The sequence below is a fragment of the Setaria viridis genome, chromosome 9 (assembly GCF_005286985.2).
Source record: "Setaria viridis chromosome 9, Setaria_viridis_v4.0, whole genome shotgun sequence".
NCBI lineage: Eukaryota > Viridiplantae > Streptophyta > Magnoliopsida > Poales > Poaceae > Setaria > Setaria viridis.
Genome location: NC_048271.2, coordinates 11,984,278 through 12,266,004, shown reverse-complemented (window position 1 = coordinate 12,266,004; position 281,727 = coordinate 11,984,278). Strand labels below are relative to the sequence as shown.

Below are 281,727 nucleotides of genomic sequence, written 5' to 3'. Positions count from 1 at the left end.
CTATCAGTGACCTTGCTCTTGTCGCCATCGTCCTGGAATCCAAAGAGAGTGCAGGGCGGTCATGGACGTACACACCAACACCACACACACAGATCCAACTGCTTTCCGTTGCAAAGCCTTTACGGGACGGATCAACAGTTGATGCACACGAGGCGGCAATAACTACTACATTTAATGTTGAAAAAAAAAACTTACTACTACATTGCATGCGTGGCAAATCGAATCAATACAGCTTATTGTTTGTTATTTCGGGATGCACACAATGACACACCACACAGAGCTATCAGCCTGTCGTCTCTTCTGGAAAATGGTTTTCTGCGAAACCGTGTGCTCAAGGTGGACAATGACATTGTACTGGCGGGCACTGGAAGGTAACGGACAAGATCCATGACTCATGATTCACGAACACAAGCAAGCTGCCAAGGGCTACACCACCAGCTAAGGCCATGTTTAGTTACCTCCCAACTCCTAACTTTGACACTATGCAAAAAGAAGATTCCCCATCACATCAAACTTGCGGTACATGTATGGAGTACTAAATGTAGACGAAATTAAAAACTAATTGCACAGTTTTGTTGTACTTTGCGAGACGAATCTTTTGAGCCTAATTAGTCAATATTTGGACAATAATTCACAAATACAAACGAAACGCTACAGTATGCTACAGTGCTGGAACAGGAATTTTGCATCTCCCAAATTGGCCAACTAAACAAGGCCTAAAGATAATCATGAGCTTATAGCATACATATTCGAGTGATGGCATGCTTCTGTGGGTCTCAAGATAATCAGCCTTGTTAAGTCGCCGCATGCGGTTTGTGAATCGTGATGCAGGGGCCGGGCCGGGGTGGCGCTGGCTGATGATGATGAGTCAGAAAGCTGATAGGCACATGCTGCGTCCTTACAAATTACATGGCGTTGGGATGCGACCTTGGTAAACTGACTTTGCAAGAAACAAGTAAACAGAGCGCAAAAGGGTTTCCTAGCAAGTACCCCTCATGAGTCATGATGCATATCCCGCTATAAAAGGGCCCCTGTTCAGTCACCGAGCAGGAACAAGCACTCATTGAAGAGCCACACAGAGAGAGAAAGGGGGAGATCAAGAGGAGCAAGGCATGGAGCCCGATCACGCAGACAAGGTGCTTTTTCTCTCTCTCTCTAGCATCTAATCTCCCACAGTTCAAAGATGATTCGGATCTCTCGGCATCAAACAAGAAACATCATATCCTAAACCTGACTCAAGAAATTATGCTAAAAGAGAGGCATGCTCCTCGAGAAAATTACCTGTTGATGTGCTGCTACTTGCATTGCTGTCTTTAAACTTGGTCCCAAGAATTCAGCTCGGTGGAACATTTTTCCTGCAAAAATATTTTGATTTGTCAGCAGAAAACTGGAGTAATTTAGCTTTTGCAGAAGAAAACTTAACTTACCTGATTCTTATCTGGGAAAGTAATCTAACATCGATATGACATAAAGGCTCAACTCCCAAGTAGCAGCCTGTTGTTAGGAATCACAAAGGACCTGTTCAACGAAATAATTCCTGTCAAGAAGTTCTTCTTTTTCTTTTTCTTTATAGAAACTATTACAGGTAATTTGGAAACAAGGTATTTGTCTCCGAGAAAATCCAAATATGCAAAGTTCGTCAATGTACTCATTCTGCTACAAACTGGCTAAAAACATCTTGTTACTGTCCGAACTGATGCCAGTAGACATAGGAACACTATGCTGGTCACTTCAATGTTTTTCCAGTCCCTACTTACAAAACCTCACGCACAACTTGCTATCCAGGTTTCATCTTCTCTGCCTGCTCCAAATGCAAAGGACAATCTCAGCATGATGTACTCAAAGTTTATCTGCTGCAAGCTCTACATTTCTGAAAGCCGCAACCCCACGGCTATTGATGCAATTGATCTTGCAGCAAAGACTGATCCTCAGGTTGCAGTGCTTAGCAAGTTCGAAGATTGTCTCTACAACCGCGTACGCTACACACTTGTCTCCTATATCATCGATGACAGCTCAGCTGAAGTGATATATAGCCCAATCAGGAAGGTATTGTTGGCAATGACGGAGGCTGCATTTTCAGCCATAAACCTCGAATTGCACTCAGGAGCGCATCCTAGGATGGGTGTCAATGATGATCTGTCCTTCCACCCCTTGGGTCAAGCCACAATGGAGGATGCAGCTTCCTTGGCTAAGCAGGTGGCTTCTGACATAGGCAATGGTTTTCAAGGTATGTTAAATGTGATAGGCAACAATAAAAATCAGCCACACAAATATCTTGACCCTTCTTGCCCAATTTTGTATGCAGTCCCAGTGTTCCTCTATGCAGCAGCCCACCCCACAGGCAAATCTGTAGGTGCAATACGGCGTGAGCTCGGCTACTACCGGCCAAATCACATGGGCAACCAATGGTCAGGTACCATGCTCCCTGATGTTCTGCCAATTAGCCCTGATGAGGGTCCAACCAATGTTTCTTCTGAAAGAGGGGCCACAACAGTTGGAGCAACACCTTTTCTTGAGGGCTACAATGTGCCAGTGCTCTCCAAGGATGTTGCGACTGTGAGGCGGATTACTCGAAGATTAACTGGACGCGGTGGAGGGCTTCCGACGGTGCAAGCCCTTGCACTTCTCCATGGCGATGATTGCACAGAGATCGCATGCTTGTTGGATCCAGATCATGTCAGTGCCTATCAAGTTCAGACCGTGGTGGAGCAGATTGCAGCAGAGCAAGGGCTCGAAGTTGAGAAGGGGTACTTCACTGACTTGACTAAGGACAGAATGCTTGACAAGTATTTGAAGATAACTTGTGCTGCTGATTGATATGAATGTAATAGAATCATGCTGATTTGTGAGACTGACTGACCCAGACGAATCATGCCTGTTTGTAATTGCAAGCATGCTGCTCTTTAGTTGTGGCTCCAGACTGCATCAGGAACCAATCATGCCTGATTCTGCATATGTAAATTCTGGAAAACTTTAGCAATAATAGCACATCAGAAATGGGGAGCTCTGGTGCGAAGCAACGGGAGGGGCGTCAGGCAGGCAGAGGCAAAACATTTTCTCTGATGATTTACCAATCATGTTTTCAACCATCAAGAGCAACATAACATCAATAAGTTGAGTAGAAGCATCATTGAAGCAATATAGATTAGCAACACTGGCAGCAAGCTGGTTAATTAGCTGGTCCAACTTGCACAAGTATTACTCATCATAGTGTAAACAGCAGAGGATTTTGCAACCACCTAAAAACTCGCTGTATACTCTGAATTTAAAATACTTTAATTTTATCATGAATTATGTAGACTGACAACAGATATTGATGCTACTCATTCATCATGAAATAAGAACACTTTAAGTAAATAGAAAGGTTCCCTAGGATTCTTTGCTGGAATGTATCGATTCAGTCTACTACACTACATTATATCCCAATTCCATGGCCGGAGGCTGTAGTTCACACTTGAGCACCCAAATAGGCTGTTATTTTCATATATTATAGAAGAAAAACAATCAAGTCAAGATAATTCAATTTATTAATGGTGCCCTACTAACCAAGGTGAGGAAACAAACTATTTTTTTACTATAGTAGTTCCTGTTGCATGATAAAGATAAAATGGATATAGATTATTGGAATTGATGAGGCTTCACACCAACAGTACTGAGAACTTTGTAAAATGCAAACCCTGTTGTAGTTTTGGCATGTAGATGCGGATCTCAAGATGCAACTTGAAAAGTTGCTGTCTCGTTCATGATGCAGAGGGACCCAGCAAGTCATGACTGATAAGCACATGCTACATCCTTGCATGGCTGGCACCATGCAAATTTGATTCACGAAAGAACAAGTGACTAGACAACAAAAGGGTTTGTTGCAAGGACCTTATCATAATATGTAGCTCACTTAAAAGGCCCTTATCACAATCCGTAGTATCTCATTATTGCACTGAGCAGGCACGGACTCATAGAACCACACACAGAGACCAAGAAGAACAAGGCATGGAGCCTCACTCAAACAAGGTATGCTTTCTCTAGTACCTAGTCTCCCAAGGTCAAGATGATTTGAATCTATGTATTTTGCTCCAAAGTCTGCACCAAACATCCTATTGTACCTACCTCAATAAATTCTGCCAAGAGATGCTCCTTGAGAAAATGTTCTGTTCATGTGCTGCCTGGATTGCTGTCTAGTCAATTATTCAGCTCAGCACCACATTTCTCCTGCAAAAATATTCCGATTTCAGTTCGTCATCAGAAAACAGAGTAATTTGTCTTTTGCCCATCAAGTTCAGAACAATCGAAAAGTCAAACTGGAAGTCTGGAACTAAATTCTTATCTGGTGAATTAATCTAACACTCATATGAAGATCCAATTCTTATCTGGTGAATTAATCTAACACTCATATCACAACCAAACCCACTTCTCAAAAAAGTCTGTTGTTAGGAACCACATTAGGTCATTAGGACCTGCTCGTTGAATCCACTTCTGTGAAGTGTGAACAAGTTCTATCTTACTGGACTGTGTTTGAGTTTCCTTTTTTCCCCTTACCTGTAAATTGAAAACAATTGAAAAGACTCAAATATGCATAGTTCGCCAATGTAACCATCTTCCTACAGCCTAGATTGATTTGAAAAGACTCAAATATGCATAGTTCGTGAGAGTAGACATAGGAAGGCTATACTGGCCACTTCACTGTTGACTTGTCCAGCACCTACTTAGAACACCTCACAAAGCTAATGCGATTCAGGTTCCATCTTCTCCACCTGCTCTAAGGGCAAACGACAATCTCAGCATGATGCACTCAAAGTTTATCTGCTGCAAGCTCTACATTTCTGAAAGCCTCAACGCTATGGCTATTGATGCAATTGACTGCGCTGCAAGAAGTGACCTGCAAGTTGCGGTGTTGAGCAAGTTTGAAGATTGTCTCTACAACCGTGTACGCTACACACTTGTCTCCTATATCGTCAATGACAGCTCAACTGGTGAAGTGATATATAGCCCAATCAGGAAGGTATTATTTGCGATGATGGAGGCTGCATTTTCAGCCATAAACCTCAATTTGCATTCAGGAGCACATCCTAGGATGGGTGTCAATGATGACCTGTCCTTCCACCCCTTGGGTCAATCCGCAATGGAGGATGCAGTTTCCTTGGCTAAGCAGGTGGCTTCAGACACTGGCAATGATTTTAGAGGTATGTCAAATGTGTTAAAGCTTCTATAAACATCAGCCATATAGATGTTTTCATCCTTCTCCCCCAACTTCGTGTGCAGTCCCAGTGCTCCTCTATGCAGCAGCCCACCCCGCAAGCAAGTCTGTAGGTGCAATAAGGCGTGAGCTTGGTTACTACCGTCCAAATTATATGGGCAGCCAGTGGTCAGGTAGCATGCTCCCTGATGTCCTGCCAATTAGCCCTGATGAGGGCCCAAACAATGTTTCTTCTGAAAGAGGAGCCACAACAGTAGGTGCTACACCTTTTCTTGAGAACTATAATGTGCCGATACTGTCTAAGGATGTTGCAGTTGTAAGGAGGATTACCCGTAGTGTGAGCGGAAGGGGTGGGGGGCTTCCATCGGTGCAAGCTCTTGCACTCTCCATGGTGATTGCACAGAGATTGCATGCTTGCTGGATCCGGATCATGTCAGTGCCTATCAAGTTCAGACAGTGGTGGAGCAGATTGCAGCAGACCAAGGACTTGATGTTGAGAAGGGGTACTTCACGATAGGATGCTTGACAAGTAGTCGAATATTGATAGCGCTGCCGATTGATATGCATGTGACAGAACTTTTTATGATGCTGGCATGCTTGTAATTAAGAATAACTATAATAAACTCATTGCTGTTTAGTTGTAGCCTCAACCTGAATGAAGAATCAATTCTATCTGATTGTGTACACGAAATTTCAGGGAAAAAAGTTTGCAATTGTAGTAATGAGGGAGAAGAAAAGCAGAAGAAAATTTGTTTGTAGGACATACAGTGCATGAAACCATACAAAAATCAGCCATATATAGGCAAATCTTGCGCCTGATAAAAGACGTCTAAGCATATTGTTAGCTATTTCAGTGACTAGGACAAGATAATACCTTCTTGTGACATTGAAAGGTTTCTCAAATACATATACTATATTGGTGCTTGGAAACTGGAACAAAAAAGGATAGTAATGCAACTGGAAAAAAAAAGTTGGAATTGTTATTATGAAGAAAATGAAAAGATGGAGGGCAGATGGGGGAAAATGCATAGAAAGTAATAGAGATGCTACCCAATCCTCCATAGGTGCATGGATATATCGAGCACAAGAAACATGACTCTGTATATCAAATCAGCTTCCACATTTAGATCACAGGAATTTGTTATTAAGCTCGACAAAAATAGTTATTTAGAATATATAATATCACAATAAATATGCAATTGCTTAGCTTGAAAAGGATGATGTTGACTAAGGAAGCATGCAAGCTGGATAAATTTTGCACAAGTGCAAAAAATGATGATGTGAACAACACAGTAACCTGTCTTGTCTGAATTTTGGGAAGCACAAGTATAGTTGGCAGATGGTAGCCGAATCCCTGACTCCATTCCACCCTCCTGTAAGCAGCATGGTAATCGTACAATGAATAGAGACCAACAAGTACATGCAATGTTTTGATATCTCCGATCAAGTTTTAGCACATATTTGGCTTTCTAGTTTAGGATAATGTATTTTCTGGAAATTCTTCTATAAAAGGTAGAAATTTAATATAACTAAGTTTTACATAAATTGCTAGCTGCTATTCCATGAAACATAAGCCATGCAAATATCATTGTTGCTGGTCAATGAGCATCAACTACTTAGGCACCATTTGGCATCCCCACGGCTTTCGAAAAGAACACCTTTTTCCTAGATTTTGATAATCAGGTGCATCACTGAGCCATAACACAAAAAGGCTTGCATGTTTTTGTAAAAATTCATGAAACTAACTGGACTCATAGGAACTGCAAACCAGCCCTTAAGCTTCGACTGCTTAACGAATGTGGCATCAATTAAATTCTGAGGAATCTATTCTTATTCCTTGACAATGATGAAGATACCCATCCCGCTACGTTTTTGCCTTCTCCGAAATGTGGAACGACTCAGCATAAGAAAACAAAGAATTCAATTCAAAGAGGGTAGTTACCTATCGTCAGGAACTCAGGATACATGATTATTCACCTATCACCAATAATCAATCACCACAAAGCAAGACGCATTGTTGAAATGGTGAAACTGGTTGTTTGTCGCCCAACAATATTGTCACACAAATAACAAGCCCAAACATTGTCCTTCTGCCTCCTCGTGTCTCTGAACATCTCAAATGCCTTGCCCCGCCTGATAAGAGCGTCGCCGGTGACGACGTTCCTCCGCGGCATTCCGTCGAACACCCGCAGCGCGAGGTCTGTGGCTCCCGCCACGACGCGTAGGCGTAGCGAGATGGTGCAGGCGTGCCGCCCTCGCCGCCCAGCCCAGAAACCCGCCGCACGAGTTGAAAAGAAGCAAACTCGAGGTTAGGCGGCGGCCGTGAACGTGGCCGAAGATGGCCGGGACGGCCCTTGGGGGGGAAATTTCTTCTCTTTTCTCCCCCTCTCCTCCGGCCCATCAGTTTCATTCTACAACGGGCCACAGTAGGCCCAGCATTCCATGCGAGGTTAGGGCTTAAAATTCAAAGTAAACTGGATACACCCGCTAAAGTTTAACACCTATCACATCGGATGTTTGATACTAATTAGAAGTATTAAACATAGGCTAATTACAAACTAATTGACAGATGGAGTCGAATTCGCGAGACGAATCTATTAAGCCTAATTAGTCCATGATTTGATAATGTGGTGCTACAGTAACCATCTACTAATGATGGATTAATTAGGCTTAATAGATTCATCTCGCGAATTAGCCTAGTGGTTCTGCAATTAGTTTTATAATTAGCTTATCCTTCTAATTAGCATCCGAACATCCGATGTGACACTGCTAAAGTTTAGCACATAGTATCCAAACACCCCTGGGTTCCAGAATTTTTGTTGGACGCATAAGCTAAGGGCTAGTCTCAAATTCTTCACCAGAACGCAACTTCCAACATCACATAATAATATGATAATAGGAAAAAGAATTTCAAATGCAACAAATAGCTAAATGATGTCACCTCATCAATAGAAGTGGAGTATTTTGTGAAGGAATTTCATGACACGAGGCGGCGAGGCCGAACAATTTTACACAAATGGGATTCTCAGAATCCTTTAGGTAACATTTTTACAACTTTATTTTTGCTGAAATCCGAGGAAATAATTGATAAAAGGTGAGAACAAAATCGCACATATGCAACAAACCATCTAGGTTCGTGTGTTTTTACTCCATTCTAATACTGTCATACTGACAGGACTGATCAATCTGAACTTAAAGGATCCAAACTCAGTGGAAAAGTAAGGAAATTCTGAAGATTTACAGTACACCGACCCTACTCTACACGCCTGTTGATCTAAAAACACTTCACACTATGAACAGTATACATGCTGTACTTATATGTACGGCTCATCAAAATGCTGCCCTCGCCGCGCTGCGTGCTGCTTCCCGCTTCATCTGTGCTTCTTTCCCACTGCCTCGGAAGTACCGGTAAACACGCTGCAGGCAGCAACAAAGTTTACAGTTCAGAAACCAAGTGAAAGGATCAAGAGATGAATGCAGAGCATGAGTTAGCAGTTACTTCACCTGAATGACCCACATGCTTAGCAGAGACTCGAGGCAGAACAATCCAAAGCCAACAAAGTAGAGGATCTGTAGTCAAAACAGTACACCGTACCGTGCAGTGGAAATTATTTGTTATGCGTCATGAAAAAACAGTATACATGTTGTGAGATATGAATTTGTTTTGATGCATGTATCACTTGTCTTTGTAGGAAATACAGATGCTCTCCTATGGATTTCTAATTTACTGAATTCAAATAGAACAATACAGGTAAATTCACTCACCCCAACAATGACGCTACTGCCTATCAAGCTGATTGCTGGAAAAATCCCGCTGCACGACGAGTAGTAGACAGGTGAAAGGAAATTACATTATAATTCTGATGCAGAACCTCAAGAAATAAAGATGTCGCAACGATAGTGGAAATAAAGCGGAGACAAAGTATGAGAACTAAATGCAGAAAACTTACGTCAACGACTTTCCCACAAAGAGAATTGAAGGAGAAACAGCTGCATACACGCAGAAGGCGATATGAACCTGTTGGGATCAGCATGCATGAACATGTGAGATACATATACCTAATTGCGGGCAACACATTCTAATATACCGAAATGTTACTGGAAGCTCACCAAGTAGAAGAGGAAAAACCATCCAAATTTCAGAGCACTCTCATTCCTGGAAACATGTGTTGTAGACAGAAACTATGTGAGGCTATCTGGTTACGCGATGCTTAATAGATTTCAAACCCACAAAAATGAGTAATTTTTCATAACTATGAGTACATTGCATTTACCTCATGGCACGGTAAAGTGGCCGGTACCAAAGGTAATAGGCACCGGGGCATCCAAGAATGAAGTATATGATTGCAAGAAACCATATCTTAGGACCTGCATTAGTCAAGTAACGAAATAGCACAGAATCTTTTCAGATATAAGAGAATAAAATTACCATAGCCTCTGCATCATCAGGTGTACCGTGTACATGGCCATGAACCATACAGATCAGTTATCAGTGCACGAGTAGAAAAAAAACAAATTCTTGTTAACATACCTGACCCTTTTGCCCAGGCTGCACTAACACAGATGATGTTCCAAAACAGGCACAAGACCAATCCTACCAGATAGGATATATACACCAAATTAGTTACTTTTTGTATTGTATTGTATGTATCATAATGACGGTTCCAATAGGCATTTCATGGACAACATAAAGCACAGGTAAATACTAAGAATGGCGTTTTCAGGTAAAAAGTCAAAGAAAGCGTACCTAATAGTGAAGCAAATGCGACGTACTGTGTTCTTTGCAAATGAACAGGTATCTCGTTCCCAATATCATGATGAATGATGGGGAAAAACGGGGGCCAATTTTTCTCTTCCAATACAATTCCAGCTGCAAGAGAAAGTGAGTGAAACTGCTTTATTAATCAAAGTATTGGTGAATGACATTAGAAAAATATCAAAATAACATCCGAGGGATGAACACTGAAACACAACCTCGTGCTGCAGCCTCTTCCCTCCTTTTGATTTCCTACATGGAGCAGAACAAGGGTTAACACCAAAATCAACAGAAACTAGTGGAAACAAGGCAATTGTTTACATCTCGAGAAAACTTTCAAACACCGCTTAGGAAAAAAAGAAGGCTCCTCAAAACTAAGAAATGCATGCAAAGGTGAATTCCAGTCTCAGTTATGGATCCTGTTACCTTCTCACGCCTGTTTAACTCAGCCTCCTTGGCCAAAAGGTCCCTCTCCCTTGTCTTCATGTCCTGTGTGTATTTAGCAACCAGTAAGGGTTTAAGTTACTAGATTCACATCAGTAACACCCATCTAGTTGCATGAACCAAAGTACTGATCTCAAGAAGGTTGTGTAACTACCTACCTTGTTTGTATCCATGGGGATATCCACCGGGGTCGAAAAGTCATTGTAGAAGTCAGCAGGTTCAGGAGGAAGAGGCGAAAGGCGTGTGCTCGGAGGAGCAGGGCGTGATTGCTGCATCGACATAATAAGCGCATTCGCATGATCATCCAGGTAGGAAAGCATTAAAAAAAATTATTGCTGAAATCAACAGTGCACTGTCCTAGTGCAGACTCACCGTAGTGTAGAAGGCGCCACCGGAATAGCTGGACTGAGTGGTTGATGCACCTCTTTTGCCTTGGTCCTGGGGAAAAAAAAAGAAGTATGAGTGCAGGGTTGCAGTTGCAGTTAACCTAATTCATGTTGTCCGATCGGACCACTCTATTCAAAAGAAGATAAGATTGGCTTATTGCTGGTATGGGTTCTTTATCCCCAAAATCAGGCAGATTTTGAACAAAAAAAAATGAGTTTCGAAAAGGTAAGCGATCGTAATCCACTTGTTTCTGACAGAAGTAAAAGAAAGCAGTAACACGGTGAAATTTCTGCCAAAGTTTTTAGACCATGTCCCCTGCTTGGTAGAGAGGACAACAAATCAATTGCACAAATACAAGAGCCTGTGATCATCGTCTATGTCTCTCGCAACCACCTCATCAATTTTATTTCTTTCGCTTTCTTTTTCTTTTTTTTTTTGGAGAAAAGGAACATCTTCCTCTTTTCATCGCCGCTAAACTTGGAATGAAGTATGATCGCAGAAGCCGGGATTCTAGTTGGCTTAACTCAGCAGCAGAGGAAGCAGAGTATCGAAGCCCAAACGAACCGGCAGACGACAAAAGCCATCAAACGAATCAGGGGAGTGGGGAAAAACAGGGGAGGAAGAGGTGCTGGAGCCCATGGCCGGCCGGCCGGCCGGCGAGAGCCGCGGGCTTACCGCGAAAGGGTTGACCTCGTCGGCGCCGCCCTCCTCGAAGGGGTTGTCGTACCGCGACCGCCCCGCCATTCTTCTGTCCCTCCTCACCGATCGATGCTCCTGTCCCTCTGCTCCTCGCTTCCTTCCTCTGCTCCGAGGTCAGCAAAAAAGAGGAGGACCAGAACGGGGTGCAGCACAAGAAGCAGCCCAGATAGACCTCAACGCGTAGAAAAACAAAACGGCCTGGAAGCAAAGCAGTTGGTACGGGAGCGGCATCGTCATCCATCGCGTCTAGAACGGGCAGCGGCGACGGAAAAAATTTAGCGGACTCCGCGTGGATTTGTCACCCGTCCGGCCGTCAGCTTTTACCTTTCTTTTTTTCTCTCTTTGCCGTCAAACGCATCATCAGCCGCTGCAACGAATGGAAGCACCGGTGGAGGATGGACCTTTGGTTTTGCCGCCCCAGCCACGCCATCTCGACAGCGACGGCCGACGGCGTTAGCGATATCAGAATCGCTGCCTGCTTTCGGCTTTCGCGGCTTACCTGTACACTGCCGCCAAACCTTTCATAAACTACAAAACTTTCGGATCACACATTTTTACAACTTTTAAATTTCATAAATTACAGCATTCGTCACGAAGAAGGTATGTGTGTTTATAATCACAAAAAAAAATAATAAAAAGCGGGGCACAACTAGTACTGGATCATGCTTTGACGAAAGGGCTAATGGCAAGCACCTGGTCCCGGCCAGACGCTGGGCCGTCTTTTCTTTTTCTGTTTCGCCTTTCGGGGATTTCAGCTCCAGGGAAGAAAGGAACCTCACACAAAGGCAAAATGTCACTAAGGCTATGCACCTGGTGCCATTAATAATCGACAAGTCACCCTTCAACTGCTGCCATCACCAACTGTAAATCGGTGTCCACTCGACCACACCAACGCAAACTGAATTCACACATGCTTCTTATCTCCCCTCCGGATTTTGCTGCTAGGAGAGAGGGCGTCAGAACGGCGGAGCACGAGACGCGGCGTCAGGCCTCATCTGCGCCTCCGTGCCTTTTCCGCGGAAGAACCAGTAGACTCTCTGCAACCACAAAAACAAGCATTTGCAAGAAACCATTCAGTTTTGCCTCAAAACAATGTGACCACCGGTTAGGGGCATGGTGGAAGAAAGTTTTCAACTGCATCTATGCTGTATTCCTACCTGGAAAACCCATATGCTCAGCAGCACCTCCAGAACAAATATCGCGAAGCCCATAAAGTACATTATCTGAAATAAAGAAAAAAAAACTTCCTGTAAGCATTGAAATGTATCAGAGTATAAGACTCATGGAACTAGTGCTACCACAAAAATTATACCCGAAGACTATGCCGCTACATGCAAAACATCCACAAACTCATGCCAGGGTTCAGGTCCCAATGGTAACTTGAAATTGACTAGTTCCACTGATGCCTTTTTATGGGACGGATCACTGTTAAAAAAAAGACGAGGCGAGCCTGATACTTTGTTTTGTTAATTTACTATTCAGATATGGACAAACGAAACTGGAGTTTTAACCATTTGGTTCTGACTTCTGCCTAGATTTGATGTTATGTAAACATACTGTTCATTTCGAGTTACTTGTGTTTACATGGTACAGATATTGACAGAATTAACTCACCCCAACAGCAGCGTTCTCGCCAATCTCGCTGATCGCTTGCAAAATTCCGCTGCAATGATAAGATAAGACAAATGAAGCAAATTATAATCCCAATACCAATATAATGCACAACAGGGAAATCCAAAACAAATAGCAAGTTTATCACACTGAATTTTAAAAATTGGAAAAAGAAAACAGTTTTTACTTATAGTCGACATGTTCTGTGGAAAGTCTCCAGTAGTCCAGTTTGATAATAATTACTTCATAAAAACTTTAATTCATCTATTTGTAAAATAAGAAACATGTAAAAGTTGAGTATCCATGTGAAAAGAACTTAAGCTGCTAAAAGACTTACGCTAATGCTCTTCCCATATAGAAAGGTGGAGAAACAGCAGCGTATATGCAGAAGGCAATGTGAAACTGCAGAGACAATATATACAAAGTTATTAGCACATTTGCTTCTCCATGGAACAAGTAGACCATACAAAGATCTATATGAGTCCTTTTACAGAAAACTTACAAAGTAGAATAGGAAGAACCATCCATAGCTGAATGCACTATCCTTCCTAGTGAAAGTGTTACAATATCAGGTGAATCTAAGGTTTTAATCATGTACTCCCTCTGTCCCAAATTACTATTCGTTTTGGCTTTTCTAGGTACATAGCTTTTGCTACGTATCTAGACATAATATATATCTAGGTGCATAGCAAAAGCTATGTATCTAGAAAAGCCAAAACAAATAGTAATTTGGGATGGAGGGAGTACTCATAAAATACTTAAACTTTGTAAAATAATTTGGACGATCATTTAGAACATAGTACCTCATGGCACGATAAAGAGGTCGGTACCATAAAAAGTAGGCACCAGGGCATCCAGTAATGAAGTATATAACTGCAAGAAACCAGATCCTAGGATCTGCATGGAAGATCATATATAATAACTAAACAAAAGAAATAACAAATTTAAATTGTAGAGTATTAGCAGCCCAGAATTTTTTTCTCTGAACATACCATGCCCTGTAATCCAAGCACCAGTAACACATAAAATATTCCAGAAGAGGCATATGACCAACCCTGCAAGATAAATGTGCAAAAGTATTAACCACCAGTTCCTTTTGAAAGCCAATAACCCTTAAAGAGGGAATTCTCAAGTAATTGGTGCCCTAGCTTATTACCTAGGAGTGATGCGAAAGAAACATACTGTACTCGCTGCAAGTGCACAGGTATATCATTTGAAATGTCAACATGAATGATGGGTAAGAACGGTGGCCAGTTTCTTGGCTCTATTAAGACTCCAGCTGCATGTAAGAGAAAGATGACAATATAAATTCATGGGACATTTTAGAGAAAAAATGGCACATGCATGAAATGAAATAAAGGTTACCTCTTGCAAGAGCTTCTTCCCTTCTTTTTATTTCCTAGAGAAAGGAACATAAGTTATACAGTACATATAATCAAGAGAATAAATCGTAAAGTTCACAACTGTGTAAAATTAGCTGCATACTTGATAAAAAAAAAGTAATGTGCAACTGGCAGGACATAAAAATTATTTAACTAGTATATACCTGTTCCCTCCTGTTTAGCTCGGCTTCTTTAGCCATAAATTCTCTCTCCTTTTTCTTTAGGTCCTGGATTATGTAGATGAACTCATAAAAAGGATCTGATAATGATATCAAAATAAAGAAACATATAGGAAAACTGCTGGGGAAAATGGAAAATTCCAATACTAACCCCTCCTCAATGGCATGAGACTAACTTCTAGCCTTTTTATCATCCTTAAAAAATCTTTGTCCATTGTATGACTTGTTGCCAGACAGAGTTATTGAGAATATTATAGATTTTAATCACATTTTGATTTCACATTCGTACAAACACTTGCAAGATAGACTTTTGTAATTTTTTTAGTTATTTTCTGCGGAACTGTGACATACTGCACTTATATACACTCTGTACTGGTGACTTTGTAGGTCAAATAGTAAGATTCAACAAGCTCGACCAATTGAAAGATACCAAACTTATTTGTGGAAGTATGGAACGAACGTCAGGTGGACATATATCAGTTTGAAATTTCGCTGAATGATTGAAAAATAGTACAAAACCAATGCATACAGATAAAATAGTAAATGATAGTTAACTCAAACAATTCAAGCAGTCAAACTACCTTTTTGTTATCAAGTGGGATATCTACAGATGCACCAATGTCATTGTAGAAACCAGCTGGTTCATGAGGGAGGGGAGATGGGCGTGAATGCTACACGAATAAAAGGATATGAGTATATGATCAGATTCTTGAACAGTAATGAAGGGCTAAAGCAAAGATAATGAAACACATATAAATAAGTTTGGCTCCATAACTCCATAATAAATTGTAACTTTGGATTCAGAACTTGGCAAGCATGCGCGCACGTGCGCTTGCTAATTTGCTATGCACAACAGATTTTCACCTTCTCTTTTGTTACATGATTCTGCACAAGCATTTGATTGGTTTCTATGGAATGGTACACTGCAAGAGTCTGAAATAAGTTGATACATCAACGATATAAATGGGCTAAAGAATAGAGCGATAGAACAAACGACATCGTGAAAAATATATAGGTACGATATATATAATTCACTGGTACTCACTAGCAATAACGGAACGAGTTTCAGAAATTTATTCCATATACCATATTAAAGAAGTGAGTTACTAATCTTTTTGCCAGCAACAAGTCGGTGGCAGCCAAAAGCACCTGAAAAGCCTAACTTGGGTTTAAATGGACGGGTAGGTTGGTCGGGACTCAGGACAGTCGTCGGACACGCTCCGGAGGTAACAGTACAGGGGGAATGCTGGCTGAATTTCACCCCACTGATAGAAGTGGCACTGGAGCTGTTCCGTATCACGAGCAAGGAAGAACATGACGGTTAAGTAGAACTAGTTGTTAAGAGGAACAAATGGCTAACCGATTTAAGGAGCAATGTGTTAGGTGTTTTGACACTGAAATGGCTGTTCAGGTAACACGGCCAAAAACAACACCCAATCATATCATCTGGAAATGGACATAGCATATATGGTGGATACATGACGAGGTTCTTCTCTCCTATACCGAATCCCGCAAACGACGTACCTCCGGCGTGGCGAGAGGTGACGACTGTTGCGGCGGCGCGCGCCGTAGTGCTCGACCATTCTCCAGAACGCGCGCCGCCAATCCGCCGCCGGCGCCAACGTGCGGAGGGAAGCCAGCGTCTGAGATGGGCGGGCAAATAACTGGCCAGTGCTATGCACGGGCACCGCGGTCTGCGGATCGCCGCCGTGCGCCGGAGCCCGGAGCCCGGAGCAGCCGCCGCCCGCCGGGCTGGGATGCGAGCAGGCAGCTGGGCCGGCGGTCTGCTTGACCCCGCATTTGTGTGGGCTTGCGCCTGAAAGGTAATGAGTCCGTGCTGCTGTCGTCTTAAAGAAATGACTTTTAAAAATGGTTTTTTTGTCTAGAAAGAAATGTCGTCTTAAAGAAATGATTCAGAGGAACCCTATGCATCCTTCTATGAGGTAAACTTATAACCATATCATTCTTTTTTTCTCAAAATATAGATAGTTATATTAGAGTTAAATGTGTCGTTAGTATATAAACTGGCGAGTAGGCGCGCTTAGATACATCATCTTTCAAATTATTCATTTGGAAACAACGACTTGGCAGGTGGGTACGAATGGATCATCGGGATGACATGTAAGAAAAAATAAGCTACCTATGTGGTATTTTTTTTTACCTACGTGTCATCCCGGTGACCCATCCGCACCCACTTGCCAAGTCGTTATTTTCAAATGAACAATCACTTGCCAAGTTTATGTACTAATCATGCATTTAGCTTTTATATTAAACAACATAAGTAATAAAACATAGGAGAATGAATACAAAGGGCAACATGAGTAAATGACATGGAAAAAATAATAACAAAAGATAATCTCCACGGGTGAGCTGAAACAAAATAATGATGCCTGTGTTTAGTTTATAGTGACAAAGTTTTGAAATATGAGTCCTTTGAATATAAGGTTTACCAGATTCGAACCTATTTGGATGGAGGAAAAATTCCTAGGTGCTTGTGATCTTTCGTTAAACACTTCAATATTAGATGACAAATACACACATTTGCTATAAACAACACACGCCACGGGGCAAGTGTATCTCCTTGTATTGCCCGTAACTAGATTTGAGCAAAACAAGCCCGGGCCGGCCCGACCATAGTTTATAGCCGGGCATCGTGATGAATTTTATGGCTAAAAAATCACACCATAGTCTATTGAAAAATAATGGCCAGTCTAGCTCGAGCCTGGCCCGACTTAAGCCTGAATTTGCGGACCAATAGAGTTGATATGGACGAGCTTGGTTGGTGTTTTTAGACCCGAAATAAACCTGGTCCTCAAAGTGCTTAGGTTTCCAACAAGATGTACTAAGTAAATTTTCCTTAAAAAAAGATGCACTAAGTAAAATTTCCACGAGTGACAAAAAAAAAAGTCTTGCAACCAAAACATGATTTCAAGTTTTAGGAAACAACCCGAACATAGAAATTTGAAAGTACATAACTTTATTTGAACTAGGAAATAAAAACGCTACTTTCAACTTTCTTGTTCAATGTCTTTCAAACAAGCGAAAAGTGTTGAACCGTTCAAAACCAAATATTGCAACCATCAAAGCTCGATTGTCAAATTCTAGGCTTCTAGCTAAGGTTTAGAGGGGGATATAATTTCAAACTAGAGATCGTCGGAGGAAAGGTGGAAAATAGAGAGAAACCAGTGGACACTCGATGATAATGGAATCATGGAGAGACACGCTGCGAGAAGGTTACCGAGAAGGGGTTGACGTCTCCGTCGCCCTCCTCGAACGGGTTGTCGTGCCTCCACCTCCCCGCCATGACTCCGCTGCTCTCCTCTCTCTCTCCCTCCTCGCTTCTCCTCCTTCCACCTCCCGCGTCGTCTGCTCTCTGGCCGGGGACTACCTCATTCACAAGGATATAGAGTACCCGCATTTACGGTCGCCTCCGACAAGGTGCCGTCCGGTATGGCGCCCCGGCGACAAGCCACAACCTAACAAATAATGCCAACGATTTGATTACTGTAATACGCTAACAATGAAGCGGATGTGGGCACTCCGCCTTACACGGTAAACCAAGACGGATATTTGATTTTAAAGTGTTGGTGATGGTAACAATCTCCCCAATCACATCGTCCTTGCTCATTCCTTCTGGATCTTGTCTCGACATCGATACGTTCCCGCGCCCGTAGCTGCCGATCATCGTCTACTGTATATATATGATATGTCTAGCTTGCCGTTTGCACAATGGCATTTGGTTATTGGTGGGAATGTAATGCACTGCCCTTGCGCTGCGCCTGCAGGCATTGGCCATTGTCTCCCAAATGGCAGCATATCTTTGATCCTGGCATAGAGCACTGGCCGATGCTAATCTTTTTTGGCGCTTCCTTCTCGATTATCTCGTGGGGATGCGGGGATCAACAACAGATGGCTGGCGATGGTAAACTTAAATCGCTGAGCGTGCTAATAAGTGCGGTGAGCTCGATCAACATTAGTGCAGGACGTACTCAAACAAGACGCTGCCAGATTGTCTTCAGAAAGCAAATGCTTAAGGCATCTTCAAGGCCCCTGTTAGGACCAGGAGATCGATGCCACGCTGGCGATGGTAAACTTCGCAGAATGTAACAATCCAAAATAGTTAATCATGTCATGGAGCATGCATGTGCATCATCTCTAGCATCATTGCATCTTTTGAGCCCAATTGATTTACCATTGGACTTAAAATTTATTTAAAAACTTGCGTTTTGGCATGTACCTTGTGAATGAACTTAGATTTCTACCATTGAACCTATGTTGGGAGATGACTTGATAAATTAGTACTTCTCCAAACATGAATTTAGGTTACTTCTCCTGGATTTGTAGGGACCATCTTGAGGCCAAATAGCTTACCTGAAAACTCCAAAATAGCCTTCCGGGAAGAATTTTCATTTCAAACCTACAATAGCTATGATGCCAGTTATGAGCAAAATGGTTTGCCCTTGTTTTGTACTACCTCTTTGATTTATTTCATGATTTTTTGGGAGATCTCCAGGTGGTCCAATTTGAATCGCCATGTTTAATGAGTTTAGTCTGTTTCGTTTCGATCCCGACAACTTGTTCTTCCTTTGAATCATAAGAAATCCATCCAAAACTCTCATATTAGTTGTTGTTGATGTTTTGTGCGGAGTTTCCACAAAATTTTGCAGAATTTCCGCAAGTTTTTACGGATTATCTGGAGGTTTTTGCGGATTCTCCGTAGTTTTCTCTTTTGTGGGAGAGTTATCCGTAACTTATTTTTTCCATTCATTACCTTTGAGGATGGAAAACTCCGCAGTTTTCGGAATCTGCGCAAAATTGTTCGTAATCTCCGTAGCCGCCATTTTTCCTCGTCAAATTGCCTAACGCTGTAATGTGCTATCCGTTTTCCGGGCCACGTGCCCGTTTTCCATCGCCTACATGCCGTGACAGCGTCCATGCCTTCCGCCCCCTCCCCACAGAACTTCTGAGCTTCCCCCTTCCATTCTCTCTCCCTCACTTTTGTTCTTTTCCCGTGCCGTGGCTTCTCCTCCAGCTCACCTGCGCCATCGCCCTAGGCAGGAGCTGGCTGACCAAGCCTTGGCTAGGCTAGGGATGAGCTCCCCCTCCTCCACGTCGACCTCCCCCACGCAGGAATCAGCCTGCAGCGAGCTGTTCGTCGGGTTCTTCCACATGGATCGTCAGAAGGAATATGAGGAATATGCTAAACAAGACACGTAAGTTCGAAAAGATAATATTAAAATGTGGTTGTTCATCATTTCTGAAACCAAGAGCAATAGAAGTTATTATACTCTGGAACCATATAACATCTAGGGTCATCCTGGCCCACGTTCCCTTCCAAGCGTGAATAGCTAAGATGTATCTAAACAAATAAAAACTGATATTATACTTACTCCATTCATGTTTATAAAACGCGATATGACATGAAGGGTCTCCCAGGTTAGACTTTAACCGTTTATTTATCTTATATTATATTGTTTATGGTTATAAATTTATAATCATTTGATTACGGCTGTAGTATATATGTAGTATGGGACCATCACATTAGCTAGCCGGCTGCTGCATAGCTAGCTACTACGTGGGTTCCATATAGTGTATGCATTTCGGTAAGAATTAGGCAGCAAGCACTTATTTAAGCCGCTAAGCAACACACATGCTGGGTATGTTGCGAGTGTGCATGCATGCTTAATGCGACAATTATGTATTAGGCCTAGACTGTGCTGCACGTCAGGCCGACGTTGAGCAGACCTCCCAGCCCGAGGGGCCCGAGGATACCAAGGGCAGAAGAAGTGGACCCTCCGGCAATAGAGCAGACGCACCGGACAGCACCACTCACGCTCAGGCTCAAGAGTTGACGAGCGATCTCAATGCGCTGAAGACGCGACAGTGAACCTATTGCCCTGAGCGGTTTTTCAAGGCCGAGGGGGCATTGGCTGCTGGATGGTCCCGGTGCCGGCGCTTGGGCCAAGGCAGAAGCCACCGCGAGCAGGAGAACCGTGGCGAGGAACAGGGCAGCAGCGGACGATCTGGTGGTGGCCATTGCTAGTTTTAGGTGTATGCTCTAATATAATCACTCTCGATGGCCCGTGTATGCTGGGTATTTATAGGCACTAACCCTCATGATCGATGCTTGTCAACGTTTGTTTTAGTGCTGGATCGACGGGTCACCAGCACCATGTAACTCCAAGAGTCCTTGCTCGCCAGGCCGTACCGGACCAGTCTAAATTCAAGAGCAGAACGTGGGCTCGTTGACATCAGGAGGCTTTCCGAGAAAATGCACAAATAATTAGCTTCTTTGGTGCTCGATTGTCCATTTGGGTGCGCAAGTAAATCAAACCGTACTTGCTCATCAGGCTGTACGGAGCAAGCGCTAATTCAGCCGGCGAAGCAACGCACACTCACTCGTGGACATCTGGAACAATGGTTTTCATAACAGACACGCCACTCAAAAAGATTAGCGTATTACTAGATGGAATATAATAAAAGATCAAAAGTGCTTTACCCCGCGCTCGTGGTCTTCTAGCCAGATCTTCGTGGCCGTATTGGTTTTCATACACTACTACAGAACTCGGTATTAGTACCGGTTCGTAGACTGCATATCTCCCGAAAATGCAACCGGGATTAATCCGTCGAGATAAAAGGGGAGGTCTTTTATCACGGGTCCCTCAACCGGGATATAAAACCCTCATTTAGTCCCGGTTTGTAAAACCAACCGGGACTATCACGGTTTGTTTTACAAACCGGGACTAAAGTGCGTGCGTACAGCACCATGCAGGCGCCTGCATGGCGCCTATAATTTCGTGCATATCTCACGTACCCCTTTAGTTAACCTTTAGTAGTTGAGAACTTTTTTTTATAATGAAATCAATCAAACTAGTATTTAAACGAATCAAACAAGTATTTACAAATACTATACAATTCTTAGCGTACTACATATATATATATATATATACAAATCTAATTAGCGTACGTATTACATATATATATATACAAACTAAATCAAACTATATATATATATACGAGGATCTTCCCGTCGAGGTGCTGGGAGCGTCTAATTTTTGTCCATCGTAATGAAAGTCTCCTTTTGGATTTACCACCTCGTCCACCAGGAATCCAATGAGACCTTCACATATTGCCGCTACTCTTTCCTTCTTCAAGAGTCCCAATTGAATATTCCACATCTGTAATTGGATACATATATGTGAATTTTACACGAACAATTGTAGAAAATAAATAATTATTAATAGTTTTATTTTACATACTTTAAATTCGTGCTCCATGGCCTTGCTGGTCTTGGGTCCCAATAAATTGTGCATGTGCTCACAGACATAGTAGCCACATAGATTATCATTTCCAGGTTCCTGTCTTAAGCACTGTTGTGGGAAAAAAAAATTAGGCCTCGTTTGGATGTTGGTATTCGACCTCGGAATTGAGAATTGGAATTGGATCTCACGAATACCATTGTTTGGATGTCCCTGGAATTGAGAATTGGTATTGGGAGCCAATACCGTGGAATTCAACGGGAGCTAAAACAACGCTCCCTCAAAACCGAGTCTTCCCCCTCGGTATTGAGATGAATCAGCCTTCATCAAAACAGCCCGTCACTCGAGCCCCCCTCCGCCTCCTCGTCTTCCTCGCGGCCGGCACCCCTCCTCATCTTCCTCGCGACTGGGCGCCCCTCCTCGTCTTCCTCGCGGCCGCCGCCCCTCTCCTCGTCTTCCTCGCAGCCGCCGCCCCTCCTCGTCATCCTCGCGGCCGGCCGCTCGCCTCCTCTCTGGCCTCCGCTCCCTTTTTCCCGTCCTCTACCGCTCCCTTCTCCCCCTCCGCCACCGCGCCGCTCTCCTTCCCTCCCTCGCGGAGCTGCGCCCCGCTTCCTTCTTCCCCTCCGCCGTCGCTCCGCTCTCCTCCCGTCCCTCGCCGAGTTGCGCGCCGCTCTCCTCCTCCCCTCCTCCCCTCCTCCGCCGCGCCATCTGCTCCACCGTGGCCTCCCTCCAGTCCAACCCCAAGCTCCACCTCTCGACCTCTGTGCGGGCGGAAGAAGATGAGATGAGAAGTGCATGAGGATGAGGAGTGAATTTCTAATTTGATGTTAAGGATATCCAAACACGAATTGGTATTCGTTTTTGGTTGAATTCCATCTGCCAATTTCATTTACATCCAAACAGTTGCTTTGGTATTGGATCCATTTCAATGCCTAGGCTAATTTGGTATTGTTCCCAATTCAATACCAAGCCCTCCAATATCTACATCCAAACGAAGCCTTAAGTTATTAAATATTCATGCTATAGAATGTACAAAATGTGCAGACTTCATACGTACCGGGAAGTCTGTTCTCCATGTAAGTTTTTCTTTGAATTGACCTGATCTGTCTGCCCTGATGAATTCTCTCCATGCTCTGCGGATTAAAATAATGAATGATTAGTATTAGGTGAAAATTTAGGAAACAAAATTTTGTATAGAGATAGAGGTCCAGAATTATAACATGTCTAGCGTGTGTTGAACGTCTTGGTACTCCTTCGGATCTCTCCTCAACGAATCGAAGACAGTGACGTGACTTCGATCAATGTTAATAATAATGTGGATCCAGTGGGAGCTGCGTACGTAAATGTTCATATATATTAGAGGTAACTAACATTAATCAGGTAAGGAAAAAGAAAACGAATATAGACGGTATACACACACTTACTTGAAGTTGTATGGAAGTAGTATGTGATCCTTTAATTTTTGTCTGTCTAAAGAATTGTATACTGCCAGCAACGTTTTGTCTGGAAAATCTCGTATCTGGGCTTGGTTCACTATGGATGGATCCATGAAGCCAATATGGAGGTACGCTTCATGTCAGCACGTCCGAATTAGCATCCTACATAAAATGGAAGACGAAGTTAATTAGTACGGCGACACATGCACACAAAAAATGATTTGAGCCAATATTTACATGTACATGTAAACGGACACTTACAGAGTCCAGGCGCTCATCAGAGAGACGTCTAGGGCACCATGATGGTACACTTCGTATATATCCTTGAATCGTAGCCACAGGACTGCCTCGCCTTCGCTGTGAAAATCTATCGATTTTATCTTAAGGCCCAACATCTCCCTCTCATCGGCAGACAACTTCATGTACCATTGATGGAATTCGTACATCTTCGTTGATAGCTTCTTTAGCGAATCAGGGCCAACCATAGGCTTGCCTAGCTCAAAGGTCCATTTCAGTTCACTTGGCGGTGCAGCTGGCAGCTCGACTTTTTTCCTTTTTTTTTTCTTCTCATCAACCTTTACTAATGCTCGTTCATAGTTCGGTAGTAGTGGTTGACTCTTCTTGGCTTGTTCTTGCGTCTTGGTGAATTTGTATAATTCTCTTCGATCTACTGGCGGTGGCTCCATCTCCCTTGCTTTTCTTAATTCCCTTTGTTCCCTCAACCACTCACTAGCTTGCACTTGGATTTCGGTCCAGCGTTCCTCATGAGTCATTGCCTCCCAGCGTTCCTCAGGAGTCACCTCAGGCTCCTTTGTTTTCTTCTTACGTTATCTTAGCTTGGGAGGCAGTAGTCGCAACTTCTTAAATGGTGCTCTTAGTCCCGACGAAGGTGATTGTGGAAGGGTGTTGTTGTCGTCGTCGTCGCTACAACCACCAGGATGTGGTGGAGATGGAGACCTTGATCGTGGAGCAGGTTGTGGTGGAGATGATGGTCTGGATGTTTCAGGAGATGGTCGCTGCTGTGGATTTGCGGAGAGTGGTCTTGAGCTCTGAGGAGGTGCCTCCACACCGGGGATGATGATGTAGCATTTGCGCCATAGAATGATCCCGTGAACCACTTCTCCTAGTGTTGTTGACCCGTCGCCTGCTAGGAAGTCGAGCTCTAGGCCTTCAAATTGGCTATTAAGGATTCTCTCTACGCCAACACTGGCATAGCCAGGTGGAAGCTCCATGCCATGGCATGTATGATTTGGCAGGATTGGCAATGCACTCCCGTACGCCACCTGGATATATAAAAGAAATGAAGTTCTTAAACTTCAAATTGCCAAAGCACTCCCAAAGCTCCGGTGCATAAATATTATGTATATATACGTACCTTAATGCTGAGGTTGCCGATCGGTATATGCAGCTCACATGTGGTGCGTTGCGTGATGGCATCCACAGGGAATAGTTGCTCTTCCACAGGTAATCCTAGCGTATGTGGCTCAGGGAGCCCTGTGGACGCACAGCTGCTCCCGAGGTGTTGAGAAGGGCTGCCAACTGCGTCGGCCATTCGTCTACTGCCTCCCTCCTGCATTCTTACTTCTACAGATTGCAATTTGGATTCTATCGTGCGCCGCCACCTCTCATCCTCTTGCTCCTTTCTTCGGTTCTGGCTTGTGTACTTGTCCAAGTCGCCTCGGAATGCGAACTTCCATGGAACAAGCCTGAACCCTCGGGTACGTCCTGGGTGTTCGGGATTTCCGAGGGCCATTGTTAGCTCATCATTCTCTCGGCACACCATCAACGTCCCATCCTTAACATCTTTAATAATCTTGTCAAGCTTTGTGGCCGCTTCACGTAACAGGTCATCGAAGACCATCGTCCCATCATCTGGGTTTATCTCACCTCCATGAGCGTAATACCAATTTTTCGACGGTTCGGGCCAATCAATTGTTCCTGGTACGATACCCCGCTCAATCAAGTCTTTTTCCATCTGATTCCATTTGGGAATTGCTTTGGCGTAACCACCTCACCCTAGCTTATGATGGTACTCCTTCCCCCAGCATTGCCTGTGTTCTGGGCGACCTTATTCTTATTGTCTTCGGTGCTCTTGTATTGTACAAATGCCTCCCAGTGGTCCTTACACTGTGGATACACAGTAAAATCTGGAGTTCGGCCCTTCTTAATGTAGGTGGTATCCAACATCTTCTTGAACGTCTGGAATTGTGTGGCCATCTTTTTTAGTGTCCACGCTTTCACATCATTTTGAATATATCCGTTGGGAAATGTGAAATGTTTCTTAACTTCTTCCCACAGTATATTCTTTTCTGGTTCCTAGAGCACGTGAAATGTTTCTTAACTTCTTCCCACAGTATATTCTTTTCTGGTTCCTAGAGCGCGTATGGATTAGTCGTTTTGCCCTTCCATTCCCTTATGCTGATGGGCACGTTGTCCCTTACGATTGCCCCGATCTGACTCACGTACTGTGTTGCCACTTTTTGGGGAGCAACCGGCCCGCCCTCTTTTGTGACTTCCGTGATGATAGCCTTTTTTGTTCCTGTCTTCACCTTGGAAGGACCTCGGGGCTTCGAACAATGGTTCGTCGATCTAGAGGGATAACAGTTCAAGATTCATTAATTAATTAGTACATAGTAATAATGAATAACATCGTATATTATATATACAGAAGGTTAAAATATGATCTATACCTCGTCGGAACCTTCTGCCACGGTAACCTTTTTCTGGGGCTCAGGCTCTTCATTGCCTTCGGCAGACAGGTTGAGAAACATGTCTGCCTGGCTACCCTCTTCATCGGTGTACGCTATGGGAAGGTTGGAACTACTAGCACCAGTAATAATCTGCTCCATTAGATACCTTCTGGCCTCGTCATCTGCCATCTATCTCAACTACTTTGTACATGAAATCATATATAGAACAACCATGAAAAAAAATTCATTTCAACAATTTTTTTTGATATATACAAAATGTACTACATTTTTAAAATATAAAAAATGTAATATAAAAAATGTAATATAAAAAATGTAGTATACAAAATGTAATATACAAAATGTACTATGCAAAATGTAATATAAAAAATGTAACATACAAAATGTAATATACAAAATGTACTATGCAAAATGTAATATAAAAAATGTAACATACAAAATGTAATATACAAATGTACTAAATTTCAACTAATTTCTAAGCATTTCAACAAAAATTTGTAAACATGTGTACCAAAGTTCAATTAATTTCTAAGCATTAATTAGCAGTATACAACTATATTCCACAAACAATTAGAAGTAATCTACCAAATTTCTCAAATTAATTCACGCTAGGGGGACAACCGGAGTTGGAGGTGGGCGTGTCGGCGATGAGGACGCGTGGCGATGACGGGGGAGGCGGCCGGCCGGCTGGCAACGGGGACGGCGGTCGCGGCGACGGGGACGGCTACGACGACGGGGAGGAGGTGGCGCCGGTGCGTGATGAGGGGCACACGCGGAGGTCGTGGCGACAGGGATGGACGCGCCGGCGGCGGCGACGGGGACGGAGGAGGAGGCCGGCGATGATTGCGGGCGAAGATGATGGAGGTGGTGATGGACACGGAGGAGGCCGGCGAATAGGATGGGTCGCCGGCGGCGACGGGGAGTGGCGACGGCGGAGGCAGGCGACGGGCAGGACGAGGACGACGAGTGAAACTTTCGCTAAGTGTTGGGTAGGGGAAGTGTAGAAGACGCTATAACTTTTATACAGGCCCCTCTTTTTATCCCAGTTTGTAACTAAAACAAGAATTAAAAGACATTTAACCCCGGTTTTTAATACAAACCGAGATAAAAGGGGGGGCTTTTATCTCAGTTTATGATCACCCGCGATAAAAGGCACCCCTCTTTTATCTCGGTTTATGATCAACCGGGATAAATGGGTACTTCCAGGTGGGAATCGAAAAGTCCCTTTTATCCTGGTTCTACTTTATAACCGGGATAAATGGGGGCCTTCTCCTGTTTTTCATCTCCAGACTGGTTTTTGAAATTTATTCGATTTGTGTTTTCACTAGATTTCAGGAAGCAAAAAATAATATATTTACATATTTCAAACATGCAAAAATATATTAAATTAGCATGTTTGTTTACAATAAGTTTTAACTAGACATAAATTCTATACTACTTCTTTTTACTTCTATTTGGAAATTTATTCTCGCCGGTTGGAACTTCTAGGCATCGGATCTCGCCGGGTTTCCCAACTTTACAGATTTCAAACATGCAAAAATATATTTAATTAGAAATTATATTTACAATAAGTTTGAATGACTCATTAATTCTACACTAGTTATATTACCTTCTTAAATAATTATTTTACTGCATCACTATCATCTATCATTAATCCCAGAGGGCAAACAATCATTAATGCCTTATCGGACACACCATTTTTGGCTTTCCATTGCATAAATTCTAGTGTGGTACCCAGCTTTTTATGGCCTCCTTAGCAATCTGGGTATAGCAATTTCCTATCATCCTCCTCCTCCTCTTCACCGTCTTCCATTACAACCCCTCTTTCACCGTGACGGGTCCAAACCAAATAGTTAGGCGTGAAACCGTATCTAAACAAGTGACTGTGAATGGTCTCCCAGGAAGCCTTCGAATACCACTTCTGGTTACTGCATTGGGCGCATGGATTACAATAAAACTATCCATCACATTGCTAAAATTTTAGATAGAAATACACAAATTAAAATTTCAGAAGCAAACAACATGATACATTACGACAAACTTAAATATTGTTGAAAGATTACATAGAAATACACAAATTTAAACTTGAGAGCAACAACAACATGATACACTAGGACAAACCATCCACTAAGTACTATCTAGAAGGACTTCAAGCATCCTTGGGAAGCGAAGATGAAGGTTTCGCTGACGCAGCCTCATCATGTGGTTTATTTGTACCTCCTGCAATGGTAGTACTTATAAGTGGACCTAAAACACCTGGGATTGGCGGTGGAGCATAACGACCACCAAAAGGAGGTTCCTGACCCACCGCAACAGCATCTTCATGACATCTTTGCAAATAACGAAGCATTGCTTTCTCCCACGCACTCATTTTCTTCGGCTTATCGTGAGGGCTAACTATGGTTTTCCCCTTGCCACGAGAGGAACGACGATCTCCCCCACCATCGCCACTACATCCAGCATAGAAAGCCATCTCTATGTACTACAAATTATTTAGCTCATATTTAATTTACAAATAACTAAACTATTAAAAAATTCAATATTTCCCACATAATTTACTTATTCTAAAAATGGCTAATTCCATACCTCTATCTGAAAAGTATTAAAGTATGAAATTACACCTGGCTAATTTATAAATATTAAAAACACATTTACTCTAATTTTTCCCTAATACATAAAATTGAAATAATCTCAATTCTACCTCACATTTACTGTCCATTCTCCCTCACATTCAAACTATCCATCACATTGTAGCTCAAGAACATGTATAAATACAAATCCTGTACATGCTTAACAACAAACAAACTCATTTTTCTCCCTCTCTAAAGTATAAAACAAAGCTTAACAACAATAAATGAACAGAGCATGAAGTAGCTAACGTTCACAACACTTTGGATGGGTGAAATCCCCAAGAAAATGAGGAAAAAAATTTCAGCAGCACCTCCCCTAGGCTTGCTTCGGCGCCATGGAGAGGATGAGCTTCTCTGTCTTTGTGGAGTGGAGTGGCTCGGAGTTGAGGAGTGGAGGAGGAACAAAGGCCTCTTGTAGATAAGATTTTATCTCGGTTGGTAAATCCAACCGGGACAAAAGATTAGAGCTTTTGTCCCGGTTGGTGTTTACTCCCGGTTGGTAAAGCCAACCGGGATAAAAGCTCCAACCTTTTGTCCTGGTTGGAATTACCAACCAGGGGTAAAACATTTATCCCGGTTGGTAATTCCATCCGGGACAAAAGGTTCGGTTGGTGGCTCCTACCGGGGGTAAAGGGTGGCACCGTCGGTGCACGGAAGCTAGCCGTTTTAACCGAGACTAAAGGGTGGCCTGTAATACCGGTTGCAAAAAAAAAGAATCGAGAGTAAAGGTGCGCCCCATTCCAGCCTACCGTGACGCACCCCTTTTTCTCCCGAGCCAAAATTAAACCAAGACTAAAGGGGGTGGTATCTAAAGTCAGTTCTCTAGTAGTGATAACAGACACGCCAGTCAAAAAGATTAGTGTATTACTAGATGGAATATGATAAAAGATCGAAAGGGCTTTACCGCGCTCACGGTCTTCTAGCCAGGTCTTCGTGGCCGTATTGGCCTCTACACGCTAGTGGGATCTAACACGACGTGGGTGGAAATACTTCACCCAACATGCCTGTCATGATGTCGCATCATCATTGGATGCGTTGTCGACAACCATGTTGAGATAAGTGGTCGCGTGGTGCCTGACAATTAAACAGTTGTGTGATTGTTGTGCAGATCTATGCAAAATATTAGATTACAGCTGGAAAGCCACCGGCCGGCCCCATGTTCTCATATGTTCAAAGAAAAATATGATGATTCAGCCAAAACCATCCGTCCATCATTATTAGCAAAAGTAAATATTATTTTTCTGTATATTCACCAGTAGTTCTATCAACACATGAGGCTCACGGTGAAAGGTCGTGGGGGTTCGCCTTTAATCGGTGATGGACAAGGGAACGAGGTAAGAATTCATGAAGAAAGAAAGGACCGGCAGGCCTGGGCCACGCCATGACCTTGTTGGCAAGGAAAATGCCAACTTGGAGGGAAAAACACCCGTAAATAGCATGTACTAAAACCACTAAAATGAGCTAATGGTGAAAAGGTGAATGATGATGCAGGTAGTTGTGGTGTTAGGTTTAAAAGGTGTTGGAATGGATAGAACCCAAAGAAATGGAAGAGTTGTGCGGCCACATACAAAGGGACTTATTCCTTCCATACCAGCATCGAAGCATAATTTATCAGCCACGGAATTTCAGAGCCTGAACTAGGGTTATTAATTTATTCAAATGTGCATTGTTATATATATAATCAGATTATCATACAGGGCTTATTTGTTTTAGCTTATAGATCACTGTAGGCTAGATTATGTAATCTAAGGTGGAAAACAAACCGGGCCTTAAGCTAAAGAAACACACACAGGCTATGTAGCCTGTGCGTGCACGCCTGTGATATTTCTGAGCTGCGGTTGTCTATGCTCAAGCTTAATTATCACTCTCTCGATGGACAGTACCTTCAAGCTATCGACCGTGCAAGGTATTTACACGTGTTCCGCCGCATGATGATACTAGTCAATGCTTTTTCGGTGGTCCTCTTGTGTGCGCAACTAGATCATAGAGTACTTGCTGCTAGGTGGTACGAGCTACCAGAAATTCAACGGCAGGAACAAGAAGTGTGCACATCTTGTGGCTAGCTTCCTCATCCTCAATTGATTTTTCCTTTGGAGAAACATATACACCACTTGACTTTTAATTTGGAAGACAGTTTACACTCCAGATAGAGAGTTTACTTTCTTTTTTTTTAAGGAGCTTCACCCTTTATTAAACTGAATAAGAGTTACAAACCCAATCGGGTGGGGATAAAAACCACACATGTCTTACTAAGGAACATAAAACTGCACTTCTAGCTATTCTGTGTGCATTAACGTTGGACTGCCTACCTTCGTGGATGAACTCAACCCTTCCGACAACCATGTTGTGATAAGTGGTCGCGCGGTGCCTGACAATTAAACAGTTGTGTGATTGTTGCGCAAATCTATGCAAAATATTAGATTACAGCTGGAAAGTTACCGGCTGGCCCCATGTTCTCGTATGTTCAAAGAAAAATTTGATGATTCAGCGAAAACCATCCATCCATCATTATTACCAAAAGTAAACATTCTTTTTCTGTATATTCACCACTAGTTCCATTAACACATGAGGCTCACGGTGAAAGGTCGTGGGGGTTCGCCTTTAATCGGTGATGGACAAGGGAACGAGGTAAGAATTCATGAAGAAAGAAAGGACGGCAGGCCTGGGCCAGGCCATGGCCTTGTTGGCAAGGAAAATGCCAACTTGGAGGGAAAAACACCCGTAAATAGCATGTACTAAAACCACTAAAATGAGCTAATGGTGAAAAGGTGAATGATGTTGCAGGTAGTTGTGGTGTTAGGTTTAAAAGGTGTTGGAGTGGATAGAACTCAAGGAAATGGAAGAGTTGTGCGGCCACATACTGTGGCGGAACCGCCCAAATTGACTTGCCTTAGCACACTTAAGCCACTTAACACGCAATCATGTACTTTAAACAAATCAACTTGGTCGTCCGTCGGATTTCATCCGATAAACCACTTCACTCAGGATCGGGAAAGCAAGACTCGCACAAAGGCGAGTGGTTATAGAGATTACAACAGTCCATCTCAATTAAACAAGTGCATCAAATTATTACAACCTCAAGTTCGAAATTCCATCAAAGTTTGTAGAGTTCTCAAATAACAGAAATAACTGAGCGGAAGCTAAACGTCGTTGCAGAATATCATGACGAAGCCGATCATGACATCAATGATCCCGGTCCTCGCCGTCCAAGGAGGGATCCTACTCAACCGTCCAACCAGGAGGATGTTGGGGTGGCCAAGTGCCACTTGCTGCGAGCTCAGGGTATCAACATCACCTAAAAAGATGTGCCACAAGCAAGGCTGAGCAACTATGCTCAACAAGACTTAACCGACAGGTGGTGACTACTCCACCAACACCTAGACATGCAAGGCTTTTTGGCTGAGGGGTTTGTTTTTGCCAAAAGCAACTAGTGTAGCTCCTTACTTTCAATATTTTAGCCACCAGTTCTAAATTCATTTACCCGTCTAAGTTAGCAGCTATACTAAACAAACATAGTTTCCAAGCAATTTATGACAAGCATCAACATTAAGATCATCATCAAGTTCGATTCTTACTCAGTGTAGCATAGCAATCAAGTAGTCCCAAACTGTGAGAGGCAGACGAATCGATTTGAATTTCTTAACCATGCATGGCGAACCTAATCCCACGACATCCACGCACCGTGAAGGGTCGCTTCACTTGTCAGTCGTCCCCATCAATTCCCAAACCCGCGTCGGGCCCACTTCCCTTGGTACAAGGCTCCATAGACCTGGCCTCTGTCGTTCTATGACCACACTTGTCACCACATGCGGCCGCAAGGGAACTCCGTTCCAAAGACAGTGGAACGATCCCCTCACGTTCCGGTTCAACCAGGTACTAGGCTTCCCCATTCCATACTAGGTATGAGATTAGTACTTTCAAACACTTGATCACGAACACTATCACATCTCAACCTTAGTCCAATTTCATGTAGATAGACGGGGCAAACCACCGAGTACCGAACATAAGCTCGGCCCCGTCCATCGTCCTTATAGTTTCAACCTAAGTAAGCAATCGACTCCTATAACTCGCGAGTGACAGGAAATCACTCGACTTTTACCGAGTCCTATTAAGCATGGCAACTACTCGACTTAACATACTAGTGTTCAGATTCAGGGTACTATATTCATGCATCTATGGTTTCAGTCAACTCCTAGAACGTAAATGCGCAATCAAAGCAATCAATTGTATTGCAAGTATTTAAAGATAGGAAATCATGCTCCGGAGCTTGCCTTCACACGGGGAGTTAGCGAACTGGTCCTTGGCTTGATCCGGTACGGGCTTGGCTCCGACTTGATGCAGATCAGCTACGGCTCCTTCTTCTGGCGCCGGGTGAAGCTCGTATGTCCCGTCAGCGAGGTTCAGCTCTACACGAAATGCAAATGCATCAAGTTCATTTTCCAAGCTTTCTCATAGGATTCAAAACACGAATTAGCACTAAAGTGTAAGTTACATGACGACCACATTCACCTAAACAAGGTTCTAAACCTTCTTTATTTGCATCAGGTAAGGTGTGTTACGGTATAAACCTGGAGTGACTTGATGGTGATTGTGTACATATTACAACTTAACTTTATTAAACTTTAGATCGGAAAGTTATCCTATTCTGAATGTTTTTTTTACCTCTTCCAAAAATTACCTTTATCATTATTTAAGGTTTCTTTCTTTCATTTAGCTAGGCTCATCTTCCAAATTTTATTTCTATCCTCAAACAGCAAGCTATGAAGCCACAAATTTAACAGAAACTTAACTTTATTATGGATAAGCTACTGTATAAATTTGAGGTCCATTGGAGGTGCATAAAAAGAATTAGAATTACTTTTTTACCCTAAGGTAGCATACACTTAAACATTTTTAAAACATAAACCATAATGGAAATGGTCATGAAATTTTAACAGTGCGTTATAGGGGTGATACAGAGATTTTGGTGAATTTTTCATAATTTTTAGTGAAGAGCATCTTTTTCCATACATTTACCCTATTTATTCTTCCCTAAAAAGGAAAGTGGTTTTTCTTTCAGTTTCTGATCACGTTCCATATTTTCCTACAAACTACACTATACCACTGACTTATTCCAATTGGTTTCACACTTTTATCATCTCTGGTTTAATTATTGGGCAAAAAGACAAAAGCAACTTTAGATTTCCATGATAAAACTAAAACAGAGATTTAAACATCTGAGCTAGGCTCCACATCATTTTTATAAGCTTCCATTCTTTGAAACAAACATTTGAGAGTTAGATTTACCATTTTAGCATTTTTCTGCAATTCAATATGATTTAAAAGTCTTAAACAAGGATTAAAACATATAACATTAATCTTAGAAGAGACATGTGCCAAAAGTATTTTTATCATAAACTATACTATATAAGGAGTCTGGCAAAATTGATTTGATATTTTTCTGATCGTTCTACGATTTTTAGTGCATTTACAAAGTTTATTCAATTTCTGCAGAAAACAAAACCAAAATCCGAGGTAAACTTGCGATCTAGCCCTCGCGTCTATACTTTATTTGTGTAGGGGTCCCTGGTTTTTGCACTAAAGCCCCTGAATCGATTTTCTCAAATGCAATCGGGTCCCGGGGCAGCGCACGGCGGCGGGCGGGCAAAATCCCGGTGAAGCGCTGGCGGGCTTGGGGCGGAAAGAGCTGGGGAGGAGCGGTGGCTCACCTGCGACCGATTTGAGGCGGTTCGAGGGCGAGCGGGGAAAGGGGCACAGGCGACGCCAGGCCTCTCTTTATAGGGCCGAGGCGGAGCGGCGAGCGAGGCGGAGGCAGCGGTGCTAGCGGATGGGACCAGAGGGTGTCGGGGCGCTGCGGCGGCCATTAATGGTGGCGGCGCCATTGACGGACAGAGGAGGGAGAGTGGCGCGGTAGGCGAGGCGTGTAGGCGCGGGCGAAGTGAGCGTGCGCGGCAATAGCGGCTTTGCCGGGACGCATCAACTTTTGTAATTGGATCAAGTTCGAAATCACAGCAGATTTGAAGATACAAAGCTTCAAAGATTGGAGGAACGCCGGATTTCAGACTTACGCAAAAACGGCGGTTTGGTCGCTTTTTGGGTTTTTGGCTGACTTGATCCCAAATTTTGAAAAGCTTCTGATGTGAATTTTACCGGAGTCCAATTGACAAAGTTATTTATAAAGTTAGTTCTCAAACTCTTATAAAGGAATTTTCTGATGTTCTGTTCAACTTTTGAAAGATAAGCTCACGCCAATATGCCTGGTTGAACTGATTCCATTCCAGACTTAAGCCCAGATTTGCAAGTCTTGGGTCGAGTTGACCAAACTAACTGACTTTGACCTGGGTTTTGGAAGCTTTCTGTGCAGATTTCGACCTTGCTCCCTTAGTCAAAGTTGTTAAGAGATTGAAGCTCTTAAACTTTGGCATAGAGTTCAGCTTGAGTTTATATTAGAAATTTCAAAATAAAGAGCCCCTAATTTGAGACTTTGTCTTGTTTGGTATACTTCAGTACACGTCGTATTTCGAGTTTTTGAAGGTCCTCCGCTCAGAATCAAGACAAACACCAAAAATAAAAGTTGTTGGGAAAGTTGAGTTCTACAACTCTTAGTTGGACAGATTTTTAAGTTCTTAAGGAAAAATTTGAGTTACGTTTTAAACAGCGGTTTAGCTTGTGAGGGCAAAAGTGTCTTTTTACTTGCCTTCACAACCGCCAAAAGTTCTTCTTTATGCTCTAATAACCTTATTTAAGATTAAACATGGCTTAAATAGGCTAGGTCGTTACACATACAGATGGACTTATTCCTTCCATACCAACATCGAAGCATAATCAGATTATCATACAGGGCTTATTTGTTTTAGCTTACAGATCACTATAGGCTAGATTATGTAATCTAAGGTGGAAAACAAACCGGACCTTAAGCTATAGAAATACACACAGGCTATGTAGCCTGTGCGTGCACGCCTGTGATATTTCTGAGCTGCGGTTGTCTATGCTCAAGCTTAATTATCACTCTCTCGATGGACAGTACCTTGAAGCTATCGACCGTGCAAGGTATTTAGATGTGTTGCGCCGCATGATGATACTAGTCAATGCTTTTTTGGTGGTCCTCTTGTGTGCGCAACTAGATCATAGAGTACTTGCTGCTAGGTGGTACGAGCTACCAGAAATTCAACGGCAGGAACAAGAACTGTGCACATCTTGTGGCTAGCTTCCTCATCCTCATTTGATTTTTCCTTCGGAGAAACATATACACCACTTGACTTTTAATTTGGAAGACAGTTTACGCTCCAGATAGAAAGTTTACTTTCTTTTTCTTGTAGGAACTTCACCCTTTATTAAACTGAATAAGATTTACCAACCCCATCGGATGGGGATAAAGACCACACATGTCTTCCTAAAGAACATAAAACTGCACTTCTAGCTATTCTGTGTGCATCAATGTTGGACTGCCTACCTTCGTGGATGAACTCAACCCTTCCGAAGCATCTTCTTCTAGAGTTAATCTCCTGCATTAGAGGACCATATGGTCCCATCCCCTTTCCCAGAATGCTTCTTGCTACATTGGTGCCATCGCTTGCGACTCTAAGATTCTGCAACGAGAGATCACTTGCCAATGCAAGGCCTTCCTGACAGGCAATCGCTTCCACCGTTTCGGCATCGACAATACCTTCCAACACTAGAGGTGAGGCGCCAAGGAAGTTGCCAGCTCCGTCACGCGCCACAGCTGCCGCTACAGAGATATTGGAGTTCTTCGATGTTGCAGCATGCACATTTATCTTCGTGACCCCTTGTGGAGGCGGAATCCACTTTGGTACTGTAACCTTGCCCATTTGCCGAACATTCCCTACTGGTTTAACCAGCTCTAGCTCATCAACGAACCTTTCCACAAAGCAGTGAGTCGACAGCGGACTCTGGAACCTATTCTCGTGAATCGCTTTGCGCTTGGCATGCCGTATTGCCTAGAGTCGCACCACAATCCGGGTTAAATCGTCATGTGCAAGGTGCTTCGTAACCGCCGCAAGCCACGCTCGTGCGTCTATCTCTTGTACTTGGCCTTGGCATAAGAACTCTGTGATTTCTTCTTTTTCCAATGTCCATACTCCTTTTACCATAAAGCAGTCTAGTAGCGAATGTTTCCACGAATCCATATCGCCGCAGATTGAACAAGAACTATTAGGCGACATGTTCCTCCGGTGGCGCACATCTCCACTCGGGATAGATTGACGTGAAAGCCTCCACAAGAACACCCGCACCTTCGATGGCACCCTCACCTTCCATAGCTCTGATCATTCTTTTTCTTCTGACTTAGTGTCCGATCTTCCAGCCGAGCGATCTAGCCAAGCTGTTCTTTTCTCACGATTATGCACCAGCATCGTGTATGCAGATCGAAGTGAGAGGACACCCGACTCTTCATAATGCCATGCTCAGAAATCTTCTTGCGTCGATGTAGCAAGAGGAATACTCCCTATCACCTCACTGTCCATAGGAATAAAGAATTCCTGCACCATTTTCTTGTTCCACGCTCTCGATGATTGATCAATCAACTCGCTGGCTTTCTGCGGGGCATTCTCCTCTATGCAGCACACAGGTCTCATAAGACCATCCCTAGGTAGCCAGTTCATATTCCAAATATTAGTTGACTTAGGCTTTGCAGGATGCGCGCATACCTAATTAAGGATAACGGGGCTTTGTACTGCTATAGATGTTGCCTAACTTTTTTACTCAAATAGTTGTGGATACGTTTAAATTAAACCTCCGTGGAATTGCTCCTCAAAGGAGAATTATCAAACAGTGTGAAATGTAGACATACGCCGTACCACGCATAAACGTTCCGGTATCTCCTCATATGATAGAACGGAACTTTTATTTTACAAGTACTACTAGTTGAAGGATTTTATGAAACTTCATTAGGTAATAATCCTTAGATTCGATTAGGCGTTCTAGGAAAGTATACAAATTATAATATTATACGGAAAAATTACTAACTAAAGGCTCCACATTAATCGTCAGAAGGAATATGCTGAACAAGACACGTAAGTTCCAAAAGATAATATTAGAATGTGGTTGTTCGTCATTTGTGAAACCAAGAGCAATAGAAGTTATTGCACTCTGGAACCATATAATATCTAGGGTCATCCTGGCCCACGTTCCCTTCCAAGCGTGAATAGCTGAGACGTATCTAAACAAAGAAAAACTGATATCATACTCACTCCGTTCATGTTTATAAGATGTGATATGACATGAAAGGTCTCCCATATTAGACTTTAACCGTTTATTTATCTTATATTATATTGTTTATGGTTATAAACTTATAATCATTGTAGAGTACATTTGATTACAAATCGAACCATGTCAAGTTTACATTAAAAAATAAAAAAATTGTTGGCCAATTTATTGGTCAAAAATTGTAAAGTTTGAATCTTGATATGCGTGTGCAGGAACGGAGGGAGTACGGTAAGATAACGTAAAAGGAAAGGAGGGGAAATGGAAGGCAAAAGGAGAATACGGCTATGAGAATGCTCGGTCGATAAAAGGAAATCGGTTCCGGTTCCACCGTGAGGATTAGCCGGAAGAGAGTTGAGGTAACTGTGGCTTGGCACACCGGCCTTTCTTTGCCTCCGCAGCTCATGTTCATTGAGACTAGCTGATAAGAGCTTGCTGGAACGGTAGAACTATGGTTGGATTGATGGCCAGGTTGAATTACATTGCTGACCTATGTCATGATTAATTGTAAGCTCACAACGTGATTAAGCGAGTATATATATGGTGGATATACCTGATGACAGCATTAGAACAGTTCACATTCTTTCCAAATGCGTATATGTCGCCAAGTAGTATTATATATTCATCACACACCGCACAACAAATGCAAGCATCATGTCACATTGCACATAAGTATGTCAAGTGCCGTTTAGGATGGTGTAGTACAACACACGCGGAACAGGATCCATGATGCATGTGTGCATGCGTCAATTTAATTTATTCATATCATATATGTAGTATGGGACCATCACATTAGCTAGCCGGCTGCTGCATAGCTAGCTACTACGTGGGTTCCATATAGTGTATGCATTTAGGTAAGAATTAGGCAGCAAGCACTTATTTAAGCCGCTAAGCAACACACATGCTGGGTATGTTGCGAGTGTGCATGCATGCTTAATGCGACAATTATGTATTAGGCCTAGACTGTGCTGCACGTCAGGCCGACGTTGAGCAGACCTCCCAGCCCGAGGGGCCCGAGGATACCAAGGGCAGAAGAAGTGGACCCTCCGGCAATAGAGCAGACGCACCGGACAGCACCACTCACGCTCAGGCTCAAGAGTTGACGAGCGATCTCAATGCGCTGAAGACGCGACAGTGAACCTATTGCCCTGAGCGGTTTTTCAAGGCCGAGGGGGCATTGGCTGCTGGATGGTCCCGGTGCCGGCGCTTGGGCCAAGGCAGAAGCCACCGCGAGCAGGAGAACCGTGGCGAGGAACAGGGCAGCAGCGGACGATCTGGTGGTGGCCATTGCTAGTTTTAGGTGTATGCTCTAATATAATCACTCTCGATGGCCCGTGTATGCTGGGTATTTATAGGCACTAACCCTCATGATCGATGCTTGTCAACGTTTGTTTTAGTGCTGGATCGACGGGTCACCAGCACCATGTAACTCCAAGAGTCCTTGCTCGCCAGGCCGTACCGGACCAGTCTAAATTCAAGAGCAGAACGTGGGCTCGTTGACATCAGGAGGCTTTCCGAGAAAATGCACAAATAATTAGCTTCTTTGGTGCTCGATTGTCCATTTGGGTGCGCAAGTAAATCAAACCGTACTTGCTCATCAGGCTGTACGGAGCAAGCGCTAATTCAGCCGGCGAAGCAACGCACACTCACTCGTGGACATCTGGAACAATGGTTTTCATAACAGACACGCCACTCAAAAAGATTAGCGTATTACTAGATGGAATATAATAAAAGATCAAAAGTGCTTTACCCCACGCTCGTGGTCTTCTAGCCAGATCTTCGTGGCCGTATTGGTTTTCATACACTACTACAGAACTCGGTATTAGTACCGGTTCGTAGACTGCATATCTCCCGAAAATACAACCGGGATTAATCCGTCGAGATAAAAGGGGAGGTCTTTTATCACGGGTCCCTCAACCGGGATATAAAACCCTCCTTTAGTCCCGGTTTGTAAAACCAACCGGGACTATCACGGTTTGTTTTACAAACCGGGACTAAAGTGCGTGCGTACAGCACCATGCAGGCGCCTGCATGGCGCCTATAATTTCGTGCATATCTCACGTACCCCTTTAGTTAACCTTTAGTAGTTGAGAACTTTTTTTTATAATGAAATCAATCAAACTAGTATTTAAACGAATCAAACAAGTATTTACAAATACTATACAATTCTTAGCGTACTACATATATATATATATATATATATATACAAATCTAATTAGCGTACGTGTTACATATATATATATATACAAACTAAATCAAACTATATATATATATACGAGGATCTTCCCGTCGAGGTGCTGGGAGCGTCTAATTTTTGTCCATCGTAATGAAAGTCTCCTTTTGGATTTACCACCTCGTCCACCAGGAATCCAATGAGACCTTCACATATTGCCGCTACTCTTTCCTTCTTCAAGAGTCCCAATTGAATATTCCACATCTGTAATTGGATACATATATGTGAATTTTACACGAACAATTGTAGAAAATAAATAATTATTAATAGTTTTATTTTACATACTTTAAATTCGTGCTCCATGGCCTTGCTGGTCTTGGGTCCCAATAAATTGTGCATGTGCTCACAGACATAGTAGCCACATAGATTATCATTTCCAGGTTCCTGTCTTAAGCACTGTTGTGGGAAAAAAAATTAGGCCTCGTTTGGATGTTGGTATTCGACCTCGGAATTGAGAATTGGAATTGGATCTCACGAATACCATTGTTTGGATGTCCCTGGAATTGAGAATTGGTATTGGGAGCCAATACCGTGGAATTCAACGGGAGCTAAAACAACGCTCCCTCAAAACCGAGTCTTCCCCCTCGGTATTGAGATGAATCAGCCTTCATCAAAACAGCCCGTCACTCGAGCCCCCCTCCGCCTCCTCGTCTTCCTCGCGGCCGGCACCCCTCCTCATCTTCCTCGCGACTGGGCGCCCCTCCTCGTCTTCCTCGCGGCCGCCGCCCCTCTCCTCGTCTTCCTCGCAGCCGCCGCCCCTCCTCGTCATCCTCGCGGCCGGCCGCTCGCCTCCTCTCTGGCCTCCGCTCCCTTTTTCCCGTCCTCTACCGCTCCCTTCTCCCCCTCCGCCACCGCGCCGCTCTCCTTCCCTCCCTCGCGGAGCTGCGCCCCGCTTCCTTCTTCCCCTCCGCCGTCGCTCCGCTCTCCTCCCGTCCCTCGCCGAGTTGCGCGCCGCTCTCCTCCTCCCCTCCTCCCCTCCTCCGCCGCGCCATCTGCTCCACCGTGGCCTCCCTCCAGTCCAACCCCAAGCTCCACCTCTCGACCTCTGTGCGGGCGGAAGAAGATGAGATGAGAAGTGCATGAGGATGAGGAGTGAATTTCTAATTTGATGTTAAGGATATCCAAACACGAATTGGTATTCGTTTTCGGTTGAATTCCATCTGTCAATTTCATTTACATCCAAACAGTTGCTTTGGTATTGGATCCATTTCAATGCCTAGGCTAATTTGGTATTGTTCCCAATTCAATACCAAGCCCTCCAATATCTACATCCAAACGAAGCCTTAAGTTATTAAATATTCATGCTATAGAATGTACAAAATGTGCAGACTTCATACGTACCGGGAAGTCTGTTCTCCATGTAAGTTTTTCTTTGAATTGACCTGATCTGTCTGCCCTGATGAATTCTCTCCATGCTCTGCGGATTAAAATAATGAATGATTAGTGTTAGGTGAAAATTTAGGAAACAAAATTTTGTATAGAGATAGAGGTCCAGAATTATAACATGTCTAGCGTGTGTTGAACGTCTTGGTACTCCTTCGGATCTCTCCTCAACGAATCGAAGACAGTGACGTGACTTTGATCAATGTTAATAATAATGAGGATCCAGTGGGAGCTGCGTACGTAAATGTTCATATATATTAGAGGTAACTAACATTAATCAGGTAAGGAAAAAGAAAACGAATATAGACGGTATACACACACTTACTTGAAGTTGTATGGAAGTAGTATGTGATCCTTTAATTTTTGTCTATCTAAAGAATTGTATACTGCCAGCAACGTTTTGTCTGGAAAATCTCGTATCTGGGCTTGGTTCACTATGGATGGATCCATGAAGCCAATATGGAGGTACGCTTCATGTCAGCACGTCCGAATTAGCATCCTACATAAAATGGAAGACGAAGTTAATTAGTACGGCGACACATGCACACAAAAAATGATATGAGCCAATATTTACATGTACATGTAAACGGACACTTACAGAGTCCAGGTGCTCATCAGAGAGACGTCTAGGGCACCATGATGGTACACTTCGTATATATCCTTGAATCGTAGCCACAGGACTGCCTCGCCTTCGCTGTGAAAATCTATCGATTTTATCTTAAGGCCCAACATCTCCCTCTCATCGGCAGACAACTTCATGTACCATTGATGGAATTCGTACATCTTCGTTGATAGCTCCTTTAGCGAATCAGGGCCAACCATAGGCTTGCCTAGCTCAAAGGTCCATTTCGGTTCACTTGGCGGTGCAGCTGGCAGCTCGACTTTTTTCCTTTTTTTTCTTCTCATCAACCTTTACTAATGCTCGTTCATAGTTCGGTAGTAGTGGTTGACTCTTCTTGGCTTGTTCTTGCGTCTTGGTGAATTTGTATAATTCTCTTCGATCTACTGGCGGTGGCTCCATCTCCCTTGCTTTTCTTAATTCCCTCTGTTCCCTCAACCACTCACTAGCTTGCACTTGGATTTCGGTCCAGAGTTCCTCATGAGTCATTGCCTCCCAGCGTTCCTCAGGAGTCACCTCAGGCTCCTTTGTTTTCTTCTTACGTTATCTTAGCTTGGGAGGCAGTAGTCGCAACTTCTTAAATGGTGCTCTTAGTCCCGACGAAGGTGATTGTGGAAGGGTGTTGTCGTCATCGTCGTCGCTACAACCACCAGGATGTGGTGGAGATGGAGACCTTGATCGTGGAGCAGGTTGTGGTGGAGATGATGGTCTGGATGTTTCAGGAGATGGTCGCTGCTGTGGATTTGCGGAGAGTGGTCTTGAGCTCTGAGGAGGTGCCTCCACACCGGGGATGATGATGTAGCGTTTGCGCCATAGAATGATCCCGTGAACCACTTCTCCTAGTGTTGTTGACCCGTCGCCTGCTAGGAAGTCGAGCTCCAGGCCTTCAAATTGGCTATTAGGGATTCTCTCTACGCCAACACTGGCATAGCCAGGTGGAAGCTCCATGCCATGGCATGTATGATTTGGCAGGATTGGCAATGCACTCCCGTACGCCACCTGGATATATAAAAGAAATGAAGTTCTTAAACTTCAAATTGCCAAAGCACTCCCGAAGCTCCGGTGCATAAATATTATGTATATATACGTACCTTAATGCTGAGGTTGCCGATCGGTATATGCAGCTCACATGTGGTGCGTTGCGTGATGGCATCCACAGGGAATAGTTGCTCTTCCACAGGTAATCCTGGCGTATGTGGCTCAGGGAGCCCTGTGGACGCACAGCTGCTCCCGAGGTGTTGAGAAGGGCTGCCAACTGCGTCGGCCATTCGTCTACTGCCTCCCTCCTGCATTCTTACTTCTACAGATTGCAATTTGGATTCTATCGTGCGCCGCCACCTCTCATCCTCTTGCTCCTTTCTTCGGTTCTGGCTTGTGTACTTGTCCAAGTCGCCTCGGAATGCGAACTTCCATGGAACAAGCCTGAACCCTCGGGTACGTCCTGGGTGTTCGGGATTTCCGAGAGCCATTGTTAGCTCATCATTCTCTCGGCACACCATCAACGTCCCATCCTTAACATCTTTAATAATCTTGTCAAGCTTTGTGGCCGCTTCACGTAACAGGTCATTGAAGACCATCGTCCCATCATCTGGGTTTATCTCACCTCCATGAGCGTAATACCAATTTTTCGACGGTTCGGGCCAATCAATTGTTCCTGGTACGATACCCCGCTCAATCAAGTCTTTTTCCATCTGATTCCATTTGGGAATTGCTTTGGCGTAACCACCTCGCCCTAGCTTATGATGGTACTCCTTCCCCCAGCATTGCCTGTGTTCTGGGCGACCTTATTCTTATTGTCTTCGGTGCTCTTGTATTGTACAAATGCCTCCCAGTGGTCCTTACACTGTGGATACACAGTAAAATCTGGAGTTCGGCCCTTCTTAATGTAGGTGGTATCCAACATCTTCTTGAATGTCTGGAATTGTGTGGCCATCTTTTTTAGTGTCCACGCTTTCACATCATTTTGAATATATCCGTTGGGAAATGTGAAATGTTTCTTAACTTCTTCCCACAGTATATTCTTTTCTGGTTCCTAGAGCGCGTATGGATTAGTCGTTTTGCCCTTCCATTCCCTTATGCTGATGGGCACGTTCTCCCTTACGATTGCCCCGATCTGACTCACGTACTGTGTTGCCAGTTTTTGGGGAGCAACCGGCCCGCCCTCTTTTGTGACTTCCGTGATGATAGCCTTTTTTGTTCCTGTCTTCACCTTGGAAGGACCTCGGGGCTTCGGACAATGGTTCGTCGATCTAGAGGGATAACAGTTCAAGATTCATTAATTAATTAGTACATAGTAATAATGAATAACATCGTATATTATATATACAGAAGGTAAAAATATGATCTATACCTCGTCGGAACCTTCTGCCACGGTAACCTTTTTCTGGGGCTCGGGCTCTTCATTGCCTTCGGCAGACAGGTTGAGAAACATGTCTGCCTGGCTACCCTCTTCATCGGTGTACGCTATGGGAAGGTTGGAACTACTAGCACCAGTAATAATCCGCTCCATTAGATACCTTCTGGCCTCGTCGTCTGCCATCTATCTCAACTACTTTGTACATGAAATCATATATAGAACAACCATGAAAAAAAATTCATTTCAACAAATTTTTTTGATATATACAAAATGTACTACATTTTTAAAATATAAAAAATGTAATATAAAAAATGTAATATAAAAAATGTAGTATACAAAATGTAATATACAAAATGTACTATGCAAAATGTAATATAAAAAATGTAACATACAAAATGTAATATACAAAATGTACTATGCAAAATGTAATATAAAAAATGTAACATACAAAATGTAATATACAAATGTACTAAATTTCAACTAATTTCTAAGCATTTCAACAAAAATTTGTAAACATGTGTACCAAAGTTCAATTAATTTCTAAGCATTAATTAGCAGTATACAACTATATTCCACAAACAATTAGAAGTAATCTACCAAATTTCTCAAATTAATTCAGGCCAGGGGGACAACCGGAGTTGGAGGTCGGCGTGTCGGCGATGAGGACGCGTGGCGATGACGGGGGAGGCAGCCGGCCGGCTGGCAACGGGGACGGCGGTCGCGGCGACGGGGACGGCTACGACGACGGGGAGGAGGTGGCGCCGGTGCGCGATGAGGGGCACACGCGGAGGTCGTGGCGACAGGGATGGACGCGCCGGCGGCGGCGACGGGGACGGAGGAGGAGGCCGGCGATGATTGCGGGCGAAGATGACGGAGGTGGTGATGGACACGGAGGAGGCCGGCGAATAGGATGGGTCGCCGGCGGCGACGGGGAGCGGCGACGGCGGAGGCAGGCGACGGGCAGGACGAGGACGACGAGTGAAACTTTCGCTAAGTGTTGGGTAGGGGAAGTGTAGAAGACGCTATAACTTTTATATAGGCCCCTCTTTTTATCCCAGTTTGTAACTAAAACAAGAATTAAAAGACATTTAACCCTGGTTTTTAATACAAACCGAGATGAAAGGGGGGGCTTTTATCTCAGTTTATGATCACCCGCGATAAAAGGCACCCCTCTTTTATCTCGGTTTATGATCAACCGGGATAAATGGGTACTTCCAGGTGGGAATCGAAAAGTCCCTTTTATCCCGGTTCTACTTTATAACCGGGATAAATGGGGGCCTTCTCCTGTTTTTCATCTCCAGACTGGTTTTTGGAAATTTATTCGATTTGTGTTTTCACTAGATTTCAGGAAGCAAAAAATAAGATATTTACATATTTCAAACATGCAAAAATATATTAAATTAGCATGTTTAATTACAATAAGTTTTAACTAGACATAAATTCTATACTACTTCTTTTTACTTCTATTTGGAAATTTATTCTCGCCGGTTGGAACTTCTAGGCATCGGATCTCGCCGGGTTTCCCAACTTTACAGATTTCAAACATGCAAAAATATATTTAATTAGAAATTATATTTACAATAAGTTTGAATGACTCATTAATTCTACACTAGTTATATTACCTTCTTAAATAATTATTTTACTGCATCACTATCATCTATCATTAATCCCAGAGGGCAAACAATCATTAATGCCTTATCGGACACATCATTTTTGGCTTTCCATTGCATAAATTCTAGTGTGGTACCCAGCTTTTTATGGCCTCCTTAGCAATCTGGGTATAGCAATTTCCTATCATCCTCCTCCTCCTCTTCACCGTCTTCCATTACAACCTCTCTTTCACCGTGACTGGTCCAAACCAAATAGTTAGGCGTGAAACCGTATCTAAACAAGTGACTGTGAATGGTCTCCCAGGAAGCCTTTGAATACCACTTCTGGTTACTGCATTGGGCGCATGGATTACAATAAAACTATCCATCACATTGCTAAAATTTTAGATAGAAATACACAAATTAAAATTTCAGAAGCAAACAACATGATACATTACGACAAACTTAAATATTGCTGAAAGATTACATAGAAATACACAAATTTAAACTTGAGAGCAACAACAACATGATACACTACGACAAACCATCCACTAAGTACTATCTAGAAGGACTTCAAGCATCCTTGGGAAGCGAAGATGAAGGTTTCGCTGACGCAGCCTCATCATGTGGTTTATTTGTACCTCCTGCAATGGTAGTACTTATAAGTGGACCTAAAACACCTGGGATTGGCGGTGGAGCATAACGACCACCAAAAGGAGGTTCCTGACCCACCGCAACAGCATCTTCATGACATCTTTGCAAATAACGAAGCATTGCTTTCTCCCACGCACTCATTTTCTTCGGCTTATCGTGAGGGCTAACTATGGTTTTCCCCTTGCCACGAGAGGAACGACGATCTCCCCCACCATCGCCACTACATCCAGCATAGAAAGCCATCTCTATGTACTACAAATTATTTAGCTCATATTTAATTTACAAATAACTAAACTATTAAAAAATTCAATATTTCCCACATAATTTACTTATTCTAAAAATGGCTAATTCCATACCTCTATCTGAAAAGTATTAAAGTATGAAATTACACCTGGCTAATTTATAAATATTAAAAACACATTTACTCTAATTTTTCCCTAATACATAAAATTGAAATAATCTCAATTCTACCTCACATTTACTGTCCATTCTCCCTCACATTCAAACTATCCATCACATTGTAGCTCAAAAACATGTATAAATACAAATCCTGTACATGCTTAACAACAAACAAACTCATTTTTCTCCCTCTCTAAAGTATAAAACAAAGCTTAACAACAATAAATGAACAGAGCATGAAGTAGCTAACGTTCACAACACTTTGGATGGGTGAAATCCCCAAGAAAATGAGGAAAAAAATTTCAGCAGCACCTCCCCTAGGCTTGCTTCGGCGCCATGGAGAGGATGAGCTTCTCTGTCTTTGTGGAGTGGAGTGGCTCGGAGTGGAGGAGTGGAGGAGGAACAAAGGCCTCTTGTAGATAAGATTTTATCTCGGTTGGTAAATCCAACCGGGACAAAAGATTAGAGCTTTTGTCCCGGTTGGTGTTTACTCCCGGTTGGTAAAGCCAATGGGGATAAAAGCTCCAACCTTTTGTCCTGGTTGGAATTACCAACCAGGGGTAAAACATTTATCCCGGTTGGTAATTCCATCCGGGACAAAAGGTTCGGTTGGTGGCTCCTACCGGGGGTAAAGGGTGGCACCGTCGGTGCACGGAAGCTAGCCGTTTTAACCGAGACTAAAGGGTGGCCTGTAATACCGGTTGCAAAAAAAAAGAATCGAGAGTAAAGGTGCGCCCCATTCCAGCCTACCGTGACGCACCCCTTTTTCTCCCGAGCCAAAATTAAACCAAGACTAAAGGGGGTGGTATCTAAAGTCAGTTCTCTAGTAGTGATAACAGACACGCCAGTCAAAAAGATTAGTGTATTACTAGATGGAATATGATAAAAGATCGAAAGGGCTTTACCGCGCTCACGGTCTTCTAGCCAGGTCTTCGTGGCCGTATTGGCCTCTACACGCTAGTGGGATCTAACACGACGTGGGTGGAAATACTTCACCCAACATGCCTGTCATGATGTCGCATCATCATTGGATGCGTTGTCGACAACCATGTTGAGATAAGTGGTCGCGTGGTGCCTGACAATTAAACAGTTGTGTGATTGTTGTGCAGATCTATGCAAAATATTAGATTACAGCTGGAAAGCCACCGGCCGGCCCCATGTTCTCATATGTTCAAAGAAAAATATGATGATTCAGCCAAAACCATCCGTCCATCATTATTAGCAAAAGTAAATATTATTTTTCTGTATATTCACCGGTAGTTCTATCAACACATGAGGCTCACGGTGAAAGGTCGTGGGGGTTCGCCTTTAATCGGTGATGGACAAGGGAACGAGGTAAGAATTCATGAAGAAAGAAAGGACCGGCAGGCCTGGGCCACGCCATGACCTTGTTGGCAAGGAAAATGCCAACTTGGAGGGAAAAACACCCGTAAATAGCATGTACTAAAACCACTAAAATGAGCTAATGGTGAAAAGGTGAATGATGATGCAGGTAGTTGTGGTGTTAGGTTTAAAAGGTGTTGGAATGGATAGAACCCAAAGAAATGGAAGAGTTGTGCGGCCACATACAAAGGGACTTATTCCTTCCATACCAGCATCGAAGCATAATTTATCAGCCACGGAATTTCAGAGCCTGAACTAGGGTTATTAATTTATTCAAATGTGCATTGTTATATATATAATCAGATTATCATACAGGGCTTATTTGTTTTAGCTTATAGATCACTGTAGGCTAGATTATGTAATCTAAGGTGGAAAACAAACCGGGCCTTAAGCTAAAGAAACACACACAGGCTATGTAGCCTGTGCGTGCACGCCTGTGATATTTCTGAGCTGCGGTTGTCTATGCTCAAGCTTAATTATCACTCTCTCGATGGACAGTACCTTCAAGCTATCGACCGTGCAAGGTATTTACACGTGTTCCGCCGCATGATGATACTAGTCAATGCTTTTTCGGTGGTCCTCTTGTGTGCGCAACTAGATCATAGAGTACTTGCTGCTAGGTGGTACGAGCTACCAGAAATTCAACGGCAGGAACAAGAAGTGTGCACATCTTGTGGCTAGCTTCCTCATCCTCAATTGATTTTTCCTTTGGAGAAACATATACACCACTTGACTTTTAATTTGGAAGACAGTTTACACTCCAGATAGAGAGTTTACTTTCTTTTTTTTTAAGGAGCTTCACCCTTTATTAAACTGAATAAGAGTTACAAACCCAATCGGGTGGGGATAAAAACCACACATGTCTTACTAAGGAACATAAAACTGCACTTCTAGCTATTCTGTGTGCATTAACGTTGGACTGCCTACCTTCGTGGATGAACTCAACCCTTCCGACAACCATGTTGTGATAAGTGGTCGCGCGGTGCCTGACAATTAAACAGTTGTGTGATTGTTGCGCAAATCTATGCAAAATATTAGATTACAGCTGGAAAGTTACCGGCTGGCCCCATGTTCTCGTATGTTCAAAGAAAAATTTGATGATTCAGCGAAAACCATCCATCCATCATTATTACCAAAAGTAAACATTCTTTTTCTGTATATTCACCACTAGTTCCATTAACACATGAGGCTCACGGTGAAAGGTCGTGGGGGTTCGCCTTTAATCGGTGATGGACAAGGGAACGAGGTAAGAATTCATGAAGAAAGAAAGGACGGCAGGCCTGGGCCAGGCCATGGCCTTGTTGGCAAGGAAAATGCCAACTTGGAGGGAAAAACACCCGTAAATAGCATGTACTAAAACCACTAAAATGAGCTAATGGTGAAAAGGTGAATGATGTTGCAGGTAGTTGTGGTGTTAGGTTTAAAAGGTGTTGGAGTGGATAGAACTCAAGGAAATGGAAGAGTTGTGCGGCCATATACTGTGGCGGAACCGCCCAAATTGACTTGCCTTAGCACACTTAAGCCACTTAACACGCAATCATGTACTTTAAACAAATCAACTTGGTCGTCCGTCGGATTTCATTCGATAAACCACTTCACTCAGGATCGGGAAAGCAAGACTCGCACAAAGGCGAGTGGTTACAGACATTACAACAGTCCATCTCAATTAAACAAGTGCATCAAATTATTACAACCTCAAGTTCGAAATTCCATCAAAGTTTGTAGAGTTCTCAAATAACAGAAATAACTGAGCGGAAGCTAAACGTCGTTGCAGAATATCATGACGAAGCCGATCATGACATCAATGATCCCGGTCCTCGCCGTCCAAGGAGGGATCCTACTCAACCGTCCAACCAGGAGGATGTTGGGGTGGCCAAGTGCCACTTGCTGCGAGCTCAGGGTATCAACATCACCTAAAAAGATGTGCCACAAGCAAGGCTGAGCAACTATGCTCAACAAGACTTAACCGACAGGTGGTGACTACTCCACCAACACCTAGACATGCAAGGCTTTTTGGCTGAGGGGTTTGTTTTTGCCAAAAGCAACTAGTGTAGCTCCTTACTTTCAATATTTTAGCCACCAGTTCTAAATTCATTTACCCGTCTAAGTTAGCAGCTATACTAAACAAACATAGTTTCCAAGCAATTTATGACAAGCATCAACATTAAGATCATCATCAAGTTCGATTCTTACTCAGTGTAGCATAGCAATCAAGTAGTCCCAAACTGTGAGAGGCAGACGAATCGATTTGAATTTCTTAACCATGCATGGCGAACCTAATCCCACGACATCCACGCACCGTGAAGGGTCGCTTCACTTGTCAGTCGTCCCCATCAATTCCCAAACCCGCGTCGGGCCCACTTCCCTTGGTACAAGGCTCCATAGACCTGGCCTCTGTCGTTCTATGACCACACTTGTCACCACATGCGGCCGCAAGGGAACTCCGTTCCAAAGACAGTGGAACGATCCCCTCACGTTCCGGTTCAACCAGGTACTAGGCTTCCCCATTCCATACTAGGTATGAGATTAGTACTTTCAAACACTTGATCACGAACACTATCACATCTCAACCTTAGTCCAATTTCATGTAGATAGACGGGGCAAACCACCGAGTACCGAACATAAGCTCGGCCCCGTCCATCGTCCTTATAGTTTCAACCTAAGTAAGCAATCGACTCCTATAACTCGCGAGTGACAGGAAATCACTCGACTTTTACCGAGTCCTATTAAGCATGGCAACTACTCGACTTAACATACTAGTGTTCAGATTCAGGGTACTATATTCATGCATCTATGGTTTCAGTCAACTCCTAGAACGTAAATGCGCAATCAAAGCAATCAATTGTATTGCAAGTATTTAAAGATAGGAAATCATGCTCCGGAGCTTGCCTTCACACGGGGAGTTAGCGAACTGGTCCTTGGCTTGATCCGGTACGGGCTCGGCTCCGACTTGATGCAGATCAGCTACGGCTCCTTCTTCTGGCGCCGGGTGAAGCTCGTATGTCCCGTCAGCGAGGTTCAGCTCTACACGAAATGCAAATGCATCAAGTTCATTTTCCAAGCTTTCTCATAGGATTCAAAACACGAATTAGCACTAAAGTGTAAGTTACATGACGACCACATTCACCTAAACAAGGTTCTAAACCTTCTTTATTTGCATCAGGTAAGGTGTGTTACGGTATAAACCTGGAGTGACTTGATGGTGATTGTGTACATATTACAACTTAACTTTATTAAACTTTAGATCGGAAAGTTATCCTATTCTGAATGTTTTTTTTACCTCTTCCAAAAATTACCTTTATCATTATTTAAGGTTTCTTTCTTTCATTTAGCTAGGCTCGTCTTCCAAATTTTATTTCTATCCTCAAACAGCAAGCTATGAAGCCACAAATTTAACAGAAACTTAACTTTATTATGGATAAGCTACTGTATAAATTTGAGGTCCATTGGAGGTGCATAAAAAGAATTAGAATTACTTTTTTACCCTAAGGTAGCATACACTTAAACATTTTTAAAACATAAACCATAATGAAAATGGTCATGAAATTTTAACAGTGCGTTATAGGGGTGATACAGAGATTTTGGTGAATTTTTCATAATTTTTAGTGAAGAGCATCTTTTTCCATACATTTACCCTATTTATTCTTCCCTAAAAAGGAAAGTGGTTTTTCTTTCAGTTTCTGATCACGTTCCATATTTTCCTACAAACTACACTATACCACTGACTTATTCCAATTGGTTTCACACTTTTATCATCTCTGGTTTAATTATTGGGCAAAAAGACAAAAGCAACTTTAGATTTCCATGATAAAACTAAAACAGAGATTTAAACATCTGAGCTAGAATCCACATCATTTTTATAAGCTTCCATTCTTTGAAACAAACATTTGAGAGTTAGATTTACCATTTTAGCATTTTTCTACAATTCAATATGATTTAAAAGTCTTAAACAAGGATTAAAACATATAACATTAATCTTAGAAGAGACATGTGCCAAAAGTATTTTTATCATAAACTATACTATATAAGGAGTCTGGCAAAATTGATTTGATATTTTTCTGATCGTTCTACGATTTTTAGTGCATTTACAAAGTTTATTCAATTTCTGCAGAAAACAAAACCAAAATCCGAGGTAAACTTGCGATCTAGCCCTCGCGTCTATACTTTATTTGCGTAGGGGTCCCTGGTTTTTGCACTAAAGCCCCTGAATCGATTTTCTCAAATGCAATCGGGTCCCGGGGCGGCGCACGGCGGCGGGCGGGCAAAATCCCGGTGAAGCGCTGGCGGGCTTGGGGCGGAAAGAGCTGGGGAGGAGCGGTGGCTCACCTGCGACCGATTTGAGGCGGTTCGAGGGCGAGCGGGGAAAGGGGCACAGGCGACGCCAGGCCTCTCTTTATAGGGCCGAGGCGGAGCGGCGAGCGAGGCGGAGGCAGCGGTGCTAGCGGATGGGACCAGAGGGTGTCGGGGCGCTGCGGCGGCCATTAATGGTGGCGGCGCCATTGACGGACAGAGGAGGGAGAGTGGCGCGGTAGGCGAGGCGTGTAGGCGCGGGCGAAGTGAGCGTGCGCGGGAATAGCGGCTTTGCCGGGACGCATCAACTTTTGTAATTGGATCAAGTTCGAAATCACAGCAGATTTGAAGATACAAAGCTTCAAAGATTGGAGGAACGCCGGATTTCAGACTTACGCAAAAACGGCGGTTTGGTCGCTTTTTGGGTTTTTGGCTGACTTGATCCCAAATTTTGAAAAGCTTCTGATGTGAATTTTACCGGAGTCCAATTGACAAAGTTATTTATAAAGTTAGTTCTCAAACTCTTATAAAGGAATTTTCTAATGTTCTGTTCAACTTTTGAAAGATAAGCTCACGCCAATATGCCTGGTTGAACTGATTCCATTCCAGACTTAAGCCCAGATTTGCAAGTCTTGGGTCGAGTTGACCAAACTAACTGACTTTGACCTGGGTTTTGGAAGCTTTCTGTGCAGATTTCGACCTTGCTCCCTTAGTCAAAGTTGTTAAGAGATTGAAGCTCTTAAACTTTGGCATAGAGTTCAGCTTGAGTTTATATTAGAAATTTCAAAATAAAGAGCCCCTAATTTGAGACTTTGTCTTGTTTGGTATACTTCAGTACACGTCGTATTTCGAGTTTTTGAAGGTCCTCCGCTCAGAATCAAGACAAACACCAAAAATAAAAGTTGTTGGGAAAGTTGAGTTCTACAACTCTTAGTTGGACAGATTTTTAAGTTCTTAAGGAAAAATTTGAGTTACGTTTTAAACAGCGGTTTAGCTTGTGAGGGCAAAAGTGTCTTTTTACTTGCCTTCACAACCGCCAAAAGTTCTTCTTTATGCTCTAATAACCTTATTTAAGATTAAACATGGCTTAAATAGGCTAGGTCGTTACACATACAGATGGACTTATTCCTTCCATACCAACATCGAAGCATAATCAGATTATCATACAGGGCTTATTTGTTTTAGCTTACAGATCACTATAGGCTAGATTATGTAATCTAAGGTGGAAAACAAACCGGACCTTAAGCTATAGAAATACACACAGGCTATGTAGCCTGTGCGTGCACGCCTGTGATATTTCTGAGCTGCGGTTGTCTATGCTCAAGCTTAATTATCACTCTCTCGATGGACAGTACCTTGAAGCTATCGACCGTGCAAGGTATTTAGATGTGTTGCGCCGCATGATGATACTAGTCAATGCTTTTTTGGTGGTCCTCTTGTGTGCGCAACTAGATCATAGAGTACTTGCTGCTAGGTGGTACGAGCTACCAGAAATTCAACGGCAGGAACAAGAACTGTGCACATCTTGTGGCTAGCTTCCTCATCCTCATTTGATTTTTCCTTCGGAGAAACATATACACCACTTGACTTTTAATTTGGAAGACAGTTTACGCTCCAGATAGAAAGTTTACTTTCTTTTTCTTGTAGGAACTTCACCCTTTATTAAACTGAATAAGATTTACCAACCCCATCGGATGGGGATAAAGACCACACATGTCTTCCTAAAGAACATAAAACTGCACTTCTAGCTATTCTGTGTGCATCAATGTTGGACTGCCTACCTTCGTGGATGAACTCAACCCTTCCGAAGCATCTTCTTCTAGAGTTAATCTCCTGCATTAGAGGACCATATGGTCCCATCCCCTTTCCCAGAATGCTTCTTGCTACATTGGTGCCATCGCTTGCGACTCTAAGATTCTGCAACGAGAGATCACTTGCCAATGCAAGGCCTTCCTGACAGGCAATCGCTTCCACCGTTTCGGCATCGACAATACCTTCCAACACTAGAGGTGAGGCGCCAAGGAAGTTGCCAGCTCCGTCACGCGCCACAGCTGCCGCTACAGAGACATTGGAGTTCTTCGATGTTGCAGCATGCACATTTATCTTCGTGACCCCTTGTGGAGGCGGAATCCACTTTGGTACTGTAACCTTGCCCATTTGCCGAACATTCCCTACTGGTTTAACCAGCTCTAGCTCATCAACGAACCTTTCCACAAAGCAGTGAGTCGACAGCGGACTCTGGAACCTATTCTCGTGAATCGCTTTGCGCTTGGCATGCCGTATTGCCTAGAGTCGCACCACAATCCGGGTTAAATCGTCATGTGCAAGGTGCTTCGTAACCGCCGCAAGCCACGCTCGTGCGTCTATCTCCTGTACTTGGCCTTGGCATAAGAACTCTGTGATTTCTTCTTTTTCCAATGTCCATACTCCTTTTACCATAAAGCAGTCTAGTAGCGAATGTTTCCACGAATCCATATCGCCGCAGATTGAACAAGAACTATTAGGCGACATGTTCCTCCGGTGGCGCACATCTCCACTCGGGATAGATTGACGTGAAAGCCTCCACAAGAACACCCGCACCTTCGATGGCACCCTCACCTTCCATAGCTCTGATCATTCTTTTTCTTCTGACTTAGTGTCCGATCTTCCAGCCGAGCGATCTAGCCAAGCTGTTCTTTTCTCACGATTATGCACCAGCATCGTGTATGCAGATCGAAGTGAGAGGACACCCGACTCTTCATAATGCCATGCTCAGAAATCTTCTTGCGTCGATGTAGCAAGAGGAATACTCCCTATCACCTCACTGTCCATAGGAATAAAGAATTCCTGCACCATTTTCTTGTTCCACGCTCTCGATGATTGATCAATCAACTCGCTGGCTTTCTGCGGGGCATTCTCCTCTATGCAGCACACAGGTCTCATAAGACCATCCCTAGGTAGCCAGTTCATATTCCAAATATTAGTTGACTTAGGCTTTGCAGGATGCGCGCATACCTAATTAAGGATAACGGGGCTTTGTACTGCTATAGATGTTGCCTAACTTTTTTACTCAAATAGTTGTGGATACGTTTAAATTAAACCTCCGTGGAATTGCTCCTCAAAGGAGAATTATCAAACAGTGTGAAATGTAGACATACGCCGTACCACGCATAAACGTTCCGGTATCTCCTCATATGATAGAACGGAACTTTTATTTTACAAGTACTACTAGTTGAAGGATTTTATGAAACTTCATTAGGTAATAATCCTTAGATTCGATTAGGCGTTCTAGGAAAGTATACAAATTATAATATTATACGGAAAAATTACTAACTAAAGGCTCCACATTAATCGTCAGAAGGAATATGCTGAACAAGACACGTAAGTTCCAAAAGATAATATTAGAATGTGGTTGTTCGTCATTTGTGAAACCAAGAGCAATAGAAGTTATTGCACTCTGGAACCATATAATATCTAGGGTCATCCTGGCCCACGTTCCCTTCCAAGCGTGAATAGCTGAGACGTATCTAAACAAAGAAAAACTGATATCATACTCACTCCGTTCATGTTTATAAGATGTGATATGACATGAAAGGTCTCCCATATTAGACTTTAACCGTTTATTTATCTTATATTATATTGTTTATGGTTATAAACTTATAATCATTGTAGAGTACATTTGATTACAAATCGAACCATGTCAAGTTTACATTAAAAAATAAAAAAATTGTTGGCCAATTTATTGGTCAAAAATTGTAAAGTTTGAATCTTGATATGCGTGTGCAGGAACGGAGGGAGTACGGTAAGATAACGTAAAAGGAAAGGAGGGGAAATGGAAGGCAAAAGGAGAATACGGCTATGAGAATGCTCGGTCGATAAAAGGAAATCGGTTCCGGTTCCACCGTGAGGATTAGCCGGAAGAGAGTTGAGGTAACTGTGGCTTGGCACACCGGCCTTTCTTTGCCTCCGCAGCTCATGTTCATTGAGACTAGCTGATAAGAGCTTGCTGGAACGGTAGAACTATGGTTGGATTGATGGCCAGGTTGAATTACATTGCTGACCTATGTCATGATTAATTGTAAGCTCACAACGTGATTAAGCGAGTATATATATGGTGGATATACCTGATGACAGCATTAGAACAGTTCACATTCTTTCCAAATGCGTATATGTCGCCAAGTAGTATTATATATTCATCACACACCGCACAACAAATGCAAGCATCATGTCACATTGCACATAAGTATGTCAAGTGCCGTTTAGGATGGTGTAGTACAACACACGCGGAACAGGATCCATGATGCATGTGTGCATGCGTCAATTTAATTTATTCATATCATATATGTAGTATGGGACCATCACATTAGCTAGCCGGCTGCTGCATAGCTAGCTACTACGTGGGTTCCATATAGTGTATGCATTTAGGTAAGAATTAGGCAGCAAGCACTTATTTAAGCCGCTAAGCAACACACATGCTGGGTATGTTGCGAGTGTGCATGCATGCTTAATGCGACAATTATGTATTAGGCCTAGACTGTGCTGCACGTCAGGCCGACGTTGAGCAGACCTCCCAGCCCGAGGGGCCCGAGGATACCAAGGGCAGAAGAAGTGGACCCTCCGGCAATAGAGCAGACGCACCGGACAGCACCACTCACGCTCAGGCTCAAGAGTTGACGAGCGATCTCAATGCGCTGAAGACGCGACAGTGAACCTATTGCCCTGAGCGGTTTTTCAAGGCCGAGGGGGCATTGGCTGCTGGATGGTCCCGGTGCCGGCGCTTGGGCCAAGGCAGAAGCCACCGCGAGCAGGAGAACCGTGGCGAGGAACAGGGCAGCAGCGGACGATCTGGTGGTGGCCATTGCTAGTTTTAGGTGTATGCTCTAATATAATCACTCTCGATGGCCCGTGTATGCTGGGTATTTATAGGCACTAACCCTCATGATCGATGCTTGTCAACGTTTGTTTTAGTGCTGGATCGACGGGTCACCAGCACCATGTAACTCCAAGAGTCCTTGCTCGCCAGGCCGTACCGGACCAGTCTAAATTCAAGAGCAGAACGTGGGCTCGTTGACATCAGGAGGCTTTCCGAGAAAATGCACAAATAATTAGCTTCTTTGGTGCTCGATTGTCCATTTGGGTGCGCAAGTAAATCAAACCGTACTTGCTCATCAGGCTGTACGGAGCAAGCGCTAATTCAGCCGGCGAAGCAACGCACACTCACTCGTGGACATCTGGAACAATGGTTTTCATAACAGACACGCCACTCAAAAAGATTAGCGTATTACTAGATGGAATATAATAAAAGATCAAAAGTGCTTTACCCCGCGCTCGTGGTCTTCTAGCCAGATCTTCGTGGCCGTATTGGTTTTCATACACTACTACAGAACTCGGTATTAGTACCGGTTCGTAGACTGCATATCTCCCGAAAATGCAACCGGGATTAATCCGTCGAGATAAAAGGGGAGGTCTTTTATCACGGGTCCCTCAACCGGGATATAAAACCCTCATTTAGTCCCGGTTTGTAAAACCAACCGGGACTATCACGGTTTGTTTTACAAACCGGGAATAAAGTGCGTGCGTACAGCACCATGCAGGCGCCTGCATGGCGCCTATAATTTCGTGCATATCTCACGTACCCCTTTAGTTAACCTTTAGTAGTTGAGAACTTTTTTTTATAATGAAATCAATCAAACTAGTATTTAAACGAATCAAACAAGTATTTACAAATACTATACAATTCTTAGCGTACTACATATATATATATATATACAAATCTAATTAGCGTACGTATTACATATATATATATACAAACTAAATCAAACTATATATATATATACGAGGATCTTCCCGTCGAGGTGCTGGGAGCGTCTAATTTTTGTCCATCGTAATGAAAGTCTCCTTTTGGATTTACCACCTCGTCCACCAGGAATCCAATGAGACCTTCACATATTGCCGCTACTCTTTCCTTCTTCAAGAGTCCCAATTGAATATTCCACATCTGTAATTGGATACATATATGTGAATTTTACACGAACAATTGTAGAAAATAAATAATTATTAATAGTTTTATTTTACATACTTTAAATTCGTGCTCCATGGCCTTGCTGGTCTTGGGTCCCAATAAATTGTGCATGTGCTCACAGACATAGTAGCCACATAGATTATCATTTCCAGGTTCCTGTCTTAAGCACTGTTGTGGGGAAAAAAAAATTAGGCCTCGTTTGGATGTTGGTATTCGACCTCGGAATTGAGAATTGGAATTGGATCTCACGAATACCATTGTTTGGATGTCCCTGGAATTGAGAATTGGTATTGGGAGCCAATACCGTGGAATTCAACGGGAGCTAAAACAACGCTCCCTCAAAACCGAGTCTTCCCCCTCGGTATTGAGATGAATCAGCCTTCATCAAAACAGCCCGTCACTCGAGCCCCCCTCCGCCTCCTCGTCTTCCTCGCGGCTAGCACCCCTCCTCATCTTCCTCGCGACTGGGCGCCCCTCCTCGTCTTCCTCGCGGCCGCCGCCCCTCTCCTCGTCTTCCTCGCAGCCGCCGCCCCTCCTCGTCATCCTCGCGGCCGGCCGCTCGCCTCCTCTCTGGCCTCCGCTCCCTTTTTCCCGTCCTCTACCGCTCCCTTCTCCCCCTCCGCCACCGCGCCGCTCTCCTTCCCTCCCTCGCGGAGCTGCGCCCCGCTTCCTTCTTCCCCTCCGCCGTCGCTCCGCTCTCCTCCCGTCCCTCGCCGAGTTGCGCGCCGCTCTCCTCCTCCCCTCCTCCCCTCCTCCGCCGCGCCATCTGCTCCACCGTGGCCTCCCTCCAGTCCAACCCCAAGCTCCACCTCTCGACCTCTGTGCGGGCGGAAGAAGATGAGATGAGAAGTGCATGAGGATGAGGAGTGAATTTCTAATTTGATGTTAAGGATATCCAAACACGAATTGGTATTCGTTTTCGGTTGAATTCCATCTGTCAATTTCATTTACATCCAAACAGTTGCTTTGGTATTGGATCCATTTCAATGCCTAGGCTAATTTGGTATTGTTCCCAATTCAATACCAAGCCCTCCAATATCTACATCCAAACGAAGCCTTAAGTTATTAAATATTCATGCTATAGAATGTACAAAATGTGCAGACTTCATACGTACCGGGAAGTCTGTTCTCCATGTAAGTTTTTCTTTGAATTGACCTGATCTGTCTGCCCTGATGAATTCTCTCCATGCTCTGCGGATTAAAATAATGAATGATTAGTGTTAGGTGAAAATTTAGGAAACAAAATTTTGTATAGAGATAGAGGTCCAGAATTATAACATGTCTAGCGTGTGTTGAACGTCTTGGTACTCCTTCGGATCTCTCCTCAACGAATCGAAGACAGTGACGTGACTTCGATCAATGTTAATAATAATGAGGATCCAGTGGGAGCTGCGTACGTAAATGTTCATATATATTAGAGATAACTAACATTAATCAGGTAAGGAAAAAGAAAACGAATATAGACGGTATACACACACTTACTTGAAGTTGTATGGAAGTAGTATGTGATCCTTTAATTTTTGTCTATCTAAAGAATTGTATACTGCCAGCAACGTTTTGTCTGGAAAATCTCGTATCTGGGCTTGGTTCACTATGGATGGATCCATGAAGCCAATATGGAGGTACGCTTCATGTCAGCACGTCCGAATTAGCATCCTACATAAAATGGAAGACGAAGTTAATTAGTACGGCGACACATGCACACAAAAAATGATATGAGCCAATATTTACATGTACATGTAAACGGACACTTACAGAGTCCAGGTGCTCATCAGAGAGACGTCTAGGGCACCATGATGGTACACTTCGTATATATCCTTGAATCGTAGCCACAGGACTGCCTCGCCTTCGCTGTGAAAATCTATCGATTTTATCTTAAGGCCCAACATCTCCCTCTCATCGGCAGACAACTTCATGTACCATTGATGGAATTCGTACATCTTCGTTGATAGCTCCTTTAGCGAATCAGGGCCAACCATAGGCTTGCCTAGCTCAAAGGTCCATTTCGGTTCACTTGGCGGTGCAGCTGGCAGCTCGACTTTTTTCCTTTTTTTTCTTCTCATCAACCTTTACTAATGCTCGTTCATAGTTCGGTAGTAGTGGTTGACTCTTCTTGGCTTGTTCTTGCGTCTTGGTGAATTTGTATAATTCTCTTCGATCTACTGGCGGTGGCTCCATCTCCCTTGCTTTTCTTAATTCCCTCTGTTCCCTCAACCACTCACTAGCTTGCACTTGGATTTCGGTCCAGCGTTCCTCATGAGTCATTGCCTCCCAGCGTTCCTCAGGAGTCACCTCAGGCTCCTTTGTTTTCTTCTTACGTTATCTTAGCTTGGGAGGCAGTAGTCGCAACTTCTTAAATGGTGCTCTTAGTCCCGACGAAGGTGATTGTGGAAGGGTGTTGTCGTCGTCGTCGTCGCTACAACCACCAGGATGTGGTGGAGATGGAGACCTTGATCGTGGAGCAGGTTGTGGTGGAGATGATGGTCTGGATGTTTCAGGAGATGGTCGCTGCTGTGGATTTGCGGAGAGTGGTCTTGAGCTCTGAGGAGGTGCCTCCACACCGGGGATGATGATGTAGCGTTTGCGCCATAGAATGATCCCGTGAACCACTTCTCCTAGTGTTGTTGACCCGTCGCCTGCTAGGAAGTCGAGCTCCAGGCCTTCAAATTGGCTATTAGGGATTCTCTCTACGCCAACACTGGCATAGCCAGGTGGAAGCTCCATGCCATGGCATGTATGATTTGGCAGGATTGGCAATGCACTTCCGTACGCCACCTGGATATATAAAAGAAATGAAGTTCTTAAACTTCAAATTGCCAAAGCACTCCCGAAGCTCCGGTGCATAAATATTATGTATATATACGTACCTTAATGCTGAGGTTGCCGATCGGTATATGCAGCTCACATGTGGTGCGTTGCGTGATGGCATCCACAGGGAATAGTTGCTCTTCCACAGGTAATCCTGGCGTATGTGGCTCAGGGAGCCCTGTGGACGCACAGCTGCTCCCGAGGTGTTGAGAAGGGCTGCCAACTGCGTCGGCCATTCGTCTACTGCCTCCCTCCTGCATTCTTACTTCTACAGATTGCAATTTGGATTCTATCATGCGCCGCCACCTCTCATCCTCTTGCTCCTTTCTTCGGTTCTGGCTTGTGTACTTGTCCAAGTCGCCTCGGAATGCGAACTTCCATGGAACAAGCCTGAACCCTCGGGTACGTCCTGGGTGTTCGGGATTTCCGAGGGCCATTGTTAGCTCATCATTCTCTCGGCACACCATCAACGTCCCATCCTTAACATCTTTAATAATCTTGTCAAGCTTTGTGGCCGCTTCACGTAACAGGTCATTGAAGACCATCGTCCCATCATCTGGGTTTATCTCACCTCCATGAGCGTAATACCAATTTTTCGACGGTTCGGGCCAATCAATTGTTCCTGGTACGATACCCCGCTCAATCAAGTCTTTTTCCATCTGATTCCATTTGGGAATTGCTTTGGCGTAACCACCTCGCCCTAGCTTATGATGGTACTCCTTCCCCCAGCATTGCCTGTGTTCTGGGCGACCTTATTCTTATTGTCTTCGGTGCTCTTGTATTGTACAAATGCCTCCCAGTGGTCCTTACACTGTGGATACACAGTAAAATCTGGAGTTCGGCCCTTCTTAATGTAGGTGGTATCCAACATCTTCTTGAATGTCTGGAATTGTGTGGCCATCTTTTTTAGTGTCCACGCTTTCACATCATTTTGAATATATCCGTTGGGAAATGTGAAATGTTTCTTAACTTCTTCCCACAGTATATTCTTTTCTGGTTCCTAGAGCGCGTATGGATTAGTCGTTTTGCCCTTCCATTCCCTTATGCTGATGGGCACGTTCTCCCTTACGATTGCCCCGATCTGACTCACGTACTGTGTTGCCAGTTTTTGGGGAGCAACCGGCCCGCCCTCTTTTGTGACTTCCGTGATGATAGCCTTTTTTGTTCCTGTCTTCACCTTGGAAGGACCTCGGGGCTTCGGACAATGGTTCGTCGATCTAGAGGGATAACAGTTCAAGATTCATTAATTAATTAGTACATAGTAATAATGAATAACATCGTATATTATATATACAGAAGGTAAAAATATGATCTATACCTCGTCGGAACCTTCTGCCACGGTAACCTTTTTCTGGGGCTCGGGCTCTTCATTGCCTTCGGCAGACAGGTTGAGAAACATGTCTGCCTGGCTACCCTCTTCATCGGTGTACGCTATGGGAAGGTTGGAACTACTAGCACCAGTAATAATCCGCTCCATTAGATACCTTCTGGCCTCGTCGTCTGCCATCTATCTCAACTACTTTGTACATGAAATCATATATAGAACAACCATGAAAAAAAATTCATTTCAACAAATTTTTTTGATATATACAAAATGTACTACATTTTTAAAATATAAAAAATGTAATATAAAAAATGTAATATAAAAAATGTAGTATACAAAATGTAATATACAAAATGTACTATGCAAAATGTAATATAAAAAATGTAACATACAAAATGTAATATACAAAATGTACTATGCAAAATGTAATATAAAAAATGTAACATACAAAATGTAATATACAAATGTACTAAATTTCAACTAATTTCTAAGCATTTCAACAAAAATTTGTAAACATGTGTACCAAAGTTCAATTAATTTCTAAGCATTAATTAGCAGTATACAACTATATTCCACAAACAATTAGAAGTAATCTACCAAATTTCTCAAATTAATTCAGGCCAGGGGGACAACCGGAGTTGGAGGTCGGCGTGTCGGCGATGAGGACGCGTGGCGATGACGGGGGAGGCAGCCGGCCGGCTGGCAACGGGGACGGCGGTCGCGGCGACGGGGACGGCTACGACGACGGGGAGGAGGTGGCGCCGGTGCGCGATGAGGGGCACACGCGGAGGTCGTGGCGACAGGGATGGACGCGCCGGCGGCGGCGACGGGGACGGAGGAGGAGGCCGACGATGATTGCGGGCGAAGATGACGGAGGTGGTGATGGACACGGAGGAGGCCGTCGAATAGGATGGGTCGCCGGCGGCGACGGGGAGCGGCGACGGCGGAGGCAGGCGACGGGCAGGACGAGGACGACGAGTGAAACTTTCGCTAAGTGTTGGGTAGGGGAAGTGTAGAAGACGCTATAACTTTTATACAGGCCCCTCTTTTTATCCCAGTTTGTAACTAAAACAAGAATTAAAAGACATTTAACCCTGGTTTTTAATACAAACCGAGATGAAAGGGGGGGCTTTTATCTCAGTTTATGATCACCCGCGATAAAAGGCACCCCTCTTTTATCTCGGTTTATGATCAACCGGGATAAATGGGTACTTCCAGGTGGGAATCGAAAAGTCCCTTTTATCCCGGTTCTACTTTATAACCGGGATAAATGGGGGCCTTCTCCTGTTTTTCATCTCCAGACTGGTTTTTGGAAATTTATTCGATTTGTGTTTTCACTAGATTTCAGGAAGCAAAAAATAAGATATTTACATATTTCAAACATGCAAAAATATATTAAATTAGCATGTTTAATTACAATAAGTTTTAACTAGACATAAATTCTATACTACTTCTTTTTACTTCTATTTGGAAATTTATTCTCGCCGGTTGGAACTTCTAGGCATCGGATCTCGCCGGGTTTCCCAACTTTACAGATTTCAAACATGCAAAAATATATTTAATTAGAAATTATATTTACAATAAGTTTGAATGACTCATTAATTCTACACTAGTTATATTACCTTCTTAAATAATTATTTTACTGCATCACTATCATCTATCATTAATCCCAGAGGGCAAACAATCATTAATGCCTTATCGGACACACCATTTTTGGCCTTTCATTGCATAAATTCTAGTGTGGTACCTAGCTTTTTATGGCCTCCTTAGCAATCTGGGTATAGCAATTTCCTATCATCCTCCTCCTCCCCTTCACCGTCTTCCATTACAACCCCTCTTTCGCCGTGACGGGTCCAAACCAAATAGTTAGGCGTGAAACCGTATCTAAACAAGTGACTGTGAATGGTCTCCCAGGAAGCCTTCGAATACCACTTCTGGTTACTGCATTGGGCGCATGGATTACAATAAAACTATCCATCACATTGCTAAAATTTTAGATAGAAATACACAAATTAAAATTTCAGAAGCAAACAACATGATACACTACGACAAACTTAAATATTGCTGAAAGATTATATAGAAATACACAAATTTAAACTTGAGAGCAACAACAACATGATACACTACGAGAAACCATCCACTAAGTACTATCTCGAAGATATTCAAGCATCCTTGGGAAGCGAAGATGAAGTTTTCGCTGACGCAGCCTCATCATGTGGTTTATTTGTACCTCCTGCAATGGTAGTACTTATAAGTGGACCTAAAACACCTGGGATTGGCGGTGGAGCATAACGACCACCAAAAGGAGGTTCCTGACCCACCGCAACAGCATCTTCATGACATCTTTGCAAATAACGAAGCATTGCTTTCTCCCACGCACTCATTTTCTTCGGCTTATCGTGAGGGCTAACTATGGTTTTCCCCTTGCCACGAGAGGAACGACGATCTCCCCCACCATCGCCACTACATCCAGCATAGAAAGCCATCTCTATGTACTACAAATTATTTAGCTCATATTTAATTTACAAATAACTAAACTATTAAAAAATTCAATATTTCCCACATAATTTACTTATTCTAAAAATGGCTAATTCCATACCTCTATCTGAAAAGTATTAAAGTATGAAATTACACCTGGCTAATTTATAAATATTAAAAACACATTTACTCTAATTTTTCCTTAATACATAAAATTGAAATAATCTCAATTCTACCTCACATTTACTGTCCATTCTCCCTCACATTCAAACTATCCATCACATTGTAGCTCAAAAACATGTATAAATACAAATCCTGTACATGCTTAACAACAAACAAACTCATTTTTCTCCCTCTCTAAAGTATAAAACAAAGCTTAACAACAATAAATGAACAGAGCATGAAGTAGCTAACGTTCACAACACTTTGGATGGGTGAAATCCCCAAGAAAATGAGGAAAAAAATTTCAGCAGCACCTCCCCTAGGCTTGCTTCGGCGCCATGGAGAGGATGAGCTTCTCTGTCTTTGTGGAGTGGAGTGGCTCGGAGTGGAGGAGTGGAGGAGGAACAAAGGCCTCTTGTAGATAAGATTTTATCTCGGTTGGTAAATCCAACCGGGACAAAAGATTAGAGCTTTTGTCCCGGTTGGTGTTTACTCCCGGTTGGTAAAGCCAATGGGGATAAAAGCTCCAACCTTTTGTCCTGGTTGGAATTACCAACCAGGGGTAAAACATTTATCCCGGTTGGTAATTCCATCCGGGACAAAAGGTTCGGTTGGTGGCTCCTACCGGGGGTAAAGGGTGGCACCGTCGGTGCACGGAAGCTAGCCGTTTTAACCGAGACTAAAGGGTGGCCTGTAATACCGGTTGCAAAAAAAAGAATCGAGAGTAAAGGTGCGCCCCATTCCAGCCTACCGTGACGCACCCCTTTTTCTCCCGAGCCAAAATTAAACCAAGACTAAAGGGGGTGGTATCTAAAGTCAGTTCTCTAGTAGTGATAACAGACACGCCAGTCAAAAAGATTAGTGTATTACTAGATGGAATATGATAAAAGATCGAAAGGGCTTTACCGCGCTCACGGTCTTCTAGCCAGGTCTTCGTGGCCGTATTGGCCTCTACACGCTAGTGGGATCTAACACGACGTGGGTGGAAATACTTCACCCAACATGCCTGTCATGATGTCGCATCATCATTGGATGCGTTGTCGACAACCATGTTGAGATAAGTGGTCGCGTGGTGCCTGACAATTAAACAGTTGTGTGATTGTTGTGCAGATCTATGCAAAATATTAGATTACAGCTGGAAAGCCACCGGCCGGCCCCATGTTCTCATATGTTCAAAGAAAAATATGATGATTCAGCCAAAACCATCCGTCCATCATTATTAGCAAAAGTAAATATTATTTTTCTGTATATTCACCAGTAGTTCTATCAACACATGAGGCTCACGGTGAAAGGTCGTGGGGGTTCGCCTTTAATCGGTGATGGACAAGGGAACGAGGTAAGAATTCATGAAGAAAGAAAGGACCGGCAGGCCTGGGCCACGCCATGACCTTGTTGGCAAGGAAAATGCCAACTTGGAGGGAAAAACACCCGTAAATAGCATGTACTAAAACCACTAAAATGAGCTAATGGTGAAAAGGTGAATGATGATGCAGGTAGTTGTGGTGTTAGGTTTAAAAGGTGTTGGAATGGATAGAACCCAAAGAAATGGAAGAGTTGTGCGGCCACATACAAAGGGACTTATTCCTTCCATACCAGCATCGAAGCATAATTTATCAGCCACGGAATTTCAGAGCCTGAACTAGGGTTATTAATTTATTCAAATGTGCATTGTTATATATATAATCAGATTATCATACAGGGCTTATTTGTTTTAGCTTATAGATCACTGTAGGCTAGATTATGTAATCTAAGGTGGAAAACAAACCGGGCCTTAAGCTAAAGAAACACACACAGGCTATGTAGCCTGTGCGTGCACGCCTGTGATATTTCTGAGCTGCGGTTGTCTATGCTCAAGCTTAATTATCACTCTCTCGATGGACAGTACCTTCAAGCTATCGACCGTGCAAGGTATTTACACGTGTTCCGCCGCATGATGATACTAGTCAATGCTTTTTCGGTGGTCCTCTTGTGTGCGCAACTAGATCATAGAGTACTTGCTGCTAGGTGGTACGAGCTACCAGAAATTCAACGGCAGGAACAAGAAGTGTGCACATCTTGTGGCTAGCTTCCTCATCCTCAATTGATTTTTCCTTTGGAGAAACATATACACCACTTGACTTTTAATTTGGAAGACAGTTTACACTCCAGATAGAGAGTTTACTTTCTTTTTTTTTAAGGAGCTTCACCCTTTATTAAACTGAATAAGAGTTACAAACCCAATCGGGTGGGGATAAAAACCACACATGTCTTACTAAGGAACATAAAACTGCACTTCTAGCTATTCTGTGTGCATTAACGTTGGACTGCCTACCTTCGTGGATGAACTCAACCCTTCCGACAACCATGTTGTGATAAGTGGTCGCGCGGTGCCTGACAATTAAACAGTTGTGTGATTGTTGCGCAAATCTATGCAAAATATTAGATTACAGCTGGAAAGTTACCGGCTGGCCCCATGTTCTCGTATGTTCAAAGAAAAATTTGATGATTCAGCGAAAACCATCCATCCATCATTATTACCAAAAGTAAACATTCTTTTTCTGTATATTCACCACTAGTTCCATTAACACATGAGGCTCACGGTGAAAGGTCGTGGGGGTTCGCCTTTAATCGGTGATGGACAAGAGAACGAGGTAAGAATTCATGAAGAAAGAAAGGACGGCAGGCCTGGGCCAGGCCATGGCCTTGTTGGCAAGGAAAATGCCAACTTGGAGGGAAAAACACCCGTAAATAGCATGTACTAAAACCACTAAAATGAGCTAATGGTGAAAAGGTGAATGATGTTGCAGGTAGTTGTGGTGTTAGGTTTAAAAGGTGTTGGAGTGGATAGAACTCAAGGAAATGGAAGAGTTGTGCGGCCATATACTGTGGCGGAACCGCCCAAATTGACTTGCCTTAGCACACTTAAGCCACTTAACACGCAATCATGTACTTTAAACAAATCAACTTGGTCGTCCATCGGATTTCATCCGATAAACCACTTCACTCAGGATCGGGAAAGCAAGACTCGCACAAAGGCGAGTGGTTACAGACATTACAACAGTCCATCTCAATTAAACAAGTGCATCAAATTATTACAACCTCAAGTTCGAAATTCCATCAAAGTTTGTAGAGTTCTCAAATAACAGAAATAACTGAGCGGAAGCTAAACGTCGTTGCAGAATATCATGACGAAGCCGATCATGACATCAATGATCCCGGTCCTCGCCGTCCAAGGAGGGATCCTACTCAACCGTCCAACCAGGAGGATGTTGGGGTGGCCAAGTGCCACTTGCTGCGAGCTCAGGGTATCAACATCACCTAAAAAGATGTGCCACAAGCAAGGCTGAGCAACTATGCTCAACAAGACTTAACCGACAGGTGGTGACTACTCCACCAACACCTAGACATGCAAGGCTTTTTGGCTGAGGGGTTTGTTTTTGCCAAAAGCAACTAGTGTAGCTCCTTACTTTCAATATTTTAGCCACCAGTTCTAAATTCATTTACCCGTCTAAGTTAGCAGCTATACTAAACAAACATAGTTTCCAAGCAATTTATGACAAGCATCAACATTAAGATCATCATCAAGTTCGATTCTTACTCAGTGTAGCATAGCAATCAAGTAGTCCCAAACTGTGAGAGGCAGACGAATCGATTTGAATTTCTTAACCATGCATGGCGAACCTAATCCCACGACATCCACACACCGTGAAGGGTCGCTTCACTTGTCAGTCGTCCCCATCAATTCCCAAACCCGCGTCGGGCCCACTTCCCTTGGTACAAGGCTCCATAGACCTGGCCTCTGTTGTTCTATGACCACACTTGTCACCACATGCGGCCGCAAGGGAACTCCGTTCCAAAGACAGTGGAACGATCCGCTCACGTTCCGGTTCAACCAGGTACTAGGCTTCCCCATTCCATACTAGGTATGAGATTAGTACTTTCAAACACTTGATCACGAACACTATCACATCTCAACCTTAGTCCAATTTCATGTAGATAGACGGGGCAAACCACCGAGTACCGAACATAAGCTCGGCCCCGTCCATCGTCCTTATAGTTTCAACCTAAGTAAGCAATCGACTCCTATAACTCGCGAGTGACAGGAAATCACTCGACTTTTACCGAGTCCTATTAAGCATGGCAACTACTCGACTTAACATACTAGTGTTCAGATTCAGGGTACTATATTCATGCATCTATGGTTTCAGTCAACTCCTAGAACGTAAATGCGCAATCAAAGCAATCAATTGTATTGCAAGTATTTAAAGATAGGAAATCATGCTCCGGAGCTTGCCTTCACACGGGGAGTTAGCGAACTGGTCCTTGGCTTGATCCGGTACGGGCTCGGCTCCGACTTGATGCAGATCAGCTACGGCTCCTTCTTCTGGCACCGGGTGAAGCTCGTATGTCCCGTCAGCGAGGTTCAGCTCTACACGAAATGCAAATGCATCAAGTTCATTTTCCAAGCTTTCTCATAGGATTCAAAACACGAATTAGCACTAAAGTGTAAGTTACATGACGACCACATTCACCTAAACAAGGTTCTAAACCTTCTTTATTTGCATCAGGTAAGGTGTGTTACGGTATAAACCTGGAGTGACTTGATGGTGATTGTGTACATATTACAACTTAACTTTATTAAACTTTAGATCGGAAAGTTATCCTATTCTGAATGTTTTTTTTACCTCTTCCAAAAATTACCTTTATCATTATTTAAGGTTTCTTTCTTTCATTTAGCTAGGCTCGTCTTCCAAATTTTATTTCTATCCTCAAACAGCAAGCTATGAAGCCACAAATTTAACAGAAACTTAACTTTATTATGGATAAGCTACTGTATAAATTTGAGGTCCATTGGAGGTGCATAAAAAGAATTAGAATTACTTTTTTACCCTAAGGTAGCATACACTTAAACATTTTTAAAACATAAACCATAATGAAAATGGTCATGAAATTTTAACAGTGCGTTATAGGGGTGATACAGAGATTTTGGTGAATTTTTCATAATTTTTAGTGAAGAGCATCTTTTTCCATACATTTACCCTATTTATTCTTCCCTAAAAAGGAAAGTGGTTTTTCTTTCAGTTTCTGATCACGTTCCATATTTTCCTACAAACTACACTATACCACTGACTTATTCCAATTGGTTTCACACTTTTATCATCTCTGGTTTAATTATTGGGCAAAAAGACAAAAGCAACTTTAGATTTCCATGATAAAACTAAAACAGAGATTTAAACATCTGAGCTAGGCTCCACATCATTTTTATAAGCTTCCATTCTTTGAAACAAACATTTGAGAGTTAGATTTACCATTTTAGCATTTTTCTGCAATTCAATATGATTTAAAAGTCTTAAACAAGGATTAAAACATATAACATTAATCTTAGAAGAGACATGTGCCAAAAGTATTTTTATCATAAACTATACTATATAAGGAGTCTGGCAAAATTGATTTGATATTTTTCTGATCGTTCTACGATTTTTAGTGCATTTACAAAGTTTATTCAATTTCTGCAGAAAACAAAACCAAAATCCGAGGTAAACTTGCGATCTAGCCCTCGCGTCTATACTTTATTTGCGTAGGGGTCCCTGGTTTTTGCACTAAAGCCCCTGAATCGATTTTCTCAAATGCAATCGGGTCCCGGGGCGGCGCACAGCGGCGGGCGGGCAAAATCCCGGTGAAGCGCCGGCGGGCTTGGGGCGGAAAGAGCTGGGGAGGAGCGGTGGCTCACCTGCGACCGATTTGAGGCGGTTCGAGGGCGAGCGGGGAAAGGGCACAGGCGACGCCAGGCCTCTCTTTATAGGGCCGAGGCGGAGGCAGCGGTGCTAGCGGATGGGACCAGAGGGTGTCGGGGCGCTGCGGTGGCCATTAATGGTGGCGGCGCCATTGACGGACAGAGGAGGGAGAGTGGCGCGGTAGGCGAGGCGTGTAGGCGCGGGTGAAGTGAGCGTGCGCGGCAATAGCGGCTTTGCCGGGACGCATCAACTTTTGTAATTGGATCAAGTTCGAAATCACAGCAGATTTGAAGATACAAAGCTTCAAAGATTGGAGGAACGCCGGATTTCAGACTTACGCAAAAACGGCGGTTTGGTCGCTTTTGGGGTTTTTGGCTGACTTGATCCTAAATTTTGAAAAGCTTCTGATGTGAATTTTACCGGAGTCCAATTGACAAAGTTATTTATAAAGTTAGTTCTCAAACTCTTATAAAGGAATTTTCTGATGTTCTGTTCAACTTTTGAAAGATAAGCTCACGACAATATGCCTGGTTGAACTGATTCCATTCCAGACTTAAGCCCAGATTTGTAAGTCTTGGGTCGAGTTGACCAAACTAACTGACTTTGACCTGGGTTTTGGAAGCTTTCTGTGCAGATTTCGACCTTGCTCCCTTAGTCAAAGTTGTTAAGAGATTGAAGCTCTTAAACTTTGGCATAGAGTTCAGCTTGAGTTTATATTAGAAATTTCAAAATAAAGAGCCTCTAATTTGAGACTTTGTCTTGTTTGGTATACTTCAGTACACGTCGTATTTCGAGTTTTTGAAGGTCCTCCGCTCAGAATCAAGACAAACACCAAAAATAAAAGTTGTTGGGAAAGTTGAGTTCTACAACTCTTAGTTGGACAGATTTTTAAGTTCTTAAGGAAAAATTTGAGTTACGTTTTAAACAGCGGTTTAGCTTGTGAGGGCAAAAGTGTCTTTTTACTTGCCTTCACAACCGCCAAAAGTTCTTCTTTATGCTCTAATAACCTTATTTAAGATTAAACATGGCTTAAATAGGCTAGGTCGTTACACATACAGATGGACTTATTCCTTCCATACCAACATCGAAGCATAATCAGATTATCATACAGGGCTTATTTGTTTTAGCTTACAGATCACTATAGGCTAGATTATGTAATCTAAGGTGGAAAACAAACCGGACCTTAAGCTATAGAAATACACACAGGCTATGTAGCCTGTGCGTGCACGCCTGTGATATTTCTGAGCTGCGGTTGTCTATGCTCAAGCTTAATTATCACTCTCTCGATGGACAGTACCTTGAAGCTATCGACCGTGCAAGGTATTTAGATGTGTTGCGCCGCATGATGATACTAGTCAATGCTTTTTTGGTGGTCCTCTTGTGTGCGCAACTAGATCATAGAGTACTTGCTGCTAGGTGGTACGAGCTACCAGAAATTCAACGGCAGGAACAAGAACTGTGCACATCTTGTGGCTAGCTTCCTCATCCTCATTTGATTTTTCCTTCGGAGAAACATATACACCACTTGACTTTTAATTTGGAAGACAGTTTACGCTCCAGATAGAAAGTTTACTTTCTTTTTCTTGTAGGAACTTCACCCTTTATTAAACTGAATAAGATTTACCAACCCCATCGGATGGGGATAAAGACCACACATGTCTTCCTAAAGAACATAAAACTGCACTTCTAGCTATTCTGTGTGCATCAATGTTGGACTGCCTACCTTCGTGGATGAACTCAACCCTTCCGAAGCATCTTCTTCTAGAGTTAATCTCCTGCATTAGAGGACCATATGGTCCCATCCCCTTTCCCAGAATGCTTCTTGCTACATTGGTGCCATCGCTTGCGACTCTAAGATTCTGCAACGAGAGATCACTTGCCAATGCAAGGCCTTCCTGACAGGCAATCGCTTCCACCGTTTCGGCATCGACAATACCTTCCAACACTAGAGGTGAGGCGCCAAGGAAGTTGCCAGCTCCGTCACGCGCCACAGCTGCCGCTACAGAGACATTGGAGTTCTTCGATGTTGCAGCATGCACATTTATCTTCGTGACCCCTTGTGGAGGCGGAATCCACTTTGGTACTGTAACCTTGCCCATTTGCCGAACATTCCCTACTGGTTTAACCAGCTCTAGCTCATCAACGAACCTTTCCACAAAGCAGTGAGTCGACAGCGGACTCTGGAACCTATTCTCGTGAATCGCTTTGCGCTTGGCATGCCGTATTGCCTAGAGTCGCACCACAATCCGGGTTAAATCGTCATGTGCAAGGTGCTTCGTAACCGCCGCAAGCCACGCTCGTGCGTCTATCTCCTGTACTTGGCCTTGGCATAAGAACTCTGTGATTTCTTCTTTTTCCAATGTCCATACTCCTTTTACCATAAAGCAGTCTAGTAGCGAATGTTTCCACGAATCCATATCGCCGCAGATTGAACAAGAACTATTAGGCGACATGTTCCTCCGGTGGCGCACATCTCCACTCGGGATAGATTGACGTGAAAGCCTCCACAAGAACACCCGCACCTTCGATGGCACCCTCACCTTCCATAGCTCTGATCATTCTTTTTCTTCTGACTTAGTGTCCGATCTTCCAGCCGAGCGATCTAGCCAAGCTGTTCTTTTCTCACGATTATGCACCAGCATCGTGTATGCAGATCGAAGTGAGAGGACACCCGACTCTTCATAATGCCATGCTCAGAAATCTTCTTGCGTCGATGTAGCAAGAGGAATACTCCCTATCACCTCACTGTCCATAGGAATAAAGAATTCCTGCACCATTTTCTTGTTCCACGCTCTCGATGATTGATCAATCAACTCGCTGGCTTTCTGCGGGGCATTCTCCTCTATGCAGCACACAGGTCTCATAAGACCATCCCTAGGTAGCCAGTTCATATTCCAAATATTAGTTGACTTAGGCTTTGCAGGATGCGCGCATACCTAATTAAGGATAACGGGGCTTTGTACTGCTATAGATGTTGCCTAACTTTTTTACTCAAATAGTTGTGGATACGTTTAAATTAAACCTCCGTGGAATTGCTCCTCAAAGGAGAATTATCAAACAGTGTGAAATGTAGACATACGCCGTACCACGCATAAACGTTCCGGTATCTCCTCATATGATAGAACGGAACTTTTATTTTACAAGTACTACTAGTTGAAGGATTTTATGAAACTTCATTAGGTAATAATCCTTAGATTCGATTAGGCGTTCTAGGAAAGTATACAAATTATAATATTATACGGAAAAATTACTAACTAAAGGCTCCACATTAATCGTCAGAAGGAATATGCTGAACAAGACACGTAAGTTCCAAAAGATAATATTAGAATGTGGTTGTTCGTCATTTGTGAAACCAAGAGCAATAGAAGTTATTGCACTCTGGAACCATATAATATCTAGGGTCATCCTGGCCCACGTTCCCTTCCAAGCGTGAATAGCTGAGACGTATCTAAACAAAGAAAAACTGATATCATACTCACTCCGTTCATGTTTATAAGATGTGATATGACATGAAAGGTCTCCCATATTAGACTTTAACCGTTTATTTATCTTATATTATATTGTTTATGGTTATAAACTTATAATCATTGTAGAGTACATTTGATTACAAATCGAACCATGTCAAGTTTACATTAAAAAATAAAAAAATTGTTGGCCAATTTATTGGTCAAAAATTGTAAAGTTTGAATCTTGATATGCGTGTGCAGGAACGGAGGGAGTACGGTAAGATAACGTAAAAGGAAAGGAGGGGAAATGGAAGGCAAAAGGAGAATACGGCTATGAGAATGCTCGGTCGATAAAAGGAAATCGGTTCCGGTTCCACCGTGAGGATTAGCCGGAAGAGAGTTGAGGTAACTGTGGCTTGGCACACCGGCCTTTCTTTGCCTCCGCAGCTCATGTTCATTGAGACTAGCTGATAAGAGCTTGCTGGAACGGTAGAACTATGGTTGGATTGATGGCCAGGTTGAATTACATTGCTGACCTATGTCATGATTAATTGTAAGCTCACAACGTGATTAAGCGAGTATATATATGGTGGATATACCTGATGACAGCATTAGAACAGTTCACATTCTTTCCAAATGCGTATATGTCGCCAAGTAGTATTATATATTCATCACACACCGCACAACAAATGCAAGCATCATGTCACATTGCACATAAGTATGTCAAGTGCCGTTTAGGATGGTGTAGTACAACACACGCGGAACAGGATCCATGATGCATGTGTGCATGCGTCAATTTAATTTATTCATATCATATATGTAGTATGGGACCATCACATTAGCTAGCCGGCTGCTGCATAGCTAGCTACTACGTGGGTTCCATATAGTGTATGCATTTAGGTAAGAATTAGGCAGCAAGCACTTATTTAAGCCGCTAAGCAACACACATGCTGGGTATGTTGCGAGTGTGCATGCATGCTTAATGCGACAATTATGTATTAGGCCTAGACTGTGCTGCACGTCAGGCCGACGTTGAGCAGACCTCCCAGCCCGAGGGGCCCGAGGATACCAAGGGCAGAAGAAGTGGACCCTCCGGCAATAGAGCAGACGCACCGGACAGCACCACTCACGCTCAGGCTCAAGAGTTGACGAGCGATCTCAATGCGCTGAAGACGCGACAGTGAACCTATTGCCCTGAGCGGTTTTTCAAGGCCGAGGGGGCATTGGCTGCTGGATGGTCCCGGTGCCGGCGCTTGGGCCAAGGCAGAAGCCACCGCGAGCAGGAGAACCGTGGCGAGGAACAGGGCAGCAGCGGACGATCTGGTGGTGGCCATTGCTAGTTTTAGGTGTATGCTCTAATATAATCACTCTCGATGGCCCGTGTATGCTGGGTATTTATAGGCACTAACCCTCATGATCGATGCTTGTCAACGTTTGTTTTAGTGCTGGATCGACGGGTCACCAGCACCATGTAACTCCAAGAGTCCTTGCTCGCCAGGCCGTACCGGACCAGTCTAAATTCAAGAGCAGAACGTGGGCTCGTTGACATCAGGAGGCTTTCCGAGAAAATGCACAAATAATTAGCTTCTTTGGTGCTCGATTGTCCATTTGGGTGCGCAAGTAAATCAAACCGTACTTGCTCATCAGGCTGTACGGAGCAAGCGCTAATTCAGCCGGCGAAGCAACGCACACTCACTCGTGGACATCTGGAACAATGGTTTTCATAACAGACACGCCACTCAAAAAGATTAGCGTATTACTAGATGGAATATAATAAAAGATCAAAAGTGCTTTACCCCGCGCTCGTGGTCTTCTAGCCAGATCTTCGTGGCCGTATTGGTTTTCATACACTACTACAGAACTCGGTATTAGTACCGGTTCGTAGACTGCATATCTCCCGAAAATGCAACCGGGATTAATCCGTCGAGATAAAAGGGGAGGTCTTTTATCACGGGTCCCTCAACCGGGATATAAAACCCTCATTTAGTCCCGGTTTGTAAAACCAACCGGGACTATCACGGTTTGTTTTACAAACCGGGAATAAAGTGCGTGCGTACAGCACCATGCAGGCGCCTGCATGGCGCCTATAATTTCGTGCATATCTCACGTACCCCTTTAGTTAACCTTTAGTAGTTGAGAACTTTTTTTTATAATGAAATCAATCAAACTAGTATTTAAACGAATCAAACAAGTATTTACAAATACTATACAATTCTTAGCGTACTACATATATATATATATATACAAATCTAATTAGCGTACGTATTACATATATATATATACAAACTAAATCAAACTATATATATATATACGAGGATCTTCCCGTCGAGGTGCTGGGAGCGTCTAATTTTTGTCCATCGTAATGAAAGTCTCCTTTTGGATTTACCACCTCGTCCACCAGGAATCCAATGAGACCTTCACATATTGCCGCTACTCTTTCCTTCTTCAAGAGTCCCAATTGAATATTCCACATCTGTAATTGGATACATATATGTGAATTTTACACGAACAATTGTAGAAAATAAATAATTATTAATAGTTTTATTTTACATACTTTAAATTCGTGCTCCATGGCCTTGCTGGTCTTGGGTCCCAATAAATTGTGCATGTGCTCACAGACATAGTAGCCACATAGATTATCATTTCCAGGTTCCTGTCTTAAGCACTGTTGTGGGGAAAAAAAAATTAGGCCTCGTTTGGATGTTGGTATTCGACCTCGGAATTGAGAATTGGAATTGGATCTCACGAATACCATTGTTTGGATGTCCCTGGAATTGAGAATTGGTATTGGGAGCCAATACCGTGGAATTCAACGGGAGCTAAAACAACGCTCCCTCAAAACCGAGTCTTCCCCCTCGGTATTGAGATGAATCAGCCTTCATCAAAACAGCCCGTCACTCGAGCCCCCCTCCGCCTCCTCGTCTTCCTCGCGGCTAGCACCCCTCCTCATCTTCCTCGCGACTGGGCGCCCCTCCTCGTCTTCCTCGCGGCCGCCGCCCCTCTCCTCGTCTTCCTCGCAGCCGCCGCCCCTCCTCGTCATCCTCGCGGCCGGCCGCTCGCCTCCTCTCTGGCCTCCGCTCCCTTTTTCCCGTCCTCTACCGCTCCCTTCTCCCCCTCCGCCACCGCGCCGCTCTCCTTCCCTCCCTCGCGGAGCTGCGCCCCGCTTCCTTCTTCCCCTCCGCCGTCGCTCCGCTCTCCTCCCGTCCCTCGCCGAGTTGCGCGCCGCTCTCCTCCTCCCCTCCTCCCCTCCTCCGCCGCGCCATCTGCTCCACCGTGGCCTCCCTCCAGTCCAACCCCAAGCTCCACCTCTCGACCTCTGTGCGGGCGGAAGAAGATGAGATGAGAAGTGCATGAGGATGAGGAGTGAATTTCTAATTTGATGTTAAGGATATCCAAACACGAATTGGTATTCGTTTTCGGTTGAATTCCATCTGTCAATTTCATTTACATCCAAACAGTTGCTTTGGTATTGGATCCATTTCAATGCCTAGGCTAATTTGGTATTGTTCCCAATTCAATACCAAGCCCTCCAATATCTACATCCAAACGAAGCCTTAAGTTATTAAATATTCATGCTATAGAATGTACAAAATGTGCAGACTTCATACGTACCGGGAAGTCTGTTCTCCATGTAAGTTTTTCTTTGAATTGACCTGATCTGTCTGCCCTGATGAATTCTCTCCATGCTCTGCGGATTAAAATAATGAATGATTAGTGTTAGGTGAAAATTTAGGAAACAAAATTTTGTATAGAGATAGAGGTCCAGAATTATAACATGTCTAGCGTGTGTTGAACGTCTTGGTACTCCTTCGGATCTCTCCTCAACGAATCGAAGACAGTGACGTGACTTCGATCAATGTTAATAATAATGAGGATCCAGTGGGAGCTGCGTACGTAAATGTTCATATATATTAGAGATAACTAACATTAATCAGGTAAGGAAAAAGAAAACGAATATAGACGGTATACACACACTTACTTGAAGTTGTATGGAAGTAGTATGTGATCCTTTAATTTTTGTCTATCTAAAGAATTGTATACTGCCAGCAACGTTTTGTCTGGAAAATCTCGTATCTGGGCTTGGTTCACTATGGATGGATCCATGAAGCCAATATGGAGGTACGCTTCATGTCAGCACGTCCGAATTAGCATCCTACATAAAATGGAAGACGAAGTTAATTAGTACGGCGACACATGCACACAAAAAATGATATGAGCCAATATTTACATGTACATGTAAACGGACACTTACAGAGTCCAGGTGCTCATCAGAGAGACGTCTAGGGCACCATGATGGTACACTTCGTATATATCCTTGAATCGTAGCCACAGGACTGCCTCGCCTTCGCTGTGAAAATCTATCGATTTTATCTTAAGGCCCAACATCTCCCTCTCATCGGCAGACAACTTCATGTACCATTGATGGAATTCGTACATCTTCGTTGATAGCTCCTTTAGCGAATCAGGGCCAACCATAGGCTTGCCTAGCTCAAAGGTCCATTTCGGTTCACTTGGCGGTGCAGCTGGCAGCTCGACTTTTTTCCTTTTTTTTCTTCTCATCAACCTTTACTAATGCTCGTTCATAGTTCGGTAGTAGTGGTTGACTCTTCTTGGCTTGTTCTTGCGTCTTGGTGAATTTGTATAATTCTCTTCGATCTACTGGCGGTGGCTCCATCTCCCTTGCTTTTCTTAATTCCCTCTGTTCCCTCAACCACTCACTAGCTTGCACTTGGATTTCGGTCCAGCGTTCCTCATGAGTCATTGCCTCCCAGCGTTCCTCAGGAGTCACCTCAGGCTCCTTTGTTTTCTTCTTACGTTATCTTAGCTTGGGAGGCAGTAGTCGCAACTTCTTAAATGGTGCTCTTAGTCCCGACGAAGGTGATTGTGGAAGGGTGTTGTCGTCGTCGTCGTCGCTACAACCACCAGGATGTGGTGGAGATGGAGACCTTGATCGTGGAGCAGGTTGTGGTGGAGATGATGGTCTGGATGTTTCAGGAGATGGTCGCTGCTGTGGATTTGCGGAGAGTGGTCTTGAGCTCTGAGGAGGTGCCTCCACACCGGGGATGATGATGTAGCGTTTGCGCCATAGAATGATCCCGTGAACCACTTCTCCTAGTGTTGTTGACCCGTCGCCTGCTAGGAAGTCGAGCTCCAGGCCTTCAAATTGGCTATTAGGGATTCTCTCTACGCCAACACTGGCATAGCCAGGTGGAAGCTCCATGCCATGGCATGTATGATTTGGCAGGATTGGCAATGCACTTCCGTACGCCACCTGGATATATAAAAGAAATGAAGTTCTTAAACTTCAAATTGCCAAAGCACTCCCGAAGCTCCGGTGCATAAATATTATGTATATATACGTACCTTAATGCTGAGGTTGCCGATCGGTATATGCAGCTCACATGTGGTGCGTTGCGTGATGGCATCCACAGGGAATAGTTGCTCTTCCACAGGTAATCCTGGCGTATGTGGCTCAGGGAGCCCTGTGGACGCACAGCTGCTCCCGAGGTGTTGAGAAGGGCTGCCAACTGCGTCGGCCATTCGTCTACTGCCTCCCTCCTGCATTCTTACTTCTACAGATTGCAATTTGGATTCTATCATGCGCCGCCACCTCTCATCCTCTTGCTCCTTTCTTCGGTTCTGGCTTGTGTACTTGTCCAAGTCGCCTCGGAATGCGAACTTCCATGGAACAAGCCTGAACCCTCGGGTACGTCCTGGGTGTTCGGGATTTCCGAGGGCCATTGTTAGCTCATCATTCTCTCGGCACACCATCAACGTCCCATCCTTAACATCTTTAATAATCTTGTCAAGCTTTGTGGCCGCTTCACGTAACAGGTCATTGAAGACCATCGTCCCATCATCTGGGTTTATCTCACCTCCATGAGCGTAATACCAATTTTTCGATGGTTCGGGCCAATCAATTGTTCCTGGTACGATACCCCGCTCAATCAAGTCTTTTTCCATCTGATTCCATTTGGGAATTGCTTTGGCGTAACCACCTCGCCCTAGCTTATGATGGTACTCCTTCCCCCAGCATTGCCTGTGTTCTGGGCGACCTTATTCTTATTGTCTTCGGTGCTCTTGTATTGTACAAATGCCTCCCAGTGGTCCTTACACTGTGGATACACAGTAAAATCTGGAGTTCGGCCCTTCTTAATGTAGGTGGTATCCAACATCTTCTTGAATGTCTGGAATTGTGTGGCCATCTTTTTTAGTGTCCACGCTTTCACATCATTTTGAATATATCCGTTGGGAAATGTGAAATGTTTCTTAACTTCTTCCCACAGTATATTCTTTTCTGGTTCCTAGAGCGCGTATGGATTAGTCGTTTTGCCCTTCCATTCCCTTATGCTGATGGGCACGTTCTCCCTTACGATTGCCCCGATCTGACTCACGTACTGTGTTGCCAGTTTTTGGGGAGCAACCGGCCCGCCCTCTTTTGTGACTTCCGTGATGATAGCCTTTTTTGTTCCTGTCTTCACCTTGGAAGGACCTCGGGGCTTCGGACAATGGTTCGTCGATCTAGAGGGATAACAGTTCAAGATTCATTAATTAATTAGTACATAGTAATAATGAATAACATCGTATATTATATATACAGAAGGTAAAAATATGATCTATACCTCGTCGGAACCTTCTGCCACGGTAACCTTTTTCTGGGGCTCGGGCTCTTCATTGCCTTCGGCAGACAGGTTGAGAAACATGTCTGCCTGGCTACCCTCTTCATCGGTGTACGCTATGGGAAGGTTGGAACTACTAGCACCAGTAATAATCCGCTCCATTAGATACCTTCTGGCCTCGTCGTCTGCCATCTATCTCAACTACTTTGTACATGAAATCATATATAGAACAACCATGAAAAAAAATTCATTTCAACAAATTTTTTTGATATATACAAAATGTACTACATTTTTAAAATATAAAAAATGTAATATAAAAAATGTAATATAAAAAATGTAGTATACAAAATGTAATATACAAAATGTACTATGCAAAATGTAATATAAAAAATGTAACATACAAAATGTAATATACAAAATGTACTATGCAAAATGTAATATAAAAAATGTAACATACAAAATGTAATATACAAATGTACTAAATTTCAACTAATTTCTAAGCATTTCAACAAAAATTTGTAAACATGTGTACCAAAGTTCAATTAATTTCTAAGCATTAATTAGCAGTATACAACTATATTCCACAAACAATTAGAAGTAATCTACCAAATTTCTCAAATTAATTCAGGCCAGGGGGACAACCGGAGTTGGAGGTCGGCGTGTCGGCGATGAGGACGCGTGGCGATGACGGGGGAGGCAGCCGGCCGGCTGGCAACGGGGACGGCGGTCGCGGCGACGGGGACGGCTACGACGACGGGGAGGAGGTGGCGCCGGTGCGCGATGAGGGGCACACGCGGAGGTCGTGGCGACAGGGATGGACGCGCCGGCGGCGGCGACGGGGACGGAGGAGGAGGCCGACGATGATTGCGGGCGAAGATGACGGAGGTGGTGATGGACACGGAGGAGGCCGTCGAATAGGATGGGTCGCCGGCGGCGACGGGGAGCGGCGACGGCGGAGGCAGGCGACGGGCAGGACGAGGACGACGAGTGAAACTTTCGCTAAGTGTTGGGTAGGGGAAGTGTAGAAGACGCTATAACTTTTATACAGGCCCCTCTTTTTATCCCAGTTTGTAACTAAAACAAGAATTAAAAGACATTTAACCCTGGTTTTTAATACAAACCGAGATGAAAGGGGGGGCTTTTATCTCAGTTTATGATCACCCGCGATAAAAGGCACCCCTCTTTTATCTCGGTTTATGATCAACCGGGATAAATGGGTACTTCCAGGTGGGAATCGAAAAGTCCCTTTTATCCCGGTTCTACTTTATAACCGGGATAAATGGGGGCCTTCTCCTGTTTTTCATCTCCAGACTGGTTTTTGGAAATTTATTCGATTTGTGTTTTCACTAGATTTCAGGAAGCAAAAAATAAGATATTTACATATTTCAAACATGCAAAAATATATTAAATTAGCATGTTTAATTACAATAAGTTTTAACTAGACATAAATTCTATACTACTTCTTTTTACTTCTATTTGGAAATTTATTCTCGCCGGTTGGAACTTCTAGGCATCGGATCTCGCCGGGTTTCCCAACTTTACAGATTTCAAACATGCAAAAATATATTTAATTAGAAATTATATTTACAATAAGTTTGAATGACTCATTAATTCTACACTAGTTATATTACCTTCTTAAATAATTATTTTACTGCATCACTATCATCTATCATTAATCCCAGAGGGCAAACAATCATTAATGCCTTATCGGACACACCATTTTTGGCCTTTCATTGCATAAATTCTAGTGTGGTACCTAGCTTTTTATGGCCTCCTTAGCAATCTGGGTATAGCAATTTCCTATCATCCTCCTCCTCCCCTTCACCGTCTTCCATTACAACCCCTCTTTCGCCGTGACGGGTCCAAACCAAATAGTTAGGCGTGAAACCGTATCTAAACAAGTGACTGTGAATGGTCTCCCAGGAAGCCTTCGAATACCACTTCTGGTTACTGCATTGGGCGCATGGATTACAATAAAACTATCCATCACATTGCTAAAATTTTAGATAGAAATACACAAATTAAAATTTCAGAAGCAAACAACATGATACACTACGACAAACTTAAATATTGCTGAAAGATTATATAGAAATACACAAATTTAAACTTGAGAGCAACAACAACATGATACACTACGAGAAACCATCCACTAAGTACTATCTCGAAGATATTCAAGCATCCTTGGGAAGCGAAGATGAAGTTTTCGCTGACGCAGCCTCATCATGTGGTTTATTTGTACCTCCTGCAATGGTAGTACTTATAAGTGGACCTAAAACACCTGGGATTGGCGGTGGAGCATAACGACCACCAAAAGGAGGTTCCTGACCCACCGCAACAGCATCTTCATGACATCTTTGCAAATAACGAAGCATTGCTTTCTCCCACGCACTCATTTTCTTCGGCTTATCGTGAGGGCTAACTATGGTTTTCCCCTTGCCACGAGAGGAACGACGATCTCCCCCACCATCGCCACTACATCCAGCATAGAAAGCCATCTCTATGTACTACAAATTATTTAGCTCATATTTAATTTACAAATAACTAAACTATTAAAAAATTCAATATTTCCCACATAATTTACTTATTCTAAAAATGGCTAATTCCATACCTCTATCTGAAAAGTATTAAAGTATGAAATTACACCTGGCTAATTTATAAATATTAAAAACACATTTACTCTAATTTTTCCTTAATACATAAAATTGAAATAATCTCAATTCTACCTCACATTTACTGTCCATTCTCCCTCACATTCAAACTATCCATCACATTGTAGCTCAAAAACATGTATAAATACAAATCCTGTACATGCTTAACAACAAACAAACTCATTTTTCTCCCTCTCTAAAGTATAAAACAAAGCTTAACAACAATAAATGAACAGAGCATGAAGTAGCTAACGTTCACAACACTTTGGATGGGTGAAATCCCCAAGAAAATGAGGAAAAAAATTTCAGCAGCACCTCCCCTAGGCTTGCTTCGGCGCCATGGAGAGGATGAGCTTCTCTGTCTTTGTGGAGTGGAGTGGCTCGGAGTGGAGGAGTGGAGGAGGAACAAAGGCCTCTTGTAGATAAGATTTTATCTCGGTTGGTAAATCCAACCGGGACAAAAGATTAGAGCTTTTGTCCCGGTTGGTGTTTACTCCCGGTTGGTAAAGCCAATGGGGATAAAAGCTCCAACCTTTTGTCCTGGTTGGAATTACCAACCAGGGGTAAAACATTTATCCCGGTTGGTAATTCCATCCGGGACAAAAGGTTCGGTTGGTGGCTCCTACCGGGGGTAAAGGGTGGCACCGTCGGTGCACGGAAGCTAGCCGTTTTAACCGAGACTAAAGGGTGGCCTGTAATACCGGTTGCAAAAAAAAGAATCGAGAGTAAAGGTGCGCCCCATTCCAGCCTACCGTGACGCACCCCTTTTTCTCCCGAGCCAAAATTAAACCAAGACTAAAGGGGGTGGTATCTAAAGTCAGTTCTCTAGTAGTGATAACAGACACGCCAGTCAAAAAGATTAGTGTATTACTAGATGGAATATGATAAAAGATCGAAAGGGCTTTACCGCGCTCACGGTCTTCTAGCCAGGTCTTCGTGGCCGTATTGGCCTCTACACGCTAGTGGGATCTAACACGACGTGGGTGGAAATACTTCACCCAACATGCCTGTCATGATGTCGCATCATCATTGGATGCGTTGTCGACAACCATGTTGAGATAAGTGGTCGCGTGGTGCCTGACAATTAAACAGTTGTGTGATTGTTGTGCAGATCTATGCAAAATATTAGATTACAGCTGGAAAGCCACCGGCCGGCCCCATGTTCTCATATGTTCAAAGAAAAATATGATGATTCAGCCAAAACCATCCGTCCATCATTATTAGCAAAAGTAAATATTATTTTTCTGTATATTCACCAGTAGTTCTATCAACACATGAGGCTCACGGTGAAAGGTCGTGGGGGTTCGCCTTTAATCGGTGATGGACAAGGGAACGAGGTAAGAATTCATGAAGAAAGAAAGGACCGGCAGGCCTGGGCCACGCCATGACCTTGTTGGCAAGGAAAATGCCAACTTGGAGGGAAAAACACCCGTAAATAGCATGTACTAAAACCACTAAAATGAGCTAATGGTGAAAAGGTGAATGATGATGCAGGTAGTTGTGGTGTTAGGTTTAAAAGGTGTTGGAATGGATAGAACCCAAAGAAATGGAAGAGTTGTGCGGCCACATACAAAGGGACTTATTCCTTCCATACCAGCATCGAAGCATAATTTATCAGCCACGGAATTTCAGAGCCTGAACTAGGGTTATTAATTTATTCAAATGTGCATTGTTATATATATAATCAGATTATCATACAGGGCTTATTTGTTTTAGCTTATAGATCACTGTAGGCTAGATTATGTAATCTAAGGTGGAAAACAAACCGGGCCTTAAGCTAAAGAAACACACACAGGCTATGTAGCCTGTGCGTGCACGCCTGTGATATTTCTGAGCTGCGGTTGTCTATGCTCAAGCTTAATTATCACTCTCTCGATGGACAGTACCTTCAAGCTATCGACCGTGCAAGGTATTTACACGTGTTCCGCCGCATGATGATACTAGTCAATGCTTTTTCGGTGGTCCTCTTGTGTGCGCAACTAGATCATAGAGTACTTGCTGCTAGGTGGTACGAGCTACCAGAAATTCAACGGCAGGAACAAGAAGTGTGCACATCTTGTGGCTAGCTTCCTCATCCTCAATTGATTTTTCCTTTGGAGAAACATATACACCACTTGACTTTTAATTTGGAAGACAGTTTACACTCCAGATAGAGAGTTTACTTTCTTTTTTTTTAAGGAGCTTCACCCTTTATTAAACTGAATAAGAGTTACAAACCCAATCGGGTGGGGATAAAAACCACACATGTCTTACTAAGGAACATAAAACTGCACTTCTAGCTATTCTGTGTGCATTAACGTTGGACTGCCTACCTTCGTGGATGAACTCAACCCTTCCGACAACCATGTTGTGATAAGTGGTCGCGCGGTGCCTGACAATTAAACAGTTGTGTGATTGTTGCGCAAATCTATGCAAAATATTAGATTACAGCTGGAAAGTTACCGGCTGGCCCCATGTTCTCGTATGTTCAAAGAAAAATTTGATGATTCAGCGAAAACCATCCATCCATCATTATTACCAAAAGTAAACATTCTTTTTCTGTATATTCACCACTAGTTCCATTAACACATGAGGCTCACGGTGAAAGGTCGTGGGGGTTCGCCTTTAATCGGTGATGGACAAGAGAACGAGGTAAGAATTCATGAAGAAAGAAAGGACGGCAGGCCTGGGCCAGGCCATGGCCTTGTTGGCAAGGAAAATGCCAACTTGGAGGGAAAAACACCCGTAAATAGCATGTACTAAAACCACTAAAATGAGCTAATGGTGAAAAGGTGAATGATGTTGCAGGTAGTTGTGGTGTTAGGTTTAAAAGGTGTTGGAGTGGATAGAACTCAAGGAAATGGAAGAGTTGTGCGGCCATATACTGTGGCGGAACCGCCCAAATTGACTTGCCTTAGCACACTTAAGCCACTTAACACGCAATCATGTACTTTAAACAAATCAACTTGGTCGTCCATCGGATTTCATCCGATAAACCACTTCACTCAGGATCGGGAAAGCAAGACTCGCACAAAGGCGAGTGGTTACAGACATTACAACAGTCCATCTCAATTAAACAAGTGCATCAAATTATTACAACCTCAAGTTCGAAATTCCATCAAAGTTTGTAGAGTTCTCAAATAACAGAAATAACTGAGCGGAAGCTAAACGTCGTTGCAGAATATCATGACGAAGCCGATCATGACATCAATGATCCCGGTCCTCGCCGTCCAAGGAGGGATCCTACTCAACCGTCCAACCAGGAGGATGTTGGGGTGGCCAAGTGCCACTTGCTGCGAGCTCAGGGTATCAACATCACCTAAAAAGATGTGCCACAAGCAAGGCTGAGCAACTATGCTCAACAAGACTTAACCGACAGGTGGTGACTACTCCACCAACACCTAGACATGCAAGGCTTTTTGGCTGAGGGGTTTGTTTTTGCCAAAAGCAACTAGTGTAGCTCCTTACTTTCAATATTTTAGCCACCAGTTCTAAATTCATTTACCCGTCTAAGTTAGCAGCTATACTAAACAAACATAGTTTCCAAGCAATTTATGACAAGCATCAACATTAAGATCATCATCAAGTTCGATTCTTACTCAGTGTAGCATAGCAATCAAGTAGTCCCAAACTGTGAGAGGCAGACGAATCGATTTGAATTTCTTAACCATGCATGGCGAACCTAATCCCACGACATCCACACACCGTGAAGGGTCGCTTCACTTGTCAGTCGTCCCCATCAATTCCCAAACCCGCGTCGGGCCCACTTCCCTTGGTACAAGGCTCCATAGACCTGGCCTCTGTTGTTCTATGACCACACTTGTCACCACATGCGGCCGCAAGGGAACTCCGTTCCAAAGACAGTGGAACGATCCGCTCACGTTCCGGTTCAACCAGGTACTAGGCTTCCCCATTCCATACTAGGTATGAGATTAGTACTTTCAAACACTTGATCACGAACACTATCACATCTCAACCTTAGTCCAATTTCATGTAGATAGACGGGGCAAACCACCGAGTACCGAACATAAGCTCGGCCCCGTCCATCGTCCTTATAGTTTCAACCTAAGTAAGCAATCGACTCCTATAACTCGCGAGTGACAGGAAATCACTCGACTTTTACCGAGTCCTATTAAGCATGGCAACTACTCGACTTAACATACTAGTGTTCAGATTCAGGGTACTATATTCATGCATCTATGGTTTCAGTCAACTCCTAGAACGTAAATGCGCAATCAAAGCAATCAATTGTATTGCAAGTATTTAAAGATAGGAAATCATGCTCCGGAGCTTGCCTTCACACGGGGAGTTAGCGAACTGGTCCTTGGCTTGATCCGGTACGGGCTCGGCTCCGACTTGATGCAGATCAGCTACGGCTCCTTCTTCTGGCACCGGGTGAAGCTCGTATGTCCCGTCAGCGAGGTTCAGCTCTACACGAAATGCAAATGCATCAAGTTCATTTTCCAAGCTTTCTCATAGGATTCAAAACACGAATTAGCACTAAAGTGTAAGTTACATGACGACCACATTCACCTAAACAAGGTTCTAAACCTTCTTTATTTGCATCAGGTAAGGTGTGTTACGGTATAAACCTGGAGTGACTTGATGGTGATTGTGTACATATTACAACTTAACTTTATTAAACTTTAGATCGGAAAGTTATCCTATTCTGAATGTTTTTTTTACCTCTTCCAAAAATTACCTTTATCATTATTTAAGGTTTCTTTCTTTCATTTAGCTAGGCTCGTCTTCCAAATTTTATTTCTATCCTCAAACAGCAAGCTATGAAGCCACAAATTTAACAGAAACTTAACTTTATTATGGATAAGCTACTGTATAAATTTGAGGTCCATTGGAGGTGCATAAAAAGAATTAGAATTACTTTTTTACCCTAAGGTAGCATACACTTAAACATTTTTAAAACATAAACCATAATGAAAATGGTCATGAAATTTTAACAGTGCGTTATAGGGGTGATACAGAGATTTTGGTGAATTTTTCATAATTTTTAGTGAAGAGCATCTTTTTCCATACATTTACCCTATTTATTCTTCCCTAAAAAGGAAAGTGGTTTTTCTTTCAGTTTCTGATCACGTTCCATATTTTCCTACAAACTACACTATACCACTGACTTATTCCAATTGGTTTCACACTTTTATCATCTCTGGTTTAATTATTGGGCAAAAAGACAAAAGCAACTTTAGATTTCCATGATAAAACTAAAACAGAGATTTAAACATCTGAGCTAGGCTCCACATCATTTTTATAAGCTTCCATTCTTTGAAACAAACATTTGAGAGTTAGATTTACCATTTTAGCATTTTTCTGCAATTCAATATGATTTAAAAGTCTTAAACAAGGATTAAAACATATAACATTAATCTTAGAAGAGACATGTGCCAAAAGTATTTTTATCATAAACTATACTATATAAGGAGTCTGGCAAAATTGATTTGATATTTTTCTGATCGTTCTACGATTTTTAGTGCATTTACAAAGTTTATTCAATTTCTGCAGAAAACAAAACCAAAATCCGAGGTAAACTTGCGATCTAGCCCTCGCGTCTATACTTTATTTGCGTAGGGGTCCCTGGTTTTTGCACTAAAGCCCCTGAATCGATTTTCTCAAATGCAATCGGGTCCCGGGGCGGCGCACAGCGGCGGGCGGGCAAAATCCCGGTGAAGCGCCGGCGGGCTTGGGGCGGAAAGAGCTGGGGAGGAGCGGTGGCTCACCTGCGACCGATTTGAGGCGGTTCGAGGGCGAGCGGGGAAAGGGCACAGGCGACGCCAGGCCTCTCTTTATAGGGCCGAGGCGGAGGCAGCGGTGCTAGCGGATGGGACCAGAGGGTGTCGGGGCGCTGCGGTGGCCATTAATGGTGGCGGCGCCATTGACGGACAGAGGAGGGAGAGTGGCGCGGTAGGCGAGGCGTGTAGGCGCGGGTGAAGTGAGCGTGCGCGGCAATAGCGGCTTTGCCGGGACGCATCAACTTTTGTAATTGGATCAAGTTCGAAATCACAGCAGATTTGAAGATACAAAGCTTCAAAGATTGGAGGAACGCCGGATTTCAGACTTACGCAAAAACGGCGGTTTGGTCGCTTTTGGGGTTTTTGGCTGACTTGATCCTAAATTTTGAAAAGCTTCTGATGTGAATTTTACCGGAGTCCAATTGACAAAGTTATTTATAAAGTTAGTTCTCAAACTCTTATAAAGGAATTTTCTGATGTTCTGTTCAACTTTTGAAAGATAAGCTCACGACAATATGCCTGGTTGAACTGATTCCATTCCAGACTTAAGCCCAGATTTGTAAGTCTTGGGTCGAGTTGACCAAACTAACTGACTTTGACCTGGGTTTTGGAAGCTTTCTGTGCAGATTTCGACCTTGCTCCCTTAGTCAAAGTTGTTAAGAGATTGAAGCTCTTAAACTTTGGCATAGAGTTCAGCTTGAGTTTATATTAGAAATTTCAAAATAAAGAGCCTCTAATTTGAGACTTTGTCTTGTTTGGTATACTTCAGTACACGTCGTATTTCGAGTTTTTGAAGGTCCTCCGCTCAGAATCAAGACAAACACCAAAAATAAAAGTTGTTGGGAAAGTTGAGTTCTACAACTCTTAGTTGGACAGATTTTTAAGTTCTTAAGGAAAAATTTGAGTTACGTTTTAAACAGCGGTTTAGCTTGTGAGGGCAAAAGTGTCTTTTTACTTGCCTTCACAACCGCCAAAAGTTCTTCTTTATGCTCTAATAACCTTATTTAAGATTAAACATGGCTTAAATAGGCTAGGTCGTTACACATACAGATGGACTTATTCCTTCCATACCAACATCGAAGCATAATCAGATTATCATACAGGGCTTATTTGTTTTAGCTTACAGATCACTATAGGCTAGATTATGTAATCTAAGGTGGAAAACAAACCGGACCTTAAGCTATAGAAATACACACAGGCTATGTAGCCTGTGCGTGCACGCCTGTGATATTTCTGAGCTGCGGTTGTCTATGCTCAAGCTTAATTATCACTCTCTCGATGGACAGTACCTTGAAGCTATCGACCGTGCAAGGTATTTAGATGTGTTGCGCCGCATGATGATACTAGTCAATGCTTTTTTGGTGGTCCTCTTGTGTGCGCAACTAGATCATAGAGTACTTGCTGCTAGGTGGTACGAGCTACCAGAAATTCAACGGCAGGAACAAGAACTGTGCACATCTTGTGGCTAGCTTCCTCATCCTCATTTGATTTTTCCTTCGGAGAAACATATACACCACTTGACTTTTAATTTGGAAGACAGTTTACGCTCCAGATAGAAAGTTTACTTTCTTTTTCTTGTAGGAACTTCACCCTTTATTAAACTGAATAAGATTTACCAACCCCATCGGATGGGGATAAAGACCACACATGTCTTCCTAAAGAACATAAAACTGCACTTCTAGCTATTCTGTGTGCATCAATGTTGGACTGCCTACCTTCGTGGATGAACTCAACCCTTCCGAAGCATCTTCTTCTAGAGTTAATCTCCTGCATTAGAGGACCATATGGTCCCATCCCCTTTCCCAGAATGCTTCTTGCTACATTGGTGCCATCGCTTGCGACTCTAAGATTCTGCAACGAGAGATCACTTGCCAATGCAAGGCCTTCCTGACAGGCAATCGCTTCCACCGTTTCGGCATCGACAATACCTTCCAACACTAGAGGTGAGGCGCCAAGGAAGTTGCCAGCTCCGTCACGCGCCACAGCTGCCGCTACAGAGACATTGGAGTTCTTCGATGTTGCAGCATGCACATTTATCTTCGTGACCCCTTGTGGAGGCGGAATCCACTTTGGTACTGTAACCTTGCCCATTTGCCGAACATTCCCTACTGGTTTAACCAGCTCTAGCTCATCAACGAACCTTTCCACAAAGCAGTGAGTCGACAGCGGACTCTGGAACCTATTCTCGTGAATCGCTTTGCGCTTGGCATGCCGTATTGCCTAGAGTCGCACCACAATCCGGGTTAAATCGTCATGTGCAAGGTGCTTCGTAACCGCCGCAAGCCACGCTCGTGCGTCTATCTCCTGTACTTGGCCTTGGCATAAGAACTCTGTGATTTCTTCTTTTTCCAATGTCCATACTCCTTTTACCATAAAGCAGTCTAGTAGCGAATGTTTCCACGAATCCATATCGCCGCAGATTGAACAAGAACTATTAGGCGACATGTTCCTCCGGTGGCGCACATCTCCACTCGGGATAGATTGACGTGAAAGCCTCCACAAGAACACCCGCACCTTCGATGGCACCCTCACCTTCCATAGCTCTGATCATTCTTTTTCTTCTGACTTAGTGTCCGATCTTCCAGCCGAGCGATCTAGCCAAGCTGTTCTTTTCTCACGATTATGCACCAGCATCGTGTATGCAGATCGAAGTGAGAGGACACCCGACTCTTCATAATGCCATGCTCAGAAATCTTCTTGCGTCGATGTAGCAAGAGGAATACTCCCTATCACCTCACTGTCCATAGGAATAAAGAATTCCTGCACCATTTTCTTGTTCCACGCTCTCGATGATTGATCAATCAACTCGCTGGCTTTCTGCGGGGCATTCTCCTCTATGCAGCACACAGGTCTCATAAGACCATCCCTAGGTAGCCAGTTCATATTCCAAATATTAGTTGACTTAGGCTTTGCAGGATGCGCGCATACCTAATTAAGGATAACGGGGCTTTGTACTGCTATAGATGTTGCCTAACTTTTTTACTCAAATAGTTGTGGATACGTTTAAATTAAACCTCCGTGGAATTGCTCCTCAAAGGAGAATTATCAAACAGTGTGAAATGTAGACATACGCCGTACCACGCATAAACGTTCCGGTATCTCCTCATATGATAGAACGGAACTTTTATTTTACAAGTACTACTAGTTGAAGGATTTTATGAAACTTCATTAGGTAATAATCCTTAGATTCGATTAGGCGTTCTAGGAAAGTATACAAATTATAATATTATACGGAAAAATTACTAACTAAAGGCTCCACATTAATCGTCAGAAGGAATATGCTGAACAAGACACGTAAGTTCCAAAAGATAATATTAGAATGTGGTTGTTCGTCATTTGTGAAACCAAGAGCAATAGAAGTTATTGCACTCTGGAACCATATAATATCTAGGGTCATCCTGGCCCACGTTCCCTTCCAAGCGTGAATAGCTGAGACGTATCTAAACAAAGAAAAACTGATATCATACTCACTCCGTTCATGTTTATAAGATGTGATATGACATGAAAGGTCTCCCATATTAGACTTTAACCGTTTATTTATCTTATATTATATTGTTTATGGTTATAAACTTATAATCATTGTAGAGTACATTTGATTACAAATCGAACCATGTCAAGTTTACATTAAAAAATAAAAAAATTGTTGGCCAATTTATTGGTCAAAAATTGTAAAGTTTGAATCTTGATATGCGTGTGCAGGAACGGAGGGAGTACGGTAAGATAACGTAAAAGGAAAGGAGGGGAAATGGAAGGCAAAAGGAGAATACGGCTATGAGAATGCTCGGTCGATAAAAGGAAATCGGTTCCGGTTCCACCGTGAGGATTAGCCGGAAGAGAGTTGAGGTAACTGTGGCTTGGCACACCGGCCTTTCTTTGCCTCCGCAGCTCATGTTCATTGAGACTAGCTGATAAGAGCTTGCTGGAACGGTAGAACTATGGTTGGATTGATGGCCAGGTTGAATTACATTGCTGACCTATGTCATGATTAATTGTAAGCTCACAACGTGATTAAGCGAGTATATATATGGTGGATATACCTGATGACAGCATTAGAACAGTTCACATTCTTTCCAAATGCGTATATGTCGCCAAGTAGTATTATATATTCATCACACACCGCACAACAAATGCAAGCATCATGTCACATTGCACATAAGTATGTCAAGTGCCGTTTAGGATGGTGTAGTACAACACACGCGGAACAGGATCCATGATGCATGTGTGCATGCGTCAATTTAATTTATTCATATCATATATGTAGTATGGGACCATCACATTAGCTAGCCGGCTGCTGCATAGCTAGCTACTACGTGGGTTCCATATAGTGTATGCATTTAGGTAAGAATTAGGCAGCAAGCACTTATTTAAGCCGCTAAGCAACACACATGCTGGGTATGTTGCGAGTGTGCATGCATGCTTAATGCGACAATTATGTATTAGGCCTAGACTGTGCTGCACGTCAGGCCGACGTTGAGCAGACCTCCCAGCCCGAGGGGCCCGAGGATACCAAGGGCAGAAGAAGTGGACCCTCCGGCAATAGAGCAGACGCACCGGACAGCACCACTCACGCTCAGGCTCAAGAGTTGACGAGCGATCTCAATGCGCTGAAGACGCGACAGTGAACCTATTGCCCTGAGCGGTTTTTCAAGGCCGAGGGGGCATTGGCTGCTGGATGGTCCCGGTGCCGGCGCTTGGGCCAAGGCAGAAGCCACCGCGAGCAGGAGAACCGTGGCGAGGAACAGGGCAGCAGCGGACGATCTGGTGGTGGCCATTGCTAGTTTTAGGTGTATGCTCTAATATAATCACTCTCGATGGCCCGTGTATGCTGGGTATTTATAGGCACTAACCCTCATGATCGATGCTTGTCAACGTTTGTTTTAGTGCTGGATCGACGGGTCACCAGCACCATGTAACTCCAAGAGTCCTTGCTCGCCAGGCCGTACCGGACCAGTCTAAATTCAAGAGCAGAACGTGGGCTCGTTGACATCAGGAGGCTTTCCGAGAAAATGCACAAATAATTAGCTTCTTTGGTGCTCGATTGTCCATTTGGGTGCGCAAGTAAATCAAACCGTACTTGCTCATCAGGCTGTACGGAGCAAGCGCTAATTCAGCCGGCGAAGCAACGCACACTCACTCGTGGACATCTGGAACAATGGTTTTCATAACAGACACGCCACTCAAAAAGATTAGCGTATTACTAGATGGAATATAATAAAAGATCAAAAGTGCTTTACCCCGCGCTCGTGGTCTTCTAGCCAGATCTTCGTGGCCGTATTGGTTTTCATACACTACTACAGAACTCGGTATTAGTACCGGTTCGTAGACTGCATATCTCCCGAAAATGCAACCGGGATTAATCCGTCGAGATAAAAGGGGAGGTCTTTTATCACGGGTCCCTCAACCGGGATATAAAACCCTCATTTAGTCCCGGTTTGTAAAACCAACCGGGACTATCACGGTTTGTTTTACAAACCGGGACTAAAGTGCGTGCGTACAGCACCATGCAGGCGCCTGCATGGCGCCTATAATTTCGTGCATATCTCACGTACCCCTTTAGTTACCTTTAGTAGTTGAGAACTTTTTTTTATAATGAAATCAATCAAACTAGTATTTAAACGAATCAAACAAGTATTTACAAATACTATACAATTCTTAGCGTACTACATATATATATATATATATATATATATACAAATCTAATTAGCGTACGTATTACATATATATATATACAAACTAAATCAAACTATATATATATATACGAGGATCTTCCCGTCGAGGTGCTGGGAGCATCTAATTTTTGTCCATCATAATGAAAGTCTCCTTTTGGATTTACCACCTCGTCCACCAGGAATCCAATGAGACCTTCACATATTGCCGCTACTCTTTCCTTCTTCAAGAGTCCCAATTGAATATTCCACATCTGTAATTGGATACATATATGTGAATTTTACACGAACAATTGTAGAAAATAAATAATTATTAATAGTTTTATTTTACATACTTTAAATTCGTGCTCCATGGCCTTGCTGGTCTTGGGTCCCAACAAATTGTGCATGTGCTCACAGACATAGTAGCCACATAGATTATCATTTCCAGGTTCCTGTCTTAAGCACTGTTGTGGGAAAAAAAATTAGGCCTCGTTTGGATGTCGGTATTCGACCTCAGAATTGAGAATTGGAATTGGATCTCACGAATACCATTGTTTGGATGTCCCTGGAATTGAGAATTGGTATTGGGAGCCAATACCGTGGAATTCAACGGGAGCTAAAACAACGCTCCCTCAAAACCGAGTCTTCCCCCTCGGTATTGAGATGAATCAGCCTTCGTCAAAACAGCCCGTCACTCGAGCCCCCCTCCGCCTCCTCATCTTCCTCGCGGCCGGCACCCCTCCTCCTCTTCCTCGCGACTGGACGCCCCTCCTCGTCTTCCTCGCGGCCGCCGCCTCCCTCCTCGTCTTCCTCGCAGCCGCCGCCCCTCCTCGTCATCCTCGCGGCCGGCCGCTCGCCTCCCCTCTGGCCTCCGCTCCCTTTTTCCCGTCCTCTACCGCTCCCTTCTCCCCCTCCGCCGCCGCGCCACTCTCCTCCCCTCCCTCGCGGAGCTGCGCCCCGCTTCCTTCTTCCCCTCCGCTGTCGCTCCGCTCTCCTCCCGTCCCTCGTCGAGTTGCGCGTCGCTCTCCTCCTCCCCTCCTCCCCTCCTCTGCCGCGCCATCTGCTCCACCGTGGCCTCCCTCCAGTCCAACCCCAAGCTCCACCTCTCGACCTCTGTGCGGGCGGAAGAAGATGAGATGAGAAGTGCATGAGGATGAGGAGTGAATTTCTAATTTGATGTTAAGGATATCCAAACACGAATTGGTATTCGTTTTCGGTTGAATTCCATCTGCCAATTTCATTTACATCCAAACAGTTGCTTTGGTATTGGATCCATTTCAATGCCTAGGCTAATTTGGTATTGTTCCCAATTCAATACCAAGCCCTCCAATATCTACATCCAAACGAAGCCTTAAGTTATTAAATATTCATGCTATAGAATGTACAAAATGTGCAGACTTCATACGTACCGGGAAGTCTGTTCTCCATGTAAGTTTTTCTTTGAATTGACCTGATCTGTCTGCCCTGATGAATTCTCTCCATGCTCTGCAGATTAAAATAATGAATGATTAGTGTTAGGTGAAAATTTAGGAAATAAAATTTTGTATAGAGATAGAGGTCCAGAATTATAACATGTTTTGGTGAATTTGTATAATTCTCTTCGATCTACTGGCGGTGGCTCCATCTCCCTTGCTTTTCTTAATTCCCTCTGTTCCCTCAACCACTCACTAGCTTGCACTTGGATTTCGGTTCAGCGTTCATCATGAGTCATTGCCTCCCAGCGTTCCTCAGGAGTCACCTGAGGCTCCTTTGTTTTCTTCTTACGTTGTCTTGGCTTGGGAGGTGGTAGTCGCAACTTCTTAAATGGTGCTCTTAGTCCCGACGAAGGTGATTGTGGAGGGGTGTTGTCGTCGTCGTCGTCGCTACAACCACCAGGATGTGGTGGAGATGGAGACCTTGATCGTGGAGCAGGTTGTGGTGGAGATGATGGTCTGGATGTTTCAGGAGATGGTCGCTGCTGTGGATTTGCGAAGAGTGGTCTTGAGCTCTGAGGAGGTGCCTCCACGCCGGGGATGATGATGTAGCGTTTGCGCCATAGAATGATCCCGTGAACCACTTCTCCTAGTGTTGTTGACCCGTCGCCTGCTGGGAAGTCGAGCTCTAGGCCTTCAAATTGGCTATTAGGGATTCTCTCTACGCCAACACTAGCATAGCCAGGTGGAAGCTCCATGCCATGGCATGTATGATTTGGCAGGATTGGCAATGCACTCCCGTACGCCACCTGGATATATAAAAGAAATGAAGTTCTTAAACTTCAAATTGCCAAAGCACTCCTGAAGCTCCGGTGCATAAATATTATGTATATATACGTACCTTAATGCTGAGGTTGTCGATCGGTATAAGCAGCTCACATGTGGTGCGTTGCGTGATGGCATCCACAGGGAATAGTTGCTCTTCCACGGGTAATCCTGGCGTATGTGGCTCAGGGAGCCCTGTGGACGCACAGCTGCTCTCGAGGTGTTGAGAAGGGCAGCCAACTGCGTCGGCCATTCGTCTACTGCCTCCCTCCTGCATTCTTACTTCTACAGATTGCAATTTGGATTCTATCGTGCGCCGCCACCTCTCATCCTCTTGCTCCTTTCTTCGGTTCTGGCTTGTGTACTTGTCCAAGTCACCTCGGAATGCGAACTTCCATGGAACAAGCCCGAACCCTCGGGTACGTCCTGGGTGTTCGGGATTTCCGAGGGCCATTGTGAGCTCATCATTCTCTCGGCACACCGTCAATGTCCCATCCTTAACATCTTTAATAATCTTGTCAAGCTTTGTGGCCGCTTCACGTAACAGGTCATCGAAGACCAGCGTCCCATCATCTGGGTTTATCTCACCTCCATGAGCGTAATACCAATTTTTCGATCGTTCGGGCCAATCAATTGTTCCTGGTACGATACCCCGCTCAATCAGGTCTTTTTCCATCTGATTCCATTTGGGAATTGCTTTGGCGTAACCACCTCGCCCTAGCTTATGATGGTACTCCTTCCCCCAGCATTGCCTGTGTTCTGGGCGACCTTATTCTTATTGTCTTCGGTGCTCTTGTATTGTACAAATGCCTCCCAGTGGTCCTTACACTGTGGATACATAGTAAAATCTAGCGTTCGGCCCTTCTTAATGTAGGTGGTATCCAACATCTTCTTGAATGTCTGGAATTGTGTGGCCATCTTCTTTAGTGTCCACACTTTCACATCATTTTGAATATATCCGTTGGGAAATGTGAAATGTTTCTTAACTTCTTCCCACAGTATATTCTTTTCTGGTTCCTGGAGCGCGTATGGATTAGTCGTTTTGCCCTTCCATTCCCTTATGGTGATGGGCACGTCTCCCTTACGATTGCCCCGATCCGACTCACGTACTGTGTTGCCACTTTTTGGGGAGCAACCGGCCCGCCCTCTTTTGTGACTTCCGTGATGATAGCCTTTTTTGTTCTTGTCTTCACCTTGGAAGGACCTCGGAGCTTCGGACAATGGTTCGTCGATCTAGAGGGATAACAGTTCAAGATTCATTAATTAATTAGTACATAGTAATAATGAATAACATCGTATATTATATATACAGAAGGTTAAAATATGATCTATACCTCGTCGGAACCTTCTGCCACGGTAACGTTTTTCTGGGGCTCGGGCTCCTCATTGCCTTCGGCAGACAGGTCTCAACATGTCTGCTTGGCTACCCTCTTCATCGGTGTACGCTATGGGAAGGTTGGAACTACTAGCACCAGCAATAATTCGCTCCATTAGATACCTTCTGGCCTCGTCGTCTGCCATCTATCTCAACTACTTTGTACATGAAATCATATATAGAACAACCATGAAAAAAAATTCATTTCAACAAATTTTTTTGATATATACAAAATGTACTACATTTTTAAAATATACAAAATGTAGTATACAAAATGTAATATAAAAAATGTAACATACAAAATGTAGTATACAAAATGTAGTATACAAAATGTACTATGCAAAATGTAATATAAACAATGTAACATACAAAATGTAATATACAAAATGTAATATACAAAATGTACTATGCAAAATGTAATATAAAAAATGTAACATACAAAATGTACTAAATTTCAACTAATTTCTAAGCATTTCAACAAAAATTTGTAAACATGTGTACCAAAGTTCAATTAATTTCTAAGCATTAATTAGCAGTATACAACTATATTCCACAAACAATTAGAAGTAATCTACCAAATTTCTAAAATTAATTCAGGCCAGGGGGACAACCGGAGTTGGAGGTGGGCGTGTCGGCGATGAGGACGCGCGGCGACGACGGGGGAGGTGGCCGGCCGGCTGGCGACGGGGACGGCGGTCGCGGCGACGGGGACGGCTACGACGACGGGGAGGAGGTGGCGCCGGTGCGCGATGAGGGGCACACACGGAGGTCGTGGCGACAGGGATGGACGCGCCGGCGGCGGCGACGGGGACGGAGGAGGAGGCCGGCGATGATTGCGGGCGAAGATGATGGCGGCGGAGGAGATGGAGGAGGCCGACGAATAGGATGGGTCGCCGGCGGCGACGGGGAGCGGCGATGGTGGAGGCAGGCGACGGGCGGGACGAGGACGACGAGTGAAACTTTCGCTAAGTGTTGGGCTGGGGAAGTGTAGAAGACACTATAACTTTTATACAGGCCCCTCTTTTTATCCCAGTTTGTAACTGAAACAAGGATTAAAAGACATTTAACCCCGATTTTTAATACAAACCGAGATAAAAGGGGGGCTTTTATCTCGGTTTATGATCACCCGCGATAAAAGGCACCCCTCTTTTATCTCGGTTTATGATCAACCGGGATAAATGGGTACTTCCAGGTCGGAATCGAAAAGTCCCTTTTATCCCGGTTCTACTTTATAAACGGGATAAATGGGGGCCTTCTCCTATTTTTCATCTCCAGACTGGTTTTTGGAAATTTATTCGATTTGTGTTTTCACTAGATTTCAGGAAGCAAAAAATAAGATATTTACATATTTCAAATGTGCAAAAATATATTAAATTAGCATGTTTGTTTACAATAACTTTTAACTAGACATAAATTCTATACTACTTCTTTTTACTTCTATTTGGAAATTTATTCTCGCCGGTTGGAACTTCTAGGCATCGGATCTCGCCGCGTTTCCCAACTTTACAGATTTCAAACATGCAAAAATATATTTAATTAGCAATTATATTTACAATAAGTTTGAATGACTCATTAATTCTACACTAGTTATATTACCTTCTTAAATAATTATTTTACTGCATCACTATCATCTATCATTAATCCCAGAGGGCAAACAATCATTAATGCCTTATCGGACACACCATTTTTGGCCTTCCATTGCATAAATTCTAGTGTGGTACCTAGCTTTTTATGGCCTCCTTAGCAATCTGGGTATAGCAATTTCCTATCATCCTCCTCCTCCCCTTCACCGTCTTCCATTACAACCCCTCTTTCGCCGTGACGGGTCCAAACCAAATAGTTAGGCGTGAAACCGTATCTAAACAAGTGACTGTGAATGGTCTCCCAGGAAGCCTTCGAATACCACTTCTGGTTACTGCATTGGGCGCATGGATTACAATAAAACTATCCATCACATTGCTAAAATTTTAGATAGAAATACACAAATTAAAATTTCAGAAGCAAACAACATGATACACTACGACAAACTTAAATATTGCTGAAAGATTATATAGAAATACACAAATTTAAACTTGAGAGCAACAACAACATGATACACTACGAGAAACCATCCACTAAGTACTATCTCGAAGATATTCAAGCATCCTTGGGAAGCGAAGATGAAGTTTTCGCTGACGCAGCCTCATCATGTGGTTTATTTGTACCTCCTGCAATGGTAGTACTTATAAGTGGACCTAAAACACCTGGGATTGGTGGTGGAGCATAACGACCACCAAAAGGAGGTTCCTGACCCGCCGCAACAGCATCTTCATAACATCTTTGCAAATAACGAAGCATTGCTTTCTCCCACACACTCATTTTCTTCGGCTTATCGTGAGGGCTAACTATGGTTTTCCCCTTGCCACGAGAGGAACGACGATCTCCCCCACCATCGCCACTACATCCAGCATAGAAAGCCATCTCTATGTACTACAAATTATTTAGCTCATATTTAATTTACAAATAACTAAACTATTAAAAAATTCAATATTTCTCACATAATTTACTTATTCTAAAAATGGCTAATTCCATACCTCTATCTGAAAAGTATTAAAGTATGAAATTACACCTGGCTAATTTATAAATATTAAAAACACATTTACTCTAATCTTTCCCTAATACATAAAATTGAAATAATCTCAATTCTACCTCACATTTATGGTTTCAGTCAACTCCTAGAACGTAAATGCGCAATCAAAGCAATCAATTGTATTGCAAGTATTTAAAGATAGGAAATCATGCTCCGGAGCTTGCCTTCACACGGGGAGTTAGCGAACTGGTCCTCGGCTTGCTCCGGTACGGGCTCGGCTCCGACTTGATGCAGATCAGCTACGGCTCCTTCTTCTGGCGCCGGGTGAAGCTCGTATGTCCCGTCAGCGAGGTTCAGCTCTACACGAAATGCAAATGCATCAAGTTCAATTTCCAAGCTTTCTCATAGGATTCAAAACACGAATTAGCACTAAAGTGTAATTTACATGACGACCACATTCACCTAAACAAGGTTCTAAACCTTCTTTATTTGCATCAGGTAAGGTGTGTTACGGTATAAACCTGGAGTGACTTGATGGTGATTGTGTACATATTACAACTTAACTTTATTAAACTTTAGATCGGAAAGTTATCCTATTTTGAATGTTTTTTTTACCTCTTCCAAAAATTACCTTTATCATTATTTAAGGTTTCTTTCTTTCATTTAGCTAGACTCGTCTTCCAAATTTTATTTCTATCCTCAAACAGCAAGCTATGAAGCCACAAATTTAACAGAAACTTAAATTTATTATGGATAAGCTACTGTATAAATTTGAGGTCCTTTGGAGGTGCATAAAAAGAATTAGAATTACTTTTTTACCCTAAGGTAGCATACACTTAAACATTTTTAAAACATAAACCATAATGAAAATGGTCATGAAATTTTAACAGTACGTTATAGGGCTGATACAGAGATTTTGGTGAATTTTTCATAATTTTTAGTGAAGAGCATATTTTTCCATACATTTACCCTATTTATTCTTCCCTAAAAAGGAAAGTGGTTTTTCTTTCAGTTTCTGATCACGTTCCATATTTTCCTACAAACTACACTATACCACTGACTTATTCCAATTGGTTTCACACTTTTATCATCTCTGGTTTAATTATTGGGCAAAAAGACAAAAGCAACTTTAGATTTCCATGATAAAACTAAAATAGAGATTTAAACATCTGAGCTAGGCTCCACATCATTTTTATAAGCTTCCATTCTTTGAAACAAACATTTGAGAGTTAGATTTACCATTTTAGCATTTTTCTGCAATTCAATATGATTTAAAAGCCTTAAATAAGGATTAAAACATATAACATTAATCTTAGAAGAGACATGTGCCAAAAGTATTTTTATCATAAACTATACTTTATAAGGAGTCTGGCAAAATTGATTTGACATTTTTCTAATCGTTCTACGATGTTTAGTGCATTTACAAAGTTTATTCAATTTCTGCAGAAAACAAAACGAAAATCCGAGGTAAACTTGCGATCTAGCCCTCGCGTTTATACTTTATTTGTGTAGGGGTCCCTGGTTTTTGCACTAAAGCCCCTGAATCTATTTTCTCAAATGCAATCGGGTCCCGGGGCGGCGCACGGCGGCGGGCGGGCAAAATCTCGGTGAAGCGCCGGCGGGCTTGGGGCGGAAAGAGCTGGGGAGGAGCGGTGGCTCACCTGCGACCGATTTGAGGCGGTTCGAGGGCGAGTGGGAAAAGGGGCACAGGCGACGCCAGGCCTCTCTTTATAGGGCCGAGGCGGAGCGGCGAGCGAGGCGGAGGCAGCGGTGCTAGCGGATGGGACCAGAGGGTGTCGAGGCGCTGCAGTAGCTATTAATGGTGGCGGCGCCATTGGCGGACAGAGGAGGGAGTGTGGCGCGGTAGGCGAGGCGTGCAGGCGCAGGCGAAGCGAGCGTCACTGGCGAGGCGGGGAGGAGCTATCGCGACCGGGGCGGCAGTTGGCGGAGGCGACGGTGTCGCGGGGCACGAGCGTGCAGAGCCGCGGCTGGGCACGCCCTTAGGCGAGGCGAGGCGAGGCGAGGCAGCGGGCAGGATGGGCAGGGCGAGCACGAGGTGCGACTGGGCGTTGGGCGCTCGAGGCGTCGTCCTGTCGTGGCTGGAGACCGGGCGAGACGGCTTCGCCGGTGAAGCCGCGCCACGCAGCGGCGGCGCGCGTGCTCTGGCGTGCCCTGGGCCGAGGGATTTGCGGGATCTCTCGCCGGGCCGATCTTCAAGCGCCTAGATCTCCCGATTTTTGAACCGTGCAATATTAAGTCCCTTAACAAAAGTTGTAGTCCACGGATCCAAGTTCAACTTTTGTAATTGGATCAAGTTCGAAATCGCAGCAGATTTGAAGATACAAAGCTTCAAAGATTGGCGGAACGCCGGATTTCAGACTTACGCAAAAATGGCGGTTTGGTCGCTTTTTGGGTTTTTGGCTGACTTGATCCCAAATTTTGAAAAGCTTCTTATGTGAATTTTACCAGAGTCCAATTGACAAAGTTATTTATAAAGTTAATTCTCAAACTCTTATAAAGGAATTTTTTGATGTTCTGTTCAACTTTTCAAAGATAAGCTCACGCCAATATGCGTGGTTGAACTGATTCCAACTTAAGCCCAGATTTGCAAGTCTTGGGTCGAGTTGACCAAACTAACTGACTTTGACCTGGGTTTTGGAAGCTTTCTATGCAGATTTCGACCTTGCTCCCTTAGTCAAAGTTGTTAAGAGATTGAAGCTCTTAAACTTTGGCATAGAGTTCAGCTTGAGTTTATATTAGAAATTTTAAAATAACGAGCCCCTAATTTGAGACTTTGTCTTGTTTGGTATACTTCAGTACACGTCGTATTTCGAGTTTTTGAAGGTCCTCTGCTCAGAATCAAGCCAAACACCAAAAATAAAAGTTGTTGGGAAAGTTGATTTCTACAACTCTTAGTTGGAGAGATTTTTAAGTTCTTAAGCAAAAATTTGAGTTACGTTTTAAACAGTGGTTTAGCTTGTGAGGGCAAAAGTGTCGTTTTACTTGCCTTCACAACCGCCAAAAGTTCTTCTTTATGCTCTAATAACCTTATTTAAGATTAAACATGACTTAAATAGGCTAGGTCGTTACACATGTAAATGGACTTATTCCTTCCATAACAACATCGAAGCATAATTTATTAGCCACAGAATTTCAGAGCCTGAACTAGGGTTATTAATTTATTCAAACGTGCATTGTTATATATATAATCAGACTATCATACAGGGGTTATTTGTTTTAGCTTACAGATCACTATAGGCTAGATTATGTAATCTAAGGTGGAAAACAAACCGGGACTATCATGGTTTGTTTTACAAACCGGGACTAAAGTGCGTGCGTACAACACCATGCAGGCGCCTGCATGGCGCCTATAATTTCGTGCATATCTCACGTACCCCTTTAGTTAACCTTTAGTAGTTGAGAACTTTTTTAATAATGAAATCAATCAAACTAGTATTTAAACGAATCAAACAATTATTTAAATGAATCAAACAAGTATTTACAAATACTATACAATTCTTAGCGTACTATATATATATATATATATATATATATATATACAAATCTAATTAGCGTACGTATTACATATATATGTACAAACTAAATCAAACTATATATATATGTACGATGATCTTCCCGTCGAGGTGCTGGGAGCGTCTAATTTTTGTCCATCGTAATGAAAGTCTCCTTTTGGATTTACCACCTCGTCCACCAGGAATCCAATTAGACCTTCACATATTGCCGCTACTCTTTCCTTCTTCAAGAGTCCCAATTGAATATACCACATCTGTAATTGGATACATATATGTGAATTTTACACGAACAATTGTAGAAACTAAATAACTATTAATAGTTTTATTTTACATACTTTAAATTCGTGCTCCATGGCCTTGCTGGTCTTGGATCCCAATAAATTGTGCATGTGCTCACAGACATAGTAGCCACATAGATTATCATTTCAGGTTCCTGTCTTAAGCACTGTTGTGGGGGGAAAAAAATTAGGCCTAGACTGTGCTGCACATCAGGCCTGGGCCACGCCATGGCCTTGTTGGCAAGGAAAATGCCAACTTGGAGGGATAAATAGCATGTTCTAAAACCACTAAAATGAGCTAATGGTGAAAAGGTGAATGATGCTGCAGGTAGTTGTGGTGTTAGGTTTAAATGGTGTTAGAGTGGATAGAACCCAAAGAAATGGAAGAATCCTTTCTCGTCAGGCGGTCTGGGCCAGTGTAAATTCAAGAGTAGAACATGCGCTAGTTGACATGAGGAGCCTTTCCGAGAAAATGCACAAATAATTAGACTCCATATCTATAATTTCTAGGATCAAGTTGTGTCGTGTTCCTTTCCAGGCAAGAAGACTTGAGATGTATCTAAACAAATAGAAACTTCTATCATACGATAAGAATGAAATAAAATAAAAGGAAGAAAAGATGGGGGAAAGGAAGAAGCCAAAAGTAGAATGCGTCCTTGAGAGAGAACAGGTACACGTTTGCATTACCACATTGATCCTCGCACTAGGAAGGGATCCATGTATTCACGATCGATAATAGAAAAACGATTCCAGTTCAACCATGTAGAATTGCTGAAAGTTGAGGTAAGTGTGGCTTGCCACACCGATCTTTATTTGCCTCCACAGCTATCGCTTGTGGCCCCACCGCCGGCCCTTAGCCACCAGTAGCTGAAAAACTCTACCATGGCTCACCTTAGTTGAGACTGAGAGTTCGCTAGAGTGATAAAACTAGGGATGGATAGCTAGGTTGAATCATGCATTGCTGAAGAGGTCAAAATTTTCAATGATTTCCCTCTCAATAATATGTCAACACATAAATAGCATTCCTCTTAGGGGCTTTGTGTTCTTGCAACATAATTAGTTTTTTTTTCAACAATTGTGACTTTCTCTCTACCTTTTCAATGAGTTTGCCCCTGTTTTGTTAAGAGGACTTACTAACATTGTCAATTCAGCTGTGAAACGACAACTTTGCCCATGCAGATTTGCCCCTACTTTTCTAACATCTTTGTGATTTTACCCCCATTTTAAACATTTAGACAGAATTTTGACATGTTTTAAAATAATTTGACAACACTTGATAGAAGTTGCATATATTTCAAAAAGAAAAAAGTCCATTTTTGACCATCCTTGGTTTGGTTTCGACCATTAGCTTGTGCACCATTCCAAAGTTGGCGCTTCAGTGCATACCACTTGAATTAGTTTTTCTTTAGGGATAGCGTCCTTTCTAGACGTATATATTGTAAGAATTACAAACGCCTGCTGGCGGCTCTAGGTACCACACATGCCTGCCTAGAGTTTCGTATAGTGAGCTCCTAGCTAATACATGCGCGCTGAAATTTGTTTCTCTTCTCTCATGGAAAAAGTCCACGGACTGAAAGTCGGACACTACCCTTGCCTTGATTTCCTTAATGATGCCCATCGCTTCCTCGTGCATGCTCCCGATCACATTCAAGCAGTCACTTGCTACTCTGAAGCTCCCTGCATGCCAGGGACTCCACCGTCTCCGGATTCGTTATCCCTTCAAGTGTTACTGCTGAAGCTCCTAGGAACGACCCCGTCGAGTCACGTGCAACGGCTGCGGCAGACACAATGCCGGAGTTCTTTGACACTGCTGCGTCAACATTAATCTTCATGAGACCTGCCCCACTTCATCATTCGTATGTACAGCAGCTCTCCCTTCCTTATCCGGCTTTTTTATCATGCCTAGGTCGGATATGAAACGCTCCACAAATTAAAGCAATGTGTGGATAATGGGCTCTGGAAGGAGTTTTCATGGATTGCTTTTCTTCTCGCATGCCATATTGCCCGCACATGTGATATTGGCTTCCGGCCCAATGGACATCATTTTTCTGCCGGAACCCTTCAAACGGCCCATGTGCGTGTGGCCACTGTACCCAGTTGCATGCGCACAAATAGCTAGTTTTAGATGCCACAGGCCCACAGCTAAACAATGAACTCTCCCCTCTCCCCCAACCCTAACTTAGCCACATGTATCAAAGGAGGAAAACATTGATTCTGTCACGCAGGCAGAAGACAAACATAAATAAACCAAGCACGGTCATCGTGTTCCTCGTCTGAAAACCACGTCAAACCTTTGGTTCTTCTGATCGGATAAAAATAGTAACACTGTCTTCCAGCCCTGCACCGGTAGAAAACGGATCTTCCATCAGATGCTTTTATCCCAGGTTAAAAATAACACACCAAAAGGTCACCGACGGGAGAGATTTTAGTCCCGATTGTAAAGATCTGGCACCGACGCTCCCCCTCCCCTATCCCGATTGGAAATTCCAACCGGGACAAAAACCCCCTTGTCCCGGTTGGTAATTCTAACCGGTACAAAAGATTTAGTCCCGGTTAGAATTTCCAACCGGGACAAAAGGTGGGGCGTCGGTGTGCCAGATTTCCACGCGGCCCTCTCTCCACCTTCCTTATCCTCCCAGGCAGCGCTCTCCTCCTCTCCACTTATCTTCTTCCTCTCCTCCCTCTCCTCATCCTCTCCACCGGCGCTCCCCTCCTCCCTCTCTGCGCTGCCACTTCCCCTCACCTCCCGCCACCGTCGCCCCCTTCCCCTCTGCTGCCCCTCCCCTTCCCCCTCTGCTCGCCCTCACTGGCAGTGAGGAGCAGCAGCAGGGCGAGGGCAGGGCAGTGGCGCGACCGGGTGGCCGAGCGGCGATGGGCGCGGGTGGGCGAGCGGCCGGTGCGGGCAGAGGCAGGCGGCGGCAGGCGGGCACGGGCGGAGGCGAGCAGCCGGCAGGTGGCCGGCGGGCGCGGGCGAGCAAGCGGCGGATTTTTTTTGAAACTTTTAGTCCGGATTGGTAACATGGGGTCTTTAGTCTCGGGACTAAAAAATTCTTTTTGTCTCGAAAATTTAGTCCCGGTTAGATTTTCGGGATATATGACCCTATCCGACCAGGACTAATGCCGCATTTTCCACCGGTGCTGATTATACATCTTGCGCAGAAGGACCTATAGCATTATATCAAGAGGTACGGTCTAAAAAAACAATGTTTTAAATCTACCGCTATATCTCTTTCAGGCAGGGTGCAATGCAACTATTTGTAGTCATGTACATCTTAGTTGGTATAGCCTCATTTAGTTCCATTATTAAAACATGTCACATGACATGTGCAATACTTGGGACGACAAACCGTTGCTTACTGGCCAAATGATCACCAAGAAACACTTTAGGACGAACAAGAGGCGGTACGACGTACGAGACACACGACAGGATGAGCATACGACAGATATGGAAGGCAGGCAGGCATGGATGGATGCGTGCGTGCGATGAGCCATAACGATGTGAATGCGGAGCGCCTCCTTACATGGGAGGAGGGAAAGAGAGACCAGCAGGATCAGCCCACGCGAACCCGGCACCCATGTTGCCAAGCTGCGGCGGCAGCATGTCTGCCCCGGCGGCGCTGGTGCCGGCGCCTCCAACGAAGCTCCCACGCCCGCCGCCGAAGCCGCTGTAGGCCAGCGCGCCGAGGTCCCCTCCAGCCTTGGCCACGTCCATCAGCCAGGCCGCCTGCTGGTGCGGCGGCGCCTGCATCATCACGTCCCGGCTGCCGGGCGCCGGCGGCCCGATGCCGCCGCCGCCGTACGGCACCAGCGGGAGGCCGGTCACCTGAGGCAGCTGCAGCTGCAGCGTCGCCGCCGCCGGGCCGTCCTGCCCCTGCCCGTGGAGGCGCTCGATGGCGGTCCTGACGCCATGGATGCGGTTCTCCACCATCCAGCCGAGGCTGGCGATCTCCTCGACGGAGAGGCCGGCGAGCCCCGCCGGGCGGCGGCCGGCGACGGCGTCGTGGAGGAGGATGGTGGTCTCGCGCTCGCGGTTCTCGCGCTGCGCCTTGTGGAGCTGCTCCCGGAGCTTCTCGATGCGCTGGTTGAGGAAGCCCTCCATGTCCATCATCTTCTTGCACTGGTCCAGCTCCGGCATGGCCTTGAAGCGGGCCAGCACCTCCGCCACCTTGGGGGCGCCCGGCCACACCTCCGGCTGCGACTCGCCCTCGCCGTACACAACGACGCAGGCGTCCACGTCGCACAGCGTCGCCAGCTCGCTTGCCTTCTTCATCAGGCCCTTGCGACGCTTCTTGAACGTCGCGCGCCGGGTCGAGTCGTTGGCGATCCACTGCAGGGTCACCTTCTTGCGAGCCATGCCGGCCCGCCCCGGCACCTGCAAATCAATCAACAAAAGGGAAAATGGTCGCGGGGGGGGGGGGGGGGATTGGTGCGGTTTGGAAGGAAAGGAGGGGTGATTGTTTTATAGCCGTGTGGGAGGAAAGGATAGAGATTGGAGCGATTGCCGTGATATGGAAACAAATTATGCGTCAGGATTTGCAAGATCGCGGGAATTAGTACGTCCAAGCTGGGTAAATTCAAATGACCCCCTAAATTTGTCCATCTACAAATGACCATTGCTAGCCGGATATGCATGATCGAATCAATAGAAAAAATCAATGGAAATTTCGCTAGCAAGTAGCATTGTTAACACGGAAACCTGCTGCTTGGTTCCAAAGCTACGTCTTGAGTACATTTTCTCGCTATTCTAGCCATTCTTCTTTTGTTCTTGTGGCATTTTCATTATCAGTTCCCACAGCACAAGCAGAAGGCAAACTAAGCCGCGATGTGTGACTTATTGATCTCACTATCGATCAGCAATACTATAAGATGTACTAGTAATCTTCGAGCTTATTGGTCCGAACTTAGTTTAAGATGTACTATGCAAATGGTAATATTCGAGCAACTGAAACGAAAATAGCAAGCATCGCATGACGCAATACTTGCGTGACTAGTTGTATTATTACTCCGTGTTGTCTCTACGGTACACGGTGATGTATAATCTCCCAAAAGGGGGGAAATTCATTGTTGATCATGGTTAAAGAAATCTGTTCATGGTTATTATAAGTATCAATTAATTAGTTGAGATGTTTGGATGCCAGGATAAGTATGGAATAAATATAGAAGGCTAGCTCGTTGCGTGATGTATGCCTTTACTGCGAAATGGCGCTTGTTTTACAAAAATATATATTTCTCAGTTTTAATTACTCTCATCGATTCCAAAACTTTCATGGCAACAAATAGTATAAGACAAATACCGAGCATCAAGAATAGCACAAATTTAATCCTTTTCTCTCAATGTTAATATTTAATCCTTTAAGTTGTCACATTCACAGTTCCAAACACGAGTCCGTGCAAAATAATTACTATTTTACAATGGACGCTAAAATTCGATCGGCATCAAGATTGGCATAAATTTAATCTTTTTTGTTAAGAATTAATATTTGCTCCAAATATTGTTAAGATGTCACGATCAGAATTCCAAACACAAATGTATGTCAAAAAAATTATTTTATTTAACATGCACTCAAGTGAATCATTACAATGGACATTGAATTCGATATTCAAGAATGAACGCATAAATTTAATCCTTCTTTTGTTCAATATTAATATTTACTCAAAATGTTGTTAAGTTATCACATTCAAAGTTCATAACACAAATGTGTTCCAAATAAGTTAGTTTACTTCACATGTATTCAACTAAAGAACTCAAATTGCATAAAGAACAAAAAATCTTAATGCTTTTTTGTTCAACATTAAAATTTACACAAAGTATTGTTAAGTTACCAAATACTGAGTTCCGAATACAAATGTGTGCTGAATGGATCGTTTTACAATGGACACTGAAATTATATTCTCACATATATAAACATATTTTGTCCATGAAGCATATCTCATATGGAAAAAAACATAACACTAATGTTAATTATGGATAAATAAAATTTGCATTCGCATATTTGATCCTTGAAGCTTTGGGTAACTATTTATCTAGAAAGTTGAATGATTTTATTGAGATGAAAAAGATTTTCTTAATTATTCAGAAATGAAGAGGTTTATTTACATGATTATTAGCATCGAAAGGATTCTTCATTGTGCTCAGTTCTACCCAAAAAAAAAAAGCCAGACTATATGTCAAAAATTAACTCCTTCAATTTCCTTCTGACCAACTAGCACATTGCAAAAATCTACAGCACTCGGATTAATCTGGTCGGATGTTCTATTTGAAACAATCTGCATTCCTGTTACATGCTAGAAGTAGCAATTGGAATAATGGTAACATTTGACAAATTAATATCATTTTCTATTTTTCATTTGAGGAACTTGGGATAGATGATTCGATAGTCTTACAGTTATTTTACTAAGTTATAATTTATAACTTGGGTAGCAACAGTCAAAAGGGAAAAAAAACAGCTGTTCATTTTTGAAAAGACCTTAGCTGAAGTGAAATACTAAAGGCAATAGGAGAACAGCAGATAAATGAACCCGGTGCATTTGAGTTATTATTACTTGAAAATAAGAACCCTACGCTTCCACCTGCATGGTTTACTAGCTTGCTTGTGTATAATTTTGGTATACATACGTATCCACCATGGTTACTTGTATTTTGATGTCGTAGTTCTTTCTATGTGTAGTCGACATAATCAAAATACTGATCTAAACTCTAAAATTATACTGCTGCATATTGTAATTCGTGGCCCAATGATTAAGTCGTTACAGATTCTACTAAGACTTTGTTACCATATCACTTGCCAAAGTACGTTGCTGCACCCGCCGGGCAGTTTAATTTTGATCTTCCACCGTCCAGCCCTTGTTTTCTTTGTGGTCGTATATATAGGGCCCAAACATGGAGAAGTTATTTTGAGGTTGGCTACTGATTCGGATGGTTCTTGTTCGTGTCTCGGGCACTTTTTGATCAAATCAAAACCGGACACGTCCTGCCATCTAAGCTTCTGTTAGAAAAATAAGTAAAAGTGGGTGAAAATATGATTTCAGTCGGGAAGTCAAATATAAGAGGCAACACAGGAAGTGAAAATGGCTGAAAAAACAAGACATCACTAGGAAGAAAAACTTGTGATAAAGACCGAAAAAGCACAACATCACTTGCGAAACGTTAGCACGGTAATCATGCGATGCGATGAGGAAGGATGGTAAAGAATGACAGTATACCTCTTCAATCGAAACGGGCCAAATGAGCGTAGTTACTTTACCGGGTCCAATGGGCCGTGTATACTTTCGTCACGGAACACCGGCACACATGGGCCGACGCGAATTGTGCCTGGGCCTCGAATGGGGCCGTCGTCGTCGTCGGTGCGCGTCACGACGGATGGATACGGCTCGTCCCGGCCCACGCGGACACAGGTCCCTGTTGTTCTTGCGCACGGCTCGGTCGCGCCAAGGCTACCGCCTATCGGCGCCTCTGACGAAGCATCTTACGTCGTCCAGCAGAGCACACAGCTACAGCCTGCAGAGTAGAGAGATTGGCGCCATTTTCAATCCCGTTGACTCGCAAGGCGCGACACGCGAGGGGTATCTCAACTAATTTGTTCCAACCAAGATGGCACGTGCTTTGCCGGCCGCGGTTTGCGGTTGCATGACCCGTTCCGATCAAGCGCGGCACCTGCCAAGGCACAGATGTTCGGAAGATTGCATTTGGTAGGGGCAGTGGTAGTGCAGTTACTATTTCCCTTACGAGTGAACATATGCTAATGACACAAATAATAGCGTAACTCCTTTCTTATCACGTTTTTGAACACTTTTTTGAAAAAAAAAAGAGCCAAACTTCGTACTACGAGTATTTACCTTCGACGGCGACGAGTAAAAATGGCGCGGGAGTCAGATCGGCAACCAGTAATCCTCCCTAGATGAGTCCCCCCCATCCAGGCAGGCTAAACAACAAGGGATCCAAATCTCTCGTTGCAGCCAGGGAACAGCACAGCAGCAGCTAGGAGTTAGCGAAGTGAAGGCGCCAGCTCGGTCGGTATCGGTCAGTGGCCGCGCGAATTGACTCCCGTTTAATGAGCCGAGCAGCCAGGCACAGTGTCTGTCACCCGTAGCAGCAGCTGCTACCACAGCGCCGCATCGAGAGCTCGCAGAGGAGGAATCGAGGTGGTTGACCCCGAGAATAATAGCCCTTCATCAATTCGCGATCCGATTCCCTCCCTCCCTCTCACTCATGCCGACGCGGGCGCAGATGCAGCTGCTGCTCCAGTTGCATTCAACCGATCGCTGAGCCGAGCCCAGCGCCACCTCATTCACCCGGACCTCCCATCCGCTCCGATCCCCAGTCGAGAACTCGGCATGGGCAGCTGCGTGAGCAAGAAGGCCGCCCGCGCCGGCGCCGGCGCCGGCGCCAGGGGCAATAAGGTGGCGGCCCCGCTCCCGGCCGCGGAGAAGGAGTCGGCTCGTCACGCGCTGCCGCCGGTGGCGGAGGCGCACGTCGAGGAGGAGGAGGTCAAGGAGGTGGTGCTGTCCGAGACGCCGGTGCCGCGCCCGCCGAGGCCGCCGCCGCCGGAGCCGGAGCTGATCAAGCGGAGCAAGGAGCAGCCGGAGGCGGACGAGGCGGCGTCCGAGGCGTGCAGCGCCAGCGACACCGCGTCGGTGGAGTCGGCGGCGAAGGAGAAGGCGATGGCGAAGCTGCAGAAGCCCGGAGTGGAGCGGGAGGCGGAGAAGAGGGCGGTGTCGGACGCGCCCACCAAGAAGGGGAGGACGGCGCCGGAGGAGAGGGAGAGGGAGAGCAAGCCCAGGGGCGGCGGCGGAGGCGCCGGGACCGGGCGCGCGAGGTCGCCGTCGCCCTCGTCGACGCACAGGAGGCAGCAGCCGGGCGGCGGGCAGCAGCATCCGCCGGCGCCGCGGCCGCGGCGGGAGCATCCCCCGGTGGTGTCCGGCATCGGGTGCCGCAGCGGCCGGTTTTCGCCGTCCGCGGCGCGGCGCGCCGCCGAGAGCGTCGTCCGGCGGACGCACTCCGCGCGGGAAGCCGACATGGCGCTGCCGTCGAAGCGCTCCCTCAGCGCCGCCATCAACGGCGTTAATGCCGGCGGCTACGGGGGAGGAGGCGGCGCGCTGAGCAGGCGGGACCCCGGCGAGCGGTCCGGGCGGCGGTCGGACTCCCCGACGGGCAGTAGGCGCGCACCGGCCTCCCCCAGCGCGATCCACCGGCCGGCGAGCCCGATGCGCAAGGCGGCGAAGGAGCACGGCACTCCCGAGCGAGCCAGCAGGCCGCGGGTCAGAGACGGCGGCGACGAGCATCCGGCGGCACTGGCCGGGTTAGGAGGAGAGCGCAAGAAGGTGGCGGAGGGCGAGGAGGGCGCTGCGCTGGGCCAGAACCCCTCGGTGGCCATGGAGTGCTTCATCTTCCTCTAGGGATCAAGCTAGCAGCTAGCTCCTCCCCACCCACGTCTTGTTCCTCTTCTAGCTTCGTTCTTCCCTCATTCACTATGTCTTGTTACTTGCTCAGTAACTTGTCGGACGTTACCGTGCCACCATAGATGGCAGGCTATCCGCCATTGCCGCTCGCTCACCGTGACAAATGCCGTATTTGTTCTTGTTCTTGCTCATTTTTCTCCCGTTCTCCGACGTACGTGCAGATGGCCGGCCGTTTCCGCCGGAGCTCCGTGCCGGTAGCCGGCGCGCTGTCCAGTCCTACGCTCCGACAGCGGCGTGACGGCGACCGGAGTCGCAATGCCGGCCGTGGAGCGGCAATCAAAGCCTGGCGTCGAGGTAGGCGCAGGGTAGGTCGCTGGCGAATCAGAGACGACGTTACTGCACGACTCGCCGGTGCGACATCGGAACAGATCTAGGGCAGGGGCGGTGGCGCAGATCGCTGACGACGTGATGACGGCACTGCACATTCGGATTGGTGACGGAGAGATTGTACGTTGTACTGCGCGCTTTCCCCTGTCGCCGCTCTCTGCGCGCGCCTCCGTGGTCCGTGTGGAGAACTCTTCGAGATGTCGATGTGCATGCTTTGGCTGGTTGCCAATACTGATACGTACTAGGAATCTTGTCGTATTCGGTTTAATCCAAGCAGGGCTTTGGAAACAATATCGCATTTCAACCGAGGGCGTGGAAGATGAGAGATTTCGGGCCTGTTTACGTTGCGGCCTAACCCTTGATCAAGCTCGCAAATTTTTGTGGCAAACTATGGCAATCTTGTGTACTACATGAACCAAGCATGCACTTTTATCTTATCGTTACTCGGACAGCAGGTGCTTGCGGTTGGCGTTCGCTTCGTCCTCAAGTTTTTTTTTTCTTTTTTCAAATTCGTTGCTTGCTTGAACATCGGTTGCTTTGCGGTTGCATAAATGCAATTCGTTGCGCTAGTTGTTGCATTGCGATCCAGTGTGCCTGGCTGATCGACCTCCAGCTGTCCAATCGCTGACCAGCGTGACGAGCTCCAACCTGAGGCTCCGGACACTGGCTCCTGGACCATGGACCTGGTACGTACGCACAGCCGTCCCGTGACCGAGCAGCAGGCCCAGCAGTGCGAATGATTTGTGGGATGAATTGGAGAACATGAATGCGTGTGTGTGGGCCCCGCAAATGTTGGTGACGAAATGAAGGAGGTACATTTCGGTATGCAGCAACAAATGGTCGCATCAATGTTACCGTATGATTCTGATTCCAAGCACGCCGTGCACGTTACGTGGAAGGCAAGGTGAACGGTAGCGGCGATGGATGTCTCAAAAAAGCGAGGGGCGGGAGATGTTGATTGATATATGGAATATATACAGCAAAGGGGTTCTATCTATCTCGTGGAAGATAGAAAACATCATCATCGCACAACCCAAGAACCAGGAAGGCCCAATATCCTATCGGTCCAAACTAGCAAGACCATCATGCATGATATGTGGGTGTTTCTTGTGTTGTTTTTCGTGCACGTGCGTGTGTATTGTGGTTGTACAAACTAGCATTGCACATATGCTAGATGAACGACCTTGTATCATGGTTGTGCTTTTATTCAATATTTTAAAAAATATATTCAAACATTTTAAATATTAGAATCAATATTTTCTAAAACATAGAGTAACATTTTAAAAGACTAGATTCAACATTTTGAAAAAGTATACATTCAACATTTTTCAAAACCTGCATAACATTTTCAAATAATAGATTCAACATTTTGAAAAAAATAGACATTCAGCATTTTTCAAAATTTGTATCAACATTTATTTAAATAATAGATTCAACATTTTCAAAAAGTACACATTCAACATTTTTCAAAACTTACATCAATATTTTTAAATAATAAATTCAATATTTTCAAAAACATGTATCAACATTTTTAAATAATAGATTCAACATTTTGGAAAAAGTATACATTCAAATTTTTTTCAAAACTTTATCAACATTTTCAAATAATAGATTCAACATTTTGAAAAAGTATGCATTCAACATTTTTCAAAACCTATATCAATATTTTTAAATAATAGATTCAATATTTTTTTAAAACCTTAATCAATTTTTTAAAAAAACTTGATCAACATTTATTTTTGCATTTACCAACATTTTTTAACTCACCATTTGTTTGACATTCACCGACTTTTTTTACATAAAAAAATGTTAAAATAGTTCTTAAATTTTTAAAAATATAATAAAATATAGTCATAGTGGATCTCATTGTGTTGCATTAATTCTCAATAATATAGTGGTTCAAACGGATTCGAAAAACAATCTACAGTTTGGGAGAAAAATACATTTAAAGTTTGAAATCCAAAAACGAATTCCACCCAGGACGAATCAACGGATGATACCAAGACGAATCACGGATGGGCACGTGTCTCCACCCTCCCTCAAAAGGTACCAGCTCCTGCCAGCCTGTGCATGCACGGTGTGCTGTCTGCTCTGGCGGAGAAAGGTCAGCACGCATCTTAAACATTGAAGACGTACAAGAAAAATTTTCCGGAAGATATATAGGATTTCCTACAGCAAAGGACCTTAGCATTTTTGGGCCTTTACGGGCCAACTTGTTTAGGTCCCACTCAGGCAGTAAAATCTTGCATAAGTCGCGGCCCTGGCCTGGCCCAAAAACAAGAGCAACGGGGCATGTCTTTTCGACCCGACTAAGGCCTTCTTCGGCCGGGCTTACGTACTCCAGCTCCGGCCACTGCAGCGTGCAGTAGCGTCAGAGGAGCTAGAGCCGGAGGAGCCACAACTTTCCTGTCGGATCAGAGGAGCCACAACTCTCCTGTCGGATCAGAGGAGCCACGACTCCTCCGCCGAATGTGAGAGGGAGGGAGAAGAGAGAGAAAAGATTTCGTGCTATAGTACTACTACAGTGAAATGTCAGGAGGAGCTGGAGCTCCATGAAGCTGCCCCAAACTAACCCTAAGTGTACTTTATTGCGAAGACTGAGCGTAGCTCGGGTGGCTGCTAGCGAGGGTGTTCTCGCCCAACCTGCCTGGGTTCGATCCCTGGATCGAACCTAGGTGCTTCATCGGGGTTTTTTTTCCAAGTAGCACCTAGGATTAGTCCCGAGTTCGCTAGGGTACGTACACGCGTGCACGTTCAGCACTGGAGGTATAGACCTTCCAATCTTTTCCATAAGCGTGTGTATGGATGTGCACGCGCGTGTGCGTGTGGTGTGAGTGTAGAGTGTGTAAGTCGTGTGCATCCTTATTGTACCCTAAAAAAGGAAGAAGTCCATTTTACTCCTTTCACCTATTCGCTTTGTCCATCCACCTCCTCACAAAAATATTAGCTTATTGGTACCAGCTCAATATACCTCCTAAACCAGATTTGCACCTTGATTTGCCTACTTGTCATGGTTTTGACCAAGTCAAATCAGCTCTACGTGGACAACCAAAGCTGAGCCGAGCCGAGCTGCATTGCCGGACACCCAACCCCATGGTTTTGTCGCTGTCACCCGTGGGCTTGCTTTTTATCCCTTTTTTGAAAGATTCTCACAAATACGGACATGGCAGAACCATTTCAAAATTTAAACCCTCAGCTTAGCGCCATTCACGCTGGCGCCAAGCTTACACGTCTTGGCGCCAGCCATCCTGGTGCCAAGATCCATGCGCAGCTGCTGACGCGGATGCTGAAATGGCGGGGGCTTGACGCCAAGCCTTGGTGCCATGGATCTTGGCACCGAGCAATTTACCTACCTCTTGACGTTTTGAACGAAATAAGTATAATTATTCCGAGGAATGTGCAACTAACTATGTTGTGGTTCAATTGGTTAGGATGTGAGCTTCTTATCCTAAAGATTTGAGTTCAAACCCTTGTGTTAAATCTTTTGTTCTACATTTTATTTTATTTTCTCCCTCCCAGATCAGCAACATTGAAAAGTATAAATTTACATACATTTGGGAGGAAAGGATTCTGTTGGAAATTATCCAGGTGATTATTGGGACGTCGGCGTCTCCCGTCGATCGAGGTCATTTTCTGGGGCAAGCAGTGGCCAAGTTCTCGAGTTGCAGCCGGACCTTGGACTGCAGAATGGAGGCTTCATCTTCCGATATTCCCCGTCTGTGTGATTCGTTTAGTTTGCGGGGCCGCCTGCTTTTGCTTGCTTGTAATGTGTGCCTTGTGGTCTTCTGCTCGAATTCTACCTCCTGCAAAAATCCCATCATTATTTGCTTTTGCTTACCGTGTGTATTAAGTATTAACCATGACAATCAGTGCAACAGACAGCCACCGTTGTGTAGCGGTATCAGCAACAGTAGTTTTGACTCTGATGAACTACTATGTTTTCTAAGCGAAATAGAATGATTCTTGCGCCTGGAACGTCTCTTGATATTTTGCTGTGAATTACTGAATTTTGTATTGTGGAATCAGCAGTACACCAGGCTACAATTTTTTAAATATATTTCTGATTATTTTACTTTTCATTGTTGCTGATATGGGAGGGAGAAAAAAATAAAATGTAGAAAAAAACATTCAATACAAGGGTTTGAACTCATGTCTCTGGGATAAGAAACCCACATCCTAACTAGTTGAACCACAGCATAGTTGGTTGCACACTCCTCGGAATAATTATACTTGTTGAAACACCAAGAGGTATGGGGTAGATTGCTTGGCGCCAGGACCTACGGCGCCAAGCTTGGCGTTAAGATCCACGACGCCAAGGCTTGGCACCATCGCCCCCACCACTTCGGTATCCACATCAGCAGCTGCGCATGGATCTTGACGTCAGGATGGCTGGCGCCAAGACGTATAAGCTTGGCGCCAAGCTAAAGGTACATATTTTGAAATGGTTCCATCAGAAGTATATTTATGAAAATCTTTCATAAAAAGAGAAAAAAACAAAAAGGACGGTGCTCCGCGCCTGGCCTAATCGGTCATTCCACTTGGTGAAAACTGTTCTGCGTACACCTCGTCCCTCGTCAATCGCTGCTACCTACGCACCCAAAGACGTCAGCACCGTTTGCTTGCAGGCTACCGAGCAGAGTGCACTCCTACTAAATACGAGCATATATATTTGCAATTTGCAAACACCAGAACAGTCAATGAGAGAATTTGGAGCTCCCGATGTCTGCAGCGGGGATTGCTGTTGATGCAAATGGGTCCTTTCCGAGACGCTGATCATGGTAGTCAGCAGAGCCACACAGGCGGCCGCCGATGAATTTGGGGCCGTGGACTGCCCGCGGGTGATCGATGTGCAGCGGGACAGAACATTCCAGGGACTCTTCAGGAATGCCTTCTCCCTACTCTGTGTTCATTTGTGTCCAATTCTTTCATTCCCCTTCTAGAAAACAATGTACAGCAATTCTTTTGGCAATGGAATTTGCTTTCTTGACTTTCCCCTTTATTATCAATGGTGTTTAGACTAAAATCAGCCATTCAGAATGATTGTTTAATGGTTATTATGGATTGGGATTTGGATGCTTCGAAGTACCTGCAGCAGCCAGGCTGCCGGGGAGATCGCTCCCATCAAGTGACGTCTGGCGCGACGCATGACGGCGGTGAGGTTGGGCGGAAGCCATTTGAGGACGATGATGTCAGCGTGGCCACCACCGTCAGCGACGATGTCATTGAGGATTGCGACGACGTGCAAGGATTAGTATGGGACGAGAAGCACACCCGCCTTATAATTGACTACCTAACGGCTCGGCTTGGCCGACGAGTGCGGCTTCAACTCGGTGGGGTGGGGTCAGACACCGTGCGTGGCTCAGCTCGATTTGGTGGTTCGGCATATGCTGTCCACGTATAGATTTCCATTTGGCACTAACACTACGGGCCGGCCCGAGCACGACACGAAGAAGCACGGCCCGAAAACGGCCCGGCCCGTGAGCCATCGTGCCAGTGCCAGGCCCGGCACGGCGTTAGTGCCGTGTCTGGGCCGCCAATTCGGTCCGTAGTGCCGGCATGGGCACGGCACGCTTAATGGGCCGACCCGCATAAGGCACGGCCAAACGGCTATCAGCCGTCGGATCCGCCGCCCCCCTCCATCCGACCGTTGGATCCGACCGTTGGCGGGGGCGCGTATATAAGGGAGGCCGACGGCGCGCGCACCCCCCATCGGTAACCCTAGCTCATTTGCGCCGCTCCTCTCTCTCTCTTCGCTCGCTCTCCTCTCTCTCTCCGGCTCTCTGCCTCCCTCCCCGGATCCCCTCCCTTCTGCCCTTCTCCTCCCCCTCCGGTGGCCTCCGGCCTCCGCCGGCACTTGCACACGGCACGGCCATGTATACTCCTATCACCTATGGCTATTCTTGATCTCGCATTCTCGCTTCGCGTCGTCCTTCTCGTCATCTCCGTGTCGGCCTCGCCAGGTCTCGGCCCCGCGTCGATCTCGCCGGATCCGCATTAGAACTCGCCGGATCCGTAGTCGGTCTCGCTGGATCTGTGCTTCGTCAACGTCGCCGGCGACTCCGGTGCTCCGGCTATCAAGGTAGGAAACCCTAACCCTAACCCTAACCCTTGCTCAATCGACCCCTTATCCCTAACCGGCTAATCCTAACTCTTGTTTTTGTGTAGCCGTTGAGGAACCGGGGCGCGGGCGTGTGACGATGGCCGGATCCGACGACGACGAGACGGTTCAGGGTGGGTCAAACCAAGAGAGACGACTTTGCGGGTTGGCCGGAGATGATGACGAGGATGACATGCGCGAGGATGCCGCCGAGCTCTTCGGCCGTGTGGCTCAACCTCCCATCATCCTCGAGCCATGCGATGACCAAGCAGTGGACGGGGACGGGGAAGAGAACAACGGTAAGCGCTCACGCCCCTCTACCTCGGCCGTGTGGCTTGATTTCAAGAAGATATTCAAAATGGTGAACGGTAAGAAGGTAAGGTATGGAGCTAAATGCATCCATTGCACTAAAGCTCCCAATAAAATATTATTTTGTTATCTCTATGACTGTGTGACTGGGTTGTGACTTGTGACTTTGTTACAAATTTGTGAATACAACAAGAATCTTATTATTTTTGGATTGTGCTTGTAATTCTCCACTACTTGTGAATCTTATTATTTTTGGATTGTGCTTGTAATTCTGTGAAAAAAGAGTGGTATTGTGGTAGGCACACTTAGTGCCAGGGCCGGCACGGGCACTTCAGTGCCGCCGTGCCCTGTGGCACGGCACAGCACGCTAACTGCCTGTTAGTGCCGTGCCTGTGCCGACAGTTAGGCACGGCGGCACTACACGGCACGGCACGGTTAAGTACTCGTGCCATATAGTGCCGTGCCAGATAGTGCCCGTGCCAGTGCCGTGCCGGGCGGCCCGGCTGGCCAACTATATGTCCACGTCAGCTAGCTGAATGGTAAAACCATGCACACGTAGGCTAATTCGGGTTAGAATCCAGTTTAGGGGTAAATTGAGCCGGTATTAACAGGAGGAGGGAGTAAATTAAACTAAAATTTTGATTAGGGGTGGGAGGAACAAAGTGAATAGGTGGGAGAAGTAAAATGATTTTCTTTTTGTCGATAGTGATTTTACTTGAATTCCCTTAAACATTTCCGAATCTAATATGCGCCGGCCCCTGCTGTGCTTTTTCATCAAAACTGGACATCACCACTTCATCAGGTTCTGTCGCCCTAGCAAATCGGATCGGTGTCCGATCCACTGTTCCTTGGTTTTGTCGCCGGGTTTTCTCTTCATGCTTCTAAAGGCGCCGTGGAGGCCTCCTGATTGATCCGTGAAAGATCACGAAATAATCCAGCTTCTTCACGAGCTGGTTAAACACTTGGTGCTCTCTTTCTATCTCCCCATGAACTATCCCGAATCCTCTCACTTTTTCGTAGGTCCCGGCGTTCTTGATGAGGCGGCACAACTCCACCCAGCACGAGTACAAAATCCAAACACCTCCACGAAAGCAACAGGAGCAGCAGGAAATGGACAAGGGAAATCCCAGCCGGGCACTGCGCCGCCTTCTGCAGCAGCCGGCAAAGGCTACGCGATTTTCACACACGCATCAGCTGCCGGACGAGCAGCCACTGCCGGCGGCCCGCGGTGATCTCTGGACCACAATTAATCGAATCGCCCGCCGGGCACAGTACAACAACGTGTGGTCGACGGGCGAGCACGCCGACGGGCACCGGCCGGCCGCGGCGGCGCCGGCGCGCGCGTCAGCTTGTGTGGAGAAGGCGCGTGCGCTTCCAGAGTCCACCCGGTGCCCGGTTCGGTGGGTTGGTGACTTGGTGTCTGTATCTTTTGGGGGAGAAGCTGTTTGACACGCAAGGTTGGACAGTCCTACGGGGCATCTGAGTTGGCCACGCCACCTTGGTGCCCGTGGTTTCGAGAGAGGAGACGACTGATGTCGGGCAGCCATTATCAACCAAGCATGCAGTTCCTTACGTAACCCAGCGGATGAGGCTTCGACAACGACCGCACTTCCGATCGCTTTGCTTTTCTTTAGATTCATAATTTTATTATGCATTTAAAGAGGTGTTTAGATACTAAACGCTAAACTTTAGCAGTGTCACATTGGATGTTCGAATGCTAATTTGGAGGACTAAACATGAGCTAATTATAAAACTAATTGCAGAACCCTGTATTAATTTGCGAGACGAATCCTAATTAATCCATCATTAGTAAATAGTTACTGTAGCACCACATTGTCAAATCATGGACTAATTAAGCTTAATAGATTCGTCTCGCAAATTAGACTCCATCTATGCAATTAGTTTTATAATTAGTCTATGTTTAATACTTCTAATTAGCATCAAACATCCGATATGATAGGTGCTAAACTTTAGCAACGAGTATCCAAACGGGACCTAAATATACTCCATGTCTACCCCATATCTAGATGCACAAATAACTCGATTTATAGCTGGGGGTATATTTGAAGTGAAAAAAATACTACGAGACCAATTAATTTGAAAAAAATTCCTCCGTTTATTTTAAAAAATAAATCCTCCTATTTTTCTAAGATGGAGAAAAAAAAATCCTCCCACGGGCGCCCCCCACCTCGCGCACCAGAATCTTCCCACGGGCCCACGGCCGGCCGGGACAAGTGGCTCGCAATCCCTCCCCAGATTCCACTCCCCCACCACATCCACAAATAATCCTCCTCCGCTTCCGCCATCGATGATCGATCGACCTAAAAAACCTCGCAAACGATCTTCCCTCGGTCTCAGGCGAGCGAGCTCGCGCTGCTCACGTCCACAGGGAGGCAGCAGCAGTAGGCCCCGCCCCGCCGGGATCCACAGCAGCCGCGGCGTGGTGGAGCCAGGATCACCAGCCACCGCGGATAAAAGCGCGCGCGCGGCCGCGAGAGCGAGCGTCAGCGTGTGTGGTGTGTCGGGTAGCGAGCCGAGGAGCGCGCGCGGCGATGGCGGCGGCCGTGGCGACCGTGGCCTCCCCATCCCCCGCCTCCAGGCGGCTGCTCCCCTCCTCCTCCGCCGCAGCCTCCTCCCTCCTCCGGCTCCCGCGGCCGGCCATGCGGCTCCGGCGTGTGCTGCGGGTCGTCGCGGCGGCCGCGGCCGCGGGGGACGAGGCGGACGTGCTCCCGGGGCCCGGGGGCGAGGCGGTGCCGGGGAGGCTCGAGGAGCCGCGGGACGAGCCGCTAGGGGGGAGCCAGCTCGACATCGGCGGGCTCGCCTTCCAGGGCGACGTGGGCGGGGGCTTCGCCGGCGGCGGCGGCGGGGCGGGCTCAGGGGCCTCCGGCGGCGGGGACGGGAACAAGGCGCTGGATCGGGCCATCAACACGGCCATCGTGCTCGGGGCCAGCACCTACGCGCTCACCAAGCTCCTCACCGTCGACCAGGACTACTGGCATGTACGATTCTCTCCATTTTGATTCCCTCCTTCTTCTAGCTTTATTTAATTCTCGATTAGATTCGGAATTAGTGTTATCAAGCCTTGTTCTGGGGGTCGTATTGATTGGATTCTGTGCAGGGGTGGACGATCTTTGAGATCCTTCGGTACATGCCGGAGCACAACTGGTCGGCATACGAGGAGGCACTCAAGGCAAACCCGGTTCTGGCCAAGATGATGATCAGTGGGGTAGTCTACTCCCTCGGTGATTGGATCGCGCAGGTGCGTGCTCTAATCCGTTTCCTAGGCCGCTCTACTCATATGTACAACCCTGTTGCTGCAATAGTTTGATAGGAGTAACTAACTCACTCTGTTGTTGTTTATATTGCTTCTCACAGTGCTATGAAGGCAAACCGATCTTTGATTTCGACCGTGCTAGGATGTTTCGGTCCGGCCTTGTTGGGTTCACTCTTCATGGGTCACTTTCGCATTACTACTATCATGTCTGTGAGGTAGTCATTGCCGCGTTACCTGGTCAAGCTATCTTGTGTTTGTGCAGCTGATTTAGTAATAGTTGTCCATGCTATGCCTATTTTGACCGGACCAAAAGTTAAAGTTCTCGATTTGATGAAGTGACTAAGCAAAATGATTGGAATCATCCCGTCAACTGATTTGTAAAGAATGATGCTGGTTTTTTGGGGGTTGACATGTGTTGATTATCAAGTGATAGAATCAAATAAATATGGACAAAAAGTGTTTAAGACTGATTGGCACAGAGCCTTGAATTGGCACATAGTAGCTAAAAGAGGGAAGTAGCATTGAATATGCATGCACTGCATCCTTGTATTTTTTTTAAAAAAAACAGGAGAGCTAATATGCAGGCAGTAAATAATTTTCTTATGTTGACAGGCACTGTTCCCATTCAAGGATTGGTGGGTTGTCCCTGCAAAGGTTGCATTCGATCAAACGATCTGGTCTGCAATTTGGAACAGCATCTACTTTGTGGTCTTGGGTTTCCTTCGGTTGGAATCACCTACCACTATCTACAGCGAGCTCAAGTCCACGTTCTGGCCCATGCTTACCGTAAGCAGCTGTCTTCCGTGAATATATGTATCATGTTTGTTCAGTATGCAGAAGTAATTGGTGCCAAAATGAGTAGTGCTTCTTGTTTTCACTCTTTTCATGAGCAAACCCATAGGCCTGCTGTTATGCATGTTGGCTCTGTTATTCTTTAGTTGAAAGTGTTTATGTGAATTCTTTGCTTGAGAAATATGCCATATCCTTGCGATGATTGTCCTCTGATCCATAGGTTGTGATTTGCATATAGCATATGTGCTTCTGGCTGTGGGTAAAAAAGGATGATTTTTATAAACTGTTCATTTGGCGGAATAACTCATAGATTGAGCCAACTTTAATTAAATGAAGGCTAACAATAGCAAACTCATGTAGCTTATTCAATGCTTGTACAACCCCCACTTCATTATTATGGAGGATTTCATTCAACTGAATACGTAGCAGACCATAAGCTACCTGCTTCTTCACCATCTTCTTGGAAACATTTATACACCATTATGTACTACTTTATCTGAGTTTCTCCTCTTATGACAACTGATAACATTTGGTTTCAATTGTTGTTGCAGGCTGGGTGGAAATTGTGGCCTTTTGCACACTTGGTTACATATGGTGTGATTCCTGTTGAGCAAAGGCTACTTTGGGTCGACTGTGTTGAGCTAATCTGGGTCACGATACTGTCAACGTTAGTTTTACCATCTTTTCTTCTTCTAATTTTAGCTACAGCAGCTAAACTTACCAAATCCAAATCTAACTCTCTCTCTCTTTTTTCCCTAGTTACTCAAATGAGAAGTCGGAGGCAAGGAATTCTGATGGTACCTCCACGCCAGATGCTTTAAAGGTAAAGTACATCTAGTTGAAGTCCAATGAATCGTGTCAACATTGTCATCGATGTATTATCGTCTTAACACTGAAAGTTCTTCCCTCATTTTCAGGACAACTCTAGATAGCAGCCAGAGACACCACGGAAGCAGCTTTGCCGTTCCACTTCGGGGTTGATGTAAATTGTACAATTAGCTGCAGCAGCCCTGCAGGTGTAACCTTTTTCGTTTTCTATAATGATATACATGAAACACAAACTGTGCAGCATGTGCCGTAGAAAATCAGAAAGTAATTTTTGGGGGATGCAATTTTTGGCGGTGGCATGATGGCGATGACACCATCCCTTTTGTAAAGCAATTATTGATCGATTTAAGAGATAAGGTTTGGGCTTTAACTAAGGATAATGCAAAATTGAGAGCTTCAGTTTCAGACACAAGGGCATAGGTCGACCAAATTCTTGTTCAGAGAGCACAGTTGGAGCAGATTCTTCTTCACACACAAGGGCATAGGTCGACCAAATTCTTGTTCAGAGAGCACAGTTGGAGCAGATTCTTCTTCACAGAGGAGAAGGATGACCAAGTCGTTGCACTTCGGGATAAAGTCAAGAAATTTGAGAAAGAAAGAGTGGTGCTACTGTCAACAATGTTTGCCTGTGTATGTGTTGTTATTCGCATGATGATTAAGTAGTAGGTTCGGTGGCAAATGTAGGTAGGTTCAGTGTGTGTTATCCAAAACGTTGTTTGCAATGTAAATGTTCAGTCAAGGGATAGCTGCCAGATTGTTTGCAACAAATGTAGGATGTTTGCAATGCAAAGGTGCGGAAAAGGATAGCCGCTAGGTTTAGAGGGGCAGCGTGACGGGGAAAACGAGCTGCTGTTCCTTTTTATCTAACCTAAGCTGACGTGGATGGACTGCCGACCGGCGTGGGCACCAGCGGGGATAAAAAACCGGTCCGGAGTAGGCTCAGGGGGGTCTTGTACCTGGTTTGCGTAGTTCGGGGATCTCAGTTAGACGGGTTCGTAGTTTGTGGTTGAATTCTAGACTCATGGAAGAGATCCAGAAGGTTGATGCTGGATTGATGTATGCACAAGTAAAGAGGAAGCCATGGAACAAAGACCAACCTGTTAAAACTTTAAGCTGGTCCCCACGTTGACCATACTGGGTTTCTACGAAGGATGAAGGAAACGAGGATGGTAGACAACTGGGGAGGTACAATGCTTGTTTTGCTTTCACTTGAACCAAGTTTTCCTTTCATCAAAGAGCAGAACGTTTCTGTACAACTGAACTAGCATAAAAGTAGAAATAAACTCTAGTACAGGCACCTGTACAGTTAAATTTATGTACATACCAAACCATGAAAACCAACGTAGAACTATGAAATTTAGATGCAGCAAATCAACATTTGCCAGCGTCCTCGTGGTATTGACCGTGTTTTCTCCCTCAGTTTTGTCCACAGATCATAGTCGCCAGCTTTCTTTTAATTTATTAAAGAACCCTGTTTTGTACAGAAACTCACTATTGTAGCGTTATGCCAAAATCTTTGCACGGTGGTGATGCAAACTTTCAGGCTTGATGTAATTAAGAAGAATCTTCTTCTACCTTGGCTTACCATTTTATTTTTCAGCTCTTTAATTGTCTTCTTTTCTGCCTCTTTCTTTTTTATATGTAAGTTTACGAAAGTCTTTTCTTTGTTGATGGTTGCACAGACAGTCTGATTTTGCTGAACATGCTGTGGATATTTGCCCATATAATTCCCTAAAAAAATTACGGATTTTCCAATTTGGAAAATTACATATTCGTTTCCTTAATATGAACAGAAATATACAATGACTTCAAGAAGTTCCTACCACGAACTTGGTACTGCGCGGATTACTTGGAACAACTAGGAAAGTAGGATAAGCAAGAATAAAACAAATTCTTCGGAATAGCAGCATACAAAATTAATAAGAAATGCAAAAATGAAGAAAATGGCATCTAATCTCCACTTTTTCTATACCATAAAGAAAAGAACCAGAAATTTTAACCCTTTTTCTAAAAATAAACGCGCTGGTTATCACGCAACAATCGAGATGCTGAAAGCAGAAGTGCGAAGAGAAAAAGTCGTGGGTACGAAAGCCAACTTGTATAAAAAAACCAGCTCCTCTACAGTACTTCGCGTATCAGAGGCCCAATGTTAGATAATGTACTGCAGAGGAGTCTCAGGCTTTCAAGAACAGGCAGATATATGCTGGTTACAATGTATATTTGCAGGAGGGGATGGGCATTACGAGGGTAAACAATCTGAGACATACCGAGCTTTCACTTGAACAAAAAAAATGTATGTACAGTTGAAGGGTGTCTGTAGAAGAAGCAAAAGTAGAGAACCTGTAGAGTAGGCATCTGTACACCCATCTCATCTGAGACATATATGCCCTTACTTTACTGATATGACACTTTCGAAACCATGAAGCCTATACAAAAGTCTACCGTGCAGCTACGAGATTAGTGTTGGGGCACACTATTTGCAAATTACTTCGCGCCATCAGCAGCTTTCATATCTTGGAGCACGGCTTTGGCTGCTAACTTTTTGGCGTCAAGCTTGCTTAGGCCCGTCCGAGCGGCCTTGAATGCAGTCCCTTTGGTTTGCACTTCTGCGACTACCGATGTTACTCGGTCCTCACGAATTACCTTGTATGTAATACTGTAAGCTTCGCGACCACATAACTCCTGCAGCTCTTTCACAGGGTCGACATCCAGTGTGTCGGGGGTAGCAAGAGGCTCCAGTAGCCGTTTCATGCTTCTCCAAACAACCTCCTTGTCGCACTTGCTGTCGATATAAATTGCACCAGCAATAGATTCTATTACATCACCAAGAACCTGCATAATTGCAAATAAGCAAAAGGTTATTAGGGTGCAAATAAGCTACGAAACCAAAAAGGTTCCCGGAGTACTCAAAATGTACATACATTGTCCCAAAAATTGATGGAAAATCATACCAGCGTGCTACTATGTTAGGGTGCTTTCATTTATCACATGTACCAACACCCAATTCGGGCATAGGGACCGGCCGAGCAGGCTCAGTCGCAGCATGAACAGCTAGCAGCTGTGCGTGGTAGTTAAGGGAGTTTGTATGAGATAAGTTTCTGCTTGTTAGCACCTTATCTACTGGCTACAGACAGATCCAGTTATTGTTGTTAGGAAACCCTATAAAGAATATACTTTTTAGGGCGTCTCAAATGGTTCCAAGTCAGTTAGCTATAAGAAGCTTATGTCAGCATTTTCCTTATGTGGAAGGAAAAGTTTGTGATACTAGCCACCTAGAAGGAACACAGTCAAGAAGATGAACCTTGGGTAAACCGATGCCAGCTTCCCAACCATGTGATGGACCTGAAAATGACTGCTTGAAATTTTCAAGGTAGTCAGCCATCCTTTTGTGCAGTGCTGATGATGAATGAAGAATGTGCTTATGCAATCCTGCTTTAACTGCTGCATGAGCGTAGCAATTGTTGTTCACAGAAGCAGATCTCAGATCTGTCAACAGTTCTGGAGTGCATTCAGGGTACTGCCTGTAGAAATAATCAGTGAAGATATGATCTAATACGGCATCTCCAAGAAACTCAAGCCGCTGCACAGGTGCATGGAGCTGTAAGTAGATTACTCGATAAAATCGTTAAAAACATTTTTTGCTGCTTGGTATAAACTTTGATTCAGTAAAAGAGATGCATCAGATGATCGAACACATGGAAACGAATATCCTTTTTTCTATTGCAATAATATAGGAAACAATAATACATTGTCTTTGAGCTATTATCTTCTAAGATGTGTAAGACACAAATTGCACCACGTGACCTAAATGTAACAAACAAAAAAAAGTGTATACTAATGTACATAAAGTGCTAGGGTCATTATTTACAAAAACAGTGACATTATAGCAATTCAGAACAGTGTACACCTATCACCATGTGTTGAAATGAAAAATCGACCTTTTTAGATCACATATTACATTTTTGTACAGCAGAGCGGAAGAATTTTACCAGTCTATAACCCATTATTATACACAGTTCATAAAGAGATCAACGTAAATATCAACTCAAATATTTTCTAGGGGTCCACACTACTGTATTTTATTACCTAGTGTTTTGAACTTGTTTTCACTTCTGTGTTTTGAACCTAAGTAATAGCATTAAATGCATTGCTTGATCCACCAAACACACCTGTCAGTTAAATCTACATTTGCTGCGTCTGAGTGGCTGTTGTGACCTGTAAAAATGTACCCCCAGAATATGTAAAGCATACAGTTTACGTTTATTACAGTGTTTGCCCCCATCCATTATTATGAGGTTATTGTAATCTTTCTAGCCTAAAATACACTGGTCTTCCGAAACCTACTGGACAATACTTTCTGTATTGTACCTGCAAGACCAAACAGAGGATAGCATCCTAATTCCTACCTTTAACCAAGTTCATTTAGAGTACGGGGGCTCTTTACACAGTTGCTTACTTTTCAGAAGGGCTAGACTCTAGGCTCCACTTTGTTGCTAGCTATTCATTTAGTGGTGGATTAAATAGCTAAATAAGTAAATAGTATCTCTCTGTCCAATTACTATTTATGTATCTAGAAAAGCCAAAACGATAGTAATTTGGGACGGAGGCAGTAGTTACAACCATGATGATGCAGTAAGATTATTTATGAACAACTCACGCTATGAATAACTCTTTGATTTGTGTTAGCTAATGCCACTCTAAAAAGGTCTAACTGTTTTTTTTTTTTGCGAACCACAAAAGGTCTAACTGGTTGTGAAGTGTCTTATTGTGCGAAGCAAAACACTAGGGGCCCCGTTTGGTGGAGCTTTGGCTGGCTCCAGCACTGGCTCTGCCACAGTTGCACTACTGTGGCGTCAGAGGAGCCGGAGCCAGTGAAGACAAAAAAACTCTGGCTTCACCAGCTCCCCTTCTCACCCAGTTCATTTTCCACCTTGGTTAGTATTTTGGCCCCTGCTACAGTAGTCAACAGTACAACTACAGTACCTGCACCAGACGGAGCTGGAGCCAGTGGAAGCACAGCCAAACGGGGCCTACATTTTGACTAAGAGAAAGCAAAAATAAATATTCTGGGTTTAAGAAATTTTTCGAAAAACGACAGTAACTTAGCGCAAGCAGAGAACTGCTGAGAGGCTTCCAGATCAACCTGATAGCATGCAGTAGTACCAGCAATCTGGTATGAACCATGTGTCATTGCTTCCACCAACAACGAAGGATCATTGAAATCATAACCAAGCATCACCTCCAAACTTCTCAGGTTAATGAATTCTTCAGATTTGATTGTAATTTTCCTTTCAACTGGCATTTTGTGAAATTCTATATCCATTCCTAAAGATATTAGGAAAAGATATGCTGCCTGCTCACCACCAGCACTAAGATAAGCCCCAATTAGGGCTTCAACCGAATCTGCGATTCTCTTACTTTTTATAGACATTTTCCTCACACTGTACATATTGGGGCTTAGGAGGATGAGTTTGCTGTCACTACATGCATCATGGTCAATCCCAGGAATAATCCATGTTTTTGGGTTGAAAGCTTCACCTCGAATGTATCCCTGCAAAAATGCAGGAAGTGAAACAATGTAATAAAACAACAGAAAAGGTACAGACAAATGTGCAACAAGAAAAGAAAAATAATTGATAGCATCAAGTTTAAAAGAGAACATTGTGGCACACTGCATTAGGGACTGGTTGGTAAAGAGTTATCTAATCAGCTAGTTAATATTAAGATCTATATTAGTTGGCTAGTATTAAACTGACCGTGCAGATTTTTCTGTGTTTGCCAGGCTGCTGGTATGCATGTTGTTGTGAACTTGTGGTGACATTCCACACTAAGTTTATCTACGGAATAAAGTTCTTCAAAAAACTGCCATTGTTTCGCACCCTTGGTTCCAGTTCAAAAGTTCCAAAAACTGCCATTGTTTCGCATCCTAGGTTCCAGTTCAAGATTTTGAATGCTTGTTGACAGGTGTATCTAGGTTCAAATCCCAGAACTAGCTACTAGCTAATCATTTGGCATTTTGTTCTCTACAATCATTTCTTTTAACAAATCTCATCTGTGAGCTTTTGGAACGTTTGGTTTGTGATGTATATATATTATGTCACCGTACTACCATAGGGGCCTGGGCCTAACCAGTGCAAACATGATGCAAAGAAATTGGGCAGGGAAATAAACAGATAAAATCTCGAAATCCATCTAATTGCTTATTTTAATGTGCAATGTCCATATTTTTCGTTAATGCCTCTAACTGCATCTTTTGGACACAAAGCATGTCCTCACGGTCACTTTTCATCCCTTATTCAGAATTTATAATCACCGCTAAGTGTTTATTATTGTTGACATATCCTCTTATTGATCTGGGACCAATGATTATTACGATCTAATACTTAGAAAAAACTAGATGAAAAGCAACCAAACAAAAGCAGTTTGAGTACCACAAGATTGTTACTGCAAGCTAGCTGGCACAAAGCTGCATTCGAGATCAAATTTTTCTTCATCTCGGTTAGCAAGCCCTCATGCTGATGTCTGTATTTATTAAAAAGATGTTGGGTTGTGATATACTTGAGGAAAGAATCCCCAAGTGTTTCTAATGATTCCTGTGAAAATTCCTCTTGGCATTTCTTTGTTGTTAGTGCTTCCAAAATCTGCAAGTCATTAAAAGAGTGGTAAATATAAAGATAATACTTGAACAGACAAAGTGCAGGAGAATCATGCTGGTGAAAACAAATGATGAGCTGCTCTGATACTCCGATAATTACATAAAATAAACAAAGGCGATATGAAACAATTCGCATATCTTGCATTTTGAGCAGCTTTACAAATCAACATATTACAAGTTTCTATTTGCTAATTCAGCAGCAGCCGGACCAATAAGCACTTACCCAAGAAAAATATTAAGGACATGAAATATAATGACAAGAACTAATAGTACACATTTGTCAGATTTGAGCAATCAACATCTGAAGAGCAAGTGACATTAACCTTTATAGGCTTTATTTCCACAATCCACTAGACTACTTAAGTTTATGGGGGACTAAGAGTTCTGATCCCGTATGTAAAGTGCAACAAGCAGACTTTGCGTCTGGATAACTAAAATACTACTGTACGTGAACACAAAATTGCAACAGAAAGAGAACCTTTAGTGCTGGTATGTCAAACTGGCCCATTCTTTGACTCAATTGGATTTTCAACTTCACAGAAAGAAGCATACACTGGATACGGTACATTATAGAAGGAATAAATAGGAAGCTGCGCAAAGTATCGGATGAAACCGGTGACATGACAACTACACAGAGCTCGGGGGGCAGTTCAACAGCATTCGTACTGGTACTTTCTGAAATAAACAAATAAGGATAATCAAGTCAGATGCAAACAAGTCACAACAATTAAAGTATAAAAAAGTCAAAGTTCAAACTACAAATATAGTTTGAACTTTGTACTTCAACTTTAGTTGATGATGAATTCGGACACCTAGTCTGCCCATTAAGAAATTGACAATACAAAACCACAGAAATTAAGAAGCATGTAGTTTTGCAATTGACCAAAGAAAAACCTAACAGAGTGAGAACATAGATGAGATAAAAAAATGCTTTTCAGCCCTCATGCAACCCTTTTCTTTTCTACCATCCAAACATTGTCATTCAGTCCATGTTGCTTGACAGTCAACATGCCACCAGAAAACTATTTATAGTCATGGACTGACAACATGTCCCACAAGTTCATTATGCTAAGTATTGCAATTCTGAGGCCCATATGTACGAGAAAAAAGTTTGTGGAAGGCATGGGTGCAGTTACGTCTTTCCATCTCCCAGGAGTTGAGCACAAGCTATTGATTCAGCTCAAAGTGTAAACACCAAGACGATGTGTAGTAACAGGCAGAAACTAAGAGCTCCCATCAGAAAGGAACCTTTTTCGTTTTTATAATTGCACTTGTGGAGGAAGTTCCGCACTTTCAAAAGCATACTGGCAGCCAAGAGAGGTTGATCTTCACATGTTAAATCAAGGCCATGCCTGGAGAATGTAAAGCAAGAAACAATATATAGAGAGAAAGATCTTCATGTTACCAAAACATATCATACATAAAGAAAACCATGGGAAAGACAAACAAATACCTAGTTTTAAAATGGGTTTTGTAGCTAACGACACTCCCATCACTTCTATGCAGAAGAGAATTCGCATTCAGGTCAAGAAAACCAGAAACAGCATAAAGCATGCCATTATGTGGGGTACAGACAATAGCATGTTGAAGCATGCACTGGCACAAAGGACCATCTTTTGTCTGCACTAAATTAGTATCTTTACAAGAATGGCAGTGCCTCATATCCTTGTTAGTAACTTCAAGCATTGGTGAGGCTGAGAATTTGATGCTGCACCAATCAATTTTTCCAGAAACTAGAGGCAGAACTAGATACACAACTCCAGGAGATGCTTGCATTTCAAGTGAGTTCTTAATAGAATCCCTGACCTCCAACTGATTGTTACTAATAAGTAAGGAAAGAATGGCTGTCTGAAATCTTCTAGCAACAATTACCTGAGCAGAAAGAAGCAGTGTATTCATCATGGTGGGCTCAAAATAAATGCATCAATGAGACACAAAGAAAGGACGGTATGGAAATTATGGAATGATATATTAAGTCAGTAAGTCAAAATTTACCTGTTCCTGATTTAGATGAATTATGCCAATATATCTCATGGTAACACTTACATGATCTTGCACACCCCACATTTTGAATGAGTTAGAGATGAAGTCAGATCCCATATCGCATTTTACAGCTAAAACTATCTCAGCTGGAGAATTAGCTGTTTTGGAACACCATTCCAGTGAGATCTCATAGCAATGATATAAGCCAAGTCGAGAAAAAGATAGCCAACTATCCACTAGCTGTTCTGGAAAGTAGTCAGGCTGCTCTTTTTGGTATTTGTCCACAACTACATAAATAAGTTAAGGAATCTTAGTACAATATACCAATTCAAAGTTATTTACTTATTTATGTATCCCAAACTGATATCCCAATTGGATAAATACAGATTCAATGAGTAAGCGTATGGTTTTGACTTATTAGCCTAGACATTTCAACTACACTGAAAATGTGTAAACAATAAGGATAAACTTGATAAAACAAAATCAGAAAACTGGCGAAGAACTTTGTTTCATCTTCGACATGGGCAACATAGCAAATATTTATCTATTCCATCCACCTTATAGTTTACCATGAGTCAACACTATCATTTAGTATGAATCGTGTCATATAAAATTCATTTTCATTGCGAAAGGGCCTACCATGAGTCAACACTATCATTTAGTACGAATCGTGTCATATAAAATTCATTCTCATTGCGAAAGGGCCTTTAGGCTTTAGCCTAGTGGTTAGAGCACCTAAGTAGCATCCAGCAGACCTGGGTTCGACTCCCCGTGGGAGCGAATTAAACGGGTCTGGAATAAAAAAAATTATACAAAAAAATAGGTTGGGCTTCCCCTACTGACTTCGGTAAAAAAATCATTCTCATTTTGTTTGTGCCTAAATAGAGCATTGTATTTATACACTTATCCTACCAATCCACATGAAATCATCTAAAGTTTTCACTAAGTCATGCATCCTAATTAGGAGACATCCTCCAAATTTGCCAGTATCAGATTGACCTTAGTTAAATAGTAGTCCTGAGACCGTACTCAATGACTCTTGATTGAATGGGTAGAATTTTATTAGACTGTATGTGCTATTTAATAAGTCATTTTCAATAGAAAATTCACATTTCTAAGGCATTATTTGAAAAATGACCTCTAGAAACCTTTGATGTGTTGATACTAGAAGAAAACATCACCTGAAAAACTGCAGCAAAGCAGTGGTAGTCCTAGGTTAGTAGGTTCTAATATATAGGATGAGCTCTCTGCCCTAGCGACAGCCTCCTGCCCACACCTCACCCTCCTCTCAGCCAGTAGACTGCAGGTCACCAGCCACAATCTCTACCGCTCTCCCTACCACTCGCCACGGTACGCCCTCCATCTGATTGCAACCTCAAATGTTGCCCCTAAAATCTGTACGCTGAGTTTAGTAGTATTGGATAGCACAACTATAAATAAGATAAGTAACTGCAAGTTTATCACAACTCATAGTAAATATCCAACTTATGGAGGCAGTCGAAATACAAATTAAATAAAAAATAACTTGAATAAAACAATCTGGATTCATTTTTTATTAGCACAGAAATAGTAAGCATACCAATGTCAGGTCCATCCTCATATGGAACACTCAATTCTGGAAGGAGAGAATCTGAGAGAGCACCAATCGCATGTAATTCCCGACAGGCCTTTAGACAAACAACCCGCTTGAGAACAGAACCTTCTCCTTCTGCATAAATTGTTTGTATAGGACTGCTCTTTGGAAGATGCAGGGTACATGTACCCAATGCCTTGTCAATATTGAATCTTGGTACAGGTTTAAAATACCTGCCATATGGAAGTACAATCTGTTAGTATTTACGCCAGAGAATGTTTCATGATATGAACCAAAAGAAAACCTTATCTAAGATAGAAAACAGACTCATCCGATGGGAGCTTTGAGCAGAAAAAGTAAATCAATTGAACACTAGAGTTTAGAGTCACAACTGCTCCAGTAGATTGAACACAGTATGATTCTTCCTGGCACATGGTGTTTGGAAGAGGTTGACAAGAAATAGATGCCAATCTCAGAGATTCTTCACGCATAATTTGCCCACCTGCGAGAAACTTCTGTGTCTTAGAAAGAGCTACTGCATCTCCCCTGATACAGAAACACAGAAAACCCTCAATAATCATGTAAAGGAATATGAAAAAGGTTTGTGTTTAAGTGCAAAGTTGACAGCAAAAAGGTAACGCAGGTTAAAAGGTCCTGCAAAACTGAAAAATAGATCAACTGAACCCACAACTCAAATTCATCTAACAATTACAGAAGGCATAAAGATAGCTCCACCAGAAACTATAAATCATTCTAGAATGACTAAAAGCCAGGTCTTTTCAAACCCATCCTTCATCGTATTTCTGGTGTCACCAGCCCGAATCGGAGTCCCACTGGCATGCCAGACAAGTGAACACCAGAATTTAATGGCACTAATGAAGGAATTGGGATGCTTGATCCACGATATAAAATTCAAACAAGAAATGTAGTGTCTAAATCAACAAATCACTGCAACCACAAATTCTCTATCCCACACTGCCAAACATTCAATTCGATTAGTGAAAAGGGAATTCAGTTTATAATATCTACTTTGGACCAAATAAATCAAATTCCTTGAAGCTGAAAGGGTAAATAAAAAATTCCTCAGGAAACAAAAATAGACTCAGAAATGAAAAACATGCCTTCTAACAAGTAAAATATAGTCAGAATTTTGCATCCTGGCTCGACCACGTGACTGTATAAAGCTGCATACAGTTGCTGATGGATCAAAGCGGATTATCAAGTTACAAGTTGGCACATCCAGGCCCTCCTCCAAAATTTGTGTGGCAACAATTAGATGCACCTACATTAACATCATTTTCTCATCAGAGGACAATTATTAACAGAATGCCATCACTCATCAGAACAGCATGACAGCATTAATGGCAAACCTTTCCTCTCCGAAACGAGTCAACAATCTCTGTATGTTCTTTCCTACTCTGATGTTGCAAACCACAATTCTTTCCTGCCATATATCTAATAATCCAGCCAGACATTTGATGAATAGTGGACAGAAATGACTCCAATACAATGCTTGTAACAACTCTCTCAACAAAAACAATGCATCTCAAATCTTGCTTATGTCTGCAACAGAGAGGAGAGACTAATCATCCATGGTACTTAATGAGAGAGAATAATTACAACTGTCTGTACCATTTCATTAGCAATTAGTGTCATGGGCATATGCAGAGCAGAAGTGTGAGGACCAGGATGGCATCAAGATAGGTGGGTGCATGAGAGGAACTATTAAGGCAGCCATATGGGTCCATAGCAGATCAATAGGATAAGGTTGCATACGTTTTTGAATATACACAATAATCTGATCAGTTAGACTAGGATTAGACTAGGTTAGGTGTCACATTGGGTTAGATTGGTTTAGGTGCATGACTAAGGTGTAGTTCACCCTACATACACTTCGGGTTTAGATATCACTTATGTGCTCCTGTTGTAGCCAAATCACTTCAAAGGCAATGGGAATATACTATTACATACTTATCGCCAAGTATTTTATCACCTGTACTCCAGAAGAGATTTAATAAGAAAATGAACTTTGGGTGTCAATAACCCATCTTGCAAATCAGCTGCAAAGTCCTCACCAATATGTCCTGGTAAATATTTAAGGATGTAAAAACCACATCAAGATCATATACAATACATTTCAAAAATTGATATTCCCTCCATGCAACCATGTAAGGGGTGCATGTTTTTGGAAGATTGAAACTTTGTATAGGACCAACACTTAGTCAACTATAAGTATGTTTAGTGTATAAAAATTATTAACTAAATTAACATTTCAAAGTGCTTTCAACCTCGATTTGTAGCCATAAACAATATGTTATGTTAGAAGCCAACAGTGGCGGACGAAGGATTTCAGAATTGGGTGTACATAGATAACCGAACAATTGCCGCATATAAAAAAAAGTTCCATGAAGCAAATTGTAAGTACGTATATTTCCTTAATCCATACACATCTAATAACTCTCAAAGAGCTAAAGGAAATTAGAATTAATTAAATGAGGAGATTTTTGAAAACTAGAGATTGCGTATTCATCCGCAACATGTAAGAAAAAAATCCCTCTCAATAAATGTAGCTAATCAGTTTCAAGTCTTGATCTCTCATGCTACTTGTTAGCTTCCTCACAAAATTCATTGCCAAAAATGACATTTAAACACTTGGGAGGACAAAACGAATTGGAATTTCGGGCTAGGGGTCAAGGGTTCTTTCACAGCCACACTAGGAAGACCAATGGTGCGACAATAGCTCTATGTCCTCTGTGGCTTGGTGCTCGTGCATGCGCGCTCCTCGGGATAGCACCAAATAGTCCAGTCCAACACGGAGGTTGAGGGCGCGAGGCCATACTAAAAATGAGGCTAGAACACTTTGAAGCAAGCTATATATTTCCCTTTTGTGCTCAAATATACTCAATCTGACCCAAATATGAAAATACAAATGTATATGTATAATACTTGCAGCTTTTTTAGTCAAAATTATTGGAACAAGGAGGGTGAGGCCATACTAAAAATGAGGCTAGAACACTTTGAAGCAGACTATATCTTTCCTTTTGAGCTCAAATATACATAATCTGACCCAAATAAGAAAATACATATGTATATGTATACTACTTGTAGCTTTTTGAGTCAAAATTATTGGGTGTACATCTGTACACCCATGTCCATTAGCTGGGTCCACCCCTGGAAGCCAATAGTCAGTGTAATTTTAAAGACCGTGCAAAAGTAAATTACAGCCTATATATATTTGGACGGAGGGAGTGCCATAAATAATTCTACAACTTTCTGCTAAGGCCAAATGTGTCTCTAATAATGTAAATTATCAAAACGGCTAGCTGTTCTATATTCATAAGCAAATTTATTATCTGGTCAACCCTTGAATGTAACATTTTATTATTCAATGGATAGAAAAATTGATAAATCATGGCATATGCATCACAAATAGCACATCAGTAGGTAAAGATACACAACTTCGTACCAGCAGTATAATAATTTATAAACAAACTTTTGAGTTAGTAGCCTTTGGCAGAACAGTGTCACACATAGAAATTCGTATTAAATCAAAACTTTAAGGAAAAGGTACATTGAATAAATGGAAAGGAAAGAAAGATGCATTACGTTGTATGCCCCTCTTCGTCATCTTTGATATAATTTCTGAGAGATCACTGTATGCATCTTCCATATAGTTTCTAACAAATTCCTCGACCTTCTCATCCAGTTTTTCACCCCAAAAGGATAAGCAGCTTTCCTTACGTGATTGTAAAACCTCAGCAGCCTGAGAGACAGTTTAAAGGCATTTCAGGACTGCATAAAAAATGAGAAAATGCACATCACCATATAGCATCATACCTTTGCTGCCAGCCATACTCCAAGATTGTATATGCAATACAAGAAAGTTGCGCTCAATTGTTTTATCCTTTTCTCCGCATTTTCCAAAGATGAATCATGCAGTTTTCCCTTCAGGAATTCTAAATGCTGAGATAATGTAACCAATGTTATTCATTTGCACATCACTCACAGTGGCATACCAGTCGTGAACCAATTATATAAGGTATAATCATGCATACCATTTAGACCCAGGAACCAGAATAAACTAATGTAGGTTACAGAGTCTTGCAGCACCCTTTAAAATTTTAAGGTTGGACAAAATATGTGTTGAGAGAAATCAAACCAGAGAAGTTTGCTATGAATGGTATCTTATATCCTGCTTTCCCCCTCCTAATTTGTGGATCATCAGAATTTTATCATTCTTAATTTAAATTGCAAATGGAAAAAAAATATGTGGATACTGTTACTGGTACATCATATAATTCCAATTCTGGAGTATTAAATAATAAATCAAAATGATATACTTTAATAAGATAAAACATAAATCACATAATCCACTGAAAAAGATCTTACATACATACTGGGTGATGCAGGGTAACAAAGTCAATGTTCATCCCAAGAGTATAAAATAGTACCTTCCTTTCAAGTCTGTTCAAGCAACCGATAGCATGGCAATATAACTCAGATGATATGATGGAATCATCATATTGGACTACCTTTGTAGTGGCAAATGGAATGTACTGCGATAGTGCTGATTCACTTTCAACAGTGTACACCTTCAAAGGGAAATGCATCAAGTCTTTTGTCACATTTTACTACATTAGGGTAAAGGATAATGATTATACGAAATACAGCTGTGTGCATGTTTTCTTATATAGTCTGACCTTTGCATTCATGAGATTCTCAAGCTCAGATATTTTCACCGAGTAGTCGGAACGCTGCAAAGCTAAGGAGAAAATTTCACAACAGAGTTTATTAATGAGAGAGAATGCACATATAAATAAACAATAATATTGCCTCCTTACTTTTTGAATTAATGAGCGAGGCAGTCATCCCAAATATCCTTGGTATAGGATCTGATGGCCTAGAATTCAATTGGGGGTGATAAAACTCCTACAAGAAAGGTTGCATTAAAAGATTTAACTAAATTGTTGGATGCATGGTAAAAAAAGAAATCCAAAATCCAAGACACTATGGTTCCACTCTAATACACAGATAAACATTAGACCTCCCGAATCGATACAAGTGGCAAAAGGAGCCTTAAAGCTTGTAACTGAATTATGATTTCAAAAGCAGATTGATAAATGTGCATCTACCAGCAAAACAAAAGCGGGTGGGTGGCAGACCAAAAATAGCAAAGAGAGCTTCCAGCTTTCGAGTGACCTTAAGAATGTTGGCGTAGGGGGAATTCCCGTGGGCATGGTGGCACTCGTCGAAGATGAGGAGCGCGATGTCCCGCAGCCTGAAGAAGCAGTGGCGGAGGTTATCGAGGAGTATCTGAGGCGTCATGACGAGCACCTCGGCCCCGTCGACGGCGCGGCGCCAGGTGTCGGCGTTCCAGTAGTCGACCCCCATCTCGCCGTAAAATTGTTCGACGCGGAGGTCCGTGTGGTGCTCGATCACCCGCGCCTGCTGGCCCACGAGCACGACGGTGGGGACGAGGAAGACGGCGAAGCAGGGCGGCGGGGCGGAGCGGATGCGGTGCGCGTAGGCGCGGAGGAGCAGCACCGCGATGAGCGTCTTCCCGGCGCCCGTTTCGAGGAACGCCACCGTGTTCCCGGCCACCGCGCGCTCCAGCGCCTCCAGCTGGTACCTGCGTCAGCAGCACGGGGGAACAGCAACGCATTAGGACGGGAGCCAACTCGCTCGCCGGCGCACGAGAAGGAGAAGAAGAGGGCCCGCTGGCACCCTCACCCTCTCGCCAGCGTCTCTGGGTCGCAGGGCGGCGGCGGATCCTCCTCCTGCGCGGGTGCGGCGGCGGCGGCGTCGGCCATGGCGGCGAGGTTTTGGGAGGGGACTGGGCGGCCTTGGGGAGGCGGCGGGGCCTTGAGGTGGCTTCGTGGAGGCGCTTGCGCTGCTGCTTCCTCGGGCCCCGGGCGCACGCTTGCAATTGCAACCTCCGCCCTCGAGTCACGAGCGCATGAGTGCGGGCTGGCTGGTGGGAACGGATTGGTGAGGCGAAGGTGGCGTTGCTTGCTACCCGTGCGCTTTTTGACTCGGCGAGCCAACAGGATGGGAGGGGAAGCGACCCGGGCGGCCGTTACGCGTCCGTTCCGATCCACGACCGGGGAATCCGATGGAGCCGGGTAGCTCGATCGCTTTCGCGGGTGGGCCGGCGGAGGCAGACGGACTGGCGTGGCCGGTGCGCTTTCCGAGATTCGCCGTCCTTGCGGGCGCGCTGAGGAATTGCTAATACCATGACCGGTGAAAAGTTTCTCCTCTACCCTTTGAAATTTCCCCTTCCACATATACCACTCTACCTCCGGCAAAGCTGCGGGGGTTTAGGGAATATTAGGGATAACTATATCCGATGGATCTAAAAGGAGCTTCGGGTCGACAGGGTAGCGGGCACCCGGCCAGTGATGAGGCGTAGCACGTCGATAGCGGCGGTTGACAATCAATTTAGTACCGACGATGGTGACGAGCTGACTTAGGAGCGATCGAGACGGTGATCGAAGACAGATAGGGTGGTGGCGGAGGCAGGGGGTAAAAGGAAGAGGAAGAGGAGAGGAGGGAGGAATGGTGGAGAGACCAAGAGGGTGTTTGAATACACCATGCTAAACTTTAGCACATGTCGCATCGGATGTTTGAATGCTAATTAGGAGTATTAAATATAGTTTAATTATAAAACTAATTGCACGGATGGAGTCTAATTCGTGAGACGAATCTATTAAACCTAATTAGTTCATGATTTAACAATGTGGTGCTATAGCAACCATTTGCTAATGATGGATTAATTAGCTTTAATAGATTCGTCTCATGAATTAGACTCCATCTGTGCAATTAGTTTCGTAATTAGCTCATGTTTAGTCCTCCTAATTAGCATCCGAACATCCGATGTGACCCTGCTAATGCTAAAGTTCAGCACCTCGTATCCAAATACCTCTAAGGACGGAACACGCCGTTGTCGGGTGGAGGGGGCGATGCGCTTAGGAGTGGGTGGCGCTTGGAGGTTTGTGGGTTATGTGCAGGTAGTAGAGAGAGGTGAGGATGCGACGTGGTGAAATTTGAACCGTTGTTTTTAATCAGGATTAAAAGTCCGTTGTTTTTAATCCGTACAAATAGATTATGGTTGTCTATGTCATATTTGGAATTTTTTTCTATCATCGAACTTGAACTTTTAACCCTTGGATTAAAAACAACGGACTTTTAACCCTTGGATTAAAGTGTTTGGATATGTGCTAAAGTTTAGCACTTTTGGTGGAAAATGACAACATTGCTCCTCATGTACTCTTCTTAAATTGCAGCGGAGGAGAGGGGGGGCAATGGTGGGAAAAAGTGGAGAGGGGACCACTTTTAGCACTATTAGCACCATTTAGCACCCCTTGAGTATGCTAATGAAAAAAGATCCACTTTTAGCACACCTGTTTAGATACCTAAATGCTAAAAGATGCTAAAAGTAGGGTGCTAAAGTTTAGCACCCGTACCAGGCCCTTCATTTCTTTTCTGCCCTATGAATTATGTGTTCTTGACTTTCGTGTCCACCAGTGTTCTTCGAGACGAAGCAATGCGGGTACAATCAGCGTGCACGCACATGCTATGCTATCTTTGTTGCTGGCTGCTGCTAGCTTTTGCTTACCCACGTAGTACTATAGTAGCATCAATATTTGCATTTGAACACTTGAGTTCGGCTGAGCAATGGAACAACTCATTGTCCATTAATTATTGCTTGAGTTTCTTTCTTTTTTAAAACATGGTATAGGCACAGAAAAATCATTGCTATAGTTAACAAGAATGTTAAGTTAATTGAAATGCATTGACTAATGTCTATTTAAGTAGGGATATACACAAAATAATGAAACAAAATGTGCGCTTAGAGTAATTCGGGAAAAATTATGTTGGTGTTTCTAAGACGGCTGCCGATGAATTAGCGCTTGAGATGGCAGGATTTTAGCTTAGTTCCTACCTATCCTATCAAATGATCATAGCTGCCCTCTAACATTTGGTACATACTTCCTCCATCCCAAATTACTGTTCGTTTTAGCATTTCCAGATACGTAGCTTTTACTATGGATATAGTAATTTGGGACGGAGGGAGTACTCGTCCCTGAAAAGGGTAATCCATTGTGACGTCCATATTGCTCCGTAAAATTAGTGGTGCTTTGCAAAGTTCGACAGCTCGAGTGTTGTGGTTGGTACTTTTGAGCCAGTGCACTGCTCGAAACCTCCCTTCTCTTAACGGATCTGATTTGTATATTTGTTTAAAGTTGACTTAGTTCGAACCGAGATGAAGCGTGTCGATTAAAAGGAATCTTTCCTCACGCGTCGATGCTCACAGTATGCAAATCGACGTGTGCAACTCTTTCGGTTTGATTTACCAACACACTGGAGCTGCTCTAAGAAAAATCAGGATGCTGAGGCCTGCTTAACGAAGTCGTTGCTTTGTAGTGTTTATTCCACAATCTTCGATCTATCCTCTCTTGTTTTTCTTTATTCTAAATTCCTGCAGTAGCTCCTTGATTCGTGGTGTTTATCTCACATAAGCTTGATACTAAAATGGTCGTGACATACATATGTACACAGTGAAATACTCCTTTCCCACAAGCTGGTACTGAACGACCATTTTATCCACTGCAAAAACATCTATATACAAGTGTTAAAGTAACTAATGCTGCTGCTCCAAGCATCACGCCACAGATGCCGCCTTCAGTTTCTGGAGCAGAGCCTTCGCGGCCAGAATTTTCGCCACTTTCTGGTTGCGCCCTTCTCCAGTTCCATAGTACACTTTCCCTGCAGCCTTCACCTTTGCAACCACCCTTGTCACTCCAACTCCATCATCACGAGTTGGAGAGTATGATGGCTTCGGGTATTTTCTGCGCTCGCATATTTCTTTCAGCTCCGACACCGGGTACACCTCCATGGTCTTGGGGGTGGCAAGAGGTTCTAGTAGCCGCCTCATGGCTCTCCAGACAACCTCCTTCTTATGCTTGCTGTCGAGGTAAATCGCACCAGCTATTGATTCAATCAAATCTGCAAGATCCTGTTGTTTATAATTTTTTGATCAACAAGCAGCAAACCCAAGTTAGTCGTGAAACGGGAAAAAGGTCAAAAGGGAACAAAATATAGATTTCTAATTCAGAAATCCAGATACAGAGTCAAATCATAATCAGCTATTCAGGTTAACATATTGCAGCCCATATATCACATTACCATTTCAAATGTTAAACCATACCCACCCTAACATTATCTATGATATTTAAAACTTTAAAAGGCAGCAGTACAGAACCAGGTGCTGGTTACCGGTGTTATCTGCCACAAAACACAATATAAGAGAACAAAGAATAATGAAAAACAAGAGTTGAGCAGAACTGGCCAGTTTCTTCCATACCAGTTGTGACCAATCTACTCTTTTCTTAGGTAAATGACCAATCTATCCTTAAAACATGAAATATAAACCAGAGATAATACAGTAGAAGTATGCTCAAAACAAACTCAAATAAAAGCACTCTTCATAGCAACCTGGAAGAACTGAACAGCCAAGAAGACACACCTCCGGTAGACCAATGCCAGGTTCCCAACCATGCGATGGGCCTGAAAATGACCGCCCAGAATTCTCAAGGTCGTTAATCATCTGTTTTGATGACGAATGAAGAATATGCTTGTGTAATCCTGCTTTAACAGCTGCGTGTGCATAGCAACAGTTGTTCACGGAAGCTTTTCGTAGATTTGTCAACAATGCTGGTGTACATCCAGGGTAGTATAGTTTGTAGAAGTAATCAGTTATGATGTGGTCCAATACAGCATCTCCAAGAAACTCAAGCCTCTACACATGGGCACAAACTTGTTAAGTACATTACCCACAAAAAATCATCTGGAGTAAAATACTATTTAACTAAAAGAACTAGTAAACTACAATGCATTTCTTTGTACGTAGTCTCATATTGTTTTTTTTTGAGTTGGTATTGTTTATAACTAAGGCATTAATAATATGGATGGCAATTTTGTCTATGTTCTTGCAGGTCCAAGCTGCACAGTAAAACTGCAAAAAAATTGTCGACTTAGAAAGAAAACTGTTTTCAGTTAAACACAAAAAATATAAACATCCATTACTGAAGATCAAATTACATAGATTCTTAGAGATTAACCTCATAGCAAGGGCCAGCAATATTGTAGGAACTATGTGTCAATGCTTCTATTAACAGTGAACGATCATTGAAAACATAATCAAGCATTGTCTCTAAGCTTCTCACATCAATGATTTCTTCAGATTTTGTTATAATTTTCCTTTCCTCTTGCAATTCACTATGCAGTTCTACACCCATTCCTAATGATTTTATGAAATGAAATGCTGCCTGTTCACCAGAAGCACTGAGATAGGCCCCAATCAAAGCTTCAACAGTATCTGCAATTCTCTTGCTTTTCATGGATATTGCCTTCAGACTGTACATATTGTTTGTTGGTAGTAAGAAAGATTTGGTGCTACCACAATTGTCATAACCAAGCCCTGGAACAATCCACTTATTGAGATTAAACTTTTCACCATGAATGTATCCCTGCCAGGCATGAAAAAAAGTATGTATACATTACCTAGACCTAAAAATAAGCATATAAATCTTAAGTCTTGTGACACAATAAAGCAACTACATTTAATTCTATCTTACAGAGAACAAAGTAAATTATGAATTCGTAAAATGTAGTCCATTTAGCTCAGTGTTTCATTGTGTAACATGGTAGAAAGTTGTGGATAACAGGATTACCAAAAAAGCATTTTAAAACTTGGAAGGAATGTACAGAAAATACTGCAATTGGATCATAGCTGAGTGTTTCCAGTAAGATTTCCATGAAAGTACTGCTCCCAACAAGATCATAGCTGAGAGGCCTTGTTTGCAACACAAAAATTGTGCAGAAGCATAACAATTCCAGCAACATTTCCATGAAAAAGCTGCTCCAAACAAGGCCACTTGAACCAGGGTGCAAATATGCATTACTAGAAAAATGACTTGAGAAAAATTCTCTTTTATGTCCTTAACAAAGGAACAAACCAGGTTCCACGTTCAGAACTTCTTTGTTTTGGTACATATTGAGTTTCAACCACCAACTACACGCTCAAAAAGTTCAACCAACTATCAGTCCAAAAAAGGCATATGCAAAGCAGATTACAAGGTAAGATTTTTCGGTACCACAAGTTTGCTGTTGCAAGCCAGCTGGCATAGAGCTGTGTTGGAGACCAATTCTTTTCTCATAGAGGTTAGCTTGCCCTCTCGATACTTGTATTTGCTAAAAAGATGTTGGCCTGTAACATACTTAAGGAAAGAATCCCCAAGTGTTTCTAATGATTCCAGTGAGAATTCCTCTTGGCATTCCTTTGTTGTAAGTGCTTCCAGAATCTGCATATGAAGCAGCTTGGTAACTTCAAATTAATAAGAAACAAAATAGTTTAAGCATTATCCAAACAACAAATTATAATTTCAGTAGCACATTGCTATCAATTGAGAGCTAAGCATAATATCAGCAAGCTGTCTCTTTTTACAGAATAAAAACTGCAGTTCTTTAGTTCTAATTAAGTAATGCATGTACATTGACTACTTCCAAGCTTTCTTTATCCTCAAGATTTTAACAAAACAAGATTAACTGAATTTTTTTTTCTATCATGTAGGCCGATCCAGTTCACTTAGTATCTATTCACCTACTACAGTTAGTAGTGGAGTAAAATAGATGACTGCTGAGGAAACAGAACCTTCATAGCTGTTATGTTGAACTGTTGCATTCTTGGGCCCAACTGGATTTTCAACTTCACAGAAAGAAGCAGACACTGGATGCGGTGCATTATGGAAGGAACAGATGAGAAGCTGCACAAAGTATTTGTTGACACTGGTGCCATGACTACTCTGCATAGTTCAGGTGGCAACTTAACAGCGTTTCTACCGCTAGGTTCTGAAGCAAGGAAAAGAATGATCAAGTTAACCCCTATATGACAAAACATGGCCTATAAATAGCAGTAGGATCAATGGCTACGATTATAACTTCTAAGCTGATTCTGTCTTTTGACAGTGGTTTACTACATGTGCCTACTATTTCTTTTGCATGGAATATGCCTTCTAATTACTCAGCATTGGTTTATGAGGGCTTGTGTTTCAGCTTAAAAGACAAGAAAAGCTTGATCCTTCTGACATTGATACACGATTCAGCTTCTTGATCTTCTTAAAAAAAACTGACTTATTCTGAAGCCCTTATTCACCAAACTATGTTGGAAGTTACTTTATAGAAGTTAAGCTCCAAGAACAAGAGTTTAAGTTGGCATACATTTCCGAATCATGTGTCCAGAACTTAAGCTTAATTAACAAAGAAAAGATTAACAGTTACTGAAACTTGAGTTGCAGCCTTTACATTTTATTTATCCATGAGGCTTTGTGGAGCCTGTACAAGAGGAGTCTAGAAGAATACTGCCCACATTTTCTAAATTGTTTAAGCTCTCGGATGAACTGGTTCGTGCATGAAACCATAGGTAAGTAAAAATAACGAAGCATTAAATCAGAAAAGACAATATAATATTTTCAGTTATTGAAATTTGAATTCCAGCCTACACATTTCATTTATTCATATCCTTTCGGTTGAAAAGTGTATGGTATGATGCTCCTTTTGCTACATGATGCTCTTTCTGTGAATAGTAAAGCACGGATATGAACATTATAGACAAATTTAATTCCAATTGCAAAGGAAGAATATATCTTTTGAAAATTGAGATACATATTTAGCAGTTGGATTAGTTGCAAGGAATGTTTGCGAGAGTTCTGTAAACCCTTGATGGATATAAAACCTGAAAGGTAATTGTAACAGCACATACAAATAGCATTCTTTTTATAATACTTATAAACAATAAGCAACCATACTTTGTAATATGTAAAATATACAAGTTTAGAAGTTCCAGGATTTGATCGTAAATTAGTTGAATTTATACGTGCTGTTGGAACAAGATATCAATAGGCAAAAAATCTTGGTACTGTTAACAGAAAACAACCTTTCCCTTTTCCATAGCACTTGTGTAGGAAATTTTGTACTGTGAACATTCCACTAGCAAACAGTAGTGGGTTGCTTTCAGAGGTTAAACATAGGCCATATCTGGAGCATACAAAGAAGAACACTGATGTTTGGACATAAATTCTACAGCTTAGAGGAGAATTTAACAAATGTAAGGATAAAAATTATATGTAGTCTCAATTACCTTTTGGAGCTAGCAACACTCCTGTCTCTCAAATGCAACTGGTCATTTACATTTATGTCAGGGAAACCTGTGACATTATAAAATTTTCCATCACGAGGGATGTAAACAACAGAATTCCGAAGCATGCACCTGCAGCAAGGACCATCCATCATCTGCAGTAAATCAACATCCTTACAAGAATGACAGTGTCTCATATCTTTGTCAGTCGTCGCATCATATACTGATGAAGTTGAGAACTTGATACCACACCAATCAATTTTGCCAGAGACTGAAGGCAGAAGCAGATAGACAACCCCTACAGATACTTGTAGTTCATGGAAGTACTTTATAGCATCTCTGACCTCCGAATGGTCATTGCCAATAAGCAAAGAAAGAATAGTGGTCTGAAATCTTCTTGCAAAAATGACCTGAAGAAGCAAAAATTATGCCCTCCACGACATGAGTACAGGAGACCTCAAACTTAAAATGCTAACATTGACGAAATAAACTAAAAACAGGATCCAGATTCCAGAGATTAAGAAACTAGGCGACATAAATTCCATACTTACCTGTTCTTGATTTAGATGAATGATGCGCATGTACTGAATGGTAACTTCAACACCACCCGAGTTAAACGAGTTGCGCAGGAATTCGGGCCCCAGGTCACATTTGACAGCTAAGATTATGTCAGTTGGAGCAGCGTCTGTGTTCAAACACCCTCGCAAAGAGATGTTGTAGCAATAATACAAGCCGCGGCGAGAAAAAGACACCCAATTGTCCACTAGTTCTTCAGGAAAGTAGACAGGCTGTCCATGCTGATACGTGTCCTCAGCTGAGTGATTGAAATTTCGAGTGAGTTGTCACAAAGCTAACTGTACGCAGGTGCTCGAAAATAAGTGAATTGGTGACATCAGTTTCTAACAAGTGAATGAAATTCCTGTGACAATGTGGCTTCTTCCCGAATGCTCTTGTGTCTTTCTACCTTTGGGTAGGACAGTTAGTTGAAAGCATGGGTTGTACCAGCAGACCTTACTCGAATTGGTAAACGCTATAACAAATCACCAAAATTGACTGTATCGTTACAACTTGCCCGAGCCCCAATGACCTCCGCGCCTAAGGCATCAGATGATCGGATACCAAAGCCGAAACGATAAAACTTACTTATACGGGGTGATAAATTACAACAGTGGTGATAAGAATTGCTGAAAATGAATAGAAATTTCGTCGCTGGATCGAGGCCGGCAAGAGTAACAACACACTATCTGCAGTTGGATGCTACATACTACGCACTACGCGGTAGCATACAAAGTCAAACAGAATGAGGCTTACCGTTGCCGCACCCTTCCTCGGATCCGGACGGACCTTCTCCTCCCCGCGTACCAGCCATGGCGGCGGCGGCGGAGCCGACTGGTGAGGACTTGGGGGAGGTTGGAAGAGGAAGCGGAACGGGAGGGAAGGAGACGGAGGAAGCCGGTGCAAGTGTGCAGGTGGCGGCGCTTGGGCTGCCCAGGTCGCAGTGGCAGTTGCTGTCGTCGCTGGCTTTGACTCGTGCGCGCACCGACGAGACTTCGGGTGGAAGGGAAAGAAGGAAAAGCGCTGTCGCCGTCGCGTCGGTCGGTTCCCGCTTTTGGTGCGCGCTTTTTTCGATGACGACGAGGACTTCTCCGGTTCTCCCGACCGGGCCGTTTGGGCCCGAGGCACACCGCAGTGAGGACACACTGTAACCTTGTCACCGATATATGGGCCCGAGGTGCCGGGCCTACATGTCGCATGCGTCGACTCTTTTTCTGATCCAATTGCAGAAATCACGCCCAACCCACCAATCGCTTGCTTCTCTCTTCCACGTATGACTGCTACTGACGTGTACAAGCTCGGACTCTGAGCTATCTGAGATGGCACTGTTGGGAGACACCCTAACATCCACCTTTCGCGTCGGTCATCAGTAGAACAACCTTTGATCCTATTCGCTTCAGCTTTTTCAACTATTTGAACTGCAGCATCGCCAACTGCTTATCCTGTAGTGCGGTTAATTTTAAGAATGGAGATGAAGGGGGTGTTTGGGAGAGGGGTGCTAAACTTTAGCACCCCACTTTAGTCCATTTTACCTCCAAGCTTCCCAAACAGGTGGGCTAAATCTTGTGGGCTAAACTTTAACCCCCCACTAATCATTTAGTCACTTGGGGGTAGCTAAAATGGACTAAATGGATTAAAAAGTGGTCCCCCGGACCACTTTCACCCCTGCCCCTTCCCCTCTCTCTCCTTCCCTGTCTCTCTCTCCCTTCGCCTCCGCCTCCCGGACCTCCGTGCCGGCCCCGCCGCCTCCACCTCGCCCGCCGCCTTCGCCGCGCCGCCGCCGCCGCGACCTCCGGCCGGCCCCGCCCGGCCCCGCCGCTGCCACCTCGCCCGCCGCCTTCGCCGCGTCGGCCCCGCCGCCGCCACCTCACCCCGCCGCCTCCACCTCGCCCGCCGCCGCCGCGCGACCTCCGCCCGGCCCCGCGCCGACCCCGCCGCTTCCGCCCGCCCCCGCGGCCTGACGGCGCTCGCGGCGCCCGCGCTGAAGGCGCTGCTCGCCGGCACCTCTGGCTCATGCCGCTCCTCGTCGGGCGGCGGCGGCGCCGGGAGGTGGGCAGCGCAGCTACTGCTGCAGTGCGCGCGCGCCGTGGCCGCGCGCGACAGCCAGCGCGTGCAGCAGCTCATGTGGATGCTCAACGAGCTGGCCTCGCCGTACGGGGACATGGACCAGAAGTTGGCGTCCTACTTCCTCCAGGGCCTCTTCGCGCGCCTCACCACCTCCGGCCCGCGCACGCTGCGCACCCTCGCCGCCGCGTCCGGCACCTCTGGCTCATGCCGCTCCAGGGGTAAAAGGATCATTTGATATAGCAGTTGCTAAACTTTAGGCTCCCTCCCAAACACCCCCAAAGGCTAAAATCTAGCACTCTTTTTGGGAGGACTAAAATTTAGTCCAGGACTAAATTTTAGCACCCTCCTCCCAAACAGGGCCGAAGTAGAAATATGTAGCTTACGAATTGAAGTGATTAGTATAAGATAATTCGGTACTTGTGCTCTTGATAGGGACAGCTAAATTGATCTGGTGGGCACCTCACTCACGCGAGTGACATGAGCAGCAAAGAGTAATTCAATTTTTGAGTTGGTGCTAGTAAATTGCAGCTGCATAGGTGCTGTAGCCGCTGCTGGAAGCGGCTACAGGGTAGAAACAACGGTGTAGCATGGCTGATCGTATGAACGTGTAAGGTTTGCACATTAGTGAGGAAATTGATACGGGTCAAATTCTATTTTTTTTATTAAAGTTGAATCTTTTCATTAATTCACAGTGAATTTTAGAGTACACAAGTTTTCTGGATGCAACCAGGGATTTCAATTCTGTATAGGAAGAACCGGTTGGAAGTCTAGGTCTCCGCCATGGTGACATGCTCTCGCGATCATCGTACAAGCGTACGGCTCGCCGCGGTTGGTCGCAAACAGACACCCCACAACATCCCCCCGATAGGGGTGGATCTAGCGGTGGAGTGGGTGGTGCTCAAACCCCCTACTGCCACTCGGATAATGAAGTTCCCTTTAACCCCTCCATGATTTTTGAAGGAAGAAGGACAATGGGCCATATTCGCCACTCTCCCCGATCTACCTCCTCGTGGTAAATTGGAGTGAGATGGAAAAGGATGGGCTGGGCCGGGTCGAGAGTATCACGGAATAAAATCAAGTGATGATTCGATAATGTTGCTTTGGGATTTGTGCTAACAGGATCGTTTCTCAAACGAAAAACATATATTAAGGGGTGTTTGGATACCCCGTGCTAAAGTTTAGCACCTGTCACATCGAATGTTTGGATACTAATTAGGAGTATTAAACATAGACTAATTACAAAACTAATTACACAGATGGAGTCTAATTCGCGAGACGAATCTATTAAGTCTAATTAGTCCATGATTTGATAATGTGGTGCTACAGTAACCATTTGCTAATGATGGATTAATTAGGCTTAATAGATTCGTCTCGCGAATTAGCACAGGGGTTCTGCAATTAGTTTTGTAATTAGCTCATGTTTAGTCCTTCTAATTAGCATCCGAACATCCGATGTGACACTGCTAAAGTTTAGCACCTAGTATCAAACACCCCCTAAATCGTAGATAAGTTCCTTAGTTTGAAAATTCAAGCAAGCTTTCTCCCTCAAAAGTAGCTTGGAAGGGTGGGCTTATAAACGTCAGGTCAGGTGATATCTATTTTTGTTTAAACACGGGGGGAATTGTAATGGGAGCCAAACGCCCAAACGATCGAACGAGATAATATTTTTGTGAACCCATCTCATCTCGGCCCGTCTCCCAGGCCCACCACCCAAGAAAGCGCCAGGTTCCTTACGGCCTTGTTACCTTCCCTCGCCGCAGTCCGGGCGGCAGCGAGCCAGCGTCGCGATCGGTGGCAGCACGCGCCACCGCTACGCCGCACCGGAGCAGCGAGAGAGAGAGCGAGAGGGATGGGGGACCATGAGTTGCGCGGGGACGATTTCGTGAAGAAGGCCGATCAGAAGCTCTCCGGCTGGGGCTTCTTCCGCAACAAGTACGAGGACGCCGCCGACCTCCTCGACAAGGCCGGCAACTTCTTCAAGCTCGCCAAGAACTGTGAGGCCCCGGACCCGCCCCCCTGTCTCATGCCTTTTGCAATCACGCCTCCGTGCGCTAGTTTGCAGACATCAATGCGCGATCGGTCGTAGATATGGAGGTGTCTGATCATGTCGTTTCTTTGGGTTCGCCGGTACGGAAACGCAGTTTATGGGATCTAGGTTTATGGTTCCATACGCGCAACTTTTCGGTGGGGAGGGGTTACGCGGCATTCATGATTTCCAGGAAATTCTCGATGCTGTTGCCAATTAGGCCGATCTGAATTTTGAGCTCCCTGATTTTACCATCCATCTGCATTTTTATATGTCCCATGATCTGAAATGCAAAGCTATGACACTCAACATCGTCCATTTTCCTCCCATTTGTATTGGCCACATAATTGGCTCGTCCAGTGTCTCCATTCTAATGTTATAAATTGTGTCCCATATCCCATTGTATTAGTTTGACACCTGGATTATCCGTTAGGGGTCCTGAAGTCCAGATATTCATGTTCAATAGCTATTGTGCCTTGCCATCGATGTCGAATCCATTTACAGTCCATGCTGCAGATTTGTTTAGTCGTACTGCATTTTTTAACTACTCTTTTGCATTTAAGGAAAAATAGAATTTTCTTATCCTTGTTAATCACGGTAACTATTTGGTATAGGGAGCAGAGCAGCTGCAGTATACAAAAAGATTGCAGATTGTCATTTGCAGGTTTGTTGGCTAGTTCCTTTTTTTCTGCTTACTGTTTCTTGGGATAATGGGAATTAAATTATTAGACATGCTACCAATGTTTGTTCTATAGGGAGATGGCAAGCATGAGGCTGCCTCTGCTTATGTTGAGGCTGCAAATTGCTACAAAAAGTTCTCACCACAAGGTAATTCTATTTACTGTTATTTGAGTGTGATAAATATCCTCCTTTGTTACTTCTTTATCTCACATTCTTTCTGTATTACATTTTCTAGCTAGAATACAATTCGATAGGTCCTGCATATTTTTTGGGATATCAGTTATAGTGGCTAGAGAAACCCATCCAGTTGACCGAGTTATGCTGTTTGATTTGTTCCTTCGTGCTAAATATGCCTGCCTCTTTCCATAGTTGGCTTTGGAACATCTAGCAGCTACCATGCAAAAGGTTTATGTCCTTTTAACAACAGTAATTTTTTAAATGTGATAATGAAGCATTAAGACTATGTTGTGAGTACTTTCTGCAACTAAACAAATCATTAATTGAATATCCTTTGAGCGAATTGAAGTTGGTCCAGGACTGGCGTCCAACTCAGCCAAATGAAGTTCTATTCGATTGTTATGACTGTTCATGCTTCACATGCTTTACTAATTATTACATATAATGTTTGATGCAGATGCTGCACAAGCACTTGACAGTGCCGTTAATCTATTCTTGGAAATTGGCAGATTGAACATGGCTGCAAGATACAGCAAGGTTGTACACTATTAATGATCATTTGGTGTTATATGAGCACATGGATGTCTATATTTTATCCCCTCCTTTTACTGTTCTTGTACTATAATGGATTAACCTGCATATCTGTAGAACAATGCACTTTTCCATAAGAACAGAAGAACTCTCGTTATTATCTGGAAACACAAACATGATGGCCTTGAGTTTGAATATTTCAGGATATTGGTGAAATCTATCAGCAAGAACAAGATTTAGAGAATGCTGCAGTCTACCTGAATCGGGCTGCTGATCTTTTTGACAGTGAGGGACAATCATCTCAGGCAAACAGCATGACACAGAAAATTGCAGAAATATATGCTCAGCTGGAAAAGTAAGCTTTAACTGTAGCTTTATATAACAATGGTTTTTTATGCGACTAAGGATTCCAAATGACTACCCAATGGCATTAACTGAAGCATTTTTGGCTATTGAGAAAGAGTTGGCATCTTAGTTGTTATTTTCTGTTTTTAATGTTTCGTTTGCTTATCTCTGCTCGATACAAATCAAAGCCTGAGACTGATCCTCATGTATATGGTGGTTACAGTTGGAATTGGTTTTGTACTTATGAAGTTGTCACCCCATTTCTAATTCCGCTTTTGGAATGATTTTTATTCTGTAAATTGGCTTATTTTAATTTGAGGATATGTATTTGATTTGGAATGGGTAGGTTAGTGTACCAGCTTGAACTGACCACTTTTTTGGTCTAGGTGTTAGGTGATTACTTCTCTGTCTCGTAAACTATTTGCCTATTTATTGACTCTTCTGATGATTTTATCTTGCTTTCTTAGCTTGTTAGATAATTTGCATGACCAACCTCTAGTATAATTTAGCGCACATACTTCCACTATTTTCAGGTACCAGAAGGCAACCGAGCTCTTTGAAGAAATTGCTCGTAAATTAATAAGCAATAACCTTCTGAAGTACAGTGTCCGAGGAATTCTACTTAATGCAGGCATTTGCCAACTATGTCGAGGTGATCCTGTTGCTATAAATAATTCATTGGAGCGCTATCAGGTGTGAAATGTTTGATTGAACTGTCAGTTGGTTGCCATTGTCAACTTTCTAAGTGTTACTCCTTGTGGCAGGATATTGACCCAACCTTCTCAGGGACACGCGAATACAAGCTTTTGGCTGTACAATACTATACTCGCATGCCTTTTCTTCACTGTGTTCCCCTTGATGACTATTCTTTGAGTCATACAATGTTAGCTTGAATTACACAATTTTATGACAGTATGTCACGGTTCGATTTTTGGACATCAACCATCTTAAATGAAGCCCGGAAAAGGCTGTCAATCCAAGCTGTTTACTCATGGAAACGTAGACATTTTTTTCCCTGACTTGCACTGAACTGAAATTTGCATGGCAGGATCTTGCAGCCTCCATGGATGAAGGAGACGTTGCCAAGTTTACTGATGCCGTAAAGGAGTTTGACAGCTTCACACGCCTGGTACTGTCAATTGGAAACTTCTCTGCATTTTCTTTAATTGTTCTTGGCAGGTGCCTCTTCTAGCTAGGCTACTGTATTATCCAAGGCTAAGGCAGACTATTGCATCTTTAGAAACTTAAATAGTAGTTCTGTTCCCTTTACACGAGGTTTCTATTTCAGGATCCTTGGAAAACAACTCTCCTTCTCAAGGCAAAGAACGAGCTGAAGAAAAAGGAAGATGATGATGAAGATCTAACATAGGCTTTGCTAGCTCTACAAAAGGTGGCTGATCCCTTTGAGGACGGATGCTGCTAAGTCCTTGCACGAGATTACTTGACATTTGTATAGAATATAGATATACTAAACCTCCTGGATGCCTCTGCTGTGGACTCCTGTTTGGATTTTGGAGCACTCCGGTACCACCCGATTCGCTGTCGGATTGGAAATTTAGAACGCAGTAGCTATTAGCATACCCTTGCTGGTATCCTGCTATATATGGTAGCTCGATCGTTTCTTCCACTACTGTTTGGTGGTTATCTATTCTGTGCATATTACTCCAGACTTTGTGTTATAGATGGACTAGAATAATAGGAAAGAGTGTGAAATTTGTTTTTAAATGTAGGGTATCGATCTGGAACTGTTGGGGACTGAAGACTGGAGAGGGGAAATTCCATCAATACGATGAGGACTGATGAACGGCATTTGCTTGCTGGGTTGAAGTCCCAGCAGCAGCAAGTTTGCTTCCTTGGCACAGCGACAAACATGCAGCGGCATCAAAGCTCTGTCGATCCACCAGCCCGGGAAGAAGCAGCAGCTAGGTGGTCAAAGGTTCGCTGCCGCGCGCGCCCGTACGCCGGAGAGCTAGCAGAGATGATGATGTCGTCATCACCGGCCATCTCAGACGGCGGCAGTCCTCCCTCTGCACGCATGCTGCTGGGCTCTGGATGCGTGGGGCCATGGAGAGAGCCCATCGGCGGAGAAGTTAATGGCGGCGCTGGATGATCCCAGGAATGGAAGAATCCAGCTGCGGAGGCGGGAAAGGAGGCTTCATTTAGATTCCCGGATGCTCTGGATGGATGGAAGGAAGCTGGCGAAATATATGCGGTGGGCCTCGGACAGGGCTGTCAGGCCATTACTGTTACCGGGCCACTTTGGCAGGCCCGCCCGAATGTGCTGCTCTTCCTGCACCATTGGATTTGGATATAGTAGCACTAATTTATTAAGCCCCCCAGGCCCACAATGCCTACTGCCAATATATAGCTAGAGAGAGATGAACTGACTGTGCAGCCTCTGGGATTACTGAGATCGAGGCTGATGGGTGAGCTGCACGCTGCCACGCGTACGAGATGAGATTTCGACGGCAACCTATCATAGCACAGTAAGCTAGCCGCACTCGTGCCGCCGGTACGTGGCTGGCTTGGTAGCTCTTCGTGGGAACGGGGATGGGATTCCCGTGACCCGAGACCCCGCCCGCCCTCCTAACGCACACCATCACCCGTCACAGCCCCGCCTGCCAGCCATTGGAGGCCGGCCTCGAGCTGGACGCGTCTACAGCTCACACCCACAGGAAACAGTGCGCGCTACAGCTGCGCGTGCCATTGCCGTTGCACCCATGCATCTTATTTCCATCGATGTAGATCTCGGATCACTGAACGACCAGCGACTTCATGCTGCAGTGCAGTGTGCAAGCAACTGAATTGATTCATGAAGCACCACTGCAGTTCAAATCAAACACGGAAAGGTTTAGAACTTGCTCGTTCAATTAAACTAAAACCTCTCGAGATTTGAATTCATAGGCTAGGATGAGGAGTGGAGCACAAAAGTAATCAACATGAGGTATGAGTATGACAGACAGATTAATACGCTCTGCATGGTTGGACAAAGTGAAAAAGAGCAAGAATGAAATAAAGAGAAAAGAAAAGAAAAAGACTACCATGGCAGCATGGGTTGCCGATCGATCAGAATGTTTTTTTGACAAATATAATATACCACACAATGATTGACCAATATATGAAGTTAGAGATGGACAGAGGTAGTTATAATTAACACACAACAAATTAGCGCTTCATGCATGCACCGATCCTGCTTTGCTAGCTCAATTCCTTCGGAATCAGCCCTCCCAAACTGGAGCTCTTCCATGTTGCCGCGCCGTCATCAGGCGGTAGCTATGGCTAGCTAGCTGATCACGGCAGCATCGCGAACGTCGACATGTCGCCCCACGACGGGATCGCGCTCCCGCAGTTGGCGGCATCGTCGTCGTCGCCGCCGCTACTCCGGCCGACGTTGCAGTTGGTGGTGGTGGCGGCGGCGGTTATGGCCGCGGCGGCTGTGTTGTTAGCATGCGCGTGCGGGGAAGGGAGCACAGCGTAGGAGCTGTCCATGAACCACGACGTCGCCGCCGGCATGGTAGACTCCATGCCGGGCGGCCCCGCCATCTGCAAGAAGGCGCCACCGATGTGCGCCGGCGCCGCTGCCGGTGCGCCGTCGATGTGCGACGCTGAGGAGGTAGGCGGCGGCGGCGGCGGCGGGCCCAGGAACATGGTGGCCAGCCGCTGCTGCTGCAGCTTCCAGTGCAGGTCCTGGTTGATGAAGCTCAGCGACTCGATGGACGACGCGATGTTGCTGCTCACCGCGCCACCGTGTGCGCCCCCACCGCTCATCGCGTGGCCGCCTCCGCCGCCGCTGGAGATGTCCCCGCCGGCCCCCGACGGCCACTCCCCGAACGGCACGTACTGGCCAACGCCGAGGGCGTGGAGCCGCGGCAGCGCCATCATCCCGACGGCGCCGCCTGCCGCCTGCTGGTAGTCAGCCGCGGGGCCGCCGCCGCCGATCGGCGACGACGCCACCGGAGCGCTGCCGGTGGCGCCAAGGAACCCCAGCCTCGCCGCCTGCTGGTCGCCGCCGACGCCCTCGACCGGCAGGTTGAGCGAGAGGCGCGAGGCCGCGGCTGCCGCCGCCGCGGAGCGCGATCGCTTGTTCTTGCGGCAGCCCCCGCCGACGGGCACGTTGCGGAGCGCGCCGCCCTTGGTCCAGTACCTGCGGCACGTCTTGCAGAAGTGGCGCGGCTGCGAGAGGCTGTAGTTGTTGTAGTAGCAGAACTTGGTGTTGGGCGAGTCGCAGCGCGGGCACCTGAGTCCCTGCTCCGGCGGCGGGGGCGGCTGCTGCTGCTGCGTAGCCGGAGGCGGCGGCGCCGCGCCCCCACCGCCGCCGGTACCGCCCTTCCGCGTCCCGACCGCGTCGTCCCCCGCCGCCACCGGCGTCGACGACGCCATACCAAGCAAAAGGTGGTCTCCTTGTCACCGCCGCGCCGCCTCCGCAGGTTGCCCGCCCGTCCTAGGGTCCTAGCTATAAGCTAGGCGATGGCGACGAGCAGGCAGCTAGGTATCAGGTGCTTCGGTGGGTACGTGAGCGTATATAAGGAGGTGAGCCAAGCTAAGGATGATGAGAGCTGCTGGACTGGCCTGGATGTATGGAACGGTGGAGGAGGGTTTCCTCGCGCGGAGGGAAGACGACGGGGTCCTATTGAATGGCGTCTCATGTGTGCGCTAGCTGCATGTATGCATGGGATTAATGAGAGCCTCAAAAGCGACGTCCGCGGATTGGCGCCTGTGATTGCCATCAACTCGCGCTGCCCTGCCCCGCCCCCACCCTGCTCACCTCCCCACCTCAGCAGCCGCAGCTGGCTCTCAGCCTCTGCCGCCGCTGCCTATGCCTGCAGGACGACGGGAACTTATTAGTTCCAGATCTCCATATTGGCCGGCCATGATCGGAATCACTGTTCCTGCGGCCGGGCCTGGGCCCCCGAGTAAATACGCACTCCAGAGTGCAGGCGGACGCCAGGCCGCCGGCAGCCGGCAGGGTTACCTACCGGTCGTATTACCTAAGCCTTGCATGCGATGCCAGTGTCAGTGTCACAGTAGTGTCAGAGTGCGCGAGCTGCCTGATTCTCTTCTTGTTAAGGTAAAGATGACATCTAGCATAGCATGGCATAGGGAGTGGCAGTACGAGCTCGTAATGGCATGGCCTACCTCCTACAGCTAGCTGCCGTACCTAGGTTACTAGAGGGATCAATCAAGGTGCCATCAATGGATGGAGCAGATCAGCAGATGGCCCGGGCAACCCAGAGGAGGCAGGCCACGCCGGGCGGGGATGCAAATCGCTCGGAGACAGGCGCCGCAGAGCGGCGTCGGGGACACCTCTCTGACACCGCCTCTGACAGGCGGCAGATCAGAGGAGGAGAGTACGCGGTGCCGGTGTGATCTGCTTCTACAGACGCACGCCCTGTTCCTGGGTCCCGGCATGCCGGCCCGCCGGCCGCGGCCGGGGCGAGGGCAGTTACTGCCGCGCGCGGGTGCGGGTCGTAGGCAGACGAAGAAGATTCTTCCGCCGCGCGGGTTTTGACTCGCTGCGCCGGGGAGTCTGGCGCGCGCGCCACGGGGACGAAGGCACCGGGGCAGGGCGCGCTGCCGGTTTTGCTGAGCTCCTTCCTGCTCGGGAGTAAGCGACCATCGGCGCGCGTGCGGAACGTGGCGAATCCCCCCATGGAACTGCGATGCTGCTGCCGCCCCAAGAAGCGGCGAGATACGACGGCGTCTCTGGCCGGGCTCAGTTCATCGCCGGAATATTCGCATCGTGGGCGCGAGTGGCGGAGCACACAGTTGTGGCCAACGTGGGCCGTGGTCCCTCCGGCCCATTAAAAATGCTCTAGTAATCAGTTGAATCCAGGCCATTCTGTCTCAGTTTTCTCAATCCGGCCTTGTCTGGTTTGTCGGCCCTTTCTGGGATTTGGCCCAAGCTCCGCAGAACGTTTGCAAAGTCGCCGGAACTTCCCTGCCCTGCCTTGGCCGGAAGCAGTTCCTCTGACCTTAACGTGATTGCACGTCATGACTTGTGCCACTGACACATAGGCCCCCCGCCTCCGTGGGCATGCATGTCAGGGTTGAGTACTGGCCGGACTAGTCATGCTGCCTGGCAAATTACAGTTATGGGCAAATTCTTTTCAATTTTCATGAACAATGTGTGCATGTCAACTAGATAGCTGCTCGAAAAATTTCCCAACGGAGCAGACACAGCCCACAGCAAATTTTTGCACAACAGTTACGAGCAGTGCTGTGTATCAGCCAGACAACCGGCTAAACAGTTTCCTATAGCATCAGCGACAGCCAAGTTTGCACAACAGTTAACAACAATGCCCTCTTCTCCTTTGGAGCTGGTGCCTGCATCAACTATACTTCTATGAACATGATACAAAAATAAAAGAAAAAAATAAATAAGCCGCGATCCAAATGTTGCCTCGATCTAAATCAATAGGGCCCCATGCTTCTTTGAATCACTCTAGGGAAGAACAAAACTACAAAGCCGGTCCATTTCTCTTCTTTGAAGCACGAAGTTGCTGCTCCGGTGACCCAAGTAAACATGTTTCATGTGGTAATCAATCTTGCTTTGCTTACAAGATCTCAGATCATCATTAGCATCTTTCTTTCACCTTGTTAGTTGTCATGACCAAGGTGGATGGTCCTGTTCCCTAGTCTCTGGAGGGTGTGGTTTCCACCCTGGTTTCTCGTCCCAGTACATGTCATAATATATGTGGCCAATTTCACGCAACTCTACACAGCACCACAGGCCCACATACCTCTTCACGCGATTCCGGAACTTCATCTCCACATCCTGGTTTCAATAATTTTAGTTCAGGTGGAAATTTTTATTCCGAACATTAGGCAAAATGTAAAACGTGTAGAGCAGCTTACTGCATCAGCAAAACCACCAAAGGCATCAACCATAGATGAGAATTGTATGACTTTGACACTCTTATATGATGAGAAGATATTCAACAGCTGCCAAAAGAAAGGGAGGAAAGCCGCAAACTTCAGCATGTCATTCCAGAAGCTCTAAACAATATAGCAAAATTTCCTAGCTTCAAGATACTACTTTCTGCGTTTGCATAAAATGCTTTAAGCTTCAGCAGTTAAGCTTTATTTTTCTATTTACCTTTTTCTCTTTAGTTCTTGAAGTCTTTCCCTAGCTCTCTATAAAGTATATGTACAGGAATTCAATGAAACTAAGGAAATCGAAATAATACTATTACGATGTTAAGCTTAAGTCTGGTCATATGATAAAGATTGTTGTACTTCGTACCAAACTGAAACCACATACTACAGGAAAGAAATAACAATGTACCTTTTCTTCAGTGCTATTTCTAGATAAAAGAAGGGGTCTGTGCTTATCAGTTCCATTAACTGCAGAGCATCTGGAGCTATGATCATCACAGAGTTGAACCTCGAGTAATGATTCTTTCACCTATTTGAACACTCCAAATCGAAACAATCAGGACACTAAGTTCGCCTTTCTTGTTGCCAAGCATTCAAGGTGAAATGTAAAGAAGGCAGCAAATCACTTGATATTACCTCTTTAGGTAATGATGGATTCTCAAGAAAGGAGTACTCTCTGAAATCAATGTGCGGGCCAAACTCTTCCTTGGGCAAGTCCTTTAGCATAACATGCACCTGTGCCATGAAATTATTGATCAAGGAAATTTTGTTTCATAACTGATTTACAAATATCAGTTAACTATTCTGTTTGGACCTTCTACAAGGGTTGAGAGGGATGAAGGGAGGGGAGAGGAAAAACATGACATGCATGGCCATTTAAGCACAACCAGTGATGGATTGCCAACACCACAAACGAACTATAGAACCAACCTCACAGCGTGAAGTAATCCATTGTTAGAAGCTGAGGTGGCAGTATGGGTCTCAGGTTTTAGAAAAAAAATACATGTTAGAAAATAAAAACTAAGCTCCACTACAAAAAGGAGCGTTTTCCTAACAGAATTACCTCAAACACATGATCCATTGGGCAGAGAAAAGGTTGTCTGGTCATTGTTCCTTCCATAACTCCAGGATGTCCAAACCACATTCTATCAAGCCTGCACCATAATGGAGGCATTACCTAAAAGTACAAACTGAAGTCAGAAAAGGGACATCAACATGTATGAAAACTACCGAAAGGCAGATAATAATTTAAAAACCCTCTCTACTACCTTCAAAAGCAACAGAAGATAAAAATATGATGATTCTGTCTTAACTGTAAGCAAGCATCTAGTGTGCATAGATGTTCAATATCTAATTTGTCACCATAGTACCTCTACCGTGCTCATATGGAAATTTTACTGGTATACAAATATACAATGGAATAGTGAAATTTGTATTAAGGAATAAGGAGAGATGGAGCACAACATCTGAAATGGTAATAACGTAATAACAAATTAATGAAGTCAATGATGCGGGGGCAAATCAAGTTCAGTGAGATGCTTCTACCTGAAGGTATGTCCATTTACCCCCACAATCAAGCAAGTGAAGAATGAAACATTAAAAAGCAGCTGAACAGAAGACACTCGTGAAGCATGAAAGAAACTAGTATTGAAAGAGAAGTTTCACCTACCAGTGTCCGTTTTAACAAAGACGCAATTGCAAGTGCAGTTCTTATTTGTTTCAGCTGAAAATTTCAAGCAACTAATTAGATTTAAAAAAATAAATATTAACAATAGAAATAAAGCTGTCAATTTATCAAATATATATATGGAAGAAGATACCTGATAATTAACCAATGCAAAATGAGATTCAACAGTATGAGCGCCATCTAATAGCAAACTTTTTGGAATGTTAGGTTTAAATGACAGGTAACCTCCTGCAACAGGACACCAGACTAAGCACCAGAATGATGAAATAGTAACAAATAGAAAGTATAAGAGTACTACTGCAGTCCATTTCAACACAGTTGAATAAACCTTTTACAAAAAGTAGAATACAGTTTACTTATGACAGGTATGGACAGAGTATAGACCTGGAGAGTCATAATATGACGGTTGATCAAAGAAAAGCATTGCCTCTCGCAATCTATGGCGCTTTCCTTCAGTACCCGCATATTGGAAAGTGGTATGAACTGCGTACGGTTCCAAATGAAGTTGCTTATACATGCCCTGATAATCCAAGAAGATGAACACAAAGCAGGTTGATATCAGTAGCACACTACGAACACAACTGCAAGCAATGGGAAAACACTAGCAAAAGAATACAAACATATCCAAAGAAAGGAAAAAGGACAACTAAAAAATTAACAAGATGCAACTATTATCTAACAAAAAAATGTTTCCACATGCAGAATTTCCAATTGGCAACTGCAAACAAAGAAATACACCTACCTGCACAAAGTATGTATGGCCGCTGCAAAATATACTTGCCGGTAGTACACCCAACTTCAGTTTTCCATCATAAGAATATACAAGATCACCTTGTCCTTCAACTGGCTGTCCAAAAACTTTGCGTACAAGATCATTAAAAGCATTCTGGTCCCACAACTTATCATCTGATAGGACTAAGTCTTTCCAATCCTTTGACAGTCTTTTAGCAGGTTCAGTTGGTCGCCAATGGAAAATACCAATATTGAATGCACCAGTAACTGTGGATAAGATAACATAAAATGACTTTCATAACTAATTACATAGCATTGGAATCTTCAGTTATCTAGTTTCCAAAAAGACAATAGAATAATTTGCCCAAAAGTTGGGAACCACCAAAGCATGCTTACGCCACTGCATTTTGGTAATTTAATAGAATCATCTGGACATGCCTGAGAGTTGAGGGTGAAGTTCAACATAAATAAACTCGAGAGTGAAATCATATTGTTGGGCCATGAAGAATGGAGGGTATATATGACAAGGTCCATAAGATCCTCCAATACCTTAAGTTTTAAACAATGCCTAGGGCAGAAAAGATTGTGAAGATAGTAATCAATTGTCTTAGTCTACACCAAAAAATTGGTGAATATAGTGCTTACAGGAATTTAGTCTAATCAATTACCTTAAATAATCAATTGCTTACCAGGAATTTAGTTGTTGCATTAACATTTGATAGTAAAACAGTGAGGAACAGAGGAACAAAAATAGAGCAATATTTGTAGTGATAGCATGCTTGAAATGAGCATCCCACCACTCAATAATGCCAGTGAAACACTAGAGCATGCTGAGCTACTTAGTTGTCTTCATCTACACAGAAAGGACTGCCAAGCAAGGGCGTTTGTTCACTAAGTTCTACATTGCAGGTGTTTGCTTGATACTGATTCACATGTACTTCACAAAGTAGATGCATGAGTTGTGCCTTGCTTTCACTAGTGATAACCTTTCTTACTTGACTGTTCACCTTTGAAAATGCTCAAATTGCGTATTTGTACTTAAATGCAAGTTCATTTCAAACTTCTAAGAAAAGCAGTACAAGGGAAATGGCAAATGCTACAGCATCATTAGCATGTCATGCAGTTCTGTTCAGTTCAGATGGTAAACAGCAAATAAGATAAAACCTCTATGGGCATGATTATTAATTTATTATAGCCCGGTGCAGATCACACCATTTCTCCTGACAACGCTCGGAGTTGAACAGAATATAATGTGATCTGTGCGCTTGACTACGTCTGATCGCAACAGAGACAGGTAACAAACACAGTAGCAACTCAGCAACCAGCAAGATTCAGAACAACAGCACGCTATATCTGTGGTTAGTAACTACCTTCCCTCCAGTTCTCCAGGCTGTCGTCGGTGACGGTGGGTATGACCTGATCACTGGACGTGAGGAGATCCGCGTCGGGGTATCGGGCGAGGTAGGGTAATGGGTTCTTGAGCCACACCATGTCCGTGTCGCACATGAGCAGCTCGTACCCGAATGGCAGTAGCGCGTTGATGAGCAGCACCTTCTCCCTGCCCATCTTGTGGAAGGTGGGGGAGCCCCAGCCGGCGTCCTCGGTGGCCATCCTGCTGCCCATGTCGAAGACGGGCACGCCCCGGAGGTAGAGCTCCCGCAGCAGCTTGGTGTCCATGGCGCCGACGAGGAGGTTGTCGACGCCGAGGTCGGTGAGGTGGCGCACCCAGGTAAGGATGAAGTCGAGGAAGGCGTAGTTGCCGAAGGTGACGACGATGACGCCGTCGCGGGCGCGGGCGGCGACCATGTCGCGGGTGAGCCGGAACGCGCGCGGCGACGGCATCCGGGACCCCCGGGGCGGGGGCTTCCAGATGGGGCGGTTGTACATGGTCTCCGGCTGGGCTGGAGCGGACCGGGAGAGGTTGCCCACGGCGGCGGGGGTGGTGGCGCCGGTGGGGAGGGGGAGCGGGGGCGCGGAGAGGGAGGAGAAGGAGGAGAGAAGGAAGAAGAGGGCGGAGACGGCGAATCCGCCGAGCACGGCGCCGTAGATCCCGACGAAGACCGGCTTGGTGGACTCGCCGGAGCACCACGCCGCCATTTCCCCGGCGGGGATCGGGGTCGCCGGAGGCGGAGGCGGGGTCAGCGGGCGGTGGGGGCGGTGGTGGGCATTCTCCGCGCAGTGTGAGGGGACGACCACGGAGTGGGGCCCGCTGGACTGTGGGTGCGCGGTGGGTCCGGCTCGACGGCACGGTCGTGTCGTGCACGTGTATGTATGTACGCTACGATGTATGAACTGTGGCGTCCCGTTACGGGAAAGCTGCGGAATCGTACGCGGTGGGTCCCGCCTCCTTTTGCTCCCGTCCGGTGCGGGTCGGCAGGAATGAATGTGGGCCCGCAGGCCGCAGGACAGGTACACTCCGTTACGGGACATGTTGTTGAAGGACAACTGTGAGGAGCAAAAACTGCAGAAGTTCCAAAAGAAAATTTTTGAATTTTTTTTTACCTTTTTACGAACTCAAGGACACGATCAATGTGGCAGAGACATCCAAAGAACATGCTGTAAAGCGACATCAGAATCAACGATGCGGCGGCCGTTTCCATTCACGGCCGCAACCCTGATCTCCGTTTTGTAGGAATCGCCGGACCAAATGTTTCGTCGGGTCTAGCCGCTTGCAGGCTTGCAGCGATCGAGCTCAAACTGATACCGATCCCACGAGCACACTCGTGCTGCAACTCTTCAAGACCGAGAAGGCGAAAGCCGCCGACGAGCCACCGCAGCGAGCGCAGCCGGCGACACCTTCACCGCAGCCAGGGCTAGCTTTGGCAACCATGTTCTCGGAACGATGGGAACTGAAACGTGGAACGAGGAACGTGGTACGGCACTTCCAGAAACGTTTCCGTCCCGGAACGAGGAACGTGGTCATGTTCCACGTTCTCAGCTGCTACGAGGCCAGCACCACCACCTAATCGCCACGTACTTCTCCTTCAGCTACGGCTCGAGCCGTCTGCCGTCGTCGGTCTCTGAGCGCTCGAGGAAGAACAGACGCCGTCGCTTGGCCATCGGCCATGTACCTGCCGTTCAAGAGCTCGCGCTCGGCGACGAGGTCCCGCAGCCCGGCGCACGCGCCCTACAGCCCCAGCGAGCTTGCCCAGGATCGCCGCCTGCAGGTCGGCGGGGAGCAACGTGAGGCGCGACGGCAGCAGCGCGGCATTCTCGGCGCAGATGTCGGCGAAGAGACGTCGGGCCAGGGCGTCGGCGAGAGTGTTCCTGAGCCGGGCACCCAGTTCATCGTTGGCCAACGTGCGGGCCACGGCGCCCAGGTCGCCGGAGAGGCCCCGCGCGACGACGCGCGCCCAGCGCGTTCCCGGCCGGCTGCCGCCGCTCGCGAGGTACCCATAGAGGATAAGGAAGTCGCCGTGTGCGCAGAGCCTCAGGACCGCGGTGTCGGCGGCGTTGCACGGTTGGGGGGAGGACACGACCCAAACCATGGTCCTGTACGAAAATTTTAGGGGTATTTTTGCAAACAATCGGATCGCGATCCGAATTACGGAATTAGGGGTGTATCTGAAATTATCAGGGTGTATTTTATAAATATCCGGATCGCGATTATTAATCGCAATCTAAAATAGGGCTTATATGAAAATGTTCAGTGTTTTTTTTAAGAAAAATACCGGATCGCCACGCCACCCAATGCTCAGCGGCGGCACGACGCGCCGGAGCGCCGCCGCCTTACGCCGGGCGACGACATCTTCTTCCTCCTGCCATCTTTCAGCCACCCCAGCTTGCGTGGACCGAGGTCGATCGATTCGGAGCCCCGAGGGACGGGTGCTTGCGCTGACAAGAAACGCCGCCTCCTCTGCTGCTTCATGCCGCGTGCGTCTCGCCGGATCCTCGCGGCGGGCGGCGGCGGCGGCACCACACTCCGGCCGTCTCCTTCTTCCATCCCCTCTCTCCTGTAGTGGACTCACTCCAGGAGACACGGCGCGTGGGTATGCATGTTGATGGCAGGCAAGGCGCGTGAACAGAGTTCCTGCGGACAGCGTCGAGGCCGTCAGGCCTACCTGCCTGGGAACCGGTGCGCCGCTGGATTACCGTAGGGCACGAAGCCCGCGTGGAGGAACGCGGCGTGGGCGACGAGGACGGTGCGGCCGAGGGGAGCCTCGGCGTCCCATCGCCGGGCGTCCATTGCTTCGGCGAGGGCATGGTTCCTCGGCCGGCATCGCGAGGAGGATGGCTTTGCGAGGAGCGAGGAGTTCGATGGGCCTTCTTCTTCTTGTTCATGGTGAACTTATTCACGCCTGAATCGTGAAAGCCAGCTTGGATAGCAAATCTGAGCAGGCCATTATCGTCTTCTTCGTTCACGATGACCTCTGGTACTCCAATCCACTCCCAAACCGTCCTTCATGGCTTCATCCCCAAATCCATCTATAGTTGTTTCGTGATATCAATTGTTACATCAGCTTCTTCCTGATAACATTCTGTTACTAACTATAAGCAGCTAATTTAGCCTTAAAAAAATAGCCATACAAGAGAGTCAAGCAAGCAGACAGAAGATAAGAAGTCTGATGTAGAAGAATTTCATCCTTGAAACCTTCCTTGCAAGCCTGAAACAGGAGCAGGAGGCCATTGTCATGGACAAGCAGAGAGAGGTTGTGGTCTTGGACGGGCATGCTATGTTGCTATGCAACTGAGGTAGAAAGACAGTTAGCAGGGTCCTAATTCTAAGAGTGCTGCAGCCAGCAGCTGGAGGCACTTGTTGGACGAATTTGCAACGCCACATGAGTGAGCTGCTTCCTGATAGATTGCTCCCTCCGTTTTAGTTTTTTAATTCATAAACTTTCTTATACATTTAGATATATCCTAGAAAAATAAAAAAATCTATAATTTGGGATGGAGGGAGTACAAGAAAAAAAAAAAGGAAAAGCCATGTATTTGTCACTAAACATTCTGCTGTTGGTTTTTTAATATATAGCACATCCATTGGTAGTACAGCCGTTTGCCGTGAACAGGGACCTGAATTTCATTCAGGCTTAGACATTGTCGTTAGATTGAATACAAGACAAACAAGTCTCTCTTTCTATAGGTTTTGGATTACATAATGATAATCATAATACGCATCTTGCATGCTCGCTCGATCGAGCTCAACTAATCTGCTCGTCATCATCCTCAGTGTGCAGCCTGTGGCGACAGAGCGGGCAGACGGCCTTACGGCGGAGCCACTCGGAGATGCAGTGCTGGTGGAAGGCGTGGGAGCAAGGCATCGCCCTCAGCTTCTCGTCGGCGCCGAAGTCCTGCAGGCAGACGGCGCACTCCTCCCCCGAGCGAGAGCGACCCGTCACCTCCGGCAGGCCCATGATGTCCTCGCTGGTGGCGGCGACGCGAGCGCGCTTGCTCCTGCGGCCATGACCGGCGGCGGCGGGCAGCTCGTCATAATCTAACAAAGCGGCGCCCAGTTCGAAATCATGAAGGTCGAACAAGCGCGACATTGAGCTGGCGCCGGGGATGTAATTGTCGTAATCGCCGAATCGGGAGGAGGACGCGGGGATGGGGATCTCCCGCACCGTCCCGGCCCCCGGGCCAGCAAGGATATGCAGGCGCGCTATTCGGCGTTGGCCTGGCGCTCGACGAACTCGCCCGATGAAATTACCGGCGTTCATCGGCGGCAACGGGGGATTGGGGACACAGCTAGCAGGATGAACGATGGAAGAAACTAATAAGCGGGTGGATACGTATGATCAATGGGGAACCGTACAGACCTGTGAATCCATCCCTTCCCTTTATATAGACAGATAGGTATAAAGGGATCCCATTTGCCGGAGTCGGAGTCGAGTCGAGTCGGAGTCGGAGACGAGATCTGATGCGATACGGGTGTTTCCAGGGATGAGGGACGGGGGGATGGGAGGAGAATAGGCAGGCAACGAGCTTGCGTATTGGAGAAAGTAGCACGGCAGCAGTTGGTGGGGCCGGTGGTGAGAGATTTCAGGCGGCGGCGGCTGCTGCAATCGCACGGGCAATTCAATGACTCATACACCCACCGTTTCTTCCCTCAAAGGGGTCTAGGGTGATCCGCTCTCACCGTTTTTGTTCATTTTGAGTGCAGAAGGGCTGTCAGCTATGCTGCAAAGAGCGAAGAAGGAGAGGAAGATAACATGTATTATGATATGCAGAGAGGCTCCAAGAGTGAACCATCTATTCTTTGCATGACTCTCTAACTTTAATGAAGACAGAAGTTAGTGGTGCTCAAGAGTTGATGCGTATTCTTGAGATGTATGAAGGGGCCTCAGGACAGATGATCAACAAAGATAAATCATCTATAATGTTCAGTCCAAATACAAGCGAGATAGTGAGGGCGTCGTATAAAATCAAATATGTCAATTATTCAAGAAGCTTGGAGTGAAAAGTACTTGGGTCTACCTGTGTTAGTTGGAATATCAAAAAAGAAGACCTTTGAGTAAATTAAGAAGAAAATATGGAATAAAATCCAAGGCTGGCACGAGAAACTTCTCTCCAAGGCTGGGAAGGAGATACTTGTGAAGGCTGTTGCGCAGTCCATTCCAACCTATGCCATATCATGCTTTGACCTCACAAAGGGCCTGTGTGATGAACTGCACACAATGATTGGAAGGTACTAGTCCATCAACCCGTGCTCCCTCACGGGCTAATATTTTTAAAAGTTATTGTATCTAAAAGTTATTTAGAAATTAAACTCCTAGCTAATAATTAAAATTATTTACCTACTACTCTCTCATTTTTCAATACTTCAACATAATACTCATATAGATACGTACTTATCTTTATCCAATTGTGATTGATTATTAATTAAGTAATTACTCTATAAACTTTTTAATCCACATTCACATTTTTTTTCATTTTGCATCGTATCTCCATACATTGTGTTTAGCATAAAAATCAACATCTTCTATCAACTCCACATACTTGTATAAATGGTCTATATAGTGACACTCATCATGTGTATATACTTTAACTTAGTATTTCTATGTTAACAATGATATAAATAGGTAATTTATAATCATATATTATTTTATTTTTTATGTTTTCGCATGATGCGCACGAAGATAATTAGATTAAGATTTAGGTGTTTACTTTATATTATTTCTAATAACGACATAAGTGGGACTTATATACCAATTTAGAATGACATTTTAAATTATGCTTTATAATGATATGTATGAGTAAATTGGATGAAAATTATGAGATTACTTTAGATTATTTTTTATAATGGTTGACCTCAGTAATTTAGAAATAGGTTTAGAGTTTATTTTTGAATATTTTTATAATGACAGTGGCGGGTAACTTTTTAGAAAGGGGGTGTTTGGGAGGAGGGGGCTAAATTTTAGCCCACGTCACATCGAATGTTTGGACACTAATTAGAAGTATTAAACCTAGACTAATTACAAAACTAATTCCACAACCCCTAGGCTAAATCGCGAGACGAATCTATTAAGCCTAATTAGTCCATGATTTGACAATGTGGTGCTACGGTAACCATTCACTAATGATGGATTAATTAGGCTTAATAGATTCGTCTCAAGATTTTGCCTAGGGGTTCCGTAATTAGTTTTATAATTAGCTTATGTTTAGTCCTCCTAATTAGTATCCGAACATCCGATGTGACAGGGCTAAAGTTTAGCCCCCTCCTCCCAAACACCCCCAAAATATAATAGATCAATACTATGATTATTAGAGTTCACAGGATTGGTGTTTTGATGTTTTTGATTGTTTTTAAATTTCTAGGATTTTTTTTCTAGCGTGTCTTTTGGGAACTAATGCGGAGTCTCCAATGAAAAAAATGAGACCATGTTGCTACAAAACTATTACCATGAGCTACATCTCATTTGTTAAATATTCAAACACAATACTTATAGAGATATATACCTATTGTCTTCACTCGATTATGATATATTTTAGTTAGTAATTACTCTATAATATTTTCATCCACAATAATAATATTTAATAATGACATATGTGGGTAACTTAGATACAAATCTAGAATGGTATTCTAAGTTATATTTTGTAATGATATTAACTTTTCACTTTGCATCGTAGTTATGCGTTTGAATTTGTTTAAGGAACCTAAGTTTGCATTATAATTTTAATATAGAAATCTATATTCTCGTCAATCTATAGTTATTATATCATATACCAATAGTGTAAGAAATAGACGATTTAGACTCTTATATTGTTGTATATTTTTAATTAAGGTGATTGGATTCAAATATCGGGTTACCTCATGTTACTTTTAATTATGACATAGGTGGATAATATAGATGCAAATTTAAGGGATTACTTTAAGTTTTTTTATATGACATACGTGGATAATATAGATGCAAATTTAAGGGATTACTTTTAAGTTTTTTAAGTGCTAGTGATGGGCAATTTAGTTGCAAATTTAGGGGGTTATTTTAAATATTATTTATAATGGATAATTTTGATGAAAATTAGGGTTATTTTAGCTAATCTTATATAATGGCAGAGATAGATAATTTAGATATAGATTTAGGGGTTACTTTAGGCTATTTTCATAATGGCATAGGTGGGTAATTTTTTAGAAAACATAATAGATCCAATGGTTACGATGATTTAAGTCTACCGATTGATGGTCATATGTTTTTTCTTTTTTGCGAGAATTTTTAAGATTTCTCTCTTTGTCTAGAGTGTCCATCTAGGTATCCTAAGTGGCTTCACCTGGTGGCTTCAAAAGTACTCTCCAATTAGTAATTAGTAATAGTAAGATTGGTGGAGTCAACAGGACAAAATAAATAAGCATTGGATGAGCTGGGAAAAACTTACGAGCTCGAAGAAAAATGGAGGCCTTGGTTTCAGAGACTTGCATCTGTTTAACTTAGCTATGTTGAGCAGACAAGCGTCGCGATTGCTCACTAATCCTGACACACGTTCTAAAAGCAAAGTATTTCCCACAATCCGACATTCTTCAGTGTACTCCTCAAGATAGAATGTCATATTCATGGAGGAGTATATTAAAGGGGGCAGAACTACTTAAGGAAGGCATGATTTGGCGTATTGGAAATGGAGAAAGGGTGAGAATATGGGATGATCCTTGGCTGCCCAAAGGAATAACCAGGAAACCGCCTTCAATACCGATTCCAAACCCTCATTGATTGTGCAACCGGTACTGCTATTTCAGTTGGGGGCCTTTAGTACCGGTTGGGTTGCCTGACATGTCACGCGTGACCTTTTTCTTTTCCTTTTCTTTTCTCATTTTCTTTTCCTTTTCTTTTCTCATTTTCTTTTCGTTTTCTTTCCCCACAGTGTCGGCCACCACCGCACAGGCCATTCCACCGCGGCACTGGCCTTCATGCTGTGCTGCGCTCCCAAAGTGCTCTAGCCTCCGGATCCAGGCTGCGCTACCCCAGGTCGCCAGCGCGCCCCTTCACCGTGGCACCCTTGCTGGCAGCCCGCACGCCGGCGGCGGCCGGGGACCCCGCGCCCTCAGCTGCCCACGCTCCGATGGCGGCCAGGAGGCCCCCCGCACTATAATAACCTAGCCTAATTGAACCACGTTTAATCTTAAGTAAAGTCATTTGAGCATAAAGAAGAATAATTGGCAGTTGTGAAGATAAGTAAAAAAAAGACACTTTTGCCCTCACAAGCTAAACAACTGTTTAAAATATAACTCAGATTTTTGCTTAAGAACTTAAAAATCTGTCCAACTAAGAGTTGTACAACTCAACCTTCCTAACAACTTTTATTTTTGGTGTTTTACTTGAATCTGAGTAGAAGACCTTACAAAACTTGAAGTTCAAAACTGTGCCCATTTAAGAAAAATAGGTAAAACCCCAACTTTGGAGCTCTTTATCTAGATTTTTCCAAAATAAACTCAAGCTGAGCTCTATATAAAATTTTTAGAGCTTCAAGCCCTTAACAACTTTGACTAAAGGAGTAAGGTATAAATTCATACAGAAGGCTTCCAAAACCCCAGTCAAATTCAGCTAGTTCGGTCAACCCTGCCTCAACCAACAACCTAGGCTAAGTTTGGAAGCAATTCAACCATGCATCTTAGCTTAAGCTTATCTCACAAAACTTGAATAGAACGCCAGCAAAACCCTTTATAAGAGTATGAGAACTAAGTTAATACAGCGACTTCCTCAATTGGACTCCAGTCAAATTCGCAACAGAAGCTTTTCAAAATTGGGGCTCAAGTCAGCCAAAACTCAAAAATCAGCCAAACCGTCGTTTTTGCCTAAGTCTGGAAATCCGACGTTCCTCTAAACTTTGAAGCTTTGTATGTTCAAATCTGCTGTGAATTTGAACTCAGTTCAATTATAAAAGTTTAACTTGGACTACAACTTTTGTAAAGGGAGTTAATATTGCACAGTTCAAGAATACGGAGATCTTTGCACTTGAAGACCGGCCCGGCAAAGCGATTCCGCAGATCCCTCGGCCCGAGCGTGCCAGAGCACGCGCGCGCCACGCTCTGCTCGCCGCCCGCCGTGTGGACGCCGCTCACCGGCGCAGCACCTCCGCCCGGTCTCCGACCGCGGTAGGGAGACGCCTCGCGTGCCCCGCGGCTAGTGAGCGCACGATCGCCCTGTCGTGCCTGTGCCACTCTACTCCGCCCGAGGGCATGCCTCGCCCGGAGCATGCGCACCCCCGCGAACGCCTGCCCGACACCGCCGCCGCCGCCAACCGCCGCCCCGGCCGTGACGCCTCGAGCGCCTGCCTCGCCAACCAGAAACCCAAGCACAGCCGTTCCTCGCGCACACGCTCATTTTGCTCGAGCCTGTCACCTCGCCTGCCTCACCCCGCCGGCCAGCCCCCCTGTCTGCCAATGGCGCCACTGCCATTAATGGCCGCAGCAGTGCCCCGGCTCCCCTCCGGTCCCCAATTGCCAGTCCCGGCCCCACCTCGTTCGCCGCTCCGTCCTGGCCCTATAAATGGAGGCCCGACCCCGCATGTGCCCCCTTTCCCCGTTCGCCCAACCTCGTTGTGCTCCCCTGCTTCGCTTCACGCCCGCCGTCAAGCCACCTCTCCGTGGAGCTCCCCCTTCCGTACCTACCCGTTCCTCGCCACCTGCACCGCTAGCTCTGCCGTGTTGATGCGAAGCTTCCCTCGCTGCTTGTTGGGGTCCCTCAACGTCAACGACGCCGGCACGCCATCGGACTTCGCCGCCACCCGAAGCTCCCCACCCTTGCATCGTTCCACTTCCACCAAGCCTCCTCCGCACCCCAACCACCACCAATCGACTCCCGGTGAGCTCCCGCGCCTCCCCCACAACTTCTTGCCCTGGATTGGCCGGCGCATCGATAGAATTTGGCCGGACCACCGCCGGGTGCGCTACCAAATGCTCTGTATCACCCCTATAACTCACTGTTAAAATTTTCGGACCAGTTTCATTATGGTTTCTATTTAAAAATGTTTATGTGTATGCTACCTTAGGGTAATAAAGTAATTCTGATTCTTTTATGCACCTCCAATGGACCTCAAATTTATGCAGTAGCTTATCTATGGCAAAGTTGAGTTTCTATTAAATTTGTGGCTTCACAGCTTACTGTTTGAAGATAGAAATAAAATCTGGAAGATGAACCAAACTAAATGGAAGAAAGAACCTTAAGTAAAGGTAATAGTGTTTTTTCGGAAGAGGTACAAAAGAACATTCAGAATAGGATACCTTTCCACTCCGAAGTTTAATAAATTTAAGTTGTATATATGTACACAATCACCATCAAGTCAACTCCGGGTTTACACCATAACACACCTTACCTTATGCAGATAAAGAAGGTGTAGAACCTTGTTTAGGTGAATGTGGTCATGATATAATTTATACTTCAGTAATAATTCATGTTTTGCATCCTATATGAGAAAGCATGGAAATTGAACTTGATGCATTTGCATTTCGTGTAGAGATGAACCTCGCTGACGGAACATACGAGTTTCACCTAGCGTCAGAAGGAGCCGTAGCTGATCTGCAGCAAGTCGGAGCCGAGCCCGTACTGGAGCAAGCCGAGGACCAATCCGCTAACTTCCCGTGTGAAGGCAAGCCCCGAAGCATGAATCCCTATCTTTAACTACTTGCAATATATTGGTTGTGTGATTGTGCATTTACGTTCCAGGAGTTGATTGAAATCGTAGATGCATGAACTTAGTACCCTTTTGATCTGAACACTAGTACGATAGGCTGAGTAGTTGCCATGCTTAATAGGACTCGGTAAAAGTCGAGTGATTGACTATCACTCGTGAGTTATAGGAGTTGTTTGCTTTCCTCTTGTTACAATTATAAGGACGATGAAAGGGGCCGAGCTCTGTGAACTATTTTGGTGGTCGGTAGATTGCCCCATCTATCTACATGAAACTGGACTAAGGTCGAGATGTGATAGTGTTAGTGATCAAGTGTTGAAAGTACTAATCTCATACCTAGGGGAAGCCTAGTACCTGAATGAACCGAAACGTGAGCGGATCGTTCCACTGTCTCTTGAACGGAGTTCCCTTGCGGCCGCATGTGGTGACAAGTGCGGTCATAGAATGGCAGAGGCCAGGTCTATGGAGCCTTGTACCAAGGGAAGTGGGCCCGACACGGGTCTAGGAATTGATGGGGATGACAGACAAATGAAGCGACCCTTTGCGGTGCGCGGATGTCGTGGGATTAAGTTCGCCATGCATGGTTAAGAAATTTGAATCGATTCATCTGCCTCTCATAGTTTGGGACTGCTTGATCGCTATGCTACACTGAGTAAGAATAAAAAATGATGATGATCTAATATTGTTACCTGTATAAATTGCTTGGAAACTATGCTTGGTTTAGTATAGTGCTAACTTAGAATGGTAAACAACAGTAGAACTTGTGGCTAAAATGTTGAAAGTAAGGACCTACACTAGTCGCTTTTGGCAAAAATAAACCCTAAAGTCAAAAAGCATACATGTCTAGGTGTTGGTGGAGCAGTACCACCAGTTGGTTAAGTCTTGTTGAGCGTAGTCGCTTACCTTGTTGTGGCACATCTTTTCAAGTGATGTTGATGCCCTTGAGCTCGCTACAAGTGGCACTTGGCCTCCCTAACTTCCTCCTGGTTGGACGGTTGAGTGGATCCCTCCTCGGATGGCGAGGACCGGGATCATTGATGTCATGATCGGCTTCGTCATGATATCCTACAACGATGTTTAGCTTCCGCTCAGTTATTTCTATTATTTGAGAACTCTTTGATGAAATTTCAAACTCAAGGTTGTAATAATTTGATGCACTTGTTTAATTAAGATGGATTGTTGTAATCTCTGTAACCACTCACCTTCGTGCGAGTCTTGCTGCCTTGATCATGAGTTAAGTGGTTTATCGGATGAAATCCGATGGACGACCAAGTTGACTTGTTTAAAGTACATGATCGTGTGTTAGGCGACTTAAATGTGCTTTAGCCATGTTAATTTGGGCGGTTTCGCCACACGCATCCTCGGGTTCTCGCGGCAGTGAGAGAGGAGAGGGAGGAGAGAGGAGGTTGTGTGGAGGAGAGGAGAGGGAGGAGAGAGGTGATGGAGGAGGCCTGGGAAGATAAGGCCCGGTGGGTGGGGAGATAAAGGAATTGGTCAAGGGGGTGGGGAGATAAAGGGGCAGAGAGGAGTCGGAGAGAGATTTTAGTACCGGGTGGAGACTCTACCAGATACTAATCGGCGACCTTTAGTACCGGGCGAAACCTCCACCGGTACTAAAGGGGTTCACGGGGGCTCCTCGTGGACTAGCCGTTAGATTCGGTACTAATGCTCACATTAGTATCGGATCAAACAACAACCAGTACTAAGGGGCAGGACGAATGCTCAGTTCTCTAGTAGCGATGGATTTGCTATCACTTGCGATGATTCTAACAGTAGAATGTTTAGGAACAAAAACATCTCTTTTCCCTTTTCTTGTAATCGATCAGAAAGCAGCCCACCCATGTGGTGCTGCAAAATCCTCCAACAAGTGGCTGCAGCTGCTGGCTGCAGCCCTCTTAAACCTCATGCGCCTTGTCCACTGCAAACTGTTGTACTACCAATGCATGCCATAGTGCCATACTGATTTGCAATTTGCAATGACAGTAAGTTCTGAACAGCAGAATGTTTATGAACGAACAAAAACATGCCTTTTCCTCTCCTTTTTTCTTGTAATCAATCACAATGGAGCTCAGATCACTCATGTCTCCGAAGCCGTCCAAGAAGTTAACTGAGGGGGTGAGGTCCTCCTAAAATTCTTGTCACATCGAATGTTAGATACTAATTAGGAGTATTAAACATAGACTAATTACAAATCAATTGCACAAATGAAGACTAATTTCCGAGACGAATCTATTAAACCTAATTAGCTCATGATTTGATAATGTGATGCTACAGTAAACATGTGCTAATGATGGATTAATTAGGCTTAATAGATTCGTCTCGTGAATTAGCCTCCTTTTGTGTAATTAGTCTTATAATTAGCTCATATTTAGTTTTTCTAATTAATCTTCGAATATTCGATGTGATATAAATTTTAGTCCGGACTAAAAGTCCAAACACCCTCTTCACTCCTGCTAGTTGTAGCTGCATGCAGCACAAAAGTCAATTAAGTCAATTAGGTCTACCCTGCAGGCTCTCTTTCTCTCTCATGCATGGTTATCTACTACTGTTGTCTCCAGCTTCCTTTGTTTTCACAGGGAAGCACCCTGGACGAGGACGAGTGCACTTGTGAATTGTGATATATAGCTCCCTGGGATATTTTCTTTTATCGCTGCTGTTCATCACCAACTATGGAAAAGAGTTTATAATATAGGCGCACGTAGGGAAAACTGCATTACATGGATGCCCTGAAGAAGAAGATTTTTCTTTTTTAAAAAATACAAGTATAAATAATGGGTAGGTCAATACATTTGTTGATATTACCTGCGGGAAACACCCCAAAACTTAATGACAAATTTTATTTGTTCTGGAATCTTAATGAGCTATAGGGCAGGTAAATGTGACATGATCCACATGTAAAGGTAATGCCAACCTGCTGATGAACATGCACATTACGGGTTTAAAAACAAGGACGATTTGCTAAAGTTTAGGTGGCTAAATTTAACAATTTCGGATCCAAACAGATCCAACTAAAATTTTGCTAAACTTTAGTTGGAGTCCAAAAACTGCTTTAGCTGGACAGCAAAAGGTGGTGAAAGTCCAAAATACCCTCGCAATAACTACTCCTACCAGCGCCCCACCCGTTCCTCCAGTTCTTTTTTCCCCCACAGCACTACGCCGCCACCCGCCACGCTGCGGGAGGCACCCGCGCCTGCAACCGCCACTGTCCATGGGTGCGGCGGAGGAGGATGGTGGTGGCGGCGGCCTGGACGCTGTCCCACTCCCTGACATGCCGCACCTCCCAACTGCCGGCCACCCAGCTGCACCTCCAGGTCATGGTCGAGCCGTCCCCTCCCAGCCATACCTAAGCCGCCCTCCTCAATCCCAATCGATCCCGTCCTCCGCCGGATGCCAGTCAAAGCACCCCAGATCTAGGCAGAGGCGAGCAGGACTGCAGGAGCGGCGGCACCCACGGCGGTCTGAAGCGATGGCAGCTGTGGCGCCCTGTGCGCAGCGGCATCCTTCATGGCAAGTCTCTAGGCCTTCCCGGGGCCGCCGCCGCCGCCGCGTCCTGAGATCTACACCACTCATCGAGGTCCGTCGCTCAAACCCCTGGCACCGCGGCCCCTGGCGCCTCCGTCGCCGGAGCTAGTGACGAGGTAGGACACCTGACTCCGGCTTAAGTGGTAAAAATTGGTTTTCCCCCCTCTAAATGGCTGCTCCACTGGACAGCACTGCAGGAGCTGTGCGGCATGCCAGATACCGACACCTTCTGCCTGATGATGGTGTTACTGCCACTGGATGAACTCACCTGAAGCCCTTCTTCAGTGAGTTCGGACTTATCAGATACTGTGTCCTCATCGAGGTACCTCACATTCAGGACATCCCGCATTCTCGGCGTATGCTCTGTATGTAACAGTTCTGCACATACTAATTCAAGGGCAACACGTTGAGAGGGAATGTTGCTTATCTGAACTGGCTTCTGGCTTCTGGTCCTGCAGCCTGCAGGTCAATTGGCCGCTGACACTTCCACGAAATTAATGGTAGCTCTAATATGCCACCATTCAGCGAGGAGGCCCAGCTCTTCTTGGATGCAATTATCCAGGATTTTGGCATTGATGATTTCGAAGCTGGGACTGTTTTCTGGATCACAAATGCAGCTCAAACGCAGAGATGGGAAAGGTATGCTAACCTTCAGATCGAGACTAATGTCTTAGGTGTCTGTACGGAGTTGTACTCAGCTTTTAAGTTACCTGTGATTTTGAACTTTACCCCCCAGGCGCTTGAGTTCTTCTATTTTGGACGCACTCATTAACAAGTTTGTGTGGTGTTTCTGTGGTATAGTTAGTTTTTGGACAATGATAATTGGCAAGCATATACTGAAAACAATGGCGAGTATGATTTCTTATCTCAGTCTCCTATTCCCAGTGCAACATGGATTGAGTAACACAAATTTTGCATTCTGTACCAACATAGTATGGTTGAAAAGATTTACCTTTTCCATTTATATATGGGGACTGTAGACAAATCCTATTTCTAATTAAAAAGTTGTTCAGCACTGTCATGTTTTAGAGCTTAATTAAGTTGCAGTAAATAACAGTTGGGTGAAATAACAACATCTAATAGACTCCACTAATAATGTGTGTGTTACTGTAAGTCCAAGACTTGTAAAAATATCAGGTGTTAAGGTGGGTATGTGCTGCCATACAGCTGATCCCTTGCTCCCTCTGAAGGCAACCATCTGTGTTCAAGTGTCTTGATTATTTGCATTTTTGTGTTAGTCACCTTTTGATATTAGGTGTTCCTACAATCGTGTCTACATGAGTGGTATGTGGCTTTAGAACCAAGAAATTTTGACTACCGATTGAACAAAATTATCAGTAAATTTGAATGTGTTGATGCTTGCTTGAGCATGTGTGGTTTCTGAAACAACTTACGGTTAAATCTGCCCGCAGTACAGGTTAACATAACCTTTTCTTATGATTGTATTACAAATTCTTCATGTATCTACTATAGTTGCTATATGCATCCCCATTTTTATTTTACCACACCACTTATTCCTTTGTAACCTGCTGCATCCAACTATGCAGTTTTATTATGTATACGCATGATAGGCATATTTCAATTCCATGGATAAAGTGAATGTTGCACAGTACTTTGTACCATCAATGTGATTCTGCCTGCCTGTTAGGGTTTTGGTGCTCAAGTTAGATTGTGAACAAAAGCTTATTAAAAATTTATCATGTTTTAGGTTCTCAACATTTATTAAATAGTTTTGTCCTTTATCATTAAATCTGCCAGTGCAGTGATTTATTTTCCTTAAAAAAAGTGCAGTGATTTCTCATACAATCTGATTAGTGCCAGGTGCAGCTACTGCCAACATCAGTGGTCACAATATGTTATAGTCAGTCGCAGAAGGATGGCGATGTTCAAAAACTTAATGTGCTCCTGCAGAATCATGGCATTGGAATTTTGACTTGAGGTAATTTTTGTCTCCTAGTGCATTGAAGTATGCCTGAGAACAAAAGCAAAATATATTCAGCTTGGTATGACAATTTGACTTGCCACTACATCTCTTTATTGTTCTTATGAGTGACAATGTTTCATGAGACTGGTTACATCTGGTTTAGTGTAATGTCCCATTCATATCTGAAAACATAGGGTTTTTGTTCACCTGACTATAACTCATATTATTAGTGTTACATCTTTTTTATTTGCCAAATCTGAATTGTTATTTTTTTTATCGTGTTTCTTCATGCCACGGTCCTGTCCAGCTTTAGCAGGAACAACCCATACTTACTCCCAATTTCTAAATAGAGCTCAACACAAACTTCATATAGAAATATGTAGAAGGGAGTTGGGGTCCTTCCTTTTGTTTTGATGTTTCATATTGAAAATAATGCAATGCTGTTTGGAAAATGATAAGATTGATAGGCATAGAGTCCTATTAGAGTATGTTGTCCTTCTTCCAGCGAAATGGTGTGTTTTGTGCGCTCATCAGATAAGCTCCCCTCAATTGAGCAATATTTTTAATATTATAAATACAAAATTAATGTAGTTCAATAGTTTTGCCATGCAATTTTCTTTTCTTCCTGCAAAATCTGTCATTTAAATTGCGCTTCAATGTTTCACCGTTCTTAGTTTCCTATTTCTAAATTTAAGGACCTTATATCCAAGATTTAGACTTGACAATATAAGTTCAATGATGAATTTACTATAATTTTGCCTTTTTATGCTGTTTAATCTTTGTCAGTTACCCAACTGGATGATCAATATTTCTACCATAACCCTTCATGGATGTATGGCACTAGAAGTTGTAGTGCATAGTTTTCTTTCACACAATCTTGGGTATCTTACATTGCTTATATTTTCTTTTCCTTGATTTCAGATAGAATCGCAAGAATCCTACGCACGCAAACCACTAGTATCTACTAAATCTGGGGTAACTCCGAAAACACAACCTGACAGCTGGCCGAGGCCCTGGGGCAGGTAAGCGGAGAGTTGGAGGCCTCGGTGGCTGTCGCGAGTAGCAGCTTAGGGTGGGGGCGCAGCAAGAGGGAGCCAAGCCGGCAGGCCACGGCGAGGACATTGGTGGCAAAAGCAACCTCCACCGCCCCTCCTCTGAAACTGTCCATGATGACGTTGTACAGCGAGCTTGCTATGCATGGAGTGGCGGCAAAGGTCTGCTAGTCACTCTGAAGTGCCTCAGTTGGATGGGTACTATCCAGGCGCTGCCAACAAGCAATGAAACGGTTGAATTGATGTTTATAGCATGCGGAATGAAACTGAATGCTGCAATTGCGTACCGTGACGGTGAGTTCTTTCAGATAGGGCATGTACCGCAGCAGATCCAAGAACTCGGTGACTCCGTGCGGGCTGGACATGTGGAGGTGCACCCCAAGAATTGTCAGGTTGGGGAGGGTCGGGATCCATCGGTTCCGGCTCTGGATCATCAACGGCAGAGAGACAGGTGATGAGATTATGACAGGCAGGTAGTCAGGGCAGTGCATTGAGCAAGAAGATGGAAGCGTACTCGTACCCAGGTTGTGGAGGAGGATCGTGAGCCCGTGTAGCTCGCGCAAGGCGCCTAGTGTCCGCAGGTCCAAACGTAGCTGGCCTCCCGTGCCCAGCGGTCGAACTCCAGCGGAGAGGATCGCCAGCCTAGGTGCGTAGTCGAGCCTGATGTCGCCTGACGCCGTGCACAAGGCCATCTCGAGGCGCGTCAGGCTGCTGGAGATGATGGTGAGGCCTTCTGGGCCGCATCCACCTGTTACGTGGCAGCACACGAGCACGAGGAGCTGGAGGGCGCGCAGCTCGGGGAGGAGCGCCGACAGATCCTGTCAGCACAGGTCGCACCCTATCAGCCTGAGCACCGCCAGGCACGGGGAAAGGTGGCCGGCGTCCAGCGACGTCAGGGCAAAGAAGCCCAGTGAGAGTTTCCTGAGGCCGCCGGGTCCGCTTGGGAGGAGACGCAGATAGAAGGTCTCGTATGCGGCTGGTTCTTATTGACGAGCACCAGCTCCTGGAGGGGGCGGCCTCTCTTCTTGGCTCGGATCAACTTCATCCACTTCCTCACCAGTTTCGGTGACGGGCACTTCGAGACTTCGACCCGGATGCAGTTCACCGGGCCCGGATGCTCCTTCAGCACATCGCGGATAGCGGCGGTGCTCACCCATGTCGAGACGTCCCCGAGGTCGGTGGCCAGATCGACGATAGCCCTGACCAGCCCTGTGTCGTGGATGACTAGCGGTACGCTCCTCCACGTGACCTCCCAACGCCCCTTCTTCACCCCGCCTCCTCCTCCTTGGGCCCCACCTTCTTCCTCGCCATAGCCTCCTCCCCGGGCTCGATGACGCGGCCGTAGGCGAGAATGTCCTTGTAGACCTCTACCTCCTCGAAGCGCTCCTCGCCGTGCTCCGAGGTCAAGACGATGCTAGCGCCAGGGAGCGGCGGAAGCATGTTGAGGGGCGCGGCGACGAGGTCCGGCGTGCGTTCTACCATCGCTGCTATCTCTTGGATGGATTGGAACTTGGGATTAGGGTTCTTTCAGGCAAGATCAATTGGATTCTACTCGACCGTTGCAGGTCCCAAGGTGAGTCGGTTGAAATTTGGAAGCGGGACCTGCAACGGTCGAGTAGAATCCAATCGATCTTGCCTGAAAGAACCCTAATCCCAAGTTTCGATCCATCCAAGACATAGTAGCGATGGTAGATCCACGTCGGACCTCGTCGCCGCGGCCCTCAACATGCTTCCGCCGCTCCCCGACGCCAGCATCGTCTTGACCTCGGAGCACGGCGAGGAGCGCTTCGAGGAGGTGGAGGTCTACAAGGACATCCTCGCCTACGGCCGCGTCATCGAGCCCGGGGAGGAGGCTATGGCGGGGAAGAAGGTGGGGCCCGAGGAGGGGGAGGCGGCGGGGGTGAAGAAGGGGTGTTGGGAGGTCGCGTGGAGGAGCGTACCACTAGTCATCCACGACGAAGGGCTGGTCAGGGCTATCGTCGATCTGGCCCCCGACCTCGGGGACGTCTCGACATGGGTGAGCACCGCCGCTATCCGCGATGTGCTGAAGGAGCATCCAGGCCCGGTGAACTGCATCCGGGTCGAAGTCTCGAAGTGCCCGTCGCCGAAACTGGTGAGGAAGTGGATGAAGTTGATCCGGGCCAAGAAGAGAGGCCACCCCCTCCAGGAGCTGGTGCTCGTCAATAGGAACCGGCCCGCAGACGAGGCCTTCCATCTGCGTCTCCTCCCAGATGGACCCGGCGGCCTTAGGAAACTCTCACTGGGCTTCTTTGCCCTGAAGCCGCTGGACGCCGGCCACCTTTCCCTGTGCCCGGCGGTGCTCAGGCTGATGGGGTGCGACCTGTCGGCGCTCCTCCTCGAGCTGCGCGCCCTCCAGCTGCTCGTGCTCGTGTGCTGCCACGTCACAAGTGAATGCGGCCCAGAAGGCCTCACCATCGTCTCCAGCAGCCTGACGCGCCTCGAGATGGCCTTGTGCACGGCGTCAGGCGGCATCAGGCTCGACTACGCACCTAGGCTGACGATCCTCTCCGCTGGAGTTCGGCCGCTGGGCACGGGAGGCCAGCTACGTTTGGACCTGCGGACACTAGGCGCCTTGCGCGAGCTACATGGGCTCACGATCCTCCTCCACGACCTGGGTACGAGTACGCTTCCATCTTCTTGCTCATTGCACTGCGTTGACCAGCTGCCTGTCATAATCTCATCACCTGTCTCTGCCGTTGATGATCCAGAGCCGGAACCGATGGATCCCGACCCTCCCCAACCTGACAATTCTTGGGGTGCACCTCCACATGTCCAGCCCGCACGGAGTCACCGAGTTCTTGGATCTGCTGCGGTACATGCCCTATCTGAAAGAACTCACCGTCACGGTACGCAATTGCAGCATTCAGTTTCATTCCGCATGCTATAAACATCAATTCAACCGTTTCATTGCTTGTTGGCAGCGCCTGGATAGTACCCATCCAACTGAGGCACTTCAGAGTGACTAGCAGACCTTTGCCGCCACTCCATGCATAGCAAGCTCGCTGTACAACGTCATCATGGACAGTTTCAGAGGAGGGGCGGTGGAGGTTGCTTTTGCCACCAATGTCCTCGCCGTGGCCTGCCGGCTTGGCTCCCTCTTGCTGCGCCCCCACCCTAAGCTGCTACTCGCGACAGCCACCGAGGCCTCCAACTCTCCGCTTACCTGCCCCAGGGCCTCGGCCAGCTGTCAGGTTGTGTTTTCGGAGTTACCCCAGATTTAGTAGATACTAGTGGTTTGCGTGCGTAGGATTCTTGCGATTCTATCTGAAATCAAGGAAAAGAAAATATAAGCAATGTAAGATACCCAAGATTGTGTGAAAGAAAACTATGCACTACAACTTCTAGTGCCATACATCCATGAAGGGTTATGGTAGAAATATTGATCATCCAGTTGGGTAACTGACAAAGATTAAACAGCATAAAAAGGCAAAATTATAGTAAATTCATCATTGAACTTATATTGTCAAGTCTAAATCTTGGATATAAGGTCCTTAAATTTAGAAATAGGAAACTAAGAACGGTGAAACATTGAAGCGCAATTTAAATGACAGATTTTGCAGGAAGAAAAGAAAATTGCATGGCAAAACTATTGAACTACATTAATTTTGTATTTATAATATTAAAAATATTGCTCAATTGAGGGGAGCTTATCTGATGAGCGCACAAAACACACCATTTCGCTGGAAGAAGGACAACATACTCTAATAGGACTCTATGCCTATCAATCTTATCATTTTCCAAACAGCATTGCATTATTTTCAATATGAAACATCAAAACAAAAGGAAGGACCCCAACTCCCTTCTACATATTTCTATATGAAGTTTGTGTTGAGCTCTATTTAGAAATTGGGAGTAAGTATGGGTTGTTCCTGCTAAAGCTGGACAGGACCGTGGCATGAAGAAACACGATAAAAAAAATAACAATTCAGATTTGGCAAATAAAAAAGATGTAACACTAATAATATGAGTTATAGTCAGGTGAACAAAAACCCTATGTTTTCAGATATGAATGGGACATTACACTAAACCAGATGTAACCAGTCTCATGAAACATTGTCACTCATAAGAACAATAAAGAGATGTAGTGGCAAGTCAAATTGTCATACCAAGCTGAATATATTTTGCTTTTGTTCTCAGGCATACTTCAATGCACTAGGAGACAAAAATTACCTCAAGTCAAAATTCCAATATTGTTTTGTGGTGGGTCCAAAGCATGTCTGTCCTCTCTCTTCCGTTTCAACACGTTCAATTCCTTTGCTGTCGGCCGCCCGATGCCACCTACAACCTCTTTCGCGCCCGGCCGGTCTTGTCCTTGTACCGTGCCGGCGGCGGGAGACCTCCTCCTCCGTCTCGACCTCCGCCGACCCCTTCGGAGGTCCTGGGCACCCTTGACCCACTCCTTTATCTCGTCATCCGACCTCATACCTTAAGTGTATTCTGAAAAGTCCGCATAGAGTTTGGATCTCAAATTCAACATGATATACCATGATCCGTCACACAGCTGTTCAGTTTTTCGCAAAGGAGGGTAAGTTTCGCCATCTTGGAAGTTTGAGACGCCATACCGGTTGCTCAGTCACCCGCCACGCCTATGGTGCGTCTCTTCATACTCCTCGTCGGCCCGGCTGCAGCCCGCGCTACCCACGCTCGCTGCCATTCGGTTGACGTCGGTGTCGTGCTGAGCCTGGCCTCACGTGTTGATGACTTTACGAGCATCACGGGTTGGCCCGAGCCGCTCGCGCACATGCGGATGCCGTGGGGCAGGTGCTGGGTTGGGCTGCGGCGCGACCGTGATGCCCTGCCCCGCTCGAGGTGGCTGTTGTGATGGGCGAACGGAATGATTTGACTGGTGCGGCCCTAATTCCCCAGTCAGGCAAGAGGCCGCGTGCCGCTGTCATGACGTGGAGCGCTCCGCGTGCTGAACGGCGGTGGTATCCACTAGTGCTCGGAGGTTCCGATGAATCGCATGCTCCTGGGGGTCGACGGGCTCGGGGAGGCTACGTAGAAGCATCGCCGCGGCAGCGATGTTCTGGCCAGCTCGAGCGAACTGAGGGGGATCGTCTCCTCCAGGCAAGATGTTGCGCTGGACCTGGCGGGTGCGGCCTCGAGCGCCGCCCGTCAAGTTGCACGCGTGTGGCTCAGAGCGTTGCGCGGGCCGCGTCGGCGTAGGCGATTGCCGGCTCAGCCGCCGCTGTCGCAACCCATCACCATGCGCCTGCGCCTGCGCTAGGCCCTCCGCACGAGGGTCGGGGGGGGGGGGGGGTGAGTCTGCTGGGACTCCACCAACTCCGGTGGCTGCTCTGGGGCGTCCGCCATGGCGCATTCCCACGACTGAGGATGGCTAGGTACCATTAAGTTGCCGATGCTGGAGCCGTCATTTTCGACCTCTTCGATAACCTCTTCATCGCAGAGGTCGTGGAAGGAGGCAGGGGCGTAGCCCGCCATTCCCACGAACTTGCATGTGAGAGGGGGCGACGTCATGGCCCTCCGGAGCCCCGCGCGTACGTGTCCGCGGAGGACACAAGGCCGTAGGGGAGCCGGCCGTGTGGCAAGCACGGCGGAGACTACGGGGTCCCTCCGGAGAGCTGGTGGAAGGTGTTGAACAGCGAGTATAGAACAATGTCCACGTCACTCACCGTGGGGTTCGAGCCAAACATGGACTCGAGGTGGAGCACGAACGCCTCGACATCGAGGTCGTCGAGTGGCCTGAGGTCCATGGAGGGTGCTCCTCCTCCGGGGGACGTCGGGGCGAGCGCCTCCTCGCGGAGGCGGAGTATGTCAAGCTAGTCGACGGCGAAGTCCAGACTCCCGAAGCGGAAGGTCTGGAATGGCGTGAAGATGGGGGGAGCCCACAACCCACCAAGCGGGGGCGCAGGGAACTCCAGCGAGCCAAAACGAATCATATCGCTCGAGCTCGCTATGCCGAGAATGGCGGGAAGGTGAGACATCCGGTGACCAAAAGCACGAACGCACGGCGGATCCCCATGGATGACGCCAAACTGTCGGTGCGAAATCTGGCCGACAGAGAAATATACGTAGTTTGCCGCGCGTTAGATCGGATGTGGCCTAGCATACAATGACTTAGGATTTATACTGGTTCAGGCAACGGGCCCTACGTCCAGTCGGGGGTCGGTCGGTCGATTGTATTCTTGAGCCCATGTAGTCAAAGTTTGTAGTGGAGGTACAAACGAGCGAGGAGTGGAGAATGGGGTGTTCAAGGCCCGGTCGTGCTTTGGTCCGGGTGGAGGAGAGTAACGGGAGCTCAAACGTGCGCTAAGTGTTGGAGGGAGTGTTCGAACGCGTATGAGTATCGGAGTGTCTCGAGAGAGCCAGAGAGTCTCTGATAGTGCTTGAGCGAGCGAGCGAGAGAGAGAGAGAGAGAGAGAGAGAGAGAGAGAGAGAGAGAATGGCCCCCTTTATAGTTCAAGGGGACGGCCTTACAAGTCAGAGAGAGGGAGAGAAAAGGTGCACGGGCGCTGCCTAATCTTGTTAGTGCCCACGTCGTCGGGTACGGGATGGCCATCGCCCTTCATCCCTATTCATCTTGTCCGGTCGCTCCGTTGTGACGGGTAGGTAGCACAGTGTCCGCCTGACATGGCACGGCGGTACTGTGCGGTGCATGCGCAGGGCGTGGTAAGGTACGGTCCTCTGTACGACGATTGACTAGAGGTCTTCCCTTATCCGCTCCATCTGCTCCCGGGGCCCATACCGAGCGGGTGTCTCCGGTCGGTCCCGACCGACACACGGTCGGGAGGGAGCGATGTGCGCCGGTGGACTCATCCCCGGTCGGGGGGAATGCTCTAATTTCATATGAGTGCTTGCATACTATCAGGCGACAGCACTCTAAGAAGTCATGCTTTCCCATGAAAATTGATATGACGGAGGCTTATGACAGAGTGGAGTGGCTTACCTTTGAGGTTGCTTACAAAAATGGGTTTTGCTCCTTCATGGATAGATATGTGTCACGGAGGTTCGTTATGCTGTAAAGGTAAATGGAGAACTCACTGACCCCGTTGTTCCAACCAGAGGCATTAGGCAAGGAGACACAATTAGCCCATATTTGTCTCACTTATGTACCAAAGGTCTTTCAAGTTTGTTAAAGAAAAAAGAGGAGGAAGGTGAATTAAAAGGGCTGTGTAATGGCAAGTTTGGACCCCCTACCTCAAATCTGTTTTTTGCGGACGATAGCATTTTCTTTGCTAAAAGTGATTTGAGGAGTGTTAAGGCGCTCAAGTCTACGCTACAGACTTATTGTGAGGGTTCAGGGCAAAAGATTAATTTCTCCAAGTCTTCTGTTTTCTTTGAAGCACATTCTTCTGAAGGTACTGAAAACAAAGGCTCCGTTCGTTTGAGCTACAACTTTTGAGCTTTTTTAAATGTTGCTGCTGGCTTTTTTTCCTGAAAAGTCAATACTAGATTTTATAAGATGTGTTTAGCTTGCTAGACTCAAAAAAGCTACGAAAACCTAAGAAAACTGAGCTTTTCAATTTTCCATATAAATTCAGCTTTTCTGAACTTCTAGTTTTCCGGAAGTTGCACGAGAAGTTCACTATTTATTTGAGCTTTTAGCTTTTCATGCTGAGAAGTTACAAGGAAACTCAAACAAACATGGCTAAAGTTATGACCTGCTTAGAGATTCACAATGAAGCACTGAAAGATAGAAGATACCTATCTGGGCACATGCTCACTGATGCAGGGAGTCACCTGCAGATTCCTTGAAAGGAGTCACCTACAGATTCCTTCAAATTCTTGCCAGAAAGGGTGTGGAAAAGGATCAATAGTTGGACTGATCGACCACTGTCTAGAGCTGGTAAAGATGTCTTATTAAAAGCAGTTGTTCAAGCGATTTCCAACATATGAGTTGCTTTCAGATACTGACAGCCATTTGTGAGAGGACGAGGAAACTTATTGCAGAAGCATGGTGGGGGTGTGAAAAATCGAAAGAAAAAGATACATTAGCGTTCATAGGAATGGCTTTCTTCTCCAAAATATCTTGGTGGTCTTGGCTTTAGGGATCTCCAACTCTTTAACCAAGCGATGTTAGGTCATCAAGGATGGAGACTTAACCAGAATCAAGGATGGAGACTTAACCAGAATACTGCAACTAGGATCTTGCAAATTCCTTTGGGCAGAAGTGAGTTTGAAGATTTTGCTACATGGCTTCATACTAAGAGCGGTACTTATTCAGTATAGTCTGCCTATAATTTGGCACGTTCCTTATCCTTCTTTGAATCAATAGGTCGTTCTGGAACTGGAATGGTGTCCGACTCCACCACGTGTATTGCAAAATAGTGGAAGAAACTTTGGTCTGTGAAAGTTCCAAGTAAAATGAAAATTATACTTCGGCATATAGCATATGATTTTCTTGCTACAGGTTACCAGCTGCAGAGGCGCAATATATCTGCTATGCCTGGTTGTTGTTTCTGTGGCAAAAATGAAAGAGTAGAACATTGCTTTGTGATGTGCCAGTTTGCTGCTTCTATCCGGAAAGGAGTGAAACATCATTTTGATATTAATCTTGGTAGGAAACATTTGATAAATGCAAATCAATGGTTGTTTGATCTCCTGCACCGATGCAATGAAATACAAGCAATAGTGGTTGCTGTAGTGTGTTGGCATATTTGGAAAGCCCGAAATGAAGTGAGGAATTATACTGCAAAAGTTTACCCAACAACAATTGTTAAGAAAGTACTTGCTTAAAAGAGAATTTGTGTTGCTTATTTGCCTTTTACGCTACCTGTTTTTAGTGCACGGTGGTAGATTTACTCATTTATTTTTGGTTGGTGCTAGAATTATAGAGGAAATCAGTGTTAGCTTTTGTTTCCTTTGGTTTATTGCATTCTGTTCATTTATATATGCGAGTGCATGTGTGTATGTATGGGCATGTGTGTTTGGACTGCGTGTGAGGGAAAAAAAAAGGCATCATGTGGAGAAATAGTGCGCATGCACGAGCTGAATTACGCTAGAACTCGATGAGCTAGGCAGGGCTATAAATTCCGAACTGCAGAGAAAGTGAGAAACATGTGGAAGGCTAAGTATATTGTTGGAATGTCAAAAGTCAGTGTGACACTTTGTGAAGCTTTGGACAATCAACACAAAAACTCGTTGTGCAGGACTGCAGGCTATAATAATGAACTAAGCTGAACAACAAGTGAGGAAGAAAAAAGTATTTGAAACTTCGTAACGTAGCTTGAATGTCTCGTACCTTCAGAACGGTAGCAAAATCTCAAAGACCAAATGTAAGGTGGATTAGAGGATAATAGATGCAGAAGAAACAAATATGATTATATCATGTTGCAAACTTGAAAGAAAGGGTGGAAAGCGTTGTGCGGGCCTCTAAAATCAAATACAATCAACTCCGTTTGGATCCTTGAAATTGAATTACATTCTAATAATCATAATTTAGACACAAATAATTAGTAGATGGTATGTTCACCTTGTTAATTATTAGTTGCACGTTAAAAACATAGCATGAGGATCTATAGAATCAATTTCCATCTCCCACCCCATGAATTTAAGACAGTCTTATATCTAAACTTTGGAAAGTTGTGGAATGTCACATTCCAAGATAAATAGCCTTACTTCATTAAATATATTCCAATTCCTTCAAAATGAAAGGATTTAAATGGGGTCTAAGATGAATACAAGTGTAGTATGGAGCAGCACGACAAAAACAGAGAGCAACAAGTGGAAATCCACCGAGAGTGAGAGGCAAAGAGATCGAAACCAAAGCGATGATATTTTGGAGTTGTGAGTTTTGACCACTGAGGTCGGAGATGATCTTTTTTCCGGTGAAAGCCAAAGAGCCCCCACTCCCGGGCTCCCGGCTTTTGTCCCGTTCCCGCGGCTAAAAAAGATCAAGCAGACCAAGCCGGGCGCTTCTTAGTGAAGCTGAGTGGCATCATCCATTCCAGACACTCCCTGTCGTTGCCGCCTCCCCACCACACACGTCCACCCGCACCCACCGATCCATCCATCATCCCTATATACGCCGGCGGCCTGATGCGGTGACACCCCCAGCGCTGCTCGAACGGCCGGAGCACGGAACTGTCTCGTCGGCCAGTTCATCACCCACAATTTTGCAAGAAGCTGTAGCGGGCGATCGATGGCCACGCTCTCCTCCTGCAGCCGCCTGAGCGGCACCGGCGCCGCGGCCATCCGCCGCCACCATCGCCGGCAGCCTGGCCGCTCAGGGGTCGTCGTCACCTGCCGGAGCTCCTCCTCGAGCATTCGCGCCGCCGCCATGGCGGCCCCGGCTGCCGTCGTAGAGCAGAAGGATAAGGAGTGAGGATAACAAACTTGCCAAACTCCCCTTTGCCATCGTCTTGCAGCTGTTGACTGGTGCTGGATATGGCTTGGCAGGGTGTCGCTGCCGACATGGTCGGAGTTCGAGCTGGGGCGGGCGCCGGTGTACTGGAAGACCAGCAACGGCCTCCCTCCCTCCCCCGTGAGTCGTCGCCCATGGATGATGGATCATCTTCCTTTCTGCTCAATTTTCCTTTTCGGATCTTGCTTTTGCTGACACGGATGGATATGGGCAGGGTGAGGGCCTGACCCTGTTCTACAACCCGGCGGCGACGAAGCTGTCCCCGAACGAGGTGTTCGGCGTGGCGTTCAACGGCGGGTTCAACCAGCCCATCATGTGCGGCGGCGAGCCGAGGCAGATGACGCTGCAGGTCAGGGGCAGCGCCGACCCGCCCATCTACTCCATCAGGATACGCGTCCCGCAGCACGGTGCGTCGCCGGCGCCCGTCGGCCTCTCTTTCTTTCAAGTTTCAACTCACCTTCATCTTATCCTACGACGCACGAGCAGACACTGAACCAAACGATTTGCTGCAGCCGTGAGCCTGATCTTCTCCTTCACCAACGGGGCCGAGTGGGACGGGCCCTACACCCTCAAGTTCAAGGTCCCCAAGCCATGGCAGAACAAGCCGCTGAGCTTCTTCAACGAGGTGATGACGAAGCTTATTTGATTATTACTACGACGAAGACAGTGCAAAAAGAAGAAGAAGAAGATCGACGAAGAAAGGAATTTTGTTTGGTGATGACTGATTGGTGTGTTTGATCATGGTGGTGCAGGGCCTGGCGGGCGAGCTGAACAGGGAGGGCGCCTGCGACCAGGCCATCTACCCGGACGAGAACATCGCCATCACCAGCTGCGCCATAGACGGCTACTACGAAGAGGGGGTGGGTTAACCATTCACCCTCTGCAGCTCTGCTGACTGCTGTGTTCTCGGGATCAAGCTCTGCTCTTGTGTTCGTTGACATCATCACCGGTCCTGAACTGACTCTGGCATGGCGATTGCAGGGAGACCGGTGCAAGCTGGACATCGTGAGCGGGTGCATGGATCCCAACTCGGACATGTTTGACCCGATGGCCGTCGTCGACGACGGCTCGTGCCCCCTGGAGTCCGATGCTGAGGAATGAAGGAGCTTCAGTTGTAGGGAGACAGGAAACGCGATTGATAAAAGAAACATTACAAAGTTCGTGATACAGGAGCATGCATGTCTGTCTGTATGTAACACCGCACTGGTGAACGATACGATCACACTTGTAGTAGTGGAGTTGCGGATGGTTGATATCGATCTTTGCAAACTCTGATACAAAACCCAGTCTAAACAAACAAAGCAGCATGGACGTGTACACCACTACACCCTGCTTGCGCAAATTTTCTGCTCGGCCAAGCTCACCCTTCTGGATTTGATCCTCCAAATCTTGGGACTTGATGTTAAAAGCCAAAACACAACAGTGGGTTTGCGCTAGATTCAACCATATTTGCTTACCTGATGTTGCATCTAACTCTAGAAAGAGACAGAAATGCAACTAGAATACACACCTACAGAGGAAGGTTTGCATAGACTCTTGCCATGAGCGACACCAACAGGCTCATGATTACATAAATCAGCTGGCCACATCTCTCAACCTCGTGCAGAAACAAGATTGACCATTTGCGATAGTGGACTAGGCAAACAAACCAATCTAGCGGTCTACTGATAGTGGACTAGGCTTCAACTCCACAAGGCATTCACAGGAGCTCTGAAACTGCAAGTCTGAGACCGAAACATACGAAGTGCAACCAATCTAGCAGATTACAGTTCCAGCGTGCAAGGCAACCACAGACGTTAAGGTTACATAGCATCATCACATCTCAGTTCATCCACTACAGCATCCACTAATATTGGAGTAGCATAGACCATTATAACTACAGGAAAGTCCAGCTGCACCACAAAGGCCTTTCATGCCGAGTAGCTCGGTAGCTTCAGTCCCCACCAACCTGGCGTTTCCACGAATCCTCCACGATGAGCTCATCAACTCCCCAGTCCTCATAGCTGTTTTAACAAAAAAATATATAAGAATGAAGTTGTAGTAAATTTGTGCAGAATTTCTTTTGAACTGTGGGGTTTCTCCTTAGGATCTCACCTTCCATCAGGTAAGTACCTCCTGATTGTGAAGGGGATCTTGCGCGCTCTCAGCTCCTTCATTGCAATCTAAGATTGTGCAAATACATATGGATCATCAGAGAAGGCATTTATCTATGATTCTCTGACTTGTCTCCAAGTCCAGAGAACTCTAAAAACTTATTTCTTCATCAAATTCCACAGGAGGGCTTGCCTCCAGGAATTAAATAGCAGGTACAGCTCACTGTACATTAGAGCTAGAAACCAGGAGAACTACTAGTCTATTTGGGCATATTATCAAAGCACTGGAGATTCATAATTCTACAGCAAGAAGGCATCGATATTTTTGTGGAACAAAATCCACTACTTTTATGGAACAAAATCCACCATATAAGGCATGCACTGTTGTGAAATTTGTAGTTATTCAACTAGAAGAACCCCTATTTGCTGTGCCTAAGCCCTTCTAGTTCTGATATCCCAGTGTGCATCTGTCTCATTAAAGTCTAAACTAGAAACCTTAATGTTCTTCAAGCCAATATGGACAGATTCAATGAAAGCTTCCACAAAATACACTGGAACGAATATTTGAGGTCCCATGGAATGACCATATAAAACAAGATAAACATATTCATGAGATTGAGGTCCCTCGGAATGACCATATAAAACAAGATAGACATATTCATGAGCCGTACAACAAATCTATCATACAATAAAAGTACGCTTGAATATAAGACTATCAAACTGATCTACCAATTTTCTTAAAACTAAAAGCCAAATCATTAGCTACACTATCTCAGAAAAGGTACCAATAATTGAAATGGAATAATAACAGCTCAAACCAACAAATAGGCAAATAGCACAATGAGAAATGCAAGCTACTAATATTTTCGTAAAAAATAAAATGAAAAATTCAGTCAGTTTCATTTGTACAGATTGATTGGACTTAAGATGCAATTATTATGAGTGCCTGCCTATTATGGGGCATTCTCAAACATATACATGCTATGCTATTGAATATTAAATGATTATACCAAGAACATATATTCATTGTACGCTGGATCCAATGCACATTCATAAATAAGAATATGCCATATCTACATATGTGGTATTCAGAGGTCAACTTCGTTTACAAAGCAAAAGTGCACTCTGTAAAGAGTAAAGACTATTGAAGTTTACTAGAAGGGGGGAAATGGCTAATGTTTATATTACAAGCCCCAATTTAAAGTCTACAAAAACAAATTTAACTTTACCTCAAGAGGATCAGTTTCTCCCTCGAGCTCAACCATGACTGGAGCATTCATGCTGTAAATTAACAGTGAGGGTCAGCGTTTAATTGAAAGATATCTTATACAATTCAATAATCTGAGGTAGAAATTAACCTTATCTGCAAAGCCCGTGTACCCAAGATGCGTGCACGCTCATACTTTGTCATATATTTTGACGTTTTGCGCTCACTCTTGGCCTTTTCCTGTTCCTTTTCTTCACCCTCGGCACCTACAACATCATCAGGGGTGTCCTCATTGTTGTTTTCAAGCTCTTCCTCAGCCCCTTCCTATTCAACAGAATTGTATTGGTTGTATCAGTCATATAAGCTATTACTATAAATCATAAACGTTACAAACAATAGCAATGGATCTGCACCTCAATCTCAGGTTCTGGGGGCTCATCCTCGTACCTGCATAATAAAATAAATAACTGTAATGCTCCCAAATTCAGGGAAACAACTATGCAAAACCAAGTGTACAAACAGCAGGCATAGTGACTACAGAAACAGGTAAGTTTTAAGCCGCTAATTTTTAGCTCAAGATCTAAACAACACACCCCACATTCTAGTCACAGTTTGAGCAAGACAACACAGCTATTAAACAGTGAAGCCTTAAAAATAAATTTCCAGCAGATAAGAGATAACAAACCAAATCTACAAGCATCACCCTTAATTGGTGAGGAGCCCTCCACTTCACAAACCACAGAGGGGACTCTTGACTCGTGGACAAACTCGGCCAATCAAATAATTAACGAAGGTATCCTTTATCAAGGAAAACCGATACGAAATCATTCCAACAAGACGCAGCACCAAGACCGCCGGTTTTCATCCCTAAACCCCATCTCAGAAATCCCTCCCTTAATCTCACAAGGAACGCCAAATCGATCATCATCCACCGAAAATGCTACCAATAAACAATGGGAGACGCTCGCTCGTTCGAGGGTAAGCGGGGATTAGCGGAGGCCGTGCCTATCGAGACAAACCCTAGCAATGCTCCCCCGACCTTCGCGTGATAAGCAGGAGAGAGGCGGGATGAGGGAGGGAGAGATCGAACCCCATGTCCATTTCGTTGTAATCGTCGTCCGCCATGGCTCCCGCCGCCCAAACGCCCGCTGCTCCGGTGGTTAGCTCGCTAGGGTTTTCGCCGTGCGGCTGCGGGTGATGGGGGAGGAGCCAAAACTGGAGGACAGCGGAAGGCCAAGGAAAGCAGGGAGGGCGAACAAAAGAGAGGTGGGGATCCTACGCTTCGCGACACGAATCTAGAGAAGAAAAATTACTGGGAGATCCCGAACTTCTTTCGTTTTACACAAGGGTCCATTTTAATCCATTGAACACTTCGTGTCACTTTTTTTTTACCACCTTTGTTTTATTCCCATCAATCAAATTTTCCCAAACCGGAGCTACTTTCCCATATTCCGATTTTTTTCTATCCAGCCTGTTTTTCTTTTTTTTTCAGGTGATTGTCTATTGGGTTTGGATCCCTGAGGGCATGTACAACTCTCAGTCAGGTGTTCGTCTCTAAGAGTCTCGAATTTATCATACAAACAGGTATAAAAATAGGTCATACAAACTCTAAACTGTTTAATGCTTTGCATGTAGTTAGGATCAACTATAAATAAATTTTTGTATACCATCATGTGTCTATTTTATAGAAAATGTATCAAGGATAAATAAGAGCAACATGATTACAATATTTTTAAAAACCATCAATATAATAATTATATTTCATATAGATGCAACGTCTTTTATCTAGCCACCACGACCGAGGTTGCGGGCCGTCGCCATCGAGCCACTTCCATAACTGGATGTGTGCGTTGGGGCCGCGGCCGTCACCGTAGCAGCAGCCGAGGCGACCTTGCTCTTCTTACTTGCGCCAACTAGCTTGCTCTTCCTAGTCGATGCGCTCAACATAGCGGTCGCCGAAGGTTGGCTGTGAATGGCGAGGAAGAAGAAAGGACCTAGCAATGCTTCACCTTCACTAGGTACATATGGAGAAGATTTGGGAGCGCAAATCACACCTGCGCGCGCGAGCGCCCAGGATCCGCGCAACGACGAGTCGAGGAGGCGCACCGTACAATGCTGCTGGGGCCATCTCTTTCTCCTCGGAGCACGGGACGTTCCCGTCGCCTCGTGAGGCAACGCCAGCTCCGTCTCTACGCTCTCACAGGGTGTTTTCTGTAAAAACTACGCCGAAGGGACGGGGTGAAGGGACCGTTGTACATGCCCTGATGACTTGTGCGATAAAATGAATATCACGGTGGTTTACTCGGGCTAGCCTTGGCCGCTCCAAGACGTTACAGACCCCTGGATCTTACAAAATGCTAATAACTGTGATGACAGTTGGATCTCACAAAATGCTAACAGCCGTGGTGAAGGCAGCAACGACGAGGCCCTAGCGCTAGCGGGACAAGAATTTGAATGTGATTCTGATTATGAAAATATTCTCGGCACTGAATATAGGGTACAAGGGTAGTTGGGCTTCACAATACGTCCTCGGATTTCATCCTTTGTCTTCTTGCATACACCATCCATAGGCTTCACAATTTTGTGGTTTCCTATTTACCGGGAGGCGGGCACCAGCCGCACCAGCGATGCCACGAATGGTCATAGGGTGTTTTTGTGGGGACGTCAGACGTGGCACTGGGGCAGGTCGCAGCATTGACCTCGGAGTTCATTTTTTCTTTTCTTTTGAAGACGACCTCAGCGTTCCTGGCAACGAGAGGGTAGGTTTGGCCAGTGCAGTCTCCAACATCACACATTGCTTGTTAATTTCTTATATCTTACAATGTTCCTGACTATGAAATTGGTATCAGAAAAAGATATAATCAACACATTCTTAGACCAACTGTTTGTGAAAGGTTAAAGAGGTTCAATCCTGAATTGTGTGCGCCTTAAGAAAGAAGAAGAGGGAGCATTTCTTTGGATTTTCAAAAAATGAGTATGAGAAAAACATCCAATTAACGCAATATAATTTATAAAAAGGGCACTGGCCATACATCGATGCCCAGAAAACTCATAAATCAAAGCTGTCCAAGAAGCACACATATGATATACATACATGAGAATGAACTAAATACAACGGTAAAAAGAAAAAAGGGGAGGAAAATACTAAACTGAAAAGTTCTAATATGTGACCTACAATAAGCTTGACAATATATACATGCTTGCTGGTGTCAATTAACACCGACAAGTACAGTACAATGCCCAGCCTAAGCTGCTCTTTCTTTCTCCCGAACTCCCATGACCACAGCTTCCTCTCTAGCTAGCCATTCTGTCTCCTTCCCTTTCTAACACTCGAGGTGAGTTTGCCCAAGGAAGAGCCACAATTAACTACATAATCACGTCCCTGAAGATTATCTATTTATCCAGCTTTAAATTATCGCAAAGGTGCCCAAGCTCAGGCCTAGCCTTCATCCATGATCTAAACGTTGCTTCACGTGGCGTTGCACAGTAGAGGTAGGACCTGAAGGTGATCAGAAAGAAGTAGCGCCTGCAACAGAGTAGGAGTACGATATGAATCAATACCAGGTAGAAAACAAATTGACATAGTAAAGCATATATTTGAACATTTAGGAACAGATATCTAAAACATTAATGAGCATACAAGGCACATCTTTAAAGTCTTTTTTTGTAATAAAGGAGTCTTATTATTTAAAAACTGCGGCACTGTTTAACCAAATGTATCACCTGATCAACATCCTGAAGTAGCTGATTTCAAGATGTCTTTTAAATAGCATTTATTTGTCTAACTTGCAATATCAGTACGTAGCTCCCCCCAGAAACATATGACTACATCTAAAATGTGATTCCCTGCTGTATCCAAACCTCAATCTTGGCTAAATGAACACCCACATCTTTTGCCACCGTGTTTTGTTTCATATAATGATCATTTTTTGAGCAAAGTAGTTTATCAGGCTGGCCATGACAGAGTAAGCACTTTCTGACATGCATACAAGGCCTTATGAATAGTGTCATTGTTCCAGGCTGTTTTGAATACATTACAGAAGCACCAAAAGTCTTTCTGATATTTTAACAATTCTCATGGCCATTGATGATAATACAATGTAATGTCAGGAAAGGCTAAACAACTGGTGGGTAGTTACTTAAGAATTTAACTACAGCACCAACTGGTGGGTAGTCCAACAATATGATAGCATTGCCATGTGGCTAACAGAAACGGACTCAGTCCCGAGAAACTCCTTTCAAGGAAAAGAACCAATATTTCTCGTGGCATACAGTCAATTGCATGTTTTCAGTGGCACTTCTCAATTTTGTAGAGGCACAGGACAAATTAGGCCCTATTTCATAGCATTGTCTTGAACCATGAAGTGATTTGAACCTCTAATCTATGATTCCTTGAGGTACTGACTAAAATATAATGGGAACATGTACGTTGAAGAGTTATAATTGTTGAAGAAGAATTATTTATTGCAAATATAAAGTGACGGTGCACCTATGTTTTGCTCAGATGACACTAACACTGGAACTTTATCTTGAGAATTATCTATCAAGAATGAACAAATAGAATGCATGGTAATTGATTTTTTTTGGTGGCAGAATGCATGGTAATTGATTTTTTTTGTGTGTGTTAGAATGCATGGTAATTGATGATGAAGGAGAGGAGGTTATGCATTTTAAAAAACCCTTTAGTTAAAACAAATTAAACATACCTCAAAGCTTTTGTACCCATATCAGTGAGATAAGAGAGCTCCTCATCGTCGTCATCATCGTCATGCGAAAAATCTTGCAGTGCTTTCCTGTATTGCAGAATATCCTCTCGCAAATTACCAGCACCAGAACACCTTCACAGTAGAAATTGATAATCAGAAAAAAATGACAAACAACGATAAGATGGATCACATCAGCGAGGCAAATCATCTAGCTTTCAGTTAGTCTACAACTGTATTTCAATCATTCATATAAAAGCCACAGCTCAAGAAGCAGATACCAATTAAACGACATACCTGTCAATAACTGCATCAACCTCTTCTTTGCTCTTGGGCCCATGTACCAACACTCTAATAAGGTTTAATATGTCACGGTAGTCAACCTGCCTAAGTGCTATGTCAGTGGATGTTTTGATGGACACATTTTTTGTAAGAGAAGTTGATACAAAGTGTGTTTCTGCTGTTTCTTCCATGACAAACTTTGCATCTGCACCCAGTGTCAGGCAGGTAATGGCCATTGCATAAGCAACACCACCATATCCAGTGTGTGAAATAAAGAGATAGTACCTAGCAGATCTGTAGAAAAGCACAGTGAGTCTTTTATCCTGTAACTGAGGAACGTAACTTGACAAGTTATATGAATTTGAAAATCAGTGTACGTACTCATCGATTAATGATTGTATAGCATCTACATCAGCAGCTAATGCTTCTCTTTCCCTGGTGAGAGGTATTCTTTTATAGTTGATATCATAGCCCTTGCCTCTCAATGTGCCGTACACTTCAGCTGGTGTCATCACGTCCTCCAGATCTATGCGTTCCCAATAACCTACCACATTACATTGATTCGTGTCTGCATTAAATTCTTCTTGATGGAGAAGTAACCGGCCACCTAGTTGTTTGACTTCAGCAAGTATATCCTCCTTTAGCCTTGTCTCTATGCTCTCTACCTGCACAGAAGATAATTTAAGAATTGCCAAAAAAGAACTGTTGAATTATTGGAATAATGCTTCTCACCATTGGACCACTAATGCCAACATGCTTCAGAGTATCAACAGGTTGATCCAGTTCTCTCAAAACAAATGGTGTGCCCTTGATGTAAACAACCACTTCTTCCCTAAGATCGGTGACGACCACCTTCTGGGCAATGCTTCTTCCGGTTGTGTCTTTAGAGCCCAGATATGACAGAACATCACTAGCTCCATCAATAGTTGGTGTTGCCATGCTATACACAGGGTATCCATCTACCTGAAACAGATATTCTAAAATTTGTAACTATTTGTTCCAAATTGTCTTTTCATTCCTAAAGTAAGGTTTAAATTAGGCAATTGCTGTAAGTAGATCAGCTAGTTTGGTTGTAATAGCCATAAATTTATGCTTTCAAAAACTGCAAGCACAGAGGTAGAAAACATGGCCAGGCTAAGATGGTTCCCATGATGGAAAACACCATAGTGGCTACAGCTGTAGTGCAATTTTAATGAATAGGAAACTTTTATTAGTTAACTAGCACATTGAATGTGATATTTTTTCCCTTTACTATGACTACATGCATAGATCATATTTATGCACTAGGATTCAACATGGCCTATGGGTCATAACGGAACAACAAACTGAACAGAAGCTAAGCTGGCACTCCTCAAAAGAACTTAACAAAAGCTAACGAAAGCTGAAAAAGAATGAGAATATCTTTTGAGGATGAATAACATTCATTCATTGCAACATTACATATGGTGTGAAGTGATTAGAAATATTTGTCCATCAGAAATCTCATGCCGAAACATCATCTAATCTAAATTGTTTAAACAACAACAAAAGTTCAATTGGCAGAATTGACTGGGATAAGAATGATTTACATAAAAAAAACAGTACACATCCAATTATCAAAGGTTGAATGCAACAATTTTTAGGTAACACAGCAATACCTTAAAAACATGTGGTGCACCCCGGAAATTCACGCTGCTTGACCTTTTCTGTCCAGGAAAGAAGTACATTTTGAGTATTGATCCCTTTCCTAGAACAGAACCATTACGAGCTTTGACAACGGTTTCCATTGTTACATCACCTTGTGGAGGTGGATATGTTGCTTTCTGCTCATGCTGCAAATAGCAAATATTTCTTAGTAGGCACTTTTGCAAAGATGCCCAGAATGATGTTTTGGTGAGGAACAAAGGAATATACTTACCGGTACAGTGAAAAAACGGCCAGGTCGCAGTCTTACGCTCCATTTCATGGTTTGGATCTCTGGTCTCTGTTGCAGCCAGCCTTTAAATGAGATCTTCACTTCTCCTTGCCCACAGAAACCATCAAATGCTTCACTACCAAGGTATGCCGAAAATGCAATTAACTTGAGGTATCTCTCCAAATATTCAGCACCACGATTCAATGCAACCCTCCTAACTCTAGGCTCCACATGTTGTTGATTAATTACTTTTGTATACTTCAGAACAGCTTGGCGAATATTCTGCAAAGCTGAACATCTATCAATAACAGTATCCAAAGTCTGTCTACACTCAATTCCATTATCAAATAATCTAGTAATTTTTCGCAGCAGAAGGATGTCTTTAATTCCAAATCCAGAATTTAGCTTTGTCAAAGTGCGAGTTTTCCAAGATTCTGAACTCAAGTGCCCATTGTAGTCTGCTGTATCTTCTCCAGTTGAGTAAGCAGCATCATTGGCATCTTCATGGTTATTTTGACATGATGGAATTCTAATAGGCCTGCCATGATCAATTCGAAGTTTCAGCAGGCAAGCAATCACAGTTCCAGTAGTTGTTCTGCCCCTGCCCATCTATAGAAACACCACAAAAGTCGACATTTAGGTTTTTGAAAACTCTCACATAAATCAAGAGTCAATCCTTTACTTGATGTTGTATGCTATAACAGTAAAGAAATGAGCTGCAGTACCTGGCAATTGAATACAAAAGCAGTGTCCTTGCTAGCAGAAGCAACATTCAAGGCTATCGTGTCAAAGTCTGAACTTTTGGGAGCTTTACCATCAGTAATGGGTACACGTGCATATTTTATCTGAAGGCCTTCACACTCCAAGTGTTTGTATACCTCCAATGGAGTCAGAACAGCTTCATTATCCACATTTTCCCATGTGTCAAAGATCTCACCATTGTCAGTTTCATGAATAACCATTATTGCTCCACCATACCGTTCCGCCTCCCGTAAAATGTCCTCCTTCAGCCGAGCTTCCATGCGTTCCACCCTTTCACGATCTATCCCCTGATATCATGTATCAGTTAGCACTAAACCATTTCACAGAGCAAATGACATCACATTAAATCATTCCCTTAACATGGCTAGACATATTAATTGACAGGTCCACAAATTCTAACAGTATGAATGAATAAGCAACATTCGTTTCATACAACCTAATCACACAAGTCCTTTGGACAGTTTTAAGATTAGTAGTTTAACACCTAAGCAGAGAATGAGGATAATTAGCTGAGTTGTGGGTACAAATTATCACATCTATAATGAATTTCAAATTGGCAGATCCTGTGACAACAAGAGAAAGGCAAAAAAAAATGCATATTCTTGTTCTTATAGAACAAGTTACAAGCAACCTACTTTTTTGACAAATCCATTGAGGAAGCTGAAGATGGTGCTTACCGTGTACTCCAACATATTCTTGCAAGGTCTTTCCACCTCACGTAGCACAAATGGTTTTCCATTTATGTAGATAACTGGTTCTTCTCTCATATTATGCCACAGTATTGGTCGCCCTCCTTTGCTTGTACTGATACGCTGAATAACAGCTCGAATACCATCAACCGTAGGATTTGCAACACCATAGACTGGAAATCCAGGGATTTCCCGAAAATTTGGCGCACCCTCTACCCTTTCAGGCAAATTAAGGTTATGACAACCTGGGCAGTGATCACTTTTTAAAACAGTTTGACGCCCAAGAACTTCTCCATTCCTCATGGCAGCAACGACATCCATATCTTGTGGACGCCCATCAGCAGACTCAACAATTTTTGTAAGAGGGGGTTTTGAACTTGAATAACCAAGAGCACCCATTGGATCTCTCCTCAGTAGCCTGAATACATTTCAATGTAAAGAAATGAGCTCCCTTGTTATGTGGGATGGACATGGAACAAGAGGTTGGAAGTAGATAATAGAATAGGTGATAGTATTAAAAACAGTTTTTTTATTATGGCATTCTTGAAGGCTTCCTTTTTATGTCGAACAATCATGTAACAAAAATAGAGATTAAAACCGGTGGTAATATTAGAAAGAATTTTTTCTATGTGGCACTGTTGACTGTCATCACAATGCATCTTGCCGAGGCTTTAAACAGCAAGCAATGGAATCAATGGACTTCATATAGTGGACAATATCCTTTCGCAAAAAGAAATACAGTGGACAATATCTAAAGATCAATACGTCAGCAAATTACGTAAGCATGTGAGCAAAAGTGATTTCTATCGGATCGTTAAGGTTTTGTACTTTAGTGCTCTACAGTGGCTAGCCGGCTATAGCAAGAAGTTGTGAACCCTGCACAAATACACCATGCAAGCTGCCATAAGCAGCTGCGTGCAGCATTACTGGACACAGGTGCATGTGTCTCAGTTCAACTCGGGCATGGATTGTCCAATTCGGCAAAAAAACAAACAAAATGAAATCCAACAGGGTTGTCTGGGTAACACTCCCGTCACATCTTGTCCATCATACTGCGCTAGTGAAAACAGTGACCCTACCCTTGACATTGTTAAGTAGCAGTTCCCTCCATCTCCACTTCTTTCTACTACTAGCGTGCACTCATCCATTGGTGCAAGGTCAGAAACTGGAACACATTGATTCTGCTCGGACATTAAGAGGATAACTTTCAGAGACATTATCTACGAAGTGTATGCATTCTAGGTATACTCTTAAAATATTCTTGCTAGGTGTATCCACAGAACATCCTTGATCAAATGGGTAAAAAAGCGATGAAACCACTATAAAGTTAAAATATGTTGAAAGAGAGAAGGTAAAATGATGGATGCAAGTGAATAATGATACTGCTAAAATTATTATTTGTAAGCTATGAATATGCCACATGCAAATGAGCAATGGATCATATGGGTGGGTGTTGTATGATCTGCTCTCTAAATATCTGCGACATTATCTATAATTTAAATAATATCTCTGTAAACACTGGCACTTGGATGCAGAGTAGCTCTTAAATAATGTATGCGCTAGAGCATATTGTGTGGCTTAGAAAACAATGGTGTTCGAAAGTGGCAAGCATCCATATAGAAAAAAGATTAATACATTTTTAGTACACGAAGACTTTACATTGCCTTAACCATAGATGATTGACTAGGAATTCCGTGCATTCAAATTATAAGTCCAGCTCACAATATTGGCTTGATATGCAGGTTCATATAAGGTAATGTTACTTAGATCTAATAACTGTGCTACCTTTCCAAAACAGGCCACAAATGAAAGAATTCTTGGATCTCAAACCACAAGTCCAAATTAAGATTTTTGACAAATGTTGTAATTCTTCACATGACCTAAATAATTCTTGAGCCACAAAGCCACCGCTATTTAACTAGTCTCCTATGTTGCCTTAATGATCATCACACTCGTTTTGAACCATATAACTTTCGACACGATGGTTTATGCCTTGCAACGTTTCTCACTGACATTGTGAATTCAAGAGTAAAATCTGAACAAAGGTTAATATAGCATCTCGCAGAGACTAGAGAGCTTTCAAGACATGACGACTTGGTTGAAACACTGGAAAGGCTAAGAGGATGAATGAACAACGTGAGAGTAAAATAAACAATCTCAACAAGTAAAGCACCACAAAACAAAAAGGTGTTGATTTTCAAGAACTAGGAAACGTAGTTTAGGCTACATACATTCTTACAACCTGTATACTTCTGACATTTGTACAGTAAAGTTGCCACATCTCACCTTCGAAGAATGCTGTACAGTTCAGGCCTTGCTCTCATCCAATCAGAAAAACTAACTTCTACTGAAAATGTTGTTTGGTGAGCAGAGCTCACTGAATGCACATAGACAGCAAAACATATCAGGAAGTAATAACGTTCCAAGTACTCCACAAAGAAGGAAAGTGATGCCTCCCGTTTCATCTCATCAGACTGCCGAAGAATGCTATTGCGGTAGGTAGCAATAGCTTCTCTTAGGTTCTGTTCACAACAAAAATGAGGCATAAACAGGAAATAACGGATACATTGCTCCAATTAAATTGCTAGCATTCCGAACATAAAATGGTATACCTGCATAGAGTCACATTTGTCAATAACTTTGTCAACTTGCCTTTTGCCTTCAACACCACCCTGCAAAAATACCAAATCATAAAGTGGCCACACTCAGAAAATGAGAGATAAAAGAAAGAAATGAAATAAAGGCTATTACTTCAAGAACTCGGACTAAGCTCCTGATGACAGCATATTCTCCTCTGAGTATTGCTTCTTCTGAGCTAGGCATATAGTCATCTACATCATTTCCAGCATAGAATACCTTCCCAATCGACCCTGTCCTCGGGATACCTGCAGCACACAGATAATCACACATCTATAAAATCCAAGTACATGCATGAATATGAGCACACCATGCAACAAGCATATATCAAGATTCAGTGGGCCTAACATGGAATCAGTTGCCATCAGTTTGTAATACTAAAAGACCACATGACAGTTCCCAATACAACTGTCTGCGGGCATACTACTGGTTCTCAGATAACAGAACCCTGAATGCAACCGAAGTAAACTTTGTCCTCACCTGAAGCTCCTATTCGGTTTAGGTAAACCAATGTAGCTATGACCATTCCAGTAGTTGTCCGTCCCCTCCCCATTTGGCAGTTAAACACAATTTCTGTTTCTAAATCAACTTGGGAGATTCGACGTACCTGTTAAATACAATGAAATTCGATGTTATCAACAATTAACAATTAACTTGCTACAACAGGATAACTTTGATGTTATACAATTTCTGAATATTTCGTAATTGCCATAGGTGAGTGTCTGCAGATATTTAGAACCTGCCAAATATGCTTCCTATGGAGCATTGCAAAACAGTCCAGACCTTTCTCAACTTAAAAGAAAAGTTAAATACAGAGAAATAGCATGACTTGTACAAATATTTCAAGGTATGCAGACAACATAGACCTGGTGAAGGTCTAATTTTTCCAGCAATGAAATGAGAGGATACTAGCAGGAGCGATTAGCAAACAGGAACATATAGAACTAACCAAGTTGTCAAAATCCCCTTCCTTTGGTGCTTTTTCATCAGTAATTGGAACACGTTCGTAGTCAACAAGGTACCCTTGATGTTGCAACTCCTCATAGACCTACAACAACAACATAGCCTTTCAGTCCCAAGCAAGTTGGGGTACTCATAGACCTACAGAGGAATTGTTTTTTCTTAATATGACTAAATATGAGAAAATAATGAAACCATAAATATGACATTACCTCAAGTGGAGTTTTCACTGTATCAGATACCACTGATTCCCACTGGTCTACCATCTGACCACTTGGCAGCTCATCAGTGACAAGTATCTTATTCCCATATCTGCCATCAAAAGTTCCAGTACCAGACACCTCTTAATAGTCACATGGACATAAAAAAGTAGTTTAGATTGTAAGTTTACAACTGATGTACCTTGAAGCTTCCTGAAGAATATCTTCCTTAAGGCGAAACTCCATTTGCTCTACTCTCTCTCGGTTAATTCCCTATATTAACAGAGATTCAAGATCACTAATAGTTAAGAAAATATGAAAACATATATTTCTAGGTTGAATACCTAATAGTCAATATATTTCCAAGACTTTAATAACAGTTGCAAAGGAAAAGGAAAATAATTTAATAAAACACAAGTATGCCATAGTTAAGCATCAAGCACCCAATTAGTAGTAGAAGTGGGGAACTCCCAGGAAAATCACTCAAGATTGGCAAATGCGCCTATGCATCATAATTTTTCGAAAATAAAGAAATATGGTTGATTTTTTTTCTCATGGTATTAGCGTCATAAAATTTCCACTGTGTAAGTTTAACAGGACCAATGGCTTGTGGTTTATAACCTTTGTGGATTCTAACAAAATCAGTAAAATGCAAGAGAAATCAATATGTAAGTCAGGGATCTAAGCTAACCGTGTATTCCAGATTTGAGAAGGGCTTTTCAACATCCCGCAAGACAAAGGGCCGACCATTGATGTAGATAACCTGCATAGTATTAGTGGAGAAAACACAAGTTACTATATGCCATCCATGAGAGACAGAAAGGCAGAACATATACCCTGTTCCAGGGAGATGCAGAACTGCTCAATAAGAAGGAAAAGGTATACATTCACTTGAAATAAAAATTACATGTTTCTAGAGAGAGGTAGGGAGGGAGGTTTCTCTTTTTTTTTTCTTAAATAACACACGAACTCGCTTTTCTACTTGTCTTCACTAGTGAGGGTGGCTACTTGATATTCTACATATCTTCAAAGGTTTTGAACCCATAAATATGGTATATTCTAGTCTATAAATTAGTGCTCTCACCGGTTCCTCCCGAAGACTATGCCATAGAATCCGGGTTTGCTTTCCTTTCTTTTTTGCTCCAATATGATTTAGCACATTAGCGATCCCTTCCATTGTCGGCATTGCAACACCATGAACACGCAATGATCCAGCCTGAAAACAGAATGGTGATAATATACCATCAAGAAATGATAGATACGGAACAGGTTTTAAGAATAGTAGGGAGCCAAAACTAGACAGATTACTGAATTTGAATGGTCACATGGAAAATGAAACTAGAGTGGTACAAATTGATTGTGCGCTACTCTAAAGTTAATGCATTCAACTATTCAAGACAGTAGTAAGGCAGCATGTAGTTTGCCAAATTGAAGATGAAGGTTTTAGTGCCTGCATATGTACTCATGGAAAAGCACATTTGACTAGCTGAGAAGGAATGCAATGTCACAATGTCTAATCTTCATGTGACCGAAATATTTCAGGCACTATTTGAAACCATTATTAGGTAAACATCGAACAATGTGTGTCCAACTTTCCATGTAGCGTTGAAACCACAGTTATTTTTCCTCAAAATTTCGTATGACGTGTTACTGCAATTTCAAGCGAGGTTGTGTGTGGTTTTAAGTAACTGAGACTCTTATTAAAAGAAATCGAGGGGACTGAAAACTAGCAAGGGCAGTCTAAAATGAAAATTAGCATAAGACCCGGAAAGCTCATGCGAGTCAGGATGCTTAGAAACTTAGACAGAACATGACAGGCAAAATATAAAGGCACGCCTGAAAGTGAAGCAGTTAACGCAGCCGCGCTGAAGACAGTAAGCAAACAAGCGCGAGATAGAAACAAGGCAACCAATTCCTTCTCTCAGCGATCGCGGGGAATGCCGACGAGGCGGGATATTGGAGAACACACCCGCTGCGCGCAATAGAGGACTGGCTGCTAATTAAGCAGCCCCACCACCACCATCCACCCAGAGAGGCGAGGACACGAGGTGAGATGCGAGATTGATTATGAGAGACAGATGACAAGAGACGAGACGAGAGACCAGCGGAAAAAAAAATCCCAATCGAACCAACCTGTCGGTAATTGGGCGCGCCATCGATTTGCGGGGAGAGTCGCTTGTTCTGGCAGCCCGGGAAGTGGTCGCTCTTGAGGATGGTCTTCTTCCCGAGCACGGAGCCGCCCCTGCTGCTGATGACCTGCTCGGCGGCCGCGGCCGCCCGCACGTCCTCCATCTCGCCGGCCTCCATCCCCGCCGCGTTCGCCGTGGACTCCCCCAGCCTCGCTCCCCTCAATTCCGCGCGGCGGCAGCAGCAGCACCTCCTCCTCCCGCGGCAGGGGCGGGGCGCATGCGACGGCGGCCCCGGTGAGGAGATTGGGCGCGGGGCGGGACGGGACGGCGAGGCGGTGGCGATGAGGAGGAGGAGGGAGCGAGCACGGGGACGATGGGGTCCGGGAGTGGGGCGGAAGCGGAGGCCAATAGGAGGGGGAAGGGATGGGGCGGAGCGGAGCGGAAGCGAAAGGGGAGGGCCGGTGCGGGGAGGCGGGCCTTATAGGAGGCAGCGGCCTAGGCCTACTAGATGGGATAGCCATCCGGCGTAGGGCCGGGCAGCCAGCAGCGTCCTCTCGGTTTTGACGATCCAGATGGCAATTATGGCGTCGCCGCCTCTGACACCCGTGTCCCAGCACGACTCCAGTTCCTTTCGAGGCGTCGAAGATGCGCGCGTACTGCCGTGTGTCCAAAGTCAAAAAAAAAAAAGGAGAAGGAGAGAGAGAAAAGTGGATGGTCCAGCTCCAATCATGCGCGCCACACGCGATATGCGTGCGGTTTGCTGGTTTTCTTTGTTTGACGCCGCTGCCGGTTTTTTACTCGCTGTGGCCGGGGTTCGTCCTCGCGGTGATCAAGGCACGAGCTAGACCAATTAACAAACTACAATGTGCTCTGCGTTGGGGATGTCTGGGATTAACAACTCCTCGGTTAGTCTTAAGTAATGGGTTAGTGGGTTAGCTCTCGCGGTAATCAACAGGGCAACAGGTAACGAGGTCGGCGTTGCTGTCAAACGAGCGCTTATTCTGATGGCTTGTTGCCGTCAGGAATCGCATGTGTGATCTCGACGGCATGGTATTATCGGTAAAAGAGTTGGCATCGTTCCAGTATAATATCGGGAGCGAACAGGACGGGGTGACGAGTGCGACGGATCAGACTTGTGACGCCGATCGACCCCGGTGTCGTGCAAGAAAGCGACTGTCGGCGGCAACGCGGGGTCGGCCTGGCCGGCGGAGCACGCGATGCATATGGGCCTCACTACGAGGATCGCGCGCGCGCATCTCGGCACGGCACCACGGCATCTGCGTCGGCTCCCACCCGTTCCACGGCACAAACCGCAAAGGCGCCGGCATATCCCCCCCGGTTCCCGGATGCGATGCCGTGCCGTGCGCGGGGGCATATTCGGCTCGGGCTCCCCTCGCCCCTCGCCCCTCGCCCCTCGCGTCCCTCCAGTCTTATCCGTCATCCTGCTGTGCGGCCGTGCGGGGTGCGCGCCTCGTGCACTAGTGCTCGCGCGTGGACCGGACCAACGGAGTTGGCCAGCGGTGGCAGGACCCGTGCGGCACATGTTTCGTTCGCAAGAGAGAGCCGGGGCGATCCGATCCGATCTGGTCCGGGGCCAGGCCCTATTCCGGGGCGTCCCGACACGCCGTCGCGTCAGGAAGGCAGGCCACGAGCGGCCACGTGTTCCTTCGCTGCTTGCCCTTTTCGGCCGGACGGACCGCCGGACGCGCGCGTCACCAGGCACCACGCCGCTACTGACCCACGTGCACAGTACTCCGATCCAGTCTGCGCTGTCTGATCAGCGCGCACGCGAAAAAGGTTGTGGATTGGATTGAGATGTGCGTGCGTGCGTGTTGCCGCTGCAGCAGTGCGGCACCGAGCCGAAATCATGCAGCATGCATGCGTGTACGTACGTGTAGTAGCTACGTGGTAGCTCCATGAGCGCTATAAGAAATCATGCCGTGACGGGCCAATGCTGTTGGGGAGGATTGCTAAAAGCTTTCCCCTCCAACGACAAACAGAAGGACGTGTAGTACTGCGATCAATAAGTGTGGGAGAACTGAAAAAAGGCGTCACGTTTGTCGGGCACCATGCACGCACGGCGCCGGGCATCGATCGAGTGGATGTGGATGCGGATGGCGACCTTTATGTCAATGTGCCGATCCAGGGAGCTTCGACCACAAGCTCTCACCGACAGCCTAGTGATTCTCAGCTTTGTTAGGCTCCTGCGTCAAGATTAAGCAATGTGCTTTTTTTTTTTAAAAAAAGAATCAGTGTTCTGATCTTAGTTTGACATGAGGTACGGTGGTGATGGATGCACGCTTTTTTGTCGTTCTTGATCTCCCATCTTTTTATACCTCCCCGTTCATGCTCGCTTCATCTACGCTAAGGCCATTTGACGTCACAAACATATGGTGACGAGGTTATCTTTTGAAAACAGCTTTGACGAAATAATTCATAGTGTTACACGCCTTTGGATGGATTATATAGTCACTCACGTCTCACGGTCACAGATGATGGCAGTGGCAAAATATCACTTTGCCACTACTTCATAAACCGATGATTGGAATAACGGCTGAACGGCTTCGCTGTCAGCTGTCACCAAACAAATTGAGAATTATCTGATGGATACTCCGTACAATTTTAGCATAAAAGAATCCACGACCCCTGTCAAAATTTTACTAAGGGCCTGTCAGGGTAGGAGAAATTAAACATAGTGTCTTCGGATTGGCAGGTGAAGTTATCGCCCAAACAAATTAGGTGTGGCACACTTCAACACAAATCCATCGGTAACTAAATCAATGTGCTCAGTAACTTATTTCGTCAACCAAAAGCGTGGTGGCAAAACTGCACGTGATAACTTGAGCCAACTTACGGTCATCAGACCGCTATCATCCAAAGGCTATATGATCCGGACGACGAAAGCATTTTGCACATTGCTTTTTTTTTCACACATCTGCGTAGACTTTGAGCGCACATATTTCTGGATAGACCAAAAGTATTTTGCACATCCTCCGACCCTTGAACGCTACATTTTAAGTTGCACTGAGTTTTCGTCACTGACGTTACAATTTTTGGCTAACAAACTGGCAGCCAGGGAAAAACACAATGGTATCATTTATCAAAATAATGAAAATAGAAAACCACTCACAAGCACTGGCAAAAAGATGTATAAATTCCCTACGGGTCTTCAGACTTTCATATATCCTTCTGTCAGTGGCGCCAAGCATCCGGCAGAATTTAACTGCACACAGAACAACTGAGTCAGTGTAACTGCAAATCAATGTGGTAGAAAGGTGTAAAAGCAACACTCTGGATTCAACAGATACATAAGAAAAACCTCTTGGGGGAAGAAGGTTGGCTAGAGATTTCTTGGAAAAATACCAGCCCCCTTCGGTCCATAATGAGATGGAACTAATTCTATTTTTATTCTATAGATTTTTCGCTTAGTACTATGTACAGAAGGGAGAAGCCGTATGAGATGAAAACCTCATGTACGGTTTTGGAACGGAGATTTTTTGAATTGAATAGAATGAACGACCGTAACAGATGTTGGCTCAATCCGAAGGAAATTATGCGGAAGCTTTGCAGAATTATTATGAAGCTACGCTCAATGCTAGATAAGCAGCATTCTTTCTTTAGTTTTCCCTAAAATACTTGACATCAATGAATGTTAAGAAAACTGCACTGCTCTCATTTTCAATGCACCCTAAAAATGCAATTTTCCTCACTACATTCAATTTCAGAATATCATCACAGCCAGCACAGGGCTATGAAGGCAACCCTTGTGGTTTGCTTGAAGTGGAGGAAGGAGGTAACAATAAAATAAAGACACCGAGAGACATTCTACATTGTAATTCTAAGCTATACCTCAAAAAAGTGTTTTTAACTGTGGTCGCCTCTTTGAACTTGAAACATGTGTGGAAAAATGCTTGAAGACCACATTTGCAGTCACGACCCAGCAAACAGAGAGAGCGAAAAGTTACAGAATTGTAAAACATACCCTTTTGTGGATTTCGGCTGTGGACAACTACTCTTGAGGCTTCATAGCCGGGAATAGAAGAACTTCCTGAGTTTGCATTAAAAGATACCAGTGAACACCAAGAAAGTCAAGAGGCGTTGGACATCCATATGAACAAACAATGGAAAGATTCAAACCTTAATGTTCTGGGAATCTGTTAGCAACATTGTGAGGCGATCGATTCCCAAACCCCAACCACCTGTTGGTGGCAAACCATACTCAAGGGCAGTACAGAACGTTTCATCTAAGGCCATAGCTTCATCATCACCAGATTGACGATCCTGAACAGGATATAAACTTAACAGACTGTACAACTTTCTAATAAGCAACAGTTGAAAATAGGCAAATTGTAAGTCTCTATTCAAACAGGAGAAGGGTTCATTATCTTTTATACAATCCTCCCAGTGTTCATTTCTTCTTGGTTCTATATTCTCAGGTGCATGTGCAATTGTGCATACATATCAGACTCAGAAATTCCAAACATGGTCATGTTCTAACAGGCTAGATGTTACCAAGGTGTTCAGTAAGTTCAAAATGTACCTTTAGTTGTTCCTCAAACCGTTGCCTCTGGACAACAGGATCATTCAACTCTGTGTACGCATTGCACACCTACAGACAATTGAAAGTCATATACTGTGAAATAACATGAAAGAAACCAACCATGCAAGTGCTACTGAAGAACAGTGTATACCTCATGTTTGTTAACAAATAGCTCGAATCTCTCAGTCAGTCCAGGTCGGGACCTATGCCACTTAGCTAATGGACTCATTATCTCTGGATGATTGATGATAAATGTTGGATTCACGCATGTCTCCTCCAAGAAGTGGCCAACTAACTATCCAAGAGTAACAGAGCACATCAGTATATAGCAAATATAGTTACAACAGAATACACTGCACAAACAAATGACCCAAAGGCCAAGACCATGACATAAACACATGATATCAGGCTAAGCTAGCATTCATGAGGATAGTTCTCCAGTAGAGTGGAACAAACAAATTAAAGACCTTAACAAATCAGGGAGTCAATTCAAAACAAAATCAAACAACTTCAAGTAATGAAACTATACTCAAATCTAACTATATCAAAATCAAAATACAACATGTTGTAGTTTCCATGAAGTCAAAATAAAAAACCTTGTCAAGCAACCGTGATGTTGTTTGGGGAGGTGGACATTTCACATCATACTTCGCACATGCTTCTATCAAATACCGATTAGCTTCATCACTTGACAGATCTTTTGGTATATCGAGATTGGCCATAGCCTCCAAATCTTTAATCATATCTATCCTTCTGCAGTAAGATAACAGAAACAATGCATCAGTTTTTAGCAACTGTGGATTGAAGAACAGCGTTCACATCCAGGGAAATAAAAGTAATTCTGATGCTTCGAAGAATATTCGTCTAATACCTGAAGGGAGGTGTGAAATCAATTTCTATTGGGGGATTTGTAACACCATTTGCATGATATTTTATCTTGTAGCCACCTGTAAGCTCCTTAACCATGCCTGTTAACCATGAAACAAAAACGTATAGGTTACACTTAAAAAAGGGTAAATACTCCAAGTTTCTCATCTAAATGATGTTTGCTCAGTATTATTTAGTTGAAAAAAAATCAGATGTTTACCTGACAACATGGTCTCAGTAAGCTCCATCAAATCGTTGTAATCTGCGTAAGCCATATAAAATTCACAAGTTGTGAATTCAGGATTGTGTGTTAAATCAATCCCTTCATTCCTGAATTGTTTTCCAATTTCATATACACGGTCCAATCCACCGACAACCAATTCCTTCAGATATAACTCGGGAGCAATGCGCATAAAAAGCCTCATGTTTAATTCATTATGATGTGTGACAAAAGGCCTTGCAGCTGCTCCACCAGCAATCATGTTCATCATTGGAGTCTCCACCTAGAACCACATGAAAGGTCAGATATTAAATTATCAACTGAAAAGGAACCACAAAAAACAACAGGTGCTTACCTCCAAAAATTCACGGTCATCGAGAAACTTCCGGATAAAAGAGACAACTTTAGATCGTGTCTTGAAGATATGCCTCACTTCATGGTTTACCATAAGATCAAGATACCGTTGACGATACCGAGTTTCCTGATATCAGAAAACAAACACTTAATAACAAGAGCAAACACTTCATGATCAAAACATTGTTTCTAGTTATTCATTGTTGGCAATTAATTTGCTGCAGAAACTACGGAGGTGTTTGGTTTGAGGAACCAACTCATCCACCACCACCACAGGAATACATGATCCTAGCTCATCCAAACAAAGCTTAAACAAGTAAACGTAACATCTATTATTTCATTGGGCTTGTTGATTCTTAAAGTGCCTTACCAACATTTTCAGCCTATGCCAACACAAGAATGACTTGTGCACAGGAATAAAAAAAAATACTGCATCGCATAAGCTGCAAGCTAACTAGGTTCATCTGTCAAGACCGCCTGGTAAGCCCTTACCCAGATTAGATTATAGGTATCCACTAGGATTCTTAAACTATGCCTATTTGCAACCGTAGCATGTCAGCAAAGTAGATAATGCTACTTTTTGCCTGAAGAAATAGTGTGTTTAGAGTTAAAACAGTAATGGATAAAGATGTAATGAGAAACAATAACAAACCTGATCCCTCAAAACATAATTCTCGATGTTCCTACCCATTCCTGGAGTCCACGGTGCAGGTGCTGCACTTCCTTCACCCTTCTGTAGAGATAAACACTAAATATGTAAACATTGCAATTAATATTATATAATAGGCCTTCGTGAAGGCTAAGTTTGCCAAAGCAGAGTTCTGCCCCATAACATCAGAGGGTACCAAAACTGAAACTTACAAATTTGCTTGAATACATATTGGGCACCTTCCTTCTCATGGATTAGAAAATACAAAGGCAGAAATAATTATTTGAATTCAGTTTTGATTCTCACCTGTCGAGGCATCATATGAAGACATGGAGAGAGCACAACAAATTTCTGTGGGAATACACTAAGCTCGCCACGCTTGCTTTTTCCTGATGTTCATCAAATCGAAAACTTCAACTTATCAAATATACCAAAAAATTTACAATAAACAATCATCTTATCATTTAGCAATTGCTCAGATAAACACCACGCACACCACTTGGATACCTGTTTTGCCTCTCCCTGATGTTGAAAACTCAACTTATCAAATATAGAAAAACAATCACAGTAAAAAACCATAGTATCATTCAGTAATCTCAGGCAAACAAGTGCAGCAAACCAGGGACACAAGCAATATAAAAGTACGTTTAACAGAACACATTACTTGAATTTAGATGTATATTAACTGTAACAGAACATATCTATAGGCTACAATCAAATAGTAATATTTTAACTAACAAAGTTTAATAGACATCCATGTTTATAGTGACCAATTCAAATTCAAAACTATGAGATGAATGCAAGTTCTACAGACCTGGATAGCCACATATGCCAACAATATCACCTCGCTTCACACCCGAGTGGTACTTAGTGAATTCAGCTTCATCCAACTCTGAGGTCCTATAATAACAGATAAAAAGATTCAAGAAATACCGTCAAGTTGGAATATATAATTGATCATTGAAGTCCTATTTTATGAACTAAAACATCTATAATTGAGAATATAGGAAATCAAAGAAACATCACAGAGCATAACCATTAACTATGCACTGTCCACCAAAAAAGGAGACCGTTTGTTTGGTCCTGTAAGAGAAAAACAAAGAGCTTTCGATACGAACAAAGTATATAGCCTTATCAGGCTTAACAATTGTACAAAATAGGCAACATTCATCGCTAAACTGAGCAAATATTCTAGGTCGACAATGTGACGTGTCCAATAAACTACCATAAGAAAAATACAAGTTTGTTGACTAAACAATGAAAAGTTTAGCCATATCAGAATGTCATTAGTATAGTTCAAGGAATATTCCCTATGCAAACTATTACATAAGCTGCCAAGTAGGATCAGCAGCTCATGTACTCCGACTTGACCTTAGTATACGTGTAGTAAGCATGAATAGCACACCACCATGGAGCTCTTCTATGCAATGAATATGCGTATTATTCCATGACATTCATCCAGCCAACCAATTTGCTATGTTGTTATGGTACTAAACAAAGGAATTGATGAAGCACAGGGGGTGAATTATCTAGCGAAGGCATGAAAGGAGGTGAATTATCTAGCGAAGGCATGAAAGAGCCCCCAGGCAGTCAGACTAAGTGGCAATCAGCTCAAGCAATAAAAGGCTAGTTGCATTGTGAAGAAATATGACAAATGAACACCATACTAGACTTCGAAAGCTTTACCTGGCATCAGCCATCACTTGAACCTTCATGCCACCACCGTAAAGATCATAAAAGAATAGCTTAGATGATGATGTTCTCTTGTTCATGATCCTCCCTTTGAAAAATATGTTCACAAATGAGACCTATATGAATCTCCAAGGTAAGAACACAACCTTTAGGAAAACAAAAGGTGTTACCAGCTAAACACTCTGTCACATCCAGCTTCTCCCCATCGCTCAAGCTCTTGTACTTCTCAATGTATTCGGCTACAGAGATGCCAACTGGGAACTTATGTGGATAGGGGTTTACACCTGCGGTCTTGAGTGAATCCAGTGTCTTGAGCCTATTCTCATAGTATTGCTGCAGCAGGAAACACATTCATCCAAAACTTAACAATAAGAGAAGGGAACAGAATTCAGTAAACCAATACAGGAACAGCACGATGAAACATACAGTGGGATCCATGTCATCATCGTCGGCAGCACTTGCCCTCTGAGTCGTTCCACAGGCAGCAGCAGCAGCAGCCGCCTACAACAGCAGGAGGTATTCACATCAATTCAGAGTTTTGGCACTGATATAGTTAAAATCAAAACTTCAACTGCAGCATTGCAGCCATCTCTACAGCGAACAGAGTTAAAAAAAAATACTTATTAGAAGCAATGACACGTACTAACTAAATTAAGCCAGGACTAGCCGATTTAGCATACAGCACTAATTACAGTAACACGGGGGGAGAGAGAGAGAGAGCAATTCGATTGCTCTCACCTTATTCTTCTTCTCTTCCTCCTTGAGCCTCCGCTCCTCCTCCAGCTTCTTCCTCTTCTCCTCCCTCTTCTTCGCGCTGCACACATCAACCATGCAACAACCAACACCCGCATCAGGAAACGGAAGCAACAACACAAACCAACGAATCAGGCGAGAAGAAGGCTGGGGAGTCCCTACTTCTTCGAGAGCTGCGGCTCCTCTCCGCCCTCACCCGCCGGCGGAGGATTCTGTTTGTCGCCGCCGCCGCCGCCCGTGGAGAGCCCCGCGAGCTTCTCCTCTAGGCCCGACGCCGAGCCCGCGCCGTCCGCCATGTCGCCCGCCCGGACTCTAGGGTTTCGTGGGGAGGCGGCGGAGCGGTTTGAGGAGGAGAACAGATGAGACGCGGTTGGGATGCGGAGGCGCAGGTGGTGGTAGGGTTTTAGAGCAGCTCGTGGCGGCGGGGAGGGAAGGGGAAAAATGGCAAGGGAACCCCTCGCCAAGTCATCTCTCCAAATCCCACCCCAGTTCCCCGCGGTAACGACATGGGCGAGCCTGCCTGCGCCGTAACAGCCCAGCTTGGTGGATGCTTGATGGGCCTAGCACGTGGGTTCAGCCCAATAAGGCCCAAGTTGATGGCTTTCTTCTGATCTTCTCTTTGGAAGCGATAGGCAAATAGGCAATCGCCCAATTCCACCGGACAAGCCATGGCGGGGAGAGGCGGAGGCGGCGGCGGCGGCGGCGGCGGCAAGGGCGCGGCGGGGAGGATGGTGTCGCTGCAGGAGTTCGTGTCCTCAATGGCTCCGCTCATCGATCTCGAGAAGGTCTTTTTCTCTGCCCTATTTCATGTCTGCGGCTGACTCGGCTGGCAACGGGAATGGATGATGATTGTGTCATGGGTGGGTGCGCAGGCGGCGGAGATATCGGCGGAGTCGGAGACAAGCGCCAAGAGCCTGGAGAGGCGGGGCTGCGTCATCGCCAACCTCAAGTGCACCGATGCTCAGGTTGGTGCTTCAGTTCTGTATTTCTATTGCTGCTTGTGCTGTTTGGTGTCAAATAGGATGCTGCAGTTCAGTGCTAATCTTCTAATGGGCTTTGCCTTGCTTATGCTGGCTGGGGGATAGAGTAGACGGGACTGATGGGGAAGACGCTCCTGGAGTTCCAGCCCAACAAAGGAGATGTGCTCCCGTCGCACAAGGTGGGGCTGCTCTCTTTCCCCCTCACCCACACTTTTGGTGGCTTGCTGTCATGGCAGTAGGGCTGCTCTCTATCACTTGATTCTGTTGTTGTTGTGAGACTTGACGGTTGCAAATCCTGTGCTAGTTATTTTACTTGTGGACATTAGTAGTGTTGACTGTGGATGGATGGTGTAGCGCCAGACGATGTTTCATTTTGGTACTAAATGCTTTTGTTCGAGCACGCTAAGAATCGCATTACATGCTGTGTTGAAATCTACACCTTGCTTCTTCCGTGATCAGTCACTGTAATTTCAGTCAGTCAAACATAATCATGATTTACTGTTCGTTAACTGTACTATAGGAAAGACTCACAAGTGCATTGTAAGTTCACAGAATGTTGATTGAAATCATGTTTACTCTCACTGATAATGTTCCCTTCTTTTTCATGCTACTTTAGTTTGGAACGCATGATGTAGTTGCCCTGAAGCCAAATAAGGCAGATGCTGGATCTGCTTCTCTTGGGCAAGGTGTAGTCTATCGCTTAAAGGTACCTTCATGCCATCTAAAGCTCCCGAGTTCTTTTTTTTCTCCATGTATAGGAGTACTCAATAGTAACTTTGATTTTGAACCAACAGGATTCTTCCATCACTGTTGCTTTTGATGATATTCCTGAAGATGGTTTAAACAGCCCTCTACGTCTTGAGAAGCTTGCAAATGAGGTACTACCATCATTTTTGTTTCTCTATGATTTATGTTAATCACAGCATATTCAGCTCAGAATTGAACATCACATCAACAATTACATTTGTGGCCTACCACCCCTTTGTTTTTAATGTTATGCGCTCTATGATCGTTATTTGATTGCTGTGTCGGCCTACAGTTTGAATATGACCAATTTCATTGTGGATTCTCCTAGCATAGTTCAGATTTTGCTGGTTTGCTGTTGCCAGACATCAAATTATGATAATCCCTATTCTAGGTCACTTATCGCAGGATGAAGGATGCACTAATTCAACTTAGCAAGGCTGTCCAAACAGGACCTTGTGCAAATCTTGTTCCTGTTTTATTTGGAGAGAAGGCACCCATGCGCTCCAAGGATGCTATGAAATTCAGTCCATTCAACAAGAATTTGGATGATTCACAGGTTAGTATTTGAAAAGTTTCCTTTGTTGATTGCATTCAGTTCTTGCTTGTTGATGCTGCATCATTGAGTTCCATTTGTGTTCTGATCCACATGGTTGGATGAGTTAAACAAAAGACATTTGCAAATCAAACTTATCATTTTTGCTGGAACACTAGGATTTACTATAGTATTTGTAAGTATGGTTTACCATAGAATTTCAGTAAATTGTTTTGTTCTGTTGTTCCTCATAAAGATTAATCACATTACATGAAGTTGAATCATATGTGAATTAATAATTTGATTTTTTTTGTACAATAATCATTTTAGTTATGGTAACCACAATTGCAATTCAACTAACCAGGATGTCTTAGGTAAAAAAAAAAACTAACTAACCAGGATGTCTGGCATTAATTGCATGCTGCAATGCTAGAAAGAATGGTCTTAGTCTCTGATGCTTGCCATTAGGGGGATCATGTTAGAAGATGGTACAATTGTAGTTGATGTTGCTTTTATCAGTTGTATGAAGAAGCACATCCATGAAACCATATGGAGAGATGTTATGACTATATTTGAAAGTATTTCAAGCCTGAATTAAAATTAAAACTTAAAAACCTAATTCCTTCGTGATTGGTGAACAGGGTGGTTGCAGTTACGAGTATGTTTTATTACTAAAGTTGTATGAAGAAGCACATCCATGAAATGATTCACTGCGTGGCTATCTACCATGTAACCCAATGAAGCACCCAACAGTTTGCACTTTGCATTAAGTTTCAGAAGAAAGAAATAACATTTGTTGATAGTTTATCTTAACTGCAGTTTTCTTAATCGACAGCATTTCTTGAATTTAAACCGATACTAGAAATAACAACTGAAGCCAGCCAAGGATGCCTCAGCAGCTTGTCATACCATCATGTTTTGCATTATGACTACTTCGTGCTTAGCCCTCTACCTTTCAATATTAGTTAGCTGGCCTTGTTCCTGCACAGCAGTAGTCCAGGGTCCTAGCACCCTAAGTTTTGATGGCTTACCTTGTCATATTTTTACGCTGTTTCTGTGGCCATGGTATTAACTTCCATTTTAAAATGATGTTTCACAAAGTTCCATACTAGAGGTTCTTTGTTAGAAAGTTATTATTGTTTGGAAAAAACATCTGAACTGCACAAATGTTCTGTTTTGATCTTTGACCTGTTATTACACCATGTATGTTTTTCACTTTGCTTTTGAATAAGCATCCAAGACACAACATACTGTATAAAGTATAGGGCATAATTGGATGTTTTTTGACCCATGTTATTGAAAAGCATGTTTGTTTCTTATGTAGAAAGATGCTATCTCAAAGGCACTTGGATCAAGGGATGTTTTCTTGCTTCATGGACCCCCTGGAACTGGGAAAACAACAACTATTATTGAGATAATATTGCAGGAGGTCAAGCGTGGATCAAAGATTCTTGCCTGCGCTGCTTCTAATATTGCTGTGGATAATATTGTTGAGCGACTTGCACGATACAGGTTTGCTGAAGCAAAGTTATGAAAGATGTTTTTCATTGAAAATGATTTATGATTTCTGTAATAAGTGACATAATATATTCCTTTTTTCACCAATTTGCTCAATGTGACATGGGGCTGTTGAACATCTGCAGGACAAAATTGGTGAGGTTGGGGCATCCTGCTCGTTTACTACCCCAAGTGCTCGACAGCGCTCTTGATGCACAGGTATAGCCCGGTTTTAAGTGGCTTACCAATTTGCTTCTGTGCTCAGAACTAGAATTTCTAGATGCGTGAACTTTGCTATTTATTACTTCATAAAGGATGATTGACTGTTTTTTAAAATTTTTGGTTTATAAAGCACATGGTAAGGTGTACGATCATGTGCCTCTATTGGATATTTTATGAAAAGCCAGATTATTAATGTTGTATTCCCTTTGGTTAAATCACACTTTGCCTCTGTTATTTCAGGGTGATTCTTTCTTTTCGCAACATTTTTTTTCTTCTCAAACACGCACGAGAACTGTGTGTCATTGCATTAAGAAGAAATAGAGCTTGTTACAACTGCCCGGATTGTTTTCTTCACATTATTTTCCCAACATTAAGAAATGAGTTGGTTTTATTTTATAGCCTGTATCAACCATATAACTATGCATACAGTTTATCCTTTTAAGATTTTTCTGTCTGAAGCTATGTTAATTGTGATACCTTCATGTATTCATATGACTTTTGGGACCAGGTATTGCGAGCTGATAATAGTAGCTTGGCAGGAGACATTCGCAAGGAAATGAAGGTAACCAACTATTCATTCACTTGCAGATTCTTGCTTTTATTTAACACCATGACTGCTTCTTAGAATCCATGCTACCAAGCTTTCAAAACTTTGAACATAAATATATTTAACTCATCCATGTTCTGATATACGACAACTACATCACCAGATTTATCACAATACTTTTGTTAAGTTTTATCGATTCGAGCGATGCAATTACAAAATTGAGGTCAAAGGGTCATATTGGAGACCGTCGAAAACATCAAATAAAAAAGAATGCTGTGAGTACATTGACACACTACCAACAGCTATCAAAGGAACAAATTACTGACAAGGCTCTTGTAATTGTGACTTCAGTTATCTTATCCTTTGCATTTAGGTTTTCTTGAGATGTTCTCTCTACTCTTGCAGGTGCTCAATAGCAAATTGCTGAAAGCTAAAGATAGGAACACTAAAAGGGATATCAGGAAAGAGCTCAAAACCCTTGCCAAAGAGGAGAGAAAACGACAGCAGCTTGCAATCACTGATGTACTAAAAAATGCAGATGTTGTGCTGACAACTTTGACTGGCGCATCTTCGAAAAAGCTAAATGGCATTGCATTTGATTTGGTTGTTATTGATGAAGCTGCTCAGGCACTTGAGGTGGCATGCTGGATAGCCTTGTTGAAAGTAAGTATATGACTGTAGCACAAATCAAAGTTTATGATAAGCTCTGTATGCATTTTGACTCTACTGAAAGCATTACAAATATTGCCCATAAACCTTAGGACATGTATGAAGTCATTTTAACATAAAATTCACTTAAAGCATCCTGCCACTGGTGGTTGTTTAGATGTGAGCTCCACGATAGGTGATGCCATTAGCTAAGTGATTGCCTTTGTGTTTGGTTTGAGTCAGCATGTACAATAATGTACCTTAATAATCTACACATTGTTTGTTCTCAGTCATTTTGCTTATGATATGAAGCTTCTTATTCTATTTTCGTGGCATCCAGGGGCCAAGGTGTATTCTTGCTGGAGACCATCTTCAACTTCCTCCAACAATTCAAAGTGTTGAGGCTGAAAAGAAGGGGATGGGAAAGACACTCTTTGAACGGCTTACTGAAGCCTATGGAGAGGAAATCACATCCATGCTCACTGTCCAGTACAGAATGCACGAGCACATTATGAATTGGTCATCTAAAGAACTTTATAATAACAAGGTATAACCTTATTTTATGCGGTACTGGTTCAGTAACCTGGTTTTGATTCTTATTCTTTGAATTCTCATTTTCCCCATGTTATTGTTCCATTTCTTCACAGATCAAAGCTCATTCTAGTGTTGCTGGGCACATGCTCTATGATCTCGAAGAAGTCACAACATCTTCTTCAACAGAACCAACTATTATACTCATTGACACTACAGGGTGATTATTGATGCTTCTACCTTGTCCAAAATACTACTGTAATTATATTTGTTGATTGAGCTGTTCATGCATAGAGATTTAACCATTCTTCTGTTTCCTGTTTGCTCTGTACACCTTGCAAATAGTAAATTACAGAAGAAAATTTCTCTGCAGAAAGATACTTCATATTTGAAGAAAATGCTTAGTCAGAAGTTTAACTTTTCCAATGTAGGACCATCCTTTGGTTGGTTGAGAAAGATGCTTGTTTTTTCTCCCTAACAGATGAAACCCCTCTATATGCTTTTCATATAATGCTTCTAACGTTTTTTCAAATACTCTTAGGTGTGATATGGAAGAAGTAAAAGACGAAGAGGAGAGCACTATGAACGAGGGCGAGGCAGCAGTATCCATCGCGCATGCCAAGTTGCTTGTTGAGAGTGGTGTTCATGCATCTGATATTGGAATTATTACGCCTTATTCTGCACAGGTTTTTGGTCCTCATGCACCTTAATTGTCCTCAAAATAATATTAAACCAGTTCTAAAAAAACTAATATTAAACCAGTTTGCCAGTCATGGTTGCGATACCAACTTAATCTTCTGTTGAATAACTCTTCTGTCTGATCCCCATGACCTCCTTTGGCTTTGGGGCTCTTCTACTGGCATTTGTTGCTTCATCTTCATGTCTTTTATGCTCGCACTGCTAAGGTTTAATATAGGATGCCTGCCTACAGTTCCCCCTCCCCACCCCCCTTCTGTCTCTCTTACATCATCTTTGGTGGTTGGAAGAATTGATATGGCTCCATAATCCTTTGACCTTGTGAAGATTTTTTCTTGCAACCTTCAACTTGTAATTCGTCTGCATGTTACGAATTTGTGGTTGGCTTCTTGAGGACTTTACCTTAGTTCTGAAGAATTGAATTTATTGAGTGGTTTAATATCATAGGTAACCTGCCTGAAGATGATGAGAAACAAAGATGCTAAACTGAAAGATTTAGAGATATCGACAGTTGATGGGTTCCAAGGAAGGGAAAAGGAAGCCATCATCATTTCAATGGTCCGGTCTAACTCAAAGAAAGAGGTAAGTTCCCACCCAAGATCCTGTGGGGTGAAAGGTTTCCTGTTTCGCCTTTAGCTGTAAATCTACAAGAGTTCCATATGCTGCATTATATGCTATGTTACAATGTAAAATCCAGCATTGCAGGATCTTGCTATACCGTACACCTGAATATTTACATTATTGAATAAAATCGTGGAGCATGACGATGCAGACGTTTTTTTTCATATGATTCTAGTTCTTGTCACAACCGAAACAGGATGTTCCTACTTATTTTATAGATTATATAAGATGGAGATTCATGTCACCATCTGATCCAAACACAATGGTTGTCTACTTGTCTTAGGCATAGCTTTTCTATATCCACTGCTTAGTAACCTTATTTATGCCTTTGGTTCTTTCAGGTGGGGTTCTTGAGTGATCACAGGCGGATGAACGTCGCGGTGACACGAGCCAGGAGGCAGTGCTGCCTGGTGTGCGACGTGGAGACCGTGAGCAGCGACAAGTTCCTGAAACGCTTGGTCGAGTACTTCGAGGAGAACGGGGAGTACTTGAGCGCTTCGGAATACCAGAGCAGCTGACTGGTGTGACAAGAGACGGTACCTGCGCTTCTCCTGCGCAAATTCGAGTGGCTCAGCGAAACCGATGCTACTACCCTACGTGTTCTAGCATCGCTTCCGCATACCCCATGTCCATGGAGCGAGTAGATAGGAGCTCGATGTGAAACCAATGTTTTAAATAGTCGGCTATAGTCTCCGCTATCTTCCGCTATAGCTGATTGAGGAGAGAATCGCTATTTGCTCCTATGTACAATTTAGCTGCTATTGGCCGCTATAGCTTCATTTAGCCCGCTATTAGCTGTATTTGGAGCTCGAACTCAAACGCAAAATCTTAGCCCGCTATTTAAAACATGATGTGAAACCCATTGTAATGCTACGATTCCGATCTTTGCATTTTTTTTTGTTAAAGAATATATATACCCTATAGTGTACTCACTGGACTAAAATGTTGGAAAGCAAGAGAGCAGTGGAGGACGTGATGTGGAATTGCGTGTCTTTAGAAGGTGCTCTGCCTTTCGCCGGACCTTTTGTCCCGGTGACGCGATTCTCTGTGGACTCTGGTTGCGGCCTTGCGGGGAAGATCCGCCAGAATATGCTGATACAAGGTGTAAGACTGTCAGGGTGGGCCCCATGGCAGGGAAGGATGGAGATGGAGCTATGGAGGAGAGACAAGCGCTGTGTCGAGATCCATCTTATGTCTTTGGTTGGTAGGATGGGACAGTTAGTAGTAACTTATAGGGTATTTGATACACCTCCTAAAGTTTAGTATCCGTCGCATCGGATGTTTGATACTAATTAGGAGTATTAAACATAGACTATTTACAAAACTATGGAGTCTAATTCGCGAGACGAATCTATTAAACCTAATTAGTCCATGATTTGACAATGTGCTGCTACAGTAAACATGTGCCAATCATGGATTAATTAGGCTCGATAGATTCGTCTCGCGAATTTGTACAGGGGTTCTGCAATTAGTTTTATAATTAGCTCATGTTTAGTCCTTCTAATTAACATCCGAACATCCGATGTGACACTCCTAAAGTTTAGCACCTCGTATCCAAACACCCCCTTATAATTTGAAGTTATGTGGGATAAAATATGCTATCTAGATATGGGATTGATCGATGTGTTCAAAATGAAAAGACAAAGGTTATATGACTTTCATGTGAGGCGCACAAGCGATGTCGATTACCTTTGACTCTTTGTTCTCTGACATGAACTTTTCACATGTACATGTAACCACATGAGCTATCTAAAGCCATTCATTTTTGAATCAATGGTAAGATGGATCATGGATAGATGAGAAGTACATAGAGTAGACAGCGGATTAATGGTTGAATGGAGAAAAATCAAGAGTTGAAATAAACCATGTGGTCACATATACATGTGATTTTGTATTTTCACTTACTTTCCAACACCAACGATGCGGCGAGTCCGGAGTGAGAACCTTGATTCGAAACTATGATCAGTTTGACTTGAAAGACGAAAATAAAAGATAAAAGGGTATTGACATTCTCGTTTGTACGTGGAGGCGCGAGCAAACGTAGGATTTGAGGTAGTATTAGAATGCCTTTAAAAGCTAGATAAATTCGTAAGAAATTCCCAGAGTTTTGTATCGGGGATAGATGTTCAACAGAACGGCACTAGTAAGATCCAGAATCACGACAAAAAATCGCATTCTTCCTGAATTCACGTGATTTTTTGAGATTCCTGGCCCTCCTCGGCTTGTTCCGAACATTCCATCCTGAAGAGGAATATTGCGATGTGGCCAGTAATGATAGTAGTGTTTGGTGTCTTGTGCGAAGTGCTACACTGCTACGTGTATGAGATGATCATTGTTCCTTGATATGTTTTTCTTTGTCTTTGAATCAGCTTATCAAGTAAGGGCGATACCGATTCTAGGAAATTTCATTCATGTACTGTCCCATTTAAGAAAATTAACCGAACCAGCACATCTTTTTTATCAATTTCGCTATTTACTTGTGGTTTTGGAGGTGATCAGTGACTATTAGTCTTTTCTGTTAAGGATTACAGTTACAACTTACAAATAGATTTGTATCCTTGTACGTGGAGTAAAGTATATGGGTTCTTCTTGTTTTTCTTTTTCTTTTCTAATAAAAACAGGGGAGTTATATGGGTTGTGGACTTATGGTATGGCCCAACCAAAGCCCGTCCCCGTTCCCTAATTTTTTTGCGCCTGCTTTGCCTTTATAATACCCAAGCAGACTGAAGCGAGCGGCCAGAATTTGCTGCTGGCCGTAGCGGGCGAACCATCGGCGGGGGGCGAGAGATCGGAGCAGGCCATGTCGGAGGAGCAGTTCCTCGCCGTGGCGGAGGAAGCCGCCAAGAACGCCGGCGAGGTTCCCTCCTCATCCCCGTGGATTCGTTGCCCTTCTCTTTTCCTTCTTCCTGTGCCGTATCCTCACTGGTTCTTGATTTCCTGAGCAGATCATCCGCAAGGGATTTTACCAGACCAAGAATGTGGAGCACAAGGGCCAGGTATCATATACTCATCTTCCTCCCCTCCCCCCTCATCCATCTTGTGATTTGGTTCCCCATGTCGATGCTGATGCGCCATTGCGTCCCGTCGATTGGATTGCGATTCGGTCGGTACTCACGGTGCCGCGCATTGCTCAACTGTGGCAGGTGGATTTGGTGACGGAGACGGACAAGGCCTGCGAGGACCTCATCTTCAACCACCTCCGCAAGCACTTCCCGGACCACAAGTTCATCGGAGAGGAGACGTCGGCGGCGCTCGGCGCCACCGCCGACCTCACCGACGATCCCACATGGATCGTCGACCCACTCGACGGCACCACCAATTTCGTCCATGGGTAAAGTTCCTGATCTTTATCCTCGCAATGGTAGGCTCCTTCACTGCACATTATTTTTCCTCTTCTCATGTCAAGTTTATCTGCATTTTCTGAAATTGCAGCTTCCCCTTTGTGTGTGTCTCGATTGGTCTCACCATTAGGAAAATTCCCACAGTTGGAGTTGTCTACAACCCCATCATGAATGAGGTATCAAATGAATTTTTCATCAAGTGTTCATATGTGTAGTGTTGCATCAAGTGAAGGATGCTATAGAATCGGTCCCGATATAGATTTAGTCATGTAGAGTAAGAATAAGAAGGTTGTTTTATTCGTATCAGATTTATATTGTCGTGTAAACCCCTAACTTTAACAGTATGCTGTATTTTGCTCACTGCATTCTGAAAAGATTGTTAGTCTAATCTCATTGTTCCATTTAGCTTTTCACAGCAGTTCGTGGAAAAGGTGCTTTTCTGAATGGCTCTCCAATCAAAGGTATACCCAGATTTGGTGACAATCAAACGAAGTAACATGTTGGCTCTTCCAGTACTTGCACACTGTCATCCTCCAACTGCTTGTTCTAATTTGAACATGTGCATCTTCCATATGCAGCATCATCTCAAGATGAGTTAGTGAAGGCTCTTCTGGTAACAGAGGTAGGCAACTTATACAATGAAGTTTACACACCGGACCAGAAATATAGTCATGTTTCTCCATAAAGTTTGTTTGGCTCGAGGATGATAAATTGATTAGTATAGGTAGGAACTATATTTGCTGCTTTTCCCATTAGGATTTCATGATTTTATCAGGAAAATCTAATTCGAAAAGGAAAAAAAATACTTCTACCAGATGAGTAGGAACTGTCATCTAAATAACTGAACAAACTACCTGTATTTGTTTCCTGAAATTCTTCTGGTCGAACATCCTTCCACAAAGTTATTTGGAGGGCCAACTGGCCAAGTGCAAACATGGACATGACATGCGAATCATTGAAGAAAGATAATTCTTGTATGCTCCTTTTATTCCAACACCTGGCATTCTTGATACTTTCATATAATTAACTTGATTTTTGTTTAAACGGCAAATGCTCCCATGTGTTTGCATACAATACAACTTTCTGAACTGTGGCTGACAATTGACATCCTCGAACCTCTTACTCGAAACATCTTAATGGAAATATTTACCTGATAACTATACTGTTTTATCAGGCTGGAACCAAAAGGGACAAGACCACTGTGGATGATACAACCAATAGAATCAACAAGCTACTATACAAGGTAAACCTCGTAAAGTAACATCAGGTGTATCGAATATAAATACAGTTTAACACATTAACATTCTTAACTCGGTTTTCGTTTTCCTTTCCTTTGTTTTTTCAGATTCGGTCCATAAGGATGTGTGGCTCCCTGGCGTTAAACATGTGTGGTGTTGCCTGTGGTAGGCTTGATCTGTGTTACGAGATGGGATTTGGTGGCCCCTGGTACGGTTAACCAAATTAATAACAGTAGCTTATATCATCTGCCTGTGCATCTCAATCGAATTGCTAATTTTCCTCTAGGGATGTTGCTGCTGGAGCTGTGATCCTTCAGGAAGCTGGGGGCCATGTGTTTGATCCGTAAGTCAGCTAGTTTGACCACACAGCTCTTGTTACTGTAATTTGGTGAATGTCTCTGACTGATTGCCTTTCCTTCTCCTGATTTGCAGAAGTGGCGGAGAATTCGACCTGATGTCGCGAAGAATGGCGGGCTCTAACGGCTTGCTGAAGGATAAGTTCGTCAAGGAACTGGGGGATACCAATTGAAACAACTGCTACCATTGTTCCTGGAGTAGAATAAGAAAATTAGATTGCCTTTGCCGTTTGAGCGATTTTTTCCATGTAATTCTACACAGGGAGCACTGTCTTGCACAACTATCTTGTTGGACGCAATAACATTCTGTTGCTCCAGGGCTTTCATGATGATCTCATATGCTTGGATGGAAGGGTATAGCTCAATTTTCAGATACTGGAAGGAAAATTAGACTCATTCCAAAGGGAATATGTAAATTGCCGCTTTATCCTCCTGCATTTTGATGAAGGGAATGCCACATATTCTGGAGGGAATACGTGCCAGTTCTGCTGCTATAGTGATATTGATATCGCTGCTACGTGAGGCTTTTAATTTTATACGGTTGCTACGTTGCGAATAATGTGTAGTGGCATCTTCAGCAGTGGATGGTTTTCGAGTCTAAATTTTTGTACGATATTCTCGTATTATCTTGGCCCCAAACTTTTTCTTCTTGGTTCCAAATTTCGAATACACCGAAAGTTGTTTTAAAAAAATGCACCGAAAGTTCGGTATTCGCGAATTTGAGTACTAGTTGAGTACAGCAATCTGCCCACTGGCCGGAATTTTGTCTTTCAAAACAAAAAAACAATTGTGTTGGGAAGCACTGGACTGGAGCAGTCAGCAAAGCAAGCGGCACAGGCATCGTCAGATCTTTTGCCTGTCGGCTGCCGCTGCCTGCTGTTTCTCTCGAGGCATTCACAGAGCAGGGGAGTGCGGACTGCGGAGTGACCGAGGACGCTCGTCAACCATGGAAGCGGCGGCGGCGAGCTCGGTTGGGGCCGGATTCGGACCCCAGCTGCGTCCCGCCCTCGGATTCAGGCACAGCCAGCGCCGCGCCCCTTCTTGTCCGTGCCTGCGCCCGCTCCGGCCGGCCGCGCGCCTCCTCTGCGGCGGCGGGGGAGCCCGTCCCCGCGGCACCATCGCCGCCGCGTCTGCCGGCCAGCGGCGGCAACTGGGACAGCTCGAGGCGGAGGCGGAAGCCGGCTCGGCCCTGAGTCCTCCGAGGAGCAGCACCCACGAGGTAACCGCTCACCAGCCCCCGTCCCTCGCTCGCTCTTCGTTCCCAATCAATCCCAGCTCGTTCGTGCTCCCTCGCCGTGGACTGACTGATTCATGGGCTGCTGGTTGCCTGTGCAGGTGAGGGAGGAGATGACGCGGTGCTTCGACCTCGTCCGCCGCCTCGGCAGGGGCGCCGTCTACCTCGGCTCCTCCAGGGTCCCGCCCACGCACCCGCACTTCCTCCAGACCACCGAGCTCGCCAGAGAGGCAAGCAGATACCCACTTCCTAGCGGTTTCCTTTAGCATTCGAAACATGTTGCTAGTTTCAGCAGTCAGCAACAGTTCAGCACTCTAGTCTTGAGCTGACGTAATTCAGAATTGGAGAGCTGCTGTTCTATGCATTATTTCCCACAATTTCACTTTCAATGTGAAAGGTTGATTCCATAATATCAAGTTCGACTAGAAGTTTTTTTTTAGATTAAGGAATATCATCCGGCCTCGGTCATCCACAATTGGATGCCTATAGCCAAACTCACATGACCTTGACAGAAACTCAGCACTCAGGCTGCTCCCGAAGCACCAGGCTTCACACTCAAAGTTCAGACTCAATTGATAAAACTACTTCTAGGACTCCCTAACACCTAACAGATCCTGAAGCGTCTCCCAGCTGTAGAATAAGCTCTCCAGCACCATTGCATCCTCCAGAACTGTCCGAGTGTATGTCCTGCTATGGAAGAAGTCTTCTCCTAAAGTTCCAGCCATATTTGTTGAAGAACTCCAAGGCAGTGGCTTCAAGCCTGCTGCAGTTCTTCTTCAAATCAGTTTTCTCTTCCTCCTTAGATAGCACCGCCCATGCTCTTGTCCAAAAAGTCCCTCTGAAAATTACCTGCAAAAAAGAATTAGTGATGGTTCCTTTGAACAGCACATCGTTTCTATTCAACCATATAGCCCAGCAAAGTGCAGCAGCTCCTACAATCACCTGGTTTCTAAACTTCCCGGGATAACCTCTAGTCCAAGAACCCAGCATATTAGGAACACTAACAGGCGGTTGAATTCCAAACGAAAAGAACACTGTACTCCAAATAAATCTTGCTATATGACAATCAAAGAATAGGTGTTGCACTGTCTCTTCAGAGTTGCAAAAACAACACTTGGTACTTCCTTGCCATGCGCAATTGGTGCATTTACTCTGCAAAATCTGTGGGACAACGAGTGCTGAGGCTGAGCTGCCTGTCTTAACATCGAAACAGATAGCTCGGCTGCTTGACTGCACCACATGGACCGGAGCCGGACCTGGCCTCATGGACGCCGCCATCCAAGGTGCCATTGAGGCAGACAAGCCGATCGGTGGCCTCAAGATCGCTAAGGAGGCTGGTGAATGGACAAGCTCAGGCTTCCATCCTTACCTGCCTTCAGAGACCTACCTCACCTGCAGGTACCTAAATGCTGACAATGCACTAACAAGATTCAACTGGAGGATTGACAGTTTGATGGAATTCACTCTGTGCTAAGTTGCTTATTTCAGGTTCTTCTCGGCAAGGAAGCACGGACTGGTGGATGCTGCTGTGCGGAGCAGCCCTTCTGACAGAACTGCTGTTATCGCATTACCGGGTGGGATTGGGACACTAGACGAGCTGTTTGAGATCATGGCTCTGATCCAACTGGAGCGGATTGGATCGGAACTCCCAGTCCCATTCTTGCTTCTCAACTATGACTCTTATTACTCCAAGCTGCTGGACTTCCTGAATGACTGCCAGGACTGGGGCACTGTGGCTCCAGGGGAAGTGGCAGCGCTTTGGAAGGTTTGTGATGGGAATTATGAAGCTCTGGAGTACCTAGCAGAGTTCTACAATGTTCCTGCTGCCGAGAGAAATTACCAAATATCACCACAGTTGAAGCAGCACAGAACTTCATATGCCACGAGTTGATGTTGGAAGCTTTTTCATCATATTTATCTTTTCTACTTGGCCCCCTTGGAAGCAACATTTTGTAACAAGGTGGTGATGAATGTATGTGATTATTGTCTTTGTTTGACCAGAAAGCATACTATTTTCTCTCCACAGGTTGATGTTAGAAGCTTTTTCAGCAATAGTTATCTTTTCTTCTTGGCCCCCTTGGATGCAACATTTTGTAACAACGGTGGTGATGAATGCATGTGATTATTGCCTTTGTTTGACCGGAAAGCATCTAATTATGCTCAGCTATTTTCTCTCCAGATTCAGTTCCTAATTGCAGATAGAGTATTGTTCCAGAAAGTTGACATATTTGCAATAGATGTTAATATAATGATTATAATCACAGCTGCAAACTCAAACAATACATTTCAAATACAATTCTCTTGCTACAGTATAAACGGAAATTTTGCCCGGTCAGAAGACATATGAATCGGTCACATACTCGTGTCCATGTAATTAAGGACATACATGTAAAAAGGAAGAAATGACCCTTTGCCAATTTGTCAACCAGGCTCAGTTGACGAGTCTCAACTGCCAACCATTCAATCAGGTAAACTTCATTCACTCGTAGGCAGATGCAAAAGCCGCCCGCCAGGACTGGTCGTCGTCTTGCGTCGACGCAGCATCGCACGAGTACTCCGGAGTCTCCTTGTTATCGTGGTGGTAGAAGCCACCCAGCGCTGATTCCGGCAGCCGGCTCTCCGCAAGATGCACCTTCATCGTCTCCAGCTCCATCTCGTGCTTCTTCCTCAGCTTCTCCAGCTGCTTCTTGAGCTTCTCGTTCTCTTGCAGCAAAGCGGCACTTCTCTCCTGCAACAAACAAAATAGCCGAATTGGGTTGCCGTTCACACGTAAAACTGTTGCAGTATTACAGAATACTATGATCGCGTTGGAGTGTGGACTGACCTTTTCTTGTGTAGATGCTTCCTCTGCTTCTCTCAATCTGACGAGCAGTTCGCCAGCAGCATGAACGGCTTCAGCAGTATCGCGGAGCTGAATGCGGAGCCTTCTGTTCTGTTCTTTCAGCTGTGCCCTCTCCTTCTCTCGGTCAATCCTCACGGTGGAAAGCTCTGCAGCAAGGGCAGCAGCAAAGGCCGTCCCGCAACCCTTCCTGCCTGCTTTGGCTGCAGCCCTTTTCACCTCAGAGATCGCCTCCATCACTCGGCGGTGCTTCTCAAGAAGATCATTGTACAGCTCCTGGAGCTCAACATAATGTTCGACCATCCTGGCATGGCCGTACATCGCTCGTTGGAGAGCATCATCCAGCTCAGCTGTGCACTTCTTCTCATTGCAGAGCTCCATCTCGGTCTTCTCTGCATGCATCCGGTTCGACTCTAGATCAACCCTCAGCTCTTCAGTGAGGGAGATCCATTTGCTCTCAGACTCCATCCATTTCTGTCTTTCTTTGTCCAGTTCATACTCCTGGTCTGTGCTGCCATTCCTTATCTGATCTAGAAGGCTACCATTTGTTGACACATTAGTCTGGTGCTTTAGTTGCTCCCTCAAACTTTCAATTTCAGCAAGAAGTGCCTCCTTCTCATTTGGATTGAGTGATGACACCATACTATCACCACACTGTTCATCAATCTTGCTTGTTAGTTCTTCTGCAGGTTTCACACCATTTGAATCTGGAACATCTTCTGACCCCTTCCTATATTGATCAATCTGCAATAACACAAAGGGAAGTGTCAAGGAAAAGATAAATCACTGTCTAAAACATAATTGATTCATCACAGTACATACCAAATTGCTCAGCTCCTTGATCTTTGCTGCCTGTTCTTCACATAAGGCTTCAAGTTCCATCTCTCTCTTCGAAGCAATTGCTTTAGTGTTGTTGTCATCCTGGTCAAGTTAAATGAATAAGTACGTGATAGGATTTGAATGCAATAGATCAATCAAATAACTTTGCATACCTTAACTGAAGCACTATCTGACTCATTGGATGTGGCACCCAAGGCCAACACTATCTGCTTTGCTGAGTTTATGTCTTCTGTCTGGTTTTCATTTGCATTCATTGGTTTCTTGCAGGATGAACAAAGCATGGTTCCTCGGTCCTCAGGTAGCACTTGAACAGCTGAACTAACATTTGCTATTGATTGACGTGGATTCACCGCGAAATGATCAAATGAAAGGCCAACGAATGATCTTCGTGGGGCTGGATTCTGTTGGTGGTACTCTATAATGTGCAAACCCCGTTGGAGACTTGCAGCCAGTGATTCAGTGGGGCTAAGCTTGCTTGACTGTAGAGATGAACGAACTTCACTGTTTCTACACACTTCAACATTTCCATCACCTGGGCTCTCAGATACTCTAAGCTTGCTTGGCGATAACCCTGGTGAAGTGATGCTCTTTCTTGCCTTGTTGTGGATCTTCGGAGAAGAGCACAATGTTGGATCTTGCATTGGTGATAGACTTGGGGAGGCACTAATTGATAGACTAGATTTCCTATCAGAAACAAGATCTTCATCAGCATTTGTATTGTTAGCCACTTCTTTGTGCTCTTCCTGTAGTGGACCTCCAAAATCATCTAGGACAGGCATATCATCCTCTTCACTTGTTTCCAGATTCCCCTTGGCATAAGGAGTGTTGTCATCCCCACTCTCTGCATCCATGAAGTCATCAAAAGTTTCAGATGAAGAGTGAAGCTTGCTAATTTGATCACGCAATTCTTGCACGTCTTCTTCATCAACATCCATTTCTTCCTCTGAATCAACTTCTATGTGAGGCAAGATTAGAGAGCGATTAAGGCTCACTCGCAAATTATGCAAGCTTTCACGGGCATTTTGTGCACTGAAGTATCCAGCCTTGCAAGTTGTGGTGCCTCCAGACTTTGTTCTTATGAGTTCATCCTGCAAGTAATTAAAAAATTAGCAAGTTTGCATGAAGCCACAAAATTGTTGCTACTTCTATGTGCTTCTGAAGTAATACCTTCAACTGACGTATCTGATCACTCAGACCATTAACATCATCTTCTGATATTTCATTTATCACAGCTTTGTTTGGCAGAAGCTTTGCTCGTTCACCGAATCTTAGCGTACTTAAAGTTCCAGATCTGCACCTGCATTTCCCAAGCACCAGTCAGCACAAGAAAATGAAGAAGGCATAAAAGAAACTCAAGAACAGAAAATACCTGTGCTCTGAGGAAATTGAACATAAAAATGTAACCCTTGAATTGCCACCTAGTGTATCCTTCAGAACATATGTCAAACGAGATTGATCATAGGGCAAATCATCTTTATGGGATTCTGGTGTTTCTGAAAGAATGTTGACTAGTTTCCTGAAATGTCAACATGCAAGTGTGAGGTTTGGCTTTTCAGAATATATTTCATATTGTGGAGTATCGCAGTCATACAATGTTTGTATTTGAAAAAAAAGCTGCAATTTGGCATATTGCATTCTGAGGCCCATAGCACATCAAGACAGAGAAAATAAAGTGGAACAGGAGAAAGGAAATAAAAAAATGATGCACAGTCTCATGTACCACAAGAAATCAAGTTGTTAGCCAACAAAAAAAAAGATCACAGAATTTGACTGAAGAAGCCGTCATGAATTTACATACCCAAGCCTTGAAAGAGACTTCTTCAGATGCCTTTCCTCCTTTGTACAATGCTTTGCTGCACCATCAAGTTCATCATTTTCAGGGCCAGCAAGGTCAACAAAGGTAATTCTGCTAGTTCTTGAACTGCTAAATCCATTTGATGAACCCTGTAATATTAATTGTAGAAAGGAAACCCAAAAATATAAATCAGCACATGTCATTCCAGTAAATATCTGACATACTTATTAAATTAGAGTAGAATAAGAAATAGCCTTTTGAGAAGGCTCCAACACTGGCATTTTAACATAAGATGGTACCAAGGTGTTTACCTTGCTCCATGCTTCAATAATGCAGGTGAATATCACATGAGAACGTGAACTTTTCAAGTTCATACTGTTGGTGCCAACTTTTCTGTTTGACAGGCCCTGTAAGTAAAACAAGTATGATTGAAAAAAAGACTAATCAAGAGAATTATCCTTAGAAAGGAAAGACTAATCAAGAGAAGCATCCTTAAAAACAGACTAGTCAATAGTAACCACGAAAGCACTACAACTATGGCAAACAAAACGCTGATATAGTAGTTGCTGTTATTTTTCTTTGAAACATCATAATATGTAACACTGGCATCATAATAATGTGAATCTACTGTCTTGTTAGCAAAGCAAGTTTGTATATTCTGGATGGTTTTGCATGGGGGTTAAATGAGTGCAATGCCTTGGTTTCGTAAAAAATGTGAACCTACTGTCTTGTTAGCAAAGCAAGCTTTTATATTCCAGATGGTGTTGCATGGGGGTTAAATGAGCACGATGTCTTGGTTTCAATCCACAACAATACAGAGATAAAAGGCCCCAGTTCAAAAAGAAGACAAGAGAAACTAAAAGACAACTTGTTTGTGAAAATTGTGATGCTCTCATTGCTCAAATTTGTTCTCATACAGAAACATAATAAATTTGAATGGTACTGTTTATGAAAGCAAAAAAAGTTTATCTAGAACACATGATGGGTGCTAAAAGGTCTTCTTCAGATAAATATCTAGCTTTACAGTAATCGAATCAACCATTTCAATAATTTAGAAAATTCTTAATGTTTTCTATATTGCTAACTTGCAGATTCAAGATAGCAATAATTGTCAGATAAAACTTGCAAATTCAATCAACAACTTCTGATCAGAACATCCACTATCTAGAAACATATAGAGACAGCATGAATGCTAAGTTACTGTTCTTATACCTTCATCAAAATCTGATTGATATCCTCTACTGTTGACACATACTCATCGGTCAAGTTTTCGACATGGATACCAGTGCCCGCATTCTCTCTTATCTAAAGGAATGAAGTTGGATTAGAGATCTGGATATACTGAGAGCAATTGCAAATGCAGAATCATTAACTTCTCATAAAGTATACCTGCAGGTCACGCTGAGATGGTTCTAACAGATCATTAATCTGATCGTTATGCACCTGCAACAAAGTTGGAAAATTAAACAAACAGATTTCATTTCTGATTTCAGTTTTTAGAAAAGACGTAGTTCAGTTGAAAACAAACAGATTATTACACACCTCGAGGAACGAGCACCGGCATTGGTAGCTGGTCTGCTTCTCACGAGAGCTCTCTTGTGTCTGCACCGGGAAAGAGCAACATCCAGTCAACAAGATCACTCACGATTACAAAAAATAATGGAGGGGGTGAAGAATTTCCTTACTCTTTGGATTCGAGAGAAGAGGTCCTGGAAAACCCGAGGCACCACACCCCGGTCAGCGTGGTCAGAGCCGCTGTCAACCATGGCGCCGAGGGGGCCCCACATGGTGTACGTCTTGCCGGTGCCACTCTAGAAGCATTCAACAACCCATACACGAGCATCAGAAAACAGGAACAGAGAAGCAGATAACAGCAAACCAGACTCCTTGGACTAGCAGTACCTGGCCGTAGCAGACGAGGGATGTGTTGAATCCGGCCAGGGCGTTCTCGATCATGGGCAATCCAACCAGATCGAACGCATCGGCCTGCAGCAAACGAGCACCAATTCACAGAGTTCTTTCAGATCGCGCACAATTGGGCCAAGCTCCGCAGCGTAATGGGGTCAAGTTGCTTATATACCTGCGAGGCCCTGTCGTCGAGGACGCCATCGACCGCAAAGGACCGATCGCCGACAGCAACAGACTCCGGGGAGGTCTTGCGGACGAACCACAGATCCTTGCCGTCCACCGGCCGGCTCACCGTCGGCCGCACCCTCACCACCACCTGCGCGTACACCACCCCACACATTACGAACCAGGCTCGCGTCCCTCACGAGATCCCAAATTACCTTCGCAGGAAGCGAAATCAGGTCAAGTGGGCATATGCTACGGTACCTTGACGGAGGGCTCGTTGTCGGCTGGCGCCGCCGCGGCGCGATCCTCCTCGGCGGCAGCTGTCGGCGTAGCCGCAGCCGCAGCCGCTGGGTGCTTCGGGCGCGGCGAGGCGGCGCCCTTGGCGGGCGACGCCGGCGGCGAGGAGGCGAGGTTGGGGTGGAGGTTCTCCTGGTCCGAGGCGCGCGGGGAGGCGGCGCCGGCGGCCGCGAAGGCGGAGAGCGAGCGCGACGCCTGCCGCTTCAGGTTCCGCCGCAGCATCTCCATGGCCTCTTGCTGCTGCTGTCGCTGTTGACGATGCGTGATACGGCGAGACGCCGATCAGGTCGCGGAATCAACGGGATCGAGAGGAGGGGGAGAGGGGAGGGGAGGAGGAGAGGAGGAAGGGGACGCTTCGCTTGTGAGATGCGGGGGATGCGAGTGACTGTCCGTTGGAATTAATTCGAAAACTTTTGAAACGGGGGAGGCGGCGGGGGTGGGGTGGGGTGCGGTGCGCCGCGCCGCGCCGCGGTGGGGGAGCGGAGAAAAAACGAGAGCGACGCCCTCCCCTCGATCTGACGGTCGGATCGGATATGGACGGTCATGGGAGGAGAAACGTGGTGTGGTGGACGGCTGGGTGCGGTGGCCTGGGGGGTCACCGGACCGCAACTAGCCGTTGGGTGGGGGAGTGGCGCCCGTGCGAAAGGCCCAAACGCCGATAACGCCGGGGGGCTGCGTCGGATGCGTCGTGGAAAGCTGGCTGCCTGTCTGGCGGCCCAGATCGCTTGTGTTTTCTTCTCTTTTTTTTTTGGGATTTTTGTTTCGAAATTTCCTATTTCTATCAGTCATCTGTAGAATTATGCTTCAAATTCCCGTAGATTTTCCAGGTAATTCCTAAAGAGGATTAAGTAAGCTCGGAAATATATGGAGAGCAAAGATACTAGGCTCGGGCATTCATAAAGATCTGCAAAACTCGTGAAGAAAAAACTCAATCCAACAGTATCTGTAACAATCTTAGCTTCAAAATATGAGATAATCATGATTCATGAGGGGGGATTTGGGTAGGGTAAACAAAGCCCTGACCACGCAATTTGGACCACCCAAATTGAGTTTTTCATAATCAAGTCGTTCTTCCCCAAGCATTCATTATTGACTCAAGCAACAAATATTTGAACGACCTAAGCAAATATAAATTAGATCATTAGATGTCAAGTTCCGGTCAGAATACAAAGATTTGCTCACTTGAATTCCAAGTTACAATAGGCCGTTTAATTAGATTAAAAAATGACAAGTCTATACCACTAATAGAAAATTTGAATTAGCTGGAAAAAAAAAGAGAGGACAAACTTTTTTTAATACGAGATTCTTTAAATATGTGGATTTTAGCTAGAGCGTATCCTGCAAACGTGGATCAACTAGAAAGCACTCTATATAAACTATATGCCATCAGCTCATTATTAAGAGTCGTCACATATGCTTATTGTCCATGCTAACTCGTAGCAAGAGTCGGTACGAATACTATATTGATGTACAATACTTGTGGGACTTATTCGCGGTAGCTTGTGTGACGAGTCTACATCAATAACTTTTATTGAACTAGTACGACATGAATAACTTATAGCATCTCCAGCAAATTGTTCATATTCTACTACCAAAATACTTTCCTTTTCCCTCTCCAATAGTTACTTTTGCGTTTTTAGTGATTACCGCCGCAGCAGACTATCAAAAACTAATCTCCAATACCAACCCAGCACGTGAGACCCACACACCAGGGTTTCTTTTTCTTTTTCTCTCTCTCTAGTCTCTCTCGTTATCCTCTCAGCCCCCCTCACCTCACCTCCCTTTCTGTCTTCTTAATCCGCCGCCCATTCCTCCTTCCACCATCGGTGCTTGCCCGTCCGACCCCACGCGAGGCGAGGCGAGGCGGGGCGTGGCTGCCTGGCCCCAAGCGCAGTCGGAGGCAGGGGCAAACGGCGCCGAGTTGACGGCGCGGGCTCAAGACAGGGTGAGCCGCTGGGCCCTGACACCCGAGGCTGGGGCAGCCGACGCAGGGTGGGGTTGGGCAAGGTCATCAGGCCTCGACACAGCTAGAGGCTGAGTTGTCGGTGCAGGGTGGAGTCGGGGAGCGGGTGCGGCCGCCGCCGCGCTGGGGGTGGAGCAGCAGCACACGGCTAGTGGAGCAATGGCGCCGGGTAAGCGGACATGTCCGGCGCACCAAGACCAACTGTCGATAGGAGGAGGGGTGGAGAGGGCTGCTTCGCTCCTACATCAAGGGGAGAGGAGGCGAGTTTTTGGCAATTGCCAAAAAAGATTTTGGTATTGAGGAAAGGATTGGTAGTCTGCTGGAGCCTCTCTCATCTCCAAAATCTCCTAAAGTGTTTTTGGTATTGGGGGTGGATATGAGCAATTTGCTGGAATGCTCTATTGAACCAGTACGGACAAGTCGAGCCGACACAAATGAGTATGTTCCTAGCTAGGGCTTTTAAAGTGAAGCTTGACATTTCCATTGCTACAGCATGACTTCGTGTAAGATGTCCAAATAAAACACATTGTGTTGTCCACCCTTCCATACGGAAGTGATAGTGTGACACAAGTACACAAACCAAACCGTGTCTCTTTTCAAGAGGTGTTGGTTGCTTTTCAAGAGGTGCGCCTTCGGGGAGGAGGACATCGACAAGCTGTCCCCAGTGTTGCAAGACATCGGGAGGAAAATTGTCCAGAAGCTCAGGGGTTCACCTATGCTAGCGAAGGGCATCAGGCAGATGCTGGAGGATAGCCGCAACGTCACCAAGTGGAGGAGCTGTGTTACCACAACTTGCCGGAGCATCTGCAGCAATGCTTTGCGATCTGCAGCGTATTCCCGAAGAACTAGAGGTTTAAGAGAGATAAGCTGGTGAAGATTTGGATGGCTCTTGGTTTCATCCAGCCAACTGTTGGGATGTAGTTGGAGGATGTGGGAAGCAAGTACTTTGATGAGCTCGTGGCCAGGTCCTTTTTCCACAAGTAAAAGGTGGGGTGTCAGAGGTACTATTACATCCATGACCTGATGCACGATTTGGCTAAGAAGGTTTCTTGTATCAACTGCACAAGAGTCAAAAATGCTAAGAAAGAGATCCCTGAGACAGTTGGGCACTTATCGGTATCTAGTGATGCTGTGGCACAGCTCTAGAGCCGGTGCAATCTTAAAAAGTTACGCACACTGCTGATTCTCAAGAGCCCCTCATCATCGACCTTGAATCAACCACCAAGTGATCTTTTCATAGAATTGAAAGGTTTCCGCGTTCTTGGTTTGGAATGCTGCAATAATATTGATGTATCGGGGATCAGGCATCTTAGACACCTTAGGTACCTGGCCCTCTGCAAATCTATCACCAGTCTTCCAATAAAAATGAGAAAGCTCTATCATCTTCAGACCTTAAGTAGTCCCAAGGGTCTGGCCTCAAGGTTCGGAAGAGATTGTGAACTTGAAATGTTTGCGACATTTGGATATGGATACATCAAAAGTTGATGGTATTGGAAAACTTATTCACCTTCAGTGGTCAATTGAGTTCCATGTTAAACAGGAAAAGGCCATACTTTAGAAGACCTGACTGGTATGAGCAGTATTCGCAAAGAACTCCATATCAAGAGCCTTCATGTTGTAGCAAGTCAACAAGAAGCCTGTCAGGCCAGACCAAACAAGAAAGAGAATGTTAAGATAATAGAACTAGAGTGGAACTCAACTGGTAAGAGTATGTCTTCTATTGATGCCGAAGTCTTGGATGGTCTTGAACCGCACCAACATGTTAAAAAGCTTGTTATTAGAAGATATCATGGCAGCAGATCACCGAGCTGGTTGGATGTAAGCTTGAAACATGGTGACTTATACGTCAAACATTTATATTTGATCAGCTGCAGAAAGTGGAAGGTCTTACCTCCCCTAGGGCAGCTTCCTTTCCTCAAGATTTTGCATATGAAAGTGAAACATATCAACTATGAGTTTTATGGAACTAATTCAATTGCATTTCCATGTTTGTAGGAACTTGAATTTGATGATATGCCAGAATGGGTTGAGTGAACCCAACAAGAGAAGAACAACAACATATTACCTAACCTCTGTAAGTTGAAGCTTTTGGATTGCCCTTAGTTGATTAAAGTGCCTCCACTGCCTCTCCATTTAGAGTGTTTTGGTAAAAAAAAATGCAGGGTTTGCTTCACATTTGAAGCTATCCTCCTCATCATTATCACAAGTCTGCAAGTTTGTACTTGATAAATGTTCTACCACCATTTTTACAAATGGCTTGCTGCACCAGTAACAAGTGGAAGCAATTGCTATTTTGACTTTGAGTAACTATCCAGATGTAAAGTTCGAAGAGATTCACGCACTTACTTCCTTGAAGAGGCTACAAATATCTCATTCCAATATTAATGATGAGCAGTTGGGCACTTGTTTGCGAAGTTTACAATCGCTTTACTAGCTGGAGATATTTGATTGCAGCAACATCACATGTCTTCCACATATTGAGAGTCCAGACCGCTTAACAAAATTCCACGAGCTGCACATTCAGGAATGTTCTGAATTTTCCTCTCTGCGCTCGTTGCCAAGTTTTGTGGCACTGGAAATCTTGGAGATCGAAAACTACTCCAAGATCACAGTAAAATCTTTCCCTAATACCTTCAACAACAATAACTCTTTGAGAGGACTGAGGATAATGAATTGCTCTGCGTTAGAGTCATTGCCAAGTGCCTTCCCATCTTCTCTGCAATTTCTTCAACTGATTGGGTGCAACCCAACTTTGATGCATCAACTGCGTGTCAAGGATGGACCAGAATGGAATAAAGTGGCTTGTGTCCAAACAACACATATCCGTTGATCAGAGGCTTTTTCTGCACGTCAGCGTGTATGTGGTGCTATCACTAAAAAATCATTTTTCTTGGAACGCATTGACAGGTTATTTGCCTCTGAGGAATGGATGTCCATCTGCCCTGCCCATAAGCTATGTGTGTTGTCGTCCCAGTGCTCAGACCATGCTCCATTGCTCTTACAAACGACCTGCACCTTGGCATCCTTTAAGCGTTTCAGATTTGAAAACATTTGGCCGAAGTATGATGGCTATTTGCAGACGGTGGAGCAAGCCTGAACCTGTCCATGGCAACACGCTGGTGCTTTCCACACATTAGATTGCAAGCTTCGGAATACGGCAACCGCGCTAAAAAGATGGAGTGCCAAGCATGTTGGGGGTGTACGGCTACAACTAGAAATAGTCAAAGAATTGGTGCTCAAATTTGATGAGGCACAGGAGAACAGAACACTAGCTCATCATTATGAGACTTTATGCAACAAAATAAAACTCAAATATCTTGGCCTGACATCCTTGCTCTGGACAATCATGCGATAGAGATCACGGATCCCGTATTTAGCAGAGGGGGATGCCAACACCAAATTCTTTCACCTTCAGGCATGCTATCGAAATAGGAAGAGCCATATACATTCCCTTAAGGTTGATCAGCTGGAGGTAATACATGAGCAAGCCAAAGTTGAGGCCATTTTTCAGCACTTTGACACCATTCTTGGATCAATCACCACACCAATGGTCTCTCTAGACTTTCAGCGTCTTGGCATTCCATCATTTGATCTCTCATTGATGGATTTTTGTTTCTCCGAGGGGGAGGTTTGGAGAACAATTCAGGAGATGCCACCAGACAAAGCTCCTAGACCTGATGGTTTCACGGGCCTCTTCTACAAGACTGCCTAGCCGGTCATTAAAGATGACATCATGAGAGCATTCAACGCTCTATGGAGTCTTGATAGCCGTAGTCTATACCTAGTTAACCAAGCCTACATGGTGCTAATTCACAAGAAACCTGAGGCAGCCACAATTGGAGACTACCGCCCAATAAGTTTGATCCATAACTTCTCCAAGCTTTTCACAAAAGTTCTTGCTAATAGACTAGTGCCACAGCTTCACAACCTGATTGGTCACAACCAGAGTGCTTTCATAAAAGGTCGCTTGCTACATGATAATTTTAGGGCAGTCCAATTGTTAGCCAAGTTTCTCCATAGAAAAAAATTACCGTGCCCACTGCTCAAGTTGGATATTTCTAAAGCCTTTGATTCAGTCAATTGGACTTTCTTATTAAGGCTGTTACGACACATGGGCTTCACAAGAAGGTGGATCAACTGGATTAGTATGCTTCTATCTATAGCAAGTACTAAAATAATTTTGAATGGGCGTCCAGGCAGGAGAATCTGCCATGCTAGAGGTCTTAGGCAAGGTGATCCTCTATCACCAATGCTCTTTGTCCTAGCAATGGAAACTTTAAATGCCATGATTAGGTTAGCTGACAGGGAAGACCTTCTAGCACCACTAGGAGACAACATCATGTAGGAACGTGTATATCTATATGCAGATGATGTCGTGCTGTTCTTATCACCAATGCAAAGGGGCCTAGTGGCTACGGGGGTCATTCTGGACACCTTCGGGGCAGCAACTGGTCTGAAAATGAATCTGGACAAATGCCTTATCTCACCAATTCAATATGGCTTGGAACACATTGTGACACTGCTTCAATTCTTCCCAGGCCGTCTAGAACCCCTCCCATCCAAGTATTTGGGCATCCCCCTGTATGAGGAGAAATGACTTAATGCCCCTTATAGATGAGATTAGTAATGCCTTACCAACATGGAAGGCAAAGTTAATGAGCAAAGCAGGCCAGGTAGTTTTAGTCAAGGTGAAGATGTCGGCCATTCCCATTCATACGGCTATCGCGGTCGCCATCTCCCCATGGGCAATCAAGAAAATTGCCAGATGCAGGAAAGGTTTTTTATGGAAAGGAACAGAAATGGTCTCTGGAGGTCACTGTGTACTAGCTTGGACGAAATGTTGCCAACCATCTGTTTTGGGAGGTCTGGGAGTTACAGACCTACACCTCATGGGCTGTGCTTTGCGGATGCGTTGGTTGTGGCTTAAGAAAATTGACACCTCGCGCCCATGGCATAGATTGCCTGACTCAGTAGATCCCAAGGTTGCCTAGATGTTCTTCTATTCCACTTCAGTTTAGGTGGGTGATGGCAGCAACACCCTTTTCTGGGCAGATAGATGGATTGATGGTCGCTCCATCGCGGAGATTGCTCCATGTCTACTTCAGGAAGTTGGTCCTAGAATCCGCAAAAAAAAGGATTGTCTAGGAAGGCCTGCAAGATAGAAAATGGGTCAGAGACATCACCGGTGCCTTCAGGTCATGCTTGATTATATCAACGTCTGGAACAAGCTTCAGTTGATCACACTTGATGAGGCTACCCCAGACAAGGTATTGTGGAAATGGACACCGGATCATAATTTCTCGACGGCGTCAACATATAAAACCTTTTTCATTGGACAGTATGAGATATCCAGGTCAAAGATCCTATGCAAGACTCGTGCACCTACTAAGTGCAAATTCTTTGTATGGCTTGCTCTCCATGGGTGTTGTTGGACAGCATCAAGATGCAAGAAACACAATCTTCAGGATGACGATACCTGTATCCTATGTGCTTAGCAACATGAAACTATTACTCATCTAATGGTAAGCTGTGTCTATACCAGGGAACTATGGTATCTCATTCTGTCCAAAGTCCATTGGCAAGACCTCTCACTGTCGGCTTCAGAAACCTCTCTTCCAGATTAGTGGATGCAGGCAAGGAAAAGGTTGGACAAAATGGCTAGGAAAGCTTTTGACTCTGCTCGTACTGATTTCTTGGTCAATATAGCTGGAACGTAATGCAAGAACTTTCAATAGAGTTGAAAGGACAGCGACACTGCTGATGCAAATGATTGTACATTACGCACATGCTTGGGTAGCTGCTCTTTTTCATAGCTTGGTGCTGTTTATTGTTGTTCTTCCTTCTGATGTAGCGTCTGATAACCTGGTAGCTAGGTCGCAACATGGTGCTAATGTAATCTCTGTTTAATTTTTTCTGTTGTATGGCAGGTCATCATTCCTGGATGACGCTGCGTGTTTATGTACCCTAACTTTTCTTCTCCTCTTAATGAAATACGTGCTAAGGCACGGTCACTAAAAAAGTGTCTTTCATTGTCCTTTGAGAACATTAATGTGCGCATTTCTGAATAAAATACAGTAGTATTTACCTCTTCTGGAGTTCTGGCAATATGGATCTTTAGTACCTTTGCAAAATTTTCAGATAAAGGAATATACTTCCATCACAGTGATGCTGATAATTATGACGTGCCAACATAAACCGTTTCTGGTATAGTGCCATTACCATAGAAAGTCTGGATTACGACCGATGCGGCCCTCTAGGAAGGGTGGTCACCGCATGCGGACCAAGATGAAGGGGTCCATCATCACCAATTGGACACGTGAATAAACAAACAGAGCTGAGTCCATCTTTGATCGTGATGTCTAGTTCTCCACCCTCTCTCTCGCCGTTCTTATCTGCTAGGCCGCTGCTATGTCTCTGTCTATCCTTCGTCTCTCATCTAGCGAATCTTATCTGCTGGGGCTGGTATGTCTCTGTCTGTCCTTCGTCTCTCATCTAGCGAATCAAGCACATACAGAAAAGCTCAGTAGCCAACCAAGGTTGGAACGGGGGCCTGTAGGCGGACAAGTTTCATAGCGACGCATAGCTCGATCTCACACCATTGGAACTTAGGGGGTGTTTTCTTCCGGTGACTTATTTTTGGTACGTGTCATATCGAATGTTTAGATACTATTTAGTAGTATTAAACGTAGACTATTTACAAAACCAATTACATAAGTGGAGGCTAAACGGCGAGACGAATCTATTAAGCGTAATTAAGCCTAATTAATCCATCATTAGCAAATATTTACTGTAGCAACACATTGTCAAATCATGGACTAATTAGGCTTAATAGATTCGTCTCGCCGTTTAGCCGCGTCTTATGTAATGGGTTTTGTAAATAGTCTACGTTTAATACTCCTAATTAGTATCTAAACATTCGATGTGACGGGTGCTAAAAATAAGTCAGTAGAAGAAAACAGGGCCTTAGAGATCGATCGACCATGGGGTACGAGCTAGCCATGAAGATTCTTGTTCTTTCCCTTGTGCTCGTTGCCGTCGCTGGCAGCATCCCGCCGAGTAAGATGTTGCGGCGGGTGCCGGCGGCCATCTATGTGTTTGGCGACTCCACGATGGACGTCGGCAACAGCAACTATTTGCCGGGGAAGAACGTTCCTAGGGCGGACCACCCTTACTACGGCATCGACATGCCGGCTCCGGCAAACCCAATGGAAGGTTCAGCAATGGCTACAACACCGCCGACTTCTTCGGTAAGTACACCTCACAGCTGCCATGTGTAAATGTAATAGTGTATATGGAATGCTTCGTTTAACTTGATCCGTCGATGGGGTTCGTTCGTTGTGTGCATTCGCCGCAGCACAGAGCATGGGCTTCATGAGTAGCCCTCCGCCTTATCTGTCGCTGGCGCCAAGCTCCAACAATCTGGTCCAGACGGCTTTCGCCACTGGCGTGAGCTACGCGTCGTCAGGAGCCGGCATCCTGGACTCCACTGTAAGTGTGTACAACCACATAAATTAATCCTACGGATCAAACAAAAAATTTACTCGCTCGATACGAATCCGTATGCTCGCATCGCCTGTGTTGCCTATAGACTATAGTCATTCTCAATTTCACATACATGTGGTGTGTGGATGAAGAACGCGGGCAAGAGCATCCCGTTGTCGAGGCAAGTGCAGTACTTCAGCGCCACCTGCTCGAAGATGGTCGCCAGCAAGGGCTCCGGTGCGGTGAGCGCCCTGCTGTCCAGGTCCATCTTCCTCATCGGCATCGGCGGCAACGACCTGGCCGCGTTCGCCAACGCGGAACCGGCACACAGCGACGTCGCCGCGTTCTACGACACCCTCATCTCCAACTACTCGGCCACCATCACGGTAAAAGCTAGCAGAGCCCACCTGATAATCTTGCAAATTTTTATTTTTTGCCTTTGATCGATCACATCATTTGCCGTGGATCGATCGAGCATGTTGCAGGAGCTGTACGCGATGGGAGCGAGGAGGTTCGCCGTCATCAACGTCGGGCTCGCCGGGTGCCTGCCGGTGGCGCGGGCGCTCGACGCGGCGGGCGCGTGCTCGGACACCCGGAACGAGCTCGCCGCCGGCTTCAACGGCGCCCTCCGGTCGCTGCTCGCCGGCCTGGTCCCCAGGCTGCAGGGCCTCGCCTACTCCCTCGCCGACTCCTACGGCATCATGGCGGCCATCTTCGCCGACCCGCTGGCGTCGGGGTTCACCGACGTCGCCAGCGCGTGCTGCGGCAGCGGGCGGCTGGGCGCGGCGGGGTGCCTACCCACCTCCGCTGTCTGCGCTGACCACGACCGGAATTACTTCTGGGACGGGATCCACCCTTCCCAGCGGGCCGCGTCGGTCAGAACCCGGGCCTTCTACGACGGCCCAGCCCAGTACACCACGCCAATCAACTTCAAGCAGCTGGTAGTTGCTTCAGGGACCCAGTGAATTATATTGTTCCTCATCCTCACAATGCAGTACTCAGCTGGTCCCCAAGACAACAGCATGAGCAGAATTTTTTATATATCTACAGATGATGCAACAATAGGTATACAATCCTTCCATGATAGAACACAGCTATAATGGGCTGATGAGAGGATCAGCTCATCAAAAGCTGGCGATTTGCTGCATGCCCTCATTAGTGAACCATAATGTGTGCAAACTTTGCAGAAACCGTAACCTGTTTCCATTAATTTTTTTCTATACAAAAGTAGTAGTATTCTAGCATGTACCCAAAAGTGTAGGCGTAACCTGTTTCAGCTATAATGTATTTTTTTTCTATACGAAGGTGTTTGGATCCTCGGATTAAAGTTTAACCCTTGTCACATCGAATGTTCGGATGCTAATTAGAAGGACTAAACATGGGCTAATTATAAAACTAATTGTAGAAGTTTTGGGCTAATTCGTGAGACGAATCCATTAAGCCTAATTAATTCATCATTAGCAAATGGTTAATGTAGCACCACAGTGTCAAATCATGAACTAATTAGGCTTAATAGATTCGTCTTACGAATTAACCTCCATCTGTGCAATTAGTTTTGTAATTAGCTTATATTTAATATTCTTAATTAGTATCCAAACATCCGATATGACAGGGGCTAAAGTTTAGCCCCTAGTATCCAAACAGGCCTAAGTCACATTCAACTGATGAAGGAGGTGCTACAAGTTGGTATTGGCATGCTCAGGTAGGAGCTGGAGAGGAAAGGAAGCGGATTGCCATCAAATCAATGGGCTTCTACTGGTTAACTAAGGGGGTGTTTGAATACTAGATGCTAAACTTTAGCAGTGCCACATCGAATGTTCGGATGCTAATTAGGAGGATTAAACATGAGCTAATTATAAAACTAATTGCATAACCCCGTGCTAATTCACGAGATGAATCTATTAAGCCTAACTAATCCATCATTAGCAAATGGTTACTGTAGCACCACATTGTCAAATCATGGACTAATCAGGTTTAATAGATTCATCTCGCGAATTAAACTCCATCTGTGCAATTAGTTTTGTAATTAACCTATGTTTAATACTCCTAATTAATATCTAAACATATGATGTAACAGGTGCTAAGCTTTAGTAGGGGTATCCAAACACCTCGATTGACAAATTTGACATTGATTTGATGTCAATATTTGAGAGATACATATAAATTCTAGGTTCCTTCCTAAATCAATATTTGGCACTTAGACAATAGGTGCCATCAAGATAAATTTGGAAACTACAGATAACTAGGAAATAAATACATGAATCTAAACAAACTAGTAAATTACAGATGCCTATATATCTTGGTTGGTTGTGGGTTCAGGCGACAGTTTCTTCTTGCGCCGCTGGTACTTGATCCCAAATTTCCGGTCCAGCACCAAATAGCTTAAGAAATCCTGCCACATGAAACTATACGTTAGGACCATCCCTTGTAATGAATCAACTAAAACATTTTTTTTTTCACATACCTGCATGCAAGCTACCTGCTGATAAAAATTACCCTCAGCCTTGATAAATGAAACTGCAGCTGCTGAAGCTTCCTCATGAGGTTTGAAAATGCCGAAGAAATTCTGCAATCACAAGCAGTAAGTAATTAAATAGGATTTCACAGATATAAAACATTAATAAAAAATGAATATAGTTACCCGAACAGCACCGATCAGTGTGTTGTACTCATCTTTCTTAAATGCAAGGCATGCATCACTTTGTCTGAGCTCATGTTGCAACCAAATTATTTTCTGTTGTAGTATTGCATTCATCTCCTCAAGCTGGTGGACTCGCCTAGCATGTTCAGATTTACTCATCCGATCATCTGGTGGCTCCACATTGTTGGAACATTCATCTGGGTACCTTGAATCTGCGACAAATGAACAACCCTGCTTGTCCTTTAAAAAGAAGCAATACAGGTGCCCAATCATTTGCCAAATATACCTGTGACAAATAGTAGCAAGCAATTAGGCACACCTCCCTACCGCATCAGTCACTGCTGGCTGACTTGTGTCCCCCACGCACTCCATGACTTGTGTCATCCCATCCATGCCCCTTTTAGGCTCACTGGAAACATCTGTGCCCTCCATTGCATTTGTCGTAGTTCCCAAATAACTGGCAGACACAAATTTAAATGAATATTGTCTCTATTGTTCCAAAATGACTGATGCAAACATGCAGTACACTTTATGTCTCAAACCCAAAGATATAACCATTGTCTTTGTAGTTCCTAAAAACACAACATTTCATAGTCACATTGGATTGTCTCTATAGCTAGCTCCTAATTAAATGGCTAAATGACGGGAATAAACAAATGAACAGGTAACTAAATAAATACAATCAGCTACTTTTTTCTAAGACATACTGCATTCTCACACAATCCACATGTAGGAATTCAAGAATCAAGAACACTGCTACATACCTTGGCAGCTTGTTTAGAACTGGTCGTCCAAGATGGAACAACACTAACAGGGATCGCAGGAAGTGGAAGCAAGCCACGGCCATGGCTACAAACAGAATTATTTGAGGTTGCTCCATCTTGTGCGGGGAAAACTGGAAAGGGCAGAGGATGACAGCTGGGAGCAGCGGACAAGCGGAGAGCGAACTGGAACTCCTGGCGCCCCGCCGCCGCCGGCCTCCCCACCCAACAAAATCCCGGCGGCCTGAGGAGGGCGGTGTTCACGGAGGACGCCGAGCTGCAGTGGCGACTACGAGGTGTGAGGAGGAACTGGCTGGAAGGGAGGGGAGGGAATTGAGGCGGCGCGGCGAGCAGAGGGGGTTTTGAGCAGTAGCGTGTCTGTCCGAATGGCTTCCAGAGGAAGCCTCGTATCCAGCTTCTAGCGCACGGTTCAGGTATACCATGGTGGCTCCAATACTGCTACGCGTTGGATGAAGGTCAATATTTCCTTCTGTCCAATTCTATTATATTCTATTCTATTTTGGCTTTATTATTATTTACTTCCTTTTTGCGATGAATTATTAGTTTACTTTATTGTTGGAGTTTAATATTTTAATTTGTTTGGATTGGATTTATGGATTTTAATAATCTATATATAAACCTACCTTATTGTGCCTTCTGCCGTTTAATGGGACGAGGCACAATATTATACAATTCTACTATAGACCTTTTGGCATGTTATTTTCATATATTCCATTTTGCTTTTTTATTACTGTCATTTCCTTTCATTGTTGGACTTTAATTTGTTTTGATTTTGATGCTTTTAACTTATATGAACCTGCATTATGTCTACTGAAGGTTGATTGGAATGGAATGCAACGATCTAAAAGATCCAGCACAAAGCAATTCAATCCATCACAAAACACAGGAAGCAGGGTGTTTGGATCCTTGAGCTAAAGTTCAGTCCATATCACATTAAATCTTTGGAGGCTAATTAGGAGGACTAAATATGAGTTAATTATAAAACTAATTACACATATGGAGGCTAATTCGTGAGATGAATCTATTAAACCTAATTAATTCATGATTAGCACATGTTTACTGTAGCATCACATTGTCAAATCATGGACTAATTAGGCTTAATAGATTCGTCTCGCGAATTAGCCTCCATCTATGCAATTGATTTTATAATTAGTCTATATTTAATACTCATAATTAGTATCTAACCATTCGATGTGATAGGGACTAAACTTTAGTCCTGGAAACCAAACGGACCCGCATACATACGGATTCCCAAAGAGAAATATCTGAAGCCATGAAGAAAATTCAAGGTGGTGCATGTGGCTTTACTTTCTTGTATCATGTGTGGAGGAGCCTGCGGCCATGCATGGCACTTTAACTATCAGAATTTATATCATTAGATTGTCACTGAAGAGCCTTCAGTGCACAAAGATATGCCAATATTCATGCATTTTTTATTCAAGGCTCTCAATGCGCAAAGATATTGCAATCTTCAGGAGCTTAATTATCTTCATCAATGCACATGAATAGCCTTCTTTTGCAAGTGCTATTCAATTAATAGGTTAGATGAAGCCTAAGTGCAAACAACAATAACTCCATTGTAGTAAAGAGATGAAAATATTGTAGAAGGAACACATAATTCTAGTGAGGCATGTGATAAAATGTGCACTCGCAGGCAATGCTACCTAGGCCTTGTTTAGTTGTCCAACTTTGGACAACCAAAATTATTGTAGCGTTTCGTTTGTATTTGTGAATTATTATCCAAATATTGACTAATTAGGCTTAAAAGATTCGTCTCGCAAAGTACAACAAAACTGTGCAATTAGTTTTTGATTTCGTCTACATTCAGTACTCCATGCATGTACCGCAAGTTTGATGTGATGGGGAATCTTCTTTTTACATAGTGCTAAAGTTGGGATTTTAGGGGAACTAAACATGGCGCTAGACACACGTGTCCTAATCTTTTTTCCCGACTCAGATACCCAGCACCCATGTCAGACCCGTATCAGATTCCAAGTGGTATTTTGGCATGTCCCCCCGCCCCCCCCCCCCCCCCCCCCCCCCCCCCCCCCCCCCCCAACCCAATGATGGATGCTCACACCCGCACCCACATAACATTGTGCGTGGTGATGCAAATGTATATTTGATACATTTGTATAATCCTTATAATGTAAAGAAAAAAAGTATGTTTGGAAAGTAAAATGCAAAATACACATTCTTATGTTGCCCCACACGGTTTCTAATAGTGAAAGTATGCCATTAGAAAATATATTTCCCTGACGGTCTAGTTTTTTTTATAGCAGTCACTGCATTAGTATTTTTTTTAAAACATATATAGGGGGTGTTTGGATACTAGGTGCTAAACTTTAGCAGTATCACATCGGATGTTCGGATGCTAATTAGGAGAACTAAACATGAGCTAATTGTAAAACTAATTGTACGGATGGAGTCTAATTCGCGAAACGAATCTATTAGGCTAATTAATCCATCATTAGCAAATGGCTACTGTAGCACCATATTGTCAAATCATGGACTAATTAGGCTTAATAGATTCGTCTCGCAAATTAGACTCCATCTGTGCAATTAATTTTGTAATTAGCATATGTTTAATACTTCTAATTACTATCAAACTTCCGATGTGATAGGTGCTAAACTTTAGCGGGTGGTTAGTAGATGCAAACATACCATCGAGGTATCCATATTTAGTTGCAATTGTTTTGCAAGAAAGAGAGGAAACTTTAAAAAAAGGGATAGAGAGAATACCCTAGTAAGAGCAACTCCAAGAGTATCCTAAAAAATTCTTCCCCAAAACTATGTATTGGGGGTTCTCCTAAAAAAATCTCCCCCCAAAAATATATTAGTCCACAGCAGATCGCTAATAAATAGCCCCCAATATTTCAAACACAGGCCACGTCATCGTATTGGGCCCATCGGAAGGGACGCGCAGGCGTGCGGGAATCAGGATTGGGGGAGGAACGCCAACGCTAAAATATACGCGGTGGCAGGCTGTTTTTTAGCGTCGCTAAAAAATTGGGAAAGGTTTAGGTGGATTGTTGGAGTTCATTTTTTCTCTCTTTTTTCCTAAAAAAGGTATTGGGGGTAAGATTAGCAGCCTCTTGGAGTTGCTCTAAGAGTCATCAAGTTGTGTAACGTTTGCGAACTTCACGCAAGAGCAATAATATTGTTTCACGAGTTCTTTCAGATTTCACTGGTTCGGATGGATGCTCTCCTTGTGCATCAAATTTAGGCCCAACTCAACCATCCATCCCTTCTGGCCTACGGAAAGAGCACGTGCGGGGTCCAAGTTCCAGCCCTTCTGGCCTTGGACTCGTACATAAAACGCAGGCGTGGGCCGGTTTCGCTGCTCCATGCCGGTTTCAAAGCAGCAGATTGGCAGATTGCGATGGACTCGCGATACAGCGCCGCTGCCGCCCCTCCGGCACTGCTGGCGCTTCCCGACCTCGACCGGCCGCCGGCGCTGATGAACATGTGGGAACTGGACGCCGCCGCCGCCGCCCTCCCGGCCAAGAAGCGTCACCTCCAGGAGACCTTCGAGCGCCTGGCCGCCTGCTCCCCCGCGCCCCTCCCCTTCTGCTGGGAGGACCTCGACAGGCACATCTCCTCCCTCCAGTACTCCGTCACCCTCCGCCTCCGCCAGCTACGGGCTCTCGAGAGATCCCGGCCTGCCGCCGCCGCATCTCCGTTGCAGGAGCAGGACGAACAGAAGGTGAGTTCCTCTGCTCCATGTGGCGTCGATGGACGCGCCCACGCCCAGGCGCAGGCGTCGTCTACAGAAGCTGCAATGCCGGTCGGCCCTGTCTCTCCAAGATCGCCGGCGTTCGCCAAGAGTCCTCCCCCGGCCGCCACGACCCAGGAATTGAGCGAAGAGGCTACCGGCATGGAGATGCAAGTGGCCGAGAAGACATCTCGGCTGCATGTCATGGACGAAGAGGCCGACAAGTCGGGGCTTGCTGCAGGTGGTGGCGTGAGCACAGTTGACAAAATTCAGGAAGGCTCCACGACCAAGATCGCCACTACTGTCCAGCAAGACTTGCCCGCTGCGAAGCGCCGCGCTACCAACTTTGCACCAGCCGGCTCAAGCGGCCGTGAATTTGGCAACAGGCACCGCCAAGCCTCAGTGCACAGCTCTCACGCTGCACAAAAGAGCATCAAACGGGATCCAAAGTATTTTCAGCCAAGGTGGTGTCCCTCGGGCTTATCACGCACACAAAAGAGAAAACTGCAACGAATACGCCAACAAAGATTAATGGAGAAACAAGATGATGATGTGATACATGTGAGAACGCACTCCTTTAAGAAGGAATATAGACCAAGAAAGTTAATTCAACATCACCTTGAGCAAGATCAAGTGTCGTGGCGATAAAATTCCGTAGAAGCAAATATGGCCAATCTTTTGTTGATCATTGTCCTTAGATGGTTTTGGTCCAAAGATTTTTTTGGTACACAAAATTTACCAAAAAGACATGGTCATGTTGACGACCAAAATCAGAACATTCAAAGCTAAAACTAGAACATCCGAAAAACAGAATATATTCTGAGTTAAGTGTTGTATAGAAGGTTTTGGCTCAGTTTTCGATGGATTTTTTTAATATAAGTTGAACTTCTAATGGGGCAAGACCTCCCACCCTATAAATATAAAGGGTTACGACCGATTGAAGAGACATCGATCGACAAAATTAATCTATTTTTATCTATTATTAATACCTTTTATCCCTTTGTCTAACTTTTCCAACCCTAATTGTTGTTCTTCTTATATCTTGATGGTATTGGGGAATGCCCTAACTAATCTGCCAAGTTTAGGACAACCCGGAGGGTGCTTATCCTAATGGGTCCCTGTCTAATGAGTGCTTGATAGTTAGTAATAATCATACATGAAAACTAGAAAATTTGGTTTTAAACCAGAACATCCTTTTTTTTCTTATTGTACCACATTTGATAATTGAAATAGTACCACACACCCCTTCATTATTCTCTTTTCATATCATCCAATTTACTGACATATAGCACAATAATTAATGAGAATGGTACTCCTAATGAGAGTAGTCTCGCATGCATGGTATTGTATTGTTGTTTCCTACTCCCCATCTTAAAACATATATACAAGAGATCCTAGGATTTTTAGGGCAAATTAATTAAGAAGGAAAGGAAAAGAGCATGTGCCGCTCATTAAATCTAGTCTAAACCAACTGATCAGATAAATCAAGACATCCGGCAGGAAAAACAACGGACGACGACGTCGTCTCGCATGACTCCAACCTGGACTGATTGATTCTGTAAACCAAACACGCTGTTAATGTACCCTCGGGCTCCTTATATTTGTGGGCAAAAATTATAGGATCCAATATAGATGTGTTTGGTTGGTTGTATGATTTGATTCATGTATGGAATGATTTAAAATAATAATAATTCTTTTGTTTGGTTGGGTGAATTGGACCAACTCATCCAGGATGAGGCCATTCCACTTAATACATTATTCTACTAATTAGAGTGAACCATATGGTACAAGTAAATTGGTTGAACCATCCCATTCAGGATCATCCGTGCATACATCATGTGGTGCATGCAACCAAACACACCCTATATTTCCCGGACAGAGAGGGATCGGAGTATGCCAAAATAAAATCTATTGGTCTGTGTGTTTGTATATATAATAGTCGACTCAAGATGTGAATTTTTTTCTAGTCTTAGAAATTTATCCCAAGGTGTACTTCTACAAACATACAATCCCCCTCCCTCCCTCAATTAACTCATCATATGGCATACAAAAATGATATATGGTATACTTTTAATATGCATTGGAAGTGGCTTTAACATTAAAAACAATGCATCAAGCCATGAAGATTATCGGTGATCATATGAGTTTATTATGACATGTCGCTAGTTTGCTGCTAACTTATCGAATCATATCCTTGACTATATGGACGTGTGGAGGCTTCTTCAAGAACTTTTACTCAACAAAGGTATGCAAATCTTTATGCCTTTATTAGTTGATTCAACCATCTGTCGACATGGAAAATCCTTCTTGGCTTTTTTAGTGGCGTCGATATGCCGATACCCACCAACCTCTTCTTCTAGAGGCGTCAATGCACAAAGATAAGGTAAACTACACGCATTCAAGCAATCCTAGCTCTCAAGTACAAATCACTTCTCTGGTATTGAATGGTTCCATTTAATTCAGTCGGTACGGTATGCAACTGTGTCTATATTTGGCCCACATTGGTTCTATATTTTTCTCAAAATATAGACGAGTCAATTATGAGATCCTTTATACGAACTAGTGGAGGTGCCACAGGCGCGGGTTTAAAATATAATAAAATAAAAATGAGAAATTATAATAAATGTAAATTTGATCTTCCTCAGATACACAATGATAAATAAATAAAGCTATGATTGTTTATATTAAAAATGTCCCAAACAAACTAACATTTAAATTTTTAATTGATAGATGGGGAATGTTAGGTTATTATAAGAAAAAATGCTACAACAATAACAAAAATCCAATTCTACTATTAGTGACTGGCATCACACAAAAATAATTCTCTTGTTCCATGTGGATGAAATAAACTGCGATGTACCAGACCAATAAAACTTACTCTGCTGCTACTTCAACCGCAAATCCATGAGGATATGCCATAGCAACCACAAGAGACACGAAAAGCAGCATGTACCGTACTCCTTCAAGCAGTGGGTTGTGGGATAAATTTGGCTACAGGAGGGGTGGACAAGCACCTATATATACGAGATAGAGATTGGAAAGGACAGTATTCATGCTTCAATCAATCAATAAAAAGATTCAATCAATCAATTAATTTGATTGGATTATTGAGCTAATAATTAGAAGGGTTTCAATGTAATTGGAAGGGACGTGACGTTCTGGATTGGTGAGACAACAGGATTGTAATGGGAAGGGTTTCGACATAATTGGCAAACTCAATGTGATCTAATTGTTCCAGATTAGATTAACTGTGATTGATTGTCAATCAATCAATCTGATCTAATTGTTTTGAATCAATTTGATTGATTGTCAATCAATCAATTAATTTGATTGGTGGGGATTGGCGCGCGGGAGGGTATGTACGGACGGATACGGAGGAAAGAACCGTGAGAAAAAATAGAGATTTTTGGCAGAAACATTTCCTATCATCTATTTTTTTCCGTCCTCCCGCTATTCGTCGTATATTTTTATCACTTCCTGACCGCAAGTGAGTCCTTCGAGAGTACGAGGGCTATAAAAATTGTTTTCAATTCTGTCGCTTATAATAGATATCATCCCCTTGTTTACTTCCCTCCAAACTGCCAACTTTGACACTATGTAAAAAGAAGATTCCCCATCACATCAAACTTGCGGTACATGCATGGAGTACTAAATGTAGACGAAATCAAAAACTAATTGCACAGTTTTGTTGTACTTTGCGAGACGAATCTTTTGAGCCTAATTAGTCAATATTTGGACAATAATTCACAAATACAAACGAAACGCTACAGTGTCGCATTTATGGCAAAATGCCAATTTGGCACCTTCCAACTTGGGAAGTAAACAAGGACCATATTGCACCTTCCATCCTCATATTATCCAACGCTCTGACCATGGCAGTGGTCAGTTCCTGTCCGGTCTCCCATCTCGTGGTGTTCGTTTCCATGCCAAGCCTCCGGCCACATGACGACTTGACGAGACGGATGTCCTATCGACGGCCCAACTCGACCGTTCGAAATCGCGCACGTTTCGGAACGGTACTTCGAACGGCCTTCTTTGAGAGTGGTAAAATTGACATTTTGCTATAAATATGTAACTGTAGTATTTCGTTTGTATTTGTGAATTATTGTCCAAATATTGACTAATTAGGCTCAAAAGATTCGTCTCGCAAAGTACAATAAAATTATGCAATTAGTTTTTGATTTCGTCTACATCTAGTACTCCTACCGAAAGTTTGATGTGATGGAGAATCTTCTTTTTACTTAAAGTTGGATTTTGGAGGGACTCGTCTCGTCCGCGATTAATAAAGCGCAGCGCAGGCGCATCCGTCTCGTCCGCAGCTCCCCCGTCTCGAAAGTCGAAACGGATACCGCGATGGACTCGCGAAACGGCAACGCGGCGGCGGCGGCTCCGCTGCCCCAGCACCCGCACGCCCTCCTGGCGCTCCCCGATCTCGACCGGCCGCCGGCGGTCATGGACATGTGGGAGCTGGAGGCGGTCGCCGCCGCGCTCCCGGCCAAGAAGCGGCGCCTCCGGGAGACCTTCGACCGCCTCGCCGCCTGCGCCCCCGCGCCGCTACCCTTCCGCTGGGAGGACCTCGACACCTACATCTCCTCGCTCCAGTACTCCGTCACCCTCCGCCGCCGCCAGCTCCGGGAACCCCACAGGTCCCGGCCCGCCCCGGCTCTTGCCCCTGCTCCGGCCGCAGTCTCCGCCTTGCCGTCCGCCACCGGCGACCCGATGCGGGCCCTTGAAAAATCACCGCCCGTCCATGCCCCTGTCCCGATTCCACCCACCGTCTCCGAGCTGGCTGCCACCGTCGGTAACGCCCACAGGCATCGGGCCCTCGAGAAGTCCGAACACGCCCCTGCCCCTGCCCCAGCTCCCGCCGCCGTATTCGCTCCGGCCGCAACCGGCGTGGACGTCGGAAAAGGCAAGAAAAGGAGGACGTCCCGCCAGGAGACGGAGGCAGACCACGATGCGACGCGCTTGCAGGAGCCCCAAGCGGAGGTGCCAAAGATACATGAGCACGCAGCGGCGGCGTCTCCGTTGCAGGACATGAATTGCAACGGGACGAAGTCAAGGCCGGTTCCTCTAGGCCCAGCCGCCGCCGACAATGGCCTCGCGGTGGCGGAGCCGAAGGCGAGCGCGGACGCGACAGCGCAGGTGGATCCCGTTCTCCTCAGCAAGATCGCTGTCGTTCTGCAGGAGCTCCCTGGACCTGCCACCGCGTCGCGCCATGCCTCGAACGCCACAAACCGTGCGAGGCCTACTGGGGGGCTCCCGCTGCAACGTAGTCGTCCGCCCCTCCGCATCCCAGCCTCCGCTGCAGTGTCCGCGGCGCCCGTCATCGGCGGCCAGGATGTGGAGGCAGCCAACCAGAAGATGCAGACGCAGGACGACATGGCGGTCGCCAAGAACACCTCACAGTCACACGATGGCGGCGAGGCCAAGGGAAGTCCGTGTCGACCTGGCCGCGGCACCGGCAATGGCATGCCAATCACTGCCGTCACGATGCAGGCGAACGTGGAAACCATCAGCAAGATCACTGGCGTTCGGCACGAGTTCCCCGCGGCGACGCCCCATGACTCTGGCACGGCTAGTCCTCCAAAGGTCGCTAGCTTTTCGCTGGCCAAGGTGCCAAAGCAGGAGCCGCAGGACATTGAGGAGGTGCCCGACGTAGAGATGGAGATAGTGGAGGCCGTGGAACCAAAGCAAGAGCATCCCAACGACGAGGTGCCCGACGTGGAGATGGAGATAGTCGAGCCCCAGGAGATGCAGGCGTTCAAAGAGGACGCGCCAGTGGCCGACGAGGAGGCGTCGTCTCCGCCGCAAGCCAAGGCTCAGGAGGCCGACAAGGTGAGTCCGCTCCCTCTCGCCTGTAGCAATGGCGGCCTTGCACAGGCCGGTGCTCGCGCGGCCACCGCGACGCAGGAGGACGCTGCGGGCGCCACCGTGTGCAGAAGCTCACCCGGCGCCGTGACGCGCGACGCCCCGAACGTTCTGCAGGCTGGCGCCCAGAAGAGCGACGGCGTGCGCACCGCCACGCGCGACGGCGCCTCCAACGCCACCCGACTTGCACCGGCTGGCTCCCAGGACGCCGCCGCCGAGGTGAGTCCGGTTCCTCCATGTAGAGGCAACGGCCTTGCTCAGTCCGGCGCGAGCACAGACGACGCAATGCAGACGGTCGCCGCGTGCAAGGGCGCCGTCGCCGCAGGGCGAGATTCCCCGGCCGCGACGCGGCGTGCCTATAACGCCACCGACCTTGCTGTCCCGTCTAGGGGACGGAAAGCCACCGGCCCTTCGCAGGCCATGGCTCCCCCGAAAGCCAGTAACAATAAGCATGTGCTCCAGAAGCAGCACATGACCAAGCAGGGCTACCATTAGCCGATTCATCCAGCACAAAAACAGAACCATTCATTCTCGAGGAACCATGGCGGCCGCCCGGCGGGCTCCCTGCCTGTGCCTGAAGCACAGGCCGCTGCTGCGCAGTGGAGCAAGCATGGAGAGGGAAGAGGCAGTCCGGGGCACGGTGGAATTGCAGCTGCAAGAGGCCTGCAGGGAGCTGGGAGACGGCAGCAGGAACAAGGGCAACGCCAAGGGGAGACCATTCATGTTTTGCAACTAGTGCGGATGCAAGGGCCATTTGGCTGAAAATTGCCGCACGGCGAAGCACCTGGTCGCCCAGAGAGCCATGGAGGAAGGCGTTTTCTTCCGGTGACTTATTTTTAGCACGTGTCACATCGAATGTTTAGATACTAATTAAAAGTATTAAATGTAGACTATTTACAAAACTCATTACATAAGTGGAGGCTAAACGGCGAGACGAATCTATTAAGCCTAATTAAGCCTAATTAATCCATCATTAACAAATGTTTACTGTAGCAACACATTGTCAAATCATGGACTAATTAGGCTTAATAGATTCGTCTCGCCGTTTAGCCTCGACTTATGTAATGGGTTTTGTAAATAGTCTACGTTTAATACTCCTAATTAGTATCTAAACATTCAATGTGACGGGTGCTAAAAATAAGTCAGCGGAAGAAAACGGGGCCCAAATCTGCTACAGGTGTGGATGCACGGGCCACTGGTCTCGCAAGTGCCGCACGCCAAAACACCTGGTCGACCTCTATCAAAAGGATCGAGCGGCCAAACGTGCAGCATGGGGCACCGGGTCGCCTTAATCGAACAATATCAGATATGGGCATATGGCACAAGGGCTAGGGCTCCAGGATGTTTAGATAAGGGGCTTGCTTTGAGTATTTTCTTGATGAGGAAAGTGCACAGCTAGTCCCAAAACTTGTGAAGCTGTGTCACCTGGTCTCCAAACTAACAAATCGCTCTTTTAGACCCCTAAACTCTGTTTGGATCTCATTTGCGTCGCTCGCAGGTGTAGACCCGTTATCCGCGATGACGTGTAATGTCAACGTGGCTGCAAGAGGTCAATTAAATCATCTTGAATCGTTGACTTAACCTTAGGTTCTAAAATCCCCATCTGGTTGCCTGCGTCGCGCCCCCCTGCCACCCTCGCAGTTCACGACGACACCGGCCAGTAGATCCTGCAATTCCATGGCGCTTGAATCGTCTACCTCAAGTTCGTTCGCACGACAAAGTCGGCGTTGGAGGCCTGACCTTCTGCTTATCACCTGCACTAAGTGTGGACGCCACACAGTTCTTGAGTTTGCCCTGAAGTCTGATAAGAATGGGAATCGCAGCCACATATTTTACAAGTGCCCTGCTCACAAGATATGTTTATGTCTTGATTTGCTCGGATTTTAAGTCATTTTGTTTGAATTTAGTTTGATTTGAGTTCTTTGATTTGGTGCGTGCTAGCGTGGTTGCCCATTTTGATTCTGGGAGGAGGAATATGTGGACGTGGTCAAGAAACAGGAGAGAAATAGAGCTGCTGAGAAAGAACAGAAGCAGAAGAGATTGCAGGAAGAAGAGAAGCACGACAAGTTGCATGAAGAAAAGAAGCATGGCAAGTTCCAGGAAGAAGAGCAGAACCAGTTGAAGGAAGCAGATATGCAGAAGTACATGGAAGAAGATTTAGCTGTTCAGATCAAAGTTTTAGTAGGAATAGGCAAAGAAATTCTAGTTTTTTTTAAGTGTGTACTGTTGTATTCTCATGTGGAATATATTTGCTGAACTGAGAAGTTAAAATGGAATTTGGTACTAGTCATGTATGATGTATCAGACAAAATGCATTGTTATGTTGATTCTACAAGAAATGGAATGAAAAGGCTCGCAGATGCTTCACCATTTGCTAAAGATTACTAGCATCCAGAGTGTTTTGATGCATAACTTTACAGAAGTGCACACTAAGTGCTACCTGATCTGGCTAAAGCTATTTTGCTTTCACTATTATACACAAAAGAGCAAGATACAGATTTTCATATCTTGCACAAAATATTAAAGTTCATCACTAAAAAGATTGTGGTTCATGTCTTTCACTTCTGTTGATCTTGTCCCAGATTCTTTGGTGCTACTGAATTTCATCCTCTTTTGCTTCCTGTGTTGGACTTAGCCTTCTTTCCAGCACCATCATTGTTGCTTGTGGATGCCTTCCTCCTTTTTGTTGTTGCTACCTTGCCTGCCTTGGTGTTTGTTGTCAGTGGGGTTGGCCTTGGTAGTGGTTGCTTGGAGATGATGTATTGACTGTCAGGCAATGGTCCAAGAGGCTGATTGTATTGCATTGTAGATTGAGTAGTATCCTACAAAACAAGTGTTAGATTGACATGGTTAAGAAGGAAGCATTGCTTGTCATTGGACAAAACAAACTGTACTTGTGAAAGCATCTGAGTCAGCAAGGTTGTACTTGCTTGTGTCATTGGCACCTCAACATCTTCATGTGTGATGTTCTGGTTGATAGGCTCAACAGCAGCTTGTTGTGACTAAAGTGTAGCAGCTTCCACAGCAGCTTGTTCAGTCTCTAGTTGTAGTCTTGCTTGTGTTTCTGCAACAAGCTTTTTTTTGCCTCTTCTGAAGTGGACCCCATCTTTTTCAGACTGCAACCGCCACTATTGTGGTAAGCCTCTGAACAGTGCTTGCAATGTATTGTGACACCATGCTTAGACAATTTAGGTCCATATTTCCCTTGTATTTTCTGAGGTTGTTTCTTCCTGTGCTTTGGTGCCCTGCCTATCTTTTTCTCATAGACTGGAGGAAGCACTTCTAGTCCATTGACACATGCCCACTCACTTTTAGCAAGGCCAAATGCTGAACTCATATGCCTTCATGAATGTTTCCATTGAATAGTAATTAGGAAGCACTAATTCAGGCCTAATCCTCTTATGCCTTAAACAAGCAATGGCATGGCAGCAACGCACACCAGTCAGTTGCCACTTTCTGTAGTCACAAATCTTAGCTTGAATGTAGACAATGTTCTGATATTCCTTGAATTGCACCTGAAACACACCACTTCTTGAAGGCAAAGCATAGCATAAGTTGGCAAATTCTGCATTTTTGGCCACCTTTTTCCTGATCTTAGGGAAGAAGCCTCCTTGAAAGTCTTCTGCTAGTTCTTTTTGCTTGTTATAGTGCCTTGTCATGAGCTGACACTTTATCCTCTCAAACATGCTAAGAATTAGGAGCTCTCTTGCCTCTAGTATGTAACTGTTGAACATCTCACAGTTGTTGTTCAACAGAATGTCACATTTGGGGAACTCAGAAAAATAAGCCCTTACTCATGTATTGGGAGCCATCTTATCTAACCATTTGTAAGCATCCTCATTCAAAGCCTTCATCTTTTCCATGTGTTTGGTCCACTAGTGAATTGAAGATGACCTTGCACATGCCCATAGTTAATTCTTCAGAATCTCACCCTTGAATTTTTCTTGGAAATTTGAATACAGGTGCCTCACACAGAACCTGTGTTCTAATTCAGAGAATACCTGCTGCACAACTGGGATTAGTCCTTGCACATTTTTTAAAAAAATAGTTAGTGAGGATTTCAAGATACACATCACATAACCAATACGGAGATTTCAAGATGCGCACATCACATACCTTTTGCTTGTCTGTCATAATTGTCCAAGGATATGTGTTGTCTATCTTTAGATGATCCTTTAGAGTTTCCAAAAACCATTTCCATAAAGCAAGTGACTCTACCTCCACAACAGCCATTGCAATAGGATATATACAATCATTAGGATCAATACCTACTGCTGTCAGAAGCTGACATCTAAACTTGGTCTTAATGTGACATCCATCTAGATAGATAATGGGCCTGCATCCAGTCAAAAAACCCCTCTTGCATGCATCCAGTGACATGTAACATGTACTGAACAAGTTTTTAGCACAATTTAAGTAGAATGTGCTCCCAGGATTGCTTCTTCTCAACTCTTCTGCATAGTCCCACAAGTATTTGTACTACTGGACCTCATCTCCATGAATAGAACTCAAAATCAGCCTTCTTGCTCTAGCAAGCTTGATCCTAGAAATGCTCAAGTTCAAATCTTTTTGGGCTGTCTTGCCAAACCTGGTGATGCTCATCTTCTCATTGGCTCTACACAAATCAGTGTACTTACTAACCAACCACCTAGAAGTGCACCTCCTAAGTACCCACTCTTTCTGACAATTGTGAACTCCATAGTATGTCTTCACAACAAATGACCGAACCCTGCTATCCATTGAAGCATATAAGGTCCATGGATAACCTTTAGCACGATGACCCTTTATCCTTCTATTGTCATTCCTGGGCAGTAGTATTTCAACCCTGTTCCTCACACTGTATTCTGTAATTGCCTCTCTCAACTTTTTAGCAGATTGAAACACTTGTCCAACAAAGAATGTTGGATTATTGATGTCCTCTTCATTCCAAGATTTGAACTTCAGCCTATCTCCCCCATCTGAATCTGGCAGCTCCAAGCTGTCATCATCACTATCCTCATCATCATTGACTTGTGCAAGTCTATTTATCTCATATGACTTCAGTTTGCTTCCTCTTGCTTTCTTATTATCCCTCAGACCCTTCACATCCATTTCAACAGCATCCTCCAACAAGTCCTTATCACTAGCATCTATGTCATTGTCACTGTCTATGAACTTCTCATCATGCTCATATTCCTCGTACTCTTCCTGAATAAGACCATCTTGCTCAACTCTACCTTTCTTCAAGTCAGTATTGGACACTGGTAATTTCTCACTAGTTTTCCTCTCAATATTACAACTTGATTGGCAACCACATCTTCCCAATCAAGACCTCCCGTGTTGTCATCATGATCAATAAACACTACTAAAGTCCTGACCTTCTGTACCACTGATGCCATCACATTGGTGTCATGGTCAGAAGCTATCACTCTCAGTCCATCAGCTAAGGTCTTCCCTGGTAACAACCAATAATACTTGATGTTGCTGTTACTCAATATTCTAGAATCGCACCCTAAAATCCAATCACTACAATCGATATGGCAGAGAAATCAGGGTACTCACCGTAGTTCGGAGCCGGCTCCCCTCTGCCTCGTAGTCTCGCCACCATCTTGTTGCGGCGGCAGCCTGCGCCACCGTTAGTGCTTCCTTCTGCATGGCCTTCCTCTTTTCCTCCCCAATCGCCGCCGCGCTGCCTCTCTTTGTTCATCCCCAATCGCCCCGTGCAGACCCTCGTTGACCCTGTGAAGCATCCCCACATCATCGGAGACTAAATGTGAAACAAATATTAGTCCCAGGAGGTTGATAACACATTTATTCGATAGATGGTTCATAAACCGTATAAATCCCGAGGGAGTGGGCGTGAAAGCCACGCCGAAATGATAAGTAAATAAACAACAGCAGCGAGCCAAGCTACTGTCAAGAGACATCACTCGAGACTACATGGCAGCGGAAGCATTCTGCAAGAGCCAACACCACAGGCAGCGTTGGGTGCGGAAGCGTCTGGATCTTTCTCTGAAGCAACAAAACAAGGGTGAGTACAAAAGTACTCAACAAGTCCAACCCCACCCACGAAGGGGGATACAACCAAGAATATGCACAGGATATAACAAGAATAACACTTAAGGTTTATTTGCAATAAAGCTAGATTTTAACACATGCAAGGGTTTATTTTCAAAAGAATTTTCACAAAGCATTTCTTTAGTAACCAAATAATTAAGTGGGGTTGATCCTACACAAAGGATCCAATTTTTAATGCTACCAGACTTCCCGTCCGCAGTAGCTCACGCCACAACTGCCGGACACTTCCAAAATCCAACACACAGCATGGAAATCATTCGTCTCCCAAACACTAGTCATGTGACCAAGTTGTAACTCGTCCAATGTTGTGGACACGGCTACCCGGATAGGTTTTAACTCTGCAGAGGTTGTACACTTTACCCACAAGTAGGGTACCGCAACACGATCACCTTAGTGTCGGTGCAGATCCTATCAGAGCCATTACCCACCTTAGTTAAGCCTGACTAGCCAACACGGAAGCAACCAAGGGGTTAATGACCTACCAACGAGGTATCAACTGGGATCTAAGTTCACACAGTTCTTACTCCTTCTCCATGGCTCTCGTTGCTCACCAGCTCTCCTGATGGCTAACAGACTAGCTAGTGGGATTTATGCTAAGCTGTTACCACGTACAACGGTCGAATGGTTGCACGATAAATTGGGTTAGGCAAGATGATACATCAACTCGGTCCTTAACCATGACAAGATGGATATCTCCCAACCTACTCAACCACACCTTTGTTCTTTGTAGTCATGATTGAATTGTGATAAGTAACAAGGTCCTAAGCTTTCTAGCAGTAATTATCATCCAAATAGAGTAAGTCATATTTAGAGATAATTATAGGATATTAAGGAATAATCATAACAATCAAAGGGTGGCTATCCAATCGTGTTTCAGTAGTAAAACAATATGCAATTTTTGTAAAACATGCCAATAGGTTGTGTTTGAAAAACTAGGATAAATATGCATCAAAGGATGAGATTGGACTTGCCGTCCTCAAAGTCTTCCGGGAGTTCCTGCTCGCGGTACGGGTCTTCAGGCTCCGGCTCGTGGTACTAGGCTTCAAGCTCCTCTTTGGGCTCCTCCGCGGTCACTGCGCGATCTACGGCACACACAAGCAAGTGCACAATAAGAGAAGATAAAGTTTTACCCGTTGAGTTCGAAGGGAGGGAGTGACTAAAAATATGAAATGAGGAGTATTTTCTGGGATCTTGTAGATGACTCGGCGGAAATATATTTAAGAATGACGTGGTCGAATTTGGGTTTCATTGGAGGAAATTTGGCGCATAATATGACGAGGCAAAGGTGTTCTTGGAGCCGAAACAGAGGATCAGGGGCTTATTTGTAAGGAGTCAGGGACTTGCTTGTAATTATTTTTGGAGGTGGAACAGTTTTTGATGAAAATGGAAAAGAGAGAGGTGGGAGGGTTTGGATGCAAAAAAGAAATAAGTGGATGGGTGAAAATACAAAACAGAGCTTTCTTCTTCCTCGAGACAGAATGTCACGGGAAGAAACAGGAGGAAACGACCTGGTTGGGGAGAGGCGGTGCCGGGGCACTCCGACGGCCGGGAAGAGGGGGAAAATGGAAAGGAAACCGAGGGGGTTCGATTCCTCTCCTTACCTCGGGCTGAGGCAGCTGGTGGAGGCGGCTCCGTGGCGGTGGGCGGGAGATAGCGGGAGCGGCAATGGAAGCACAAGAACAAGGGCGAGTTGGCCGGGAAGCTCGGTGGTGGAGTGAAGAGCGGAGCAGAGACCCTTTTATAGGCCGGAGGCGAGGTGGAGTGGACTGTCGATGGGCGTCGCATAGGAACGGGCGAAGTTAATGGCTGCTGGGATGCTCGGGCATAGGAGGCGCATAGGATGGTGGTGTGACGAGGTGGAGCTCCGCATGCGCGACGTGGTAGGGTTGGGCTCGCGCGATGAGGCGAAGAGGGATGCAGTGGCGTGCTCGAGCGGCGATGCGCATGGATGGCGTGGTCGGGCGCTGGCGGCGAGCTGTTGGTGCAGCACGGCGGCGTCGAGGCACGCCGGGTGCAGTGACCGCAGCCAGACGACGCCGCCCGCCCTGCACCCGCTGCTGCCGCGCCGGGGGAACTCGCGGTTATGGGATGGGGGTAAACCCGTAGGAGGTGGTGGAAGTGGAGGAGGAGGTGGTGGTGGAACAAGAGGAAGAGGTGGTGATGGAACAAGAGGAAGAGAAGGCGGATGAAGAGATGTAGGAATGCGACGACAACGAGGCAGGCGATAAGATTGGCAAGGATGATAAGGACGAGAAGGAGGACAGAGATGAGGTGCTGGAGGAAGAGGAAGTTGTGGAGGCGGCCGACGACAGGATTGGCAATGAAATGAAGGATGACAAGGATGCTGACGAGGAGATGCAGGTGGCCAATGGGGAGGAGCAGAGTACCGAAGATGGTAAGAGGGCCTCTCAGGACAAGGAGGATGCCAACATGGAGGAGGAGCAGAGTATGGAAGATGCGAAGAAAGCCTCTCTGGACAAGGAGGTGGATGCCAACATGGAGGAAGAGCAGGATACTCACATGGAGAAGGCAGCGACCAAGAAGGCATCCGCACTGCAGGGTGAGGAGCAAGAGGTTTGCGGTGAGAAGCAGGTGGAAGAAGAAGAGCAGGAGGCTCACGAGGAGAAGCAGGATACCAAAAACACAACAAAGGAAAAGGGGGAGCAGACCAAGAAGGTGCCTCAGGACTAGGGTAGTCAAGCTTGTCCAGGTCCAGTTGAATTTAATGATCTTGCTGCAGCATTCACAAACATGAATGCGCTGAGGTTGGTCAAGCTCATACATACCAATGTCGGGCTTAGTTCAGAGTTCCATGCTGCAATGCATCATGCCCCGGATGGTGCAGCACTGTCTCTCCGCGTAATTAAATTATTCCTACATGACAAGACGCTGAAGACCAACAAAGTCGTGTTGGGCTGATTCGAACAGTACCTGAAGTTGTTACCAAGCTTTCTACAGATTCCCTTGAGCAGGCAAAGTGGCTGGCTAAGGGTTGGAAGGAGATGATCGACAATCCGTGGAGCTGCACGTCCCTGGGCAGCCTGGCCTCATGGGGCTTGCTCAACTTCCTCAGCTCATATAACATTGTATCAAAGTTTGACACGAAGGAGATCTTCCGTATCTTTGGTACCATCCCACGCAAACAACAGAGGAACCATTCCGTGCTCTTTAAGGGTCTCGGACTTGCCGATAGGATCCCAGGTACAGTTGTGCCTTTTGTCATTGTTAATCATAATTATGTTAATACACTTCTGCTCATACATGATATGACAATGTTACCGCTGCTGATCAGAGAACATGTGCTGTGTGTATTATGCTTTTGGCCTTTAATAAGAGAATCAGTACTTCAGGAGCGAGTCCTTGCATGTAAGATACATTTGTTGTGCCCCCTCTTTCTGGTTCAGTGAACAAACATGCATGAAAAAAAATAACGTGGTGTTTTATAGTCCAATGCAGAATGCACTCACCAAGAATTGTTTTTATATTAGCTTGGGAGACAGTATGTTAAAGTTTGCTTGAGTCACATTGCAGCATCATATCTTCCTAACGACATTATATTGCACTCCTGCAAAGGCTTAAGAAATACGTTGTGCAAGAAAGTTAGTCTTCATAATAAATTTGGCTGAAATGTTGACCAAATTCTTAAGCAAACTTATACTTTCAGATAACTTGTGTTAACATCAGTTGAAGAGGCTTTAAATCTGCTCATAATTTAATTTTCAGATGAAGGACCGAAAGAGCGACCAGGGGGGGGGGGTGAATGGGAGCCTATAAAAATTCTCAACGAAATCAAGGCCTATGTCCTAAATGCAACCCCACACCACACGCGTGTTCTATCGTCAAGATGACGCAAGTCAACTCGTGACAAGCTCACCCTAGGAACGATAAGAGAATGCTCAAATCACAGCGGAAACATAGCATGAATCAATTCCATTACTAACCACTTACTAAACTAAGCATGCAAGAAGAAATAGCTAATTTAAAGATCTAAGCATGATTAGCAAGAGTCAAAACTAATCAAGTAGCTAAATAGGAATTAACTACCAAGGTGCATGAATTAATAAAAGACCAAAGGAATGAGCTCACTGTAGCTGATCTGCTCCTTGCATGGACTTCCTAAACCTGGTGACCTGCCTGACGCACGAACCTGAGACTCCCCTGTGTTGGCCCACGTGCTTGTGCTGGGCCGCAAGCGAGCGTGCGCTCTGGGCTGCTTGGCACGCGCGAGGTGTGCCAAGCCTGCTGCTCAGCTTTGTACGCTGGGCTGCCTAGCACGTGTGAACTGGGCCGGCTTTGCTCAAGCTTGCACGCTGCTGCTGGTTCGGCCTGCGTTGCACACGAGCATGCTGCTCCTGCTGCTGCGAATCGCTTTGCTCGACGCCTGCACAAGGAAGAACAGAAAGAACCGAAGAACACAACAAGAACGCCAGCCACACTTCAATCCAAAATTCCTTTCTCGATACTCCACGATTTGACACGAAACTTGAGACAAGGATGCAATACCCCAAGGTCAAATAGATCCATGAGACAACTCTCAAAAAACTCAAGTATTCATCACTAATCTTGGGGAAACCGAAACCCCAACTCAAGAACACGATTTGGGAAAAACTTAAAATCAAGCCGAATTCGTGAGGGATTTGGAGAAGGATCATATCAAAGATGCTCTCCAAGGTCTTAGCAACATTTCCCTTCAACCTATCGCACGAGATTCGGGTTCAAACATGATGAACGAAAATTCCCCCAAAAATAGCTCCGAAAATAGGGAAAAAGAAAAACGCTCGGGAATCAAAGATTTAGCACGATTTGAGATAACAAACAAAGCTAAATCACGAGAACATCTTCTATACAAGATGAGAACTAGCCTCCACCCTTCATCCACCCACTAAAGATGAAGAAATCAAGAGAAAAGAGTAATCACTCTCTAATCTCCCTCTCTCCTCTCACTTTAAGCGCATGACAAGCCTCTAAGCTAAAAGATAATGAGTTGCTAAGCCAACGGGTTCTGAAATAACCAGCCCCCCATCCCTATTTATAGTCCAGGACGAAATACTATACTACCCCTACAGCTACAACTAAGATAACTACCCACGCAGAGGCATTTTGGTCCAAGTTTTTATCCGCGCACCGGACGGACACGCCGCCTTCACGAATTTTCTTTGCCTCGACGTAAGCTTCGCGATGACGCCACGTGCCCTCCTTCTCGAAGCTCCGGCCGCACCGGGCTCGCCCCGGTTTTGAGGCACAAACCGGGAAACCTGCCTGCGCGGTGGTTTTGAGGCCCAAACCATCCAAACCGTCCATCTTTGCTTGGCCGCCACGCGACCTCCTTGTTGTCGACGCGTGTTCGGCCTCCGCCAAGCCTCCTGCTCGACTCGATCTACGCCGTCTACATCTCATCATGTTCTCCCGCCGTTCCGTGCACCATGTGGACCGCCCGTGACTCCGCCCGGACTCCTCGGGTCCATCGGTCCAAGCTTACTCGCGTTCATCCTTCACCGCCCTTGGTCCATCGGCATTAACCTTTCGCTTGACTTTCACTGCACGCCGTCGACTGTCACGTCGCATCCTACACCTGCACATCACAAGCCAAGAGCAAAATCAATCCAACACAACGTTGTCAATCACTCATCATCCAAGGGTGACCACCATTGATCCTCAATCTCCCCCTTGATGAGTGCATTGACAACATCCCACAAATTCATAGTATTGAAACAGAAAATAAGAAACTCAAAATAGAAAATCTCAGTCCCCTAAGATAAGGGCAACGGCTCTACACAACTGAGACAAAATCATGTGATCCCTCAAGAAGAGGCAGAAAACGGGCTGAAATCACATGAAAATCCAATCTCAAATGAAAAACCGACTCCTCAAGAAGAGGTAAACAGCTCAACGCGACCGGTACAAGAGCATAAGAGCATAACAAGAGTATAACAACAACTCATAAATAGTCCCCCTGAACATATGCACTCCCCCTGAAATCATGTATACATGCAAGGTCTCCCCCTTGATAGATGAAAGAGTTTGTGTAGATTTCTCTCCCCCTTGTTGACAATGCAACCATCAAGAAAAGCATGAAAGCACAAAGTGCATGCCATGGAAATGCAGAACCTAACAAGCTTCTCAAATATATCACAATGCACTCTCAAAGGCTACTAGGGAGATAAAGCTTGATAGATCATAAGAAACAATAGCATCGCCAACAAGATGATATCAAGTTACAACAGTGGAGGTGAAGCAAGTATCAAGTTTTAGCAATGTATAAAAAGATCACCACATGAGCATTCACCTAGTTAAGAATCACCCAAGCAAGAATAGACTAGTCCATCAAGAGCTCATACTAGGAAAATCCATTCTCAACAAGAGATCATTACAAACACCCACATATGCATCACAAGTCATGTTTAAAGCTTGTTGAAACCAAGTGTCTACTTCTTTTGGTAGACACCTTGTAACAACTAAGCAAGCAATAATATCACATTAAGCACAAAAACTTGGTGAATTTATGAAGTTTTCAGCATATTTCTTTTCAGTATTCACACAAAGCAAAATACATGAAGTGCCTTTGCGGCACAATGAAGCCATGCTTCCCCAAGGGGTGCATCATGGGCTAAACATTTGCAATGATACCTAGATCTTTGACCCAATTGAAAAGAACATGGATTCCAAACATAAGCTAGATATGGAACCAGTATTCAACCAAGGGCAAACCATAACCAAGCATCTACTCATGGGTGATAAGCAAGTTAATAAAGTAGAATTTAGTATTGAATTTCAAAAACAGTTATCTCAACAAGTATACAATATCATCAAGAGCATAACTGCACATTGCATCAAAATCACCAACCACAACACTAGCTCACAAGTAGCATAAAGGGAGTACACAAGATATATAGGAGAAGCTCATCTAGTGCAACATGATACAAAATGCAATTTGATACAAAATGCATGGAAACTAAGCTAAAATGATATAGATGAACAACATGCCATACCCAAATGTGAACTAAGGTAAAGCATGACATGATGTTCATATGTATCATCCACCACAATATATCACAAAAGATAGCATGATAAGATATACATGAAGAACTCAAAGCTATCATGAAGAAGTGGCTATCTTACCATGTTTTGTACAAAAATGATACAAGTATAATACAAGAGAAGCTCCAAAAACCCAACTCAGAAAGGAAAGCAAACACCCAACTCCCCCCGCAGACGAGCAAAAGTGGCTTGATCTAGGGGTTTGGTGAAAATGTCCGCGAGTTGGTTTTGGGTAGCAACATAGCCAAGGTCAATATCCCCTTTCTCAACATGATCTCTCAGAAAATGATATCTCACATCAATGTGTTTAGTTTTTGAGTGGAGAACGGGGTTCTTGGCTACACTAATGGCACTCGTGCTGTCACAAAGAAGGGGTACACGAGTAAAGTCCAAACCAAAATCTCTCAAAGTGGAAATCATCCAAAGCAGCTGAGAACAACAGCTAGCAGCAGCAACATACTCAGCTTCGGTGGTAGACTGAGCAACACTAGATTTTTTGCGAGAAGACCAAGAGACCAAAGACGAACCGAGAAATTGGCAAGTACCCGAGGTAGGCTTGCGATCCAAGCGACACCCAGCAAAGTCCGCATCGGAGTATCCCCGGAGCGTGAGTGTCGAGGAGGCAGAATACCACAAACCGAACTCAGGGGTAAAGCGGAGATACCTCATGATCCTCTTCACTGCCTGACGGTGAGATGTCCTTGGTGAAGCCTGAAAACGAGCGCACAAACACACGAAGAAGTGTATGTCCGGCCTCGTCGCCGTCAGGTACAAGATGGAGCCGATCATGCTTCTGTACTCCTTCTGGTCCACCGGTTCACCATCTTCATCCGCATCTAGTGCCGTCGTCATCCCCATGGGTGTGGAGAGTGGCTTAGCATCAGCCATGTCAAATTTCCTCAACACGTCCTTCGTGCACTTCCCTTGGTGCACGAAGGTTCTTTCCTTGCTTTGCTTGATCTGTAGCCCGAGGAAGAAGGTCAACTCACCCATCATCGACATCTCGAACTCCCTAGTCATGTCATCTGCAAACTTGGCAACCAAAGCATGAGAAGAACCACCAAAGATAATATCATCCACGTATATCTGAACAATCAATAAGCCATTGCCTTGCCTGAGTACCGATTTCAAACCCATTCCCAAGCAAAAAGGATTTCAATCTAGCATACCACACTTGGGGTGCTTGTTTTAGGCCATAGAGAGCTTTCTAGAGTTTGAAAACACGATCAGGATATTTAGGACTCCCAAAACCAGGGGGTTGTTTCACATACACTTCCTCCTCTATGAAACCATTTAGGAAGGCACTTTTCACATCCATTTGGAAGAGCTTAAAACCTTTAGCCACAGAGAAGGCTAGAAGGATTCTAATTGCTTCCAAACGGGCAACAGGGGCAAAGGTTTCCTCATAATCTATCCCCTCTTTTTGGCTAAAACCTTGGGCAACCAACCTCACTTTGTTTCTCACAATCAACCCATCCTCACCTTGTTTGTTTTTGAAAACCCATTTTGTTCCTATAGGATGGCAATTTGGAGGTGGTTCAACTAAAACCCAAACCCTGTTTTGCTCAAAGTTCTCCAACTCCTCATGCATGGCATTAACCCAATTTTAATCAAATAGAGCATGTCCAATATCTCGGGGTTCGAAAGAAGCAACAAATGCAGAATGTGCAAAGTGTGAAATCTGCCTAGAGCTGTGCCTAGTGGTGCGTTCATGTAAGTTACCGATCATATGTTGTGGAGGATGACGACGCTGAATGTACCGTGGAGCCTCTCGCTCTGAAGTCACCTCCCCCTCAACAGCAGCTGGATCACTCTGATCTTCTTCTTCTTCATCTTGTAGTGGTACTGGTTGATGGCTCGAAGTAGTGGAAGTAGAGGTAGGGCCATCAACTCTCGTAGTCGAAGTAGAAGGTACAGGTGCAACAGCTGGAGCTCGGTCAATTTCATCATCCTCTTCCTCACCACCATCTACACGCTCTTCCTCTTCCTCAAAGATGTTTTGCCCCATTTCATGTTCACCTGCAACTTCAAACACAGGAGTTGTGCAAGGTATAGTTTCATCGAATGTTATCTCACAAGTTTCCACGATCCGGTTAGTTTCAAGGTTAAGCACACGATAAACACGACTATGAGAAGCATAACCAAGAAAAATCCCATCCGTAGAACGAGACTCAAATTTGTCCAAATTTCCTTGCTTGAGAATTAAACACTTGCAGCCAAACACCCTCAGGTGACTCACTTTAGGGGAACGTCGATGCATTAGCTCATAAGAAGTTTTCTTCAGGAAAGCTCGCAAAAAGATTCGATTGGACACATAGCAAGCAGTGTTGACAGCTTCGGCCCAATATTTTCTAGGAGTCCTATGCTCATCAAGCATCGTCCTAGCCATTTCACAAAGGGTCCGATTCTTCCGTTCAACAACACCATTGTGAGGAGGGACATATGGTGATGAAAACTGGTGTTCAAGACCAAGATCATTGCAAAAGGCTTTAAAACGAGCGTTCTTGAATTCTGTGCCATTGTCACTGCGGATAGCTCTCATGGCATCTTTTGGTCGCTCGTTTCTCAACCTTAAGATCAAATCTCGAACAAAAGGAAATGCCTCATCCTTAGATTCCATGAAGAAAATCCATGAATACCTCAAAAAATCATCAACGATCACAAGCACATACCACTTCCCACCGACTGAACAAACACGAGCTGGACCAATAGTGTCCATATGCAACAGCTCGCCTGGATGTTCAGTCATCACCTGATTCACAGGTGGATGGGAAGCAGCAACCATCTTCCCATATCGACAGGGAGCACAAACAAGATATTTCTCAAACTTTAATTTGGGCAAACCACGAATAAGATCCAAAGTACTCAAGTGGGAAAGCAAATCAAAGCTCAAATGACCCAATCTCCTATGCCATTTCCAAAGTTCAGAAGATGAGCCAGCCACTAAACACCGAGAGAGACCAAATGACTTGGAAAAATCAACTCGAAACACTTGACCCTCGGGGACGATCATACACACAAGATCGCCTCGAGAGTCTAAAATCCTTGAGGTCCCTTGCTTAAAACAGACCTCAAAACCATCATCAAGCAGTTGCGACACAGAGAGCAAATTGAAACCAAGAGAATCAACTAGAGCAACTCGCTTGAGCATGAAATTCTCACTCACCTTGATAACACCTTCAGACAACACCTTACCTTTGCTATTATCCCCGAAAGTGATTTACTCCTTGGTCATCACCGGGGTGACACTGGAGAACCATCTGTGATCACCGGTCATGTGTCGAGAGCAACCGGAATCAATAAGCCACGTGTTCTCCAGGCCTCCGACCTCAGTTTTTGTGTCGGAGTCACTTTCCTTGTCATCCTTCTTGGAATTGAGAGCCATGACACAGTACCCGTCGCGGTTCTTGCCGAAGTAGAAGCAGAGGCCATTGAAGTTCTTGCCGTCCTTCTTCTTTGCCTTGCGATCGTCGTCCTCCTTGCTTGAGCTTGAGTCGGTGTGGTCGTTGGTGTCGGAGTCGACGTCGCTGAGGGAGGCGATGAAGGCACGCGCTTTGGCCTTCTTGCGATACTCCTTCTTCTCACGGTCGGTGTACTTCTTCTTCTTCTTGGTGCCGTCCTTGTTCTTGTGCTTGTTGTAGTCGTACCTGCTCTTGGATTTGTTCTTGTCGGGGCAATCGGCGGCGAAGTGGCCTGGCTTGCCACAATCGAAGCAGTTGTTGTTGTTCCTTCGCCTGTTCTTGCGGTTGTCGTTGAAGCGCATGAATCGCCTCGTGATCAAGGCGAGCTCATCATCATCAAGAACCTCCAACTGCTCCTCTAAAATAGAAACCAAAGAAGACAAGACAAACGACATAGAAGAAGAGTTACTCAAAGACTTAGGCTATCCAGAGCCTGACATGAGAGCCATACTATTTGAATCAGTAGGGCCTCCTTGTTTTGCTCGGAGCCTCTTGTCAATCTCCGTGGATTTCAACTTGGCAAAGAGTTCATCAGTGGAAAGTGTTTCATAATTCGGTGACTCGATGATAGCATCAACCTTCGTACCCCGCACTTCGTGATACAAGGCA

At 44.6% G+C, this 281,727-nt stretch overlaps 21 protein-coding genes, 2 long non-coding RNA genes and 5 pseudogenes across 31 annotated transcripts; 13 read left to right on the top strand and 15 right to left on the bottom strand.

Moving 5' to 3' along the window:
* The first annotated feature begins 904 nt into the window (after nt 1-904).
* Nucleotides 905-2,906, top strand: LOC117839286 (formiminotransferase cyclodeaminase-like protein). The gene is made up of 3 exons (XM_034719594.2): nt 905-1,136; nt 1,786-2,227; nt 2,306-2,906. The coding sequence occupies exons 1-3, from the start codon at nt 1,113-1,115 to the stop codon at nt 2,815-2,817; spliced, it is 978 nt and encodes a 325-aa protein (XP_034575485.1). The 5' UTR covers nt 905-1,112; the 3' UTR covers nt 2,818-2,906.
* A 685-nt stretch (nt 2,907-3,591) lies between these two features.
* On the top strand, nt 3,592-5,865 carry LOC117839285 (formiminotransferase cyclodeaminase-like protein; annotated as a pseudogene).
* Nucleotides 5,866-8,304: 2,439 nt separating this feature from the next.
* LOC117839569 (secretory carrier-associated membrane protein 4) lies at nt 8,305-11,588 on the bottom strand. The gene is made up of 13 exons (XM_034719931.2): nt 11,454-11,588; nt 10,764-10,829; nt 10,550-10,660; nt 10,374-10,436; nt 10,166-10,199; nt 9,939-10,061; nt 9,723-9,785; nt 9,466-9,559; nt 9,302-9,347; nt 9,142-9,209; nt 8,957-9,005; nt 8,696-8,761; nt 8,305-8,608 (listed from the first exon to the last, which is right to left on the bottom strand). The coding sequence occupies exons 1-13, from the start codon at nt 11,520-11,522 to the stop codon at nt 8,522-8,524; spliced, it is 939 nt and encodes a 312-aa protein (XP_034575822.1). The 5' UTR covers nt 11,523-11,588; the 3' UTR covers nt 8,305-8,521.
* Nucleotides 11,468-20,740, bottom strand: LOC117839568 (secretory carrier-associated membrane protein 2). The gene is made up of 13 exons (XM_072291017.1): nt 17,888-20,740; nt 15,231-15,320; nt 14,635-14,697; nt 14,454-14,487; nt 14,245-14,367; nt 14,081-14,143; nt 13,892-13,985; nt 13,591-13,636; nt 13,426-13,490; nt 13,092-13,140; nt 12,635-12,700; nt 11,802-12,514; nt 11,468-11,675 (listed from the first exon to the last, which is right to left on the bottom strand). The coding sequence occupies exons 1-12, from the start codon at nt 18,065-18,067 to the stop codon at nt 12,434-12,436; spliced, it is 954 nt and encodes a 317-aa protein (XP_072147118.1). The 5' UTR covers nt 18,068-20,740; the 3' UTR covers nt 11,468-11,675; nt 11,802-12,433.
* Nucleotides 20,741-108,565: 87,825 nt separating this feature from the next.
* LOC117835276 (agamous-like MADS-box protein AGL80) lies at nt 108,566-109,771 on the bottom strand. The gene has a single exon (XM_034714640.2). The coding sequence runs from the start codon at nt 109,726-109,728 to the stop codon at nt 108,892-108,894; it is 837 nt and encodes a 278-aa protein (XP_034570531.1). The 5' UTR covers nt 109,729-109,771; the 3' UTR covers nt 108,566-108,891.
* Nucleotides 109,772-113,324: 3,553 nt separating this feature from the next.
* Nucleotides 113,325-114,973, top strand: LOC140221489 (uncharacterized). Its single transcript, XM_072291178.1, has one exon. The coding sequence runs from the start codon at nt 113,709-113,711 to the stop codon at nt 114,768-114,770; it is 1,062 nt and encodes a 353-aa protein (XP_072147279.1). The 5' UTR covers nt 113,325-113,708; the 3' UTR covers nt 114,771-114,973.
* Nucleotides 114,974-124,103: 9,130 nt separating this feature from the next.
* LOC117838533 (uncharacterized) lies at nt 124,104-127,228 on the top strand. The gene is made up of 7 exons (XM_034718594.2): nt 124,104-124,565; nt 124,685-124,825; nt 124,942-125,055; nt 125,453-125,626; nt 126,184-126,299; nt 126,392-126,455; nt 126,550-127,228. The coding sequence occupies exons 1-7, from the start codon at nt 124,119-124,121 to the stop codon at nt 126,562-126,564; spliced, it is 1,071 nt and encodes a 356-aa protein (XP_034574485.2). The 5' UTR covers nt 124,104-124,118; the 3' UTR covers nt 126,565-127,228.
* Nucleotides 127,229-128,708: 1,480 nt separating this feature from the next.
* Nucleotides 128,709-142,664, bottom strand: LOC117838532 (endoribonuclease Dicer homolog 2a). Of its 5 annotated transcripts, none has more exons than XM_034718588.2 (20): nt 142,402-142,663; nt 141,871-142,300; nt 141,513-141,600; nt 141,372-141,433; nt 141,123-141,263; nt 140,509-140,634; nt 140,278-140,434; nt 138,665-138,755; nt 138,042-138,234; nt 137,793-137,953; nt 136,999-137,217; nt 136,678-136,904; nt 135,111-135,385; nt 134,569-134,987; nt 134,364-134,467; nt 133,594-133,790; nt 132,892-133,101; nt 131,604-132,011; nt 129,762-130,040; nt 128,709-129,292 (listed from the first exon to the last, which is right to left on the bottom strand). In XM_034718588.2, the coding sequence occupies exons 1-20, from the start codon at nt 142,479-142,481 to the stop codon at nt 128,945-128,947; spliced, it is 4,215 nt and encodes a 1,404-aa protein (XP_034574479.1). In that variant the 5' UTR covers nt 142,482-142,663; the 3' UTR covers nt 128,709-128,944. The 5 variants fall into 5 exon arrangements, with proteins under 5 accessions (XP_034574479.1, XP_034574480.1, XP_034574484.1 ...); XM_034718590.2 differs by lacking the exon at nt 128,709-129,292 and adding an exon at nt 131,444-131,501 and having other exon boundaries at nt 129,799-129,981; nt 142,402-142,664; XM_034718589.2 differs by lacking the exon at nt 129,762-130,040 and having other exon boundaries at nt 142,402-142,664.
* Nucleotides 142,665-145,044: 2,380 nt separating this feature from the next.
* On the bottom strand, nt 145,045-151,457 carry LOC117839118 (endoribonuclease Dicer homolog 2a). 3 transcript variants are annotated; one of them, XM_034719378.2, is made up of 10 exons: nt 151,178-151,453; nt 150,418-150,680; nt 150,045-150,276; nt 149,870-149,936; nt 149,666-149,766; nt 148,385-148,581; nt 147,828-148,034; nt 146,793-147,200; nt 146,198-146,470; nt 145,045-145,687 (listed from the first exon to the last, which is right to left on the bottom strand). In XM_034719378.2, the coding sequence occupies exons 1-10, from the start codon at nt 151,233-151,235 to the stop codon at nt 145,334-145,336; spliced, it is 2,160 nt and encodes a 719-aa protein (XP_034575269.1). In that variant the 5' UTR covers nt 151,236-151,453; the 3' UTR covers nt 145,045-145,333. The 3 variants fall into 3 exon arrangements, with proteins under 3 accessions (XP_034575269.1, XP_034575268.1, XP_034575267.1); XM_034719377.2 differs by having other exon boundaries at nt 146,898-147,200; nt 149,870-150,276; nt 151,178-151,457; XM_034719376.2 differs by having other exon boundaries at nt 149,870-150,276; nt 151,178-151,452.
* Nucleotides 151,458-154,175: 2,718 nt separating this feature from the next.
* On the top strand, nt 154,176-157,896 carry LOC117836558 (alpha-soluble NSF attachment protein 2). The gene is made up of 9 exons (XM_034716011.2): nt 154,176-154,482; nt 155,129-155,178; nt 155,270-155,342; nt 155,830-155,909; nt 156,107-156,258; nt 156,782-156,941; nt 157,013-157,060; nt 157,297-157,377; nt 157,537-157,896. The coding sequence occupies exons 1-9, from the start codon at nt 154,338-154,340 to the stop codon at nt 157,615-157,617; spliced, it is 870 nt and encodes a 289-aa protein (XP_034571902.1). The 5' UTR covers nt 154,176-154,337; the 3' UTR covers nt 157,618-157,896.
* A 1,299-nt stretch (nt 157,897-159,195) lies between these two features.
* Nucleotides 159,196-160,968, bottom strand: LOC117837349 (dof zinc finger protein DOF5.7). Its single transcript, XM_034716958.2, has one exon. The coding sequence runs from the start codon at nt 160,626-160,628 to the stop codon at nt 159,540-159,542; it is 1,089 nt and encodes a 362-aa protein (XP_034572849.1). The 5' UTR covers nt 160,629-160,968; the 3' UTR covers nt 159,196-159,539.
* Nucleotides 160,969-162,466: 1,498 nt separating this feature from the next.
* Nucleotides 162,467-167,711, bottom strand: LOC117839739 (arabinosyltransferase XEG113). The gene is made up of 10 exons (XM_034720146.2): nt 166,914-167,711; nt 165,554-165,810; nt 165,196-165,331; nt 164,945-165,039; nt 164,794-164,847; nt 164,188-164,301; nt 163,761-163,859; nt 163,534-163,653; nt 163,104-163,190; nt 162,467-163,023 (listed from the first exon to the last, which is right to left on the bottom strand). Exons 1-10 carry the CDS (start codon nt 167,638-167,640, stop codon nt 162,853-162,855), a joined length of 1,860 nt encoding a protein of 619 aa, XP_034576037.1. The 5' UTR covers nt 167,641-167,711; the 3' UTR covers nt 162,467-162,852.
* A 2,973-nt stretch (nt 167,712-170,684) lies between these two features.
* On the bottom strand, nt 170,685-171,200 carry LOC117835275 (uncharacterized). The gene has a single exon (XM_034714639.1). The coding sequence runs from the start codon at nt 171,198-171,200 to the stop codon at nt 170,685-170,687; it is 516 nt and encodes a 171-aa protein (XP_034570530.1).
* Nucleotides 171,201-180,727: 9,527 nt separating this feature from the next.
* LOC117838802 (uncharacterized) lies at nt 180,728-184,377 on the top strand. Of its 2 annotated transcripts, none has more exons than XR_004636725.2 (5): nt 180,728-181,238; nt 181,312-181,487; nt 181,581-181,761; nt 182,944-183,061; nt 183,968-184,377. It is a non-coding gene; the product is annotated as an uncharacterized lncRNA (long non-coding RNA). The 2 variants fall into 2 exon arrangements; XR_004636724.2 differs by having other exon boundaries at nt 180,729-181,238; nt 182,938-183,061.
* Nucleotides 184,378-186,965: 2,588 nt separating this feature from the next.
* Nucleotides 186,966-189,059, bottom strand: LOC140221390 (uncharacterized). Its single transcript, XR_011897163.1, has 2 exons — nt 188,290-189,059; nt 186,966-187,383 (listed from the first exon to the last, which is right to left on the bottom strand). It is a non-coding gene; the product is annotated as an uncharacterized lncRNA (long non-coding RNA).
* A 4,966-nt stretch (nt 189,060-194,025) lies between these two features.
* Nucleotides 194,026-195,785, top strand: LOC117838800 (protein POST-ILLUMINATION CHLOROPHYLL FLUORESCENCE INCREASE, chloroplastic). Its single transcript, XM_034718970.2, has 6 exons — nt 194,026-194,400; nt 194,479-194,563; nt 194,658-194,850; nt 194,956-195,068; nt 195,196-195,303; nt 195,425-195,785. Exons 1-6 carry the CDS (start codon nt 194,222-194,224, stop codon nt 195,542-195,544), a joined length of 798 nt encoding a protein of 265 aa, XP_034574861.1. The 5' UTR covers nt 194,026-194,221; the 3' UTR covers nt 195,545-195,785.
* Nucleotides 195,786-196,181: 396 nt separating this feature from the next.
* LOC117838801 (DNA-directed RNA polymerases II, IV and V subunit 6A) lies at nt 196,182-199,002 on the bottom strand. Its single transcript, XM_034718971.2, has 6 exons — nt 198,834-199,002; nt 198,157-198,190; nt 197,895-198,067; nt 197,766-197,817; nt 196,538-196,605; nt 196,182-196,446 (listed from the first exon to the last, which is right to left on the bottom strand). The coding sequence occupies exons 1-6, from the start codon at nt 198,866-198,868 to the stop codon at nt 196,377-196,379; spliced, it is 432 nt and encodes a 143-aa protein (XP_034574862.1). The 5' UTR covers nt 198,869-199,002; the 3' UTR covers nt 196,182-196,376.
* A 1,734-nt stretch (nt 199,003-200,736) lies between these two features.
* On the bottom strand, nt 200,737-212,445 carry LOC117837283 (uncharacterized). The gene is made up of 19 exons (XM_034716878.2): nt 212,004-212,445; nt 210,955-211,086; nt 210,562-210,633; nt 210,073-210,143; nt 209,883-209,982; nt 209,660-209,758; nt 209,191-209,317; nt 208,825-208,958; nt 208,686-208,745; nt 208,360-208,595; nt 206,062-206,491; nt 205,348-205,671; nt 204,626-205,231; nt 204,366-204,539; nt 203,461-203,691; nt 203,110-203,393; nt 202,744-203,022; nt 202,450-202,581; nt 200,737-201,269 (listed from the first exon to the last, which is right to left on the bottom strand). Exons 1-19 carry the CDS (start codon nt 212,175-212,177, stop codon nt 201,137-201,139), a joined length of 3,798 nt encoding a protein of 1,265 aa, XP_034572769.1. The 5' UTR covers nt 212,178-212,445; the 3' UTR covers nt 200,737-201,136.
* Nucleotides 212,446-214,939: 2,494 nt separating this feature from the next.
* On the bottom strand, nt 214,940-221,518 carry LOC117836769 (lysine--tRNA ligase). Its single transcript, XM_034716259.2, has 17 exons — nt 221,237-221,518; nt 221,060-221,135; nt 220,748-220,822; nt 220,492-220,654; nt 220,316-220,409; nt 219,444-219,529; nt 218,936-219,018; nt 218,633-218,713; nt 217,982-218,107; nt 217,627-217,909; nt 217,411-217,507; nt 217,136-217,292; nt 216,691-216,834; nt 216,540-216,608; nt 216,137-216,280; nt 215,982-216,047; nt 214,940-215,222 (listed from the first exon to the last, which is right to left on the bottom strand). The coding sequence occupies exons 1-16, from the start codon at nt 221,368-221,370 to the stop codon at nt 216,009-216,011; spliced, it is 1,851 nt and encodes a 616-aa protein (XP_034572150.1). The 5' UTR covers nt 221,371-221,518; the 3' UTR covers nt 214,940-215,222; nt 215,982-216,008.
* Nucleotides 221,519-221,701: 183 nt separating this feature from the next.
* LOC117836768 (uncharacterized) lies at nt 221,702-229,023 on the top strand. 2 transcript variants are annotated; one of them, XM_034716257.2, is made up of 15 exons: nt 221,702-221,859; nt 221,947-222,039; nt 222,165-222,233; nt 222,671-222,760; nt 222,849-222,932; nt 223,193-223,357; nt 224,658-224,845; nt 224,977-225,049; nt 225,561-225,614; nt 226,005-226,262; nt 226,588-226,794; nt 226,895-226,998; nt 227,320-227,464; nt 227,922-228,056; nt 228,437-229,023. In XM_034716257.2, the coding sequence occupies exons 1-15, from the start codon at nt 221,743-221,745 to the stop codon at nt 228,611-228,613; spliced, it is 1,959 nt and encodes a 652-aa protein (XP_034572148.1). In that variant the 5' UTR covers nt 221,702-221,742; the 3' UTR covers nt 228,614-229,023. The 2 variants fall into 2 exon arrangements, with proteins under 2 accessions (XP_034572148.1, XP_034572149.1); XM_034716258.2 differs by having other exon boundaries at nt 221,810-221,859; nt 222,160-222,233.
* Nucleotides 229,024-230,792: 1,769 nt separating this feature from the next.
* On the top strand, nt 230,793-233,503 carry LOC117836191 (inositol monophosphatase 3). Its single transcript, XM_034715567.2, has 10 exons — nt 230,793-230,952; nt 231,041-231,091; nt 231,239-231,426; nt 231,528-231,612; nt 231,843-231,897; nt 232,015-232,058; nt 232,611-232,679; nt 232,782-232,882; nt 232,961-233,017; nt 233,107-233,503. The coding sequence occupies exons 1-10, from the start codon at nt 230,896-230,898 to the stop codon at nt 233,201-233,203; spliced, it is 804 nt and encodes a 267-aa protein (XP_034571458.1). The 5' UTR covers nt 230,793-230,895; the 3' UTR covers nt 233,204-233,503.
* A 363-nt stretch (nt 233,504-233,866) lies between these two features.
* On the top strand, nt 233,867-236,413 carry LOC117836190 (probable cytokinin riboside 5'-monophosphate phosphoribohydrolase LOGL10). The gene is made up of 4 exons (XM_034715566.2): nt 233,867-234,249; nt 234,366-234,494; nt 235,478-235,662; nt 235,753-236,413. Exons 1-4 carry the CDS (start codon nt 233,977-233,979, stop codon nt 236,153-236,155), a joined length of 990 nt encoding a protein of 329 aa, XP_034571457.1. The 5' UTR covers nt 233,867-233,976; the 3' UTR covers nt 236,156-236,413.
* Nucleotides 236,414-236,498: 85 nt separating this feature from the next.
* On the bottom strand, nt 236,499-242,493 carry LOC117836189 (kinesin-like protein KIN-12C). The gene is made up of 15 exons (XM_034715565.1): nt 242,073-242,493; nt 241,819-241,962; nt 241,641-241,724; nt 241,424-241,549; nt 241,281-241,340; nt 241,128-241,181; nt 240,951-241,043; nt 240,050-240,145; nt 239,742-239,887; nt 239,313-239,459; nt 239,111-239,240; nt 238,096-239,031; nt 237,926-238,024; nt 237,089-237,847; nt 236,499-236,992 (listed from the first exon to the last, which is right to left on the bottom strand). Exons 1-15 carry the CDS (start codon nt 242,334-242,336, stop codon nt 236,744-236,746), a joined length of 3,387 nt encoding a protein of 1,128 aa, XP_034571456.1. The 5' UTR covers nt 242,337-242,493; the 3' UTR covers nt 236,499-236,743.
* A 1,757-nt stretch (nt 242,494-244,250) lies between these two features.
* On the top strand, nt 244,251-247,029 carry LOC140221087 (putative disease resistance RPP13-like protein 1; annotated as a pseudogene).
* Nucleotides 247,030-250,453: 3,424 nt separating this feature from the next.
* LOC117839601 (GDSL esterase/lipase At5g55050-like) lies at nt 250,454-253,235 on the top strand (annotated as a pseudogene).
* A 431-nt stretch (nt 253,236-253,666) lies between these two features.
* Nucleotides 253,667-255,398, bottom strand: LOC117839710 (uncharacterized). The gene is made up of 5 exons (XM_034720110.2): nt 254,959-255,398; nt 254,522-254,651; nt 254,195-254,434; nt 254,018-254,119; nt 253,667-253,945 (listed from the first exon to the last, which is right to left on the bottom strand). Exons 1-5 carry the CDS (start codon nt 255,072-255,074, stop codon nt 253,844-253,846), a joined length of 690 nt encoding a protein of 229 aa, XP_034576001.1. The 5' UTR covers nt 255,075-255,398; the 3' UTR covers nt 253,667-253,843.
* Nucleotides 255,399-263,044: 7,646 nt separating this feature from the next.
* Nucleotides 263,045-266,582, top strand: LOC117835272 (uncharacterized; annotated as a pseudogene).
* A 1,020-nt stretch (nt 266,583-267,602) lies between these two features.
* Nucleotides 267,603-270,248, bottom strand: LOC140221086 (uncharacterized; annotated as a pseudogene).
* Between the last annotated feature and the right edge of the window lie 11,479 nt (nt 270,249-281,727).

What these genes read in the sequence shown, in the direction of transcription:
- LOC117839286 (XM_034719594.2), top strand. Translation starts at nt 1,113, where the DNA reads ATGGAGCCCGATCACGCAGACAAG. An exon ending in AGCCCGATCACGCAGACAAG is followed by an intron (nt 1,137 to 1,785) that starts GTGCTTTTTCTC and finishes CTTGCTATCCAG; the next exon opens with GTTTCATCTTCTCTGCCTGC. An exon ending in CATAGGCAATGGTTTTCAAG is followed by an intron (nt 2,228 to 2,305) that starts GTATGTTAAATG and finishes TTTTGTATGCAG; the next exon opens with TCCCAGTGTTCCTCTATGCA.
- LOC117839569 (XM_034719931.2), bottom strand. Translation starts at nt 11,522, where the DNA reads ATGGCGGGGCGGTCGCGGTACGACAACCCCTTCGAGGAGGGCGGCGCC. An exon ending in GGAAGAGGCTGCAGCACGAG is followed by an intron (nt 10,062 to 10,165) that starts GTTGTGTTTCAG and finishes TTTCTCTTGCAG; the next exon opens with CTGGAATTGTATTGGAAGAG. An exon ending in TTTGTGGGAAAGTCGTTGAC is followed by an intron (nt 9,006 to 9,141) that starts GTAAGTTTTCTG and finishes CTCGTCGTGCAG; the next exon opens with CGGGATTTTTCCAGCAATCA.
- LOC117839568 (XM_072291017.1), bottom strand. Translation starts at nt 18,067, where the DNA reads ATGCGGGTACTCTATATCCTTGTGAATGAGGTAGTCCCCGGCCAGAGA. An exon ending in TCCCACTTGATAACAAAAAG is followed by an intron (nt 14,698 to 15,230) that starts GTAGTTTGACTG and finishes TACATAATCCAG; the next exon opens with GACCTAAAGAAAAAGGAGAG. An exon ending in CCTCTTTATCGTGCCATGAG is followed by an intron (nt 13,637 to 13,891) that starts GTACTATGTTCT and finishes CACTTTCACTAG; the next exon opens with GAAGGATAGTGCATTCAGCT.
- LOC117835276 (XM_034714640.2), bottom strand. Translation starts at nt 109,728, where the DNA reads ATGGCTCGCAAGAAGGTGACCCTGCAGTGGATCGCCAACGACTCGACC.
- LOC140221489 (XM_072291178.1), top strand. Translation starts at nt 113,709, where the DNA reads ATGGGCAGCTGCGTGAGCAAGAAGGCCGCCCGCGCCGGCGCCGGCGCC.
- LOC117838533 (XM_034718594.2), top strand. Translation starts at nt 124,119, where the DNA reads ATGGCGGCGGCCGTGGCGACCGTGGCCTCCCCATCCCCCGCCTCCAGG. An exon ending in TCGGTGATTGGATCGCGCAG is followed by an intron (nt 124,826 to 124,941) that starts GTGCGTGCTCTA and finishes TGCTTCTCACAG; the next exon opens with TGCTATGAAGGCAAACCGAT. An exon ending in CGTTCTGGCCCATGCTTACC is followed by an intron (nt 125,627 to 126,183) that starts GTAAGCAGCTGT and finishes TTGTTGTTGCAG; the next exon opens with GCTGGGTGGAAATTGTGGCC.
- LOC117838532 (XM_034718588.2), bottom strand. Translation starts at nt 142,481, where the DNA reads ATGGCCGACGCCGCCGCCGCCGCACCCGCGCAGGAGGAGGATCCGCCG. An exon ending in GAGTATGGCTGGCAGCAAAG is followed by an intron (nt 140,435 to 140,508) that starts GTATGATGCTAT and finishes ACTGTCTCTCAG; the next exon opens with GCTGCTGAGGTTTTACAATC. An exon ending in AAATCTCTTCTGGAGTACAG is followed by an intron (nt 138,235 to 138,664) that starts GTGATAAAATAC and finishes TCTCTGTTGCAG; the next exon opens with ACATAAGCAAGATTTGAGAT.
- LOC117839118 (XM_034719376.2), bottom strand. Translation starts at nt 151,235, where the DNA reads ATGGCTGGTACGCGGGGAGGAGAAGGTCCGTCCGGATCCGAGGAAGGG. An exon ending in CGAGGAAGGGTGCGGCAACG is followed by an intron (nt 150,681 to 151,177) that starts GTAAGCCTCATT and finishes TCAATCACTCAG; the next exon opens with CTGAGGACACGTATCAGCAT. An exon ending in TTCATCTAAATCAAGAACAG is followed by an intron (nt 150,277 to 150,417) that starts GTAAGTATGGAA and finishes TTGCTTCTTCAG; the next exon opens with GTCATTTTTGCAAGAAGATT.
- LOC117836558 (XM_034716011.2), top strand. Translation starts at nt 154,338, where the DNA reads ATGGGGGACCATGAGTTGCGCGGGGACGATTTCGTGAAGAAGGCCGAT. An exon ending in CTTCAAGCTCGCCAAGAACT is followed by an intron (nt 154,483 to 155,128) that starts GTGAGGCCCCGG and finishes TATTTGGTATAG; the next exon opens with GGAGCAGAGCAGCTGCAGTA. An exon ending in TGGCTGCAAGATACAGCAAG is followed by an intron (nt 155,910 to 156,106) that starts GTTGTACACTAT and finishes TGAATATTTCAG; the next exon opens with GATATTGGTGAAATCTATCA.
- LOC117837349 (XM_034716958.2), bottom strand. Translation starts at nt 160,628, where the DNA reads ATGGCGTCGTCGACGCCGGTGGCGGCGGGGGACGACGCGGTCGGGACG.
- LOC117839739 (XM_034720146.2), bottom strand. Translation starts at nt 167,640, where the DNA reads ATGGCGGCGTGGTGCTCCGGCGAGTCCACCAAGCCGGTCTTCGTCGGG. An exon ending in CCTGGAGAACTGGAGGGAAG is followed by an intron (nt 165,811 to 166,913) that starts GTAGTTACTAAC and finishes TCTTATCCACAG; the next exon opens with TTACTGGTGCATTCAATATT. An exon ending in GAAATAGCACTGAAGAAAAG is followed by an intron (nt 163,191 to 163,533) that starts GTACATTGTTAT and finishes TTCTTTTGGCAG; the next exon opens with CTGTTGAATATCTTCTCATC.
- LOC117835275 (XM_034714639.1), bottom strand. Translation starts at nt 171,200, where the DNA reads ATGAACGCCGGTAATTTCATCGGGCGAGTTCGTCGAGCGCCAGGCCAA.
- LOC117838800 (XM_034718970.2), top strand. Translation starts at nt 194,222, where the DNA reads ATGGCCACGCTCTCCTCCTGCAGCCGCCTGAGCGGCACCGGCGCCGCG. An exon ending in GATACGCGTCCCGCAGCACG is followed by an intron (nt 194,851 to 194,955) that starts GTGCGTCGCCGG and finishes GATTTGCTGCAG; the next exon opens with CCGTGAGCCTGATCTTCTCC. An exon ending in ACGGCTACTACGAAGAGGGG is followed by an intron (nt 195,304 to 195,424) that starts GTGGGTTAACCA and finishes TGGCGATTGCAG; the next exon opens with GGAGACCGGTGCAAGCTGGA.
- LOC117838801 (XM_034718971.2), bottom strand. Translation starts at nt 198,868, where the DNA reads ATGGCGGACGACGATTACAACGAAATGGACATGGG. An exon ending in ACACGGGCTTTGCAGATAAG is followed by an intron (nt 197,818 to 197,894) that starts GTTAATTTCTAC and finishes GTTAATTTACAG; the next exon opens with CATGAATGCTCCAGTCATGG. An exon ending in GAGAAACTGATCCTCTTGAG is followed by an intron (nt 196,606 to 197,765) that starts GTAAAGTTAAAT and finishes GCACAATCTTAG; the next exon opens with ATTGCAATGAAGGAGCTGAG.
- LOC117837283 (XM_034716878.2), bottom strand. Translation starts at nt 212,177, where the DNA reads ATGGAGGCCGGCGAGATGGAGGACGTGCGGGCGGCCGCGGCCGCCGAG. An exon ending in GTTGATGCAGTTATTGACAG is followed by an intron (nt 202,582 to 202,743) that starts GTATGTCGTTTA and finishes TCTACTGTGAAG; the next exon opens with GTGTTCTGGTGCTGGTAATT. An exon ending in ATGGGTACAAAAGCTTTGAG is followed by an intron (nt 201,270 to 202,449) that starts GTATGTTTAATT and finishes ACTCTGTTGCAG; the next exon opens with GCGCTACTTCTTTCTGATCA.
- LOC117836769 (XM_034716259.2), bottom strand. Translation starts at nt 221,370, where the DNA reads ATGGCGGACGGCGCGGGCTCGGCGTCGGGCCTAGAGGAGAAGCTCGCG. An exon ending in AGGAAGAGAAGAAGAATAAG is followed by an intron (nt 220,823 to 221,059) that starts GTGAGAGCAATC and finishes CTGCTGTTGTAG; the next exon opens with GCGGCTGCTGCTGCTGCTGC. An exon ending in CATCACGGTTGCTTGACAAG is followed by an intron (nt 216,835 to 217,135) that starts GTTTTTTATTTT and finishes ACTCTTGGATAG; the next exon opens with TTAGTTGGCCACTTCTTGGA.
- LOC117836768 (XM_034716257.2), top strand. Translation starts at nt 221,743, where the DNA reads ATGGCGGGGAGAGGCGGAGGCGGCGGCGGCGGCGGCGGCGGCAAGGGC. An exon ending in ACATTCGCAAGGAAATGAAG is followed by an intron (nt 225,615 to 226,004) that starts GTAACCAACTAT and finishes CTACTCTTGCAG; the next exon opens with GTGCTCAATAGCAAATTGCT. An exon ending in GGTCTAACTCAAAGAAAGAG is followed by an intron (nt 228,057 to 228,436) that starts GTAAGTTCCCAC and finishes TGGTTCTTTCAG; the next exon opens with GTGGGGTTCTTGAGTGATCA.
- LOC117836191 (XM_034715567.2), top strand. Translation starts at nt 230,896, where the DNA reads ATGTCGGAGGAGCAGTTCCTCGCCGTGGCGGAGGAAGCCGCCAAGAAC. An exon ending in GAATGGCTCTCCAATCAAAG is followed by an intron (nt 231,898 to 232,014) that starts GTATACCCAGAT and finishes TTCCATATGCAG; the next exon opens with CATCATCTCAAGATGAGTTA. An exon ending in TCAACAAGCTACTATACAAG is followed by an intron (nt 232,680 to 232,781) that starts GTAAACCTCGTA and finishes TTGTTTTTTCAG; the next exon opens with ATTCGGTCCATAAGGATGTG.
- LOC117836190 (XM_034715566.2), top strand. Translation starts at nt 233,977, where the DNA reads ATGGAAGCGGCGGCGGCGAGCTCGGTTGGGGCCGGATTCGGACCCCAG. An exon ending in CGAGGAGCAGCACCCACGAG is followed by an intron (nt 234,250 to 234,365) that starts GTAACCGCTCAC and finishes TTGCCTGTGCAG; the next exon opens with GTGAGGGAGGAGATGACGCG. An exon ending in GAGACCTACCTCACCTGCAG is followed by an intron (nt 235,663 to 235,752) that starts GTACCTAAATGC and finishes TGCTTATTTCAG; the next exon opens with GTTCTTCTCGGCAAGGAAGC.
- LOC117836189 (XM_034715565.1), bottom strand. Translation starts at nt 242,336, where the DNA reads ATGGAGATGCTGCGGCGGAACCTGAAGCGGCAGGCGTCGCGCTCGCTC. An exon ending in TCGACGACAGGGCCTCGCAG is followed by an intron (nt 241,725 to 241,818) that starts GTATATAAGCAA and finishes CGTTTGCTGCAG; the next exon opens with GCCGATGCGTTCGATCTGGT. An exon ending in TCAAGGAGCTGAGCAATTTG is followed by an intron (nt 237,848 to 237,925) that starts GTATGTACTGTG and finishes GTGTTATTGCAG; the next exon opens with ATTGATCAATATAGGAAGGG.
- LOC117839710 (XM_034720110.2), bottom strand. Translation starts at nt 255,074, where the DNA reads ATGGAGCAACCTCAAATAATTCTGTTTGTAGCCATGGCCGTGGCTTGC. An exon ending in AGCCAGCAGTGACTGATGCG is followed by an intron (nt 254,435 to 254,521) that starts GTAGGGAGGTGT and finishes TTCTTTTTAAAG; the next exon opens with GACAAGCAGGGTTGTTCATT. An exon ending in CACTGATCGGTGCTGTTCGG is followed by an intron (nt 254,120 to 254,194) that starts GTAACTATATTC and finishes TTGTGATTGCAG; the next exon opens with AATTTCTTCGGCATTTTCAA.